The sequence below is a fragment of the Furipterus horrens genome, unplaced genomic scaffold (genome assembly GCF_987537825.1).
Source record: "Furipterus horrens unplaced genomic scaffold, mFurHor1.1.pri manual_scaffold_3, whole genome shotgun sequence".
NCBI classification, from domain to species: domain Eukaryota; kingdom Metazoa; phylum Chordata; class Mammalia; order Chiroptera; family Furipteridae; genus Furipterus; species Furipterus horrens.
Window position 1 is genome coordinate 180388030 of NW_028327173.1, and position 288358 is coordinate 180676387.

General features: G+C 42.1%; 1 protein-coding gene, 1 long non-coding RNA gene and 1 pseudogene across 2 annotated transcripts; 1 reads left to right on the plus strand and 2 right to left on the minus strand.

The window, feature by feature from the left end:
* Positions 1-32294: 32294 nt before the first annotated feature.
* LOC150016876 (uncharacterized) lies at positions 32295-34275 on the minus strand. Its single transcript, XR_016509841.1, has 2 exons — positions 33894-34275; positions 32295-32690 (listed from the first exon to the last, which is right to left on the minus strand). It is a non-coding gene; the product is annotated as an uncharacterized LOC150016876 (long non-coding RNA).
* PRKCH (protein kinase C eta) lies at positions 33144-237540 on the plus strand. Its single transcript, XM_090270959.1, has 14 exons — positions 33144-34124; positions 97177-97240; positions 145529-145679; positions 147423-147457; positions 150962-151050; positions 152605-152734; positions 154889-155016; positions 158107-158250; positions 158435-158608; positions 178608-178762; positions 217181-217319; positions 217963-218151; positions 234661-234804; positions 236258-237540. Exons 1-14 carry the CDS (start codon positions 33762-33764, stop codon positions 236402-236404), a joined length of 2052 nt encoding a protein of 683 aa, XP_090127085.1. The 5' UTR covers positions 33144-33761; the 3' UTR covers positions 236405-237540.
* Positions 86766-87337, minus strand: LOC150016878 (large ribosomal subunit protein uL11 pseudogene; annotated as a pseudogene).
* Positions 237541-288358: the final 50818 nt, after the last annotated feature.

Sequence of the window (288358 nt, forward strand, 5' to 3'; positions counted from 1 at the left end):
AAAAGAATCAAAATATTTAATAGATAGCATGTACTCAAATACCAGTTACACTTTACAAGAATGGTACTAAAATTGAAAAGTAATACTATTTTAATAATGAAAACTTAATTCTGTCTCATTGAATGGAATGAATGCAGTTTAGAAGCATTAGCTATTTGAGACTCTTGAGGGACACCCAGAGGACTTGACTTTTACTTCCCTCACTTCCAATCATACCCCAGGAGAGGAAAAGGCCAACATTGTCAACAAGTCTAGTGTGATCCAGTTTCCACTTTACTTTTTTTTCAATAAGATAAAAAGAATAAACAGTTTTCCTGATTGTTGTGGTTGAGTTTCACCCACCCTAAATCACTGAATCATTAGGTTCCTTGACAGTGCCCACAAAACTAGTCTTGAGGAAGGAATTCAATTCTCAAAACTTCATCTTCAGTAGATCTTCAGTCTAACAGCTGCCATGCTACCACTCTTCTCAAAGTGCAAGCTCCCCTCTTTTTTTATTTTCTATTATTTTAATTTGAGAGTATGTTTATTAAAGCTGGGGACAGTGAAACAAAGGAAAAGTTTAGGATAGAAGAGGCAACAGGAGAGAGCCCAGGCTGCTTTGGCTCCTTAGAAATATTATAGGAAAGAAGTGAGCCATGCTGGGCTGTGTGAATTCACTGAGAAGTAAAAGTCACAGTGACAGAAGTGAGCCAAGGTGGGGCTGCTTGGCTCACTGGAGGGTCAGAGGAAAAGTGAGCCTTGTAGAAGGTTCAGTAGGTAAGTGTGGGATGAGCTGCCACTGCTCACTGCTCTCCTGGTTGCAAGTCTCATGGGAACCCTTAGAGTTTAGGAGAAAAAAGTAAAGGTGCACACTTGAGAGGGAAGAAAGGCACAGGTGTGCTCCAGAGAGAACCCACCCCAAGCTCTTCTCTTGAGTTGAGGGCCTGTCCAGCTCTCCTCTCTCTGGGTGGCCTGAAATTTATTCATGAAAAGCCAAAAGAGAATATTTTAACACAGGGAATGGTCAACAGTATGAAACACAGCTGAGGGTTCAAGTGAGATAAGAAATGAAAAGCAACATTGGGCTTGACTTCTGTGGCAACAGTTTGGGGGGAGGAGTGGGAGGAGTCAGGCTATATCAGATGCGGGAGAAGGAAGTGGAGACAGCCAAGGTGGGACATCTCTTTTTGAAATGTGTGGGAGGGGGAGGAGAAAGGCAAATGGTACTTATTTAGAAGAGTATGTATCCTAAAGGAAGACCTTCCTTATAAGATGGCAGACAAGTGTTTATTCTGAGGGAAAAAGATAACAGTTCAGGCAATATTGAAGATATGGGGGGACACGTTCATCGATGGCACAAAGGCAAGAAGGTTTGGATCTAGGGCACAGGTGCAGGGTCACCTCACCTCTGAAATTGGAGGGCAAGGAGTAAGGATGGATGCAGAATCCACTGGGTTTGGCTCAAGGAAAGAAAATTTTTATTTAAGAATTTCTTCTGTTCAGTAAAGGGCATTGGGAGAGGGAAAGGCAAGGCAGAATGAGATGTAGGGAAGACTGCAAGGAAGGATGGGGGGTGGTTTAGTCCAGGGGATTTTTGCACCCCAGGCTGTGAGATGGCAAATGATTGGCTGTTCCAGCAGATGGGGGTTTTCAGGGGACATAAATTGGGACGATGAATGTTCAAAATGTTGTAGATCTTGTGGAGGGAGTGGCTGAAATGCTAGGCCTTAGCTGAATGACAAAGAAAATGAAACCAAACTGGGGACCAGTAGACTGGCAGTCCTAATGATGTTAAGGAGCAGGTGGCATGAGAGCTGGGAGGGAAAAAGTGTTGTATGAGATGGGATGTTAAAAGTTTTGGAGGTGGAGCAATGCCGAGATATGGCATGTATATGTCGTATTTCCTCTGCTGGCTCCTAAGTTCCAAGCAGTCAATGACTGATACACATCATTGTATCCCTCAGAGTTCATTGTATAACAAGGGTTCTGACCTTGTGCCTTCCATTTGATTATACATATTATCATGATGTATTAAAGGTCACCTGGATCATTTTTAACTGTTTTCAGTACCAATAAAGAAAGGAGTTAATTCTAAATAGTTCCTTATTGCATTTCTTTACTGTAAAGAGAACTCAAAGTGAAAGAAAAAGGCTTTCCCAACCCAAATATTCCTAAAATGATTTTGTTTCTTCATTTTATCTTCTGGATTTTATCTATGTAAATATTTAATTTTTAATTCATTGTAATTATAACACAATTATCATTCTTCTTGTTAAATTACCTCCTCTTAGAATGAGATGAAGAATAAACTTTTTCATGTTTCTTTGTGGTTTCTTAATTTTTTAATGGTTCTAAAATTCATGGATCTACCATGTTAAACTACTCTCCTATTGTTGGGCATGTAGATTATTCCAGTTTTTCAGTGTTCCAAAGAATGTTGTAGTGGACATCTTTTTGCATGTAACCTTTTCTTTTATATTACAGTTGACCCTGAAACAACACAGAGGTTAAGAGTGCTGACCCAGAAAAGGGAACCCTAGTGCACTGCTGGTGGGAACGCAGACTGGTGCAGCCACTATGGAAAACAGTATGGAATTTCCTCAAAAAACTAAAAATGGAGCTGCTTTTTGATCCAGCAATTCCATTGCTAAGATTATACTCAAAGAACCCTGAAACATCAATTCAAAAGAACCTTTGCACCCCTGTGTTCATAGCAGCACTATTCACAATAGCCAAGTGCTGGAAACAGCATAAGCACCCATCTGTGGATGAGTGGATTAAAAAACTGGTACAGTCACACCATGGAGTACTATGCAGCAGAAAGAAAGAAGGAACTCCTTCTGCGACAACATGGATGGAACTGGAGAGAATTATGCTTAGTAAAATAAGCCAGGCAACGAAAGACAAATACCATATGGTATCACCTAATACAGGAAACTAATGAACAATACAAACAAACGAGCAAAATAGAACCAGAGGCAAGTAAACAAGGAGCAGACTGACAGTAACCAGGTGGAGGGGAGAACGGGGGAAAAAAGGAGGAGGGTGTAGTCAAGGAACTAGTATAAATGATCCACGGACGTGGACAACAGGGTAACAGGGTGGGGATGGACTGTGGGAGAAGGGGTAGGGGGGTAGGGGGGAGCAATGGGGGAAAAAGTGGGACAACTGTAATAGAAAAAAACAATAAATAAATAAATAAAAACTGAGAATAACTAAGGAAAAAAAAAAAGAAAGAGTGCTGACCCTTCACACAGCCAAAAATTCATGTATAACTTCTGACTCTCCCAAAACTTAACTGCTAATAGTCTACTGTTGAGCAGAAACCTTACCTATAACATAGTTGATTAACACACATTTTGTATGTTATATGTATTACACACTATATTCTTACCATAAATTAAGCTAGATAAAAGGAAATGTGATTAAGAAAATCATAAGGAAGAGGAAAAGTACACTTGCAGTACTGTACTGTATTTGTTGTTATTGTAAGTGTACGTCATCTGTTTGTAAGATGCATTATCTGTCAGTACCTACATCACTATTGTCTTATATGATACAAAACACTGTAAATGTTATACATATTATTACCACTAGACATCAAAATTGAAAAAATAATGTGGAAAAAAATTCATATTTATTTATAGATATAATGATGCATGCATTGATAATGAGGAAGCAGCAATATGATTGCTTTGAGTAACTCAGTGTTAATTGATATGATTGTTTCACAGTAGTAAGGAAATCTCCAAAAATGTTTCTAGCATATTTGAAAAAGATCCACAGATAAGTGGATCTGCTCAGTTTAAACCCATCTTGTTCAAGAGGCAACTGTATTTCCTTGGGATAAATTTCTAAAGGTTAGGAAAGGGGCTTAAAAGTTAAACTCTTTAAAGATACATACTGCTGGAGTCTTTGACACTGCCTCTACAATGTATACTTTGCTATGTTCACCAAAACTTTACAAACAAAATTAGTTGTTAACCACAGAGTATATTTAGTCTATGCTAATAAACTACTAAATACTAGGAGAAGCAGTATAGGATAGGGGAAAGAATGCTGTCTGACATCAGGGAAGTCCAAGTTCAACTCTAGAGTTTGTCAGGAAATAACTGTGACCTTGGTCAGATTACTTAACTTTTCTGGTCTTCTGATTGCTTATCTGTATGAATATGTTTTCTCCCCCCCCCCTTTTTTTTCTTTTTTAAAGATTTTGTTTATTCATTTTTAGTGAGAGAGCAGGGGAGGAAGAAAGGGAGAGAAACATCAATGTGTGGTTACCTCTCAAGCGCCCCCAATTGGAGAACTGGCCTGCAATCCAGGCATGTGTCCTGACTGGGAATTGAACTGGCGACCCTTTGGTTTGCAGGGTGGCACTTGATCCACTGAGCCACACCAGCCAGGGCTGTATGAGTTTGTTTTCTAAGATGATAGTGAACATCTCTTTTATTGCAAATATTTCTGTTCTTGTCATCTCAAGGTCTTCCTTACACTGACTCATTGACTAAACAGCTTTCATTGAGAACCCACTGTGAGCCACTTTGTAGGCACTTTATTACATTCATTATCTCATCTAATTCACACCACAAACCTTAGTGGTAGATACTATTATCATACTCATTGAACTGATGCAGAACTAAGATGTAGGCTAAGGAAATGGAGGCTGGCCAAGTTCTCAGAGGTAAGCAGGAGATCAGAGGGTATGAAATCAGCTTAATTCCAGCATTCTATATTATCAATCACTACACTGTAATGCCTGGGCATACTTCCTCTTACATGAACCTAAAAGACCTGAACCAGTTTTTAGTGTTGCTGGTCTTCTCTTATACCCCAAAGATTAGAGAATTCTGTCCCATTTATGCAGAGTCCCAGAATGTCTGAGTTGCCTTATTTTTTTGTTTAACAAAAGCTTTTGCTTTGAATCCAACTTGGGCTTAGCATGCCTATTTCTCTTGCTAAAAAGTAAAAACCACTTCACTTGTCTGGCAATACTCAGTTTTTGCATTTATTTTAATTCATGACTATTTATCTTACGGTAATAGAGCCAGGGTTTTTAATTGGCATTCCCTTCTATAAGTTTATACTGCTCAGGATTGTTGCCTATTACTCTGCCCATGGGGCAGCTTTTATTTAAAAGGAATCACATTAAATTGCTTCATAAAATTACAGCATGTGTTGAGAAAAGTTTTTAAAGAATTCACTGTGCCTGGACTTTATTTTTCATTAAGAACTGTAATCAGCAGACTTGCCATTTCAAAAATTATGGGGTGGTACCCCCTAGTGGAAGGTATAAAGAAACTTTGGTGAATTTACTGGAGGTGCAAAAGACAGACAGGAATTCTCTCTGTTCCTTGCTGCTGTGTGTTGGTTCTTTTGTGACTTAGGAGAAACTGGAGGCCAATTGTGAGCTGAGTTAGGTGAGTTGAGCTGCAGGGGGCACTATACAATGAAGTGGCAATAGAATAGAGGTGGCAATAGAATAGAGGTGACAATAGAAGTGGCATTGACATTGGGTATAGGAGGGCCAGGCTGAGATAGTGAATAAAGCATCAAGGATGGGTTGGACTTGAACTGTGTGAATGGAGTTTGGTTGTAGGGGTTGTGCTTGGTGAGTTGACAGGAGAGAAACCCAATATATGACGAGGACAAGGAGAGAGACCCGAAATATGAGGAGGACAAGGTGAGTGACAGAGTTGAGACAGAGGAGAAGTAAGAGCTCTATAACTGGAAATAAGAAAGAAAGTTACAATGGACTTGGACTGTCCACTGTGAAGGGTGGGAGGGCTATATACGCAGAGTGAGGACTGGAGGAGGGGTGAGACACCAATGCATAGCAGTGTATATGGAACAGCACATCTATTGAAGTTCTTCCCCTGCCATCTCCCTGTCCCTGCAGGAGTAAAAATTGCTGGTTTGGGAATGGCCTGACTGAAGGCTGTAATATATTGTATATACTGTCTTTCCCTTTCACACAGTGACAATATTTATTTGAAATTTTAGTAATTCTTCACTTATTAGGAGTAAATAAACATTTAAACCCTTTTAAAAAGTTATTAGATCTTGAAATGGAATGAAATAGATGTCTGTTTCTATATGAGAGCAAAGGCCTATGTCCTAATATCTATAAATTGGGGAGGCAGGGCTGACATCTTAGAAAACTAAGGTGCCTAACAAAGCTGTACTTAGATGCTCTTCCCTGTCTGATGGCGTCAGTAAACATACTTTCAATTCCACTTTCTAGGTCACTGGTTCAAATGTTTAAATATTTGGCCCAGCACCCTGAGAACCTGTACTTGTCATGTGTGCTGATCAATACTGACTTGTTAATCTGGAGGGTTGCAGGAGGCCCCGGCTGTTCTTGAGTAGTAAATCTGAATTTGTGAAGATTATGTTTAAGATTTTAGTTTTGTGTAGGAAATGTACTAAAAGGATGGCTGTGTAGAGTCAACTTTGAAGCTTAAAGAGACCAAGATCCTAGATAACACCTTATCCAGTGGTTTCCAAACTAGCCAAGTAGCAGAATCATTGGGGGTGGGGACAATATTTAAAAATACATTCCCTTAAGTCCTGGCTGGTGTGGTTCAGTTGACTGAGCATCGTCACGCAAAGTGAAAGTTCTCAGGTTCAGTTCCTGGTCAGGGCATGTACCTAGGTTGCAGGTTTGGTCCCCAGTCGGGGCGTCTACAAAACACAACCAATTGATGTTTCTCTCTCACATTAATGTTTCTCTCTCTCTTCGCCTCCTTCTCTTCCCCTCTCTCTAAAATCAAAAAGCATGTCCTTGGGTGGGGATTAAAAAAAAAAAAGACATTCCCAGGAGCCCAAGTCTTGCCACTAAATGACCATCTTCGGGGAGCTGATGCCCAGGAAGCTTGCTCAGAGCAATATGATAATCACCAAGTTTGGGGAGCCTCATATTCCCTCTGGAGATTCTCTTTGATCTTAGTCCGGGACCTCTGCAATGCAAGGAACAGAAACTTATTCAAGTCAGCTCCTGTGAAGAGATGGCTGTCATTCAGAGATGCAGTGTGTTGCAGAAGGAAGGTCCTGAAGGAGGTACATCTGGTTCTCACAGGAGGAGAAAGTCATCAGGCAGCTCCCCTCCCGGCATTGTTTCTTGTTGCTGCCCTTTGCTGCACTTCAGCAGGCCACCATCTTCAGCAAGGTCTTAGCTTGCTTCTCCAGATCTCCATCTTACATATTTTGGGGTTGCCACAGCTCTGACTTGGGCACCAGTACTGGACTACCTTACAGTTCCTCCTGCTCTTTAGTTCAAAAGTGACTCCAGTTTGGGTCAGGGGCCCAGGCCTAGTCCAGTCTATTATGCGAGGTGGGTGGGGGCGAGTTCCCATGACACCTACATGGCTGCGTAAACCCACCTCTTCAGAAAAAAATTGAAGGGACTCTTCCAAAGGGCGGTGGTATGGGTGGCTAGACACTCAAAGGGGGTCCACCACACCTTTGTAATGTTCCAGCGGAGGAGTCATCAGGGTTCTGCTTAAACACGTCCCGTGACAAGAAACCAATTTGTGAAGTCCATTCCTCTAAGATTTGAAAGGTTTTTGGTAATAACCATTGTGTATTCTAGTTCATTGTCTGGAGTAATGCAGAATAAATTTGCCTTCTGCCCTTTAAGAACACCAAAGATGGCCACCATGTTCACCTCAAGGCGTTTGTTTCCAGACCCAGACCCTTAGCTCTCTGACCTGGTCCTCTTGGGATCTAGACCCTCAGCATTCCAGCCTGCTCACTTCATATGGCTTGAGTTGGTAGGTGTTATTAATAAGAATTAGCTTACTTCTATACAATCATGTATTTATTTATTTAGATTTTTTATGAGTTTATTTGAGCCAAACTGACAACATTTTTGGGAAGCAAGTTCTCAAATGTTCCAGACAATGACAGTTCTATAGTTTCTTTTATACTTTGGGAATTAAGGAGGGAATATAAGGACGATTATATGACAGTTGGAGAAAGCAAGGCCAGGGTTGGATTACAGAATAGTTAACAAGATGATGTGCTCTCTTGGGGGTTCTGTGGGTCTCTTGCTGGCTTTTTGTCACAGATCTCTCAGCTGCAGCAGTCCTCATGTCACCAGAAGGGGACCAGGTCTGGAGAGTGTCTGCCTCAGGCAGGCTGGTAGTGTGTGAGATCTTGACTTCCTGCTGGAAGGATTTCACAACATGAGTCTGGGTGATTTTGAGAATGTGCTTATTAAAGTCGGGGTCAGTGAAACAAAGGAAGGGCTTAGGGTAGAAGAAGCAACAGGAGAGAGCCTAGGTGATGGTCTGCTTTGACTCCTTAGCAATATTATAGGAAAGAAGTGAGTGATGCTGGGCTGTGTAAATTCACTGAGAAGTAAAAACCACAGTGACAGAAGTGAGCCAAGTTGGGGCTGCTTTTATCTCACTGAAAAGTGTAGGATAGAAGGAGCAACAGGAGGGAGTCTAGGCAGTGCTCTGCTTTGTTTGGCTTTCTAGAAATGTCACAGGAAATAAGTGAGCCACAATGGGGCTGCTGTTAGCTCACTGGAAAGTCAGAGAAAAGGGGCCTTGGAGACAGGTTCAGGGGGTTAGCCTGGGACAAGCTTCCACTGCCCATTGCTTCCCTGGTTGAAAGTCTTGTGGGGAACCTCAGCATTTAGGAGATTTTCACCTGAGAGGGAAGAAAGTCCTGGGCATGCTCCAGAGAAAGCCCACCTACAACCATGTTTTTAAAAGGATTGAGGTGGCTTTAAAATACATACTAGATCAACATACCAAAAATATTTCAAAGTGAAAGAATGAAAGCAAAGGAAATATCTTTTGTGAAATAAAGTGGAGCTGAGTGAGAAGTTGATTCACAAATCACCTGCCACAAAACCCTGTGGCTTACTCAGGGTGGTCTGCAGGCTTCCTTCGTTTCCAGGGCCAGCCCAAAGAGGGAAGGGTGGATCCCATGCGAGAAAACAAACCCCAGAAGAATCTAAATGATTTCTGGTGCAAAGAATAGGAAATACCTACTCCTTGGGGTTCTCCCAGAGAAGATGCTGTGAAACAAACAATATCTTTAACAATATCCTTGCAATAGGTATTGCAGTCATTTTCCTGGGACTGCTTCTTACAATGTCAGTCACAGTGAGTTATAACAGTGCTTGGTCAAAGCACAGTTCAGTGACACCATTCTAGGGAGGCATCGTGGTCCAGTCGGGTGTGCCGCTCTGTGGTTCTCTGTCCTGTGGTCTATGGATAGATGTTAGAGGATCTAGCAATGGTTTCCAAGATCTGCTCGGGGTGGGGTCACCAGTGGTGGGACTCCAGGCTCCCATCCTTTCTCTGCATCCCATTCTCTGACCTTGGGTTTCTAAGAAAATCATGATTTGCCCAAGGATTCTGTGGTTAAAAAAGAAGTTTGAAAACTGCTGACCTAAAAGAATGGCATCGTTGTACCTCAAATAATCTTTCGCAAATATTGTTCATTTTCCAAAGTTTTCAGTAATTAAGGAGGAGCAGTGAGTTCCAAATGTAAACATCCTGCTAAGGTCCTAGAGCACAGAGCTTCTAAGTTGTCAGTTAAACTCAGGGCCATCTGTTTTAATAACCAAGCAAGCTAGGGAGGAATGACAACTTCTTATTAAATCTGAGGTACCTAACAAGGACATTTAGTGGACAGAAGGCTACTGCCCCTTCACTTGGAGGGGAGCTAAGAAAGGACTGTCATTGCTCAGATTCTCCTTAACAGATAATTTGGTGTTTGATCTAACAAGATGATGTACAAAGTACAGCCGCAATGATTTTAGCTTGAAAACTTTCTAATTTCTTGTAACCAAATACTCATTTTATCCATAAACAAAGCTCAGTAAATCACTCACAGAACACCTCGCTTTTTTGAACTAGAAGGGTATACATAATTTTAAAAGCCTAATATATATAAACCTAGGAAGTTGATGGTTTTGTATGTAGAGCAACCAAGTTTTCTTTGTGATGCTAATAAATAGGTCAGTTGTCTACTAATGTCCTTCTGGTTCTTGATACTAAAACTATGGCATTGTTGTACCAGAGAAGGGCCATCTGTCTATTCCTTATAATTGAAATAAATACTGTATATGATCCACTGATGGACTATTATTCCTGACCTTGAAACACAGTAGTATTAAGTGCAGGTCCATTATAAGCTTTGGGGCTGAGGGTGGTGATGGACCTGGGGAATCAATATTCAACTTGTGCATTTAAGCCTATAACTGATTTCAGTCCTCAGAATCAAAGATTATGAAAAGATTGACAAAAGTGGCAAACACTAGTAGAGTTTTCTTATCAGATTGCTCCACAAAGTTGACAAAGTTTAATAATGGTCAGTGGTGGAATAGCTGTGTCCAAGAGTCCCAGAATTTACAATTGATCAAGTGAGAAAGTGACATGCTCTTTAGATAGGCCACCTAGTAAATTAGGAGGGGAGTAAATGATTATACCTAGGAAAAATGTGATAGACTCAACTCTGGTCCAATCAATGGGATATTCCTCATTAAAATACCACCAACAGGGGGTTTTCCCTATTCACAAACCCACATGATGGCTCAACTTTTTCTCAAAGAGCTGTGGGAAGAGTGTTTATGCATAAGGACCCTTACATATTCAGTTGCAGCTGATTGGAGAGTGAAAGTGGGAAGCTGCAAAATTAATGTAAAGTGAGGTAATCTTTATTAACCTCCCAAGTTGGCAGCAGGAATCCATTGGGGCAACACCCTAAAAAGCCTGATTGGCTACAGCTGCATGAACTGATAGCTCTTCACATCCACAGAGGGCCTGCCAGCTGGGCCTGAAAGCTGAAGTGCCTGGTCACGCAAAGACCCTTTTTACTGCACTGCAGCTCAGGCAGGGGCAGCACCCCAGAGCCCAAAAACCTAGTGGGCTGAGGAGTAAGGATGACAGCAACCAAGACTCAGCTTATAAAGGTCTGGTCCCAGCTATTCCATCCAGAAGCAAGGGCAAAGACCCCCCCTTGTGCCCTTCCAAATGTGCACACAGCCCGTCTCTGGTTGTGCTCACCTCCAGTGGACCTGACATCTCACTCCCAACATTAGGGGGCAGAGTTCTCCCAGCCCAGCTTATGCACTCATCAAGCAGACCTAATCACTTAGTTTTCAAAACACCTAAAGATGATGATGATTATTATTATTATTATTATTATTATTATTATTGGCATGTAAGTTAGCTAAGATTTGAGCTGTCCGTTAGAAGTGATCTATGGGAGAAAATTCCAAGAGTTTTATTTAGCTTGATTTCAAATACTGTATGTGCTAAATGATAGGAGTCTTACCAGGTCCCAGTCTCTGACCAGTCTGCAACTTAGGGCTGTCAGCCTCTGCCTGCAAGCTGTGGAGAGCGAGCCTTCCAGACAGCACCCAGGATCTGAACGTCAGGACTTCTCCCAGGAAAGTCATCTCTGGGAAACTACTGTAAAACCTGCCTGTCAACAGCGTCGATGACCAGGCTCGTCTCAGGTAATGACACATTTATATTGCATTTTACATTTTATATGTTCCTAGGTGGCCATTTACAATTCTCCTCCCTTATGTTGCACCACCAATCTCACTACGCTGTTTGTTGAGGCCTGATCAAGGTGGACAGGTCAGTCAATTTGCCTGCCCTACCTTTGCCCCTTCTCAGAGTCATTATGATCCCCACTTGCAGAAATGTGGGGTTTTTACAAAGAGTCACTAGACAGACACTGTTTGAAGTTATGTTTTTATAATGTTGACTTGTTGGCTAGGTGGTAGATTTATTTGATGAAATATAAGATAAGCCTTCAATATGTTGTTGCAGATCTGGTTGTCATGGGAAGATGTCCATAGTACATTGAAAACTGAAAAAAAAAAAAAAAAGAAAGCATTAAACATTATGTGTTTTTGGTTCTATTGTTGTTAAAATATTTAAAAACAGAAAAGGGGCTGGAAAGAGATGCACTAAAAAAGTCAGAGTTTATCTCTGAATGACCAGACAATTAATACTTTTTTATTTTCTTTCCAAAAAAATTTTTTAAAAGATTTTATTTATTCATTTTAAAGAGAGGGGAGAGGAGGGAGAAAGAGAGGGAGAGAAACATCAATGTAAGAGAGAAACATTGATCAGTTGGTTGCCTCTCATATGTTCCCCGACCAGGAACCAAACCCACATCCTGGGCATGTGCCCTTACTGGGAATTGAACCTACAACCTTTAACTTTGCAGGATGATGCCCAACCAACTGAGCCACACCAGGCTTGTATATGTCTTCTGAAAAACAATTTAATGAGCATGGATTGCTTTTTATAGAGGAAACAACAAAGAATTTTACATTTTAAAAACATTCAAAAGAAATAAGGAGAAAGATCAAAAAGAGTCCTGTGGAATACCTCTAAAGACCTTTCTCCAGATTCAATAAAGGGGTTCTCAGCTCACTATGCTGAACACAATTATTGGATGAGGTTTTAAAAATCATTTCCCCTGGGCCCTGACCCAGTAGCTCAGTTGGTTAGAGCACTGTTCTGATGTGCCAAGGCTGTGGGTTGGTCCTGGTCACAGGACAACCAATGAATCCATAAAAAGTGAAACAAGTGAAACAACAAATTTATGTCTCTCTTCTCTCTCTCTCTCTCTCTCTCTCTCTCTCTCTCTCTCTCTTTCATCAATTAAAAGAAATCTCTATTAGGAAAATCACCAGGTGACACTGCTATTGCCAGTATCTGGACCAGCCAGAGGATTGAGCCACTTACCATAATTAGCTGTGAATACGCCTAATTTGTCTGCCTCTTTATAGCTGTGGGCCCTTAGCCACAAACCTAAGCTTCAAAAAAATTATTTTTCTGGGATATTAACATCTATCTTGCCCTGACTGGGTATCTCAGTTGGTTAGAGCATCATCTTGATATGCGAAGGTTGCAGGTTTGATCTTCAGTCAGGGCACATACAAGAATCAACCAAGGAACGCATAAATGAGTGGAACAACAAATTGGTACTTCTCTCTCTCCTCCTCTACCTCTCTCTTTCTAAAATCAATAATTAAAAACAATCTATCTTGATGGATGGTGGTGAGGCTTAAGTGGAGTAGTGTGCACAAGATGCCTAATCCAGTGCTCCATACTTGATAAAGCTGAGTAAATGATAGGTTGGTCTCTGTAGCATCTAGCCCAGGGGTCTCTCAGGGGTCTCAACCTCATCCACAGCTCATTCATTCCTTATTACGCCTCTTTCATCTCCCCCCTTTCTAACACATTTTAGGCTCTTATCTGACTCCAATAAGAAAGTAAAGAAAGGAATGGCTTAGTGTTGATGTTGCTGTCAATTTATGAAAATCATCATTTTAATGATTTCCACATAAAGTAATAAACCATCAATAAGTAACTTAATGTTTTAATCATTTTGTTTAAACCTTCGCTTCTTTTTAGTGGATTTTACATTACTGAAATCCCGCCCCTCCCCGCCACCCCCCCCCCCCCCCCACTTTCTGGTAAACCTGGAAGGTAATTCAGAAAATGTTTGCATTGTACATAAAGCAACATGTGATCTTCATTCCCCAAAGAACTTAAAGGTAGGTGGAATAGACTACACAGTAAAATATCAATTTTGCAGATCATAACATGTAGTGGAGTTTTTTTCCAGTCTAATATCCTACTTGATGAGGGAAGAATAAAACAACATACTTTATAAAAATCCCTTTTCAATTAGAGCAGGATATTTTAAAAGCCATTTTTATGGGGAGGCATCAATTTCTATAGGAGATGGTTCAAACCACCTCAGAAAGCCTGAGATCAAAGAGATATAGCCTTGAAGAGGCCACTGTGCAGGAAGGCACCGTGACTCATTTGACTTGGGGGCACCACACTAAAGTGTAAGTCTTTGAGGCATTGTCCTTGAAGTTGCGAGCTTGGCTGCTCCTGGGGGAGATTGACTAAGATGGTACACGACCATGTTCCTCCATCCCTTCTCCCACTTATGCCCCCAGAGTGGGTGGAACGTGTGGACAATGGAAAATTCCTTTGATTCCAGAGATGGCTGTGGAAGAGTTGTGCCATGGGCTACAGCTTTCCAAAGCAGGACAATGAATGGCAGCTTCACTTTCCTTCTCTGAGTCCAAGATTCATACAGTAAGTAGTCCCATAATGTCCCCCGTCTTGAGGGGTTGCAAGGAGAATGCTTAGAAGAATTACTTTCCATGCAAAAGGCTGATCATGCATTAGCCTTGTAGAAATCAAGGTAAAGTCTTTCTATTGAGTCCCCCAATTTTACTTTATTTTTTTAAAAGAAAAATAGAATTATCCTAGTTGGATATATTATTTTATCCAAGATGTTTCTAATGATTTTTACAAAATGTATATAATTTATGGTTATAGTTCTGTCATAGTTTAAAAATGTCATCTATAGTTATCTATGCAATATAATCATTTGTAACAGATAGCAATGATTAGGGAAAAGATAAAATTGTTCTATGCGAGGCCAGTTGACTAAACAATTCTTTCAAATTAATTTTTTGAAATTTATTTAATTTTACTTTTATCATTATCATTATTAGCAGTATTAGTCATATTTCAGTTTTGATGTTTTTTCTTCCTCTTTCAGTTTATGTTTCATGTCCATTAGATGGCACCGTGCATTTCAAATACGAAAAGCATGTGAAATACTAACGATAGGCTGTTGAAAGCAAGCAGTATTATGCATTAGTTAAAACTGTCATGACCTTCAATGAGAATAAAAACATTTTATTTTTCACATAAAATTTTCTAGTAATTATCATTTATTAAACAGAAATCTGGAACATGATCCCACAATTCCATGTTAAACTCCTCTTGCATAAAAAAAATATCTCTTCCTATGTGACCTAAGAATAATGCACCTCAGACTTAGATTTGAGTGTGGAGCTCCTGAGTCAAATGAGATATTATCATATAACTCCTTTACTTCCCCTCAGAGCATTGTGCTACTGATTTTCTAATAATATTGAGGAATTTGTGTGTGTAGCTATACTCTTTCATTTTGAGGTTCTTATCACTGAAAGCATTTATGTTCTTACAAATAGGATGCAAATTTATGCACGATGATCAGGAATGCTAACCTTAACTCTGGAAAAGAATAAAATTAATTGGCTTTCTTCAGGATCAATCCCAGGACCTAGCTTATTTTGTTCACCAGCTACAGGAAGGTGTTCCTGCAGTTTCATCCCGAGACTTTATCAGTTGCAGACCACAGCCCCCGCTATACTACTAATCCCCTCATTCCCATATCTTCAGCCTTCTCCCCCATTATTCACCCCACTCACTCCAGGATCTGCCCAGGCCTCTTGTCCTCTCCATCCACAGCTCTCCCTGAGAAGTCTCTCCTGTGCCCAGGAGTCCAGTTAATTTTTGGTGATGTTTCCCAGTCTATATCTCCAGCTCATGTCCTTACATCTTCTACTTGCATGTCTTAAACTGAACACATGTGAAAAGGCACTCACATGCCTAGCTCCAAACCTGTGTTCTCTCTGGAGCAATGCCACCTTCATCTATACAGTTACCCCATGAAGAGGTCTGACAGTCAGGTTCTACCTTCTCTTGCCCTCATGCATCCCACATCCAACCTACTGCCCAGTCTGCCAATGCTTGATATTCCCTCTGCCGCTATCCTGGTCATGGGTTGAATCACCTCATTTGGATGATGGTTAGTTAACCTTCACCTAGTCTTTGTCTCTTCCAACACACTTTTTTACAATATAGCCAGACTGATCCTTGTAGAATGTGAATCTCATCATGTCTGGCTCCTGCTTCAAACCCTCAATAGCCTCTAATCTCTCTTAAACTAGATCCAAATTCTATAACTGAGCATAAGGCCCTGTACCCTGCTAATCTCTCTGGCCTTATTTCTTCTACCTCAGACTGTATACTCTGTCCTTTGACATGCCTTTCAGGCACCTTAGATCAATTGTGCTTTCTTTAGCCTCCAGCTGTTTGCAGTTCTTTTCTCTCCATCCCCATCACCTGGATAATTCCTACTAGAATCAGCTTAGATGTCACAGCTTCTGGGAAAGGCCCCCTCTGACTGCTTCTCCAAATACACTGGGCTCCCCTGCTTACCAGAGCCCTTATCATACTGTGTAGTAACAGTCTCTTAGTCTACCCTGCGGACTGTAATAAACAAATCTATCTTACTCTCCATTATAATTATATTTTCATCATCCAGAGAGTGCTTAACATGTGGTAGGCCCTCAATAAACATATTTTAAGTGAATGAATGCATGAATGAAGATGTTGTCTACACAGCTCACGTCTACTTATTCTTTATAACCCAGGTCAGTTGTCCTCCCAGCTCATCCAGGCAGGAGCTAGTCCTTCCCATCAACAACTGGCGTGGCCCTTTGCACATATCTCAATCAGCATGTATGTGATATTGAAATTGTTCCAGGGACAATGTCCTCATTAGATATTCCCTGATAACGTCTATAGAAGGAACAGATTTTCCTGCTTCCAAAGATCATGCAGCAAATGGTGGTAAAGACAGGCAGGATAAGGTTTTCACCTGATTTGGGGGTGTAGGCCTGGTTTTGCTTTTATGGCTATTACCTTCCATTTTAGTTTAAAAAACTATTTTACAAGTTTTGACGTTTTTTGTTTTTATTATAATTCAGGTTAAAGTATTTTCTAAATACCCTGTGATTTTTTTTTCTTAGATTCATAAATTATTTAGGATTATGTTGTGTGGGTATGTTTCTGGAAGAGATTAGCATTTGAATTGGTAAACTGAGTAATCCCTCAGTGTGGGTGGGCATCATCCAAACCTTGGAGGGCCTGCACAGAACAAAAAGGCAGAGGGAGGTTGAATTCACTGTCTGCCTCACTACTTGAGCTGAGATGTTGGTCTTCTTCTGTCCTTAGTGCTCCTGTTCTCAGGCCTTCACACTTGAACTTCAACCTACATCATCAGCTCTGTGGTTCTCAGGGCCTTGAAGGACACTACAGTATTCCCTCACTTATCGCGGGTATTACGTTCTAGACACTGCCCCCGCCCCCCCCGTGATAGGTGAAAATCCACGAAGTAGGAACCTTACATTTATTTTAGTATGTACATATATTTTAAAGCTTTATAAACCCTTGCCACGCACTTATAAACCATTCCCAGTCCCTTATTAACCTTTTCCACACTTTACAAACACTACTTATGTGCTTAAACATATTTACACTCTTAAACCTATGTAACTTTAACAACATACATATACAATACCACAAAATCCCGCAATACAGTGAAAGATCCACAATAAATAATTAAATATAATATTTTAAAAAATCCCATGATACAGTGAGGCCACGATAAGTGAACTGCGATATAGAGGGACTACTGTACTGGCTTTTTGGGTCTCCATCTTGTAGGCAGCAGATCATGAGACTCCTTAGCCCCCATAATCACATGAACCAATGCCTTATACTAAAATCTGTATCATCTGTCTATCTGTCTGTCTATCTATCTATCTGAGATATGTCCAAATCTGTAGATAATTCTTATAAGAGTTTATTTGAGCCAAACCAATGGCATATGTCAGGAAACAAGATGTCAGATGCTCCAGAGAATGACAGTTTTGCAGCTTCTTTCATGCATTTGAAATTAAGGAGGGGACATAGGAAGGTAACACGAGGTGGGAGAAACAAGGCAGGGACTGGATTACAGGATAGTTAACAAGATTGTGTGCTGGTTTAAGAACTTTCACTGAAGTCATAGGCCGGGGGCATGACCAACTACCATGACCTGCCTAGTTAGGAATTTATGATTACCCTGTGAGGTACCTTTCCAAAGAACTCCCTTTTAAGTCTATCTATCTATCTAACATCCATTCATCCATCCACCCATCACTCTATCCATCCATCTATCCTATTGATTGTTTCTCCAGAGAACTTTGACTAATAAATTAACTATTCCATATGTATTTGAAAACAATGTGTATTCTGTAGGTACTAGGTCAGATAATATATAAATGTCAGTTGATAATGTTGCTGAAGTCATTTATATCCTTATTCACTTTTTGGCTAATTCTATCAATTACAAAGAGTTGTGTTAAAATCTTCAACTATGACTATGAAATTGTATATTTGTCCTTTTAATATTGTTGCTTCTTGTACTTGAAGCTTTTTAGTCATGTAGACATTTAGAATTTTTTATTTTAATGAATAATGAAATGACCATTTATCATTAATAAATGTTACTCAATACCAGCTTTTTAAGATTTACCTGGTCTATATTTCTCCCTACTTTTACTTTCCACTTATGTGGGTCTTTAAAATGAATCTTGAATAAACACTGTATAGCTGAGGCTTGCTTTTATTCATCCTTGCAACTGCTTCCTTTTCACTGGATTGTTCAGTTTATTTATATTTAATGTAATTATTAATATGGTTGAATTTAAGTTTGTTTTCTACTTGTTCCATCTGTTATTTCTCATTTCCTTCTTCCCTGTCTTTGTTTTGGCTAATAAAACATTTTTGGGAATCTATGTTTATTTCACTATTGGTTTTAAGTTACATATATGTGGCTCAAATTCTCCAACTAAACTTTTTTTAGTGATAGAACTATTCCATGTTCTTTTCCAATATGGGAGCCATTAGCTTTATTGGCTATTCAGACTTTTAAAATGGGGTTAATATAATGGAGGAACTGAATTTTATATTACATTTAATCTTAATAAATATAAATTTAAATTTAGTCACTGTGGTTAGTGAATCTTACAGGGTGTGGCAAAAGTAGGTTTACAGTTGTGAGTAGGCAAAACACAGTTTATTCTTATATTCTTCTTTTCCATTTGAACTGTAAACCTTTTGCCACACCCTGTATATTGGACATAACATCCTTATCAATATACTTAGATTTATATTGAACCACTTAATGTAAAATATAAGAAGCTTATAATACCATAATTTTATTAACTCTTCATCCCGTTGAAACAGTGGGGAATTGTAACCCACCCCACCATTCTTTTGACATTGTTTCTGTAAATGCTGACTCTTGACTAATATGTCGTCGTCGTCGGCAGCCGTCCGTCTCGAGAGACGATGGCGTAGCTTCTTAAGAGTCTATCTGCACCGCCGAGAATGGCTGTGCAGTCCGACTCAGGAGTGACACGGTATCTGTCTCCTCCCGTGTTGAATCGACATCTTGCAATGACGCTGGAGTGTCCTCTCCAGTGAAGCTGAAGCTACAGAGCCTGGGCAGGGTGATATGGAGGGTCTGCTGTTGCCCATGCAGCAGACCCCTCCTCTCTTCGCAGCTGAAGGGTCCAAGGGAAAGACAGAGTCAATACAGCTTGGCTTCAGGTGCGCCGCAGGAGTTGCCAGTGTTGACTACAACGTCAAACCGCCTTAGGGACTCCGGCTCCGGATTTTCTGTCGGGGTTTACTCCCTTAGCCTTTCCCTTGAAGAGGTATGCCGCAAGGCAGCGGAGGTTTTTTGGAGTCAGAGTTTTCCTTCTCTGATGTGCCCTGACTGGAAGATCGAACCAGCGACACTTAGCTCGCAGGCCAACGCTCAATCCACTGATATATAAAGAAATATACATCCTAAAAGATAGCAGTAGTTTGTTCCTGGAAGATTAATATTATTTAAAAAGTCACTATTTTTGACATTCCTGTGACAGCATTTTTATATAAGAATCCTAGGAACTAACTTCAAAAGATACAGACTCTGACTTTCAGTCATCTCAGCTCTGGAAGATCTGCTGACCTTCAACCGTGAAACCAGGATGACGTGAAACCAGGATGACGCAGACCAGCCCATCGCTTGACCAATTTCAGGTCCTTTTTGGAATGCGCTGTGCTGGTCTGCACATAGAGAACTATTCCACCCTCCCCCCTGGATCTCTTTGTTCTGTTTTCCCTCCCCCTCCTTATGAAAACTTCTGTCTGCGCTGAGATGTTAAGATGAGCTCTGGGTCAATAGTCTCCCATTTTCTCAGATTGCTGGCTTCTGAAAACACCTCTTTCCTTCCCACCAGCATCTGTCACATGAGCTTGTTTTCTGTTGCGGCGGGCAGCCAGGTCTGCATTTGGTTACACTTTTTGTTATTGTTGTCATATATTTATTTCTACATGAGTTAAAAATCCAATATATTTGTCTTTAAACTGTCTTTTAAATAAATTATGAGAAGAGGAAAAAAGATAGTCCTTTACTCTTCCATATCCATTTGCCATTTCTGGTGCTATTTGTCCTCTAGTATCCCTGTGTTCTGGTGCTTCCTTCCTGTTGCTCAGGCTTCCCGTGCTCTCATATCCCATATTTCTAAAAGGCTCTTCTATTACTATTGCTTATAGTTTGCAATGAATTCTCCCAACATTCATTTTTCTGAAAATATCTTTTTTGTTTTATTTTTGAAAGCTAGTTTTTTACTCCAGTTAGAATTCTGAGTTAACCACTTTCAGCACTTTGGAGATGTGATGACATTCCATTTCTTTTGAATGCCATTGTTTTTTTTTTTTTTTTTTTTCAGATTTAATGTGTTTTATTGATTAAATTATTACATTTGTGCCAATTTCCCTTCCCTCTGCTCCCCTCCAACCGGTGGCCCCCCTCCCTCCAGTTGTCCCCCCCTTTTAGATTATGTCCATTAGTTGTGCATACAGTTCCTCCCAACCTCTCTCCGTCTATTCCATTCCCTCCTACCTTGATCCCCAATTCCTATATCATCTCCCTCCCTTTCCCCATTCCCCCTCCCTGTTGACCTCCCCCCAATATGCTTCCCGTACCCACAGTTCCTCTTCCACTCTCGTTGCCTATTTAGTTTGCCTTTGTTTCATCTCCCTAGCTTCTGTTTTTTTTTTAAACCAGTCCCTTTAACATCTCATATAACAGTGGTTTGGATCTAATGAACTCTTTCAGTTTTATTTTGTCCTGGAAACATTTTCTCTGTCCTTCTATTCTGAATGACAATTTCGCTGGATAGAGTATTCGTGGTTGTAGGTTTTGGATTTTCATTACTTTGAATATTTCTTGCCAGTCTCTTCTTGCCTGTAGGGTTTCCCTTGAGAAGTCAGCTGATAGTCTAATTGGGACCCCTTTGTACATAATTCTTTTCTTCTCTCTTGCTGCTTTTAAGATTCTCTCTTTATCTTTAATTTTTGACATTTTGATTATAATGTGTCTTGGAGTGGTTCTCCCTGGGTCCAGTCTCTTGGTAACTCTCCTTGCTTCCTGGACCTGCAGGTCTATTCCCTTTCCCAAGTCTGGGAAGTTCTCCTTTATTATATTTTCACTCAATTTTTCAAGTTCTAGTTCATCTTCCTCATTCTCTGGCAAACCAATGATTCTTATGTTGGGTCTTTTATAGCTGTCCCAGAGGTTTCTGATCCTCTCATTGTTGCTTCCCATTTCCTCTCGCTGCATTGGTTGACTGCTTGTTCCTTCTCCATATTCCAGTTTGTTGAAATGAACTCTGGATTTTATTTCCTTTCCTTCTGTCTCGTATGCTGTTTTGTTCCTTTCGTTATGAAAGTTTTTCGCTTCTTTCATATCTTTTTCCTGCTCTTTTGTGAATTCTGTAAGCCACCTGATAACAATGGCCCAGAACTGAGCCTCTGACAGGTTTCTTATCTGTTCATCTGTCAGGTTCTCTATCTGCTGCCTGGTGAGTTGTGTCACCGGGATTTCTAAAGTTGCCTGCCTCATTTTGACAGATGCGTTTTGTTTTCTTGGGCTGGCTGTCGGGGGCAGTGCCTGTGTACGCGTCACAAATTAGCAACCGGCGCCTGCCTGTCCGCGACCTATTTCGCAGCCCTGTGGCGCTTTCTTTGGGGGCGGGGGTCCAAGATGGATTCACACAATTATTCAGCTAGGAGACCGGGATCCCGCCGCTCTCCCCAGCGCCGGGGTCGCGCACCGCCAGGGGCTTGGCCGCCGGGATTCCTCGCCGGGGTCGCGCACCGCCAGGGGCTTGCGCAGCCCGGATTCCTCACCGCCTGCCGCTCCGGGTGCGACCGCAAACAGCGCTGCCCACTTTAACTCTTACCTGCCCAAATGGCACCGCTGGTTTATAACTTCATATGTTGGACTTCCGTGTAGTTTTATTTTCTGGAATTTCTAGTTATCCTTTGTTTTGAAGTAGTTGTATTCCTCTATAGTCGTAGAGGGAGACCTAGCGTGTCCGTCTAAGCCTCCATCTTGGCCGGAAGTTCTGGATGCCATTGTTTTTAGTGAGAAATCCACTCAGAGCTTTGTTCCCTTGCATATCATTGACTTTTTTCTCTAATTTCAACATTTACTCTTTACCTTTGGTTGTTAGCCTATGATGACTATGAGGTACCTAGGTGTAGTTTTTGTTTTGTTTTTTAAAATTTCTTCTTGACATTTTTGACTCTTCAATATGTAGGCTGGTGTTTTCTACCAAATTAGAGCAATTTTCAGCTTTTATTGTTTTACATTTTATGCTGCCCCATTTTGTCTTTCTTTCCTAGCAGGACTCCAAATGTACATAATTTTAAAGATTTACTTTTATTTCTAATATATCCACTTGGTTGATTTCTTTGCAGATACTCCTCATCTGTTTATTCAATATATTCATCTTTTCCTGTGCATCCTTAAATATATTTATTATAGTTGTTTTAAGGACCTTATGTGCTAATTCCAACATTTGGATCACCTTGGATTCTGCTTCTATTGACTGTTTATTTTCTTGATGACAAATCACATTTTCCTGCTCCTTCAGAAGTTCAATATTTAAAAAATTATTCCTGCTCTGGCAGGGTAGCTCAGTTGGTTGGAGTAGGTTTGATCACCAATCAGGGCACATGCCCAGGTTGTAGGTTCTATCCCCCACTGGGGGGCGTATGGGAGGCAACTGGTTGATGTCTCTCTCCCTTCCCCACTCTCTAAAATTCAATGAAAACATATCCTTTGGTAAGGATTCAAACCAAAAATAAAAAATTATTCTTCATTGTTGTTATAAGGAAGTTAGAGAGAGTCTAGCTTGTAAATATTATCTTCCTTCAAAGGGTGTTGAGGTTTCCTTTAGGAGGTTGTTAAATTATTAGAAAATCCTCTTCATCTTGGTAGGCTTTGTTTTATTAGGGTAGTTTTATTTCAGTTTTGTCCTTAGTTCTGAGTGATGACCCTTCCTCTGGGCCATGGTACTTATTCCTAAGGTGTGGCTTCTTCAGAGTTTCAGTTGAATGCATGATTTGCTTAGTACGGTCTCTCCACCTTGGTTGGGCAAAATTATTGTGTTTCCAGCACTGCACAGCTATGGTACCTTGGCTCAGCTCTCTTACTTATAGCAGCCATTCTCTACCAGACCTCACAAAATCTCATCTTGCACATGGGCTATTAGGGGACCACTCTCATGAAGTCTTCTTTGTCACTTTCCTCTGCACAGTTCCTTCCTTCCTGATACTCTGCCTTACAAATCCCAGGTCCATGGCCATTCTAAAGTCTATGTGTACCTCTTCAGCTCAGCAGGAATGCCACACTCCCTTGGATTCCACTTCCTCATAGTCCAGTTGGTGTCCCCAGGGAGAAAGCTGAAAAGACGTGGAGCTCTCTTGTGTTTCCCTTCTCTTGAGGGTCACAGTCCTACAATGTTTATTATCAAATGCCTGAAGTCAGTTACCGCAAATACGTGTAGCTATTTGCAGTGGAAAGACACATCCTATACTAGTCACTCTGTATGACTAGAAGTTGACATCCTCACATATGTTTTGGTATAGTGTGTACACCTCAAAAGAGTACTAAAACAAAAAATCATTTTTTAAAAATTTGAAGATCTTTGTTTTATCTCTTTCTCAGATTACTGTTCTTGATGACTATTGTGTATTCTTAATCTGTCCTCAATAATCATTAGTTTGAAATCCAATGAAATTATTATATTTTAATAATTAACATTTCTAAGTCATAATGATTAATAATTAACATTAATATCTGTAAGACTGATTACATTCTTTATTAAACATTGAAAATAAATTTTTCAAGAGTTTAAAACAAAATTTGGGTAGAACAAAGTGTGTTCTAATATCCTTCTATTTTAAAAATGGAATACAGTAAAAGACAATAACATGACCTGTGCAAACCTTGTTGTTCATGGCACAAAATTCAACTTGTAACTTTCTTAAAAAGAACAAAAATAACTTTTTCACTGGTTATAATTTAACTGAAACATCATAGGAAAATTCCAGAAACAAATTTGCCTGACACTCTATTTCTAAGACAGCTGATATAAATCATTGACTATACCATAATTTATGGGTTTTACTTTACTGTTTAACAAAACATATTAAAGCAATATAAATGATACTGCTGTTTATATAAATTGATTAGAGATAAGACATGTTGAGTCAGTAGTTTACTTGAGGCTAGAACCTGCTCTGGGGAGCTCTTGGCCCCACATTCTGAAGACCCAGGAAATGTGTAAAAAACTACCTGGGAAATGCTTAATTTATGGTTTTGACTTATCCTCTGTAAAATAAAGATTTTTGTCTAAACTTCTCTAGCTCATCTTCCAGATCAAAGGGTTCACCCTTTCTGTATTTTAATTTTTACTTTCTGACTAATCTTCTCATTACAATGCTGTATTTTTTATCTTTCATCTTCAAATGTTCATCCTATTCATTTATTTTCATCTCAAAATAATGATAGCCATATCTCTGGGTGGTTATAACAATCACTAAATAATTATAAATGGGAACAAAAAATAAACATGTGGCTAAGTGCCAGGTAATTATAACTTAAAAACTATAACAGTTACCCCCTAAGTATAATGCATTGCGTTTCTGATTGCTATGAGAAAAGTGGACCCAAATTAAGAGAAATAGCTCGTGTATTTCTATGGAAATATAGATGCTGGCACGATATCACTGCCTGCCATCAGTTATCTCAAACTGAGTCCAAGTTTTTAAAGTCATTTCCTAACTAATGTTAACAAGCACAGGTGTTTCCTGATTTCAGTTGTTTGGACTCTTAAAAAAATGAGCAACTCGGGGAAATGTGTAAAATTCCTTTGTTGGTTTCCTTTCTCCTGCATGAAGCCCAAGTTTCATCTTAGTACTGTATGTGGTGTATTTCCATGCCCATTTAGCCCATGACTTATTTTCTCCTTGTTTGTTATACTGACTAGGTCACACTTTTGTTTTCTTGTTATTGGTGTTATTTTTTCAAATTTTCCTCCATTTAGAATATCAATTTGAATGGCTGTATTTGATCTAAAAGAATGTGCCAGTTCTTCTGATTTGAAGGGTCTCTGCTATGGGTGCCAAGTTTGAGCCCCTGCATGGTGGTGGGTCTGTGCCTGGTCTTGGGCACCAATTCCTCACAAAAGAGAGGCAGGCACATGGCACAGAGTGTAAGGCAGCAAGGATGAGGTAGGGGGTAAAGGAAAGTGAGCCCCAGTGTGAGGCAGAACAGATAGCACTTATACAAGGTTGTAGGACTTTGCAATGTGCTTTAAAGTTCGTTTCTCTTTAATTATGTGCAATTGTGTGACTTATCTGAGGTCATCTAGCGATTTTGGAGAATGCAAACCCATGTCTTTGAATGCTGTTGTTAGCGGTGGAAAAACTGCACCAGGTGTTAGCCTGGGTTCAGCAACCTCAGTTCTTGAGTTCTGGCTAAGAGAAGAATTTAGAGCCAAGAGGGTCTCAGAGCGAGGATCCAACAGAATATTCATCAGCTTTCCAGGTCTGTCTCCTCAGGGCCATGGTTTCCACTGATTTGTCAGCACCAGGATAGGGGGTCATTAGTTATTGCAGCTGGTCCTGATGTCAGCCATTTGCTCCGCCTGGTTTTGCTGCTTCTCTGGGCCTGGAGCAGAGACACAGCTGAGGCCTAGATGTCATCTCCAGGGGTTAATACTTAAGGGAGTGGTCAGGCAAGGGCTGTAGTTTTGCCCCTTGCCAGGTACCCAGGGCTCTCCAGCCTGGTGACCTCTGCATCTGGCCCATCATTCCTGCTCTGCTCATGCCCATCTAATTCTTCCACCTGAGTGCGGAGCAATCACCTGGGCTTGTTAAACTTTGTCAAAAACACCAATTTCTGGGCCTTCCAACTTGCCACTCTATTCCAAAGGTCATGGTGGGAAGGCCTGAATTGACCTTTTATCACTTGTTGGCTTCTAGAGTTTAAGTTGACCACATAGTTCCACTTCCTTAAATTAGTATGGCAAATAAGCAGTACCTTGATTTACCTACTTTGTTCTTCTAGTATCTAGGACAAACATTTGCTAACTTTCTGTGTTCAAAACAAATATCTCAATTCAGAGTTCTAAAAAGGGAAAAGGGGAAGAAATTTGGGGGATTTTAAGGCAGGAATATGTCTTGATCAGTTTTGCAGAAAGTTAAATTTTTTTCCTTGCATGAGAAAGATGATTAGGGTTGATGTGAAAATTTTACATTTCATTACTTGGATTTCAAGGACAAAGGTCTTTTTTTATGCTTCCTTATTATGAACTATAAGCTCTTGGCAACAGGGACCAAACTGCTTTTTCATTTCCAAGAATCAGAAAACGTTCAAGTTTCACCAGAAAGAGGACAGGAAATGATTACAATTTAAAAGGGTTAAAGTCAAACTTATCTATAACTTGGTATGCAGTTAGCTAAGAAAATTTTACTAAATTGCTAAAAATTTCATTATAGAAAAAACACACAAATTACCAATAAATTAAAAGAAAAAGCCACTCATAATAATAAACATTTATAAAGTTGCTCACCATGTGTAAGGCACTGTCCCAAGTGCTTTACAAATAACTTCTATAAAACCCACTGTGACCCATTTTACAAGTGAGAAAACTGAGGCACAGTAAGAGAAAGGTAGAGCCTAACGTCACACAGCTTGGGAGATAGGATTTGGGTGGAGGCAGTCTGGCTCCAGAATCCCATTTTCAACCTCTACACTAGTCAGACTCTTCACTATAATCTATGACCTATGGTAACCACTGCCCACATTTAGGCATATACACTTGCAAATTTATACACACGCACAACCTATACATGCATGGTTTACACCAAAGAGGATCCTGCTGAATTACAGATTGATAGCCTGCTTTTTCACTAACAATATATTGGCAAAATCTATAATGGCTACTACAGTCAATAGTTACGGCTACATTCTAGTAAGATACTCTATTTAAACTGGAGCTCCCCTGCCCCACCCCAGCCTATATACAGCTGTGAAATAGCATAACCTAGAAGGCCCAAATGCTCTTAATAGGGAGATCATTTGAATTGATGAAAACCATTTTGTGTATTAAGTTTTATTCTTATAAAACTGTTCAATTCAAAGGCTGAAAGAATGTGTAGAGGGTTTTACAAATGACCTAAAGGCCATTCCAGAGGACTTTAGTCTGTGTGTGATGCTCAGTGACCAGAATGGAATGACTGAGTAGATTGGTCACTGAGTGAACCAGAAAATGCCATCATCAAGAAGTGGAGAAAAGCCAGTAAAGGGTGAGAGAAAGATGCTATTAGAGCAAAATAATCATTTTACTCTCACAGGTTTCTTACACAAGCCATAAAATCTAATAACTTGGTTTCTACTTGTAGTTAACAACCACTCAGCTTATTAATGAAGTAGAACCAAATGAGAGAAGTTAATGGAACAACCTAATCATTAGCTATATTAATGATAGCTTTAGAGAAAATTGTTACTACTTTAAGCCCTACTGACTTGCTTCTATCATTGTATCACTATTTTAAAATGCCAAGAAAAATATTAAAAATGAGGAGTTGTAGCAAATTCTGCATTCAGATAAGGAATTATAAACTATTTTAGTTTGAAAAGGTATTTTTGCCTCATTTGGTGATGTGCTATTTTAAGCTGTTATTACAGAATACAAAGACATGTTTGGGATGACTAAAGGCAATGAGTCCTGGCCTTTCTAAACTATTTATCTCATCTTTTACTGTATGTGAGGTATGTCTTTTTTTTTTTTTTTTTTTTTAAATCCATGAAACTGTTATTCAGGCTGAGGACATTTATGAATCTGTTTCTTAATAGAATATCTGTAAGGTTTTCCAGGTAGCCACATTACTGCTAAGAAAGGGATTTATGTAATGTAAAAGATTTAAATGAAAGTACTCTAACATGAGTCAAATCAAGTAGATGAGTTATGTCAAAAAATAAGTCATGGTAAAGATTGGCGTTGTTCTCTTTACACATATACAACATTTAATGCCACCCAATTTTCCTGTTAGAAAACAATGGTAGAAATGTTTTATGGATCGTTGCTCTTAATCACCAGGCTACGTCTGGGCAGTTGTCAGTACAAACTGTTACGTACCTGACTGCTTTTTATGGGGGTATTACTTTTACACTGGCTCCTCTGTTCTCATCTCAATCCCTGGACTCTGTCTTAAGTGGGCTTTTGAGATGAATGGTCATTGAAAGACCTTCTTTTGAGGAAGCCTGAGGAAGGGTGAGAAGCTCTGCCTGTCCACTCTGTCTACCCTGTTAGGACTTCTCCCCTTCAGACTTCCTTCCCCTCACTCCCTCTCATTATGAGGTGTTCATTGATTGACCCGCTGACTGGTGTGTCAGGAGCCTTCAGCTCCCTGAAGACCTTACTTCTCTGATCCCACCTGACATCCCTTCCACCCTCGAAATTGCCTCTGTTCCTTCCTCCAAGTCCTTGTTGAAGATCTTCCCTTTATCTGGGTGTTCAGACACATCACAATGATGGGTCGGGGCATAGGTTGTTTTTACTCATTCTGCCTAATTGTCCTTTTCACTATGAGACTAATGTCTTCCATTCTGAGAAGTGCTTATATATTTGTGAAATCTTACCTTCTTCTGTTCTTTTTGGAACATCTATAAATAGAACATGGTGGCTTCCCTTTGCCATATTACATGTACCTTTATACATATACCATTATACATACCTTTGCATATTAAGAAATAAAGAACACTTATACCTCCTGCCCTGCATTCCATTCTCTCCTGCTGGCTGAGAATCTCGATCTTCCTCCTTGAACTCAGTGTATAGCAGTAGTTTGCTATCCTGCTATGCATTAGAACCGCTCTGGGGTGGGCTTAGGCATGCATTTAAAAAATGGGTCAAATCTCAGTTAAGTGATCCAATTCACTTAACATTTCTGACCCTTGGTGGCCTCATTTGTAAAACAGAGATAATAACACTTACCTCAATGGTTCTCATGAGGATCAAGTGAAAGAATATTAGTCAAGTGCCTTGTTACAGTGCTGGTGGATGCTCAATAAATGATAATATGACAGTTGAAATGTAGTATGTGCTGGGCAATGTATCAAATGCTTTATGTGAATTATTTTCTCTTCAGAGCCCTTTTAGATAGTATGCTTATTATCTGTAAGTCCAGTACTCTTAAGACCTGTTTTCATTTACCTGTGTTGCATTCCAACCTTAGTCTCCTACAGTATACATATTTTATGTACTGCATAGCATATTTATATATCTTAGTCTAGATTTCTGAAATGTTATTGACTATTGTTTTCTTCTATGTTGTTTGCCAGTGCCATTTGAACAACTATTTAATATTTCACTGAGTTGCTATTCTATAACTTACTTAGTCATTCCACGATTGCTGGACCTTTTCAGGCAAAGAACTGATTTCTTACTTTGAAGCTTTTGATGTATGCTGTCAAATGTCCTCCAAAGGCTGTGCCATATCATAGTAACATGGGGTAATTTTTGACCTGGTTGTGTTAGTCTCTAAATTATCTAATTCTATGTTAAAGTGGAATGGAGGTTGTATAAAATGTTCTTTAAGAAATAAGAAAAATAGCCGATAGTTCAGTTGGTTAGAGCATTGTCCCAGTGTGCCAAGGTTGTGGGTGTGATCCCTGGTATGGAACATACAAGAATCAACCAATGAATGCATAAATAAATGGAACAAGAACCTGGTGCTTTTCTCTCTTCCTTTCCCCTTTCTCTTCCTCTCTCTCAAAAATCAATAAATAAAAAAATTAAAAAAGAAAGAAATGAGAAAAATAGCAGTGATTCAATCAATCAGAAAAGCATTTAAAATTTGTGCTAGAATTGTATATGGAGAAGATCAAAGTTATGGTGCCACTAAAACAAGAAACAGTAATAATGCTAAGGGAAAAAACCCTCTAGTCTACAAATTATACTACAGATTTTAAAACAGCCAATACAAGTATGCAAGTTGCTATACTGCATTATATACAGACGGGGATGTATATAGAGAGGAAACTTCTTGCTCTCTTGCCTTTCTTAAAAGTCAGGACCTGCTCTGAATAAAAGCTGTAACACAGGTGAGGTATGCATTGGCAAACTGTTCCTACAGAGATCTTGAACTGTGTGCTGTCTACTACCTGCCTAGTGTCCCCTAGGAGCCACCTAATGACTAATGACTTAGCCTGGAGACCATCAGAACCTTCCCCCAGATTGACAGAAGGATGCTGGTAGAGGAAATCTTTATTCCACTGGGGCTGTGAAGCTGGAGATCTGGAAACTTGGTGACTGGTGACCACTGCCCCTGGTTGTATAGAGGCAGCTTTGGACAGCAGGCTGAGAACCACAAACACAGATGTTCCTTTTTTAAAATTAAGGCCCATTTCTTCACCTGTGCCTTAGCTGGAATTCCCTCCTGCAGTCTCAAAACTGTATGCCCTCTCTCCTCTCTTGTATTACTCAGCCATACTAAAAAAAGCCCTACATCCAGTGATTCCATCTTCCTCTGCATTCTAGCCAAACCTCTTAGAGATTGTCTACTCTCTCCACTTTCTTATTTTTCACCCTAACCTACTCCAAACAGGCTTCAGCCCTCAAAGTGGACACCACATATCCTGGTTTTTCTCCCACCTCCCTGGCTGCTCATTCTCAACTCCCTTGCCTATCTCCCCTCCATCTATAAATGTTAGTTTCCGCAGAGCTCTTCTCTAGGCCCCTTCTTTTCTCATGCTTCACTCTCTTCCTCTCTTTTCCTCTAACAGGGGTCTCATCCACTGTTCCAGCTCCCATTGCTCTCTGTATACTGATGGCTCCTCAATTGATGTCTTTAGCTCAGAATGTACTTCTGAGCTTCACAACCACATAGCCAATTGCCCACTTTAGAGTTCCACTTAAATGTATTAAAGATATATCAAACTTGACATGTTTGGAAGTGAACTCTTCTTCTCCCTCCACAGATCTGCTCTTCCTGTTTCCTAATTTCTAATGGCTCCTCAATCCACACAGTTGCTCAAGCTGGATTCCTACAAGTCTTCTTTGATACTTCCCTCTTCCTCATTCCCTCCATGCAGTCCCTCACCAGGACCTGTCAATTCTACTTCCCAAACACTTCTTACATCCATATACTAATTTCATCTCCATCACCACCACCTAAGTTCCAGTCACCACCTTCTCTCCTCTGAACTTTGGCAACAGCCTCCTGACTGGTCTCCCCGCACCCATGCTTGTTCCTTCCAATCCATTTTCCACACCGTCCTAGAGAGACATTGTAGAACACAATCCTCATCCTGTCCTGGCGCCACCTAACAGCCTCCAGAGGCTTTAAGTTGCCCAAAGATAATGTCCAAAGACTTTCCCATGACTTACCAGTCTGCTCAGTCTTGGACCCTGACCCACATTTTCAGGCTTGTTTCAACCACTGTCCCATTACCTTTCTTGGCTCTGGCCACATGGAGTCCTTCCTGTTCCCCAAGCAGGTCAAACTGTCCCCTACCTCAGGAACCCTGAATAAGCTGAACCTTCTATGTGCTTTGTCAGGGGCCCTTACAGGATCCTTTGCCCCATCGCATGGGAAGCTTTTTCTTCATTGCCCACATGTGTGACCTATTTGTTGTTTCTCCTTCCTGTGGGAGTGTAAGCCCCAGGAGGTCAGGCATTATGGCTGTCCTGCTCACCGCTGGGTCTCCACTGCCCGCCCACCTGTCTGGTGCTGGTAGATCCCTGTCTCTCAAACCCCTGACCCAGGGCAGCTGTGCAGCAGCTCACCATTCCTGGGCTGTCTTCTTTCAGTGCCAAAGCCCAACAGCACCAAATCCTTCAGCGGTTCTTAAAGCTACAGTCTTGCTCTTTGGAGGTGAGGGTGACAGAGTTGACCTAAGTTCTCTCCTTGACCTCTTCCCTTGGAGCACAAGAGCCAAGCTCCCTGGATGCTTGGGAACTTGCTTTACAAGTCCTGCCCAAAGCTAAGGTGTCATTAAGGTGATGTGCTGCATCCCTGCCCTGTTATCTTAAGGAAGTTCTGGTGTTTTAAGACAGGCCCTCCCCCACCGGCCCATTGTTCTCACTTGTTTTCATTCTATAGTGTGTCTCCGTTCACTGGCTTGAAATTATGAGAACCTACTCAGTTTGAGAGCTCCAGAAGGGCACTGGGGGAAGGCAGCTAGAAAGACCAACCTGCTCCCAAGAGAATTTGAATAGCTAGACAGAATATAATTAAGCGTCTTCAGAATGGCCTAGGCTTTAGTGAGACAAATTGGTTGTGGCTGGCCCTCAGGGAGCAAGATTTGCAATAGAGCAGAGTAGACAAGAACTGTTGGGGCCACGAGTGGGAAGAAACACTGGTTCGCAAACACAGCAACAACACAGGTTGTTCTTTGAAGAGGCGATTTCTTCGGCGCACCTGTGTCGGGGATAGAGCCCGTGTGAATGTCTTCTGTCTTTGCGGTACTGTAGGGCTGGGTGGACAGAAACCTCCCCGTAAAGGAAGAGACTTATTCCGTCTAGGTCAGGTCTGTCTTCAGAACCAACCTTTCCTGCTCTTTGTGCAACAAGACACACCTCTCGGAGGAAGGAGGCAGACAGGATTTCCATCATTACTACTGCCCTATTAAAAAAAAAAAAAAAAAACCTTGTAATTACTCTCTGCAGGAAAGGCGCACAAACAGGATGGGCCCGAGTTGAACCCCAGGATGAGCCATCCCTGTAAAGATTAGGAAAAGGAAACTCCCCGCCGGACGCCCACCTCCAGCCAGGGCCTCTCCCAGATGGCCAGGCAGAGTCGCCAGCCCACCTTTCAGGGTGGGAGGCAGGGCTCGAGCGACCTCGCCTCTCGGGTTCCTTTATTTCTCTTCCTCCTCCCCGCCTTCCAGCCCGGCCAGCCCGACCCGTGCCCGTCTCCCCCGCCTCAGGTGTCTGCTCGCGCTAGGCCCCGAGCTCTTTCCTTTTCGGCCTTCACCTGGGGCAGCCTCTAGCCGGCGGGGCACCGACCCCGCGCGGCACGGAGCGCGCGCGGGGCAGGGCGAGCGAGCGGACGGGCGCGGGGCTCCCCGGCGGTGTGTGCCGGCCCACTGGCCTTCGGCAGTGCTGGCGGGGCCGCGCGCCACGCCCCCGGGGTTCGAAAGGCGCGGGAGCCCGCGCAGGGTTTCGAAGGACTTGGAGACTGGCGCCGCGAGGCTCCTGCCAGGGATGCGGCGGCAGCTGCTTCCTGGTTTAAAGCTCGCCGAGTGGGGGAGAGCGTGAGTTCGCGGAGGCGGGGGCAGGAGGAGAAGAAGGAGGAGGCGGCGGCAAGAGACGCTTGGGGCTGGAGCTAACCGGACGGGTCGCTCTGGCTCTCCGGGGTGAGGAGCCTCCCGGCTCTGGGGAAGGCGCGAGTCCTGTGCGAGACTCCGGGAAGCGCCGCGCGCTCGAGAGGGACGATCGGGCTCCCCCGGCCCGCTGCGAGCTCAGCGCCGGGCTCCCCTCCTTTCCACCTCGCGAGGGAGGGAGGCAGGGAAGGAGGGGAGGAGAAGGTCCCGCACAGGAGGCAGAATGGCCCGGCGAGGGGGACTTGGGCGCTGCTTTTCCCAGGAACTGCCCCCAATCCTGCGGTTGCCGTGAGGGCTGGCCTGAGCAGGGACCCCAGGCTCTCCCTCTGCAAGCCAGGGCGGCCCCTCTGGGCCGGGGCAGCGGCGCCGGCATGTCGTCCGACACCATGAAGTTCAATGGCTACTTGAGGGTCCGCATCGGCGAGGCGGTGGGGCTGCAACCCACCCGCTGGTCCCTGCGCCACTCGCTCTTCAAGAAGGGCTACCAGCTGCTGGATCCCTACCTGACAGTGAGTGTGGACCAAGTGCGCGTGGGTCAGACCAGCACCAAGCAGAAGACCAACAAACCCACGTACAACGAAGAGTTCTGCGCCAACGTCACGGATGGCGGCCACCTAGAGCTGGCGGTATTCCACGAGACGCCCCTGGGCTACGACCACTTCGTGGCCAACTGCACCTTGCAATTCCATGAGCTGCTGCGCACCGCCGGCGCCTCGGACACCTTTGAGGGCTGGGTGAGTAGCTTGTGATCCCCTAGCTGTGTTCACTTGACCCCCACCTACCTTCCCCATTTGTCAAAGGTCGCGGGGGTCCGGCCTTTCCTACCTCCGCGGCGGAGGGAATTCTCTCCAGACTTTGGTCCTTGCCCAGGTGGCCGTGGCACTGCTGACGCGGCCGCGGTGGGTGTGTGAGGGCGCAGGTGTGTCTCCAGGAAGCCAACCTGGATACGGTCCCCTTTCGGGATGGCAGCTTGGACTAACGGGAAGCCTGGGTGGGGAAAGTCACCCCCTCACCCCGTCTGTCCAGACTTTTGGTGAGGCGCCCCAACTCCCCGCACACGGTTAGCACGCAGGAAAGGGAAGGGAGATGCGATATGAAAATGACTTGATTTGGGTAAAGTACTTCAAATATTTCTTAGGGGAAAGCCATACATTCTCGCAAGTATTATTCATAGTGTTTATGGATACGTGTTGGCGCAGCGGGCTCAGACCTGCACACGTGTTTCAGCATGCAGATCCATTACATCCCAGAGATACATAATAACCTACGCTGGCAGGGATAGGAGTACCTGGGTCTGCATGTTGGCAAAGTTTTATTGTTGAACAGTTTTCCAAGGAGATGAGGTTTACAGGTGCTTGCAAGTAACGTCTCAGTCTGAGAGGCGAGTCCGACAGTTTGCGTTTGTGCTGCTGTTGGTGAGAGCTGCCAGAGCTTCTTGGTGGTTTGTAGATCTCCACCACACCAGCCGGTGTTTCTGTGCCTTGACCAGCAGCTACCTGCAACTCCCACTTGGCCTGTGGTTTTCACATAGTTCCCATGAGTCAACACTTGTGCTGTAAATAAATTAAAATTTCTAGAGCACTCTCCACCTTCCTAAGACGCTTTTGCCTCTTAATCCTCATGCTGTCTTTGTGATGTTGTCATCCTTCCCACTTTTGCATGATGGGATGATAATTATAATGAAGTGGTCTCGTTTGGCAAAATGGAGTAAGCTGTTTGAAGACTCAATAATTTAATGATTTAAGTTATGGAGGACGTTAGTATTGAACTCAGAATATGAATCAGTATTAAAAACCTGTTTAAAATTAACAAGGGTGGAATCAGGTGCATAATAATGAAGACTCACTTGGATATTTTTACACATTGAGGAATTGATAATTTTACTGTAGATTCTCTAAAATTACAAGTGTCTTGTGGAGCTATCCCTTTCTTTTAAATAGAAGTAAAAAAAAAATCCATAATGACCATTTAACCATACCATTAAATTATATTACATTAATTTTTCTGCAGTCAAACTTACTTTATGGAATTTAAAAGTGCACTGGAAAGAAATGGCTAAAATACAGTTAGACACTGGCATTTTATCCTGTGATTATTCTATGAACTTCTGGATAGGAAATAGAGGTAAGCCTAGGAATCTGAAGGGGATTACTGGGCGACTGATCAGGAATTAGGTTGGGTAAGTCTCTAGAGGAACTAGGTTGTGAACGATGGTGCAGAGAGAGGCTCGACTGGTCCTTTTTATGTCTAGTCGGCACATTTGAATCACCTGGGGAGCTGTTAAAACTCTCTACTTTTAAAGACTCGAGATAGGATTCTCTGCCTGTGGAACCCTAGCATCAGTACGTTTAGCTGTTCCAGGTGATTCAAATGTGCAGTTGAGGCTGAGGACCTGTGGCCTAAATGAAGACCAAGAGATGAGAACAGAGAAGCATGAGCGTAGGAAGATTTAGGTTACCTGACAAAGTGCAGATGTGCAGGGATGCTTATTGTACCACCAGATGAATGAAGATTTAAATTAAATTTCTATATCTATAAATAATTACAATTATAATTAGTTATACTTAGATATTTAATATAACCCACTGATGGTTTTTGGTAGGATAGGTCAGCATTTAAATAACCTTTAAATCAGTGATTTGTCATGCATTTATATTTAATTGGGGTGGGGGCTAGAGGTTTTTTTGTTTTGTTTTTTTAAAGTTCTGGGTATTTTGCACCAACCTTGATGATTGATGGGATAGAATGATTAGAGTGTTTCCTTTCTTATAACTTTTAAGAAAAATAATCTTAGGAAAATATTTGGCAACATAATGAATACTTTTTAAAAATAATGATTCTTTATAGTTCTAGAGGTTGTTTTGAAGTTTAGAATTACAAAAATATTTATCTTCACTATTAAATTGACATATGTAGTTTAGAGAGTTACAAACGGAATAACTGAATTTACTCCACAATAAAGTTATGTTGCAATTGGAATTATAAATTGCTGCTTTAAAAAACCTAGCAACTTAGTTTTTTGTTAGATCATGTGGATGGACAAAAACAGAAGGTATCTTTATCATTAGTGTAAAACAACAGTTGTTATGCCTTCTGACTTAATGTACTTTCTGAGTATCAAGAGATAATCATTTACACTGATTTTAGTACCAAGTTTTGTTGATACTGCCTTCTAAACTTGATGAGAGAAAAAACCTCCGCTGCCTTGCGGCATACCTCTTCAGGGGAAAGGCTAAGGGAGTAAACCCCGACAGAAAATCCGGAGCCAGAGTCCCTAAGGCGGTTTGACGTTGTAGTCAACACCGGCAACTCCTGCGGCGCACCTGAACCCAAGCTGTATTGACTCCGTCTTTCCCTTGGACCCTTCAGCTGTGAAGAGAGGGGGGGTCTGCTGCATGGGCAACAGCAGACCCTCCGTATTACCCTGCCCAGGCTCTGTAGCTTCAGCGTCATCGCAAGATGTCGATTCAACACGGGAGGAGACAGATACCATGTCACTCCCGAGTCGGACTGCACAGCCATTCTCGGCAGTGCAGATAGACTCTGAAGAAGCTACACCATCGTCTCTTGAGACGGACGGCTGCCGCCGCCGACGACGACGACGACGTAAGTGCATCATGACCTAATCGGGTTTATAACCAGGACTGCAAGGTTGATTTAACATTAAAAAATGAATTAGTGTAATTCTTAATTTTAACAGAATAAAAAGGGAGATTCATATAATCTCAATAAATTATGTTCAAAATGATCTATCAAATCAATGAAATTGACTTTATCAAAGTTAAGAATTATTGCTTTACAAAAGCCACTTAGAAAATGAAAACACAAGCCATGGACTGGGGGAAAATATTTACAACATGTAAATCAGGCAAAGGAGTTAACGCTGGTATGTAAAAGAACTCTGTGTGTGTGCGTGTGTGCATGCTGAAGAACGTTATTTCTTTTTATACAAATTCTGACATTTTACTGAACTGAGCAGGAAAAACAAACAGAAAAAGGTGCACATAAGTAGTAGTTTTCCTTATTAACTTATAGAGCAATGTCTACTTTTCAGTGTGAGCGGAAGGCAGTTTTAATGGTCCAGCACCTGACAACTCTTAGGTTATCATGGAATTTGTTCACATTGCTTTATGAAGGCCGTCTCACCGTGGGAACAGTCCAGCACTACTATATTCTCTAACCAGTCCTCTTGGACGTGTTCCTCTTTAAACTTCCATTGTGGCCAGCTCACTCAGAGCCTCCTGACAAAGACCCCTGTCCCATATCAATGAGGGCCTTGCGCACACCCTTGAAAGGAGTACTGGTGTTTCGAAGATCTTAGCAGGTAGGAGAGAAAATTCTTGCCCGTTAAGGGATGGGGATGCTGCCTTCAGCATGAAATGGGATCTCAGAGGCACAGATGATATCCTGAGCTTTCATCCTGTATAAATAGTTGTAGCAATTCTGATTTCCCACCTGTAGCAGTCTTGCATCATCCACAAGGAGCTGAGGTTCATACTTGATATCCTGAACCCTGGAGAGTCAAATATCAGCCTACTCTTTTAAGTCCTCGGGGGCATTGTGTCTCCCAGGGACTTGAGGCCCCCCAGGATTTCATTGCAAAGCACATGACTTGCCTCTTCACAAAAATAAAACACCGTGCAAACACCAGGCTCCCATAGGCCATCACCAGCATGACATTCACCCCTGACAGCCAGTTACTACCAGATGCCGTGGTCTCCCCACCCCACGCAGACTGCTCCGGTTTACCCCCCTGCCCTGCCTCGTCAGCCTGGGCTCTTCCAAGGCAAAGGCGCCTGCGTCCCCTGAAGCTCCCTGGCCATTTCCTTATGGGGAAAGACCAAGGCTGATCCTGCCAGAAAATAGGCAGATCAGGGGCAAAAGAACTCTTATAACCCAATAATAATGAAGAAAAATACTCAATTTAAAAATGGCCCGAAGATTTGACTAGGACCATTATTGACAGATAACATTTAAAAGATGCTCAAAATCATTAGTTGTCAAGGAAATGCAAATTAAAATCAAAACCCATTGTAAAGGCTAAAATGAAAAAGACTTACCCTACCAAATGTTGGTGAGGGAGTGGAGAAACTGGAACTCTCCTACACTCCTGTGAGGAATATAAAGTGGTACAGTCATGTTGAAAATGGTTTGGCCGTTCCTAAAAATGTTATACATACACCTCCCATGTGACCTAGCTACTCTTAAGTGTTTACCAAGAGAAATGAAAGCATTTATACAAAGAAATATGCATGAACGTTCATAGCAGCTTTATTTGCAATAGCCCCCAAACTGGAAACAACTCACATGTCAGTGTGCAGGTGAATGTTTAAACACATTGTGTACCATACAACAGGTTATTAATTAATAAAAAGTGATGAACTATTGACACATGCAACAATACTGATGAATCGCAAAATAATTATGCTGAGTGAAAGATGACAGACAAAAAGGAGTACACACTGTGTTTGTGCAAAATTCCAGAAAATGAAAACTAGTTTGTAGTGGCAGGGAGCACATTGTTGTCTGGGAATGGGAGGACGAGCTGGATTACAAAGGAGGCATAAGGAAACTTCCAAGGCATATGAAAATGTCCATTGTTTTGATTGTGGAGATCATTCCACAGTTATATGCATATGTTCAAGCTCACCAAATGGTTCAGTTTTAAGTGTGTACATGTAATTATATGACAGTTATACCTCAATACATTTGTGTGTGTGGGAGGGAACTGTAATTATTACCCTCTTTTACGCAAAAGATGTTAAATAAATGAATCAGATTTTAGCCAAGGTTGACTTAAAAACTACATTTTTTTCATCGTGCAGAAAATATCCAAGTAGAAGCAAAAAATAAATAAATAAAAGCAAAACTAATTAAAGATAGTTCCTAATTTTTTGGACACAGTCTTGTTTCCAAATTCTCCCTGTCAGTTTTTTCCCGTTTATTCTAGAACTTGTTTATTTTGCATAATTTCTTAGACTTCTGAAAACTGAAGGTGTATCTAAATTATTGATAAAACCTTATTTCCGTCTTGCGTATATTTGCTCTCAATTTGCCTGGCTTTCTAAATGGGGACAAGCATCTAATACTTTATGCAGAGTGTGGGGACATGGGGGAAAGCAGAAGAAGCTGGAGGCTGCGTCATGGAAAGACCTTGGCATCCCCTCAGGAAGGAAGGGACTGCTTGGCAGGATCCCAGGCTGTTTTCCTGGTTCAACCCTCTTGAAGACATTCTGTTCCCTGCAGCTCTGAGGGCTGCTTTCTCTTAGCTTCGCAGTGAGATACCTGTTTGGTAGTCTTGTCAGGTGGAGCAGCCAGGTAACCACCAGGCAGTCTTTGATTATCTTTCCAAACTTGATTCCTGAATCCAGGTGCATAAATTTATAGCATCAAAATTATTCTGGATTCATTATCTAGTGGTTCATTCTCTTTTGTGCTTTGTAGTGGTTATTTATCTCACAATTATCTTTTTCTGAGCTAACTGGTGAGGCATGTCTAACACTGACGGATGAAGTCAGTGTTTCGGGGATAAACATATTTTAGCAGCTCTGGGGAGGTTTATTCCAATGTACATGTATTAGACATATTATATCTTCTGTTTTATTGTAAGAATTTTGCTGCAGCGAGGCTGGCTACTTTTTACCATGCAGGGTGTGGCTCAGATGTTCCCCCTCAGAGAGCATTTTCTGACTGCGTTATTATCTTGTCACCCTTCACTGTGCTCATCACTCTCTGAGATCTGTCTGCTTATTGTACCTTTGTCCTTGAGAATAGAGTCCCCACTTCTTTTTCCACTGTTCTAACTCCAGCACTTTGAACTGTGTCCAGTATATAGTAGGCACTAAATATTTGTCAAAATGATTTTTTTAATGTGTTTTTTGGGCAAGTAAAGTGTAAGTACATACTGTGGAAACCTCTTTCTTTAAACATTTTATTTGTCTTCCTAAAAGAAATACATGAAAATAATTGGGGAGTGACCAATTATTACAATTATTGCAGTGTCCCTCTTTTAAATCAATTATTGATATTACCAATATGTGCTTGAAAGGCTGGACCAAATTTCTGTGCCCTTTGAATATAGCAATGGATTGAAAACTCTGTGTATGGAGAACTCTTTGCTTTTGTTTCGTTTTAAAAGTATATGATTTTTAAAGCTGTTAAATATCTTGTAACTTTGTTCACTAGTAATTTGTGCGCCTGACATGTTAAATTTGGAGCAGAAGAAAGAAAACATTAAAAGGTTGTATACTTCAACCTTGGATTGCTCATGAGGTTGGTGAGCACAGTGTGAATCATTTTATCTTCTGCAGCTCAGTACAGTTTGATATTTAGCAAGTGTTTAGAATGGTGACTAGTTCCGACAGTAAAAGTACGGTACGCTTTTATGAGATGACCAGCATTTACTTAGAGTAAGAGCAGTACCTTGGATTTTCTGTAATCTCTTTTCTATTTTATGAAACAATTGGCTAGATTAGGTTCTCCTTTTGTGTTGACTGCTTAGCTCCATTTCATTACAGTGTGATAACAGGGGGGCCTGAGTGGCGCTCAGTACCAGTCCACTCTTTTTCACTCTCGTCATTGCTGTATCCAAACTGATCTTTCTCAGCTGCCAAGCTGAGTCATTTCTTTACGTAATGACCACCTTCAGTGGTTCCCCGCTGCTTCCTATAAAGCACGGCTTTTAAAAACAGTATAGAATGTTCTCCATGATCTGGTCCTGAATTTTCAATTGAGCTTAATCCCACCCAACCCACACTCTGGGCTCCAGTCACCAAGAGCATCTTTCAGTTCGTCAAAGCTCACCTTGCTAATACCTGTGCTCCAGGTCTCACTGGAGATGTCTCTTATCTAGAAAACATCCCCTGACATGTCTTCTGGGTTTGGTTCTTCTCCTTAGTGTTCCCTCAGCATCCTGAGATCTCCATGGTTCACCCTCCCCTCCATCCTGGAAGAATGGACATGTCAGTGGATTGGGCTCTCATGTAAGTGTGTGATATTGGTCAGAGGGAGTTCAGGATGTAATAGGATGGGCAATGGACTGATTCATCCCCTCAACTCCTGGGGTAGCTGCCCTAACAAACTATTACATGTTCCTCTATTAAATGCCAAGCCCTAGGTGACCATTCACCCACACTGAGCATGTCCTGTGTTCTACCTTGAGAGGCAAGTGGACAAGACAGACATGATCCCTTCCTTCATAGAACTCATAGTTCCAAGGGGGAACTAGATTGGGGCAAAAAACAATAACCAGGAAATTATAGAACAGATTTAAGTACCAAGATGCTGCTGAGCACCTGGTTTTCCTGGACAGACAATAGCTGATTTTTAGGATCGCTGCATAGGTAGCTACAGGCCTGCTTTATTTAAATGACTATGAAAAATCATTGCTGAAAAGAAGAAAAGGAACTTCTGATAAGATAGTGCTTTTCCAGCGACATCACAGATGCCCCTTTTAAAGGTAAGGGTTCCTGGCCCATGGAAACATTCCCATCTTCGGAAAGTTTGGGAGTCATGCCTGCAAACAGATGGCCTGAAAGAATATTTGACTTCCAAAGGCAGAAGACAGTAACAGCCTGTTTGAACCACCACATATCCTAAACTTTGTACAGATCATAAAAGAATCACAGATATTGAAGCAGGAGGGTCATCTAGTTCAGAACAACAACAAAAAGCCTGACACTCCTAGGCCTGTGGACAGCTTGCAGGTATATTCACTAGGTAGAGATATTTTTAATGCTGAATGGGAAGGCATTTAGTTCTTAGGAGATTCTTCAGTTAGCCACAGACCCCACCACTCCCTATCACAAACCATTCCTCTGGACTCACTTCATGCTTGGGAGGTTTTTGGGTTTTTGCCACCAACTAAAGCTCCAGCCTTGGTTTTAGGAATGTGGAAACTAGAGCTTCAGTAGAAGCAGTACTGTTGCCTTACCTTATGTGGTTTGTGACACATGGACACACACACTTAACATCTACATACATGTGTAGATATACTTATTTATGTTTATGTATTTATTAATTTAGAAACCCATTAAGTTAGATATATATTTATTGAGATATTTATGTTTCTACAATTTTAGAGGAAGCTGGCTTATTACTGAGTATATAGGAAGCTGATTGCAAATTAGTGTTGTATTACAACTTCCAGCAAATGTAAGTGCTGTGCTATAATGGGAGTAAGGAGAGCTGGGTTCAAGGTATGGCTTTGCTACCTATCAGCTGTGACCTTAGGCGAGCCTCTCCTCTCAGGGCCTCAGTTCCCTGATTTATATAATGAGGGGGTTGCACTAGAATACCTTGAAGGACCTTCCATCTCTAAGAAGCCTTGACCTCCATGTATTAGGCAATTACATCATTCTCTTTTCAAATAATTGGTTTGGTTTTAAGTAGTCAAAATGAGTTGTATCTTACCAAAATTAGTAACTCCTAAGAATTAAATTGGTCTAAATCTAAATTGCTCAGGCTTAGAGAGGACTTAGTTCATGTCTAAATGACCTAGCATTGATAGTAATGTCGATGTTATTTCCTTGGCTTAGAATCAGACTAAAGGAATTACAGGGGGTCCTCATTTTAAACCATGCAATTATATTTCTTGATTTACACTAATGGGCTCCTTGTTCTATGGAATGGTTGTAAGTCATGTCCCTTTCAGCTAACGTGAGAGAGAGACTGAGAATCCCACTGTTTGAGCCTTTGCTAGAAGCATTCTCACTAGCATGGTAATTAATGATTTGTAGTCACCTAGTGTCTATAGCCACCAGTTTATATATCCACCCGAGGTGATGACAAATACTATAAATCACTTGTAGGACAGACATTTTAATTAGACAAAGGAATGAGCCTAAGGATAATGGCTATCTAGTATTTAAGTGATATGCTGAAGAATTTTATGAGATGGGAAATTTTTGTTCAGAATCATGGTACTATTCAGGGAGATTTATGAAGATCATTATCTTAGTGTATTTCTGTGGTACCAGTAAGTTATAGCAGTGATTGTCAAAGCACACAGGACTTTTTAGTAGAAAGACTATTTAATAGAAGATTCACCAGCAGTGCTTTTATGATGTGCTGCCTTCTAGAAAGTTCCTTTGATTTTATATAAGTTTTATCCTTGTACACGTTTGACCTTACAGGGGCAGAAAGATGTTTAGTTTGTGCTTATGGTAAAAACAAAAATTAAGAAAATTGCCACCATTAATAAATTAAGTCTTCTTGAAACAGAACCCACGGGCTGTTCAGTTATGAGGGGCTTGATTGCCCGCCACCAAAAAGCATAACTTCCAGTACCAGGGTTTGGTGAAAATGAAAGGAATTGTTTATTTAAAAGGTTATACAGATTTAGATTAATGGCAGATTTCTGCCATTAAATCTTACTTTCTTTAAAACACCCCCCAAAAAATATTTCTGCTCCCCCTGCCAAACCAGGCTAGTTTTAGAACAGAAAAGTCAGAGTTACCGTTTCCCTCTAGGAAAATAGAAGTCCATGGCTCCGTATTTCCCAGACACAGTCCAGCTTTACTGGCAACCTCCAATCATCCGCACTTGATTGGGGAGGTTTTCCGTATGTCGCAGTGTTTTTCAGCTTTTAATCCAGAACCACGTGGCACCTTCTTACCCACCCGACCTTAAGGCTGACTAGGTGGTGTGATGCTTCTGCTCATTTTCAACCCACGTCACTCTCTTTTTACCTTCTTGTAAACCACACGGCTCCCTTTTAATGTCTGCTGCCTTATTTTTAAATGCCTGACCTCAGCCTGTGATGCAGTCAGTGTGTGGTGACCAGTCACGGCCAGTTGTAGAATTTTAGGCAGGACCCGTAAGCTTTTTGTCACCATTGTATGGTCAAAGCCCCTCCCATCTCCTTGGTGCATGGAATGGCCATGGCTATTTACATATTAAAAAATTAAGTATCTCTCAGGAAAATAGTTATGCTCCATGAGTCCCATCCCCCACCCGAAACCACAGGCTGTGGAGAATTTGGGGGGACTCTGCTCTGTAACATTATGAGGATAGTGTGAGCATGTTCTAGACCTAGCCCCTATTCTCCAAGTGCTTAAACCCAAACCAGAAAGCTGCTCATTCACTTGTAAGTCATATTTGCCCCTTGTACTTGCATAGCACCATTTCTACATCTCGCTCGTAGCCCTTAAATATGATGTTGTGCTTCTGTCCTCACACTGGACTTTGGTGTTCTTGTCTGTGATGTCAGAGGGCCGGGGAGCCTGAGCTCTGGGGCCCTTCCGATACCTGAGTTATGTGGTTCTAGTTATGGTTCCTTTGGTTAATGGAAATTCCGCTCCCTCCCGAAATGTCTTCTGGAGACTGTCCCACTGATGCTCATATTTGTTTTTGGCTGGAAGTTATTTTTGGAAGAGTACACAAAGGTCATAAATATATTAGCATAATCCCCTAAACAGAATGTATTTATTAATTTATGAGCTGAGGACCTCGTAAGTGCTTTCTTATATACAGTATTCCCTCACTTACCACGGGTATTACGTTCTAGACCCCCCCCCCCCCGCGATAGGGGAAAATGCGTGAAGTAGGAACCTTACATTTATTTTAGTATTTATATATATTTTAAGGCTTTATAAACCCTTCCCACACACTTATAAACTGTTCCCAGTCCCTTATTAACCTTTGCCACTCTCTTATTAACCTTTTCCACACTTTTATAAACACTACTTATGTTCTTAAACATATTCTACACTCTTAAACCTACGTCACTTTAACAACATACATATATATATAGTACTGCAAAATCCCGCAACATAGCGAAAAATCCGTGATAAATAATTAAATATATATTTTTAAAATCCTGCGATACAGTGAGGCCATGATAAGTGAACCGCAATATAGAGAGGGACTCCTGTATTCTCGTTGTTCCATCGTAGTGCAGAAGAGATGAGAGCAGATTCAGCAGAAGCAGTGCTTTTGAAAATGTTTTTGAGCTCTCTTGGACCCTTCTAGTGATGACGAAAGCTATGGATCCTGTTTCTAGAAAAGTGCACATATGTGCATATTGACAATATGCTGGGGACATATTGGTCCCTGAAGCCTGGCGTGAACACAGGGCCTCAGGTTAAGAAACCCCAGTTGAAAGGTTTCAAAATTAAGGCTTTTATTAATTTCTAGTTCTCCGGGCCTGGTTCTAATATTTTCCCCTGTATTTGAGGACATTTTCACTTCAGCTAGTTACGGAAGACAACCAATACAAAAGAGGAGCTATAAATTTTATAGAAAAAGATGTGCTTTAAAAAGAAGTCTTCTCACTTCTGGCTCCTAGTGAATTATGCCAGATGATGACCCATTTTGGGACCTATTTGGTTTTATTTAGGTATTTTCAAAGCCTCTATTTTTGAAGGGGTTTCTTTGAGGTTTGCAGTAGATGAAAGTTAAAAAGAAAAAACCAAAAAACTAGGACAATTTGAGTGACCTTGGCTTGGTATCTTTTTGTTAATATAAACTTTTCCCCTGTAAAAATAGATAGGATTTATCTGTATGCTTAAAACATTTCAGCCGTACTGGGCATTGTGGTGAACAACTGTGTTAGTCCAAGATAAAATGATGAAGTCAGCAGTGCTGGTCTGCCCCTCTTGCCCTGTGACCCCTGGTCTCCTATGGCCTGGGTCCCTCTGACCAAACAAGATTTCTGATCTTCTCAAAAGTTCCAGTTCACCTTGCTGATACCTTGGAAAACAACCTGATGATAGTAGAAATTGAGCTAATGGAGGTCATCCACAGCGCAGCCATATAGTTATTTAGAGGTGAAGCTAGAATCTAGCTCTCTGGACATCAGTACAATATTGTTTCTTATTGAGTGCCTGCTGTGTGCCCGACTCCATTCTAGGTGGTACATATGGGGCAAGAGCACACAATACCCGGGATCGTGGCTCTCACAGAGCTTCTATGCTACCATGCAGAGGTAGCTAATAAGAAAGCAAACAGGTGATTATGAAAAAACAGATGGTGGTTAGAGGCTAAGTGGAGAATTAAAACAGTGTGATGTGATAGAGTGTGACAAGGTGACTGCTTTACCTAGAGTGAACAGAGAAGGACTCACAGAGACAGTGATATTTCCGCTGAAACCCGAGTAACAAGTAGCCACCAGCCATGGGAAGGTTAGAGAAAGAGCATTCCCAGCAGAGGGAACAGCTAAGGCAATGGCTCAATGGTGGGAACAAGCTTGACATGTGGAGAAACAAATGGAAGTGTTGGAAAGAGGGTAGACTTGGTGTTTGTTAGCCAGCTTGGTGCATCACCCCAGCTCGGCTAAAATGAGTGCGACCCTTGATCTCTGACTGTTTTCTCCTCTGGAAAATGGTGCTCATGTTAGTACCTCAGAAGGTTGCAGTGAATATTAGATTGGCTATGTTAACCATGACCAGCATAAAATAGGCCCTCAAGAAATGGTAGCTTGGGTTACTTTTAATCTCCAAAGGCAATTAATATTTCAACAGGGGCCTTCTGAAAATAATTATATTGGTCAAAGAAAGACATTCAGACTGTTGCATCTTAGATAGTAAGTATACTGGGGTTAAGGTAGGGTATTAGTCTTGCTGTTGTCCCTCAAATGACATAGAAGCGTCTATTTACACTCTACCCTCTTCAGCACCATATTTTCTAAAGAGAGGATAGAGGAAAGGAAACAAAGACTCTGAAGTTTATTTCAGATTTTTGAATTTTTGAATGATATATTTGTTTTCTATAGACTCAAGTATTAGTGGAAAGTTTTAATATTTAGAGGGATATGGTAATTATAATAATTGATAGGGCCACAAATTTTTTCTACAAAACTATAAATTTATGGATGAGAATTAATAAACATGGTGCCAACAATCATAAAGGAAATAAAACCTCAAAAATCATGAATAACTAGATACAGTTGATTCTTCCTTCCTACTGAAAGCTCATTTACTTTATGGACTATAATTTTGTGAATTAACTCTGGATAATTTGCCTGTTTTGAACAATTTTGGATAATGCCTATTTTGGCATCTCCCCAATGTCCAGAGTATTTCTGACCTCCCCTTCTATATCCATTTGCCTGTGTTTAATGTAAAAAGACACATGGGCATTTGCCTAAGCCATATAAACTAGAATGCAGAATCTACAATTACAGAGTAATAGGACACAAATACAGGCTTTGAGGAATACTTATGGGACAACTACCATAATTATCAGAGCATTATAGTGTGATGGTTGGGTGTCAGCCAGGTTGGGGTTCAACTATGGATCTTCCTCTTACTAGCAGAGGTCATTCAACTTCTACAAGTCCCAGCTTCCTCATTGTAACATAGTACCTACCTCACAGGGCTATGTGAGAGCGCAGCGAGGAACTATGTAAACTGTCTATGTTAGTGTGTGACACCTACCGCTGCAGGAAAATGATCATCATTGTCACCACCACCATCACTCTACCCCAGTGCTTAAATATGAAGTTATGAGCCCATCCTTTTCTAAAATGAACTCTGAAAACAGTAAGACCTTTATTTACATACAATTTTAAAGTTATTAATTTTAGAGAATTTAGATTTTAGTGTTTTTCAAATATTAGACAATGTTATAAGGGGTCTTTGAGTTCAACCTTCTTGTTTTTGCTTTTTACTTAAGATACTGGAGTGTAAATCAATAGGATGGTTATTGGTGGAAGAAGAGATAGTTTCCTTACCCTGGTATCATAGAATTTGGGGTAAATTCTACGCATAGGTCCACTCTGGTCTTGCAAGGAGTATGTGGAAATGATATTGGAATTACTATTGCTACAGTGTTGGCCAAAGTTAGTTTGTGGAAAACCTTGAAATTGGTTTATTGGTTTGCTTGTACGATGTTGGACAGGTTCTGAGTTAGTATGAATAACTGACCAGAAAGAGGTGAAGTTAAAATATGTAGTTGCAAAGGACTTCAAAGAGTTGATCTTTTAGTTGCAAAAGCCGAAGTAAGCACTTTTATTGAGTTTCATTCATTTTTAAATGCAGTTAAGGGAAATGATGATAATTAGCCTCATTCAGTTAGCATTGAAAGATGTTTCCTGATATAAGTTTGAACATCTAATCACTGAATGTGAATTATTGCATTCTTACAAAGAGAAAAACTGAAGTTTTACAAGTGCATCATTTGAACGCGTAGATTATGGGTAAAATCAGGGTCACCAACAATTTTGATTTGGTTTGCAGAAAATATGAAGTTTCTCCCTCTGTACTGACTTCTCTTGAAGTGGATTACTTCTAATTTTATCTGTTGACCGGGTACTTGTTTTGGGTTCTAGATCTTTCACAGTTGTCAAGTCAGAGGTTTTCTGAAGTGTACATATTTAATTTTTCAGAACAAAAGTTTCATGTGCTCTATAGTAAGGCCCAACAGTCTGCATCAGTGTTCACCACAGCTTTGGAGTGGGTTGCTCAGAAGCCTTGGCTCGCTCTTTGGCTATGCGGAGAATATATCTTTGAGTCTCCCTGGTGGGCCTCCTCACTTTCTTGTCATGCACATCCTGTACCTGCATTGTGGTTGCATTGATCTGCTGGGGCCCTGGTGTTGCAAAAGTCTGGGGAGGAGTGAGAATGTGTCTGTGGGTGTCTGCCCTCGTTTCAGCCTGACCCGCTGCTTTGAGCTCAGTGGTGCTGCTTTGCTGTGTGAGCACCAGGGACCCTCAGCCTCCCTCAGCCCCTGGCAAAGTGGTGGGGATCCAGGAAACATTTGTAGAAACAAGAAATGCCTCATTGTTCCCATGTAATGAGTCTGATTCAGGATTCAAACACTGTCATCCATGTCTGCTAAAAAAATCTTTATCTTTATAAAATTTGTATTTCAAATTTCAAACCCTGGCTGGTTTGGCTCGGTGGATTGAGCGTCGGCCTGCGAGCTAAGTGTCGCTGGTTCGATCTTCCAGTCAGGGCACATCAGAGAAGGAAAACTCTGACTCCAAAAAACCTCCGCTGCCTTGCGGCATACCTCTTCAGGGGAAAGGCTAAGGGAGTAAACCCCGACAGAAAATCCGGAGCCGGAGTCCCTAAGGCGGTTTGACGTTGTAGTCAACACCGGCAACTCCTGCGGCGCATCTGAAACCAAGCTGTATTGACTCCGTCTTTCCCTTGGACCCTTCAGCTGCGAAGAGAGTGGGGGTCTGCTGCATGGGCAACAGCAGACCCTCCATATCACCCTGCCCAGGCTCTGTAGCTTCAGCTTCACTGGAGAGGACACTCCAGCGTCATCGCAAGATGTCGATTCAACACGGGAGGAGACAGATACCGTGTCACTCCCGAGTCGGACTGCACGGCCATTCTCGGCGGTGCAGATAGACTCTTAAGAGGCTACACCATCGTCTCTCGAGACGGACGGCTGCCGACGACGACGATATATGTTTATATAAAGAGAGAGAGAGGGGGAGAGGGAGAAGGAGAGGGAGAAGGAGAGAGTGTGTGTGTGTGTGTGTGTAAGACCAGCCTTGGGAGTAGCTTAGAGAGAATGAATATGCTACAGTGACTTTTATTCCGTTGACTATTTAAATAAGTGTGAAAGGTGTGTGAAAGGACACACTGAATCCCAAGTTCCTCAGATAAAACATTACCTTTTGTTTAGGCGTTAAGAGGTGGCTTTTAAAATAGTAAGAACTGAGAGACTATCTTCTGGCACACCAGAGGTCAGGAATATATTAGTGACATTCTCCCCTTGGTAAGAACAGGATACCAGCATTGAGAGGCCTAAACTTGATCATAGTTTAACTGTGACCTTGAAGTGATAGTTGGCATTTAAGCGTATCTTTCTTAAACTACCCTGTTTTGGAAAAAAAAAAAAAGTGATTCCTGAAGTTGCCTCATTAGGACTCCAGTGTGCATTTCTCTCTCTGAATTGCATTTCTAGCAGCTCCATATGGGCTCCTTCTGCTGCACTTTGGTCCTATTAAACTTGTGTGTGTAGAATTTTGTTTTAAAGCAGGTAGAATTATGATTCTGAAAAATTGTTCTTGTCGAGATATTAAATGTTGCTCCATTAATATTATTTCCATTTGTAGCTTAAAGGCAAAATAACCTACTGACAGTTCCGCCTCAATGAAGCTTACATCAAAAAAGAAGAAACCGAGTGAACTGGAAGAACAAATAGTGGACTCACTGCCCTCCTCAACCCATTCCCCCTCTAACACCCCACTCGCCACTCCTCTTACTCTCAGCAGGACCCAAACTTCCTTACTTGTTTTCTACTTGGGCCATTGTTTAGAAGAGCTGAGAGGAGTCCGACTTGTAATCAGGGAGAACTTGTTTGTTTCCTAGCACTCAAATTATACTCTGTAGGCAAGTGCACCAGTCTTCCAGGAAAACAGAAGCTGACAGGTGTGAACTTCCTGCTCCCGCCTGTGGCAGGTCCTGCAAGGCAGTCTTCTGATGAGGGGAACTTCCAGTTCAGGCCCAGTCCTCCACCTTCACAGGTCCCCTCTGTGTCCCCCATGGCCCAGGGCTTCCCTTTCTCATACCTTCAGTCTCTCCCTTCTGACGACACCTTCCCTTTAGAAACAGATCTCTAAACACAGAGTCCCAGTTCCAGTGAACAAGCATCCAGCCTTTTCTTGGCCTTGCTTTCCTTTTGAGGTGAGGTTCAGTGTCTCCCCTTTTCTTCGCAGACACTTCCCCAAAGAGCTCTCTGCATCTGCCCTGTCCCTTCCCCTTCATTCCTCTTCGCAGTGCAGGCTGGCTGTGGCCTCTGTTGCTGCCTGAATACGGCTCCTGCAAAACCCAGGAATGATCACGTAACCACGTCACTTCTTTGTCTTGCTGGCTGCTGCGTTCACTTTAAGGAAGTTTGCTCCCCCACTTTTCTCTTGTTTCTTTAGCATCTTCTTGGATGTTTTTGGTACCTCATCCCTTAATTTCCTTAAATATTGGTGTTTCCTGGGCTTTTGTCTTTGTATTTTTGTCTCTCTCATTTCAACTGCCTCACCTCTTTTCCTGGTTTTAACCGTATAGCACATGTGCCAAGGGCTTCCAAAGATCCATCTCCTATCTTTGTCCCCGAGCATTGTTCTTGCTTCTAGGACTAGGGCAGGCTCAGGGCAAAGGGATTTATACTCCATTCCCTTCAACCCTCCCAACAGCCTGGGAGGGATAAGCAGCTACCACAGTACCTGCATTTCCCACCTGGGCACAGCGTGGCTTAGGGAGGTCCAAGAACATGCCCGAGGCCTCGCGTCTTACATGCTTGCTGGACAGACCTACTTGGATGTCCTTCAGCCATCTCCGAGTCAGCATTCCATAATTAAATACTCCATTTCTTCTGCCCATTTTCCCAGTTAGAACTGGTCTCACCATCATCCGGTCACCTAGGCATCACTGTGGAACTTTCTCTCTCCTTTCACCTCTCTCCCCATTTCAGTCCATTGCCAAGTCCTGCTGAATTGGTTTGCAAAGTACTTCCCAAGTCAATTTTCTTTTTTCTATCAGCACCACACTTGTTCAGACCCTTATCATATAAATGGCTGATTACAATAGCCTTGGCACTGGTCTTCCTCCCTAAACCACCCTCTACAGAGCTGCGTGGTTGAACTGTAACCCTTACCTTCCTCCTGCTAGAAACCTTTCAAAGGCTTTGCATCGCCTGTAGGGGTCAGGCTCCTTGGGAAGATTCTCAGTAGTCTGGCCCTTGCCTCCCTTCCCCATTCCATCTGTCACCTCTCCTTGTCTCTCAGTTCATGATCTCGGTACAAATGAGCAAAACAGTTCTTGCTTCTGCTCATGTCTACTCTCCTTTTTTTTTTTGTACAAAGGACTTGTTATTAACATTAGAAAATGCAAGGGCGAACGAAGTTATATAGCACACCTACATCACTCTCCACGTAACTACAAACAGGCCTGAGTATGCACATGAACATACCCACACACACTTCGACATGTCAGCTCACAGCTTTTGCTGAGCACCTGCTATGATCAGAGCCTGTGTTAGGTGCCAAGCTGAAGGAGCTCACCCTGTAGTGGGGGAGATGGCACAGACCAACTCTTTCATCATAGGGTAGTTGAGCTAGGAATAGAAATGTGTGCAGGATGGTAGGGGATTTGTGAGCCTGGGGAATTCAGGGAGGACATCCTACAGGAGGTGATATTCAAGTTCAGGCTTCAGGAAAAGTCAGTGTTAATCAGGTTTACAGTGGCACAAATTCCTTTCCCTGTTATCCCCTTGAGGATTTGTATTTTTTCCCATGGAATTTTACCCATATAGGTCATTTTACGGAGAGATGACAACAGTTAAATACCTTTTGCAAGCGAACTGTGCCTTATTCATACCATTGGCAGGAACTTGCTTTATGAGGACAAGGAAATTGTCTTGGTCTCCATTTATTCCTCATGCATGGGTAGGTGCTGAATGAATGGTTGAACTGGATGCCTTGAGGTGAGGGGTGAGAAAGGTTCTTCTCTTTTCCCTGGAGTTGGTAAAAGCCAGTGTAATAGTTGGTCTTGTGTGGGGGTGGCCCTGTGATGTTCTAAGCCTGGTGGCCTGCCTCTGTAGTGTAACTGGGCTATCTCATGGGAGGGGCAGAGCGTAGTCTAGATGCTCAACTCTGTTCTGAACACAAGTGCCAAAACTCATTTGTAGGTGAAGGGAGTGCCCTTTTAAAGGCTAAACTGGTAATTAAATTCAAGCAGAGGGATGGTGAAGGTGGAGCTAACTCATTTATTAACATATATTATGAGCAACCTAACTCACATAAATGTAGATTACTGTGGTCTGTCCTCTCCTAACTGCAGAAGAGCTTTGTAGAGATGCCCTTGATTATGAGTTTGTTAAAAGGCAGCTGCTTGAAGATCTCAAAATACCAGATTTTTATCTCCATAGATATAAAGTTAACAATGATCTTGGTTTGGGCTCCGAATGATCTGCCCGGACCCGTGTTCCATACGACTTTGTCACTGCCCACTATTGATGTGAACCCTTTGTTTTTCAGAAAAGGCCCATTTTCACCAGAAGAATCGCGCCCCGTAAGTGTTTCCACAGGAACTGCCCTTTGCCAGTGTCATTGTTGTGGCTGAATGGCAGAGCCCACAGGGTGGAGGTATTTCAGCTCTCATTGAACATGCAACAGGTCTTTCCATCTCTCACTGCAAACTTTCCAGTGTGTTCTGGTCCACTGTGAAGTCTTCAAACCAGTTTTACTGATTACCACATGAGAACTAGTAATTAGATGTCTTAAATGATCCGTTGGAGACTAGCATCCAGGAGGGTCATTTAGTGTTTATCCCTACCAGCTAACATTAGACAGTGCGGAGCAGAGATCGCTGGTAAGATACGAGCATGGATGGCATCTCTGTAAAGACAGCCAGGGAAGCTTACCTCCGACTAAAACAATTTTGTCCCCCTCAGCTTCTCCATGGATATTGAGAATAGATATTGTTCCAAATGAATTATATGTTTCACCGATTCTTCTCTTATGGGCTTCTTGCTTTTACTTTTTTCTGAGTGTTTGGAGGGGAGCCTAGAACAGTCAACTGTTAACTAGACTTCACGTTACTGCCTGGTTGTGGTTTACGGTGGAGCAGTTGCCAAAGAGATCTAGTTATTTGGATTGATGAGTCAGAGGAATGGCATGGAGGCTAGTGTCCTATCTGTGGAAAGGTTTACTGTAACTTCAATTAAGAAGTGAATGAATCTCAAATGGTCATACTCCAAGTGAGAGATCTTCCAAAAGAATGGCCCTTTAGAAATAGTGGCCTGCTTGTTGAAAAATAAGACACTAGATAGGATAAAGAAGACTTATGTGTTCAGACCCATTGCTTTCTCTTATAAAAGTATGAGAAGACTAGACTATAAGGAAAAGAAAGTCTTTAATTTTATTGGTGAGATATTTATTTCCTCTGTAGCTCTGATAGAACAAGGACTAGACATTGCTGGACAGAATGATAGTTTTCTGTAGACTTTTTTTTTTAATCCTCACCTGAGGACATGCTTATGATTTTAGAGGGGAAGGGAGGGAGAGAGAGAAGGAGAGAAACATTGACGTGAGAGAAACATTAATCGATTGCCTCTGTATGCACCCCAAAATGGGGCTGAACACACAACCTAGGCATGTGCCTGGACTGGGAATCGAATCTGTGACCTTTCAATTTATGGGCTAATGCTCCAACCATCTGAGTTACATCAGCCAGGGCTCTTTAGACTTTTATCTTAAATTTAGAACATATATCCAATGGGTCAAAGTAAGACCTGGCCTCTTTTTGTAATCAAGCAATATTTTGAGTTGTATTTATTGTGCAACCGCACATGGCACGCTATGAAAGTATAAAAATTGGTTTAAAAATATTTATGAGCATGAAGATGTTTAAAAAGACTTTTGCCCATAACTTTGTTAGACTGAGGTAAGTAGAATTATATTTTGCACCAGGAAACTGATCTGGATTATTTAGAACAGGTGATTTCTGGGTTCCCATCTTCTGTGTGAAAATATAGCCTAACTCCCTGGCCTGCTCCCAGGTCCAGGATCCTGACAGTCAGTTCTACGTGTGAGTCTTCTATTTCATTGTCCTGAAATAATGTCTTTATACCTTTGGTATTCCATGAGGCTGGTCATCTGAGGCACACAGCTTGCTTATAGGTTTGGGAAAAAAGAGGTGTATAGCCTTTGTTCAGGCTGTAGATGAACCAGGTGATCTCTGGAAGTTCCCCCAGCTCTGAGAATTCTGGTGTCATTCACATCTGCTGCCACGATTGCAGCTTTAGGACACTGGATGCGGAAGAAGAAAGGGAAATAAATATGAGAGGTCCAGCTCCCCTGAGCCTATGGGAAGTGGGACAGGAGTCAGGTGAGAGGGTATCTGCTATTTCTCAGCCACATCAACGCAGAAATGCTATGTGATGTAAACAGAGGCAGGTGAAGGGCCCGTTGTGTGTCAGGTACGCCTAGGAAAATAGCTGTTGTGTGACAGGCACAGCATGCTGCAAGCTGGGATTTTGTAACAAATTTAATCTTTTTTTTTTCTTTTTTGTGGATCTGTCAAATGAAGTGCTTAATGTTTGTAAGTAACTTACTTGAGAGGAAAGGAGCTGGTGGAGAGTGCTACATGGCTGCTGCCTGACCAGACCTGTTCCTTCTCAGGCCTGCACTGCCAGCTGTGGGGTAACCAAGCAGCTGCAGGTACAGCTGGGCAACACCTGGGCCTGTGATCAACAGGTTTGCTTATGAATGAGATGGGAGGAGTGGTCACTTGCAGGTCTGCTGTGATGAAAGTACTGACCCTGCTGATCTTTGCTGTGGGGACTCTGTGTGACTTCTAGAAGTTTCTCTCTTAGCCTACCTATGTCATCTTCTGTTTTCACCACATCTACATAGCTAACACCCTAAAGCTTAAGGAATCTTAGAGATGATCAAAGGCAAAAGATTTTTTTTAATCCTTACCTGAGGACTTTTTTTTTTTCTCATTGCTTTTAAAGAGAGGAACATTGCTGTCAGAGAGAAGCATCAATTGGTTGTCTTCTGTACGTGCCTGGACCAGGGATTGTGTGTGTGCCTGGACTGGGGATCGAATCCACAACATAGGAATGTGCCCTGGCTGGGAATTGAACTTAAAATCTTTCGGTTATGGGATGCTGCTCTAACCAACTAAGCCACACTAGCCCAGGCACAAGTTTTTTGTTTTTTTAAGTCCCAGTGACTACCTTGAACTCCCAATTGAGTGATGGAGGCCAGACTTGAATTGCTTCTGAAGTCTTCTACTTCACATGGTAGTATTTCAGTTTCAGCTTGGAGAGAATGACCTTCTCGGGCCTGATAAGGGCTCATTTCTGTTCATGTCACAACAGTAGGCTGCATACTCATTCTCCCTCAGTTCCCTTTTCTAGTATATTTCCTCACAAATATTTTCCTCTTTCCACTATTTTTAGGGTAGCAGGTCCCAAGATATTTACATACAGATGACCTCTCCTCTCAAACTCTTTTTCTAGTGAACACATTTATGGAGGACAGTCTTTCTCCAGGGTCTTCTGTCAGTTGTAGTCCCTTTGAGGCTAGCATAGTGGGATGTTTTTAAGTCCTTTGTATGAGTCTCCATTTAATACTTACTATCCCCAGACTAGGTAGGTTTTAGATCCTCAAGGGGCCTGTATTAGGTGTCTTACCTTCCATGGCCTCTAGTTAACAGTGACCACTACATAGGAGGAGTATGACATTTGTATTCTTTCCCCATCCATAGGCTAAAACTTTCAATATTAGTATATGGAGACCAGATTCACTGAGCCTCAGGCAGTAATTTGATGGTAGAAATCAAATGTGTACTCTGCATGTTTGAAGAGAACAAATGATCTTCCACCATGAATTTCAACTTGTTCCTTCTCTCTGAGAATTTTGCTGCAGTGTCCAAGTGCACCAGAGAAGTGATAAATGGAGTAGGGTCAGGGCGGGATAATGCATAAGAATAGTAGGTTACTTCAAAAGGGTTATTCAGATGTCAGGTTCAGTGCTTTACATGCATTAACTCCTTCAATCCTCAGAGTCCCTTTGAGATAGATAGATTCTCTTTTATCGCCTCTTCATGAGGCAACTGAGGCCCAGAAAGGGTAAGCTACTTGCCCCAGGTAAGTAGTGGAACAGAGAGCCATGAGACCACAATACACTTACTTTATTTTAAGTGATTACTAGGCAAAATGAAAAACTCAGAGATGAACTCCTACATGTTTGTCTTTAAAGGGCATAGGTCTCTTAATCCTGATAAAGTAGGAGAGAGATTATTAATTGTTGAAGAGTTTATAGAGAGCCCTGGTTGAGGAAGGATATCTTCCCTGTGCTTTGTATGCTTCTGCAGCAGGTGACAGGTCCTCGAATAGCACAGTGCTTCCCCAGATGGCATGCCTGTCCTGGCATCAAATGATTGCATAGCACCAATTTGATTGGCCTCCGGGGCTTATCTCCCCTCAAAAACTGTGCTACCCATTCTATACATTTCTGCTATGTTTAATATTATGCTCTCTTAATAGAACCATGAATTACTAGGTAAAGTCATAATTCAGTTTACCAGCACAAAGACAGTGTGTTAAGTATTCGGTACACTCTACAAAGAGTAACGTGAGGTAGTCAGGGAATTTCCAGTGCTTAAGCCTGTAGTCTACACCAATGGCCTTCCTTTCCCCTTTTGAGATATTTAAAAGTTAACTATCACTTTGCCAATCGTTTCACTGCTTTATTGGAGCAATTATTATGTGTCTGGGGTTATGTTAGACATGGGACACGCAGAAATAAAAAGATAGATTCCCTGCCCTGAGGGAGATTATCATGTAAGGGAAACAGACCCGTGAATACTTTTAGGGACAACAGATTTTATTTTGTGCGTCTGGAATGGCCTTAATGCAGGACTCTGTAAAGGAATAAAAGTTTCATGAGCAAAGCAAGCTCGAGCAAACATTTCTCTCACTTTCTTTTCTGCCTTCTCTTGTTTCTTCGAGCCCCTCTGAAGTCGGAGGGTAAGATGTGAGAGCTGATGGGGAGAGTAATCAGTGATAGGTCATATTTCTAAAACTTTGATGGTATTTTCGTGAAAACTCAGGAGCCACTGTCACATGGCTGCTTATCTAAGGCAGATTGATTTGTGCCAAGTTAAAGGAGGGAATACTAATATACGGTAATTACTTTTAAAAACACAATTGCTTTTTATTGTTTTCTTTGGAGTCATGGGGATGGGGTGCTGTGATTTAGAGTGTTTCCCCTGTGCTGATAATATTTTTCTGATTCTTTTCAAGGCTGCAGGGAAAGTGGCAGCACGAGTCTGTCCACGCACTCCTCCTCCTCCAGCTGCCTTCCTCTGCTCTCCCAGATGCCCACACCCTGGCGTTTGTCAGCGGAGTGCCTCTTCCCTGCTGGGCTTCCCTGTGGGTTTCTGGGCCTAATGCCGTTGGAGTGCCTGTAGTTTATTCTGAAATCCAACTTTGTGCTCTTAGCTTGAATTTAATCACCCCTAAGAGGTGGTCAGTGTTAAAAAGAAGCCACGGGAGGTAAGATGCCTAATGTAGGCCCCTCAGAGAGAAGTACTTTGTCCTTCTTCATCTGAATTTGTATAATAATACTGCCCTCTGTTTTACATACCAGAAGCTTAGTATAAGTAGTAATGAATCTCATTAGTCATTTTTACTGGCAGATTGAGGTGTTAGATATTAAAACTTTTTTACACCATGAGTGTTAACTTCATTCTGTCAGTGGAGCATCCTGGGGTGAGGGAGGATGCAACCGTTGTTTACCAAAGTAGAAAGGAAGAGAAGACTCTGATTTTTCAGGGAACCAGATTAAATACATGTTAGTGAGCTTGGCTGGGACAGTGGGGTGAGGAGAGGGAGTTAACACACCTGGGGAAGGCAGAACATCTCACTGGTTTCTCAAAGCTGATTCATCCAGGTGCCAAGAAAGCTGTAGAAACCCACAGGGGAGTTCCCGGCTCCTTTCCATTCCCCTTTCTGACTCGACCTTACACCAACTTATTTGCTGGACAGTCTTCCAGTTTTGTTAGCATTGATCTGTTTTTATGTCCTCCTGAATGTCAGGCTGTCCTGTTGGTCTTTGGGGGGAAGGTGTCACAGCCAGAGCAGGGCGCCGTAGGGAGGACTGGTTGTCCCGCTGTTCCGGGTGGGTCCTCAAGGCTCACCCTGCTTCCGTGTGCTCTGGAGGTGTGTGGCCAGAAGGTGCCTTTTGAATGAGTAGAAGGGAAGGGCTGGGTGGATAAAAACATGAGGGCCTCTGAACCATACCTGGCGTATGGAGAGGTGGGGGGTGTTGTAGGACAAGGTTTGTTGGCAAATGGAGGGAAACAAAAGCTTTGCCTCTACTTCGAATGTGTGGGCTTGGGTACTTTCCGTGGCTGACCTTTGTTTCCTGTCCTCTCTCCTGTCACAGTCACCAAAAGCTACTTTCATTAGACCCTGGTTAATACCTTTCCTGTGAGTCCTCCAGGCTCAGTTAAGATTACCCCCCCACGCCCATTTTATGCTTCTACTGCAAATGGCACCTTGCATATAACTATAGTTGACCCTTGAACAAGGTGGGGCTTAGAGGTACTGACCGCCTTACACAGTCGAAAATCTGTGTAACTTCTGACTCCCCCCTCCCCCCCAATTAACTACTAACAGCCTGCTGTTGACTGGAAGCCTTACTGATGAACAGTCAATACATATTTTGTATGTTATATGTATTTTATACTATATTCTTAAAACAAGCCAAAGAAAAGAAAATGTTATAAATAAAATCATAAGTTAACACATTTATAGTATATATTGAAAAAAATCTGCATATAAGTGGACATGTGTTCAAGCCCATGTTGTTCAAGGGTGAGCTGTATTTGTAATTGGTTAGTTGTCCCCCTGCCCCACCTACCACTAGACTATAAGCTTCATGAAGCAAGGCACAGTCCCTCAGCCTCCTCAGCCCCCAGCACGTGCTTGGCACACAGCAGGCAACCAGTTAGTGTTGGGCGTCTGACTGACAGGCTGGCACAGAGGCAGCCTTTAGAAGTGCTGTTACATGGAATCATACTGATAATTTGATAAAATGATGATGGGTATCCATTTACACTCTTAGAAGTCTGTACTTGAGACTCCTAGGTGGCTGTTTCCTTAGCCCTGTGTAGGTTTCAGTCTTTTCCTGTTTCATCCCCCCCACCCCACGTGTATTTTCTACTTTGACCCTCATGGTGATTTCAGCTGAGGATACATAGAAGGTCCCACAACCTGTAATTTAAGGGGCACAGCTGGAACTTGACGGCAGATCTTTTGACTCGGAATCCGACGCTCTTTCTGCCATCTCCTGCTGCCCTCCCTCCTCATGTCTGTAGAGCACCACTGTGTACTAGTTCTCAGTATTTGTTATCTTATTTAATCTCCCGTCAGCCCTGTTGAGGTAATATTATCATCTCCCTTTCATAGATGAGGAAATGGAGGCTCGGAGAGGTTAACTAACTTTTCTTGAAACACACAGCCTGGGAAGAGTCTGGGTTGAAACCCAGTTCCCCATGCTGGGGGGCGCAGTTGTTGCCTGCAGAGTGCCGACTGAAACCTTTCTGACTCTTTGGTAGGGAATGGAAAACGATATTTGTCACTTCAGAAATTCTGGTTGATGGCCAAGTATATGTTCATTGATATGTTTGTGGCGGTGTCACAACGACTGTAGTTAGCTAGTGTCCTTGATATGCCAGGACTTGCTTGGGTTACAGAGATGAATGAGATAGTCAGTCATACATAGAACTATGTCAAAATGTAAAAAATGTCACCAAAAGGTCTATGTAAAGTGCTGTAGGAATGTAGATCTGGGAAGATAAGTAGCATTTGCATAGTGCTTTATATTGGGTTGGCTAAAAAGTCTGTCTAGTTTTTCTATAAAATAAAAGACACATTTTTTCATTTTCACCAATAACTCTATTGATTTGGATATTCTGAGTATGTCGGCTATCTCTCACTATTGGCTTCTAATGGGCAGAGGCCACGGGTGCTGCTAAGCATCTTCCAATGCGTGAGACAGCCCACAGCAAAGAGTTATTTGGCTAAAATGTCAGTAGTACCAAGAAACTTTGCAAACCACTTTCTAACACGTTCGATCAGTCACAGCACCTTCTCCATATGCTGCACAAATCTTTTTTTTTGTTTGTTTGTTTCAGTTGTGTTCTTACCTTTGTTGAAACAATAAAGCATAATATGCCAAAAATATTGTTTATATTCTTCCATCTTCAGTATTAAAATGGCTGCACAAAAATTCATCAATTTTGATAATTTTTTTTAAAAAGCACAGTGATAGACAACTGTCACAATACAATCTAACAAAATTGTTTTGCACGAAGTTAAAGACAACTTAGCCCTATTAGAGCTATTGTACAGAGAAGACGTAACAGGCTTTTTGGCCAACCCAACATATGGTCTCTTGTTTTCACGTTCGCTCCTATTTGTATTGTGTCTCCCTCCCCATCCCTGCCCAGTCAGGACTGAGGTGGAGACAGTGGCGCATCCAAAGACTACCTGTCAGCCATTGGGCACCAGAAGACCACCAGCACAAGCATTTGCCTGGCCTGTTTTGAAGACAAATGGTATCAAAACAGATAAGAGAACTGACAGCTATCCAGACCTATGGCTTTTACAGAAAATAAAAATTACCCTTATTCAGTCAGTGTTTATGCCTTGTCTGCTGGCTCCATATTCCTCTAGAGACTAAGAACCTCTCAAGATCATTTCTAAAATGGACGCTAGAAACTTCAGTGGAGTCTCTCTCTCCTCCCCTCTACACTAGAGTCCCATACCTCTTGAAGACACTAAAAGAATGTCCCCTCTCCCACCTCCGTCTCTACCTGGGAGCCAACGTACTTTATACCTACACTTTCCCCAGCACCCTGGGGAGGGAGAGAAGAATATTGTCAGTACTCCTTCATCGGGCAGGGATGTCAACTTAGCCTGTCACATGATTCCCAAGTGACCTTGCTGTCAGACGAGTCATGTGGTTTCCAAGGTGGCAAACATTTCTGTCGAGGGACAGTAGGTTATTTTTCTATTCTCCCTGTAAAAGCCAGCCTGTCTCACATGGCCTCGGCCAAGGAAATGGGTGGGTTCACGTGCTTCCTGGTCACCCTCTGCCTTTAATGAAGCCCCACTGTGCTTTGTATGTTAGGATCCCAGGGTACATGGTCCCCTACACATGTTTTTAATCTCTCAACCAATTCACACAGTTTAGTCCATGTTCATTTAAGATTTGCAGAGCTTTCATGAAATGATACTCTATTCAAAGGCTTGAAGATTGCTACTGATTCCCCACAATAATTGATTGGGCTATAGCGCCAGGTGTGTTGAGAGAGGGCCGCATCGTGGTGACTTAACCTGCTGTCTTTGTGGGTTGGAGTAAGGAGGGCCATGGGGTTCTGAAAGAAGGTGATTATACGTTTTCATTCTCACAGATGGCACTTCTAACTAAAGTCGTGCGGAGATGCATTCTGCCACCTGCCTGGCATGAAAGACTGAAGAGTGGGGAGTGCAAGTTGGGGTGGCGGTGATGGGGGTTATGTCAGGGAGGAGAAGGAAAGGCAGACCAACATTTGGTAGCTTTAGTCTTTTTTCTTGCCGCCTTTGTTTTTCTGTATTCTGAATTTTAGGATTTGGGTGCACGTGGACATTTAAAATTTGCTCTGCATAAACAAAAGCATACTTGCTTGTTGGGAGGAACATATTTAAGTAAACCAAGTCATGTTTGGAGGTGTTGTGAGGGATGGGGAGATTTTGGGGGAGTCCCATTCAGTGTGGGTGGTTTTCCAGTTAGTAGAATAGTGTTAGTGGTCTTTTCTCTGACACAGGTGTAGTTCTTTGGGGCCCCAAAATAGAAATCAAAATTAGTAATGAAAAAAGCTTTATGGCATGCTGTGGCTTGTACCGGAGGAAAAAGTGACCCAAATTTGTATCTCCAACTTGAATTCTTAGTAATTGGAGATGGCTTCTCCTCTCTCTTTCTATTCAGCTATAAAACTATAAAAATACTTGCTGTTAAGTTTGAGTGGCCACTCCCAATGCCAGGTGAGCCAACTTGAACATGAACAGCTTGGACCAGCCCAGGAGCAGTCTGCTTCCTCACAGAGAATGTTGCTTTCACAGTCACTGAAGAGGCTCAGAGCTCTGCACTGAGGGGTAGAGAGAATGGGGAATTAGGACTCCGAGTTCCAGACTCAGGTCAGCTGCTAAACTAGCTGTGTGAACTCAAGTAAATTAATCATATGTGTTTCCACGGAGGTGATATGATTGACCGAGAAATCAGGCCATTACCTCTTAAGATTTTTTCTAGATCTGAAGTCTGTGATATACTGTATACTCTTCACTTGTAGACTTCCTCTGTAACCATTTTTATAGGTTTAATTTTGTAATTGTTGACCTTTTCCTTAAAATTAGGGTTCTCCTAATTTTTCTTATCCTTTTACCTCCTCACCCAAGTCCATGAACTCTTAAAGAACACAGCACATTGATGTGGAATGATGGCCCTGGTTGAGGAAATCTACCTGCAGAGGAGTAGGCATGGTATGATTTATTTCTGAAATACTAATGATCATGATAGTAATGTTAGTACAAGTCCACAGCTTTTATTTGAACTGTTAGGGCCAGATGTGTTTCTGAAATCAGGATTTTTCAATTTTAAATAGGGCCGTGTATCATCTATTAAATGATACCTCTGCTAGGGGCTGGGATGGCACCCTGTAAACAAAAATATTAATGCTTCTGCAGTGAACATGCATAGTTACACTAAGTGTGATAAAGGTTACAAATTGCCTTAAGTCAGTTAAGGTCAGATTTTGACAACAGATGTTATAAAAATCTGGGGAGATTTTGGAGCTTTTTGAAGATCAGTGTAATAGGTGAGGGATTGTGGACCTGTACATATAGCCAAAGGGAAAACAATCTGGACTATTATGCACCAAACTCTTAGCAATGATTTTCTTGGGTAGAGAAGAGGAGTGGGATTGTAGAAGACATTTATTTTCCAAATTATACATTTTTCTAGTAAGCATGTATAATTTACTATCAGAAAAGTGATTTAAAATAGTCATTAAATAGCTAGAAACACATTTAACAAATTATAGCAGTGTTTATGTTAGGACATTGAGATTTGAATGACTTCTTTTCTCTATCTTACACACTTTTGTAATGTAATTATATTTCACATATACTTAAATTTTTAACTTTATTATAGGATTAGAAAAAATTTAAAAGAATATGTGATAGTAATTAAAAATTCAGTGGTGAAAATAGTCCCATGTGGGAGATCAGAAGCCACTTAAATTTTTTTTTAATTGATTGATTTTGAGAGAGAGAAAGAGAGACATTGACTTGTTGTTTTACTTATTTATTCATTCATTGGTTGATTTTTGTATGTGCCCTGACCAGGGATCAAACCCACAACCTTGGTGAGTCAGTGATGCTTTGACCACCTGAGCTACCTGGCCAGGGCAGGAGCCACTTCTTTCTTACTGCTTTGTAAAGCACATTATATGACTATTATATAGTAATAATCACATGGAGGAAGCAAATGATGATAGCCAAAATATAATGTATGGGAAAGCACTTTATGAATACTTAAGGCTTTACAGAAATACGAGGTGTTATTGAAGTAACATTGAAATTCTCAGGGAGCCCAGAATGAGTGGAGTTGCTGGGAATATGTTTTGTCTGGAAATTTGCTGGAAGGTTTCCTTCAAAATGGAAGGAATTTGCATTGTTATATAAGGAATGAAATGGGATGATTAATAGTTGACTGTTTAATTTTATCATAGGGCCTATATTACTTTGAATTTTCACACTTTTCCGCATTTCTGATCAAAATACACTCGATTGCTATCTTTTCCCACTTAATTATCTAATTAGTTTTGTATGTTGCTGCATTATATTTCAGTCACTGCTTTACATACATTGCTGTCTTCTATTGCTATTTCTAATTTTGTTTCTTTACAGAGAACACTTCTGTGTGCTCATAGCTCTTCTGCCTTCCCTCACCCAACCCCCCCCCCCCCCATATCTAGGGTTTGTTTTCTTAGGAAAGATTTTTAGAATGCAGTAAGGTCTTAACTTTATTCCATAAACATTTTTGAGCATCTGTAAATACAAAGATGAATTTTTAGGATCTCTGTATAAGTTGTGCCCATTTCCTGGAGCTATCCCCTTACCACCTTGTTAATTTTTCATTTAAATTCTGCTTCACCAGGAGCTTTCCATGAGTCCCCCGAAATAGGTTAAGCTTTCTGTACTTTTCCAACTCCTTTATTCACAGCTGTAAATACACAGTTATTCTGGGATTGTTTCATTTCTGTTTCCTCATAAACTCTGAGGAGAGGTCCCATGTCTGATTTATTATTTATACCCAGTAGGCTACACCTGGCATATACCAGACACTCAAATATCTCTAATAAATGAGTGCTTGAGTAAGTTAATTCAATAAACAAATGTTTGCATGTGTTCCCTGCTTTGAGAAGCTTAGACTTTTAGACATGAGCAATGAGGAGATTGATCATTTCAGTGGTGTGTAAGCGCTTTTTAGAAAATAAACATATTTTCCCTTTTGCAATGAAGTTCTTGGAGAAGAACGCAATGCAAACATTTTATTCGTGGTCCTGTTGTAACAATGTGACATTTGCTCATATTCTGTAGTAGAAATGGGTTCATCTTAACTTCTTTTCTGCTAATACTATTGTTTTATTGTGCAAACCCTTTGTCAGTCATTGTATTGTACACCATTAACGTTTACTGCTTGGATTTATTTTGACATTTTAGATTTCTTGTCTTTAAACATATCTGCTTCTTCAGAACTTCTTTTACTGGTCTTATCTGATAGCTAAACCTATTTTGGTCTTTCTGCCCTTTTAAAAAAATGTTAATTCTTTGAGGGAAGGGATGGTTTGATCTCCGGTGGTGTCTTATACAGATTCAAGTGGAAGATGCTTGTTAATAAAACTTTGGTGGGAGATTTTAGAAAATCCATTTTCTTATGCATACTTTAGTATCCCTTAGGTCAAACAGGGGATTTTTTAAAATGGATGATCATCAAATAAGTATTTAAATATCGGATCAATATTTGTTTCTAACTTTTTACTAAAAACATACACTAATTTTAAAGGAAGATTTTGTAGTCTCACATTCAAGATTGAAATCTCTTGAAAACTATTGTTTTGACTTAATGTTTTCTTTATTGGTGGCTTCTGAATTTATTTCTTGGAATTTATTTCAGGGCCAATGTGGATAGCAATGCTATGTCATGATTTCATTTGTTGCCACTTCCACATTCTAGCTGACCTGAAATCTGGAAGATCTCCCCCAAAACACCTATATAATCCAGTCTGAATTTACAAGTATCACTTGCAAGAGAGGCAATATCAGGCCCATAAGACTCAAATGAAGTCTCTTTTAATCATAGATCTCCTTGTACATGATAGAAACTGGCAGGTGACTCACCAGGGGTGGAAGCCTGGAAAATAGCTTGCTGAGGAGGGTAGTCTTTCCGGTAACACATCGCCACCCTTTTCGAAGCATCCAGAGAACCTGAAGAGCAGGAACTGCCAGTTAGACCGACTGAACGCTTGGCATTCTTTCATGGAAAGATGACAACTCATCCAGGGTGAAAGAGGAAGTGAAGGCGGGCAAGGGACAGGAGGGTGACCTGACATTTCCATTGTTTTGTAGGCTGCCAGCTCTAGTGCAGTGTTTATTTGGGGGAGGGGAGGGGAGGCGTTGGAATCATGCCCTTCTATTGTTGCTGTCCTAAGTGGGTGGACTGTGCCATTTTGTCAAGGAGAGGAACTTGTATTTATCTTATCCTTGTGTTGCTTCAGAATCCAGCTGGCTTGTGTTCCCTGCTATTCCCCTCACACAGAGCCTTGGACTCTACTGATTATAATCCTAGCAGCATCTTGAGAACCGGGGTTCTCCTCCATCAGATTTCTGAGCAATCTGAGAGCTGAAAGACTTTTCACAGGCTATTTCTGGCTTTGCCATTGATCTGTTTTGAGTGTCACTTGTCACTTGATTTTTGTCACAATTTGTAAGGTTACATAGTAAGAGTGAAAAGATTTAACTGCAGCAGAAGTGTTATTCTGATAATTTATTAAGTGTTGTCTTGGGAGATCTTTGGGGGAAAAGCAGATTATCCTCTTTAGTTTGTTGTTACTATAGCTAGAATCCACCTGGGAGTAGAAGGAAGCCTGCAGTGGACCACCAGTGGTAAGCAGGCTTCCTAGGGAATGATGGGCCATCTGAAGACTGACCAATACTGTCAACTCTGTAGTATATCTGTCCTTCTACCATCCTTGGCCGGCAGCACTGCAGGTCCCAGCTAAAGTCTGGACGCCTTCTCCATACCTGCACCTGGGCCTGCAAGTCACGCAGAGGAGATCCGCAGTTCGGCAGGTTGTTCCTGCCCATGTCTCCCCGCTTCTACCAGTTACTCCAAGCAGTTGCCATTCTCCAGAAGGCCTCTCGACTCTTCTTACTCAAATGACCTTGCACCTGAGTTCATTAGGAAATTTGAGACTACCTGGAATGATCTCCACCAATTTCTGGTCCTGATGCCTGGAAACATATGTGTAGTCACAGTCATCCTTACCTGTTTTTCTCCGGGTTTCTCCCATCCCCTCCTGCCTCCTCCGAGGCCTTACTCTATTAGTCATGGTGCCTTCCTCTCGCTCTGATTTTCAACCTTTGAGTAGTTATTGTCTCTTTCCCCTGGGCTGTGAAATGCTCTCAGTGTTTCCCATTTCTGCATTTCTCATATTTACTAATGCTCTATTCATCAAATCCAGTGCACGTGCTGTCGTCTTATTGTTCTGAGCCCCCTTATTGCATCCCGTGCACTTTTTTCACTCTCTTCTCCAAGAGTCTTGGGCTTCTAGAAGGGATGCTTTTGGTTTTCTTGCTGCTTCTCTTTTTTTACTCACCCCTTGCTATTGGAGTTCAGTTCAGGGAGTATTGCTTCTCTCTTCTTACATGCTCTGGCTTCAGGCTTCGTCTGCTGGCTGGGTTTTCATCACCATTTAGGTGCCATGTTCCCTCCTGCCACCCGCCCCCAGCCCCCGCCCCCAGGTCTCCTGAAATACACAGGGGCTGAAAGCACCATTTTTCCTCCTAAGCCTCCCCTTTCTCCTCTCTTCAGAGACTATATATATTTGCATGGTGGTGAAGTTCTGAGCTTTGGAATCAGACAGACTTGGATTTGAATAGTGGCTCTGACACTTGCTGATGTTTGATCCTGAACAAGTCATTTAATTCCCAAGCCTCAGTATCCTCCTTTTTCAAGTGGGGATAAAAAAAAGTACCTATCTTAAAAGGTTCTTATGAGATAGATCCTAATGCATCCGTATGGTGCCTGGCTCAGAATAAGAATGCAATAAATGTTAGCAGCTACTGGTGATATGGCCTCTTTTAGTTACCCTAACCCATTGAGTCACCCTTAATGCCTGTTTTCTTTAGCTCCTATTTCCAGTCAGTCACCCAGTATGACTGATTGCTAAGTACTGTTTATTTGCTAGTTCTGGAAGTTTCTGAGTTTCCTCTTGTCTTGGCCACTACCTGTGTGCTGATTCTCATTGTTGCCTGCTTCTTTTGTTCCTATAAATCCAGTATGGTACCAGATGGCCTCTCTCTGTCTAATATGACCTCTCCCATGGCTGAAGTACTCTGGTAATTCCCATTATATACAAATCAAAGATCAAGCTCCTTAACCTGATCAACTGGGCTCTCCCTTGGTTCTTAGTGGCATTTTAGCCCTTTCCTCTTTACTTCCTGACTCCAACTTTATACTTGAACAGCATTGTCTTGCTATGTTTCCTGTGCATGCCATGCTGTTTAGGCTGTATGTCACCTTTATTATCCACACCACTTGAAATTCTTTCTTTTCTGGTTTTGCCTTATGAATTCCTCCTTGTTCTAAGAACTCAGCTCAGGTGTCACCTCCTCCGGGAAGCCTTCCATGACTCTAAAAATAGTTCAAGTAGTCTTTCATAGAATCATGTAATTCTCTGTGTCTGTTAAGTACTTATCATGTTGGATCTTGATCTGCTTGTGTGTCTTTCCTTCCAGCATAAGTCCAGAAGGGCAGAAACTGTGTGTCAGTCAACTTCATATTTTTGTGCTTAGCTTGTTGCTTGACATGTAGTAGGTATTCATAAAATGTTTGCTAAATGAATGAATGAATTAAAAAATGAGCAAACCTCCAGGTGACCTTGATTTCTTGTTCGTGTGGACCATAGAATGTTCTGGAGCAGGGCTGAGTATGAGCAGTTCAAGCCATAGCTGGGCAGTCACAACTGAAGTAGACATCCTAATGGCCCTTTTTCTGAGTCCCTAGTCTTCGATGACAGTCCTGGAGTGAGCCTGTCTGCTCAGGAGTATTAGGTCCTAAAAATCATTTGTGTGAAAAATGCTTAATTCTTATGGGTTTTCCCCCCCGAGAAGACACTTTAAAATTTTAAAACATATGGTAATGTTTGCATGAGAACTTCCTTGATGGGAGATACTGCAGGTGGAAAGTTTTCTGAGTAGTGTTACACCACGGTGGAACTACTGCCCAATGATATGGAGATAGAGAAAATGTGTACTCTGAGACAGAACTTCCTTAGAGATGTCAAGTAGACTGACCTACTTTAGAGACTGCCTGTACCTACTTTAGAGACTGCCTGTATCCCAACTTTCTATTTTACAAAGATGATGGCTAAACAGTGAAAAGCTTAAGACATTTTAGAACTATGTGGCAGCTAGCCTCATGTGGCTACTTAGGTTTCAATTGAATTAAAATTAAATGTAATTAAAAATTCAGATCCTCAGTCACATTAGCCTCATTTCAAGATCTCAATAGTTGCCACATACGGCTATGGCTACCGTACTGGGCACCTCAGATATGGAACAGTGCCATCATTGCAGAAAGTTCTTTTGGACAGTGCTGTTTCTGAATGTGAGTCTTTGAACATTTTTATTATTTTTTTATCTTTAAAATTTTTCTTAAATGTATTGGGGTAACTTTGGTTAATAACATTATAATTTCAGGTGTATAGCATTACAGTATATCTGTATACTCACCATCTGAAGTCTAGTTTTCATCCATTACCATACATTTGACTCCCTTTACCTTCTTGGTCCTGCCCCTGCCCCCTTCCCAAATTGATGTCACCATTCTGTTGTCTGTGCGTATGAGTTTGTTTTTTGTTTGTTTTGTTTGTTCATTTGCTGCTTTTTGTCTTATATCCCACAGGTGAGTGAAATATGACTCTTATCCTTTTCCATCTGGCTTATTTCACTTAGCATAATACTCTCAAGATCCATCCATGTTGTTGCAAATGGTAATATTTCATCTTTTTTTTTTTTTTATGACCAAGTAGTGTTCTATTGTACATATGTGACTCACAGCTTCATCCAATCATTATCAAAGAACACTTAGGTTGTTTCCATGTCTGGGCTATTGTAAATAATTCAAGAGTCTTGATAGGTAATATCAAAACCACTTTACCACAGAGGGAGTTTTACAGAGCTATGAAATAAGAATTCTTACTGGGAACACCACATAATTGCTGTATCATTTTATATGGTGTATATAGCATTATATCACCTTATCATTTGGGGAAAGCAGCATTCGCACACCAAATAATGTTATATTGTTTGTCTGGAAATGTGTTCTTATAGAACTCAAAGGGGAAAAGGAAGAATGTGGACTGAGTAAATGCATTCTTTTTTTCTTTGCCTCACATTATCGGAAAAACTCAGAGGCTAAAATGTATCCTGGAACTAAATATTTACATTTCTTAAAGAAAGTGTATGGGGTTCGTGTGTGTGTGTGTGTGTGTGTGTGTGTGAAAATGAAACAAGGAATTTGTATTGTTGAATAACATAAACACTTCTAAATTTAAAAGCAAAAGAAAGGGAAAATCTACTTTCTTTAATCTGTGTCTTCAGTTGCCGAATCCCCTTGGCCTCCAGTGGCCTGAGGAATGTAAGAAGTAAGTATATGGTTCAGTTCAACTGGAACCATGCTCGGAAGCTCTAGCTATCTTTTTAGTACCACAGAACTCCCTAGAATATTTCACTCAGGAGCGGCACGTGTTTACACTGAACACCTCGGTTACCAGAACTACAAAGGGAAGGAGGGGCTGGAATGAGCACAGCAGGGATGGACCTGCGCAGTCTGTCTCTCACACACACTTGGACTTACCCACCATATCTTGCCTAGGGAAGTATGGGTCATTCCACGATTCCAGACCCCAGGAGACCACAGGTGACTCCTCCCGGGTTGCTTCTGAAACGCAGTTCGGAGGCTGCAGCAGGTGGGATTATTATTATAACTATTATTTGATTTATGGAATGGTCTTTGGTTTCACTTCAGCAGTGTTGCCTCCAGCCTGTTCCAAATAGTGTCTGGAGAAGTTCTTAGGTTTAACTTCTTTGAGGTGGTGGGATGTAAGCTTGAAGGTGAAGGGGATTGAATTCCTACTTTTCTATGCCTTTTTCCTGTCAGGGTGCCTCATTATTAAGACACAGATAGAGGAGCTGTAAGTTGAGTGGAGTGTGGCAAAGTTTGGAAGAAAGAGAGTGAAGGGCAAAGGGTGTGCATCTTAGGTAATAATCGTAGCAGTTGTTACAGTGCTGATAAGATGGGTTCTTGACTAATATGATGAGTTTATTTTACCCATGAAACCTTTAGTTATCAGTGAAATATAAGAATTACAGAGAGGTAATTATTTGTGGAATTTGCTCATAGCTTTTCTAAAAATTCACTGTCTTCTTTAATCATAACGAGACTCATTTTATACCCTCTCTGTCCTTTTTTGAGAAGAGGAAGTACAACCTGGTGTTATGAACTTGGACTTTGGACCAGAGAGACTGGGGATAAAAACCCATGGTCACTGCTTGGATAAGTTATTTAAAATTCTGGATCTGAATTTTATAACCTATAAAATGAGAATGATAATGCTTATCTCATAGATGAGAGAAGTATATTTCCATGTGCAGATTAAAAAATTAGGTTGGTTGACTCATTTTCAGAAAGACCTTTAAAAATTAATAAACATGCCATATTTCTTGATCACTTTCATGATTATATTTGGTCATCTATTTAAGTTTTATCACATATATCCACTTAGTGTTTTAAAACTCTAAAGAAGCCTGGCCTGTGTGCTCAGTGGATTGAGTGCTGGGCTGTGAACAAAAGGGTTGCTGGTTCGATTCCCAGTTTGGGTCCACACCTGGGTTGTGGGCCAGGTCCCCAGGTGGGGGCGTGTTGAGAGGCAACCATGCATTGATGTTTTTCTCTCTCTCTCTAAAATAAAAAAATATTTTTACAAAAACTAAAGAGAAAGTCTCTTGGTGAAATCAGTGAGACAGTCTCATAGTCTGTGCCACTATTAGTGACTTAATCAAAAAATGAAGTTGAATGTAATCAGAAGAATCTGTTTTAACATCAAATTCCTTTTTAAGACAAATCACTGTACTTAAATAGGTAAAGGGAAATGAGGAAACTGAAATTCAAAGGATATTCATTTAAAAAACAACAACAACAACATGGGGGTGGGCGGGGCAGGGGAGAGCAATGGGGGAAAATGGAACAACTGCAATAGAACAACAATAAAAAAATAAAAATAGCAACAACAAAATCCTTGAGTATTTGAACTTTTTGCTGTTTTGAGTACTATCATTGTTCACTGATTTCAAACCAGCCTGAGAGAAATAACTAATACAATGTATCTTCCAGTGAGCTTCTGAGGACAGACTACTCAGTTCTGGCTGCTCACATTCATTATTTCAGTTTTATAAAAGTCGGGTTTCATGTGACTGACACAGGAGGTGGAATAATCGAGTGTTCCTCCCTGGAACAGTGTGCAGTGATCATCACAGAAGGAAATGAAGTTCCCTTTTCCGTGATGCCTGGGCTTCTTGGGCCAGCATTACTGAGGATGTGTGTTCTGTCGAAGCCTCATATGCTGATGACTCTTTTTGCATCTGATACTGGGATAATCTCCAAAAGTACAAGGATGGATGATATATAGTCCCAGCCTTGGAGATGCATATCATCTGGAAGGGAATATGGGTGTGAGCAGAGGCGATGTCAGTATCAGGATGAATGCCACCATAGGGAGCTGGGAGGTCATAGGAGAGAACTTCCCAGGGCAGGCAGGAGGCGGGAAAAGTCAGGACAGCACCTCTTGGAGAGGTCACCTGAACTGAATGATGAGTAGGACTTAGATGATGAACAGGCAAGAGAGGAGAAGGGCGTTGCAGGCTAAGGGGAGAGCATGTTAATGCATTGGACAGCCTGTGTATGCTTGTAAGTCCAAGCTTTTCACTGTTAATCCAATATAAAGCACGGTGTGTAGAGTCAAGAGTGATATAGTTGGGGACCAGGTCATGAAGAGCCGTGTGTACTATATGAGGACTTAAGAGTGTGCCCTGTAGCTAATGCGGAGCTGTTGAAGAGTAAGGGTAAATGATAAGATTTGCCTTTTGGATGGGTTGCCATGGCAGGTTGGTGGATTATAGACTCGAGGCTGGATGGCAGGAAGCTATCTTAGTAGGCCAGTTTAGAGTGGCTCGGACATGCAAGAAAGCAGTGAAAATCAGAACTGGAGAGGACAAAATAGGTTTGAGAAGTGCCCAAGATAAGTTTAATAACTGATCCATTGGTTATGGGAAATTAATGAGATGGAAGCGACTAGAATGACTTCTCTAGTTCTGGTGTCATGGATCTAGGGACTGTAGGAGGAAGAGTTGGCATGCGGGCCAAGGTGATATATTGATTTTACAATGTCCATCAGCCAATTGACTGTGAGTCAGAGGCTCTGAGAAGATGAGTGGTTGGAAATATGAATCTGGGAGTCATCCACAAAGGGGTGTTAGTGAGAACCTGAGTACTCTGATATCTAAGGTGAGCACAGAGTGAAGAAGGTAGTGGACAGAGGATGGAGTCCTGGGAAACATCAGGTAGAAGTGGAGGGATGGGTGGAAGAAGACATTCCTAGAGAAGATGGAGAAGAACAGGTCTGGAGGTGGAAGCTCTGGTGTCATAGAAGCCAGGAGGGGAGACTTCTAAGAAGTTTGAAGTTGAGAGAGCTAATCCTAAATCACCTTAAGCATTGGATGAAGTAGTAGGCTAGGGAAAATGGGGTTGAGAGCTTGAAGAGAATGAACATACAGTATTTGGAAGATACAGGAGATGAGCTGATCCAGAAAAAAACGTGAAAGAAATGTGAAGAAGTGCTGAGGCCCAGTGGGGATTAGAAACCGAATACACAGTGGCCCCAGCCTATGTGGCTTCCCAGCCTCTGCAGGAGCAGAGCTGGCAGATGATGAGTTTAGTCTGGGGAGCAGGGCTGGGTGGGGTGATGGCCAGTCAAATGTCTCAGAAAAGTGAGGTGTGAGGACATGGGGTGCTGGTAAGAGCTGGGGAGGAAACGTGGCCATCAGGGAGCTAAGATGTTAGAAGGAAACAGTTTGTGGCTTTGGAGGGCTCTGTATCGTCAGAGGAGAGGTGTAGTGAGAGAAGGGCAGGAGGCTGCAGGGTGGCGAAGATGTCAGGCCAGAGCAGTTGCAGGGTGTGACTGTGAACGTGGGTGGCAGAAGTGGCCTGGTGGCGAAGGCCAGCTGAGTGGAGGACGGCCCTCAGGAAGACTGTGTACAACAGGGACTTTGAATCCACACGGACAGACTTGTAGGATTCACACTGAATTACAAGACTGAATGTGTAGAATAAAAAACTGTACATGGATGTTTAAGAACATGGCAGAAAGATGTGTGTCCTTAATATTTTAAGCGGGTTTCCTAGATGCAGGGGCCTCTCACATCAGTATCTCTGAAGACCCTGTTGGCATTTATTTAAGGTGTGAAAAAAGTCTTAAGTTTGTGTGTCTTTTTAAAAATTCTTCAATTGAGGATATGTTTATTGATTTTAGAGAGAGAGAGAGAGTGGAAGGGAGGGAAGGAAGGAGGGAGGGGAAGAGAGAGAGAGAGACAGACAGACATTGATTGTGCTCTGATCCGGGATCAAGCCTGCAACCCAGGTATGTGCCTGACAGGGGATCAAACCCGCTACCCTTGGGGGTATGGGACAATGCTCAACCAACTGAGCCACAGTTAGGGCTGAGTTTATGTCTCTTTAAGAAGGAAAGTAGGAGAAAGCTTTGATAATGACTATAGTTGATGATACTACTTATATATATATATATATTTATACCTTTCAAATTTATTTCATTGTTTGATATTCAGTTTAGTTTGGTGGTTCTGAGTAAGCTATTAAAAGTCAACTTTAATTTATTACTTTGTGCAGAGAAGGTAGGAGGAAATACTTAACTGCGTGTGTCACTGGGTAAGAGAATGCATTATTAACAAAGAGAACTGAAAGCTCTAAAGTAAATTTAAGAATTTTTTCATGCTAAGGAAGGCAATAAATTGATGCCAAATTATATGCATTTCTATGCACTCCCACCTAAGGTTTGATTTTCAACTTTATATATTTATGTATTTGATTTTTTTAAAACTGCAGGTATCTGTGTCTTCTGAGATGAGGAAAAAAGTCAAAAACAAATCACATGAGCATATATTTTCTGGTTTCCCCAGTACTGGGTGGTGTGAGGACACAAAGATGCATAAGACTTTATTCTTGCCCCTAAAGAGCTTCAGATTTGGTTGAAGGAACAAGACATAAAGAAAGGAAAAGACAGATAATTATGCAGGATTTAACTAGTGGAGGCATTCCATGACTAATGGACAGATGCATTGTTCAGGCAGCAATTCCACAGGCGTTCAGAAGAGAGGTCATTTCAGGCTGTGGCAGGAAGGGAAGGACGTAGTAACTTTAAAAAATGAAGGGAAAGAAGGGAAGAGACTGAAACTTAGGAGTTACTGAAACCTTGTACTCAACTTCTGCCTTACTTTTTGCCTCGATTTCCCCATCTGTAAAAGGGAATGATATGTTGCCCCCCAGACTATCAGGCCAGGCAATGCAGATAGAACCCAGTGCTTCCGTGGGAGGTGTAAATTGCATCCTTTGGAAGGTACGCGAAGTTTTAGACTAGGGTGTCAATTTCTGTTGTTTAAATTTACCAAGTAAGATGACAAGAATTAGAATTTTGCCGAAAGTTTGTCTCCCACCCACCCCCACTGCCACCCTGGTAAGGAAAGACTCATAAAACCCTGAACATATTTTAAGCAAGCTACTAGACCAATTACTACTTTGGAAAGAAAGTTGTTTCATGCCCATGCATTCTTTTTGATTTCTTTATTTCCTTTAAAAAAGATAATGATTAATAAGGAAGCAAAACAGGAGGGGGCCAGATCCCGAGTTAGGAAGAAAATACTTTGTGATTCACCTTTTCACTTGGCATCCTTAAGGAAGTTCCATTCTGTGGAAGATGCCGGTTGATGGGTGGCCATTTCGACTGAACCCAGCTTGGCCCCTGGCATTTTGGAGACTATTGCCACAGAGTTCATGGGTCTCCTGAATATAAGGACATGATGTCAGTCCTTTCAACCTTATTGTTAATTACTTTGGGAATATGAACATCATTCATTAGGCAAGGAAGCTTGTAACCCAGACTGTAACCAATGTGGACTCTTCTAATACAACCAGCAGACCTTCAACATCTCCGTATTCCATGTTTGTGTGAATGTTTACACTTACCTCAGTTGCCAAAGACTTGGAGGCATTCGGGGCTCCTGGGACTCTTATTGTAATTACGATGAGAATTGGACCCTAGAACTTTAGCCTTAAATCCACTGAGAGTGCCTGTCTGTCTAGGAGGTGTCTCCTTCTGCTGTGGTCCTTCCTTCTCTAAGGTAACAGTAGCAAGATGCACTAAAGGTGGTATTTCTGAAACAGATGTTTTGAGTAAGGAATTCTATTTTCCTGACTACACCCACTTCCCTACACGTTCCCTCCCTCCATCCCTGCACTGCTTCTGGAAGTGGTGACTCAAGGGTCATAAGCAGAACCGTTTCCTTCTTTGGCAGAGTGGGGATCTAGCACTAAGTGGAGGAAGAAGGTGTGATGGAAAGATGTGACAAAGAACAACAGGAAAAGAGGAGGGAGACAGGAAGATGAAGAATGCATATGTTACAACCACATACACAGGGTAGAGTCAGCTAGTAATTCTCAAAGTGACGTCTGCCCCTACCTGTCAGTCTAAATGTCTACCTGTGTGTGATTCAGTATCCTCAGAGGACACGCACCCAGGTAACCATTACAAGATGGTGAAACTTGAGTAGTATTGCAGATGTGTGTGTGTCTCAGAGGTCAGCTCTGATGTCATTGCCACTGAGGTCATAGTGGGTGAGGTCATGTGCAAGAGGAACAGTAGGACTGAGCTGCCCCCTTAGTGCTGCTCTCCTCCCATGATTCCTCATTTTCAGCACCCAGCTAGGTGCTGGCTCACAGTAGGTGCTTAATGACTAACTGGGTGATTGGGTGCTGGCTGTGGCCCCTGTTGGAGGCACTCTGACCTGAACCATTCTAGAAGAAATGAGACAGCTAAGTAGATTTGTGTCCTGCTTGAGACTTTCTTGTGGTGGCAGGCTCTTAACCTGGGGCCCTTGGAGGAAGGAGCCTGCAGGTGTCTGAGAGCCTCGTGAAATGGGATGCAAAGTTAGGATTTTCTGGGGAGGGAGTCTGAGGAGTCTGTGACCCAAACAGGCTGAGCTGCAGTGTTTAAACCCAGCCTTATCCTCCCGTGGCATCACCCTCTAATTTCAGCATCTGCTGTAGATTCCTGACACCACCCTCCCTTCACTCCTTTTTGGCTGCTACCAAATTGCCCCTTGTTACGAAAAATGGAGCCGCACTTTCGTGATGATCTTGGCTTAGAACCTTGTGTGTCCTGAGGTGGAGAAGGTTGGCACTCTGCTCCCCTCCTGCTGTGATGCTCTGCCTAATGCCCAAGAGGAGGAGACTCCTCCAGACCAACTTTAAGGAAAGCCTTTGAAGGCAGAGCCAGCGACCTTATGGAATCACTGGTCAGCAGACACATGGATGTTTATGAAATAACAAAAAAATGATGACCAGGTAGGCCACAGAGGCCAGAGGTCAGAGAACTTAATGCTGGAGTGCCCTTTGGCAACTCGTGTAACTCACCTGTAGGTTTTTTCCATTTGTAAAACTAGGGTTAATGGTCTACTGACTATGGAGCAAACATGGGCTGATAGCTGGTGTGTGCTGTGGAGGTTTCAATATTTTTGCACATAAAAGATTTTTTAATAAAAAAAATGATGATTAATGGTCATATTCCCTCCCAAAATAAATGCATTAACAATTTTTTGCCGCTTTTGAAAATACTATATTTGATATAGGCAACTGAAGCACAGATGATAATAATTGGTACTCATGGGAAATTATTTGAAGGATATTTAACAGTGCAGGCATGGAGTTATTCAGAAAATGTATAGAAGTCTCTCTGTGCCAGGCCCTGGGAAACATACTTCAGCCCACGTTTCCTTTTGACACCTAAGCTGTGAACTTGGCCACATGGTTGAGGGCTTTGTAAATTGGCTACTAGAATTTGCTGTGTGAAATACAGCATTGACTTAGTGTTGGGGTATTTCCAAGCAGGTTTGTAACCACTTTGAATACACCTCATGTGAAGACACACTAAAGCAGTAGTTCTTAAACTTTAGGCTGGAGCAGAATCACCTGGAAGGGCTGTTAAAAACACAGGTGGTTGGGCCCCACCCCAGAGTTTCTGATTCACTAGGTTAACCGTGGGGCTTGATAATTTGCATTTCTAAGAAATTCTCAGGTGATACTGATGCTATTGGTCTGGGAACCACACTTTGAGAACCACTGCATTAGAGAATTTCGTTTTGTTTTTTTTTTTAGATTTAGGTGCCTTGGAAGCTCTCTGCTCCTCCTGAGAACTTGGTGTGGTTTCATTATGGTTCAAGTTAATCATATTTGTGATCCCAGTTCCCTTTTTGCTTTGCTTCAGAAATTCAGATTCAGATTTGTAGCCTAACTTAATAAGGTTTAAATTGTTTACATTTATACTTGGCCCCAGCCTTGATCTCCATTTTCCCCAACCTGAATTTTTACCTGTTTATATTTTGCAATTGTATTATATAAATTCCCTCAAACTGTCTGTTTTGTGATGTGGTATATACAGTAGCCCCTCTCTATATTGCAGTTCACTTACTGTGGCCTCGCTGTATCGCGGGATTTTTAAAAATATTACATTTAGTTATTTATCACGGATTTTTTGCTATATCGTGGGATTTTGTGGAACTGTATACGTATGTTGTTAAAGTTACGTAGGTTTAAGAGTGTAGAATATGTTTAAGAACCTAAGTAGTGTTTATAAAAGTGTGGAAAAGGTTAATAAGGGAGTGGGAAAGGTTAATAAGGGACTGGGAATGGTTTATAAGTGTGTGGAAAGGTTTATAAAGCCTTAAAATATATATATAAATACTAAAATAAATGTGAGGTTCCTACGTCGTGGATTTTCACCTATCGCGGGGTGGGGGGGTCTAGAACGTAGTACCCACAATAAGTGAGGGAGTACTGTATTGATAAATATGATTGCAGTGTTCTTTTTCTGGGCATTTGGCTTTCAAATCAACCCTAAAATATTATGTTTTGACTGTTTAATGCATTAGGTATGGGAGTTAGTTCCTCCAGAAGTGTTGGGTTGTTAATAGCACCAAACCAAAACTGATTGAAAAGAAAAAATTGGATAATTAGGTGAGAGTGCTAATAAAGTTTTAGTAAAAAACATAATGGCTTTTTTTTTTAAGTGATGAGTAGCTAATATGACCTGCAAGCAGATATTTATGGTTTATTTTTAGTTTTTATTGAGAACACTACTATAATCATGTGCCACATAGTGACAGTTTGGTCAACAAGGAACCACATATACATATGACGGTGGTCCCATAGGTTTATAATGCAGCTGAAAAATCCTCATTGTCTAGTGAGGTCACAGCCATCGTAAAGCTGTAGCATAATGCATGGCTCGTGCATTTGTGGGGATTCTGGTGTAAACAACCTCTTGCGCTGCCAATCATAAAAGCACAGCACATACAATTATGTACGGTACATAATACTTGATAACGAGCAACTATATTACTGGTGTATTTATTTACTATACTTTTATCATTATTTTAGCGTGTATTCCTACTTATTAAAGAAGGTTGCTGTAAAACAGAACATTGTGTTACATTGGCAGCGACCTTATATACCCTGTGTCTCTTGACTACATAATTTTCTCTTGCTCTTAACCTTGTGTTGTTTTGTATAGTAATGTGCTGTACAGGCTTGTAGCTTAGGAGCAATAAGCCATACAAGATAGCCTAGGTGTGTAGTAGGTTAGATCATCCGGGCTTGTTTTAGTGCGCTCTGTGATGTCACACCTCAACAAAATCACTTAACGGCATGTTTCTCAAAATGTATCCCTGGATGTCACACACCGATGAAATAACTTAATGGTGCATTTCTCAACCCTGATGTTAAATGGTGCCTGGCTGTATATAAAAGCAAACTTTACAGTTTCATAGGTTGTCGGACAGAGAGGGGATAGAGTAGTGAGACCAGAGAAGGAAGAACTAATTATAGTGGTGGCCAGCTTTAGGGACATCAGGGTCGGTCACCTAGGAGTTTGTTAAATGGGACGCTGGTTTACCAGGCCTGGGATTGAGGCCTGCTTTTGTACTGAATGTATCAGGAGATCCCAGCTCAGCGGGCTGGGAGAAGTTCTTGCAACTCTTACTCCCGTAGTGCTGGGGAGGAAAATGAAACTCCGGGCTATCTTGAAAACCTGCTCCGAGTGTTTTTTTTTTTTTTTTTGGATGAGGAGTTCCTGTTCAGATTTTCTGCAACTGTTTGTGAAATGAGATAGTGTAATGGGCATGATGTCACTTGTATTACACAGCCTTAGCTCCAAAAAAAAAAAAAACCCTCATTATGTTAGATGGTATTTGGAAGTGGTTTGCAGCTGATTTCTCTCCTGCTTTCTTCTCTCCCTCCTTTCTTTCTCTTCTCTGTGCTTCTTTCTCATCTTCCACTTTTAGCATAAGTAAAGACATTTAGCCAACAGCTTGTTTGAAAACAATTTGGAAAAAGGGAATAGGAATACTTTAAAAAATTCTTGGGTTTCTCACCATGGGCCTTACCCAGGAGTGTGGAGTAAACACTGAACGCTGCACTATGAAATTTGACTCAGACTGGGATGTGCTAACACCCCACCAGATGGGGAAAGTTGGGAACTGGATAACTTAACATTAATGTGCTAAGTTACATACAGTCTAAAAAGGTCAGGTATTCTTTTGCACCGCTGCCTCTGGCTTTCCCCTCCCCCCATCCATTTAGTGAAAGAATCAAATTTATCACCTGTCATATTGTTACTAATTCAGAGTTTAATTGCTCTAAGAGTTACCTGGATTTAGGGCTGTCAATCACCAGTTGCCCATAGCTGTGGCCTTCTGAATCATCCAAATAGTTTCAGAAGAGGCAGTTTTTATTTAAAAGGCATTTTTCTTAAATAGATGTTTAATTTTAGAATAGTTTCAGATTTACTGAAAGATTGTGAAGATGGTATAGAGAGTTCCCACACACCCCACACCCAGTTTCCTGTGTTATTAATATCATGCGCTAGTAAGGTACATTTGTCACAGCTAATGAATCAATAATAATACCTTATTACTAACTCAGTGCCATAGTTTATTCAGACTAATTTAGTTTTTACCTAATGTTCCTTTTCTGTCCCAGGACCCCATCCAGGATCCTACATGTTGTCATGTCTCCTTAGGCAGCTTGAGACTGTGACAGTTTCTCAGACTTCTGTTGTTTTTTGTTAACTTAAAAACTTGAGGATACTAGTCAGGTGTTGTGTAGAATATCCTTCTATTTGGGTTTGTCTGATGTTTCTCTTGTGGTTAGATATGGTTTATGGGGTTTTTGGGAGGAAGACTACAGAGATAAAGTGCCATATTTCATTACACCCCATCAATAACATCATTATATAGATACATATTATCAACATGGCTTATGACTGTTGGTGTGAACCTGGATCATGTGGCTGAGCTAGTGTTTATCAGGTTTCTCCCATAAAGTAACTTGTCTCCTCTTTTCCATATGGTGCACTTAAGGTGTGGAGGGTTATGCTCCCCACCTCCTGGAGGGAGGCAGTGTGCACATACATTATTTGGTATTCTTCTTGAGAGATTTGTCCCTCCCCGATTTACTTATTTATTCATTCAAATATTTATTTAGATTAGTACAGACTCATGGGTATTTATACTTCAGGTTATAATCCAACAACAAATTATTTTATTGCTTAAATGGTTCCTGCTTTGGCCTTTGGGTGCTCTTGCAGTGGCTCCTATGTCCCTTTTGGACATACTGTCATTGTTGTGGGTTTTATTTTTTTCACTTTCTTATTCTTTTTGGCACTATAAGATGCTCCAGGTTCATTTTATATATGAGGCCTATCCAGAAAGTATCCAGTCATGTGCTCGAAAAATAGAGACATTTATTGAAGAAGATACAAGATATAAGAAATATTGTACACAGGACAATGATGCCTCAGTCCCCTTCCAAGTAGGCACCTTGGGACCTCACATCGTTTTCCCAGCATCTTTTCCACTGTTCAAAACATTCTGCAAAATGCTTTGTTGGAATCTCTATCAGCTGCCCTGTCGTGTTTTCCTGAATTTCATCAACAGTTTGAAAGCTCTTCCCTTTCAAAGGTGATTTTAATTTTGAGAAAAGCCAGAAGTTGCAGGGCACCAAATCTGGACTGTATCGGAACTGGGTCACCTGGGTAATTTGATGTTTCACCAAAAAACTCTGCCTAAGATGTGAAAATGTGATGCATGACCAAATGCATTGTCGTGATGAAGCTGCCAGTCACCAGCTGCCCATAGCTGTGGCCTTCTGAATCATCCAAATAGCTTCTGTGGAGGAGTGTTCAAGCCCAATGCAAAATCCAATGCAGATTAGTTGCTCTACTTGCTCATCATTTTGAATGAGACAGCCGCACAGTACACATGTTCACTCAACGGTGTCTACCACCTCTACTGACTAGTACAGCGAAGTCACTGTTGTTCACACATTTACATTCCAGTCCACTCTCCTTGGCTACCAGGTTACATCGATGTCATACAAACCATTCTCATTATACTAACAATGGCTGTACTTTTTCTGAACAGAACTTGTATTCTTATCTGTATTAAACCAAACATGAGTTCATCCTGATATCTTCAGCTCCAGTGCAGTACTACACAGACCTTTCTCCCTTACTTGTCTTCAAACTCTCATTCCAACAATAAAACACTGTCTCCTATTGTCTACCATTAATTTACTTACATGTGCTGTGGTTTCAGAATGGTTACCTGGTGCTGCCTCTAGCCCTCAGCTTCTCCAGATGGAGTTGAGTGCTTATGTGGAGTTACTTTTGCTTTTAGTCTTAGTGTCTCTACTCACTTCCCGAGTTACTTAGGTCAGCACCTTTTCTCTCCCTCCTTAGAGCTGAGGTCCTTTCATACATTTTAACAGTAGATTCTCAGGTTGCAGTCTGCATTCCAACCTGGCATCTCTTAACTCCCTAAATGCTTTTTTTTTTTTTTTTTTTCATTTCATATATTCAGGTTCACTATGCTGTGAAGTTCTATGAAACAGGCAGAAATTAATTTCTGAAGAAGTGAGAGAATGAGACAGGCAAACTATAAAATACTCTTGTGTTGCAAATATTAATCAATTGAGTTTATCCAAAAGCCATAAATGTATTAGAATTCTATTCACCGGGTTGTGGGAATGGAAGTTGAGACCCAAAAATCCAAACTTAGTTCAACCTGCCAGCAACTTATTAAGTCTTTTACCTCTGGGTGCCCATTCAGTACAGTGGGGATAATGGTGCTATACTTTTTCTTACTTAGAAGGTGGCTGTGAAGATAAATGGGGGGCAGGGAGTGTGTGAAACAGCTCAGGTACCCATGGTGAACACAGTGCCGTTTCTTCATTCTCTTCTTTCTCTTTTGCTGGTACTACTTTCTCCCATGGCTTTGGTGCTTGACTCAGCTCTTCAAACTGTATCTTTCATCCTGGGGTCAACCGTCTTGTGGTTTAGTTGTCCTTGTTGTGTGGATGACTCCTATAACTCTGCTTTGCCCCTTGTCTTAAGATTTAGACCCCATCTATCTTTTGGCCAAACATTTCTACCTGAATGTCTCCCTACAAAATTGTTATGTTTAAAAATCAGTGTCATCTCAAACCAACAGATCTTGTAGATTCTCTTACTTTTTCCAGGATCAGTCTTCCAGGCTTTCAGGTACTGGGGCCCTTTGGCTTTTCATCATCCCTAGCCCTTAGCCCCCAAGTTGTCCAGAACTCCTTTTGTGATGTTTCCCTCCTGTTCCCTCCTCCCCTGACCTGTACCACTGGAGGAGATTCTTAATTTTACCAGCTACTCTTAGTCCAGTCTACCCACCCCACCCCCCAGCTTGTCTTCCAACCTGTCCTTTACTGTTTTTAGTCTAGTTTTTTGAATTTAAATATTTTAACTTAGCATTCAAAGCCCAGCTTTCATGTCTAGCTTTACCTTTCAACTCAATATTTATAAACTACATATAGTTTAACTGAACTACATGTTCCTTTTTGCTCCTGTGCTATCTCTCTCTCTCAGATAAATTTTAGAGGCAGAACTAAACTTGCATGGGAAGGTACAGGGAGATAGATCGGCTTTAGCTTAGCATGAAGAGGATCTTTGCAACAGGGCTGCTAAAGATGGGTGGGTATCATGGAAGAGGCCTACCTGCGAGGTCCCAGTTCCCAAGCCTAGGGACCCAATTAAAGCCCTCATCTTCCTCCACCTGCACTGTGTGGCTTCTCTTTTTGGGGGCCGTTTCCTCCCGCGTCTATGACAGTGCACTTGGGTGCATCCTCTCGCCTCTCAGACTGCATCTGTAGTTATTTCTCCCATCTCCTAAATGAAGGTCCTGTCTTTTTTCCCCTTTCCTGTGCTCTTGCTTGAAAAGTTTCAGGCTCTTAGCAATCACCTTTTGAGAAAGATTCCCAAATAAGAACCCCTGCCTTGTCTTCATAGTTTGTCTTTTTTTCTTTTTTTTTAAACCAACTTCTTGACAGATGTTTCTATTTGGGTACCTTTGTATCCAAATTTGAGCTCATTTCCTTCCTTCTGAAACATATTCCTTCCCCAGAGTTCCCTGGTTGATAATGGCAACAGAGGTTGGCAGACTTTTTCTGTAAAGGGTCAGACAGTAAATAGTTTTGGCTTCAAGAGCCACTAAGTCTCAGTCACAACTGCTCGTCTCTGCCTTTGTAGCACAAAAGCGGTCATAGGTAATATATGAAAAAGATAGGTATAGCTGTGTTTCAATAAAACTTTACTTACCAAAACAGATAGTGGGCTGAAATTGGCCTGTGAGCCAGTTTGCTGACCCATAATCTAAGTCACAGAGGCCCAAATTCAGTATTCCTTTGTGACTTTTCCAGTATTTTTGTTTGCTCCCTTTACGATTCCACCCTTATGAAAACTCATTTCTAGACCATAGCTCTCCCTCATTCATTGGTCTAGTAGACAAAATGCCCATTTTACATATCACTCTCCATCTATTTACATAATCAAAACCCTCTAGTGATTCCCCTTTGCCTGCGTAGTGTAGTTAAAATTTACTAGGTGCAGCTCTTTCCATAGTTTTGTCTCCAGCCTTTTCTTGCTCCTCTGTATGGTCCCTCCCGCATCTGCGCTGGTCTGGTTTGTGTTCTGATATTGGTTCCATCTTTGCTCACCATGTGCTCCTTACTCACAATAGCCTCCCCTTCCACTTGCCTTTGGGCCTCAATTTGGATCTTACTCTCACGTGAAGCTCTGCCTCAAGCCCAGTGATTACTCATTCTCTTGATTTGAATGGTGCTTTTGATGTCACTTACCTGTTTAGTTGAGGCTGCATTGGGTTATAATTTCTATCTTCATGGTGTTCCTCCTTCTCCATCTCAATTTTATGATACTGTTAAGGGCAGCCCAGTAGATGTTCAGTTGACATGGGTGATGCTCACACATTGATCTGTATATATTTCCTATCTCAGTTAATGGATTGTCAGCCTTGGAGACTCTGTGGCCACTTTTCTTTCACCCTCCAACCCACCTCTGATGACAAAGTCTAGCTGCTGTTCCCTCCATTGACTTCCCCTGCCTGCTTCCTCCTCTCCATCCCCTCTGCTACCGGCTTATCTCAGGTCACCTCCGTCCTTCACCATTGGAATAGCCTTCGAATATGTGTTCTTACCACCAGCTTCTCTCCCTTAGGACCCCAACATCCTATCTGTAGGGATCTGACATGATCTGTACCTTCTCTGATCAAAACCCTTCAATGGCTTCCCATTGCCCTGTGGTAGGGGCTAGCCTCCCAGCATGTCATGAGGCCATTATTGATCTGTACTCTGTTCTCTCCAGGCTCATTTCTGACCCATCTCATTTATATACGCTACATTCATTCAACCATATGAAGGCCCTAATAGGTCCTCTGTGCATTTGAATCTACTTCCTCTTTCTCTCCCTTTCTCTGGTCCACCTGGAAAACTGCTATCTGAATTTCTAAGCAGGGCACTAATGTTCTTTCTTCTATAGAGCTTTTCATTTTTTTCTTCCCCACAGCAGACCAAAAGGAGTCAAGTATTATTATAAGATGACCAATGAGAGAGATATGGGAGTTTGATATATTTTTCTTAATTTTATTTATTTTATTGGGGTGAATTGGTTAATAAAATTATATAGGTTGCAAGTATATAAGTCTATAAATACATCATCTGTGTATTGCACTGTGTATTCACCACCCAAACTCAAATCTTCCAGCATCATATATTTGACCCCCTTTACCCTTTTCTGCCTCCTCCCTAGATGTATTTTCTTTCTTTCTTTCTTTCTTTTTTTTTGGTTGTCAAATGATCTTTAATTGAAATATTTTCCTTTGTAGTTCTTACTCGCCGGGCACTCCACGGCACCACTGCTGATGTCATCTATGATGTTGTGAGGGTGGCGGCCATCAGCATTGCAGCCCACAGACTGGGCTGTCCCCAGGATCTCTTTAATGGTTCCAGCAAGTTCTCTAGCTAAAGATCGGTGCCGCATCTGTGGGCAATGTTGACAATCTCATCAAAAATGATATTTCCACTGTGCTTAATGTTCTTTTGCTTTTTTCTGTCTCGTGGGGGTTCTTTGAGGGCTTTGATGATCAGGGCAGAGGCAGAAGGCACTACCTCAGTCTGGGCCTGTCTGTTCTGAATGGTCAGATTCACTGTAAACCTCAGACCCTCCAATCACCGGTTGCCTTGGCGATGTCATCACCAACCTTTTTTCTGGAGACAGGTCCAGGGGGCCAATCTTGGGAGCCAGGGCAGACGTGGCACCCACTTCCCCGCTGGTGCACTGCAGGTACACGACTTTGACCTCGTTGGGGTCGAACTTCGGCGGCATGGTGGAGGCCGCTGGTGTCGGATGAACCGGAATTCGGGACTACTGAAGAAAGTTGCACCTTTGCCTCCTCCAAGCCGAAAACCGAAAGCCCTAGATGTATTTTCTAATGTTCCTCCAGGTTTTAAAGTTAACCTAGAGCCTGAGCAATGATTAAGTAGATAAATCTATAAAACATCATGAATGCCACAGTACACTAAATATGTAGGGTTTTTGTTTTTTGTTTTTAATCTTCACCCAAGGATATTTTTTCATTGCTTCTTTTTAGAAAGGAAGGGGGAGAGGAAGGGACAGAGGGAAACATGGATGTGAGAGAAAAGCACCAATTAGTTGTCTCCCATAGGCAACTGGATTGGGGGTCAAACCTGCAACCTAGGTATGTGCCCTGACCAGGAATCAAACCCGCAACCCTTCGGCTATAGGATGACACTCCAACCAACTGAGCCAGACCAGTCAAGGCCTAAATATGTGGTATTGACTTATTCCTTGCTTTGATTTTGCTAGAGCTTTTGCCTTCTCCTTCCATTACAGTGGATGATGAGAATCAACAATGTAGAATAATTCTGGGTTTATTTCTATCCCCACCCTTTTCTACTTTTATTAGCATTTATTTTATGCTGAATTTATTACCAGGCCATAAGTTTTGTTTTTTCTTTTAAAGTATATTTTATTGATTATGTTGTTACAGTAGTCCCAATTTTTTTCCCCTTTGCTCCCCTCTGCCCAGTACCCTCTTCCCTCCAGCAATCCCACCCCCCTTAGTTCATGTCCATGGGTCATGCATATAAATTCTTTGGCTCCACCCTTTCCTATATTATTCTTAACTTCCCTCTGTCTATTTTGTACCAACCGATTAGTCCCTGCACCATTTCTCCATCCCGCTTCCTCCTCCCTCAAGTTTTGTTTTTTCAATTTCTCCTGGGATATCTTTTTCTTCTGTGCAACCTCCTGTTCTGGTTTAGGAACAACCTGCTCTTTGTCAGTGAGGATCATCTCAATGTGGCAGGCAGAGCTCGTGTATGGGTTAATCCACCACGAGCCCTGTGAGTTCTGCGCTGCACCTTGGGAGCTTTGTTCACCTGAATGTGCTCAATGACCAGTGAACCTACATCTAAACCTTAAGCTCAGCATTACACGCTGTATTTTTAAGCCTGTGCAGCAAAAATTCAGCACTTTTGGGGCCACTGACCTTGAGTCCAGACCCACTGGCCTCACCTACCAACCCCACCGCTGTAATGATGGAATGAGACACGTTGCTTCTGTGAAGTGACATCCTTCAGATGCTTTGTGGCTTCACAGATGTGCTTACCGTTGGTGGCCTGGGCAGTTTCACGAGTGTCCCTAAAGTGAACACGAAAATTTGAACCTCTTAATTCACACAATGTTGTGAGGTTTTCTGGGTCAAGTGAATAGTGAACTATTTTCAGAGGTCATCTCAGGCCTTCCTGCACCTCCCCCCCCCCTTTTTTTTTTTTACCTGAAATCTTCAGTTGAAAAGGTTAGGATGAGAGCAGGCAGGAGGGAATAATTATTTCATTACAAACATTTGATGCATAAAAGTAACAGCATCTGTGGCAAAACTTACTAGACTCTCCATGTCCTGTTATTTCTCCTTTTTTTACGGGAACTTCTCCTCCTCCGAGGTGCACAGTGGGGCCAACAACTCTCGCCAAGCAGCCCCCGGGGCCCGGGAAGAAGAAAGGGGGCTGTGAGGCCCCTGAGCAGGAGGGCGGCCATGGTCAGACAGCCGCCTGCCCTTTTTGTTTAATACCTCATCCTAGCCAAGGACAGAGTATGTTTCTTTCTGGAAGGATCTGCTGAGCAGAAAATATAAGGCATGTGATTATGCAGAAAGTGCCCTTTTAAAGTGTTCTTTTTTTTTTTTTAATTGATTATGCTATTACAGTTGTCCCAATTTTCCCCCTTTGCCCCCTCCACCCAGTATCCCCCACTCCCTCTGGCAAACCCCCCTGCTTTGTTCATGCCCATGGGTCATGCATAGAAGTACTTTGGCAAGTCCATTTTCTATCCTTGATCTTAACATCCCCCTGCATACTCTGTAACTACCGATTTGTATCTCTTAATCGCCTCACCTCCTCACACCCATCCCCCGAGACCCCTCTCCCCACTGGCCATCATCCCCATGTTCTCCACATCTATGATTCTGTTTCTGTTCTGCTTTTTTGCTTAGTTTGTTTTTTAGCTTCAGTTGTTGATAGTTATGTATTTATTGCCATTTTAATGTTCATAATTTTGATTATGGGGTAGATACAGTATGGAGAGGGAACACAATTACTGTGGTTCCTCTCTTACTTGAGAGTCTGCTCCAGCATGAGGTCCTTGGGGACACCTTATTAGAGAGGCCACGTGCCTTCTTAGTTCTGGAAGTGAAGGAGGAGAAACTGGTGGATGGAGTGTTTTGAAGAGACTAAGGCATTCTTCATTTAATTTACATTTCCAATCCCCTGGATATTGGTGTCAAAGATTGAGAGAGACTCAGCAGAGAAAATATATTTTAGTCCTGGGAGATATCCATTCTTGACACTTTATTCCTGATTCTTCATTTGGGGCAGAGAAACATTGAAAAATTTATTTTAATGCAAAAGAGTTTTACTTTTTCCAGATGATTTACCTTTTTAATGCTAGAACATGGGGGTAGTGGGATCTGAGTTGAAATAATTCTACATTTAAATTTATAGTTGTTTTGTGGGTATGTCGAGCTGGGAGTGGGGAGGAATTATTGTGAACCTTTCAGAGACAGATTCTTTTAATAGTGTTCAAATGTCTTTGTGGAATTCACAAACTGTTTCTGACTTGGAATTATAAAATTTAGATATGAAAATGACTTAAAGGCTTTGTCCTTCATTTTCTAGGTATAGGAGTCAGGTGACCTGCCACCAGAGCTGTGGTGACAGCCTCTTTACCCACCTTTTCTCTGACCACATAGTGGGTGCAGATTTAGCAAGATGAGAATTTAATCACTAAAATAATGAGTATTTTTCTTCACTTTAAACTTCAGTCAGAGTTGATTAGCCTCACTTTTCTGTTTAGCTTTTGCCTAGTTGTCTTTTTCTGATGGTTTTTAATCTGTTGTGGGCTTTTAACACATAAAGCTTGTCTGATGTTATAGAGATGAAACTAAAAAAATCAGGAGAGGTGGAGGGTTTGCCTCACTTACCCCTTTTCCTTTAAATTCCTCTCACAGTGAGGGGATGTATTGTGTGTCTTCAGCACATGACACTGACTTGGGTCCTGCAGGCAGATGACTAATGGGACCTGAGCAGCCCGCTGTGTTTTGCCAGCCCCAGCCCACACTGCCATGCTTAGTAGCTCCTGTCCCGTGCCCCTGTTGACAGCCATCAGGTGACACTGTTGGCCTGGTGCCACTCCCACCGGCCTTGGCAGCGAGGAGGTGAGGCTAGAACTCTGAGGGCTGGCATTTGGTAGGGAGCACCCTCAGGTGCTGATGGCACAAGTCCTGTCTGAGTTCCCAGGGGAGACAGGTGACGTGATGACCGGATGACCTGATGACCTGACATGCCGCAAGCCCAGGCAGGCTGCCTTCGGGTGGAGCAGAGGGCAGCGGGCAAACCTGCAGCAACCCACAGGCTGGTGCAGACACCGCAGCCTGGAATGGACTTCCCTGAGTCTGGATCTTTGCTCATCCTTCACTGCTGGGTGACCTTAGTGAATTCTGTAACCTCACTAAGCTTCCGCTTCCTGTCCATGTAATGATGGTGGTGATACTTACCTTGCAGGGGCAAAGGTGAGAAATAGCGTCAGTCAGGCACCTAGCAGGGTTCCTGCATGTTGATGAGCCCAAGACATAGTAGCTATTATTTCTGTTATTAAAAAACACAGTCACATGCTTCCTTGTTGATTATTGGTACAATTCTGTAAGAATGTTTTTCCTCTAGAAATTTGAACTCTCATTTTTAAGCCTGGTGGTTTCAGCTGGAAGAGAACTGTGAAATGCTCTATTATGTTTTAGGTTCTTTTGTTACTTATCCCTAGAGCAAGACTTAGAAATCTATAGAGTTGAGCACCTTGCCCTCACAGATGGGTTGTGATCTAAATATCACAGATGTCTGTCTCATAGCCCATGAAGTCTAGGTGAACCTTCTAACTGTGCCCAAATAAAGGATTGGTTTTTTTCTCCTTTAATATGCTAGGCCCCCCTGCTTATCTCAAGCTGAAATGGATATTAAGTAGCCAGAAGTTTCCTGTCTGTGATCAATTCTAATGCCTTTTGTGAAGGGAAATTAAATTAATTAAATGAATGTTTCCGTTGAGTCCCAATGTGCAGGCTTTTATCCAAGCCTGTTTAGATTCATGTAGAATCAGGGCCAGAAACGTTTTTAGACAACCTTCTCATTTCATGGGCAAAGAGACTGAGTCAGGGATATAAGTAATCTGCCCAACTTCTGCAAAGTGATGTCAAGGAAAAGCAAACATTGGCTAAGGGGATGTATGTGGGGAGGGAGGGGGTGATGGAGAGCTGCTGGGCAGGTCAAGCAAACAGAGTATGATTCCTAGACAGTAAGACCATGTACTTTATACGCTCCTGATATGCCTGGGCGATCTTGGCATGCTTTAGTATTTTATAAAGTGCTGTCACATAGTATTTATTATGTGATAAAATACTATCATTTCTATTTTATAGGTGATGAAATTGAGGTGGTCAAATGATCTTCCAATTCAACTCGTTAGACCAAATCAACAGAAATTTGTTGAGTGTTTGCTTGGTTCAAGGAACTCTGCTAGGCCCTTTGGGAAATATAAAATTGTCATATCCTGATAGAATGGAGCTTATTGCAAGTGATGAGACATGTGAAGTTTTATGACTATATGAAATTTAATCTAGTTGTTCAAGGGCATAGATAAGTAGTAAGATAATAATTGGGACAGGAATTTTGAGACTGGAGGGATCAATGTGCATGTCAAGATCTCCCTGGCAAAAGTGCCTTCATTACGCACCTGTAGCTGCATCATCTTCGCCAGGTGCAATCATTACCCATCCCACCTGCAGCCCCAGGGAGCTGCTCTGGGAATCCTGAGCACTTGGCAGTAATCCCAACCCTTAGAGTAATTCAATAAAGGTTTGAATGAATGGACAGGTACAGTGAAGAGAGAAAGTCTTTCCAAGCAGAGACAACAGCATGAGCAAAGGTGTGGCTGTGCGATAGTAAGGAAACGGGCCTGACTAGATGAACAGGCGTAAAGAATGGCCATTTGAAAAAGAGGTTTGGATAAATTAGTGGGGAGGCAGTAAAAGGGATCTCCAGGTGGGCCAGAAAGCCAGGTGGTGTAGTGAGCTCATTAAGGCACCGGGAAGCCACCAAAGGCTTGATAGTAAAAGTTGATGAGAGTGGCTCTTTGCAAAGGGTGTTTGGGCAATGAGATGTGGACATTGTTTGTTTTATACTACAAAAGTTTTAAATTTTCATGTCCAATTTATCAATTTTTTTTTCATTTGTACTTTTGATGTCATACCTAAGAAACCATTACCTATCCCAAAATCAGGACAATTTACTCCTATATTTTCTCTGATCCATTTTTGAATTCATGTTTACATATGGTATGAGGTAGGGTCGCACCTTTAATTTTTTTCCAGGTAGCGATGCAGTTATCCTAGTGCCATTTGTTAAAAAGAGTATTCTTTCTCCATCTAATTATGTTCATACTCCTTTTTTAATCTTTCCCTACCACTTGTCTTATTTTTCTTAACCCCTCCACAGGCAATCACTAATGTGCTTTCTGCTGCTCTGTGTATTAGTTTGCCTTTTCTAGACAGAATGTATTCTTTTTTTGCTTGGTGTTTTCCATTCAGTATTCTTCCATGTTGTTGCATGTTTCAATAGTTCCTTCTTTTATTCCATTTTCTATCCCATTGTATGGCTCTACTACCTTTTAAAAAAGTTCCTGTGAGCATCTGTGTACATATCTTTGTATGGACATATGCTTTTTTTATTCTTGGGTAAATACCAGGAAGGGAAATGGCTGGCTCAAATGGGAGGTATATATATAATTTTTTAAGAAAATGTCAAACTGTTTCTAAAGTGATGATACCGTTTTATAGCCCCATCAGTAATGCATGCTTTTTAGACTGTGCCATAGCTAGCCTAGGCCCTGATATTGGATGCTATGAAGCTGAGAAGGAAAGTGAATGAACCAGCTGGATTTGGAATCCGGTGAACCTTGGGGCCTAGAACCGCAAGCTGAAGTTCTGTGGAAAAAGTACAAAGTTCTTCGGGCTTGGAGGCTGACCACTGCACAGGATGTGGGAAGCAGAGCCTTACAGCACAGAGAAAAGATGCAGAGGCTTTAGTTGATGGCAAACTCAACTAAAAAAAGCTGGGTCACTGGGGCTTCTCCAAGTGCTCATGCAGCCTGTATCTGTATCAGTAAAGGGCACTGTCACTGTCAAAATTGAGGTTGGTGATAATCTTGATCTCCCCTGTGAGGACGGTCAGGTTTTTACCCGCCTACTGATGTTCACTCTTTAATGGGGATATGGAGAAATTGGGCCATATCTGGAGGAAACAGAACATAATGGGGAAGGAGGAGAAAATCATGTCCTACATGAAGCTACTTGGGATATCCATGTTTGTTAATATATTTAGTCATCCATTCAACAAATTGTTTTAGTTTTCTTATGTACAAGATAGGGTCCTAAGGGACAGGGCATAATGACTACAACATGATGTGGGTTCTAGCCATAGTCTCCGTAATGGTGTAGAGTTGCCCAATTACCTGAAAGAGGTCTGGGAAGGTGTCCCTGTAAAGGTGAGTTTGAGTTGAGTCTTGATGGACAAATAGGAGTTTGACAAGTAAAAATGAGAGGAAAGGGTTGTCCAGCCGGAAAGATTAGATTCCCCAAATGACTAGGCAGTACCTTTCAGGCAGGTAATATGTATTTTTCACAATTTTGAGTATATTACCCAGTACACTGTCTGACCCATAACCCATTTTGTTGATCTCTCAGATTAAATAAAATAACATGCCTCCCTGGAGAGTCTACAAGTTATTAAAATAGACTGAGATACAGGCTGTATATGTTTGGATGGTGGGGACACAGTATGAAGGGCTATGTGCCAGGCTAAGGAGTTTGGGAGGGAGATCTTGTCTCTTCTCTGTACATCCAGGATTCCGAATTAGATTGACTTGGATTTTGTGCCCAAGTCTGAACCAGTTACCGAGGGCAGGGAGTTACTCAGATGGCCAGATATAGGGCATGTGGTAGCTGCAGGTCAGTCATCGTCTCTGGAGGAAATCAGGCTCTGACTGGCAAGACCTGGGTCCCATGTCCACTCTGGAGCTAATGGTAGCATCCCAGGTAACCCATTTGGACTACACGTGAGGGAGTGCTAGTTGTCAAATAAAGCTGAAGAGCTGTTCCCAGAAGCTGAAATGGGTGTTCTAGCTGGAGAAAACTCTCCGCTACAGCCGCAGGGGACAGAACTAGGGTCAATGAGTGGCTACTGTTGGTGGCTGCATTTCTGCTCTCGGAGAAAGATCTTCATATGACGTATGGGAATAAAGGAGGCCAGTTGTGGGGTGGTGAGTTGGTTGTCACTGCGGGTGTCCAAGCAGCCACTATGGATAGATGCCAGCAGCCCATCAACACTGTGTAGAAACAGATAACCTCTAAGGCCACTTTTTTCAGACTGTTTCTCTGTGACAGTAATGAATACATTTTTATATGAAAACCGAGTATACCCTTAGGCTCACATAAAAAAACTGCTAACGAAAGTTTGACATAGTACTTTATATATATTTTTTACAACTTGATGTGTTCATATTTTCTGTTTCATTTTATTCTCCTTAAAAATTCCTGTTGTGCAGAAGACACTCCATTTTTTCATGTCCCACTGATGGGTCTCCACCTGCAGTTTGTACAACCTTGTTCTAAGGTCAGAAATCTTAGATGGACTAGGCTTGAAGATGCCATTCAAGTCTGGCTTTTCCTCCACAATGGTGGCATGGATCAAGGATGTGGAAGCAAAAAAAAAAAAAAAAAGAAGTGGGAGCAAACCTGTTCTACTTGTGAAACGTCCTGATTCTAAGTGGCAGAACCCCCTGCTGTGTGTCAGCACAGCCCCTGACCCGTCAGGGTGGAGTGGCCTTCTTTGCCAGCCCTGACAGCAGTGCTGGGGGCAGTTTATGGTCTGGCCTTGGTCCAGGGGATCGCAGGGATGTCCCGCAGTCTGTCTGTCTCGGGGCTGGCAGCCGCTCCTTCTGTGCCAGCAGTTTACGTTGTGAGGTCAAATGTATGTGGCTCTGCCAGGCCTTTATACTGAAGGTGAGGGCGTGGCTTTTAAAAAGAAAATATTTTTGACTTGAAGCAAGTCAAGGCAGAGAGTGAGACAATTAGAGACTGACGTCCTGTTTAGTCATCTCTCCAGAGAGCTCTATTTTCAGAACTGGGTTCTATAAAGGTTCACACATGGCATTAAGACAGTTAAGTTAGCAGTAGTTGTAATACAAGTAGCTGATTTGAACATGGGTGATTTATAGGGTGGTAACCACATTGATAGCAGGCTTTATGCAGAGAAAGGGAGGGTTTATAAGAATAGGCTGCTATATAGATAGTTTTCTGAGTCAGTACAAAATAGGCATTTTTTTATTGTATGATTAGGGAGTTATGTCAAAAAGTGTGGGGTGGTGAGTTAGGGTAAGGTCAATGCATTTTTTTTCTTTCAGTCTTTGTCACCTGTAGATACAATAAATAGTACTGCTAATGCTCTTTAAGATCATCTGGTGGCAGCCACGTCAGAACTGCTGAATAATGACATCATGGACTTTCAGATGACAGCAGTGAAGCCTGGGGTGGTTAAGAACCTTGCCCAGAACCACCTTTGTCAGTCCAGCTGGAGTCTATGTCATGGGCTAGTTCAGGGCTCCTTCTGCCACACCATGTGATTAGCAGTTTATTTAAATTTAATATGCTGGATCCCTCCCTCTCTTAGATGAAAGGCCAACAGCAGAAATGGGCTGTCAGGTGAAATCTTTAAAATTTTACTTAAAAACAATTGTACATTTCTGTATTTGGGTCCAAAAGAATCTTTCTTACATTCCAAGACTTAGAAGGGTTCATGAGTAGTTCAAGGATAGCACCATCATGAAAAGGGCAGAGCCTGCCTCCCTGGGCTAGCATGATCAGGCAGGTGTGGCGGGCACTGCCCCCACCCTGGGACCTTGCTGTGTGAAGGTCTTTGGGAGGCTGGAGCACATTCAGAGGATAGGACCTACTGAGAAGTCTTCAAGCTGCCTCATTTGCAGAACATACGTCTTGATGTCTCAGCTTATAGATAAGAACTTACAAGAACATTGATAACTCCTGTGAACAGTAGTGACTGCAAAGCTTCTGAGCTGCCTTCCCTGGTGCTGCCTGGAGATTACCTGCACTCAGGTGGAAGTGGTATAAACAGCGATAGCTGTTATACGTTTTCGTTCCTAAAAACTAAAGGTTTGCAGGTGACCATGTCATGCATTTGTTCATTACCTTATATGTTGCCATTACTTCGCTATTCCATATACTTACCATGTGGTTTAATAAAATACTGCTCTTACAGGTGGTTGCAGAATATAGGGAACATCTCAAAAACAATGACCAAGTTTATGGGTGCTTAAAGAGCCAAAATGGAAGATAACAAAATTCAAGAGAAGAGAAACACTGAAAGAAGTGTTACTTTTAGAATTGTCTTCCAACCTTTACAGTTACTTGTGTTTTCACTTGATTCTTGCCTCTTTACTGTTTAATGAAAGACTTAGACCTGATTTGTGGCTGTGATTTGCACATTTAGCCCTCTCTGTAAGAATATTTGAGGCCCATATAAAAGTATTTTAAAATTAGAATCTAATATACAATTTTTTCTCTTCTTTCTAGGTGGATCTGGAGCCAGAAGGGAAAGTGTTCGTAGTAATAACCCTAACAGGGAGTTTCACTGAAGGTAAGAATGAGTTTTAGATGGTTTCTGGTATCTGTGTATCTTGGTTCATACTCAACAGAAAATTTTATCATGGAAATTATAAAAAGAATATTTTGTAAAAGATGCTTTTAAAAATATTCAGTGTTTTAAGTTAGGCTGGCAGGTATTTTGTTGCCTAATGGTCTGTTGGTTTGGGTTGCCAGATTAAATATATTTCCAAAATCTGGCAATCATGTGTTTTATACAGTATGCTGAGTTTTGTTTTTATTCGTTATCACCTTAGGTCAATTGGTTCTTGCCTGTTTTAGTTCATGAATATTAAATTTCTTTAGGTTTTTGTTTTGGGGCTAACTTTTCAGTTGGCCCCTGAATGTGTAAAAAATTTAAGGGTTGAGTTTTTTTTTCCTTGTAGTCTTATATCTCATTACATCCTTTAAGTGATTCTGTTTCTCTTCCCTTGGTACCACCCCTCACTCTCACTCCCTAATTTTTAAAAAACTGAGGCCAATTTTATTGAGAGTTCACCCTTCAACAACAGGGATGTTAGGGATGCCGACCCCCTCCCTCTCACAGTAAAAAAAAACCATGTATGACTTTTGACTCTACTGTACAGTGAAATGAACAGATCAGAAGTTAAGAGTCTGAGTTTTGACAAATGCTACAGCCATGTAACCAGCATCCCAATAAGCACATGAAAAAGTGTTTAACATCAGGGAGATGCAAATTAAAACCACCAGAATGCCTGAAATTAAAGAGATTGATCATACCAATTGTTGCTGAGGATATGGAGTAATTGGAACTCTCCTACATTGCTGGAGGAAGAATAAGAATACAACCACTTTGGAAAACCATTTGAGAGTTTCTTACACAGATATATATCTACTCTCTTACCCAACAATTTTACTATTAGGCATTTGCCCAAGAGAGATGAAAATGTATGTCCACAAAATTCATGTATGGGAATGTTTATAGAAACATTATTCATAATACCCCAAACCAGGGAAAACTCAATGTCCATCAATAGGAGAATGGGTCAACAAGTTGTTTTACATTTTTATAATGGAAGGAATACTGAACAATAAGAAGGAATAGGGTACTGATATACAAAATGATGTGAATGGATCTCACAGAAATGATGCTGAGGGAAGAATTGGGCACAAAAGGGGATGTACTATGTAGTTCCATTTCCACAAACTTCCAGAATAGACAAAACTAATCAATGGTAAAACAAAACAAAACATTATGTTTATTGCCTCTGACATCAGGGGACTGACTGGGAAAGGACACAAGGGAACTTTCAGAGTGATGGAAATTTCATTTTGAAATTGTTTGTTACTGGTACAATATATAAAAATGAATTTTTCTGTATATTGACTTTATTCTGTGACCTTAATAAATTAATCGTTTAGTTCTGGTCTTTTTTTTTTTTTTTTTTTTTTTTTGTAGATACCTAGATTTTCTCTGTAAACCATCTTGTTGTCTATAAGTAAAGTTTTGCTTTTTCTAATATTTATGGCTTTTCTTTCCTTTTCATTTCTTATTGTGATCAGAATTCTCCGGGTCAGGTCTTCTGTCTCATACTCAATCTTGGGAGGAAGGAATTCAGTCTCTCCCCGTTAAGTATGATATCAGCTGTGTGTGTTTTGTAGATGCCCTTCATCATAATTGAAGCTTCAAGTTCCTTCCCAGTGTTAGTTTTCTGATAGTTATTTTTAAAAGTAAGAGTGACACATTTTGGCAAATGCTTTTTCTTTATCTACTGAGATGATTATACGATTTTCCTCCTTTGTTCTTTCTTTTCTAGCAAGCAGCCATATTACTGGTTATTGCCTTAAAGTTGTTAAGGCTTTTTAGGGTGCAGTATTTAATTTTTAATTTTTTTCATAGTTTTTTGGCAAATTCCATAGTCATGGGACACTCCCTTACTCATAAGGCAGAGCTAATTGAGGGTTTCAGTGGAAGGTTGGGGTTTCAAGTGGAAAACAGCTGAAATCTCAACTCATTTTTCTCCAGGGTTCTACCTCTCGCTTTTGCCTGGACCTCCCCGAGTCTCCCTTGTACATGTACAGTTTAGGAGGACCACAGATTTGAGGAGTTTATGGATTTGGGAATTCTTTTCTCTGTGGCCCCATCCTTTCAAGATTTCTCTGCTCAATTTCCAGTCAGCTGGTGGTCCTGAATCTTGTTGTTTCACTCTTCAAGCCAATGAAGTACTGGGTAACTTTCTGTTTCAGGTCTATTTCAGCCTGCCCCGTGCAGCCTGGAATAACCTTGGGAAATGGTCTATAAGTAGGGATTTTTAAATTAAATGTATTGGGGTAACGTTGGTTAACAACATTATATAAGTTTCAGATGTACAGGTTTATAAGACAACATCTGTATACTCCATTGTGTCTTGCCACCTGAAGCCTAGTCTCCTTCCATCAGTATGTATTTGACCTCCTTTACCCTCTTTGTCCTCCCTGCACTCCCTTCTCGAGTAACCAGCATATGTTGTCAGTATCTATGTTTGTTTTCTTGTTTGTTTTGTTCGTTTGTTGATTTTTGTTTTATATGCCACAGGTGGGTGAAATCATATGGTTCCTGCCCTTTTCCATCTCACTTATTTCACTCATTATTCACATCTTGCCTAATGCACTTCCTTTCATGTGTCAGATTTCCTCTAATTTCTGCCATTTTGGTGGTTCTGCAGTGTTTTCAACTAATTGTTTTAAAATACATTTTCTAGAGATTTTAGTTTTAGTTATTTGTCTGTGTGTGGTTGTTGGAAGGTTAGTCCACTATAAGCTACTCCACCATTACTAAAATCCTTGTGAAAATTTTTAAACATGTGACTTCATGGTTTGTCTCTTTGGCATTGACATTTGCAATTGGTGACACCTTCTTTGAGAAATGGTTTTCTCTCCTCTCAGCCAAACGGTCTTATTCATGTAGGTGAATCATTTTAATGTCAACATTTTTCTCTCTGTTGTCTCAATTGCTGCATATGATCTTATTGCTCTAATAATGAAATTAGCAGAAGCCTGGATACTTGAACATGAAAAACTATCTAGATTAGAGTTGGGGGGGGGTTCTTCTGCCTGCTCATAGGTCTTTTTGTTTTGCTTCATATCTTGTACATAACAGAATTTGTGAGAAAAATGAGTCTGCTTATAGCTTCATTGAATAAAATGAAATGTGGTCTTACAGAACACTGTTCATAGAACATTCTCACAGTACATGGAACATGGGCACCATCATGGCACAGACAAACCCAGTAGTGAGAAATGAGACAAGCAGTGTGACATCCTGAATGTGCTGAAGTGTCTTTCTGCACTAAGTTAAAAGGCACCGATGGAGTGAGGCCATGCCTGGCAGACCAGGCCTGCTTGTGCCACACTCATTACATGGCTTCTTTTTTTTAGCGCTACGCCAGCTTTCTAGGACTACGTTTTATTTATTTTCTTTCTTCCTTAATTGTACACTAGAAACATCAAAACACTGGCACTGGAATACTCCTGGGTATTCTCATTGTATTAATTTATTAGGTTTAGTGATAAGAAGAAAGGAAGGTCAAATCTTATTAGGAGTGAGTTCTTACCAGGTCATTGAAACTGTGTTTCTTCCAGACATGACCCTGAATAAAATTATGAGGCAGGCCAAGTTTATCTTTGGTAATTCCCCTGCCTGTTGAAATCAGTTTTTCCAGGTCTCTGCCTTTAACTGTGTCTTTCTTCAGTAAGATGCTCAGTGATCTCTTCTCTCCAGGAACAGTTGCTAATAAGGAAGATGGTGAATTCATGGACCAATTCATACTAAAGTGATAGTGATTGATATCTTAGTACTCCTCGTAGGTATGTCTGCAAATTTTAAAAGATGTTAACTGAGCTGTTTTATCCATGAGAAATAGATTTTTAATGTTGAAATATTAGGAGCTACAGCATCTATGTGTTGGATATTTTTTTAGAACCTCAGATCGGTGGGAGCTTTTATCTTTGGGATATATTTTAGAAACTTAGATCTCTGTGGGAGCTTTATCTTGTCAGTTTGGCTAATAGGCTGAGTCTCAGCTTGAAGTTGCACATTGCTGCTGCTTTAGAGCACAGCTTTCTTGTCAAATACAAGGACGTGATGGCTGCCTCTCCAACACGCCTGCTGCAGCTGTGGCAGCAATCTGGGCCTGGCACTGTGAGAATGTCCTTGGCTTGTGGTTTCACTCTGTCAGCTGCTCTAGATTACCCCCAGCCATAAAGTGACAGGTTGGCTGATGGAACATTTGGAACTCTAGTTCCCATTTTGGATGCTGAAGGGCTGTACATAAAGAAGCCATACGAGGTCAGGCCTGTCTGGTGTGTCTCAGGCTATAGAAGGGACATTGGCCTGGCATCATGGAGGCATCGTAAAAGCTCAGGAAATGTTGGCTGAGCCTCAGGATGGATCTACTCTATCTCACAGGGTTGTTTTGAAGGTCAGATGATTTAATGTGTGTTGTACACATAATATGTAGGAAAATGCTTTGAAAGCTGTAGGGTACCCCATGATCCTACACTATTTGTATCCTTATCTCCGTGTTACTGTTGTATTGGTGGCAAGACCCCTTTCGTTCTCCCCACCCCTGCCTGGGACCCCATGTGTACTCAGCAAGTTTGTTTTATTTTGGTGCTGGCTTTATTTTATACTAGACACCTCAAGGATTTAGTGGACAGTTACTAGTATAATCTTGGCTTATCTCCATGCCTGTTTTCCTTTCCTGGCCTTCTCTAGGTGTTCTGCCATTAGCTCATCTTCTATAATCCCAAAGCTCTCCTTTAAAAAGAAATTGCTTAAATGGGGCTGTGGTCTGTTATCTCTAGGACTGGTGTTAGGAGCTACTAATGAATACTTACTTCATCCTGTCTCATATTCTTATCGTTATTAATTATGCTGAAACAGCAGCAAAAGCAAAAAGTTTTTATTAAATGTAAGACATGACTGAGAAATGACATAAGAAATGCCTGCTGGGTGCAGACCTTTTAGTCACAGATGCTGGGGAGATAGAGATGAACAAGATGGAGACACTTTCCTGAAGGAGCTCAGAGGAGTGAGCCATGTGCAGTGCAGAGCTCTCGCTCAGGTGCCAGGAATAAGTCCAAGACACTGTGTTGGCCCACGGGAATATATAATCAGATCAGCCGGAAGGTTTTAGAGAAAGCTTCAAAGGGGAGGTGAAGCTTAAAGCAAGTTTGACAATGAATAGGAATGTGCCAGAAGGGGAAGATAGTTCAAGGGGGGGAGGCATTTTGTACAAAGGCACAGAGCTGAGATAGCAGTAACAGGTTCTAGAAACTGAAAGTGACGACAAACGGAAGGAGACAAAGATGGGGGAGTGTGGGAGAGATGTGGCCGGAGACATGGTAGTGTCTTATGTGAAGGCTTGCCCAGGACAGACTGTCTGCTGTAGCAGTGTCACGATAAACAAGGCCACATTTCACTCTCAGAAGGGTCCCAGGTTAGATGATCAATTTCATGGTCTCACTACTTTGAGGCTAGTAGAGGTGAAGGGTTTTAAGCAGAACAGAAAGACCTGATTTGGTAGCAGTGGGTTCAAGGAGCTGGAGGGGGGGTGGGTGTTGGTTATTAGAGCATTAGAGGAGATAAGGATGTGGAGAGCCATTAAGAGATTATTAAAATCACCTAAGGTTGATATTAGTAGAGCCTGAGTTTAGTTGGAATCTGTGGGGATGGGTGGGGAGGAGGGGACAGCTGTGAGAGATGTACACGCAGTGAAGCCAACAGGAATTGTCAATTCATTGGGTGTTAGGGATAAAGAAGATGAGTCTCAGATAATGTTTCGGAGTCATTTATCAGGGTAGAAACATCGGGATAGAAGATGAATTCAGCTTCAGACAAGTGGAGGTGGAGGTGCTTGTGGAAACCCAAGTGAACATGTCTCAGAGGAATTGGAAATAAAAGCCTGGAGTTTGGCAAGAGATCTGAGCCTACGATAATGCTCTGGATGTCAGTGGGAGAGGCACGCATAGATGAAGGCATCCAGTGAAAAGATAATAGAAATCTAAGGCTGACCAATAGCAGAACTCTGTGGAACACCAGCATTTAAGGACCTGGGTCATAGATTGTAATTTGTTAAATTCAACCAAACAGTGTTGAAGGTTTATTTAATGAACACCCATTTTGTTAATATATTCATTACTCATTCAATACCATTTGAGCACTTACTGTATGCCAGGGACTTTCTTGCCAGATGGTATAACATCTTCCAAACTGGCATCAAATGTTTTGAAATGAATTCTGAAGAAAGAACAGAACATAACAGGCTTTGAAAAGTAATGTTTGAATTGGTGTTAACTGTAGTATCTTCAAAGTTTGATGATACAGTGTGCTGTGTGCAGGTTTAGCATTAGAAGAACCGACGTACTTGCTCAAAAATCTACAGGGAGGGCTCATCATTGAATTAAGATAGAACAAGAGAATCTCTTTATGGAAGTCCCTCACAGAGCCCAAGGCACAGCATTGTCAGCTGGATCAGAAACCCATGACCAGTGTACATTGTGACAGATGTGTTATCACTCTTGATTGGGATCAGAATTCCTGCTGCTAGAGAAGATACTGTTGAAAGGATTGATTCTTTTGAGAAAGCTAACTCATGCCACTGTTTCTTTTATTCTGGCTAAGATTTTCTGTAGCTAACAACTGGGTCTACCACTTAATTGAGCTGAGATTTATTATGGCAATGAAACAAACCTGGATTTTAATGCAACCTCTTGATGCTGGCAGAATATCAGAATCTGGCCCTGTTTATGGTTGTCACTATGTTGGACTGGTTTTTACCTGGAAGAGTGGAGTGAGGGGAAAGAAGCTGAAATAAACACAACCGATGAAAATGCGTCAAATTAAATCCATAACTGCTATACATTGGAAGAGAAAGAACAGAAATAAGTTAAAATCATATCTCATACGAGAACAAATAAAAAATGACGTTGGTGTGTTGTTATGTTGTTAAGAAATATGGTGAGATTTTAAGATTGGAGAGAATGTAGTTGCATAACTGAAGTTTGCCTGGACTCACGGTACCTCAAACTTAAATGGCTGGCCCACAGAGGAAAAAAAACAGACATTATGTGACTCCTAATGGAAGCACACCACACTGTGTGTGAGGTAATCCTGCCAAAAAATGAAGCCTGAATCTGGTCAGGCTTCTAGATCTTACCACCGGTTTAGAGGAAACACAGGGGACAGGGGAGCTTATTAAATGACACCATGGGATATGATCATTAAAATCCTGACTGCAGAAAACAAGAGACTTGGTTTCTTTGACCAAGAATTGGGAGAAAAGGGCAAGAGAAGGAGGGAAAAACAAAATAATAAAAGGCAGACATAGTAGCCAGTTTCAATATATGGATTATATTTTATCCCAATTCAAACACAATTTGTAAAGTAAGCAATAATTCCCAGAAGACAGCTGAGGAAATGGGAATAGTGACTGGATCCATGATGCTATTAAGGAATTATTAGTGTTATGTAGATGTGATTGTGGTATTACGGTTGTTTAAAATAAAAAGAGCACCTATTAGAGATACATTTTGAAATATTTACTGATGACATGTTAAGATATTTGAGATTTACTTTAGAAGAATTCAGAGGTTGGAGGAGGGATGGGGTACAAATAAAGCCAGATCAGCCCTGAGTTGATTATTGAAGTTGGGTGATGTGTGGGTTTATTGTACTGTTCAGTTTACCTTTGTATGTATTGGAAATTGTCTGTACCAAGAAGTTAAAATTGAAATAGACTACACATTTATAAAATATCTATTTCTGCCCTGCCTGGTGTGGCTCAGTGGATTGAGTGCCAGCCTGCGAACCAAAGGGTCACTGGTTCAATTCCCGGTCAGGGCGCTTGCCTGGGTTGTGGGCCAGGTCCCCAGTTGGGGGAGCACCAGAGGCAACCACAAATTGATGATCCTCTCCCTCTCTTTCTCTGTCCCTTCCCTTCTCTAAAAATAAATAAGATCTTTAAAAAAATCTATTTCCTAGACAAAAACCAGAATCTGGGTTGCCTCTATGACATCAAAATGATGCTTTAACTGTGAGCCCATGTTATTTATTCTAATTTATAATTTAAATCTGGGGGATTTTTTTTTTGTTTGTATATATTTTATCCTTAATTCCAAGTTTTTAAGTATTACAAAGAGGTGAGTTAAAAGTTTTAAATGACTAAAGAACTTCAGAAAGATTCTCAAGTTCCAAATAAATACTAAGCTGTGAGTCAAAAACTGCAGGTAGGAAGGGCTGAGTAAGATAATTCCCTTCATTCCAACATGAAGTTCACATTTACAATGACAAGTAATTATCTCCTACTGTCAATTGCATAACATTTTGCACTTGCAAAGTTTAATTTTAAGATAGTTTCCTAAAAGAATTCATGCTGAAAGTATCTTTATGAAGATAGTAAGACAAATGTTCTATGTGCACATGCTTTTTTCCCTAGTTCACAAAGCAAACTTGAAGCTATTCTGTACCAGTTTTTTTTGGGGGGGTGGGGTCGGAGTGGAAAGAACTTTAAAACAAACTATCAAACAAAAAGTTGACAAAGCACCTGCCATTTGTGGATTTGCAACTTGCCTAGAAAACTTTGCTAAGTTGAATTACCCACCTTTTTTCATACTCTTACGTTAGTTGGAGCCAATACACATTTCTCCCAGGGAGGATATGGAAAGTGCACTTGAACTTTGGTATCTGCTTATTCTGCCAACGCAGTTCATAATGGCATAGAGTAAGATTCTGATCTTTTGTTTGTTTTGGTACCATTGCCTCAGTTTTTAGCTCAAGTTTCCTGTGTCAAACCACTGGTGTACAAATAATTATGTTCTCTGCTAAATTGCTGGGGCCACCCGCACCAAGACAGATGAAGCATGTGTTACTGCTTGAAAGTTGCAACCCACAGCTTCTCACGGTATCTAACACTCACAATGCATGTCATTTTCTAAAGAAGAAAAAAAATTAGTCTCTGATGGCAGTTCATTTTCAGTGTTCCTTCCTCATGTGTCAAGCCTGGTGACAGCTTGCTGACTTAATTTATTTAATTTAGCTTTAAAAAAATTATTCCTTTGGTATATTCAGGCTGAGGAATGAGTGACCACTTCAGTTCTCCTGCTGGGCCAAGCAGTTCTGCAGCTACTAGTGGAAGTGAGTGCCAGGTTGAAGCCAGGACAGGAGAGAGATAAAGAGGCGTTGAGGGAATGGGGAAAGATTTGGCTTCTTGGACAAAAGAGAAATGATGTTTTTAAAGGATTGAGGCTAATTGTCTTGTGTCATACATAGTGTTCTCACTCCTCTTCTTCGTATCAGCCCGCTCATTTATTAAAAACCTTCTGAGGACCAGAGACTGTGCTAAGGCCTGTAATTTAGCAAAGGACAACGGCAGTCTTTGTTTTATTTTCTTTCTGGTAGCAGGATGGCCTCTTGTGCTGGTAATTGATTATCTCTTTGCATTCTTGGAATCCCGTGTGTTATTTGCTCCCCACAACAAACTCCTGAGGCTTATGGGATGCTCAGTATGCATATGGTGAAGGCAGCTCAGAGACACTGATTTGCTGCCATTCGTGCCAGACCCAGGCACATGCTCAGATTGGGAAGTTGAGGTCCAAAGTCTTTTTAGGCCAGCCATCTCTCAGGGAAGCATTTTTGTGTTTTCTCTTCATTCTACCTTGGAAGAAAACTGTCCTCTTGGTGGTATATTCCCACCCTCCTCAGATCTTTGTTACCTTTTGGGATGATTTTCTTTTTCTTTTTTTTTGCAAAGCTTCCCTCGGGTCCCTCCTTCTTAAACCTAAAGGTTGACATTCACCTGGGAAAGGTACCACCTTCTCAGATATCAGCATGGCTCAGAGAGCTCTGGGAAGAGTGAGCCGTCATCAGTAGGGTTTTTTAATGCACACCTTCAGCTAGACTGCAGAAGAAAGTAAAAAATTAAATGAGCTCAGCCTCTCTTTGCCTACTTATACCCCAGTTATCATCCTGACTAATTCTTTTACTTTCATTGCCCGTTAATGAAAAACTCTAAAGTGGTGATTTTGTTCAGAATTTAATTGGTTTTCAAAGTATGGTTCTACAGACCTCTGGGAGTTCTGGAGATGTTTTCAGGAGGCCTGTAATTCAAAACTTAAAAAAAATAATACTAGGATGTTATGTTCCTTTTTAAATGTGTTGCTATCTGTACCAATGGTGCAAAAGAAATGGTGGGACAGTTGGCATCTTAGAACCAATCAAGATACCAAACGTACAGTCATCAGCATAGCCAGTGTAGTTCATTACCATACAGTTGCAGGGAAAAACAAACCAATTTCACTTAAGAATGTCTTTGCTGAAGCAGTACACATTTTATATGTTAAGCTCAACCGTTGACTATATACTGTCATAATATTCTCTGTTCAAAATGGGAGCTATACATAAAGCGCTTCCACATACTGAAATACTATTGGGTCTTGAGGAAGAACACTTGTATGATGGAGTTGTTAGCAGAGCTAGCCATTTTTTCCCATGCCACACCATTTTTGCTGGAAAAAATGACAAACTGTGGTTCTAGAGACTCGGCAACTTGTCAGGTATTTTCTTAAAAATGAATGTAGCAAGCTGGTTATTTTGAGGAAAAACACTATGACTACTTGATGCCGATCATAGAATTGGGTTCTTCCATTTTGGAACATTTATATCCACCATTTTAGCTTGTCAGCTTCCATTACTTCAAAAAGACTTTTCTCAAATGAGTCTGTTATTGGTATTAACAAACAATCGTGATGTTTTAATGTTTCATAGTAAAATATGTCAATATTTGGGATAAGATCTGCATAACTCAGTGAACCTGTATGTTCAAAATGACGAATACAAGATGTTACAAAGCCATGTATGAGTCAAGGATCCACTGAAAGGATAAGATAGACTAATGGACTTAATGTAACAATGTGTGAAAAGTTCATTGATTATGGCTTTGGGTTCCACATTGCAACTAGCTTTTAAGAAACTATCACTTGCTGAGTTTTGATGTTGTATCAAAGAATATTCACAATTATCTGAAAAAGCTCTTAAAACACTCTTTTCAACTACTCTCTGTGTACAGCTAGATTTTATTCATTTACTTCAACTAAAACAAAGTTGCAACAGATTGAATACAGAAGCAGATCTTAAGAATCCAGCTGTCCTCCAAGTCAGACATTAAAGAGATTTGCAAAATTTTAAAAAAATCACTTTTCTTATTGACATTTTTGTTTTAGAAAATATAGTTATCAATCATTAAAATGTTATTTATGTTAACATACAATGGATTTGTTATTTTAAATAAAAATCTTTAAATATTTTAAGTTTAATTTCTAATAATGGCAAATATCGACAGAGAAAACTCACATTAACCACAATTTTGAGTTTTCAATTTTTAAGACTATAAAAGGGTCCTAAGACCAAATTACTTTTAAAATTTCTAGGTCAACTTTTCTTTTTATCTTTCTTCCAGAAGTCCAACACTTTTAATTCTAGTGACCAGAAGGAGAAGGAACTGACAAATATTAGTGTATGTTATATTGGAGACTGATCATTATATAGGTGAGAGGTAATATAGGCACAAAAACTGTAATCTTTTTTCTAATTATTTTTACTGTGCAATGTATGTTTTCAGCCAGTTTTTGTTATAAAAAAGAGGAAGGTCAGGAAATGACACCAAAACAACCCAGAAGTTATGGTGGTTGCGAACTTTAGAGGTGCCTGTTACTGGCTGTTTTATGCTAAACCTTTGCTCTATTTGAGCAGAACAATGTGGTGACAATACTTCTGAGCAAGTGGTCAGAGATGTAAGCACTCAAAACTGAACCTCAAAAATAGTTCAAAGGTCTATGGACAGAGCTTAGAAGATTCACTTCATGTGGCACTTGCTAATTAATCATCATGTCTCTTTGAAATCAAGGTTCTTGCGAAATGCAGAATTTGACTTTCCTTAATTTTCTCAGGCTTCATACACACACACACACACACACACACACACACACACACACATTTATATTTTAGTTGACATTACACTAATGTGGTATTCTCTCAGTGAAACTGAGATTTGGGTAAAACAGAAATGATTTAATTTTTTGGATAGAAAAATTAATTGCTCCAGAGTCTATTTTCATTATGCTTCGATTTCATTTCTAGCAACTCCTTATATCTCTGCTCTTTTTGCTTCAGATGAACAAGGCAGCCGAGGTTCTGTTTTCCAGGCCAATTATAGGGACATCTCTTTTATTAGGTTTCTTCCAATAACAGCCAGTGTCATTGGGCACATGGATAGGTAAGAAGACCTGTTTCTTCCTTTCCCCCATGAAACTTGTCTTTAGCATTATGATTTTATCCTGGTGTCTGATCTGGATCTCAAGTCAGTGCTGGATGACCCTCTGCAGGAGGTTGAGAGACAGAGAGAGAGAGACACACACACACAGAATCAGGGGGAGGTGTGCAGTGCCCTAGGGTTGCAGATACATTCTTTGTGTGTGTCAGAAATTGCCTTGAATTTTGTAAGTGGCAACATCTCACATTGTTTTGGATAAAAGCAGTTGCTTCCTCTATGAATTTATCTTTAGTTACAAAATATACTGGGTTGAGCAATACTTCTAAATATCACCATTAGGGCCCAGTGAATAAGAGAACCATCTACGTATACACACAAAGAGAACTTACATATAACATTATGTAATAACGTATGCATGCTTGTGTGTGTGTGTGTGTGCATGTACTTACTAATGACACTAGTTTATTCTCACAGAACACAAAATTTGGTGCATGGGTGGAGACACAAGCAATTAAACAAATTAACATAATATACTAAGTGATAAATGTACTGGAAAAAAATAAGGCAGGCTAAGGGGACAGAGATAAGGGCTGTGTGTGTTGTTCTGTTCAAATCAAGTGACATTTGAGCCAGAGATCTGAAGGGAGGCAGGGCTTGAACCACAGGGTTGTCTGGGGGAAGGGTAAAGAAGAAGTAAAAGACCCAAAGTGGGGGGTGTGGTTGGTGAGTGAGAGCTTGCAGCAGGGAGAGGACCAAGGCTGAACTCCTGAGGAGGTACCTAGTATTGTTGGCACAGGGTCAGCACCCTGTTAATGTCACTTTCCTTTTCAGGAACATACCATTGTTACTTAGGTGAAAATCACCTATATTTGATGCTGGCCTACCATTTGGCTGATTGGACATATTACAGTCATTTACAATGATTTAACAGAAGTTGCTAAAGCAAAAACTCTTTTAAGTTTATCATGAAGACTTTCCCAAGTTCCATCGTGGTTTCTTACTGTTCGAAGCTAAATGAGGATCTAATAAGCATTAAAAGTTCAAATTGTCTGTCTGGAGATACATAACAAGGCCATACACTGCTAAATATAATTAGCTGTAATTCAATTCTAGTCACAGGTTATTAAGAAATTATTCTTTGTGCACCTTACCTATCTTAAAACACAGTCAGAAAATTGAGGTTGAGCTGGAGTCTTCTTTTCTTAAACTTGGTGGAAAGTATCATTGTTGTGAAGTTTTAATAAATGTTAGTGACATGTCTGCTAAACACCTGGAAAAGTAAATAGGTTGGAGCTCAGTCTGGGCACATGGTAGAGAATTTGTACATACCTTTTGGAGGTTAATTTTTATTGAGTCTCTGTAATAACTTTATGTTTCTTGGAAATGAGGACACTTCCATTATCTGAGTCCTTAGATTGAGGAATTTACCAATTACTGAAAACAGGGCCTTCAAAAAGTATGAAATGGCAAAAGAGGATCTGTTCTAGAATAACAGAATCACTTGACAATTTTGAAAAACACATATCCTGAGGCCCTAGACTACATCAAAATCTCTGGGGAAGTGGCCATAGAAATGGATTCCTAATAAGCCTCTTGGCTGGTTCTAATGGTTGGCCACGTTGGGACACCCCCATTGCATCCTAAATCATATTTAATTTGATGAGTGGAAAGTTTTGACGATTGGGAGGTTTGCTAGTTGAAGAAAACACATAGGAAAAAAAAAAAACACTCTGCATAGCAGTGTATCACTTTGGTGTGATCTCTTAAGAGTTGACAAAACCCCAAATGACTTATTTTAAAAGTCATTAGAAATGCTGTTACAGTTTTTGCCCTTTTAGGAGGAGAAAATGAGATTCAGAGGCTAAGGACCTTGCTAATGTCTGCAAACCCGATGTACTAATGCTGAGACTCAAACCAGGCTTGCAAATAGTAAAATCAGGATAGGAATGTTCACTTTGCTGCTTATCAGCTATTGTACTGGACACAATTTATAGTTATTTCTCATCTCTTAGAGTAACTGGAACCGGGAAAAACAATTTAATGTGATTCTAGTTACAATGGGAACCAACATTTTTTAAACGATAAATGTTTTAAAAGGTTTTTTTTGGTACTCTGTCTTTAAAAATGACAACAAAAGTTATGGAAGTCAGTTTTTCATCTTACACTTATCAGTGTTTGAGTTACAATGGCACCTGTATGCTAATTCTTAGAACCAAGAACAGATCAAATATCATGGTGTGTACTTTTCTCACTGATTTGAAGGCATGATAACATCTTCCAGTTCATGCTGACTTTCTCGGCACTCTCATGAAGCGGGTTATTTTTGCAAAAATATTTGAAGACGTCATCAGTTTTTCCAGAGCTGTTGGTCTTTTTTTCACAGGTGAGGGACCTGGTACCCGGATTCACTGTGTCAGGGCTTTGCTGTGATTGGAGCAGCTTGTCAATTCATGACCTGCATTAGCGACAAGATTTCACTTTTACCCTGCACCCACTTTTTATTGTGCAAGCTGTGTAAGTTGTACCGTGAGCCATACCTGATGCTCAGAGAGCGAGAACAGCAGCCGTTCGTGTGGTGGGCGGGAACACGATACCTTTAAGCAGGGAGGAATGCCAGGGAAGGAAGGGCCTAATATAAACGTGGTTAGTCTCTACCTTGGGAGCTATTTTTATGTTTTCAGCATTTAGTTTACCTATATCAATCCCACTATTATGGGGATTTGGGCAATGAAAATTCAGATGAGTTTGGGTGTCTCAGTAAAATGAATCACTTATTTCTTAGAAAAGGTGCAATACAGTAACTCATATAAATAAGTCGGTGATGTTCAGATACCATTCTGTAGAAGGGACTGCCTATCTGGGTAAGGCTGTCTTATCTAACGGACTTAGAATCCACCCAGGCAGAGGAGGGCCTAACAATACCATGAGGGGTTGTTTCTAACACTGGACTTCAGGAAGGAAAGATTCATTGCAAAGACTGAAGCTTAACTCTGGGAGGGAACCACCATTTTCAGTGATGATTCAGTAGGCCTCTGATATCTCCTGCCAGCTCCTGCGAGGACCCTGAGGGAGCACTCTGACGGGACGCAGAAGGAACAGTTTCATAGTCCTGTTCAAGTATACCTGGGATCGTCATGTCTTGTTCCACACCTCTGCCTCAGGTGTTCCATGTCCTTCACTCTCGGTCTTTGCCTCTGTGACTGCCTGGAGGGCACTGGAAGTCCAGTTGTTATGGGCTGTCTCTAATATGCAGAGTATCGGCTGTGTGTAGGCTGTGGCTGTTCCCCTCCACCCATAACCAGGGAATGTGAACTGCTTGTGGGTTGAAGCTGGCCCACAGACCGGTTTTGTTTTCTATGTGGCATAATAAATCCTTTCAAAGTTCTTCACGTTGCCCCTTTTGGTCAGAGCAGGGTTTTCCTGGGTACCTCTTTCCCCAGCCCCTCCCTGTTGTCTAAATTCCCTGTGACTTTATACCTCCAAACCTCCATCTCTCAGTGTGTGATCCTGAACCTGACTATTTGTTCGGTGTATGCACTTGGCGGTGTGAAGTAGCCACAGGGGCATTTTTAGTTGTCTTTTAAGGGGAAGGATCTTCTTTGCTGGAGTCAACTGAAAACACTTTCCCTTCATTGAATACCATAAAGGTTCCTCTCCTGCACCATTCAGCATCCCGGCCTTACCCAGCAGCACTCCCACTTCTGGTTTGGGACATGCAGAGTCTCAACGTTCTGGGGAGCTTTGGTGGGGAAGGATAGAAGATAAATCTCTCTTTGTATTTTTATTTTAATCCAGAAAATAAGCCAGGGTTTCAGATAATAGGTTATTTTTAGTGATGCCTCCAGCTTCCTGAATGCTCCCCACCCCCAAATTAATTTCTGGTGTTATTGTTAAATTTTTCCTTAACAGAACCCAACAGATAGCTCCCCCTCCCTTACTGGGAATTGCCTTTGAGGACCTCTTATGGTGCTGGAGATGCGGGATGGGTACTGGAGGGCATCCGCTTTAGATCAGACAGACCTGTCTCTGCCTCCTGTACTTTCTAGCCGTGTGACCTTGAATAATGTTTGCCTTATGTGTGAAACATGGAGCTAGTGGTATCTACCCCCAGGATTGTTGTGAAGGTTACATGAGATTATAAGCACCTGCACTTACCCACAAAGTGTTATATTAAGGCCTGATGCAGAATACGCACCCACCCATTTTTTAAGGAAATCCGTACCCAATTTATTTCCACGTACTTTGTGGTGAATCATCTGAAAGACGCTGGGGAAAACATGATGACATAACCCCCCACCCCCTTCTCAGCCATTGTTTCAAATCCTGGACAACAATTGAAGTTCACATATGTGTCACATTCTGGGAGGCTTGGTTAAGGCATGCTCCAGTCTGTGGGTCTAAGTGCTTTTGGTAGTAGCTGCCATCAGTGATGCCATGGGTGGGAGAGAAGGTATGGGAAGGATTTACTACCTGTGAGGGGAGTGATGCTTTGCCAGTTTCCTGTTTGCTGGCCCCACAGAGAACACATGTTGCCCCTATTTTTAGATCTGCTCACCAGAGTCAATGCTATACCTTTTCCCAAGTTACTCCTTGAGGATCTGGCTAATGCTTGGGTTGATGCTGCTGGCACTACCTTTCCTTGTGGGTGCTGATTGTGCCATGGATCATATTGTGTGTGTGTGTGTGTGTGTGTGTGTGTGTGTGTAGACCAGCTGTATTCATGGGCAGCCCCACTGCTATAGGTGCTCTGCAGGAGTGTTGGTAGGGCAACAGAATAGGGAATTGGGGTCTACTTTCTTGTCTAGCATGGTCCAGGGAGCAGTAGGTCCAGGGCATTGCTCTTTGGGATCATATTAAACACCAGCCCTCACAGTTGGCTGGTTCTTTTAACACAGGTCTAAAATTACAACGAGTGCCTTCTTCCCATAGCCATGTTAATGTTAACTAGTTCTTGTTTACAAGACATTTCTAGGTCCCAGAAAGAACATGTGTTTTACAAGCAGATCATATAGGCAACTTACAGTTAATTTTTTATCTCTAGAGGGCCGTAATTTAAGTGCCAGGGCAGACGTTGTAAATTGTCAAGCAGCATTGGACCCTGTCCCCCACCTTCTCCTCTGTACTAGGATTTCATTAGGTCTAGTCACCAGCCTGATGACCTGACCGAGTGCTGTCCATCAGCTTGGAGCCACTCTGGTTTGCTTTGTTATTTGTTCACAAATTGCTATTGGTTCACTCCATGTGGATATTTTTATAGCCTTTGGCCTTGTCCCAAGTATTTCCTTAGTTTATTAAATTGGTTTCTCATGTATAAGTTAAAGTGTATATTGACTTTTGTGGTTTTAATTTTACAGGCTTGGTTGCCTTTGTATTACCAGATGGTGTCTCTTGTTTGAGTTCATAAGCAAGGTTTGCTTGCTTGCTGGCTTGTTTTATTTAGGGGTTAACCATTACCCAGTTCCTTCTCAAGTTAATGATAGTGTTATTTTCAAGTGAAAGTCCATTTTAAATCCAGTACTTAATTATTAGTTCAAATATCTGTTGTGTCTTTTGGAGACAAAATCACAAGTTTGTTGCATGTGAAAGAGAAATGTGTGCTGAAAAAGTTAACTTTTGTGTGGATTTGGGTTAGCCTCTTTGCTCCATGGTGCTTGCAGGTAGGGCTATATGAATCTCAAGGGCTGAGGCTAAGCTCAGCTGCTTCTGGGACATCTGACAGGTATCATCAAAGTATGTTAAAGGCTCTTCCCCTATAGGGGTCTTGGGGAGTAGGTACTGCTGCCTGTGAGGGTGAACAGAGTCTAGATATGGGTGTTTGCTTCCTGCTTCTAGCACCTTTTCTGGCCCATGGAGTGTGGCAGTGGGGACTGTTGTGGCTAAGGTGCTCCTTCTGCACACCCCACTGTATTCTTGGACGCTGTCCCTTCCCCTCTCAGATGGAGCCCAGTATACTTTCTTAGTTGAGGAATGGATCTTGGTGCCCAGGAAAACTAAAGCAGTGAGAAGTCACTGGGTAGAGTACCAGAGAGGAGACAGCTTCCCAGAGAGAGAACTCCAGAGATATGCAAAGTATCCCCCTTGAGTTTTCAACAGAGCCCTCATTGCCTGGGAAAGAGCCATCCAAAAGGATTAGAGAGAACTTTGCCTATAGCTCACACAGGGCCAGGAATGCTGCTAGTTCCTACCAGCCAGACTGGAAAACTTCAAGATTCATGAATCATTGAGTTGAGTAGAGAATGATGTTACCTCCCTACTGGTGATTAACTGGCCCTTGAGTGAGTGCTTTCCCGGCCCACATAACAAGTCTAAAAACCAAGATCTGATAGGGTCCAACTACTTCCAAGTACTTAACTATGTGTCCAAATGAATTTCAAAAATATTTACAGGAATACAAAACTATCCAGTACTCAACAAGTAAAATTCACAATGTGTGGCATCCAGTCAAAAATTACCAGACACGCAAAGGAACAAAAAAACATGACCTATAATAGGAGATCCATCAATAAATTGAAATTCTCGCATAACTAACACAGATGTTAGAATGAGCAGACAAGACGATAAGACAGTTATGATAACCATTCCATGTGTTTAAAAAGTTAAGTCCAGAGGTAAAAGATTAAAGGAAAATAAAAGACACCAATTGGATCTCTAACATGGTGTGCCTTTCAATCTATCCTAATGTTACTTCCTTATGTTGTCATTCAATCCTTATGTTACTTCCACCAAATTCACATGACCTGACCCTACCAATTTATCTGATCCCTCCTTGTTCCTTAGCCTTTGTCCCAGACAACAGCTGTTTCTACTTTTGCCGAAGATCTATCTGTGCCTCTTCACGACTTTGGTTCCCCACCTCTATGTCCTCCATTTCCCTGTTTCTTTCTCCATTCTGTAAACATGGCTAAGCCTCTTCATCCTAAAAATCTGTTCAGCACCTCCTTGATGACTTTCCAATTTGTTTTCTCTCTTTCACCCAGGTGTCTTGAAAACGCGGTCTTTGTACAGGCTCTCCCTTTCGTTGTCTTCTGTTTTCTCCTCCAGCTCTCTGGTTTCCATCACCACCGTGCTGCTCAAGTAGCTCTTGATTAGATCACCAAGAACATATTGCCAAGTCCACTCAGAAGTTTCCAGTCTCCACCTTACTGGACATCTCTGGTGCATTAGGAACTGCTCATCACTCCGTCCACCTCAGGCCCTAACCCTTTTTGACTTCCACAGCTCCGGAGTCTGCTGATCGCCCTTGTACCTCCCTCACTCTTCCTTCTTTGTATCCTTGGACTTCTCCCCCTCCCCTTCAGTTTGTAACTCTCCAGGGACCAGTGTTCAGCCCACCGCTGTTTTCACTCACATCGCTGGGGATCTCTGTTAGTCCTGGGATTTCACTGTCCCTGTGGTTTCCGCCCCGGCACCTGTGTCCGCAGTGCACATCACTCGCCTGGTGTCTGCTTCCTGTATCCAGTTATATGCTGAGCATTCAAGCCCCAGCATCCAGTCCTTCTTTCAATCAGCATGTGTCTTCTATCCCCAGGTTCTGTTGAATATGAGCTATTGCAGGTGATGAAAGAAAGCACCCCCTCTGCTGGGTGCTGTCATGTTCTGATCCTGCTCCCATCTTTGTCCTTTCTCGGTTTCTTTCATGGGCCTCCATTTCTCCTCCTGTATCTCGAAAGCGTGCACCCATCTTAATAGGGTCTTTCATCTTCAGGGAGAGTTTCAGTTACTACCTTTAGCCTCAGTTCTCCCCCTGAGCCCTAGTTCCATGATATCTTTCAAACACCTCACACTGAGACCCCAGTGTCATCTTCCTCCCATATCAACTCCTGTGCTTACTCCATTTCTGTCATTGCCCCCTCTCTTCTGCTGACACCTCAGCTCCAGCCCACTCCTTTCCCCTACCTAAATGTTCTGTCTCACAAATAAAAGCAAAAGCAATTGGAAATCAGTGTTCTGTGTGTACCTCTGTGCCCCGCCTCCACAACACGCTGGTGTGTAAGGGTATAAAGTGAAACACAGAGGAGATAGAAAGAGAAGTGGTTCCTACCATTTCCCGTTTTAATAAGCATCTGCAGAGCCTGCATCCCTTCCAACTTTGACATTAAGTAATTATGTCAGAGTGATATTTTTGGAAGAGGTTTCATCCAGACTTTCATTTCCAGCTAGAAGGAGAACTAGGGAAGAGAATTAGCCACTTGAAAGATTGAGGAGATAGAATCAGTTTAATGAGAATTCTCATTGGGAATATTTATAGGAATTTTTTTAAACAACACTTACTTTAGACTATGTGGAATCTTCTTTCCCTTTGGGTGGTGCATTTTAAAAAACCATATCAGGCTGATTTTATAACTTTCCTGTTACCCTAAGGTGGTTTTTTTTTTTTCTGGCTTTATTGAGGTACAGTTGGCAAATAAAATCACAAGATGTTTAAACTGTATCTTGCGGTGATCCTTACACATACATCATGAAAGGATTCCCACTATCTACTTAATTAACACATCCATTACTATCTTCTGTTTTATGAAGTTATTTTTAATTTTGGTAAAGTACATATATTATAAAAATTTATCATCTTAACCATTTTAAGTGTGCAGTTCGGTGGTATTTATGATGTTTGTATTCTTGTGCAACCATCACCACTATCTATCTCCAGAACTCTTTTAAAAACATTATAGAACTCTTGTAGAACAAAAACTCTAACCATTAAATAATAAACCCCAGTTCCTGCTGCCCCCCAGCCCCCGGCAACCACTGTTCTATTAAGTACTTTCTGTCTTTATGAATTTGACTTCTCTGATACCCTATATGGAGTGGAGTTCTGCAGTATTTGTCTTTTTGTGACTAGCTTATTTTATTTGGCATAATGTCCTCAAGACTTATTCATGCTATGGCATGTGTCAGACTCTCTTTCCTTTTTATGGCTGAGTAACGGTTTATTGTATGTAAATACTACATTTGTTTATCTGTTTATCTGTCCATGGACAGTTGTATTACTCACCTTCAGTTTTAAAACAATCTCATGTTAGTATTTTAGAATAAATTCTGTTCATTTTGAAAACTTCAATGCTGTACTCCTTGACCGAGCTGCTCAGAGTGACCTATATTGGTATCAGACTTAAAATATAATGATTCAATATCTGTATGTATCGTGAAATGTTCAACACAGTAAGTCCAGTTAACTTCATGAACTAGAACTAGTTCAAGATACAACTAGGACTTTTGATATTTACTTTCTGAGCAACTTTCTAATATGTGATATAGTATTGTCAATCAACTACAGTCACCATGCTGAACATTACATGCCCGTGACGTATTTATTTCATAGCCAGGAGTTTGTACCCTTTGACCACCTTCAAGGAGGGTGATGACTTGTCCTGAGGTCCAACATCCCATTTCTTCCTTCCTCGTTTCCCTCCTCTTTTCCAAGAATCATTATCTTGGAGCTTCCCTCCCTCAGCTTTAGGTTGGGAAGGAGGTAGTCTCGCACTCCTCTCATGCCGTCACCCCCTTCCTTTCTCAGGCTTGGTCTGTCTTTGGGCGAGCAGTGCAGAACTGTTGGTGGGGTTAGAGGTCCTGTCTCCAGAAAGCCCTGATGGGAGGGGTTCTCAAACTCAGATTATAGGTATTTAGTGCCTTTTGTCCTCAGCTAAAATTCTGGGACAACAGAACAAGTCCCACCCGACATTCTGCCGCACTTAAACAATTAAAGGGGACCTACTTGTATATGACATTTATAAGGGCTTCACATGGGGGCCCTGAAATTCTATCTTCCTCATGTCTTCCCCTTTTCAGTAGCGCTCATACCTGACCAGGAGGGGCTGGGGTCCAGTACAGGGTGGGGTTTAAAGCCCCTTCATTAAGCACTGACAGCTACTTTTATTTCTAAAGGCGAGGCTGGTCCTTAGGGCAGACTCCTTTGAAAGGGCTTTCTCCCAGTTGTGTGTACCCTAGATCTCTTTACCAAAGAAAACCCCAATTAATGTCCCCCATTCTCGACTATCTTTTCTGATCTCTCATTATCAGTTTAACTGAAAGGGCCTTATTCTAGGGTGTTAGTAGATCTCAGCAGAGGGAACCTTAAATGAGCTGGCTTAGTGCATTCTGACCCTTTTGATAATCAAAGGTCTTTACTAAATTTCCCAGCGTCTCATCTAAGTTCACCTACTTAGACTTCATGTTTTGTTGGACTAATAATATATTTAATGGCAAAATATAATAAATTCAAAAAAGTCTTTAATTGATTTTAATTTACAAAATTGTTTAAACACTAATTGTGTACTGTATCTGTTAGACATATTTTGTGGTCTGAGGTAGGGCTTGGTGCATTGTGGATTCACCTTTTCTTATAAGGAGTCCACCCCAGCAGTTATGCACCCATGGCTTGGGAAAGATCCCAATAGCCAGTTCTCATTAAAAAAAAGAAACCAGAAAAGAAAAGATGCCGACAGAGTGATTGAATCTTTATCTTACGAAACTTGATAAGGCTAACTGAAAACAATGAGATCAAAATTGTATTTGCAGTTTCTTTGTACGTAAGGGCTTTTTTTGTGGATGCTTCTAAGGACCGATGAGGAAGCCAGGCCAGGGTTGTTTCTCTGCTCAAAGTGTAGAGTCAAGGTCAGCTGACCCGCTGATTACACTTGAAAAGGGAGAGTGTGTCTTTTGCCACCTCAAAGAGCAGCTGTTTGTTGAATTTCTCCACCCTGCAATTGTTTCACCTGTGGAGTGGTTCCTGGGGAAAGATCTAGCATCTGCACAGGCCTATCCTGTTCCTCGGCTGTGTTTACTGAAGTGAGCTCTGTGCTTACGTTCACACACTACAGACTGCACGTACAGTGTTGGGGGGATTTGGCTGGTTGTGTAGTTTGGGTAGGTCATGCTTTGAAGCCTGTTGCATGGTTGACAGGTCAAGCTCATTCATTCATTCATTCACTAAATGCTAAGTCCCTCATGTGCCAGGTACTAGTTTGTGTCCTGGTGTTAAAATGTGAATGTGACAGTATCCCTGCTTTCGAAAAGCTCAGTCTGAATGTGAAGGTGGTCATCTAAGCACAGTTCAGCACGACATATAATGATTAATGCACAAGGGACCTGGGACACGTCCTGGGAGAAGGTCTGATAGCTTTAGGAGAGAAAATGGGGATGAAAAATGAAGCTGGGCTTAGAGCAAGAGAGTGATGTGTGATGTGGAATTTGGCTTTATAGCTGAAAGGCTTAGCCTAAGCATGGGATGTTGGTTTCTTTTGCTGAGAGGCCTCTCAGAGACCTCAGAGCAGCAGAAAGCCTTCGGGACAGGGTGGGCAGCTGTATTTCTTCCCTTGACCCCAGAATCAGAATTATTACTTTGCTTGCCATGAAGAAGTGCCACTTAGTCCCTGAGTTTTGCATTGGAAATAGTAAACAGAGAGCTCACCAACAATGATTGAAAATCTCTTAAAGGCTGTCCCAGAAAACAAGGATATTAATGCTGAAGCCCGGGCCATTTTCCATCCTGGGAATTATGCTCTGCCGCTTCCTAAATTCCTATTGTGGCTTCCAATGAAGAGGCCATTGTTCACTTTCCTTCCTAAAAGAAGCAATATATTTAACTTCTGGCTCTTGGCCTGAGTGACAGAGTTGATCTCTATAAGGGCCAACACCCATGGCTTCCAATCAAGACAAACCTTCAGCCTCCACATGATCTTTCCCCTCTGGTTGAAGTTATTTAGATTCTACACTAGCTCAGTAGGAGGCTTGTATTATGTCCTACTAGGTGGCTACAGGGCCTTGATTTGCACTCCATGTTTAAAAAAAAAAAGAAAGAGAAATAAGGTTTTAGCTCTTTATAGCAGCTAGAGATTTTCCAAAAGACCTATTATGGGACTTTGAAGCTCAATACAAAAGAGTTCATGTTGTTGAATAGTTTGGGTCCAGGCAGGTGTCCTAGAGCAGAAGTTTTCAAATTTATTTTTAAGCAACAAAATACTCTTTTATTTTTTCCCCAAATGAAATCTATAGGATCTGAATACCATAGTGTTTCTCAATTTCAGCCCTATTGATAGAATGGGTAATTCTTTGTTGTGGGGGCTATTTTGTGCATCATAGATAGGATGTTAGCAGCAACCCAGGCCCCTACCCTCTAGGCACCAATAGCATCCTCCTCACTCCAGTGACAACCAAAAATGTTTCCAGACATTGCCAGATTTCCCCCAGGGGGCCAAAACCACATCCAGTTAAAAACTAATGCGACTTCCGGCCAAGATGGAGGCATAGACAGACACGCTGCATCTCCCTCCACAACTAAGAAGGAATACAACTACCTCAAAACTAGAGACAACCAGAAGTTCCAGAAAATCGAGCTGCATGGAAGTCCAAAAAAAAAAGATATAAAGAAGAAATACTCATCCAGATAGGTAGAATGGGTGGAGCCAGGGCAGAGGGAACGTGGTGTGGTGGCAGCAGCAGATGCAATGGCAGCAGTGGCAGGCCAGTGGAAAATGCAGTCACACATTTTTAAAAGTTGGGAGGAACACCTGGGGAGTGTTCCCAGCTCAAGACCAGACCACACAGCTCACAGTCCCAGCACCAGGGAAAATGAAGCCTCATTGCTTCTGACTGTGCAAACCAGTGGGGGTTGGGGCAAAGGAAGAAACTGCTGGTCTCTCAGCAGAGTCTGCTTATTTAAAGGGCCTCCATGGTCCTAGAACGCCCACAGACCCACCCACTCTGGGGACGACTAGGGCAACAGCTAGAGAGGTGCCAGTCCCATACGGAGGTGGGAGAAGTGCCTGGAAAAGGGGTGAGTGCTGAGCAAGCGGCATTGTTCCTTCTCAGACCCCTCCCCCACACATAGTGCCACAACGTGGTGAAATGGGTTGCCCTATACTATGAATATCTAAGGCTCCGCCCCTTACAACATAACAGGTGCGACAGCTCTACCTAAGACCCGGAGGGAAACAAACACAGGAGCCTGTCAAGATGAGAAGTATCGCCAAAAAGAGGGAAAGAATCAAGGTTCCAGTGGGAGAACTAAGCGACGAGGAGATAGCCAACCTAACAGACACAGAGTTCAAAACACCGGTGATAAAGATGCTCACAGACTTGACAGATATGCTTAAGTATGGCAAACGCATAAGGGAAGAAGTGAAGGCTATGCTAAGTGAAACAAAGGATAATCCACACGAAACCAATGGTAAAGGGAAGGAAACTGGGGTTCAAATCAATGATTTAGAACATAAGGAAGAAAAAAACAGTCAACCAGTACAGAATGAGAAAACAAGAATTGAAACAAATGAGAGGCTTAGGAACCTCTGGGACAACTTTAAATGTGCCAACATCCTAATCATAGGGTTGCCAGAAGGCAAAGAGGAAGAGCAAGAAATTGAAAGTTTATGTGAAAAAATAATGAAGGAAAACTTCCCAAATTTGGCAAAGGAAATAGACATAGAAGTCCAGGAAGAACAGAGAGTCCCAAAGAAGCTAGACCAAAGAGGACCACACCAAGAAACATCATCATTAAAATGCCAAAGGTTCAAGATAAAGAGAGAATCTTAAAAGCAGCAAGAGAAAAGCAGAGAGTTACCTACAAAGGAGTGCCTGTAAGACTGTCAGCTGATTTCTCAAAAGAAACTTTGCAGGCAAGAAAGGGCTGGCAAGAAGTATTCAATGTGATGAAAAGCAAGGACCTACAACCAAGATTACTCTATCCAGCAAAGCTATCATTTAGAATGGAAGAGCACATAAAGTGCTTCCTAGACAAGGTAAAGCTAAAAGAGTTCATTATCACCAAGCCATTATTATATGAAATGTCAAAAGGACTTATTTAAGAAAAAAAAGATCAAAACTATGAACACTAAAATGACAACAAACTCACAACTATCAACAACTGAATATAAAAAATAAAAACAAAATCCCACTACGCAAACCAGAATAGGAACAGAATCATAGGTATGGGAATCATTTGGACGGTTACCAGCTGGGAGGGGGGAAGGAGGAGAAATAGGGAATGGTGCAGGGATTAAGCAGCGTAATTGTTTGGTACAAAATAGACAGGGGGAAGTTAAGAATAATATAGGAAAGGGCAAAGTCAAAGAACTTATATGCACGACCCATGGACATGAACTAAGGGGGGTAGGATTCATGGAGGGAAAGGGCGTACTGGGCAGAGGGGAGCAAAGGGAAAAAAATTGGGACTACTGTAACAACATAATCGATAAAATATACTTTAAAAAAAGAAACAATGCAGTAGAATGTATAAAACTGATTATTAAGAAAGGAGAGCTGATGCTTTGGAGGCGGGATTAAACTCCTTCAGAACTCTGCCTGGGGCCCCTGACCCCCTCACCGGTGGTGTTTGAGGAGCTGGTGTGGAGCTCAGAGCCACACAGATGCGCCATCCCAGAGCGTGAGTTGTTATTCTAAATATCTGAAAGGTGGGGAACTGATTACAAATAAAGCAAAACAGTTAAAATTACACAAATCCATAGGTATTTTGAATCCAAATGTGCACTGAACAGTTTTGTGTATGTTTGTAGGTATAACTCTATGTGTACTTGGATGTGTAAAGGCGTAGAGAGATTTGGGTGATATTTACCTGACTCCTTATGCATTAGGGTTTGGCTATCACAATTTGCCCTGCTTTGTCAGAGATGCCACCTGAAGCCTTGTGGCCCTCAGCCCAGAGCCCAACCTTTGCTGCATGAACCCCAGCTTCCATGAGACTCAGCAGAACTGGCTTCTCATGGGGGCTCCAAGGGTGGGCCAGTGCTGCAGTCTCTTGCAGTCAGGTGCCAGCTGGATCCCAGTTCAGAATCATCGGACGGATTATTATACTTCTGCCCTTTGTAGTTAGTTAAGGAGTAACGTGTGCACCCGCCGCTATCTCCTCTCCCCTGTCACTCTGAGCATCCATGGGGGCCGGGGGAGCGGCGCTCTGGGAGATTGGCCTGTCTCTCCCACCTTTCCTCCCTAACCCAGGCTGATGAAAGTATTGTGGAAGCCTGTCCCATAGGCACACACCATACCCCAGGTATGTGGGTGTCAGTCAGTATAAAAAAATAAAACCACTGAATGAGTCACTCTCACCTGTGGGAAGAGATATGGGCCTGGGGCGGGGAGGGAATTGGCTGCCCAGAGGGCTCAGCTTCAGTCTGTCTGTCCAGCAAATTCCTTCTAACCCCAGGCCATAACTGGAGTCCTTTGCTAGGGGACTTGCCCCTTGTCCTCACCATCTGTTTGGCTTCTTGTGAAAACCTTTGGTGCTTACATCAACATTTAGTGCACCCCAAAGATCACATGACCATTGCAGTCAGCTTTGGGAGCAGAGGCGTGAACAGACTCATTTGATCTATATGCTTGTCTGTGGCTCTCCAGCCCTGCTGAGAAACCCACTCCCAGAAATGCTTCAGGAGTCCTGCAGAGTTTTGTTTAGAATTCCTGGAAGAGGCTGATGAGAGCCACTTTCAATGCTCTTCTGTCACCCTCCTCCCTCCTGTTGCCCCAGCCTGGGCTGGAGGAGAGGAGCTCCAGGGGACAACTTGGGGAGGGGACTTGACACCCCACAGCCCCTTTTGGCCCATGACAGGGAAGCTACTAAAAGAATATTTGGAAAAAGACTTCTGCTCCAGGCTTAAGGTGTCAAATCAGTTTATTTGAATCTCTAGTGTGGATTATTGCTATCAGATAAGGATTCGAACCATTGAGCTGAAGACAGAGGGTCAACAAAGGCTACCACTGAAATACTAGTTTATGGTAGACATTGCTAGTGGATGGCTTTACAAGTGACCTAGGTATATAATTGGTTTGTTTTGAAAGGGGCGTGGAGTTCTCAGGGTGCTCTCTTTCCCATAGTGCCCTAATAAATGACTACAGTTCCTGAGTTCTTCACTTTTGTCACTGTGTATCATCAAAATATGCACCAGTTATAGGTGATGCTGATAGGAATATGAAAACTAAACATTATAATATTGAATGGATTTAATGAGTAGGAGGTGCAGAAAATATTCTTATATTTATACTTTATGATGTGTGCATTGTTTTTACATGTATTCTCTCGTTTGATCACCACAAACCAGCCCTTGTGACCTAGGTTCTTTCCTGGCCTTATCTTGAAGAATTTTGGGAATCTAATAACAGTGAAACCTCTCAGTGCCTTTCTATGATCTGTGAAGGCTCATGCTCATTCTTCCTCTCCAGCTCTGGCCTTGACCTTCCTTTTAGATCTCATCTCCTACTGGTTCTTAATTCTTACTGTAGTTCTGGCAATAGCAAACCCCTTGCAGGTGTCTGAATGTGGCACGTTCTTTTATGCTTCATTCATTCATTGCTAGTTATATGGAAAGCACTGGGGTACTTCTCCCCACCATGCATACCTCTCATTTTAACACAGGTAAACTGTGTCTGTGTGGTAAGAGCTTTGGTGTTGGTGCTGGGGACACTATGAGGAGGGCCATCAAACCCTGGCTTGGGTAGTTCGAATAAGGCAAGTCCTGAGCTAAGTCATTTTGGTGGGAGGGGAGCTGCACAGTCAGGAGAGGAGAAGGAGGCAGCCATTAGGGCCAGCATGGACCTCGGGGCAGGCAGGGATGGGTGAGTGATAAGGTTTGGTGTGGGCAGATAAACCAGCAGGTGTGCTCGTTTAGGACTTTCCCCTGTGGCCTGAAGGCGACCGTTAAATGTTTTTTAAATAGGGGCCTGGCAGGGTACATATTGTTCAAAAAGGCCATTCTTGGGTATTTCCTGTTCTTCCTGCTTCTACCCCTGAAACAGGCTTTATATGCATTTCAGGTGTCACCCCCTCTGCATGTGCTGCAGATTCCCCGACTGTTCGGCTCCCTCCTCTGGTCTCGGAACCCTGGGTGTGCAACAATTACTTTTGCATTTTAACTGTTTACTTGTGTTCTTCCTGCAGGACCACTGGTTCTCAGAGTTTAAAATGCAGATTCTTGCCCCCCCCCATTACTGATTTAATTTGGAATAGACTGTGAATCTCCAATTTTTAATACGCAGAAATATACAGTAGACTGTAAGCTTAATGAGGCTGCCCCAGGCATTGCATGTGTACATGCACGTGTACACACATCCATGCGTGCACAGACATCCACGCACTTTGTCATTTATTGTCAGAAACTGTATTTTTTAACAGTGTGCCTGCTCCAGATTGGCTTTCCTACAAATGTTTGATTTAATGAAAGAAGTTGCCCAAATTTATATAAGTAAGTAGTGTTGGAGCCTAAATTAAAGCTCCCACATAACTCTGAGCCCAAGCCCTTTTACAGGTAACTACATCACAGCAGCCACATTGTGATGGCCTTTGAGAAGCAGGCAGTCCCATTAAATCACAGCGTCCTAGAGACCCAGAAATGGGAACAAGGGGTCTTGAACTTGCATTCTGTAATGTTCAGTTGCTTGTTAGTGGCATCCTCAAGGATACCACTAATAGGTGTTAGAAACCGATTATGACAGATCCTGGGAAAATATAAAACTGTAAAATTTAGCTCTAGCCTCCAAGGACTTTTTTGTCTTCTTGAGGTAAAAGGCAAAACTGCACAGGCAATTGAATGGCTATGCAAGACCGTGAGGGCTAAATGGAGCCTTGTGCACAGAAAAGCAGCACTGTGCAGTAATAACGAGGGAGAGAGGGAGAGCGCGCTGTGAGCTGGAGGGTTCCGCAGACGCTTGGTGAGGAAGCGCTTTTATGAGGATTGACTTTGAGGAGGTGAGAAGCCATTGCTGGTGAGGGGGGTGACCTGGGCAGAGGCCGGTAGGAGGAAGGGTCCTGAGTGGCCAGGACACCAGTTTGGAGCACAGATTTGTAGGGCAGCGGCGGGTGGGGGGTGGGGTGGGGGGTGGTTGTTAACCAGGAAGGAGATATTGGTCCAGGCTCAGGAGGGCCATAAATGAAAGATTGGGATATGTCAGCTCTTTAAAAGCCTGTTGTCATTGTCCGTAACTTCATTCACCTTACCAATCAAATCATGAATTTCTGTGTGTAAGATAATCGCCCTATACTCCTCTTTTTGGAGAGCCCTGGCTACTCTTGAGTTCCAGGTCAGTGGAAGGCAGACCAAGGTGCATCCTGGGACAGTTTCATTTGGCGTTTTCACACGGAGGAATGTGTTCATGTTCCTGCCTGTTCCATGTGCCCGTGCCCTGCACACACTGCCAAGCTGTCACATGCCCTCTTGGGCAATGTTTGCCAGTGCCTTCCATGAAAACATTTTCTAAAAATTAGAACTGAGCTCTTTAGCTATTAATCCAAAACCCAGTGCTCAAACCATCAGACACACGCTCTAGAACAGAAGTTTCAGTTCACACTGACCCTATCATCGGTGAAACAAGATTCTTAGCTTTCACAAGTCTGGGCAGACAGCCTGTGAGGAATGTTTCCATCAGAGGTGTCACTTCTTAATAACCCTTTGATCCAGGATAATTTCTTTATAGTCTTAGCTGGTAATTTTGCCCCAAGGATGTCTGAGTGGTTTCCCATGAAGACTTTTGTTTTGTTCCGAGTTTGGGAATGAAAGAAGAAAGTCTCTGTTATTACTGTTATTTACAGTTTTAAGTGGAAGGCTATAGTTTACTGGAAAATCATTTCTCTTCAGGGTCTTTTACCCACAGTCATTGTCTGAAGCTAAAGCACCCTATCCTTGCGTACACAGAGGAATGTTCTCATACAACTACAAGAAAATGCGGAAAGTTTTGTTTGAAAAAATTCAGCTCTTTCATCTCTCATGAGTTATTGCTTCAGGAATGCAGTTTACCAAAGTGGTTTAGAGACAGGTTTGTCAGGGGGAAATGCATGCGTTTCCAAAAGCACCCATGTGGCTCTCCTCCCAACCCCCCGCCGAGTTACTGGGCTACCCCTGAGGCAGAGAATTATTGAGCCTGTTTATTCTCTGACTTGAAGCCGGCAACTGCTTGTTGTAAGCCCTTACCAAAACAGGTCGTTTGAGAATTGATCCACTTTATTTCCGTCAACAGAGCGTTAACCTGGTCCTTACGGTAAACAACAAAAATGCTTCACTTCTGTAAATGGGAGCTCTTATTCTGGGAAAGTGAAAATTTTCTGGGTCTGTCCATCACAGAAAATATTCCCCACTGGTTTGATTTTGAGATTCAATGATTGTCTGTTAAAGTTCAAAATAACTTTTTTCTCTAGTTAGCCTTTTTTGTAAGTGCCTCTTAAAAATGCCCCTCTCTTGGAGGGGAGATGGAGGTGGATCAAACTTTCGATAGTAATCATTTTTCCTTTTTTACAGAGATGGTTTAAAGAATTCTGAATGTTATAGTTCATGTCCCACCCCTGGGTTCCACATTCAAGGCTAAAGGTTCAAAATGAGTCCTTAAAGGAAGCAAAATTAAAGCAAGAGGGAATGATAATCTCTTAACTGTTCAACAGTTTCACAATGAGTGTCCAGTTATCTGGAGAACAGAGGGAAACACGAAAAGCTTCATTCCTTACAGATCAAGGGAAACTGGCTGCCGTGTCTTCTTCCCCTCAAACACGAAACTGAGAAAAAGGAGCCTTGGAGGCCAGAAAGAACGCAGACGGTTCGTAGGCCTCTTTCATCAGAATCACTATGTCACACTGAGGAACCAATTTATAAACTTTGCTCAACAGCTCAAATAGAAACCTGTAGAACTGAGTCAACACCTTGTTTCTCAAGGGCAAATGGTGCCGGTTTATAAATGGTTTACAGTTAGAGGGCATGCTCTCAACCACAGTTTTTTATCTTTGTGATCAAAGATGGATTTGAGAATTTTATTTTTTTAATGTCTGTGCAATAGCTGAGGATGCTACTTGCAAAAAAGGGAGCTGAAGAGTCACAGCTATCGCTGATGCTTTCAGAGCCTCAGGGATCCTGAAATACAGGGGTGGGCAAAACTTGGGCTACAGTTGTTCGTATGGAAAAATACAAATTAATAAACAAGAATACAGGAATAAACTGTGTTTCACATACTCACAACTGTAAACCTCCTTTTGCCCACCCCATTAACTATGCCGGAGCTGACTAGTTGAAGTGACAGTTGCTAAAATCAAATGTATTTCAGTTAAGAAAAACATGATAGTGATGTTAACAAGACTCATTCCAAAGCGGCCAGAAAGTATCACTGTGTGTGCACTAGGAATTATAAATAGAGAGGAAGTAGAATTGATATAATTTGGATTATTTTTATTAATTTTTAAAATATTAAAATTTAACTGGATTATCTCACTCAGAGGTGGTATTAAAAATCTTGACAAGAGTGTAATTTTTTTGCTGCTTCTTGGCTGGAATAATATTATATACATAAAATTTAAAAACACATAAGTCCAGCTTTTCTCCCCCCCTTCCCCAGGATGTTATAAAAAGTAAATGTGAGCCCTAATGTTTCTGGAGCCTTCTTTGTCTTCCTCAGTCTGGTCATAGTCTTGGGCAGAGAGTTCTCAGGTAAATTCCATGGAGTTGATACTAGAGGCATCTGTTTCTTTCCTCAACAGGAAAAACAGTCGCTAACTGCTCAAATAAACAGCTGAAAGACAACTCAATTTCTAAAAGTGGGCAAAAGGTTTGAACAGACATTCTCACAAAAATTATTAAGGGCCAATAAACATATGAAAACATGCTGCACACTTTTAGGCAGTAGGGAAATTCAAATTAAAACCACAGTAAAACACCACTAGAATGGCTAAAATTAAAAAGAACAACCACACTAAATATTTATGAGACTGTGGAGTGCTGGAACTTTTCATGTTATTGGTCAAAGTGAAAAATAGTACAGCCACTTTGAAAAAAGGCTGGGCAGTTTCTTTCAGGACTAAATATATATCTACTCAAGGATGCAACAACTTCTGTCTTAGATGTTTACCCAAGAAAAATGAAAGCATATCTAAATGAATGGAAAGTAGATGCCAAGTGTTGAACATCTGATGGAATAAAAAAAATAGAGAATGTATTTGAGCTTGATATTTGGAATAGTTTCTTTGGAGCGGTTCGGAGTGGATGCCTAGAGGAGAGAATGTAACTGTATCATTCTGCTTGGCTCCACAGTGAACAATATTTATATAGTCAGTAAATGCTGTGTATTAGTTTCTTTAACATCCATGCTGTTAGACATATGCATTGTTATTGTATACTCTCCTGGTGAAACAAACCTTTTATCATCATACAGTCACTTCTTTTTATTTCAAGTAATTCTATGTCTCTTACAGTGTATTTAATCTGACATTGATGTGGTTACACTGCATTTCTTTTGGTTAGTATTTGTCTTGTATCTTCTTTCATTCTCTGACTTTCCACTTTTTTCCATCTATGTTTTAGGTTTGTGTCTTATGAACAGCAAATGTGTGTGTGTGTGTGTGTGTGTGTGTGTGTGTGTGTGTGTAGTTGATTGAGATTCTCCCCATCACCATCGCCACCAACTCCATTTTCCTCTCTCTTCTGGTTTGGGAGAGAAAACCTTTTTTTCTTTAAGTGACTGTACTTGGAATTGTAACATGTCTGTGTAACAAACTCTAAAGTTAGTCATTACTTTGCCTTCCTACTGCGCAAACAAGAATCTTAAAAGGCTATAACTCCAGTCACCTTCCTTGTGACTCATGTGCAATTGGTTGGTATTTTAAATGTTTTATTTTATTTTATTTTTCTTTTGAAGCACCATTAACTAGACATTATTACTTACTTATTCCATCATTGTTTGTTTACTTTTACCTACATACTTGTGATGTTTTTACTCACCATTTTCTTCTGAAGTTCAGACCTTTCTTTGAGGATGATTTTCCTTCTTGAAATACAAGAAATCTCGTACACCTTTTAAAGGTTTATTTCATGAAGGTATTTGGTGGTGAACTGTCTCAGTTTTCTGAAATACCTTTCTTTTGCCTTCATTTTGAAAGCCAGTTTCACTGGCAACATAGGCTCTTAGGAGTCAGGCAGAAACTCACTGACCATTTAGCTAAGCTTTTTCTGTTTTCAGAGAAAGCTTGTCACTGCACAGAAGGAAAACATGACTTTTCCAAGGATCCCCACTGCCCGCAAGATGAAGTACGATTTCTTAGCTTGATACTGAAGATACCCTGTCTGCCCACATTGTCACTCCAGGATCCCCACCCTATATGTCCTGCTACTCTTTGAGAATCTGTTGTATTAGAGGAGTTGGTTTTCTCATTGTTCCCTGATGCTATGTACCTGGGCTTATGTCATGCTTCACAGAATGAATGTAAAGCTTTCTACTTGGTCTAAGGCCTACTCTGCCATCAAGGCCTAAACTAAATGCCATCTCTGCCATGGAGACTTTCTCAACCACCCCAGCACTAGGTATCCTTCCCTGCCCTTTACTCCTCCAGCACCTGCAGGTAGCACTTAGTTTCGCTGCTTGGTACTTTCCATCTCTCTAAAGCTTGTTTCTCCAACTAGAACATAAGCCCATCAAGATTAGGGGCCTCCAAACCTTTTTAATACTGCAGATATCAGTGAACAATGATTGATCAGACACCCCAAATATATGTATATTTCCTTGTAAGTGTTATACATATGTTGTACCATATATGTTATAAACACTATAAATTATCCACAGCAGAGAAATGAAGAATGAGAGAAACAAATGGGAGGCCCAGTCATTTCTCCCTATACCTCAGCATAATAATCTGAGAATCTTCTTGGGGTACTCTTACCCTATTGCTTGGTGCTCTTGGCCCTAGCAAATGGTAGGCGTTTGATAAGTATTTGACAATGAAATTGATCCTATGCATAGTAAAAGCCATTTGCGATATTTCTTCACCATTAGACTTTCGGTTGTCGAGGGCATGACTGTATCTTCTTCTCCATTGCACCCCTACTTCCCATCATGGTGTCTAGCACTTAATAAATGTTGAAAACCTGAATAAGCATAGGATGGAGAGGGAATGAAGAGGTTGAGTGTGCTTAGAGCAACGTGGGGACCAAGGTCACAACAAAAGAGAACCTGCTATTTAGTGTCCGACATGGGGCAGAATACCTCCTTGTCCCCAAAATGACTTGTGAATTCAATGACAGCTTAGGGTTGAAATGTCTCGTGCTCTTCATTTTTCAGCGGGCACCCCAGCAGTTTGTTGAACTGTTGTGTAGACTGTATGTTCACTAAATTATGATAAAGCTCTAAATTAAAATGAAAATATCCAGACTTTTGTTAATGTGCTGTGTGAGCTGGTACTAAAGACTTCAGAGGATGGAGGCAGTTGTCACACATCATGCAGATATATGGAGGATTCTTACATACATCTGCTTTTCCTAGAAAAGTATGAACTCATATTCAAGGATATAGACTGGGTTTCACATAGTAACAATGAGAGCCCTTTGAATGGGTTTTAAGGAAGAAGAATCCATTTGTCCTTGACTAGTGCAATTTCCTGGTAGCACAGGAATAATGACACTGAACTCATTACCAATCCAAAATGCTACTTTCGTCAGAATTTTCAATCCTGCTCAATACCAAACCTTTGTTTACACTGTTTAAAAAATAAACAAGTATAATTTCTTCATCTTTTTAAAATTTTATTTTGTTCCTGTTTCATTGAAGGCATAATGCAATTGTAAAAACAAACAAACAAACAAAACCCAGCTAGCAGCCAAGATATACGCTTCTAAATTGTCTGCCTCTGACAGGAAGTGACCACACGACATAAATGACATCTGATTAAAGAAGCTGTCTCCTTTTTTTTTTTTTTTAACTACCATAAAAAGCTGGCTGAGGTTCAAAGCCCTTGCATCAGCGTTGCAGGAAATTTGGTTATGTGATAAGGTGTTTTACCTTCAGTGTTAGGTTTTGCATCAGTCTGTTTACAATAAGCAATGGTGCCATAGTTTTAAAAATCATGTTGAATCAGCAACATGAGAGAGGCAGCACTGCTTCCATTCCATCCATGTAGTTGGAGAAGGAAATGATTAAGCATCATATTCCTCATGGCTAACATCCTGCAAGGCTTTTCTAAAATTATAAAATCAGAACTTGAAAGCTTAAAAGGGACCTTAGAAATCTACTAGTGGAAAAGAGAAAAAAATGGAAAGGGAAATGGAATTAGCCAAACTAACGGGCAGGATTCTTTTAGTTCTCAGCAGGAAACACATGTTTATCTGGAAAAGATTTTGGTTGAACCAGGTTGTTTGTACAAGAATCTTTTTTTGTGAGGAAGGAAGACCAACCTGAGCTTGGGGGCTGGGGTGCGTGCGGGCGGAGAGAGCCCTCTAACTTTCCAGTGAGTGAGAAGAAGTACAGAGATTTCAAATAGGAAAACCCTACTTTCACAGGGATGGTATGCTAATGGTACTAGTTTACTTTTACGTTATTTGTGACTATATTCATTTTATAAGACATGATAGTTAAGTGGTAACTTTAGCATTAGGTGCTATAAAAACAGAAATAGTGACTTTCTAAAAGATACGGAAAACTTATGTCCACACTAAAACCTGCACACAGATGTTTATAGCAGCTTCATTCATAATTGCCAAAAGTTGGAAACAACCAAGGCATTTGTCAGGAGGTGAAAAAATAAATAAACTGTAGTACATCTGGACAATGCAATATCATTCAGCCCTAAAAAGAAAGGAATAATCAAGCCGTGAAAAGACAAGAAAGAACTTTAAATGCATATTCATATGTGATAGAAGCCAATCTGAGAAGACTACCTGCTATATGATTCCAATTATATGACGTTCTAGAAAAGGCAAAGCTATGGAGACAATAAAAAGTTCAGTGGTTTCAGGATGTGGGGAAGGGAAGGAGATGAATAGGCAAAGCACAGAGGATTTTTATGGAGCGAAAGTACTCTGTGTGATATAATGATGGACATACGTCCAAGCCTGAGAGTGAACCCTAAGGTAAGTTATAGACTTCGGGTGATATGATGTGCCAGTGCAGGTTCATCCTTCATAACAAACGTGCCATTCTGGGGAGTGATGATGAAAATGGAGGAGGCTGTGCATGTGTAGGGCAGGAGGTATATGAGAGTGTCTGTTTCTCCCTCTCAATTTCACTGTAAATCTAAAACGGTTCTAAAAAATAAAATATTTTAAAATTACAGGAAGATGTTTTGGGTGAAAAGCAGTTGACAAAATAGCACAGAGACTATGACACCACTTAATGAAAAATTGCGTTTCTCTCCGGTGTTTATATTTGGCATGTTCACCAAAATGATTCAGTGATTCAAAGTATGGGAAGATTTAAGATGATTTTTAAAAAATTATTTATTTGTTTGTTTGTTTGTTTTATTTTTAGAGAGAGGGGAAAGGAGAAAGAGAGGGAGAGAAACATCACTGTGTGGTTGCCTCTCACGCGTGCCCCCAACTGGGGACCTGACATGCAACCTAGTCATGTGCCCTGACTGGGAATCAAACCAGTGACACTTGGCTCGCAGGCTGGCGCTCAATGAACTGAGCCACACCAGCCAGGGGCAAGATGATTTTTAAGAAGCCACTTTTTTCTTTATAGTTTTCTGTATCATTAGAGTTTTCTATAGTAATCATATATTATCTTTATTAAAAAAACAACAACCTAAGAGCAAAAAGAGACATTTTAATGTTGCCTCTGCTCTGCCAGTTGAAATCATATGATGGCTTCATTGTTTTATGTTCAAAAGGTTACCGGGGAAATGGGAGATACCATGAGTAGGAAATTTTCTCCCCAGTTAAATTTAGTAATGAAGGAGAACAGAAAAATGGCCCAATCATTGGAAAATGTTTCCATTTTTAAGCATATAAAACACAGATACTTTCTCTAACTTAAGCTTGGAGTCGAAGACAATGCCATTTTGAGCTGTTTTCCAGAAAGTCAGGTCGTCAGTGAGAGTAACGATCCAATCCAAATTTGATGAAACAGAAACCCATTTCCTCTGCATCCTGAACGCTGGTGGTTATGATCCACTGAGCAATGTTTAATTTTCATTTTTAATAAACTGAAGAATGAAGAAGTGGCAGCTGGAATTCCATGGATGAAATCAGCAGTGGGAAATGAAGTATTTGTAGATTCATAGCAACAGAGAAGAAGTTCTTACCAGTTTTGTAGAAGGGAATTGTAGGATTCTTGCATTTAACCTTAGGGAGCACGAGGGAGTTTCTGTCATTAAATGATATGTGCAGAAAGGAGTAGGCACAATACTAGTTGAAGATAATTAGTGTAAGAATTTGCTATTTATTCTTCACCTCCTCCCACAAAGAGTTTGAAGCAACTTGCTGGGAAGTGTACGCGGCAGCAACGTACAAAGAAGAAATCAAGACCAGGGTAAGTGTAAAGTCACTCTATGGCAGATGACATGGATGCCCTGCTCGTATTTCCTCTCCTGCCACAAAGGAAGGCTGCAGATCGGGGAGAGTTTGCTCCCTCAGCCCCTGAAGCAACCATCAACTGATGACAGATGGGAGCTAGAGGATGTATGTCCCATTTTCCTTGCCCCTTGAGGATCCCCAGAGGAGCCCAGTCACCTGGCAGGATGAAAGGGAGAAGGAGATAGGGTGGGATCCTCAGAGCCAAGGCTGTTGAGTCAGGGAGGTTGGCATTGGTGTCTACTGAACAGATTACTAGATGAGTGTAAGATTTTCTAGCTTTAAAAAATAACTTTTTATTTATTGATTTTAGAGAGAGAAGCGTAGGGGGTGGGGGAGTAGAGAGAGAGAGAGACCCATTTTTATTGTTCTGCTTATTTATGCATTCATTGGTTGATTCCTGTGTGTGTCCTGACCCACAACCTTGGCATATTGGGACAATCCTCTAGCCAAATAAGCTACCCAGTCAAGGCAAGATTTTCTAACTTCTTAGTAAAAGGACCCCTGGTTCTCTAAGGTTGGCATCAGGGAGACCTGCCACCTGGACGATGTGGCTAGACCTTGTAGCCCAGGTCACCTTCCTCTGGGGAGTCTCACTTTTCACTAGGACCCTCTTTGTCTACCATGGTACCTGGAGGGTGGCAGCTCCCCTTTAAAGCACTCTCTGAAACAGAGCTCAGGCCTGGCTGGACCATGTAAACCAGGCTTAAAGGCAGAAACTGAACTGTACACAGAATAACATGCACTGGATGGTCATCCTTAACAAGAATGGTTAACAAATTCTCTGTGTGCCACCTCTCCAGGGCTCACTCCTAGCCTACCTCAGTCTGCCTTTGCGGAGCCTTGTAGACACCCCATTCCTGGGGCCCCAGGTCCATAGTCCAGGGACTGAGGACCAGGGGGAAAGGCTAGTCTCTCACCTGACTAAGGCCCTCGCTGAAAGTCATTTTGCTCTCTGAGTACTCAACTCTCTCCCAGATGTTGGATAGTGGAAACACCACCCTTCGGGGCAAACCTACTTCTGTTACCTTGCTATGGTTCAGATAGGACTACAGTTAGCCTAACTTCCATACAGGAAGCTCACAGAGACTGTTGCATGGGAGCCATCCTATTAAGAGTGTGACATGATCCAGTTGAATTTCATAAGCGTAACTGGATGAATGAAGAATGGGTTGCAGAGGGGAGCAAACTGAAGCAGGGAGACTGGTTAGAAATTATTTCATAGTCCAGATGAGAGAAGGAAAAAGGCATGAACTGTGTCCAATGAGTGTGGGAGGGAGAGATCCAGTCAGATCATGGTAGGTTTAGTAGAACTTGACAATTGATTGGTTGTGGGTGGAGAAGAAGGATCTGGAGAGATCACTAAGTTTTATTTTATTTTATTTTGTGGATGACTCCAATGATAGTGGTACTATTATCTAGGAGAAAGAGTGGGTTGGAGAGTAGGAAGAGGGTTCAGCCTACCAATGTCAAGTCGTGAAGAGATACTGAGAATCTACTTAGAAATAAGTTTAGTAGTTAGAAGCCAGAGCTAGAGCCACAGATTTGAGGGTCCTCAGTGTACAGCCAGTTCTTAGAAGCCAAGAGAACATAAGAGGCCTTTTATGAAATGAAGGAGTGTCCATAAAGACCAGGAGAATGATGTACAAAGAACCTGGGGATACACAGATGTTTAAAGATTGGGTAGAAGAGAAGAGCTGGTGGAGAAATTGTAGTGAGAGGAACCAAATGTTGTTGGAGCCAAGGTCTCTTTATTCAAGGACTAGAAAGGGAAAGTTCGTAGTTTGAACAGGGCTCTCTTCTTGTAACAATGGACTGAGAGGCCTTTCCCATGGCTCTTAATGGAATTTTGGTCCCATCCAAGTTCTGTTCTGATCATCTTTCTGCTGACAGAGAAGGCTGAAGTGATGTGTGAGGACAGGATCAGCTTTCATGGTGCTACGAGCCATGAGTTCTACTCAAGAGAGTCAGTCTAGTAACACGTTATTTTTCCCTCCTGCTTGTGCCCGCAATGGTCATCCTCATGAGTTTGCATGACGGTTGGTATTTATGTGGGCTGAGCTTCCTCAGAGGGAGACAGATCCCTGGGAAACACCTGTGTATGGCTTCTGTAGAGTCAGGTCTCATAAAACACTGAGTCTAATCACTCTTATCTGAATTTGGAAATTACTATGAGTCATATGGTTAAGCTCTTCTCAAACACCAGAGAAGATTTCAGTACCACTCAGAGCCATTTGGGGGCTTTGCTTTGCCATTTTAAAATAACACCTTTTGTTGCGACCTTTGTGACTGGTGCTGGAACAAATTCCAAGATCCCTCCCCTCTCCTGGTTCACTAAGTTTCTCTTCCCTTTTTTCCAAACAACTGCTAATCTCAGCCCATTTATGAAATCTTTCTTAATTAGAGGACTGGGTATGCAAGTCCTGTGATCCTCTTATCACTCAACACCCACTAAATGCTCTCACCCATTGGTTATGTGTTCTTCTTGTAAAAACTCATTTAAGTTACATATTTGCTTATTGCATGTCCTAATCTTTTTCTGTTGATATCATTATTGTCTCAGACAGGAATCATCTAAGTTTAGATGTTACGCATTATTCTTTATGCACACAATTTTGTAATCAGATGGTTTGCTTATTCATGTGTTTGATGATAATAAGCAAAATTCTGTCCCTACCATATCTCATTACCTTTCAGGGGCATATTTTAGAGATGTTTTAGAGACATAAAGAACATAATACTTTCTGGTTCTTTCTTGGCTAGTAACTTTTGGTCAACTCTAAGGTTTTCCTATTTGTTTTTCTCACAGTTATTACCTCCCATGTGCACAAATGATAAAAACCGATATCTCAGGAAGAAGAAAAAAAGACATGTGATAGCATTACTCAGTTGTTCAACAACAGTAAATAGAGTCTGGCGTCCCCACTTCTATCATTGGCTGCTTGACCTCACTTAACCTTCCTGTTAGTTTCTGTTTCCTTGCCAAAAAATGTGTTCCTTTCCAGGAGACCCAATGTTAATAAAGGACAAAGTGCAGTGTCGTGTTACCCAGAGCCTTGGGATAGAACAGGAGCGGAGGGTGCTTGCCATCGGGCACTAGCTAGCTGGATGAACCCTGGGCACGATGTTTAACTTCCCTAGGTAATGGTTTCCTAGGCATTGATTTCTCTTGTAGGCAATTAGGTGGTTGAATTAAAAATCCTTTTCTATTACTTGACCCCTATGGTAGTTTGAAGTAAGGGTTTAACAACAGTTATAATAGGTAACACTCAGTTGCTACCTACTGGGCACTTTTCTAATTAAGTTACAATGCTCAGCAAGTCCTCAGGATGGCCCTTTGAGGAGGGTTCTCTTGCCCTTCGTGTCTGACAAATGAGGAAACTGAAGCATAGAAAATGAAACCACTTGCCCACTGTTACCCAGTATATAGGCAGGAGAAGCAGGGTTCATGCTGGGCTCTAGATCCTGTGCCCTCGACCACCACACTGTCAGTCCGCTGTATAGAAAGGCCGAACAGTCTCCTCTGCCCGGCCCCTAAAAGACGTGCCATGGACGGTAGGAAACCACAGTGCCTTTGAAATTAAGCAAATGCAACTTAAAGTCACATTTGACACTGAATCAAAGTCACTTCCTTTATGCCTTTGGTATCTGTAATTCTGTAAATTAAAAAGCACCCTGTCACAGATTTTCTTTCTCTGATTTAATTTGCCCATAATCATTTAAAAGTGAGGGGCTATGATCTCTGCTTTTGGCTCTCATCAGAATGTTTCAGAAGTGCTTTGACATACAGACTTCTGCTGCTGGAATATAAACCCTTAAATTCAGCTAGGTGGAACAAAGGACTTAAGCTAAGAGGCTTTTACTGCTTTTAAGATAAAGTTAAAACAGTTTTACGGAGGCTTTAGAGAACCTCCTCCCCAACAAACCCTCATGTTAGCAACACAGGTTCAAGTCCAGCAAAACTTTTTGCAATCAAACCTTAACCTGGGGTTTTTGGTGGCTCCTAATCACGTGCATTCTAAAATTCTCCAAAACAGTGTATGGAATGACAATCAGAGTTTACAAAGTAGAATTTATATCAAAATAGTTCATCTTCATTATATTTGACATAATTATTCTCTACTCTGTTGATGGGATGGCCTGTAAAAACCAACTCAGAGCAGGTCTCCAGACCTGAGTGCCTCTAGAGACTGGAATGTGTTTCCATGCTGTGGCGGTGGGCCAGCTTCCTATTTACTTAGAGGCGTTGAGCACCTTAGGAGCAAAACAGAAGTTGTGATGCAAGTTTTGGCTGCAGAGCATGTTAGGGTTGCCTGACGTGTTCAATTAACATGTGATATAAAGAGTTCTCAGAGCCTGGGTTAGTTTAAGGCAAAACAGGATTAGTAGTCCTTTTAACCCAGTCCTAAGTCAACAGGAGGGGTGCAAGCAATGAGGAAGCTCCCTCTGCACTCTGTAAAGTAGGGTCGAGTCTGTACTCAGGTGAACATCGTGCGATCCAAAAGCTCTTTCTTCCTGTTTGTGACATCAATCAAGAGTACTGTGTCAGAGAAAGCCATTTGAAACAATGGGGGCCCCATTCTCTTAAATGAACAAATGTCTTGCATATTCCCAGGTGGGAGTGAGCACGTGCATGAGTGTGTTTGCATTTTATTAAACAAAAAGAGGCACACGTGTGAAAGAATATGTACAGAAAAGGGAAGAGTGACGTTTAATGACGATGACCACGTATGAAGTGCTTGTGAGGCACCTGTGATAGAGGTAAAAGGGACACAGCCCCCTGTGTCGCAGGGTAAGGGAAAAGATTGAGGTGCACTCCCAGGTTGCTAATGGAATAAAGCGGGGGAGCAGTTCACCTTGATTCAGGATTTGGGAGAGGCCACTTAGGCTCTGAGGGAGATAAAATTAAGTTTAAGTTCACTAGTTAAAAGACAAATAGGGTAGGGCATTCCAGGGGGGTTGAAAGGCATTAGCAGGGCATTAAGGGATTGCTTACAATCACAAGCAGTTTCTTCCTAAATCCTGTGGCTGTAAGGAATCTCCTGGAAAATTCATAGGTAAGGATATTGCTATGGTAATAGTTGTTGGGGGCGGGGGAGGATTTGATTTATGAAATATTAAAAATGCAAGTGAGCTGGCCTTTTAACCAGTCTTTATAGTATTAGGGAATTAAATAAGTAAATTCTTGGCAATTAGACCTCCGGGGAGGATTTAATTTGCATCTAGATGTCAATGTTGAAGCATTCAATACAAGTTTTGCACTGGCCAGCACTGAGCAGGCAGGTTAGTGGTAACACAGGTTAAGGGAGATACCATTAGGCCAATTTTTATCATCTGCCCACAAGGGGACATTAAAATCTGTTCATTTTATGGTTACTAAATGGCTCCTGGAAGTATTGTGGAAGAAAGCAGTACAGTAGAATGAGCTTATTCTTATGTGACCTTTACCTAAAATTGTAAGAATCTCCCAGGAATATTGATTGTGACACTGTCCCCATGGGGCAAAGGGGCTGGGGACAAGGGTATAGTTTATCTTCTTTGGATACATGTGAAACCTGAGAATAGAAGTACTTAGGTTGCTTACTGAAGATTTTACACACACACACCCCCGCCCCAAACTGAAGCAGGTATAATTTTAACTGTGCTAGAGCCTCTGAAGGCACTGGTGTCTTAGCCAAATTAATCTTGGCTATTTCTGCATTGCGTTCTTTGAGATTTCTGGTGTAGACCCTGATTTGTACTGTTAAAAAGAAGGTAGCATTGGAACTATTGTAACAATATAATCAATAAAATATACTTAAAAAGAAAAAGGTAGCAGTCGATGAGTATATAGGATACATTCCTGCTTTCTGGTATTTTTTTTTTTTTTTTAATCTGCATGCAGTACGGAGTACGAGATGTCCTTCAACCAACTGACCCACCTGGCCAGGGCACTTTCTGGCATTCTTTATATAAAAAATATACATATAGAAGTTGAATTGCTAAATGAAAAGAAATGTGTATTTAAAACTTTCACAGGTATTGTGGAATTGAATGCAAAAAAAAAAAAAAAAAAAATTACGGTTGACCCTTGAACAACCCAAGTTTGATCTGCACGGATTCACTAATATATGGATTTTTTTCCAATAAGTACTATAAATGTATTTTTTCTTTCTTAAGATTTTCTTAATCTTTTCTCTAGCTTACTTTATTGTAAGACTGCAGTGTATAACATATAACAGAGAGCATACAAAATGTGTTAATTTACTGGTAATATTATTGGTAAGGCATATATATGGTCAACAGTAGGCTTAGTAGTTAAGGTTTTTGGAGGAGTTAAAAGTTATGCATGGGAGGAAGGGGATCTGTGCCCTAAACACCATGCTGTTCAAGGGTCACATGTCTAACGCTGTTCTAAACACTTTGAGTGCATTACCTCATTCAGTCCTTGGCAAAACTATACGGAGAGCACTTCCTGGTTTATCTTCTTGTCTTACTTTTAAAAAGTTCTCTTTATTTGTTTGTTTAGGATACAAGTTCCATTTTCAGCATCTATTGAAATGATCATACTTATTTTCTTTCACCTGCTACTAAAATAAGATATAATAATAGATCTTCTAATAATATACCCATTGTTATGCTCCTGGGAAAACTCCCACTTGGTCACCATGGTTTTTCTTTTAAGATAATGCTAGATAGTAAGGAAGTTCCTGGTTATCTGAGTATAACTGCTACTAGGCAAAGTCTACATAAAATGAGTCCTTCAAAATGAGGACTAAATTTTGTTAATAGTTAAAAAGTGCGAAATGGAGTTTGAAAAAGGAAACTAAAATTATGAAAATATTATATTGAACAAATTTTGTTATTTTTCTTTAGGCACTAATTTTTAGAACAAAATATTTTTTCAGGTAATTTTATTATATCAGAATACTATATATTTTTTTTAATTTTAGAGTACAGTTGTAAATAGGATATTTTTAACGTATTGAGGCATCATTATTTCTCAGGGGCCTTTCCTTATATGTTGGTATTCAAATCATTCTCTCAAAATTATCATCATGCGATTTTTGTATCAAATTTCTTTTGTTCAGTTGTTAACTGATCTAACTCTAACTCTGCCAGAGCCATATCTGCCATGGGCTTTGGGTATGAAGTTTCAAACATCACTTTCCCTAGACTGCATGAAAATTCTTCAATTGTTGCAAGATTTTTCATTTTACTTTACAGTTAGTTTACATGCATATTAAGACATTCATCACACACCTTACCACATTCAATAAACTGAGAAGCCAATGTGATGGGCAGGGAAAGATGCTGTTGTTAAGTGGAAAGGAATATTTGTGTTGGGGACCAACTGTAAAAGAACAGGAAAGCAAAGACCCCATAACATGAAAATAGTCACTAGTATTTTCTTATATTGCTTTCCTATTCACTTTGTAATTACACTGACTTCAATAATGAAGATCCCTGCATCAATATTTATGAGTGAGCTTGATATAAGAGCAGAAGGGGGTCTTTTTCCTGGGTTTGTAATTGGAATTTAGATAGTTCAAAAATAATGAGAAAAATTTTTTTCGCTATTATTTTCATTAACCTGTAATGTAAATGTAGCATTTTCTTCCATTTATAAACAAACTATAGTGGTATTAGCAGTACTTCTGTTTAACAGTAGAAATCACAGGTTATTTTCATGTTATGTTATAGCTTTCACAGATATTATGAAATGCAATTTACCCACATAACTACTTCAAAGTTATTATAATAACTAGATCTACCACTAAGTATTTAATTAATGTATAGAAGAAGCATATATTATTCTGTCTCACTTAAAATACATTTTGATACTTGATTTTCTTTGCAATCTTATGTATCTTACTTTCTTAGATTTTAAAGCTTTATTCTGATAAGGGATCCATAGGCTTTGTTAGACTCTCTAGAGGGGTTCATAACATAAAAATGATTATTAATCCTGATTTATTTTCTTCTGTTATATCTTAGAATATATCAGTTATATCTTTAGTTCCTAACTAGCATTGAATCCCAGTTTCCTTTAAAATAGGGCTCTATTCTGAAACAGGTTGAAACACTAACATTACCTTGTCCTTGAAGCTGTAAAACAATTCACATATTAAACCATCTGGGCCTGGATGGGTGTTGACATGCAGTCCTTAGAAAACATTCTCAATTTCTTCCAAAAAAAAAAAAGGTCTATTTGGTTTATTCAGCTCTTCTTCAATTAATTTTGGTCACTTGTATTTTCATGGAAATCTTATTTCTTCCAGGTTTTAAAATTTATTACCAAATCATTCTTACATGATTCCTTAAATTTCCTTTGCATCAGTAATTTAAAAGCAGTATTGAAGATGTCATTTTTTTCACATGTGTGACTTTTTTGTTGTTTTTAAGTTTATTTTATTGATTGTGCTTTTCATTACTCTGAATACTTCTTGCCAATCCCTTCTTGACTGCAAAGTTTCTTTTGAGAAATCTGCTGATAGTCTCGTAGGCACCCCTTTGTAGGTAACTCTCTGCTTTTCTCTCGCTGCTTTTAAGGTTCTCTCTTTATCTTTAACCTTTGGCATTTTAATTATGAAGTGTATTGGTGTGGTCCTCTTTGGGTCCGACTTGTTTGGGACTCTCTGTGCTTCCTAGACTTGTATGTCTATTTCCTTTGCCAAATTAGGAAAGTTTTCTTTTATTATTTTTTCAACTAAGTTTTCAATTTCTTGCTCTTCCTCTTCTCCTTCTGGCAACTCTATGATTTGGATGTTTATATGTTCGGAGATGTCCCAGAGTCTTCTTATTCTCTTCTTGTTTTTTTTTTGATTCTTGTTTCTTCATTCTGTTCTGGTTGAATGTTTATTTCTTCCTTATGTTTCAAATCATTGATTTGAACCCCAGCTTCCTTCTTTTCACTGTTGGCTCCCTGTGGATTTTTCTTTATTTCACTTAGTGTGGTCTTCATTTCTTCTCTTATGCTTTTGCTGCACTCAGTGAGTTTTCTGAGCATCCTGATCACACCAGTGTTTTGAACTCTGCATCTGATAGGTTTACTATTTCCATTTTGTTTAGTTTTTTTCCTGGGGTTTTGTTCTGTTCTTTCATTTAGGCCATATTTCTTTGTGAAGATGTCATTTTTTAAAATTAATCAAAAGTCTTCATATTTGGGAAAAGTTCTACTATAATTACTGTCTTTAGATGGGGTGTTGTTTTCAGAGTCTTCAGATTAGAAGCCACAATTTAAAAAATGTGATGTTAGAAAAGGAACTTTGCACCTCTTCCAGGTTAATTTCTACCTATTCCCAGTTAACAGAGGTGACGCCGGGCCTGGCACTTTTGGGCTGCCCTCTCAGTGTGTTGTGGGCAATTCCCTCATTCAGTTTGTGAGGACACCAGAATGAAAGCAGAGGAATGAGAAACTCTGTTTCACCAGCTAGTAGTTGCAGCCAGTCGACGGACCTGAGTCCCACTGCCTGGACAGGGGCTAGGAGACCTTGCTGCTGATGTACCAGAGCATCGGAACTTTGGGAAACCCCTGGTCTGTGCTGGGGAGACTAACCCAAGAAAGCCAGTTTTAACCAGGCAACAGGAGTCTCAGGGTTCACATAGGTCTAACCTTAAAAATTAAGAGTCTTAAGGTCACTAGAAAAACATGATGATTTTCTGGGGTGTTTTGCATCTTAAAGAAAAAATAATTTAGGGAGTATTTTGAACTATCAAACTTTCTCAAACATTAAGTGCAGGTAGCTACATTACACACTTTTCCCACTTTCTTTTAATGTGCAGCTACTCTCCAGAGAGACCGAATCTTCAAACATTTTACCAGGAAGCGCCAAAGGGCTATGCGAAGGCGAGTCCACCAGATCAATGGACACAAGTTCATGGCCACTTACCTGAGGCAGCCCACCTATTGCTCGCACTGCAGGGAGTTTATCTGGTAAGAGGTTCCCTGACTTCTTTCATCTTAAGAGTTCCCATCTCAGAAGGAGAAAACAGTTTAATATCTGCAGCATGAATGGAGATCTACATTTTTGCGGAAGCTTTTATCATTTTGTTTAAGGCAGAGGTATTGGTTCAGAGTAATTTTTGAATATCGATCAAATACTTTGTATTTTGTTTTCTGCGATGACTTTGGATTTTATACCTTTTAGCAGTCAGAATGCAGGGTTAGTGTTTCTATCATTTTTTAACCAAGAAGAGAGTTTTGTCTAAATTAAAGGCCCTAAACTGGATGTTGATGGGAAGCCTATCAATGTGCTATCACAGCTATATGTATAGTCCTAAGGGAAAAGTTCCTGCTGCATTTTCTATTGAAAAAAATCACAAGCTGTGGCATCTTTGAGCCCCTTTTCCTTCTTTGCAGCAGTCTGTGTGGTCTGGTTAGCTGCAGCCCCTCCTTTCCCTGTGGTTAGACCCAAAGGGTGGCTATTCAATGCTGTTTATATCATGTCACCCCATTCTGCTTCCCTTCTTCATGTGACCTGCCTACCCTGTAGGCAATTGTGGTGACAACCTATGACCTCAACTGACGTTCTAAATGGAAACTTATTAATTTCACTACATTTTTTCCACCAAGGAAACATTAACTCCCACCCAACCAGCCTTGCTGACCCTCCCCCCCCCTCTGTCTCTCTCTCTCACACACACACACATACATACACACACACACACACTCTCTCTCTCTGTCACACACACACACACAACACACACACACATACACACACGCAATATTGGTATATGTATTACATATACATGGTTAAAATTCCGAACTCTGAAATTCAATCTCATCACCAACGAGATGTGTGAACATAGACAAGTTATATAACCCATTAATGTCTCCTCATTTGTAAAATAGAGTAAGTTTATTTTGTTTATATAGCAAACTTTTATATAGCACTTAAAGTGCCAGGTCCTATTCTCAATATTTTGCATTATCAACTCTTCTTATTTTCATGATAACCCTATAAAGTAGGCACTGTGATCATTATCCATTTTTATAGAGGTAACTATGGCTCAAAGAAGCTAGCAACTTGCTCTTAGATCACACCCCAGCCATCTGGCTTTAGGGGCTGTGCTCATAGCCAGCACATGCTATGGGCTTAGTAAGACATAGTCTTTGTTAATGAGAATAAGAATTTTATCACCGTCACCCAGAGCCTCTATGGGAGAGGGACAGAGATGGAAGCTGTGGGCATGATGGGCATACTGTGGCCATACCGCTGCTCTTCCATGGACTCCGGATGAGTGGGCTCAGGGAGGCAGGGGGCCACCTGGGGCCAGGCGGCAGCGCTGGACCCCACTGTTTGTGTCTGTGTGTATCTGCATCTGTAAGGTGGTGGAGTGACGCTTCACCTGAGGCTCAGACACACATACAGATGAGGGCTAGTTTTTCAGTGAGGATTTGGAGAATTGCCACAGTGGCAGTGGAATGAGAATTGCCAGTACCCACCCGTTTGTTTGTTCCATGTGGAGCCTTCTAATCTGTCAGATGGTTTCCTCTGTGTCTTGTGGTAATAACCAAGGGCTCAAAAAGCACATCATCCTTGCTGCTTCTCTGAAAATGTGTTTTTCATAAAAGACCAGAGGATAAAATTTGTTTTCCTTAAGTACTGCAATTATAGGAGCATTATTGCTAAAATAGTCATCTGATGGTAATTTTTTTCTCTGTTGTCTTGAACAGGGGAGTGTTTGGGAAACAGGGTTATCAATGCCAAGGTAAGAAAACATTTTTAAAACTGTGTTTAATCTTGTTCCTATGTTAAAAAGTGATTATACCAAGAGGAAACAATGCATTCCATTAATATTGTGGTAACTCTGCATGTCACATGAAATCCCTCCCCCACAAGAGAATTACAACTCTCTACTTTTATTTACATTTCGGCTATGTTTTTTAGACCATGTAGAGGGGATGTTTTATTCCTAAAGTCAAAATACCTAATTAGTTTAGTTGTTGAAAGTTTTGTCTCTGCAATAACATGAAAACACTAAAATCTAATGCCATTTTATGAGCGGGGCCCTTGAATCCTGAAGATAATTTTTTTTCACAATCCCATTGCCAATAGGGGTGAGAAGTAGCACAGTGCTATTTTCTTTTTACCTAATTAAGAGTAGAGGTTACTATCCAATTTGCCTTTTTGACTTAAAAAAAAAAAAAAAGAGACGTGACTGGAGTTAAGCTATTAATGATCTTTCTTGTATGTTATTATGCATTCAGTTTGTTTTGATTTTCACAATTCTAAGATCAATCTAATTTACTGGTATTCAGGCAGAATTGGAGTGAAATAAAAGTGGGGGGAATGAAAGAAAACTCATTACTCAGAAGAGTTAGCTGGCAGATTGGTTTTGTCTTTTATGCAGGCCTTTCTTGTTGTTGGCTTGCCCATCATCACATGGTGTACATATATGGTGCCCTCTTGATCTGTACCCTACAGATGACTGGTAAAATAGCACTACATGCGCTACAGTGGTGGCCTACATATAAGTAAGGAAATCCTACCTTCTCTTGTGAAGGAGGTAAGGTAAAACATCATAGCCCTTGAAATGAAATAGGACATACTCTTGAGTCTAATTTTTACTTTGATATGTATCAACAATTCTATTCTGAAATTTAGAAAAAGTGACTATATAATCAATACGGCAACGATAATTAACCTTATGTGAGTAATCTCAGCTCCAGAAAAGAACAGTTCACAGGTCGGAATCAATGTCACTTTTTGGCCTGCATTTTATGCATAGTGATAGGATATTTAATGGGCTGATTTTAAATGGGCCACATGCTGTTAAAAGACTAAGAAAGAACATTGGTCAGGAGACATAAAGACACCAACTTGTTCGTATCTTGCTAAGGGATATAAAACAAAACACCTGGCTGGAGAAAGGTACTGTATACCATGCTAACAGGAATTAAAAGCAAATAGACAAAGCAAACTTAAGAACAAGGAAAATTATAAGGGATAAGGAAAGGCATTATATAACAATAAAGTGGTCCATTCTTCAAGAAGACGTAATTCTTAATGTGTATGCACCTAACAGGCACCAAAATATCTAAGGCAAAAGCTGGTAAAACTGCAAGGATGTGTAGACAGACAAATCCACAGTTGTAGTTGGAGACTTTAGTAACTGAGGCAGAAAGCCAGTGAGGATATCATGACTTGATCAAAGTGGCATGTGTAGAGTATTCAAACAACCGCATAATATGCCTTTTCCATATTATGTTTATCAACATAGACTACATTCTGGACTATAAAACAAATCTTAACAAATTTAAAAGAATAGAAATCATAAAATGTATCTTTTAGACCACAATGGGTATAAACTACAAATGAATAAAAGAAAGTAACTGGAAAGCCCTCAAATATTGTGAGACTAAACAACACATTCTAAATAACACATGGGTAAAAGAAGGCTCAAGAGAAAAAAAAAATTGAATCAAAAGAAAATGAAAGTACAGTTGACCCTCGAACAACATGGTTTTAAAACCATTGGGTCCATTTATATATGGGTCCCCTTATACGTGGATTGTTTTCAATAAATACCTGTACTGTTTTATCTGTGGTTGAGTGTATATAGACATGCCATGCTGAATGAATGCACTGCTTTACACCCTTTTATGTAGGGGACTGGGCATCCATGGATTTTGGTGTTTGCCAGGAAGGCGGTCCTGGAACTAATCCCTCACAGTACTAGGAACAAGTTAAGTTTTTAGGGACTTAAAAATTATACATGGATTTTCAGCTGCATGAGGAGTCAGTGCCTATGACCCCCACATTCTTCAAGGGTCAACTGTACATTTTATCAAAGTAAGTGGGATTCAGTGAAAGTACTTAGAGGAAAATTTACAGTAATAAATGTACATATTAGAAAAGAAGAAAAATCTAAAAACCAATAATGTATGTTTCATCGTGAGAAACTAGAAAAAGGAGAGAAGCTTAAGCTTAAAGTGAGCAGGAAGAAAGAAATAAAATGAGAGTAGAAATCAGTAAATTTGAAATTAGTAAAGCAATAGAGAAAAATCTATAAATTGAAAGCTGGTTCATTGAAAAGATCAATAAAACAGACCTCTAGCCAAGCTAACTGGGAAAAAAAAAAAAAAAGCTCAAATGGCTCAGAATATAAGGATTTCCAATGTAGATGATGATTTTAAGGTCCCCTCATATTAAAAAAATCAGTTCTCTGGGAACTTTCAGTCTGGTTCTTCTGAGAATTCAATCTGGTGAAAGCTATGTTTGTTTTAAAGTACAGTGCTATTTGCTGACATGTCACCTGTCTTTATGTACTTAATCCTAAAATTTTCCACATGTCTTGAAAGACCTTAAAAATGATGTGTATTTTCTCCCTGCTTCGTTGCACATGTTCATCCTTGAATGGCAGGCTGAACTTTGTGCCATGTCAGTGGTCTTGATGAAAATGAAAAAGTTGCTTAGAGTTCTAAATATTCAAACAATTGATTGAGCGAGTCTGGAAATATTTAATAAATATATACTCTGCTCAAGGAATCATGCTGGCTGGGAATTCTGAGGGCCTTAGAGGCTATCTGTGGAAAATCTGAAATGAGGGGGACAGGCTAAGAGTAGGAGATCAGAGGAGGAAAAGATGGTTTCAGTCTAGAAGGGTAGCCAGGGGTAGTATTTTCATGCAAGAGACATTTTCTAAAGTTGTGTCTTGTTATAAACTTAAGATTTCGTTAGATGACAGGATTGAGGAAGACATAGACAGTGTGCGGGGGAGGGTGAAGTCTTGCTCCCAGAAGAGCAACGAGTCTAGTTTTTATTGAAACGAAGAACTCCCACAGAAGGCAGGAGACACATAAGCTCGGCATAGGCTCTGGAGGGCTTGAAACCTGGCTGGGAGGTTTGAACTCTGTTGATTGACAGTGAGATGCTACTGAAGGTGGAGCTCATGGGGTGAGATGGTCAAAATCATTCTGTGAGGAGATTCCTCTGGAGACGGGTACAGGCAGGCTTACAGCCAGGAAGGATGAATTAAGCTCAGGATTTGAATATGAGTAGTTGAAGCATGAGTAAGGACCTGAGCTAGGATGATGGTGAAGAAAATAAGACAGGAGCACTGGCTGCTATCATGGCTGCTATCATGTGTCATGTGGCCCAGAAATCCTAATCCAGCACCTCGGCTTGGGACAGCCCTTGTTGACTCTAGTGTAACTGGCTAGATAGACTGTGAGCCTCTGATAAATAGGTAACTGTGGCTTTAATTTTCTAGTGTGCACCTGTGTCGTCCATAAGCGCTGCCATCATCTAATTGTTACAGCCTGCACTTGCCAAAACAACATTAACAAAGTGGATTCAAAGGTAAGAGGAAAGCAGCTTGCTAATTAGTTGCCTACTCGTGTGCTCTCTCTCCCCCTCTCCCTCTCCTCTCTCTCTTCTCTCTCCTCTCCTCTCTTTTCTCTCTCCTCTTCCCTCTCCCTATCCTTCTCCTCTCTCTCCCTCTTTCTTTTTCTTTTCTTCTCCCTCCCCTTTTCACACTCTTTGAAGCCAATAGTGGGATCAGAATTGGAATGTCTCTCCTTTTTATATTATGGCATTTGTATTTCTGTACTTGTGTAGAGTGACCCATTCTTGAGATGATCCCATTAGTGATCAGCTGAGTATAAGCTATAGAGATTCAGTTCTTCTAATTTGGAGAAGGCTTTGGAGAAGTGAAAAGGCCCCCGAATTTGCCATCGGATGACCAGGATTTGAATGCAGAATCATCCCCTACTAGCTAGCTTCTCTCTCAGCCTCGTTCTTAAAATGGGATCAATGCTTCCCTCTTGAAACTGGTGCTATGGTTCAACAGGGCAGAAATAATGTGATCCATATGCTGTCAACCGTACATTGCACTTCCTAACTAGGGTGACTGTTGGCTTCCTCCAGCCTCTCAAGACATTTCAGGGAGGATGTATATCAGTACATAAGTGCTTGGCCCTCACTCTTGCCACTTGCATCGCATTGAGCTGGGGTAGGCATTATTCTAAATTCTGGAGAAAGAAAGCAGAAGAATTATTGCTGCCAATTCGCTGTGGATTTACGGAAGAATTGAAATGTCTGACTCTGGAACTCAGTGCTGTCCAGAAACAGGTTGCTGAAGAGCACACATTAGAGGAGTGTGTGCTTTCTTTTATGAAAAAGAGGCCAGAAAATTTGCAAGAGGAGTAATAATTGCCTCGCTCTTCGTCAGGTGTGAATGTGTTGTTATTGCTTTAAGTTATTGCCTAGTCTAAATATTTGCAGGAAACAGTGAGACTACACTTGATCTTAGCCAAAAGGCCAGGAAGTGCTTGTATGTGAGATTAAACTTTTGCACTCAGTTGTCAGAATGCAAAGGCCAGGTAAAGGCTGGAAGAGCTGATAGCCACTTGAATGTCACTTTGGAATGAATTCCTTCTGTGGTTCCATGCCCTCTGAGTGCCACCTTCTCTCCCCCCTCCGCCCCCACACATACCTTGTGACTTAATTTCTGGAAGACCTTGTGGTGGTAGCAAGTGTATACAGTCTATAGAAGACCTGTTTAATCCTGGAGTTAGTTAAAAGGTTCTAGGAAAAAGATATGGGGTGAGGGCATTGGTAGGGAGACAAATACAAGCTGATTATAAAAGTTGAAATAAAAATGTTCATGTCTATTTATCTCCTCAAATGATGAACAGTCTAATCTACACCACACTTTTCTTTCCAGTCTTGCTCGTTAGAAAATGTGTTTACTCTGCTTAGTAAGGCCCAAGTATTAATAGTGGCTGAGCGGTACAATAATATACCCAGCTCAGGCGTCATAGTAACTAACACTCAGCATTCAGTGGGCTCCTGTTACAGTTTTTACAGAAGATGTTGATGTGGAACTTGTCCCTCTGTTTCATTTTTTTACAGCTCGCTGAACAGAGGTTCGGAATCAATATCCCGCACAAGTTCAGCATCCACAACTACAAAGTGCCAACGTTCTGTGATCACTGTGGCTCCCTGCTCTGGGGGATAATGCGACAAGGACTTCAGTGTAAAAGTGAGTTACGTGAGTTACTGGGGTGCGGGATACCCACTTCTTTATAAGTCCACCAGGATGCAAGCTTTTGGAATTCTATAGGTCAAAATCTGACCTAGGACTGATGGTTTTAGATACTTTGTAAATTAACATCTTAGTAGTTCTCTATTTATGTGTCCCTTTGTCAGGTGTGGAAAAAGACCTACGTCTAATTCATAGTTTTCCTAACCATGGAATATTACATCAGTTGTTAAACTCAATGTTCTAGCCAGCTGGCTACCACTCATTTAGTGCTGAGTATAGACTCATTCTTGTGTGTTTTAATAGGTATTTGAAAGGGGAAAAATGGGATCTTGGTCAGAAATGGAAGAGGGTAGGAAGTCAGGTGGTCAAGAGAGACACTTGGGTGGTGAAGTAAGAACTGGCTGGAGAGGAGGTCTGATGACCTCACAAGAGATCAGCAGGAGTTGAGTTTGTGAAAGCGTAACTGGTGCTGCCCTGGTCTGCTCAAGGAATATGTACTGTGGCAGAGACAGAGGGTGGGCAGAGACCCTGAAGCTTCACTCACTGTGCCCAAACCCACTTTTGAAGCTTTTACCTCAGCAGAAAATCTGAGCCTAGGAGCCGAGCCCTGTCCTATTAGGACTTGGGGCACTCTTGGCCTTCAGATATCTCCCATTGAGTTGCCATAACAACTGGCTGTCATGGGGTGCCCTGTTGAAATACATGTGAATTTCATCCAGAAGCCTTAGTCACCAGGAGGGGCAGGGTTGGTGTCTGGACAACTTTCATTGACTGCTTAGACTTTCCAAGCCTGCTTCTGTCAACAAAAAGGGACCAGTCACTTCTTTTAAAAAGGGTGAATTCTCTCTCTCTAGAACACCACTGAGTCCTTTATTCATATAATCAAAGCAGTCTGCTTATGGATAGCTTTGATCTGGCACTGCTTGATTGTGAGCTAGGCACCCACACCTGGGTGTGGGTTTCCAACACGAAAGTCACCGCCTGCTTTTGTCTAGTTGTTGCTGATGTGCAGAGCCACACATGGGGCTCATCTGCATTGTTCTTGTCCTTCGTGATCCCATTGGTAGCATACAGTGGTCTGGCTCCTCTAATTTTTGCTTTTATTGTCACATGCTACCTTAGAAATGCCACTGGAGGCTTGTGTGTCCCCATACCAGCTTTCCTGAGAAAGGTGGATTTCCCGTGAAGCTCATGGCGCCTCAGCCTCAGGGCCCCTCCTTTGCAAGAGTACCTTCCAGAGCATTCCACTTAACTGGAGGTCCTTTGTCTTAAAGAGGGCACCCTAAATTAAATAAACTCAGGCCCCACCAAACCTGAACGTGTGCATGCTTCTGAAGATGCGATGCCCCTCCCGAAATGGGAGTTTGTTCCTGCTGCTTCAGTCTTGCCTCCCCCCGGCAGGCCCTGTGAAGACACTGCGTCAGAGCTGTCTGCTGATTAGACCTTGGGTCCCAAGTCATCCCAAGTCAGTTTCCTGTGCGCAGGAGTTCAGCTCGTTCACTGGCTCTCCTCTTCCAACTGCCATTTACCGTGACCTTTAGAAACCTTGCTTCCCCGCCCCCCGTGAAGAAGTTAGAACCACAGGCTGCGAGCTCTGAGAACCACAGCCCCACAGCCTGCCGTGGTCTGTGCTGTGCAGGCTCCGACCACAACAATACTCAGAAAGAAAGCTTCACTTAGAGGTTTTTCTCTCTGAAAACCATTTCCATCCTGTCTGAACAGTGATCTGCATGTGGCCTGCAGGCTGCTACCTTTATTTGAGAGAGAGAAGGAAAAGCGTAAAGTCAGTTGGCTTGATTCCTCAGTATTCCGGACTGAACCTTCGCTCTGATGAACGGTTTCATCTCTCTGTTGAATAGTGCCGTTAAATCGGCAGTAGCTGTTACACGTGATTTACTTAGGTGAATGTCTTTCATCACCTCACAGTGAGGGGGAAATGTGTTTGAAATTAATTATTCTCCAGTATGCCAGGCTTTTTCTGCTTCTGCACGAAACAAAATAGATAAAAATGTCAGGGGTCGTTCTGAGTGTGAGTTTAATTTGATGAGACAGTAGCATCATCCAGCCTGTACGGTCCATCTGTTGTTCTCTTTTGCTGCGCATGTTGCCCTGGCCCCTTTCTGAATGTGGACTCCCTTCTCCTCCCTGTAGTGTGTAAAATGAACGTGCACATTCGGTGCCAGGCGAACGTGGCCCCGAACTGCGGGGTGAACGCGGTGGAGCTGGCCAAGACTCTGGCTGGGATGGGCCTCCAACCTGGAAATATTTCTCCAAACTCGGTGAGGCTTCGCTTTTTTTCACGCGCTGTCATTTTGAAGTTGTTCAGATGTGGTAAGCCCAGATGAGCGCATGTGGCATAATCAAAGTTCCTAATCTCAGCAAACACCATAAACGGGTTTATAGCATTTTTAAAGAGCATTTTGTTCCTTGAATCAGTGTCTAGATACAATTGTATGACAAAAAATAATGATCATGCAGATATATCAAGAAGCAGAGGAAGATTTTTTTTTTTTTAGTCAGCTTTCTGTCAGTGTGGTCTGGTAAAAAGCTTGGAATTCAGGGGTCTGGGTGATGCCCTTGGCTGGGCCCTTGGCAGTGCAGTTGACCCTGCAGTTAACAATGGGCCTTAGCTTCCTCTCTCTTCAGGGGTTGAGCTTGAAGCTATCTGAGGTTCTCTACAGCCCTGGGATTCAGCTGTTCCACAGTTTAGGTTTATGGATTGCACATTTATCTCTCTAGTCCAGTGACAGACACGAGTTCCTTCCTCTCAGCTCCCTGGAGTGGGTGGAGTTGTGTTAGTTGCCCTGGACATGTTTCATCTCGCCACCTCACGGAGCGACCTCCACCTGCTGTTGTCCATCAGCACCTCGGTCATTCTCCAGGCCCACGACCTGTTGCTGCCTTCCTGGCCAGGGTCTGCAGACAGCTGGGAAGGAGCCATGGCTACAGCTGTGATTTCTGAAAGGCGGACATGATAGCCAGTTCAGGAAAAATTGTAGACTTATCTGTTAGATGTCTCTCAGAACTTAGGAAAGGAAGTCCAGTCACTGTCAGATCCTTGGTTATCCAGAACATGTCAGCTAACCACCCCATTTCCTTTTTACTGAAGGATACCTGGTGAACATTGTATTTGTTGACATTTCAGGGAGGCATTGGCAAAGTCCATCGAAGTCTGTCTGTCTGTCTGGTGGGTAGACAGGCAGAATGCTGATGCCATGAGGGGGATTTCTAATGCACAGGACAGCTGTTCCTGGTTTTCAGCCCAAACCAGGGCTTCTAAAATAAGATAGACCATGTGGTACAACCTCTAGGAATAGGCAATGCCACTTGTCTTATGTCACCAAGTATCTTTCATATTATATTTAATAATGGGAAAACCAGCTACCTGTTACTTGACAGTGTACCCTTAAAAAGAGACAGGGAATCTTAAGTCTATTAAAAGAGAAGAATGGGTTAAAACAAAGATTGAGAAGCACTGGCTCAGAGCTTTCTGCCAGTGTCAACCCAATCAAGGGAAGTATTGAAGTGGAGGAAGTGAAATTCAAGCTGGTAAAACATTTCAGTCTTTGAAAAATTTGTGGTCAGAGATTGGGAGGAGAAACTATTAAAACAACTGAATATTTAAGATAATTCATTTTATATCTTGCTATCATTTTATTGGGTTGAATAGATAAAGTCATTGTATTTTCGGGCTATTGCACAGTTGTTTATTGCAAACATTGTTTAGAAGTTGCCCCAGATTTGCTTTTTAAAAAGTCTAAATAGGTCAAAAGGTCCAGGATGTTAGACTTATGATCTGTTGTTAGTGGTAGCTTGTATTATACATGTCCCCAGGTGGACGTCTGCAAGTCACCCTGCCTTTGGGAACACCTTCAGCATGACCTGCTTATACTGCTGGGATGGGGCTGAGGAATCCACTGCTGAGGCCAGAGCTCTGGTTCGGTGTGGTGAGACTGGAGCACTCATTGTGCTGGTGGTCAGCCTCTCTAGAGGGCACATTGACTGCATATCAAAAGGCTTTAAAATGTATGCTTTGGCTCAAAGAATTCCATTTCCAGAAAATTATCTTAAGAAAATAGATGATGATGATGATGATGATGATGACAGCCGTACTCATGTTTACTGACTGTGCCAGACACCAATCTAAGTGCTTTATATGCATTTATTCATTCACTCCTTTTAATAACTTATGTAGCAGGTGCTCTAACATCCCCTTTGTTAGAAGAGGAAACTAAGGCACAGAAAGGAAGGGTAGGTCACTGGGTTAGGTTGCAGCACTATGATTTGAACCCAGGTAGGCCATACCTGCTTGAAAGCCTAGACTCCTAATCACTCTGTTCTGAAGATTTGACTGCAAGTAAGTTCACTGTGGTGTTATTTATACTAGTGAAAAATGAAAGATAACCAATACAATATTCCCTCACTTATCACGGGTGTTACGTTCCAGACACCCCCGCGAAGTAGGAACCTTACATTTATTCTACACTCTTAAACCTACGTAACTTTAACAACATATGTATACAGTACCGCAAGATTCCGCAATAAATAATTAAATATAATATTTTTTAAAATCCCATGATACAGTGAAGCCGCGATAAGTGAACCACGATATAACGAGGGACTACTGTATTTCTAATAGCATCGGAAATAGTAAGTAAGTGGTGATACAGAGACAAAATGAAATATTGGACAGCCTTAAAACTCATGTTCTCGGAGGATATGTAAAGATAAAGTGTTAAGTAAAAATGTGTTATAAAATGATTTTATTATATGTTTTAAAATTAAGTGTGAAGATGTGTATATGTGTGTGTACTTGTTTTTTTATGTTTTTGAGTGGGCTGGTGAGATTATAGGTATTTTAAATTTTATCCTTCATACCTGTTCATTGTCCAAGTTTTAACATGGGTTTTATTTCTCTGATATAATTTAAAATATTGTATAAATAATGTTGCTTCATTCATTCAAGTCCTAGTATGGAGTCTGAGTAGATATTAAAAACCTCTCTTTGTAGGAAATGGACAGCAGGTGGCGCTCTTGGAGCCTGACCACCCTGTAGAAAATCCACAGGAAGAAGCCAGAGGGAACAGACTAAGGCCTTTGTGTTTCTATACATGCCCACTTGAGCATAAACTGAAACTCTGTGGCTTAGATATATATTTAAGTGATTCTCTCCCAAATACAGTAAGCACAGGTCTGGAGCTGATGTAGAGGTAGTTTTGAGTGGCAGAACCTGATCACATGTCAAGCTGAATTGATCTTACTTCATGCGTTGTATTGAATGTTGAGACTGCAAATATGGTCTTGTCCACCCATAAATGCTTCATGCCCACACTGTGAGTTCTGACTCAGTACATTTCTTTTCTTTACAGAAGCTCGTTTCCAGATCGACCCTAAGACGACAGGGAAAGGAGAGCAACAAAGAGGGAAATGGAGTCGGGGTTAATTCTTCCAACCGACTTGGTATCAACAACTTTGAATTCATCCGAGTCCTGGGGAAGGGGAGCTTTGGGAAGGTGAGTCTTGGCTTTCACTGTCTGGGTTAAAGTAAGCATGTTGCATGTATGTTGTTTGGATGTGTGTGCATTTATATACACTCACATTTCCCATGTGTCCTTCCCTTCCTGCCCTGTGTGTGCCCACACTCTAAGATCTGCAAGAGTTCTCACGTGCATGCTCCCTCCTCCTGCTTCGCCATAGGTGATGCTTGCAAGAACAAAAGAAACAGGAGACCTCTATGCCGTGAAAGTGCTGAAGAAGGACGTGATCCTCCAGGATGACGACGTGGAGTGCACAATGACGGAGAAAAGGATCCTCTCCTTGGCCCGCAATCACCCCTTCCTCACTCAGTTGTTCTGCTGCTTTCAGACCCCTGTGAGTATGACTCACATCCATTGCCTCCATGACCTCCTTTCTTAAGAGTTGAGACAATAAGATGTTGAAGATTTCGTAAAGCAGAATATCAGAAACCTTGGGGGGATCAGCTCCCATGGTAGGGCCATATTAAGGTACCCGCTGACTTCTAATGACCTGTGGGAGAACCCTGAAACCAATGAACTATAACCACTTTCTTTCATGCTGTCCTAAAGAAGGGTCACTCTGAGGGTTCTGTGTCCTAGGATTGTGAAGGTCTTAATAGGTAAGTCTTCTCTAGCAGAGTAAAGGTTACAGAAGTCTAAGAATAGAGTAAATGTCATATGCTGCTTATCTTGGTGACTTTGACCTTGGCTCTACTCCTAAATGCTTAACAAGAGTTTAGACCAGAGTAGGCCCATAGAGGGCACCTTGGTCTGTCATGTCCCAAGGTATTGCTCCTGGCCTTAATCAGGGACCCTTGACTGATCCTGGGATTGGAGTCTGTCTACCCTCTAATGGTGTGCAGTTAAGAATGCTTTTGGCTGCAGTTAACAGACGACCCAACCAATAGTGGTTTATACAGTAAACAGAAAGAATGAGTTCAGTTCTTTAGTGCATACTTTTTCTTGGAGGAGTCTGGTGGCAGCAATGTTATGTTTGGCTTAGTTGCTCACTGACGTTGGACATCTCTTCCCCTTGGGGTCTCAAGTTTATTTACCACAGTGCTAAACATCACACCTCATGTGGCAGCATCCGGAGGAGGAAGCATGGGGGCAGAGACGTAGGACCTCATGGGCCACTCTTCTTTCATCAGTGAGAGAAAATTCTTTCTAGACTTGTGTCACCCGCTCACCGTTTGCTGCTCAGGAGGCTGGGAGAGCAGATATCTAGCCAGGAGGAGCTGGTTCACCATGATAGACTCCCACCAACCTTGCGTATCCCCTGGGGAGGGACACTGTGCTGCCCAGTTGGCACTGAGCTTCAGTTATCAATGAAGAGGGGAAATGGCTTCCTGAGAGCCCCCAAGAGGTATTTCAGAACCTTCTTGTAGTCGAAGGCATTCTGGCATTGTTTCCTATTGCCATATTTGGGTTATACCCAGTCTTTTATTTCCATCAGTATTGCAGTGAGTCCCCTCGTGCTTTTATCTTTACCAATTGTGATGTGTCTTATTGTCTGTGCTACCATCAGGGCAGTAGAGGGTGTGGTGGGAGCGGGACAGGGACATCCCACATAACCCAGGAATGGTGCAGTGCAATTTCAGGGAACCAGGAGGGTGAGTTAGAACTAGTTAGATAAAAAGGGAATGCAGGCAGATATGCCACAGAGCAGCAATTCTCAACCTTTTTCATCTCGTGGTGCATATAAACTAATTACTAAAATTCTGTGGTGCACCAGACAAAAAATAGGTATAATTTTGATTGATTTACAATAATAATAATAATAATAATAATAATAATAATAATAATAATAATAATTACCTACCCTTTCTGCTCCAAAGTGACTTTTTTAAAAATCAGGTGCCCATACTTATGTATAAGGATTTCTGGTACCAAGAATTAACCAATCAGACACAACCTTATTACGCAACATGACCAATAAGATGCAGCTCTTATTATATGACGTGTATATTTATGGTTCAAGATAAGGCATTCTCACTGGGCGGCTGTTGTTGTGCTGGCTGTTGCCATTTTTTAAAATCTGACAATCTAAAGGAAAAGAGATCAGTTCCCCTGACTAAATAGTGAGGTATTGCATGTTTTAAAATTTCTTATGGCACACCGGTTGAAAGTCGCTGCCACAGAGGGCAACAGCGCATGCACAGGTGTGGCAGTGAGCGAGACCGTGGGCTGAGCACAGCTAGGGTGGGTACAGTGTGGCGGTTGAGGAGGGGCCTGGTGAGAAGTGAAGCTGCAGAGGTGGTCGGGGCCAGGCCACGAAGGGACTTGGGGGCTGTATTGAAAAGCATGGATTTTAGTCCTAAGAGCATATGGAAGAAATTTAAACAGAGATATATGACATATCAGATTGCATTTTTCAACTGTAAAACTAATTTTTTGCAATAGGTAATATAAGCATCCTCTGATATCCATGTCCTTTCTCTGAAAGACACAATTATTACTAATTCCATGGGTAGCCTTTAAAACTATTTTTTGCTCATGGAAGTGTACATGCATGCCACAGATATGCGTCCATGTTTATTTTTCAAAATACACAGATGGTGGTAAACATTGCCCACCATTCTATACCTTATTTTGTTGAAAATATAATAATGTATTCTAGAGATTGTTTCCTATTTGTATATTCATAGCTGCCTCATTTTTAATGGCTACATCGTATTTCATTTTGAGAACATGACACAATTTATTTAACTTGTTTCCTGTTGCTATATTTAGGTTGTACCCAGTCTTTTATTTCAATCAGTACTGCAGGGAGTCCCTTTGTGCTTTTATCTTTACTTATTGTGCTATTATCTCTACATGATACACTATGAGAAGTTGTATTGCTTGGTCAGAGTATATGTATTTAAAATTATGACCGAGTCCAACTGGCCTTCTCCCCCATAGTGGTTAAAGATAGCTAACATTTTCCCATGTGTATACTAGGCACTATTCTAAATGCTTTAGGTGTATTATCTCATTTAATGCTTATAGTGACCCTATGAAGTAAGTTCTCTTAGCATTACTCCCATTTTACATGTGAGGAAACTGAGAGACAAAGAAATTTAGCTTCCAAGTGGTTTGGATACCAGGCAGTCTGACTACAGGGCCCGGGCTCTTACCACTTGCTGAATTTCTAAATTTGCATTCCCAGACCACCTTCCCATCACAGCTTGCTGTCTCTAATTTTGATGATTGGAGAGATTTAAAAAATGGTTTCTCCAGAGTTCTAATTTGCATTTCTCTGTAAGGCTGAGCATTCACAGATGTTTAAGGGTCGTCTGTGTTCAAATTCTTGTTGTAAAGGACACATGTGCAGCCTGGAGAACGGGAGGGGCAGGGCGGACTGGAAGCTGGGAGGATATGTTCAGGGGGATGCACAGGGTTCACTCCCATGCTGCCCAAGCATATTGGGAGAAAATGGGGTGTCAGCTAATAACTTCTTAGGCATGTTCCCCCTGAACTCCTTCCTCCTCTTGGTCTGGGCTCCTTGAAACCACGCTGTCCTCAGCTCATGGTTTGTGGCTGCTCCAGATGCCCTGGATTCCAAGCTGCCCCTGTCACCTTACCCCTGGTACTCTGTTCCTTTGTCTGCGGCCCATAGCTCTTGCAGAATTCCAGTTCTGCCATCCTCCACTGCCACCTACAGTGTCCTGAAATCCTATTTCCTGTGCTCTGCACTTAGCTTGCATAAAGTCCTTTCCCATCCTCACCCCCTCATCCAGCTGTTTGCCCAGAGACGGGTGGGTAGCAGCTTAGATGTGAAATACCCTTGGGAAGAAGGACAGCACCCTTTGGTGAGTGAGACTGGTCGCCTGCCTGCACTTCAGACTCGAGCCTTCTGCAAGTACTGTGAATCAAATGACAGGGCAGCTATGACTCAGGTCATCTTCCCACGGCCTGAGCCAAAGAGCGGTTGGTTTCCTGTGACATTAGGTTAGATGATCTTAATCAGCTGATGACCTTTGAGTCAGACAGTGGACATTCATTTAGTGAACCTTGTCTGGTCATGCAGCAGCTGTTGTTTCAAACTACTCGAGTGAACAAATAAAGAAGTGACTCATACTCAACTCCAGGGAGTCCCTGTGATTCTGTAGGAGTAGTCAGGGGTGTCACCAATTAGATTTCATTATGGTAAAACAGAACACGAAATTGACTTGGAACAGATTAGGACCCCAATGAAAGTAATGTCTACAATGCAGAATTTTCTAGGAGACTATAAATTATACAATATACCAAAATATTAGTGGCCACGTGGGATTTCCAGTGTTCATCAGGTTAAGCCTTCATTAGCATTGGCGATTTTTTTCCTAGTGGCAGTGTCACATGTGGCCACAAGGTGGCAGTCATTACTGCAAGGTGATTTTTGTTTCTCCAGCGATAGAAACTGACGCGAGGTTTTAGAATTTGTGTTTAGTAGTAGATGTCTCCAAAGCAAAGGATAAAGGGAATTTTCCGCTGCCGTAAGTCCAGGTGATAAAGTGGTGGGAACCAGCTTAAGAGAATCAAGTGAGTTTTTATCATGCTGAGACAGAGATATACAATTTTCATTTTGCTCTAGTTTATGACTTCTCAGGTTTGCCCAGTATCACACTGGTATGTGACTGTCCATCTGTCCGAAATCCTCAGTGACTATCCCCATTTGCTGCTGAAAAACTGACTATAAAGAACAGAACATGTGAGGTACTATGAGAAATTACAACAGGTAGATTATTACCTTTAAGTTCCCCAGTTGGGCAGGCCACAGCCTCTAAAGTGAGGTGCTAACCAGTGTGTAATGCTGAGCTGTAACAGCCCCCGCCACCCCACCCCACCCCCACCCCGGAAGAACTTAGACGTGAGCTGTTGGAGTCACTCCGCAGCTGTGTGGAAAAGTGCAAAAGTATCATTTCATTGTGAAGACCCTGTAGAAAGGCTCTTGTTTCACGTCCCGCCCTGTGGAATGAGTGCCCCAGAAGCCCAGGGAAAGGGAGAAAATAACTTACTGAGGTTCCCTCAGGCGTAAGTGTGGAGACAAGGCTCAGCTCTGGGTCAGGCCAACTCTGAAGCTTGGGCTATATGCTCAGGTCCAGCAGTTCCATGTTGTCTTATACAACATTTAGGTCATTCGTTCAACATCTGGTTGAGTACCTCTTGACTGCCCCAGCTGCCCTCCAGTCTGCTGCATTGCCCTTGGAAATGGAAGACCTGAGTTCTTCCAACTTCGTTTTCCTCTGTTCAAATGGCTTGAGCCTGCCTTAAAATTCCTTTGAACCTTACAGTTCTCATGGTCAGAATGAAAGCAGGAGAGGGTGCAGAAATGCCGTGTATACATGCAACACTATTCAAAAGGAAGGAGGCTCATCGTGGGACCCCCTCCTTCCCACACTAAAGAAAAATATCCTGGGGCTTCCCCGGCAGCCAGCGCAGACCCCATATTGGAAGGTATAATGAACACCCCCAAAAGTAGGAATTTTGGAGCTCCTTTGTTCTTGGAAAAAAACAATAAATAAGCAAATTTTATATATTATTTATTGAGTTCGCTACATAGGATTGTAAGCCCACAAGTTATTGCCCCTGATTTTTGCATAATAATATGTGTTACTTACAAGTATATCATTAATTGGCATCCTGGTAAATTTCTGATAGCATTGTAAATCCTAAAGTTTGTGAGTACTTTGATAATCTGAATCAAGACTCATAAAAATGTTTATACTCTTGGATCCGTTGATTTTACTTTTGATAATCTAGCTTAAGAAAACAACATAAAGAATGTAAGATTAGTGTTATGCGTAAGGAGGTTTAATTTTCAGTGCATTATTTATAATAAGAAAATATTGGAAACAATGTCAGCATTCAGCAATAGAAGTTTACTTAAATAATATAGTATTTGATGAAGGTTTTCTTCAGCCAGTAAAGAGATCGTTGAATATTAAGCAGTTAAAAATTATGTGTCCGACACTGTCGTAAGCACCTCGCATGCATTGTTTATGGCATGCAGTTCTCACAGAGCCCTGTAAGACAGGTGCAGTTGTCACCTTCAGTTTGCTGAGTTATCAAGTGAAGCACTGAGTTGTTGAGTCACTTGCCCAAAAGTCCATACAGTAAATGATGGAACTAGGAGATTAGAGCCCAGGAAATAAGACAGAATTTATGATGATTACTGACCTGTATCTGCGTCAGTGAACTGACAAACCTGGCCCCTCCTCCAAAAAAAAAAAAAAAAAAGACTGGAAGGAAATTATTCCAATAAACTACCAGGGACTGTTATGAAGGTAGTGAGATTATGGGTGATTTTTTCTTTCTATTTCCCGATTTTGCTAATTTCTTTCGCAGTGGGGGTGACAGGAGGGGGGCATTATTAAGCCGGGGAGGGCACGTCAGGGGTGCAGGCCTGGCAAATACCAGCCTTACCCACTCTTTCAGGTTGCATTTTCTTCCCCCTCCTTTCATCTTAATCAGTGACTGCTGTGTCAGCAGCTGGACCCCCTGGCATTTAAGGACTGGAATCCAGGTCCCCCCACCCCCAGCCCCCAGGGGCTTTCACCCTGGCTGTCCTCCTGCTCAGCCCAGTGCCCAGAGGGAAGAACAAAGGCTCTGGCAGCAGCAGGAAGGGGAGCGGCAGAGTAAATACTGGTCAGATGCTTCCGTCTTTGTTCAGAGACCCAGTTTATTGAAGCAAAGGTTTCCATTTAGAAAATATACCACATGCTGTGCCCGCCCCAGAACTGCCTCTGGTCAGCAGGGCCAGGGCCAGATTGGAACAGTGAGCCAGAGAAGAACCTCGTTGTTTTGGGAATGTTTAGGTTTGCATTTGTGATTCGCCTGCGGGGTGGGGGTGAGGAGGTGGGGGGTGGGGGGTAGGGTGGGCACAGATGCAATGACCCTCCCTGTAGAGGGGCAGAAGCCCAGTGTTCTCACACCCCCCTGGTCCTCTACCCTTTAGTTCTTTCCTCAGGACACCTGGGCCACTGACTGACAGGTGTCCATGGGGTGTCAGCCTGCAAGGGTCGTCCACAAAGTGAGGTGCCCGGAGTTCCTGGCAGGGGCATCACTTTCCATAAGAAGCCACTCCTCAGGTGTCACTCAACACAGTAGAAATCCTACCTCTAAAGGTCAGGAGGTTCAGGAATCTCATGAACTAGATACTATCCATTTACAATGCTTGTGCAAAATGAAATCATACTTAGAATATGTTATGAAAACATTCTTTTCTCTGTATTATTTTCTCCATTGTTATATTACATCATAGCAAAGGAGTGTATGTGTGTGTGTGAGACAGAAAGACAGATAAACAAAATAGATGCAAAAGAGTCCTGTGGCCCTGGAGTGAACCTTCCAGAATTTTATCAGACAGGTGACTACACTAAGACCCTTATTATGAGGACTCTGGATTCTAATTCTGGCTTGTCTTTAGGAAAGTTACCTGCCTTTGGTTTTTTTGTTTGTTTGTTTGTTTTTTTACAGATAAGTACCTCCTCTTAAATCCTAAGTTCTTCCATCAGAGACCTGTTGGCAGAAATTCCTCCAGAGAGTGACCCTCGGGCTGGCTTTGTGCACATGGGGGAGGGGAGGCTGCCCTGCAGCCCTGCATGGCCCTGTGTGGCCCTGACTGCATTCCAGGGCTCCTTTTCTTTCCTGAGTGTTCAGTTAGCATGTGGCGGCAGCAGCCAGACCCGTTTGTCTGCTGAGCTGCTACCAGCGACTGGCCTGGGGGAGGAGCAGGCACCCTTGGCTCCTGGAGCAGCATTACCTCTTGTGATTGGAGCTGCAGGGACATCTCCAGTAAGGGGAAGAGGCCCTGTGATGGTGGATTAGGTGAGGACAGGTGAAGTGCAGCCAAAAAAGCTGGGAGACTTTTCCCTACATGGGGACGAGAGTTCTGAAGAGGCCTCGGTCAGTATGCAGGAGAGCCGGTCCATTCTTAGAGCCTTCCTGCCCCAGGCTTTGCAGAAGCGCTGGGTGAAAAACAAAATCACAGCAGCTGCTATTCTCTGAGACCCTGGCATATGTTTTAGATGCTTATATTCATTACTAATGTCTATAGAAGTGCGCATTTTGGTACTCCATAAATATCTGTTGAGTGAAATATTTAATACCCAAAACAATCCAGAGAGATATAGATACTATTATCCTCATTTTAAAGATCTGGAAACTAAGGTCCAAAGGAGTCAAATAACTTGCCCCAGGTCACACAACAAGCGAGAGTCAGACAGTGGGCCCTTAACCAGGTCGTTCAGCTCAGTAATCTATGCTGCAAATCTATCACAAATAAATATGTGCTCTCTGTGGAATGTGTGCAGCTAAGAATAGTCAGTAGTCACATTAGGCAGGAATCAAGGCAGTTTTCTCTCTATCTCATCAAATGTGTATATATGTGTGTATGTGTATGTATGTGGCCTTTTATGAAATACCTAAGGATATTTGGATATTTTCCTTTCTGTGTTTGGAACTAGGTTTCCTCCTTTCCCTGAGCAATGACTGACATAAATACGATTCGGTCTGCTTACGGGTCATCTACTGTAGTTTGCTTTTGGCTCAGACGGAAATAGAAAATGAGCCAGAACATGGTGTTTCCCAGTTGGGCATGTTCCCAACTATTAATAGGGTTCCATCTGGGGACAAAATGCACAGAGGCCATCTCCAGTCGCTGGGTTTCCAGGCGGTTATTGGGGACCTCGGCCTTGTCCTCTCGGCCTCCCAGGCTTTCCAGCTTTCTGTGGGTAAACAGGGCCGTGAAAATAGTCAGGAGTAAGAGGAGCTGAAGAGCGTGCTGTTCCTTTGGCTCCCTCTGTTTGGGTAGGACTGTCAGGATACTCAGTGTGCGAAAGTGTTGGCATGGTTTCCTCACTTTGTGGTTATGCTGTTGTAACTGGCCTTGACGTTGCTCGCCACAGTCATTACTGATGACCTAGAGATTGCATAGACCCACCATCCCTGTTTGGTAAAGCGGTTCTTGCGTTGTGTGTAATCTCTGCTGATGGGTTCGAGCCTTGTCAGGGTCAGGCCTGGCCCATGTTTCCCATGACTGATGAAGCTCTGCGGTGGGGAGTTTTGGCTGTGGTTTTCTGTGACTGTGAAAGGGGGCTGCCAAACCATAGATATTCTGGCCTCCACAGGGCCCTCGAAGTGCCGGGCTTGACGCACCAGGATGGGCTCTTGGAATAAAAATGCACTGGGCTTTCTGCCAAATAGTTGAGTGGAAGCCCATCATTCCAGCATCACAATGATTGAGTGCTAGCTGAAAGAAACAGTTCTCCTGATCCTCAGTCTAGTTGGGAAGAGAAGCTAGGCTGCCTGGCGCAGCAGTGGACGGTAGGTAGCACGCAGTAAATGCAGTGATCGTATACAAGAGGAAGTATAGTTAAAAAGGAAGACTGGACTCTGGGGGACAGCTTTACCCATGTGCCAGTCTTTCATCAGGTGTACAACCAGAGTAGCCATAAGACTAACAAACCACCTAACATCTGCACCTTAAGCAGCATCATGGGGTGGCCTGAGAGGTGTCCCTAGGATGTTGGGTTGATTCCTGCGTGACTGACTGGCACCTTTGGGCTGGGGCCTGAAACCACCCCTATAAGTGGCCACAGTAATCCCCACCCCACCACCCAGAAAGCAGAATCATGCAGTTTTGAAAAAGCTGACTAGTTTTGAAATAGTTGTGTTTTCCATAATTACTTCATTCCTAGTAGAAGCCCAGCTGCGTCCATCTCTTCTAGGCCCCAGACCTTTCCAGGGCCTCTCACGACAGAATCAGCCATGCCTGGCAGCATCAACTTAGCCCACTTGGAAGACGAGAGAGTCACCCACTGATAGGTGAGGACCAAAGGTGTCCTTTCCTGCAGCAAATGTGCTCTGAGTACCTTCAAGGTGTGGGGTTCCATCCAAGCCCTGAGGACGCAGCAGTGAATAAAACACAGTGGAGGCCGCGCCCTGATGGAGCTGGTGTTCCGGGGCACTCACAGGCCTGCACAGGCTGTGCATCGTGTCGCTGGGCACCATAGCCGTCCGGGGATTGCTATTTAGGGCAGGCTCAGAGCGGCCATCGACTTAGAAGGGACTTGTCTTGAAGTTACATTTGCATATGAAGCTCACTTTTTATTTCCATGGGGTACAGTGAATTTAGAACCTGATGGAGATTATTGGGAGGAGGCCCAAGCTATTGGCACTGCCTCTGCTTGGTGATGGGTTCCCTGGCACTACTGGGCTTGGCAGGCCCAAAGCAGAAGTAATGGGAACAACAGCAGCCCAGCCTGCTTCCCTTGCTCACCATTGCTATCTGTACAGTCTTCCTTGTCCCGCTGGGTCAACTGGCCTCTGCACCAGGCTGCAGGGGCACCGCCCCACCCCACTCATTAACCCTTGTGCCGTCAAGGTTGACTCTGTTCTTCCTGCTTCTGTTGTCAGCTAATAGCTTACAGACCTGCCCTGCTCCACTGGAGGGCTTTGGCCTGCCCTGTCTTCCCTTTTGGATCATGCAGGGAGTTCCTGTTTCCTTTCTGTGGGAGTTGTCCAACTTTTAGTGTATTATTTGCAGAGCAAAAGAGCATGCTGTATTGACTGCTCACTCCTACCCACTAATTGAGGATGGGCTGTAATGATTTACCACTTAGGTGTTTTGAAGTGAGACTAGGAACTCTTCCCAGAGTCTCTTAATTCCATTCTCATGGTGTGTGGCATATGACATTTTAAACATTAAAATGATATCACTTACAATTCCCAGCTAAAACAAACGAGGGAAGTTCTTCTAGCAAAACTCCTCCCCTCTCCCAATATCTGGTTTTCTCTCTGTGCTGTAGCCCATGTCTGTGTCCAGGTTTTTCTTCCGTCCCCTCACCCCTTCACCTCCTCACTCCTCGGGAGCGCTGGGCTGAGGACTCTTTGCGGTGTGGGAACGAGCCCAGACCTTCTAAGCCAGTGGTGAAAGGTGACTCAATTGAATTAGACACAACCAACAAAGCAGGGAACAGATAAGCGGGGGTTGACCCAGAGACTGGTTATAAGGTTCTTTTCTGGAAGTCTGTAGAATTGAGAGGCCCGTTCATTAACTTGTCTTGCCCCTCCTTACTTGGGCTTCAGGACAGATCTGAAGGAGGAAGATCCCTTCAACGTGGCTCAGAATTTCATCCCCACCATCTTGATCTGCATCAACAGGTCTATAAATGGCTAGTGAATTTTCAACCTTTCCAGCAAAAAAAATTCATTTGCATAATGTGATGTCATTTGCTCACTAGTAACATTTGAGGTGGGATAATCCTTTGTTATGGGGGGCTGTCCTCTGCATGATAGGATTAGAAGCATCTTTGGACAAAAGAATCTCCTTGGCTGAAAATCACTGCCTCCGATGAACATCAGGTGGTCTGTCCTAGATATGAGAAATCAGGTGGGCTCAAAGATCACTTTACCTTTTAGGAGCCAAAGCAAGGTGTGTCAAGTCTGCCTTATAAAATGAAAGAATTGTCTTTTTGTTTGTTTCCTGAGTTTGTCAACAGACAAAGCTCCTGCTTTGGGGCCCCTGACAGCTCCGGGTGGGTGCCCTGTGGCCCCTGCAGGGACTGGGGCCCTGGGCTGGGCAGAGATCAGGGAAGTGCACAGGGTCCCTGCCCTGAGCGAGCTCAGCAGGCTGCCAGGCATTCTGGACGGGAAGCCTGCTCTGATAAGGCAGAATTAGCAGAGCCTGGGGGCGTGTAGGAAGCAAAAGATTAGCTCAGGGAGCATATACTTAAAATCAGGTATGTTAAAAGAAAGCAGTTGAAATACTGCAGTTTCTCTTGCTTCGGCATTTAATATTGATACTTCCAGTTTATCATCAAGGCATTCAAGCAATGGTATTTTGTGAAAATCATCATCTCCACCCTAAATTTGCAGGAGTGCCTGTCTGTGATAAAACTTGAAAAAACAGATTTTCAACCAGTGTAGAAAAATGTGTTGGTAGCAATACATGTGAACTATAAATATGGAATTACTTTTACAAACAGAGAAAAATCAAAGCTTCAAAAATACAGGGAACTGAAGTAGCATGAAGCAGACCCACCTCTCTTGAACTTTTCCACAGACTACTTTAACCACGGGCATAGTACTTTACTTATTTGCACTTTAGTTACAGAAAGCGTGTGGCTAGAACTAATCTTGGTGGTTTGTTCCAGCTTTCCTAACCTACTGGTTTAAATTGTATCAGGAAGCAAAAATCGCCTCCTGCCATGTTAGTATCCAAAGGGTTTATTAACCCTCACCAGGGTCTATGTACTATGTCGGGTGGCATCTGGGCTCTGCCTTCCCAGGTGTCAGGTCTTTCACAAAAAGCAAGACCAAGTCCACAAAGCTGGCATGGCCCAGCACAACGGTACTGGGCAAGGTTTGTGTGTGGCCCAGGACCTCAAAGGGGCTCTGCCAGGAAGGGAGGACTTGTGCTCCGACTATGCTGTATCCCGGATCATATACTAACTGCTTATTTATGCATTGAGAACGTCCTTCCCCAGATGCTTCACAGCCTATTGAACTGCAGGTTAGATTGCCGCATTGCTTCTCCAGTCTGGTATATATGCCGGGAAGCCTTGTCAAGTTTCATTAAAAGAGATGGCTGTGGTGCATCTCGTTTACAAGGGAAACACTTGGTCTTTGAAAGGAGAGCTGCGTGTTCCTCCAGGTTTGAAATGCACGTTCCCAAAGGGCTTATTATATTTGAAACATATTTCTCCTTCCCAGAGACTAGTCTCCGTGCTAAGACAGGATGTATCATACCCATGGGCTTGACAGGGGTAGGTTGCTGCGTGATTGAGTTAACTTCTGCTATCTTCTGGGCTGCCCAAAATAAGTAAAAAAAATAAAATGAAGCCATTAGATTCTCTCTCCTTATTTCTTCCTTGAAGTCTTTGTAATCATTCTTAATGCGGTTCAATTCAAGCTGTTTCTAGTTCAGGCATGGTGCAATCAAATTTCCTCATGAGGGTGCTTTTCCACTGTGACCTCTTTGACGTCAGTAACTGTTTCCTGTTGATTTGAACTCCCTATTCACCCTGCAGCTGACTTCTTCGGGGTGAAATCATAATGCAAGGGGCACTTATAAGAAAGTCAGCATAGGGCTATGTCCAGAGGTTTCCTTTTCCTTCTCTGCAGCAGTGAGTAGCTCTGCAGCTTTTGATATAGGGCTGATTTGTTTAGAAATAAATCCAAGGCAATTCTTAAAACTTGGGTAAATAAGTCTAGATGTGGCTCCCAGCTTGACATTGATTTCAAGCAATACTTAAATCAGTCATTAACTTTTAATGTTGTTTCTAGTCTTTGAATTGTATCCAAAAGATCATCTGCATCTTCTCCGAAATACTTCTTGAAATAAGATTTATATTTGTAGATTGAAGGGACTATGGATTTTTGCTGTAAACAGAAAAGTCATTCTCATTCTATTGATAAGAATGAAATCAGCTTCACAGAAGAGAAGAATAGCTACTACAAAAGTCTCACTTACTATAATGTGCTTGTGTGGTAGCTCATTTACTTTACAATGATCATTATGAGTATGATTATAAACACCTAAAACAGAGAATATGAATTATCATCTGATGTCAGAAAATTAGAAAACTTACTGCAAGTGAAACTTTGGTTAACGTGTTTTGGTTATCAGATCTAGTTTTTGTAACCCCTTGTTTGGTTATCACTGCTCAGAAAGAAAAGTCCTCCTTACCAGGTCGAGGTCATGATCATGTGGTGTCAGGAAATGCCCCCCAACCCCAGCCGCCTGCCTAGGTGTCCCCCTGGCTTTTCGAACCCGTATCTTCCTGTCTCATGCGGAGTAGGCGGGGCTTCTGCAGCTGCTCTTTCTGCTGTCATGTCATTCCTCCTTCCTGGCCAATCTGAGAGCTCTGTTGAGCGAGGCCCCATCTCTGCCTCCACATCTGGCAGCTCACCGCTGAGTATGCTGCAGCTCCTCCCACGGGCCCGGAGCCCCACAAGCAGGTGCAGTGGCTGCGCAGGTGGAAATGATGAGGAGGGTGGTATTAATAATTGCTAACATTTGTTGAGCACTCCCTGTGTTCCGGGCACTGTTTGAAACTCTTAGATTCACTCATTTCATCCTCACACATCTGTCAGTTCAGCTGTCTTGTTATCCGCATTTTGCAGACCAGAGTTTTGAGAGAGAAAAGAAACAGCACAGCGGGAGTGGCTCCACATCCCAGGCATCCGGCTTTGGAGCCCAGGCCCTCGTCTCCGGGCTGTGCTGCCTCTTGGCAACACCTAGACTTGGCGCTGGGCACAGGATCTCCTAGAGTTAGTTTTAGTCCCCTTGTGTGATGTAGTGATAACAATTGCTCCTACTTGTTGAGATTCTTTTCTGGGCCTCATGCTGTGCGAGGCACTTTGTTTCTGGTTTAATCATTACACCATCCCTGTTATTACCCTGGGTTTATAAATAAGGAAACCTCCTGCCCCTTACAAGCTGGAGTGTGTTTCAGTTGAAGTTCTCCTGGTAGCAAGTAACAGAAAGCAATTTAACCAGGGTCACACAATAAAGGGAGAAGTGCAAACAGAGACTCAAAGCTGGAGGGGACGTCTCATGGACCACAAGGGCAGAAATTGGCCAGGCCTCTCCAGGGCTCTGTCAGGGAAAGACGTGAGGAGCCCAGGTTCTCCTTCTCGGCTCAGTTATGCTCCCTGATCTCTTGTCTCTGCCTCACTCTGTGTTTCTCCTTCGTCCCTCTCCCTTGTCCATCTGGTCACTTGATCATCAGGATTTTACCACTCTGATTGACGCAGACATTGCATGTGTTCACACCACAAAGGCAGCTTCAGCTCCTTAACTCATGTTCATTCATTTACTGCCTAAATTAAAACATCTCCTTTCGATTTTCTGGGAAAGAGACTGTGGAAAGCCCAGCCTGATCCAACCAGCCTTTTGCAGGATGCCCCACATGTACCTATGTGACCATGCTAGGGCAGTTCTCTGAGAAAAGGATCAGTGAGTGAACCAAACAGTACTCTCCAAAGGTGTCTACCTCAGTGACCCAAAGGGGACTCATCTCTGGCTTCTGCTCACTCCATGGTCACCCTCCTGAGACAGTGTCATCTTATCTATCTTGTCACAGGGACTGTCTTAGCATGTCACTTTCATCAACCCAACTGTTCTGTCTTGAAACTTTCCCTCATGCAGTTGCCCTTCAATCCTTATGAGAGGCTTTAGGGAGTGCACACTGCTTATACAGACAGTGGCATTCAGGGATCTTTTTTATCCCCTTTGGCCTGGGGAAGTAACAGTCCTGAACTGAAAACCTGGGCAGACTTGGCCCAGGCTACAAAGGGTTAATGGAGCCAGGCAGGTGATGACAGGAATTCTATTATTAACCAGGCATGGGCTCTTGTAACTCACACCAGCAGGGTGTGGGACAAAGGGATTTCTGAGTTGCTTTTATTCCCCCAGGTGTTCTTCACCTGTCTTAATGACCCGCATTTGTGGTTGGTTGAACCAGGGACAAAAGAGATGGAGAACAGACAAAGGACTGGGCCACTTGGCTGCAGAACTAAGGTTAAGCTAGTCTCAGGCACCTTGGGTTCTACCACGCAGGTTAGGGCAGAATTCATCTCAGAGCAGCCAGAGGCCTCGGGAAAGCCGGGCAGATGTCCAGGCTCAGGTTCTAGGAAACTGGACTTTGGAAATACCGGAGTGGCCATCCACACACAGGCTGTCTGCACAGACTTCCATCCAGAAGCATCCATCTTTGCTGTCGCTGCCCAGGGTGGGATCCGGAAGCTCTTCCTTGCCCCAGAAGTGACTCATGACCACCTTAATCCCTCCTGCCCTGCCTCCCTACACATATAGATCCCCAAAATGCTTGCGCTCGTTGTCTCACAGTTCAGTTTGTGAAGCATGACCGAGTGTTAGTGTAAGTAATCAGTGCGACCTGTTCTTGAACAGCACAGATAATAGAGTGCGGTTGAAGGTGGAGGTTATCTTCTGTGTCCTTTCAAAACTTCAAATACAGGCCCCAGCTTTGTAAAGGGCGGTCGCAGAGCATGAAACGTTTCCTTCAGGTTGATGGAATTCATGCTGGGTGACTTGTTTTTGTAGCTGATGTTGTTTTACTACATGTGGTAAGTAGGTACGTTCCAACACTTACTGGAGCCTTTTCCAAGCCAAGCCTCATAGCTGCCACCTGTTTTAGCTCAGACAGTGGGCTTGTAATTATGGTTAAGTCCAGTCGTGTGTGTTAATAGGACCGAGTCCTGCGGTTCTCAGTTGTGGGTGACCTGGGGATGGGGTGAAAGGAAGCACCCCAACTAGGCTTCTGCTTTTTCTACCAACACTTGGTTATGAAAGTAGCAGTCTGTGTCAGAGAGTGCTCAGCAGCCTCAGCCCTTGGGGACATCTCCCTCTGCAGTCACTACATCCTGCCTCACACCTAACACTTGACCTATTCATTCACCTTGATCCTTACCCCTTCTATCCCCATTGCAGCCTGATTGTGCTTCCTCATCCTTCAGGCTGGAAAATTGGCTACTCTTAGCCTCCCCCAAATCCTGCCGCCCGGCTGCTCACCTTGCTGTGGGTTCCCGTCACACCCCCTTGTGTCCCTCCACTGCCCTTAGCCCTGGGGTGGTATGCTCAGTCCACATGTCTGTGAGCTTCTGAGAGAAAGTGTGGGCTCTCATTCATTTTACAACACTTGGCCCCCACCCCGGGCCTGGCACAGTGTGTGCTTAGCAAACATCCCTTCTTGCTGAGAACCTCAGAGGAAGCATAAAAGATCTCCAAAGCCTCAGTAGGCCTGCAGGCCAGAACTCAGACCCTGTGTTCCCAGTGGAGCCCTGGGAGCAAACCAGAGCGAGTTCAGGCGCATTTTAGATGCCGTTCCAGCAAGCCTGAGGGCCTGTAACTTCAGGCATCAGAAAGACCAGACAGGAGAAGGTGGCTAACAGTGGCCCTTACTAGTGGGCAGCAAGGGATGGAGGCCTGAAGGCCCCTCTTTCTGTAGCTGCTTCCCTCCGCCCCCTGATAATAACTGCTCAAATTGTACTTTTTCAATTTCCTGTTTTTCATCTTCCAGATGAAAAATTTTTTAAATGTGGAGGAAATCCATGTGACTTTGGTTTGTTTCTAATTATAAAAGTAATTCACACTTAGCTTCGAAACCTTCAGAGATACTGGAAAGAATAAAGAAGAAATAAATGTCATCCCAGATCCCATAACCGAGAGCTAACTTTGGTCACTGCCTAGGTATTTTTTTGTTTTTTCTGTGCATGTCTGCATCTTTGGCCTTAACTGAAATCGTTCACATGTATGATTTTTTTTTTTTAGACTGAAAACATCTTCCTCGTCACAGTCACCAGCAGCCACTGCTGTTTATTGCACACTTTCTAGAAGCCTCCCCTGGGGACGTGTTTAATGAAATTTCATTTCTGATAATGGCCCCTCACTCACCTCACTTATCATCACTGCCACCAACTCATGATGTGTGCATCTTCATTGCAAAAAGCTGGAGATTTTTGTTGTTTATCTCTGGAATAATTGCTGGCAAATTTTAACCGCCTCTGCAGCAGATATTTTAAGTCAGACAAGTGCATGAAAACAGAGCGTTTCCACACAGCAAAAACATTTGGCTCGGTAGTAAACATGTTTTCATTTTTCTACCTTGTGACATTATTTTAGGCCTTTGGTAGGATGGACCATTGCTTCTGGTTAAATATTACATCTCAGCTGACTTGTTTCTATTTCCTGCTTGAGTTCCATGTAGCCTGAGGGCCGAGGGCTGTGAGTCATACCCACGGTTCTAGGTGGCTCCAGACAGAAGGTTAGAAATGAGACTGAGTGAAAGGAAACCCACATGGCCCCAGTTCTAAAGCATATGACCTCCATCTGTGCTGTGTATCACAGGTATACATGCCTCCTCACCACCAACTCCCCACCATTATCTGAGAATCAGCCTCCAGGGCGGGGGGTGGAGCCTGAGGAAGAGGAGAAGGAACAGGATTAGAAGGCAGTTATTTCCTCTCCCCAGATCTGGAGTTTAGCCCAGGGTCTGGCTTTCCAAGCTTGACACAGAAGAATGTTTTGGAGGGAACTAGAAATGGGTAAGATTTCCCTTGGGATTCCCTCATCTTTTTGATTCCTACTGCCTTAGCAACTCTAGGCACGTACACTGACTTCCAGAATAGACAATTACCTAGTGACCCCATTCCAGAAATCAGGTGTCTCAGGCTATTGGAATTCACGTGACTGCTAGTCACAGCCAAAAGAAAGTGAACAGGCTGGTTAACAAAAATGTGTAAGGCTGACTTCCTTGCCTGTGGGGTGGTGCAGGGTGGCTTTACTACCTGGGTCATCTTTGCAGCCCCTCCCCCCAGTGCCCCCTTCCAAATGAACACAACATCAGCATAACAACTGCCTGTGTGGATGCAGCTCTTAGACCATCTCAATCAAATTCTTACCCCCCACCCCACAGCTCACCTGCTCAATCCACCTGTCCTTCCCATAGCAAATGTGGAACACCATTGCTCACCCAAGCTTGTCCTACCCAACTCTCCTTGTCCCCCCTTGTCAGTCACACTCAAATGAAGGTCGTTAGCTTAGTCAGACAGCTTGCTATCCTTAGTTCTCTGTTGGCTCGGCCAACCTTAAGAGTTGTTTGCTTTTGGTTTTTGTGGCTGTGAATCTTGTTATTCCCTTTCTTAAGTTCTTGCTTCTCCTTAGCGGAGAAAGACATTTCGCAGATACAGGGGATTTTTTTCCTTTCTAATTAATGTCTTAAAATCAGGACTAGGAGGTGATAAGTTGTAATGTCTTATGATGAGGATGGGCCTGATTAAACTCATGAGGAGTTGGTGAGCGAGGACACACACAATCTTTGTTTACAGCTCAGCTGTAACACTCGGAGCAAAGCTAGTGGCACATAAAACCACAGATAAAGATGGATTCTTTGTATACACATCCTCTGTGAATTGGTAAAACAGCAATTTCCTTACAAAATGACATTTCACCCTCCCTCCTACCGATCACCGGCCCTGACTGCACTCATCCGTCCGGCCTTAGCTTAGAGGCCACTTGCTCAGAAACCTCCCTTGACTCCCAAGCAGATGACTGGATCTCATTGCTTCCTCCACGTCTCTTTCCCAGAGTTTACCAGAATTTGTATAATAGCTTGTTTTATATGAGTTTTGTTTGTTTGTTTTTTATTTTTAAGTGATGTGTGTCTCCCACCCCATACTCTTTATGGGTAGAGGCAGTGTCTGTTTTATGCTTGTTTACTCTGTTGGGTTCCCAGCACCTAATTTAACACCTGGCTAACCTGGGACTCATAAATGTTAGTGGGAGGCAAGGCGGAATTCCATTGATCTTAGAGGTTGCTGAAACAAAGCGTTGGACACTGTGAATCTTGGAGACATCACTTTTTAATTGAGACTCAAACGTTTCTTTCATCGAGCGGACTTAATTTCCATAGCACTTTATTCATGCCACTGGCACAGTACTTAGTACACAGCATCAGTCACTTTTCAAAGTAGTAGATATTCTTTCATATCTATTTATTTTATTTTAGAGAGGGCTGAAGGGAGGGAGAAGAGAGAGAGGAACATCGGTCAGTTGCCTTCTGCCTTCTGCCTGTGGCAGAGCACAGAGCCCGAAACCCAGGCATGGGCCCTGACCAGGAATCGGGAATCCAACCAGTGACCTTTCAGTTTGCAGTGTGATGCCCCACCTAATGAGCCATGCTGGCCAGGGCAGTATAAATCATTTTTTAAAGAGCCCATTTCATGTGCTGGGTTGAAAGTTCCTTCCAGTCAAGACGGCACCTCCGTGTCTTTACATTCCCACTCCTGACTCAGGAGTCTTCTGATGGTTTGAATGGGATTTCAAATGTTGGAGCTACTCTGAGGTTGTCATTAGACAGCCGTTTGACTGATTTGTCCAATGCATCTTCCTTTTGCTGTGATCGTTCTCTGTCCAGGTGTGATGGCTGAGGCACTGTTTGATGTCTCTTACTTCCCATGATTAACCTGAATGGTCCAGACAAAAGACATGTACCTTTCAACTTATGTTGCTCTCTTCCAGCTTCTAAAACCCTATGATTTGGGTAGAAATAGCATCTGTGTCCTCACTTCACTAATGTTGAAGGTCCAGAAAAATTTAGTTCAGAGTTACATGGCACTTGAGGTGCAGAGCTAGAACTGGAACCAAAGACTTGTGATACCTTCTCTACTTTTTATTTAATGTAAAAATTAAAGGCGATGCAGTAGTACTCCCTATCTCCTCCCAGGGATCTAATCCCACCAGACCCGTCTTGCTTTGCCCAGACCCTCTGTCAGGTTGTAGCTCAATCTGACAACCTCTTTTCCCCATGTACTGCCCAAGGTAATCCAATGTTGATTGGATCCTTTCCTGTGCTTGTATCCAGGATCGTCTGTTTTTTGTGATGGAGTTTGTGAATGGGGGTGATTTGATGTTCCACATTCAGAAGTCTCGTCGTTTTGAGGAAGCACGAGCTCGTTTCTATGCTGCAGAAATCATTTCGGCACTCATGTTCCTACATGACAAAGGCATCATCTACAGGTGAGTTCTGGTTGCTTGTAATTCCACCCATAGTTCATAACCTGTTTGTTTGCTCTCCTGGCTTAATCCAGCCTTCCATTGCTCATGATATTGAAATCTTTTGGGAATTAAATTCACAAAGGTTGGAGTGTCATTAGAATAAGTGAATAATGCAGTGATCAGCGTTGCCTGCAAAGTAAAACTTGTCCCCATGTGGTGCTCGTAAAATAGGCTTGAGAGGCTGGGAAGAGACTATTCCATGAGTTTGCTCAGCTGGGGTTTGCTTGAGGGCCTGTTATAGCCAAGTCCTGCAAGGTGCTGAATACATTGTTGATCCCTCTTTTTTTCTGTTTTAATGTTGGAATGATTTATTCCATTTTTAAAATCCATGCCTAAACAGACAGGTGTCAGTAACTGTTGCCCCAAATTGCGGTAATAAGAATCACAGCCAGGTAAAATGGTGACTCACCGATTGAGACTCTTAAGACATGAACCATCGAAGGGCAACATTCTGCTTGATGATATTTCTCATCTGGAGCCTCCTCCCAAATGTTATCTTCTTCCATTTCATAACACACAATTCTTTGATCATAATACACCATTCATTGAAAGGGCTTGAGCTCAGGGAACACCTGATAAAACTTTGGTCAGATAGAAGAAGGTTAGGTAAGATGGGAAATGTAATCATGGGTGTCAGACAACTGTTATTCTTAAATTTTTCTGTTTCCCCGTTGCCACAATTCTCCTATTCTTTAAATCATATTATAACTTAGTTGACATGTATACTTTTTATTTCCTCTTGAGATGCAATTGTTGCTGTCTTTTGAGAAAAATTCTCTCTTAGAGTAGAAGCATGAATGTCAACATAAAGGATTTCCTGATTGAAATTTGTCATTTATTAGCCATGCTAAGTGCTATTCCTTTTGTGAGCTCATGACAGAACTGACATCATTACCAAAGTGTCAGAGAGCTTTAACAACAGTGAATCTTCTTAAATACCCGAGTCAACATAGAAAGAGAGGAGTGAGACTAGTAAAGATTGTAGCAGGACTGGCTGACGATGCCAGAAAGATGTGGGCCAGCAGAAGAGGAGAACAGACCCTCTCCAGAAATGTCTACTAGTTCATTCTACTAGTTCAGCCTCATGGAGCCAGGCCCCCACTATGCACTAGGGAAGGGGGGCACAGAGGTGGGGCCAGGCTGTGTGACAAGCAGAGGGACTCACCCTCTTGAGGGTAGTCAGGAATCTCCGCTCATTCTGAAGTCCGGGGAACTGCCCTGGGTTTCTCAGCCAGCCTGTGCTGTGAGCTTTCATACCCAGGTCCGATGCTCTCCTGGGGGCTCTCCTGTGGAATTTCCCGACTCAGTGTTCTGCCCAACGCCCAACTGGCAGCGGTTGCCAATATAGTCTCTGATGGTGGAAGGAGGTCAGAGTCCTTCCTGGTGCTGGTGTCAGACTCTGGGCCTTGAACTCAGTTTTCTTCTCCTCTGCAGGGCTTATCCATCCATCTCTGCTCAGTTTACCCCAGAGAGAGCTTTCTCCATATTTAATTTTTAAGAACAACGACTTCCCTACTAGACAGGGATTTCTGTTGTAAATCAAATAATAATAATAATGGCAGCAGCAGACTCCCTGAGCACTTGTTATAGGCTCAGCACTTTTACCTGCTTTTCTCCCTGAATCCTCCTAATAGTGTTATTATATAACAATATTTTTTACGTTGTTTAGGTGAGTAACTATGTCTTAGAAAGGCTTAATAGCCATCCCACAAATGGGTAATGAAGCCAAAATTCAAACTACATTTTTAAACACTGGGCTACACTGTCTCCTCAGGAGAGACTTACATAGAGTACCACTAAAGCATGGCTTCTTATATCCCTTTAGGTGATCAGGCAACTTTAATTCATGCAAATGAGGCAGAGTGGGTATCTGAGCCCATCCAGGCTGCTATAAGAAAATGCCATGGACTAGCTGGCTTATAAACAACAGAAATTTATTTCTCACAGTTCTGGAGACTAGAAGTCTAAGATCAAGGTGCCAGCCTTGACTTGGTATCTGGTGACAGCGATTCTTTTTTGCTGTGTCCTCACATGGCAGAAGGGGCTAGGGATTTCTCTGGAGCCTCTTTTATAAGGGTACTAATGTAGTTTATGAGGCCCCACCCTCATGATCCAAGCACCTCTCAAAGGCCCACCTCCTAATACCATCATCTTTGGGGACTGAATTTTAACATATGAATTTGGGGGAGAGGTTGGAGGGATACAAAGATTTAGATCACAGCAGCCAGGAAAAGCAGAAAGGTCTAACTTCACTTTCTTAAGTACTCAGAGGCTTCACTTGAGCACGAGGTCACATTGCCGTGAGGCCGCAAGCCTGCTTTCCTGTGTAGGATACGACCGCCTCTGTGTCTGCTTGTTTCATGTGTCTTGAAATATGAAAGACGGGCGCTAACTTGATGAGGTTTCTGGTGAAGCAGCATCTGTCCACATCTTGAGAAGTTTTATTTCAATTCTTGGTATTTATGGTTCAATTCTGAGAATTTATTTTAATTTACTCTTTGACTTGAATCCCATGTACAGGTTCTAACTGCTCTGGTTGACTTTGAAGGGAGCACATTTAATTAGGATAGATTCAAATGCTATTTTTATCCTGTGGGTTTATTTTACAGGATAGTTTAATTCCATTCAGGGTACTGGCCTGAGAGCAGAGTCTTAAGGATAAGCCTTTGAAAGCCAAGTCCTTGGAATTCCCACACAGTAAAGGGCACATTTGGGTTGTAGAGGGTGTGAATTTGATCCAGAAAGCACAGTGAGAAGCTTGGGAGTGTCAGACAGCCTCATTTATCATTCATGTCCCAGGATGGCCTTTATCAGAGCTTAAATGATCTTTCTGGGTGATCTCTGACCTATCTAAATAGAGTTGTTGTTTGTTTGTTTGGGAGGTGGTTTTTGCTTTGTTTTGTGGAGGTGTTTTTTTTTTTTTTCCCAGCACATTACAAAGATGCTACCATCTGCAAGCTGTTTTCCAACAGGATTTTAGAAGGTAGTACCTGGGGCTCCTTCTGATGTGACTTCTCTCTCTTAGCCCACTGAGAGAAGATAGGCCAATTACATTCCTGTGCTTTTCCACTTGTTTTCTGACCTTGATTCTCAACGCATTCACTTGCATTTCATGAAGGAACGGAAGTCCAGTTCCTGGGAGATAAGGCAAGAGCAGGGTCTGCGCCACCGCCTCTGGTTGGAAGGTCTGGAGCCTGCCATGGGCCAGAGACCAAGAAGAGAAGGCTGGGAAGTAAGCAGTCAGTGAGTCACTTTGCTAAGGGAAAAAAGACTATTCATTCCTTTGTCCTGGGCTTGTTGGCTGATTGGGAGCCCAGACAGTGCTCATGAATAATTTTACATGGGCATTGACTTTTTTTCCATAGTCAAACCCTACAGAAAAGGTAGGGAAACAAAGGAGCATGCCTTTCATTTACCAGCCCTCCAGCGTGACAGGCGCCATCTCTACCGTGCCTCATAAGCCGCGTTCAGGGGGGATTCAGCTGTCATTGACATTTCAACCCCGAACTCCTGAAGCCGGCCAGCACAGTTTGGATTTGCGATTGTTGACAAAACGTGGACTGCATCTCAAATAAGGTTGAGTGGAGAAGAATTTATAGAATAGCACAGTTTGTTTTGATTCTTTCTCATCATGTTACACCTGAACACAGCACAGTTCAGCACACAATTTTCAACTTGTGAGTCTGACCACTTTGTGCCGTATGCAGCTCTTTGCATGCTGTGTTCTTGGGTATGCGGTAATCAATATTTAGTCCTAAAGCGTGTACACATAAGAAACATCCAAACCTGTAGAGAATTTTTATGTGTTTTTTTGAGCCAAACTGACAATTGTTGGGAAGCAAAATCTCAATGGGTTGGGAGAATGCTCTAGAGAATGGCAGTTTTACAGTGCATTGTATACATTAGAATAAAAGGAGGAGACATGAGGGATACATGAAACCCATTGGTGGTAGATTAGGGAGGCGGGAGAAAGCAAACGAGGGAAATATCTGGGATTGGCTAAAGAGTGAAATAGACAGACACATACTTCTTTTACATTGGTGGGTACAGGAGAGTTAACAATTAACATTTATTTATAGCACACAGAGGTGTTATTCGGGAAACCAGATAACAATAAGGGGTTCTGGGTCTGGCGCTCCTGGTGCATGGTTATTGCCTGAGGGGCCTGTTAACGGAGACTGACACTCCAAAGGTATATTATCTTAGATACAAAAAGACTGTAGACTTCCCTTAGGTGAAGATTGACCTTTGTCAAGGAAGCTACAGGCCTGGGATGTGAATACCAACCATAATCTTGATCTGCTTTTAGTTAGGAACGCTCATGTTCAATCCATCCCGTGTTTACTTTCAGGCTCCGAGTTTGCAAGGTCTGCCTTGTGGCCTCCTCAGAGCTTGTCACGTTTAGCATGTGACCCTTGTTTCATCCACAAGCTCCGAGTGCTTGCTTGCTGTGGCATTTGGCTCTCATATTCCAGATGTGGAACTGGCCCACGGAGACTGACTGCTAGACCTGACATACTGTCTTGTACTCGTATGCTTCTGTAACACAGTGCTTGTAAAGAAAACCACCTTTGATTTCTCCTCAAATCGAGAACAATCTTTACCTAATGAGACTTTTTTTTTTTTTTTTTAAATTCAGAATATAGAAAGATTAGCACTATCCCTTTAAGATATGATCTGCTTACCTTGGCTCATGTGGCTCAGTGGATTGAGCCCCGGCCTGTGAACCAAAAGGTCACCAGTTTAGTTCCCAGTCAGGGCACATGCCTGGGTTGCAGGCTGCATTGCTGTTTCTTAACCTCTCTTTCTTGCTCCCACCCTTTCTAAAAATAAATAAATAAAATCTTAGAAAAGATATAATCTGTTAAGCTAGGCTCTGAGCACAACTGTTGGATCTGTGTGAATATACTGATCTCTAATATGATTGGACTCAAAGTTCTCAGGGGTATCTAAGGGGACCATCAGGTGCCTTGCTGACTCCAAATACCTGAGTGTCCTTGAAGTTAGCTGAGTACAGCTTTGCTCAGGGAGCCCGCTGTGAGTCCACCTCTGTGAGCATTGCTTTCGCATCTAAGAATTCACAGGTCATCTGTTTCCCAAACAGTTTTCCTGTTGGGTCAGCGATGAATGTCACATGCTTGTGTCCTTGCCCCCTGATATCTTCCTCTCTCCTCCTGAAAACTGTGGCACCATCTCCCTGGTTCCCGTCTCCTGGCACCTTTCTTACTCCTGTTTCTTATCTGCAGACTTTCCAAGTCCCCAAATGTCTTTCATTTGAACCTGGAATTTCGGACTCTTATCATTTCCTCCCCTATATTGGAAGTCAGTTCCATTTATTCTACTCATTCTAGTGAGGAAAGTCTTCTTAGATGAAGCTGAAAGTCAAGGTTAGAAGCTCGGTGTTCTCTTTGCCATCTGAGAATAAAGTTCTGCTCTAAGAAGTGGGTCTGCTCTTTCTTGATCTGCTCGCTACAAAGACAGCTATGAGTTGTCATTTGTTAGTTTTGTGTGACAAGAGAGGATGTGCTAGCCATGGGGTTCTCAATACTGTACTCACTTTCACATTGGTTATTGACTGTAAGCCCTTACCCAGATTGTTCCTGGAACTCTGAACATTTTAGTCATGTTCTCTCTCCCTTCTTCTTAGCTTGTCATGCTTGCTCTGCCAGATGGTGGCCTCATTCAGTGCCTGTTCTTCCACTGTCACCAGAAGGTGACTTCAATCCTTGACTTCTAAGCTCCTTTTTCAAGGATGTGATGAACAGCTCAGAAACTTTTCAGCTTGTTAGAACAGCTGCCCTGTCCCCCAAATGAAACTTATTGGCCACTTTTCTCCTCCCTCACACTACCTTTGGAGATATTGTACAAACGTTTATTCAGCTTCAACTCTCAGCCAAGGATATGGATATGAGGATGAGGAAAAACAAAAATGCTTCCTTGTGGAGAGCATAGTCTAGTGAGAGAGAGACATCAAACCAATAATCATAGTAATAGAAAATTCCAGCTGTAAAGAAGAGGAATGCATTGTAGTGAGAACCTCTAATAAGGTGGTTCGACCTGGTTGTGACTCGAGCTAAAGTAACTTGTGAAGAGGGAAGGAAAGAGCATTCAAGAAAAAAAATAGCAAATGCAGGGGCCGAGTGTCAGGAGGAAGCATGACAAGTTCAAGGACTTCTTGTTTGTTTGTTTGTTTTTTAATTATTTTTTTAATATGCTTTATTGATTATGCTGTTACAGTTGTCCCAATTTCTTTTCCCTTTGTTCCCGTCCACCCAGTGATCCCTCCTTCCAGTTGTCCCCGCCCCCGCCTTAGTCCATGCCCATTGGTTGTGCATATAGTTCTTCTCAACATCTTCCATCTACTGCACTCCCTCCTACTATGCTTCTCAATTCCTGTACCATCTCCCTCATTTCCCCCTTCCCCCTCCCTGCTGACCTCCCCCCAAAATGTTCCCCATACCTATAATTCTTTTCCCATTCTCGTTGCCTACTTAGTTTGCCTTTCTTTCAATTCCCTAGTTTCTGTTGTTGGTTGTTGTGATATAGTTTTCATTTTAATGTTCATAGTTTTGATCCTCTTTCTCCTAAACAAGTTCCTTTAACATTTCATATAACAGTGGTTTGGGTCTGATGAACTCCTTCAGTTTTACTTTGTCCTGGAAGCACTTTCTCTGCCCTTCTATTCTGAATGACAGCTTCGCTGGTCAAATAATCATGGTTGTAGGTTTTTGCTTTTCATTACTTTGACTATTTCTTGCCAGTCCCTTCTTGCCTGCAGAGTTTCTTTTAAGAAATCAGCTAATAGTCTTATTGGGACCCCTTTGTACATAATTCTCTTCTCTCTTGCTGCTTTTAAGGTTCTCTCTTTATCCTTAATTATTGACATTTTGATTATAATGTGTCTTGGTGTGATTCTCCCTGGGTCCAGTTTATTTGGAATTCTCTGTGCTTCCTGGACCTGTAAGTCTGTTTCCTTCCCCAAGTCGGGAAGTTCTGCTTCATTATTTTTCCACATAATTTTTCAATTTCTAGTTCTTCTTCTTCACCTTCTGGCAACTCTATGATTTGGATGTTGGCCCGCTTATAGATGTCCCATAGATTTCTGAGCCTCTCCTCATTTTCCTCACTTTTCATTTCCTCTTTCTGCACTGGTTGACTGTTCCTTCCTTATGTTTCGATTTGTTGATTTGATCCCTGGTTTTCTTTCCCTCACCACTAGTTTTATATGTGTTTTCATTCATTTCAACAGGACTAGCCTTCATTCCTTCCCCGTCTTGTCTAAGATCTGCTGTTAGGTCTGTAAGCATTCATATAAACAAAGCTCTGAACTGAGCCTCAGAAATATTTCCTATCTGCTGGGCTGTTAGAGTAGATATTTGCTGGCTGGTCAGCTGCGTCCCTGGGATCTTTATCATGATCTGTGCCATCCTGACAGTTTTGTGTATACCTTTGCTTCCTGGGTGGGGCTGTCACACCTCCTACACTACAGGGGGTGGAGCCCCGTGCATTCGTCACTACCGGGTGACCCTTCTCACCACACTGTGGCATTTTGTGTGGGGGCAGGGACCCAAGATGGATTCCTGCTGTTTACTCTCTGCCGAGAGACCGGGAGCCTCCTTGTTCGTCCCCACGTCCTCTGGCCCTCAGAGTCGGAGGCAATGGGGGTCTGCCTTCCCCAGCGTCGGAACCGTGAGCTGACAGGTTTGGTCTGCAGCCAGGAATGCTCCCCAGGTGCTTCTCACCTCCCCTTAAATATGGGTGTCTGTGCTTACTGCCATCCCACTGCTGCTGCCGCTGCCAGCACAGCCCAACCTCTCTGCCCTGGCTTCGTCCTTCCTACCCGTCCGGACAAGCACCACTTGTTTATAACTTCATAAGTTGGACTTCCATGCAGCTTTATTTTCTGGAACTTCTGGTTATTTCTGGTTTTGCAGTAGTTGTATTCCTTCTTAGTTGTGGAGGGAGATGGAGCGTATCAGTCTAGGCCTCCATCTCGGCCAGAAGTCAAGTTCAAGGACTTTTGAAGAAGGCTAGTATAATTGGAGACAAGAAGGCCTATCTTCCCACAGCTGGCATTTCGTTATCCTAGAGTTTTAAATGTCATTTGATGATTTTAAGATTTTATTAGGCTCCATGTAAATAATTTATTTAAAAGTTAGGAAAGGCTGGTTATGTTGCCAGTCCATGGAGGAGCCTTCCATTCACAATGAATTTCTTGTGTCCGGTTCTACGTGTTTATCTTCAACAATGAAATGATAAAATATTAGAGTTAGGATGAGACCTGTTGTCAAGTTTGTCTTTACAGATGAAAGGATTTCATTCAGAATCATTCAGACAGTAAATTACTTCTTAGAATGATGTTTTCTCAGTCTCACTAAAATTTTGTTTTCCATCACCAGAAAACAAAAATCAGCATTAGAAAATTTTGTTTCAGTCTTCAAATTGCTGCCAACATGAAGAGCTCATCAGGACATCTGGAGGCATTTTGATACTGTTCACTCCATTTCAGTGAATAAAAATGCAGTTGAACTCAGAACATACTTGTGTTATGAGATATAGGAACAAAATCAGTAGATGTAGTGTCTGCCCTGAGGCTCTTTCTGTGGGGTGGGAGAGATTGCCCATAAGTAAGTAATGGCAGGTGGGTCCTAAATTTGAAGTATTCCCAGGGTATTGTGGGATCACGGAGAATGGCCACGTTAGCAAGTGGAACAGACAGGACTTAGTGACTGGGTAGATTCAGGGGGTGGTAAAGAAACCTGGGATCCTTCCCAGGAGCGAAACTAGACAGTTCAGTGGATAATGGTATCATTAGCTAAAAGAAATTAGGAGCCCAGGAAGAGATCTAGGCAGAAGAGAAAGATAATGAGATTTAGAGCCATAATGTTAGGTACCTGAGACACATTGCACTGGAGATGCTCAGTGGACAGGTGCATATGGGTCTGAAGCCCAGTGAAAAAGACCAGCTGGAACTAGTATTTGGGAGTCATCAGGACCTAGCTGTTAGTTCATATCACGGAGCTGGGTGAGATGATCCAACAAGTGTGTATTAAATGGAAAGTGAGCCAAGGACAGAACCCTGAAGAACCAGGCCCCATTAGAAATCTGCCTACACTTGGCTCCAGGGTAAAAAAAACAAGGACAAACCAAAAACTTGATATACCAAATCATTTAGAGTTGTGTCCCCCAAAGTCCAAGTCTGTTTAAAATATAGTGCCATAAAAAAATAGGAAAAGATGCCTCATTTTAAAGTAAGTTTGAGAGTCAGCACACAGGGTTGGGCACAAGTAGGTTTGTAGTTGTGAGTATGTGGAACAGAGTGTATTCTTGTATCATTATTTATTAATTACTCTGTTATTTATTTTATTACAACTGTAAACCTGCTTTTGCCCACTCCTGTATCTTCTTTAAACTAAAAGAATGCTGTACGTGGCTTTCAGGTGACCGAGGTGCCAGGCCCAGCTGGGCTTCATGCTGGTCCTGGGGGTGTAGGCAGGCTGCTGAATGCTCTGAGTCCGTTTGTCCATCTGTCCGTTGGGGGCATTGTTGACGTGGCTTCCCTGTAGGGTACTGGTGAAAGTGAAAATGTGAAAGCCCTTTGAACCATGCCAGTCAATATAAGATCCTACTCTTTGCATAATGCTGTCAGCTGACTTGGGTTTTCTTTATAGCATAGACGTGAGCACAAGTTATTCTCAAGACACTTCCTCGGGAATAGGGAATTTTCACAGACATTGGAGTCCTAGCTGGTAAAACCAACCCTCTGACGACCAATCTGTTTGTAGTAAACTAAATCTGATGGTGCTCTTCTTTCAAATCAAACCACTTTCTTGGCAATATCTTGAAATTGTATGTAAATAATCTTTTTACCATGTACTTATAAAGACCTGCAGCGTATGGGACCAATTGCAAGACTTGAAGACCACACTCTTGCATTTTGTTTACATTTCAGCGGTGCCTCTAGTGTTTGGGGGAAGTGGTTGAACTCATTGTGGGTTCACCTTTACCAGTATTGAACCAAGCTTTAATTTTCATTTGAGGGAGATTCAGAAACATTTTCAGACCATTAGTGGGATAAATATCCTGGTGGCTTAGTCCCAGTAATGCAGTTTCTCAAAGGACCCAGATTAATGACACGAAGAAATTTCAGCCCTGGACACCTTGGGTTGTTTTTCTGCACTTCATTGGTTCAGTCAGAGCAGTTAATGTGGGCATACCTCATCAGTGTTGACCTTTTGCATCAACAAAGGCTGTGGTTATTTTGGATTAATTGATAAACGTGGTAATGAATTTCACCGGCTAATGAAATCAGACCACTTGTTTTGCTCTTCTCCCCACCAAATTGACCAAGCAGCCTATCGCTTCATTATAATTAAACACAGTCATGGATTTGTTTGCTAAAGCAATAAAAATACAGTCAGTTGATATTTAGGTACCAGATAAACACTGCCATTTGTAAAAAGTAATTTAATTGTACACTTGAACAAATGCTTATGAAATGTGTACTCAGTGCAAAACAAAGCTTTATGTCAGGCTGTCAGAGAATAAGAAAATAAAGAGAGGCCCTGCCTTTAAGCTTGGGGTGTTTGTTCATTACTCTAACAAGTTATGTGCTGAGCACCTACTACGTGCCAGGCACTGTTCTAAGCTCTGGGAGTACACAGGAAGTGAAGCAAACAAAACCCCTACCCTTAGGAGTTTACTTTCTACTGCAGATCGTCAGACAAACATAAAGTAAATATATTGAACGTTGGGGTGATAAATTCTATGGCAAAAAAAAAGCTGTGTGAGGGGAAGATGAAGTTCGGGAGAATGGTTTTAATATTTCACACACAGGATTTAGAAAGACATCTCTGATAAGGGATATGTGAGCAGATGAGCAGAGAGACCTGAGGATATAAGGAAGAGGCTCTACGTGACAATCTGGGAAAGAGAGTTCCGGGATGCAGAAGGAATGGCAGGGAAGAAGCCTCTGGGAGGAGAGTGTGCTCTGCAAGGTCGGGGACTGGCAAACAGAACAGTGGGCTGGAGCAGGTGCACTGGGCAGAGTGAGGGAGCCGATCCAAGCTCGCTTGACTTCATTCTGTGATATGGAGTAATAGCCACATGTATTGAGCATGTAAGTTGTAAGCAAATATAGTAACTTCTTCAGGCACATTTTATAAACTTGATGTTTCTTTGTAAGTTCCTTAAACCTACTGTGTATGTTTTGCATACATGACTGTGGTTTCACTTTTCTACAGTTATGTGTAAGTTATTGAATAACATTAACATCCTAAGTTATTAAGGGACTGTATTTTCAAACTAGGCTATACAAAAATATTCTTCTCATAAAAATGTGTATGTATTGTCTTAATTGGGTATATTTGCATTAGTGAGAGCAGTTTTCCCATTTATTTTTTTGTTGATTTTAGAGACAGAGAGGAAGAGACAGAGACATCGATTTGTGGTTCCAATTATTGATCCATTCATTGGTTGCTTCTTGTATGTGCCCTGTCTGGGGATTGAACCTGCAACCTCAGTGTATTGGGACAGTGCTCTTTAATTAACTGAGCTACTCAGCCAGCGCCTACCCTGTTTATTTTTTAAATAAAATTATTAATTTCTAATTATAAAAGTAACACTATAGTAAGTGTTGCAATTTAAAATATAAAAAGTAAAAATGACATATATTATATTCCTGCCACTGAAAGATTATTTTCTTCAGATATGTTTCCTTAAAGTTTTTAAATGTATTTTTTAAAGAAACAGAATTCAGGTCATACTATATACTTTTTTAACCTTTTTTTAAAAAAACTTACAATTTCTCCTACCATGAAAGTCATTTACATTCTCTTTCAACCTAATATTAATTGATACAGAATGGTCTATCATATGGGCCTACTTAATTTATAATACATTTAAGTTAACTTACTATTATTAATGATGATGTGTTCATATCCTTGTATTCTTTCCCTAGATTACTGGATGTATTACTGCTGAGTCAAAAGGCATGCATGTACTACAACTTCTCTCCCCAGGGTGGGAAGGAATTGAGTCCAGCTTTGGCTTGCCACTTCCCAGCTGTGGAATTTTGAGTCAGTTACTTAACCCCTCCAAGCCTGAGGGTCCTAGAAATGCACACCTGAGGGTAGTTATTAAAATTAAAAGGGGTGCAAGTACATGCTCAGTAATGTTTACTTTTTGAACATTCTTTGGAAAGCTACATCAGAGCATATGTTCTAATGATGGGTATTGGTCTTATCTTTCCAGATCGCTTTCCCCCATAGGTCTTAAGTGTACAATTTGATGCATTTTGACAAGTCTAGACAATATGTAATCAATACTTCAAATAATATATTGAACATTTCTATCACCCACAAGAATTTCTGGTGCTCCTTTCAGTTCATCCCTAACCACCCCATAGGCAATCAGTGCTGATTCTGTATGGATATTATAGGATGTCAATATTCACGCTAGGATCCTAAAAGGAAAATCACTTCTCAGTAACATCCTTGTGAGTGTAAGAGGATGGGTTCTTTCAGGTGACTGCACACATATGTTGGTGGCCATGGTCAGGAGAAACCACCCAAAAGGAGAGCCCTGTTGTCTTAGTTGGGTTCACCCTCTTGTAGGGAAAACAGCTCCAGGAGGGTAAATACCAGCATGTCAATGTCTGAGTGTCTGAGGTAATGTGGATGATTTTTATTTTCTTTTTAATGTTTTAAGACTTTTTTTAATGTTCTCTTTTGAACAAATATTGCCTTTCTAAGGATTAAAAGTGTTGTTTTCAAAAGAGATCTCATATGTGATACTGAGTATGCCACAATACCCCATGTTGAGTTTTTCAGCATGATAATGTCAAAAATAGGTAACCTGCTGCTGTATCAGTTAAATTCTATTAAGTCTTGACCTTTAGGCTGCAATCACTCCTTGTCTGTGAATACCAGTTCTGTAGAAGTCCAGAAGTCATTGTTTTCATTGTTCAGACTGCTTAACAAGTACCATAGACTGGTTGACTTAAACAACAGATGTTTTGGGGATTTTTTTGTTTGTTTGTTTTTTGTTTTGTTTTGTTTTGTTTCCTCATAGTTCTGGAGGCTGGGAATCCAAGACCAAGGTACCAGCCAGTTGGTTTCTAATGAGAGTTCTCTTCCTGGCTTGCAGACAGCTGCCTTCTATGTCCTCACATAGCTGACTGGAAAGAGACAATCCAGCTCTATAGTGTTTTCTTATAAAGAACACTAATCCCATCCCTGGAGCCCCACCCATGTAACCTCCCAAAGGCCCCATCTCCCAATACCATCACATCGAAGGGAGGGGACAGGGCTTCAACGTACAAATTTGGGGGATGCAGACATTCATTCTATTATTCTCTTTCATTTGTGCATGTATTCAGTTTTTTAATGTTTTCTCTTACAATAAGCAATGTACTTTGCAATTATAATACTTAGCTAGATGGTGCAAAATCTATCTGGAAATGATTTTATCTCTAGAGACTAGCATCTGATTGGAGAGAATAGCTGAGGATTAGCTGAAGACTGTCATTCCTTTTGCTCACTGAGCCATGTGTATTAATCTTGGAGCTATGTTTTTCAGGGGTGCTGAGACCAAATCCTTCTCCTGGGTCCCACTACTTAAGCATGGGGGAAGAAATCGCTAAGTGGAGCATGGTGTTATGGTTTGCCTTTTGATATATAGTCTGCAGCATGTCGCTGAAGGTAGACTTTTTCCCACTGTTTTGCAAGTGTCAAATTTCACTTATCAGTGAACTTCCTATGAAGAACTAAAACTTGGTGCAAGTACCCTGTTACCATTTGGCAGAAATGATCAGACTTGGATGAATTTCTGGGTTCAGTTGCCAAGAGGAGTGAGTGAAACCTGACAGGCAAACCGCTGTGCACCTGGACAATGACATCACTGAGGGATTTGGTTCTAGAGGTTGGGGCACGGTGCGCACATGGGAAGGTGGTGGTTTGACTTCGTTTCTCCCTCCTTTCTTGGCACTGCTCTTCCACCCTCTGAAATACCAATCCAAGCCTGCGCTTAGCCACACAAAATCACTGTTCTGTACCATTTTTAATAATTGCATCAAGACACCTGTCCTATGTCCCAGGAGAGTCTCAGGGTTGGAAGGGAGTTCAACGTTATATACCCTTTTCATTCAAAGCATGAATGAAAGCTGCTGAATGGTCACTTTCCCCCTCTACTTAAACCCCTCCAAGCAAAAAGGAACTTGTTACCTCCACTGTGAAGCATCTCTGACTATTGGAAATTTCACCTTTGTATTGACTCAGTGTCTCTCAGTATCTTCTGTTTACTGGTCCCCGACCACCCTTAAGGACTAGGCTGAAATACACACATCTTCTACAAAGAAAGCCTTCCTGGTATTTGAAAGCAATCTGCAATCTAGTTCACCTGTCAAAGAAGAAAATACTATTAGCGTGATATTGTTCATTCTGGCTGTCTTTTTGCACTCACTGATTTCAGAGTCATCATAAACCATCCATGTAGTTTTTCATTCTAGATTCTTGGATTGCCATCTAGTTGACTTGTTACATTCTTCTTCCCTTTAAAATTAGAAGTGTCTTAACTAGTAACTAAACTAATACAAATCATGGTGTTAGTAGCTCATGTTCCTTCTCCCCGCTAAGACTTAGGCTTGAACTGAATTTTGTTGATGCTGAATAAAGGGGTAGCAAGCATGGTGAGAAGTTCATTGTTGGTGTGATCTCAAAACTGGGTGTTCAATGTTACCTTTTGTGTAGATCTCAAAGAAATTTAACCCCTACCTACATTTGTGAATGTAGCTTCAACCTCTATGTGCACATGACAACAGAGAAGTTTGTGGTGAACCCCAGAACTAGGGATCTCTGTCCACAGTCCACTCTGAAAAGTTGAATGCTTTTCATTCAGGTCAGTCAGTGCCTTGCTCCAGGGTGACGTGCCAAAGATGAGGCACTGGGTGAACACAGGTGTGGAGGTGAAGGAGATAAAGACTTGAACACCTCCAGTTAGAGGTACCTGTGGAACTCCTAGTCAAATGATCCATCTTGAAGTTGTAAGTATCGGGCTAACCTTGGACCATAGACTTGGGGTTGATTGCACGACAACAGTGAAAAGGAGGCAGTATTGGCTTACACTTAAGAGAGGCTCTGGAATCAAACTTGGGTTAAAAACTTACCTCCACAATGTACTAGCTCTGTGATACTGGATAAACGCTCTAATTTCTCTAAGTCTCAGTTTCCTAATGCACAACATGAGCACAGCAGCCCTACCTACCATGTGGGGTTATTGTGAGAGTTGAATTCATGTGGCTTGTTTATTCCAGTGTCTGGTGTCAGTTAATGCTCCACACACATTATCAGTTATAAAGAAGAAAAGTGATCCAAGGAAGAAACTTGAACAGTGAATTCATCTCAAAGGTGGACAGACTCAATAAGGAACTGGGGACATAAATTATGGCATACCCCTATGGAATATTAAGCAACTTTGGAAAGGAAGAATGAATTAGATCTACATTTATTGACCTGGGTTTTTTGTCCTTGATAGATAAATAACTGAAAAAAAGGAAGTTAGAGAGTGGTTGGTATGCAGGATCACTTCAGTTTTTTTGTTATCGTTGCTGTTAAAAAAAAAGTAGTAAAAGCCATCTATACATAGATATGTACAAGGAGAAATTTGCGAGCAATTATTGAACGGCCGCTAAGTTTTCACTTTGCTTCTTTTCATTGTATCACTGATTGTGATAACAATGAATTACTTTTGTGATGTTTGAGAACAAAATTTTTTAAAATAAGTGAAAGGAGTGGGGGATGGGCAGAGGAAAAGGACAAATCAGGAAGGTGTTGAGCTGGAATTGTGACAGACGAAATGTTATGCAGGCGGTGATACAGAATGAAAAGCCAAGAGACACACTTTTTCTCTCATGTGTCAGGACTCTATGAGGGCGTCTTCTCCTGGGCTCTGCTTCTCTTACTCATTTTCATTTTATATTTCTCAATTTCTGGCAAAAGGCAGAGCAATATTTCTTATTTCTTCTCTCCATTTCTGTGTTATTTCTAGCAGCTTAGCCAGAGCTCATCTGGAGGAATACACTGGGAGAGATAAGTGAAATGAAGATGGGTGTGAACATGGTATTGTTTATTGACTAAAGAGCCATGTCAATATAATTTGACTAGATGAGTTAATCCATACCTATGATAAAAAAGGGAAATGTTTAGCTATTCTAAATCCAGCTTCCCAATTGATCTTTCTCAAGGCAACCAGTTACCCATTTCTTTTCTGTCTTTCAAGAAATGGTTTCTGTGTATAGAAGCTCTGTGTTTGAATGTGTTTCCCACTGAAAAGCAAGGGTTTCAGATACCCTTGTAGAACAGAGGTTTTCCTAAGCCTTTAGAAGCACCAGCTCTCAGCGCCTACAAAAACGTAGCAGTTGAGCCTGCTTTTCTTTCCTGAAAGCATTTGTGGGTGAGGGTGCAAGTCAGTGAAGAGTCCGGCCCTTGTTGGAGAAACTGCAGATTTGTTCAGAGCTCGTCACAAGCTTGTAAAAGTTTGTTGCAGTTACATAGCTACAAAGAGAAATTTATTCCCAGCCCTCCACACAGAGCAGTCAGTCGTTATTTATAGCTGGATTACGGAGCGTCACACACACGTCCACACTGGCTGGATGGGGCCTGTGTGCATGCGAAGTGCCTTGCTTGTTCCCTTGGAGCTTCTCAAACCCCCTTCTCTGCAAGGTGCTGGAGCAAACCCTGTCAAGGGAGAAAATCACAGGTGAGCTCCTGCTCTCTGAGAACATGAAGAGCATGTGTGGGCATCCAAATCTTGCAAATTATGCAAGAGGGGATATTAAATCTTAGTTTAATCCAAGCAATGAGAAGCCTGCCTCTCCCAAATTCGTCTAGTGAACTTTTAACACTCCTTTGACCAAGAAATGCAACTATGAGCAATAGAGAAAGGCAGGTGACAGTGAGTCATGAAATGCATCCTTTAAAAGAATCAGTCCTGTCATCATAAGCCCTTCCTGAGGTACTTGTGGCCCTTGTGTTCATTCTTGAAGGAAGAGAGGGAGGAAGGAAGGAAGGAAGGAAGACCTGGGATTTTTTGTTATTTGTTTATTTTAATGCCTACAGAATTGAGAAAAATACACCATGGCAGTGAAATTAATTTCTAATTTAATTTACAGCTGGGGAGGGAAATGTTGGCAGAGCAAACCTGTCATCAGAATGCTGTCAGTCTGGCCGCCTTACTGGCACACAGAGGCAGGGGACACAGTTTTGGCCTGAAGAACACTGCAGTTTTGTTTTCTCGCCTGAGAACAGACAGGTTCAAACCTGTCAGAGGCGGTAACTGTGTTTCCTTATGACTGACTTATATGTGTGGTGGTGACTTTTTTTTTTTTTTTTCCCGTAAGAATCTGGTTGAGTAACTCAGAAAGTTAAAAAAGAAAAAGGAAATGAAAGAGAAAAGTTAGCTGGGGCCTGCCGCAGATGCCAGGAAGGTACACACAGCCTGGGAGGCTCTGTGAGGTCTTTGTCTGTCTCTCCCCATGCAAACACTCAGCCATGCTCAGCACAGCGTGAGGGCGGTATCTGTTCAGCTGCCATGGAAGAAATAGGACTCTGTTCTCCGGAGCTTATTCCTTGGGGTTTCAGAATGTAAAATATGAAGTGTGTGTAATCACAGTTCCCAGCAGTTGTTGGCATTTCAGCTTTGGCAGCAAGAATGGGAAAACTGAAGCTTTTATGGCCAGGCAGGCTGAGTTTAATCTTTGTGCTGTGGACACACTACCCCAGGAAGTAAATATGTTAAAAAGCACTTTTCCTCTGAAGTCCATCTGAGGGGCTGCTGTGCTTTGTTCAATTTGCAGAGCTAGTGTGTGTTTTTATTTTCTGTTTTCACCAAAAGAGTCGAGGGCTCACCTTGCAGAACCTTCCTACAGTGTCTCACGTGATATATAGTCCAGGAAGCGCGGCCTGGGACACTTTGTGCTTAAAGAGTTAATTCTAGAACTGACTAGAACTTAGCAGAGAAGCTCAAGACACTGTACTTCCTAAGAATTAATGCTCGAGACAAAAACTCACCAAAGCATTCAAGATGAGAGGGATTCAATAAAGCACATGCACTTTCAATTAAAAAAAAAAAGAAATTCAAGAAATTGCTTTAAGTGTGAGTAGACTTAGAGGTACAGTGTCTTAGCATTCCTGGAGAAGCTCTGGTTTGCTCCCGTGATTCCCCTTATTAGTGTCCCCTTTCGCTCCCAGTGCCCCTTTTTGGACACTACATTGTACAGTCACCCTGGGAAGAGGTGTCTGCATCCTACACCTTTTTTTTTTTTTTTTCTGTGAGAATTTTGTTTTCCTTTGGCAGAGCCAAAAGAAAGAGGATATTGTCACAAATGGAGCGGGGTCCCCTGCTGTAGGAGCAGAAGTCTCAAAGCATTTTCCTTTCATGGACTGTTCTCCCCCAGTCCATGCATTGGACATGTAGTTGTTAACCATTTTTTAAATATTTTTCTTCAGCATTAGTATCTATCTTAGTTTTAAAGATACGTTGGGGAAAATTGCCTTTCCCTTGAGTCGCATGTTCTATTTCTTTTGCATGATATTTTAATACATTTACATGAACTAGGACTTTATGGGTTCACATTCATCTACTTAACCCTGCATTCACTTAGTCATTCATTTTTTTCAGGCAACAAAGATTCACTGAGACCCACTTTGTGCTTGAGGGTATCATAGTGCCCACAAAAGGCCAGGACGCTGCCTACGGAAAGCATGTATCCTAGTGTAGACATATAAAGAAGTAGGAGTTATCCCCAGTTGTGAAAATTACATGGAAGGAAATAAGTGAGGGATTTTTATGTGTGAGAGGTTTTTATTTTTAGTTTTATTCTATAGACCAAAAGAAAGGGAAGACAAGGGAAGGAAGGAGGTGGGGGGGGGGGAGATACCCACTGCTTCACTATTGACTGTCTAAAGTGCTTTACCTGGGGTTTCAAACTTAAACACCTTCCAAATAGGGACCAGTGGAGACACCCTTATTGCACAGTTCTAACCAGATAGAACTCATATGTCTCTGCAGCTAAAGTTCAGTTTAAAAAAGAAAAACAAGGAGCCCAAGGCTAGACCAGCAGGAAGCGTCCACACTCCATTCGGCCCTGACCACCAATTCGCTTCCTCCAAGGCCTCCAGGTCAATGCCCACCGCGCCTGATCAGTCTTCCGTCTCAGTAGGTCTCCCTGTGGGTCTCTCAGAGGAAAGGAGGACAATGTTAGACCTGTATAACCACGATGAGCCTTTCCACCTCACTTTGGAAATATTGAGCCATCCTCCTGCAATTGGAGCAACAGGAAGATCATGCTCAAGGAAACCCACTAGAAAATCTGAGTGCTTGGAGAAATGTCAGGAATATCATCTTTCATCATGGAATTCCTCCACACTGTTGTAGTTCTCCTGTGAATCAGCGGAAGGAATTTCACCACACTGTGGCCTCAGGCCTCCAGTCAGCAGGCCTGTGACAATGTCCAACCCCGGCTCGTTTGGGTATGGGGTAAGTGGTCTTATCGACCCTGCCAGCCCTGGGATGCAAGCCCCTTCCAGTATGCAACACTGACCTTCCAAGCCAAGTTCAAACTTCCTGGGTTCTTGGATGAGCTCTTTCAGGGAACTTCCTCTTTCTTTTCTTTTTAAATTCATTTTAGAGTCAGAGACAGAAACATGAAATGTGAGAGATAAACATTGATTGGTTGCCTCCTGTACATGCCCCAACTGGGAATTGAACCTACCACCTTTTGGTGTACAGAATGAAGCTCCAACCAACTGAGCCACCCAGACAAGGCCCTCTTCCTTTGTTCTTTAGCCAAGGTCTGTTCCTGCCACTCTCCCAGAAACTTCCTCTTCAGTGCCAAGAGTGCGTCTCCTAGAAAAACAGATGCTATTCTTACCCAAGACTCCCATGAAGGATGGGCAAGGCTATCAGTCATCTGCCCTGCCTTGGTCTCAGGCTGAGAAAGAAAGGGAAAAAAACCTAGAAAGGGGAACCTGGCTGCCTCTTCTTCCCATTGGCCACACAGTGACTCTTCCTGAAAAGACATTTAATGAAATAGTTTGGTCCCAATAGAATAGAGTTCCTGCAGGCAGTGAGTGGCCTTCCACAAAATGGCTTAGAAGACATTGGTATTTTCAGATGGAATTATGTAGACTGTTTTTTCTTTGAAGGGGAGTCAATATGAATAAGTCCTTAATTTCTCTGTTCCCTTTAGTCTCCAAACTTTAGCACAGCAATTGACAAAGGGAATGCATACTAATAACTGCTGTATTTCTTGGACTCCAAGACACCACATATCTCAAAGTGTTGATGAACTCTGATTGAATAAAAATGAGAGTACTGGGAGCTAGCAAGGTGTGTGTGTGTGTGTGTGTGTGTGTGTGTGTGTGTGTGTGTGTGTGTGTGTGGTCACAGTTATAAGGAACTTGCCTTAGAAAAGAAGCATTAGAGGGAGGGAGCAGGCACAAATCTGAGAATCAAGGCAGTACAGAGACCGGAGTTCTATTCTTCTCTAGGTAGCAACAGAGGACTATTTTTCCTCTATAGGCATGATGATAGAAGGTAGCTGGGTTAATGATATTACGGCCACCCAAGTGACAGTGGAAGAGAAACAGAAGCCTTAGATGGTCGGGAAAAATTCTGATCTGCTGGATTTTAGAGCTCTTCCATTTTTCATGTGCCGGTCAGGCTTCTGCAGGAGGAGGATATATAAAGAGCTGTGGTATATGCAGACAACCGCATTTTCCACTGTGTGGAAAAGCAAAGTCATTCTACCCCTCCCAGTTTCCATCTTGGAAGATTCGTGCTTCTGGTCATTTCTTTCCCAGAAACTGGGGAATCCAGCCTCAGATAAGTGTGGGTTTGGATATGCCAGTATTATATGGAGCCAAAGATGAAAAAGGCCGGTCAGAGGGTTGAGATGTGTTGCAAATGAGGCCCAGCATTGCCGATGGTCTTTCTCTGCTGGATTTCTCATCTCTGTAAATGTATCTTGAAGAATAGAGTTGAAGACACTGTTCTACTCAGTCAGGACTTAGTCAAATTTATCATTTTCTCAAGACAGTGCTACTAAGTAGATATGTAAGAATCTCATTTGTCATGACTTCCATCCCACCCAGTTCTCGCGTTCCCAAGGTGAATATTCTTCTGAGTAATGTTCTGATTCCTGCAATGCATTATTAGCATGGGCAGTGGAGCTGGGCTAGTGCATAGTCTGGAGAGCGGAATGGGGGGTAGAAGGGGACTCCAGAAAGAGGCCTCAAATCTTGCCAACCTTCCTCCATGCTGCCAGCCCCCCTGCCAGAGTTTGCGGTTGCCAGGAATTGCATTTGATGTGGGCTGTGAGTTATGGCATAAATGTGCCTTTGTTTTAAATGGACTTTTTGGTTTGGAAAGTGTCCTTCACCCCCATCTGACATACTGCAGTGCACTCATTTGCCCTGTGTGGCCAGTGCTGTGAACCATACCGGCTCAGAGTAGACCATCGTTAAGTCATCCATGGGCTTGCTTTGACCATGAAGGGACTTTTCTGCCATTCAGCTACTCATTCAATATGTCCCCAGCACTTGGCTGGCTTTGGCTCAGAAGACTAATAGATAGATAAAACAGATCCTTGCCCTCAAGGATTTAATCTGTTGGGGGCTCCAATTACATCCATCAGTTGACAATTTAAGACATGCTACCATAAGTGCTCAAAGTCAAACATAAACACACTGCACTGAGAGTACAGAAAAGGAAGCTCTTAATTCTGATGCAGAGGGTTAGGTAGGCTTTGAAGAAGAAATGGCACCTGAGCCACAGGTTTTCAGTTAATAGGAAAACACACGCCAGGTAGATGGAACAAGAGGGACAAAGACATGGAGGCCAGATAGTGTCCCATGCTTAGAAATCCTGAGGACTCAGTGTGACTTGGCGTGGTTAGGGCGGTGGCAGTTAAAGCAGATGGAGTGAGAACATGGATGGTTTTAAATGTAGGACTAGGAAATTTCGCTTTATATGCCTGTCAATAGAAGCCATCAAAGGTTTTTGAGAAAGAGACTAACAGGAAATAAATGTAATGTGTTAAATAGAGTGCAGAGGAGCAAGCCAGGAAGCCTGGAGTTCAGGTCGGAGGCCTTAAAATATTAATAAATCAAGCAAGAAAGGGTCACAGCTTGAAACAAACCAGTGACGGGAGTTGGGGGCAGACAAAGGAGGAGGGGAAAGGGCGTGCATGATACGATGGAGGAAAAGCTGACATGAATTGGATATGGGGACCAAGGAGCAGGCATTAAAGATGATTCCAACATTTCCAATGGAGAATGCTAAAGGTTGTTACTGAGGGAAGACAGAAGTTGGATCAAGTCCAGTCTGAAGGGTTGACACTCCCAAATGCCCCCAAAGCAGTTCACTCCTAACTTCTCATACAGATCTGGATCTCTGGAGAGGGATGTCAGGGTAGAGAGTTAGATTGGGGAGCCATCTGTATAGGTGATATTTGAACCCATGGAATTTAACTGCACAGGTAGAGCATTAAGCAGAGTAGTTCACAACTGGGCAGCTGGTGCACTGAACAACTTGAGAGGGTGCCACTCCATCGTAGCCGCTTAAGATTTGTAAAAAGACAAGGAATTCTTCTAGGAGTTGTCTTGGGAAATGGGTTCCTTTATCTAATTTGCACAACGGCACCATATGGTCTAACAGTAGTGCTGGAAGTGAACGTAGGCAAGGGCCAAGAGCACAACCGTAAGGAGCCGCCTACCCTCTGAGTGACGGTGCTGGAGGAGTAGCCACAAAGGAGGCACTTGGCAGTGGTTAGAGACTTAAGTAGAATTGCACTTAGTTGTCTTGGAACTTAGCTGCAAACATTGTCCCTACTCGGTGAACTCTCATCTTAACTTTGGTTTAATGACTCAGAGCCACTACTAATAATATCCATCAGGTCTCCCTTTTCACATTTCCAGTGGTTTTTTCTTGATCCCAGCAGTTGGGGTAGTTAGATGTCTCCATTTAGTCAGGATGTAAAATTATCAAGCCTGTGCCTCTGTTCCTGAGAGCCAACGCCAGGCAGGTGAGTGTCATCCTGAGCAGATAGCTGCCTCCTCCAGAATGCCCACTCCAGAACCTGCCCTGTGGGTTCCTAGGATGGTAGGCCATGCACACTGCCCTTAGGAAAGGGAACTCCCTCAGGCCACTCACTCCTGTCACATTTGGTTCCAGCCAGCCAAGCGTTGCTAGGGCAGTTCCCAACCCAGAATAGGCAGAACCTCTCGGATGGCTCTGAGTCATGATCTCTGAAGATGTGGCAGGGCAAAGGAGGCTTCTTGCCTCCTGAGGTACACCAGAAAGAAAGGGCATCCCCAAAACAGGCTTGGAGGCTGTCTCGGCTCCTTTGTAGCACAAACTACAAAGCTCACAGCCTCTTCGATGTGTGCCAACAGGATGGTATAAACGTTTCTTGCAGAAGAAGCATGTACCCTGCCTGGGTCCATAATTCTCTGCCCACACAGACCTGTCACTGATGCCTCCTGGCACTTGTGACCTTGTTGGCATCAGTGGACATTTACAGGAGCAGAGAGCACCACCTTCCTGCCCAGGAACATGTCACATAACCCAGATGAAAAATTTCAAGTTCACGCCTTTGCCAGTGGGATCCAGGCTCTCTATAGGCAGATAAAATACTGTTTGAAACAGCCATAAAACTCAGTGTGAAGGTGAGGTCTGTTTCAGTGGGTGGAACTCAATTGCTTATACACTGTCCAGATCAGTCAATCAAAATAATTCACTTTTTTTAGATCTTAAATTTTGATTATTTTTTTCATCAGCTGATTCTCTCCTTGTTAATTTGAATGAGGAATAGAGTCCCTTTTCCAATGAAGGGAAAAATAACTTGTCCTGTCTCTGGGGCTTGCTTGTTTTTTCCTAAGAGTAAGTAAGTCAGCCAAGACTTTCTGGCTTCATGCACCAGAGCCCTCAGAAAGCTCTGGGATGATGTCATGCTCCGTGTCCTGTACATGGGCAGATGATCACGTCACCCCTTTTTAAAGAAAGGGCTCTAAAGCAGAGAGTAGGAGAGAGGATTTTTCCATGGCTTCAGAGGGAAAAATCTAAGACTGGAACCCAAGAGGACGAGATTCAGGAAACCTGGTCCCAAAACTGACTTCTCTGGAAGACACAGAGAACCGACCGTTTCCCAGGGAAAAGTCTGACTCATGAACCTTTCATATGATGGGAACCAAGTTCTTTAATTTGGGCTTAAAGAATTTTCTGAGATTTTAAGTTGTTTCTTGTGTAATATTTCAACTCTTCTGGCTTTGGCGTTTTCCATGAAATGCTTTTTTTTTTTTTTTTTAATCAAAGGAGCTTTTCAACTTGATCAAAAACTTTAGGAATCTCATTTCTTTGCTTCCTAGACTGACCTTTCAATTTTACGCAAAACGTACAGGGGTGATTTGTCTTGTCTGGTTCCAACACCGCACTGTTGTAAAGATGCTTAATCACCAGGCACACACATTAGTCACCAGTTGTTGAACCTACAAGTCCAGCTTTCTTATATATTAATTCTAGGACCAGATTGAAGGCCAGAGAAGAAACAGTGCAACTGTTGGATGACATAAGAATTCACCACCAGATCAGAAAGCAGTTTTTATCCTTTCTTCCTCATTTCCTCAGTACCCATTATGTACAGAACACCAAGGAGATGCACAGGCCGGAAGGATTTTACACTCAAGGGGTGATTCGATAAAGGAAATGCAACCAGAGTTTAGGGTAAGAAACTGAGGGGGGCTTTTTCAGTTCAATTAGTGCTTAATTGCCCACTGAGACCTGTGCCAGGCACCTTGTTTGAGGTTAAGAGGGCTGAAGTAAGCATCAGGAAGACCAACAGAAAAACCAACAATCACGGTTAGTGCAATACACGCTATACTTAGAAGTGTGCACCAAACACCATCAGAACACGGAGGAGAGACACCAGGCTTGTCCTAGGAAGGGATACAGAAGGCTTCTGAGACAGAGAGAGACTTCCGTGAGACTGAAATTGGCGACCCAGAATGGAGGAAGGAAAAAAGGTGCTGGCCAGAGCTCCTCAGACTATATGTGGCTTTTTTCCCTTTTTCAGTCCACCTAGGACCTATACGTTTGTAAGATGTAATAAAAGTTACTAGAAAAATGAAATTTTAAACAGACATAAAATAAAAGCCCAAATTTTTGTTAGATTCAACAGACATGAAATTACTGCGAAGTAGTTATAACAGTTTCTAAACGCTTGCTACTTGCTCCGTTTTCATTCACTCATTTGCTTCTCACTTTATTTCTACTCATGTATTGCAGGCCAGTAGTAGCTTGTAGGTAAGCGCCTGTCCGAGGACCACACTTGGAGCAGCACTGTGTTAGGCACAGGAGGCTGTGCACAGTGCTCATTTGGGGACCTGAAGCAGGTGGAAAGCAGTGGGGAAGGAAAAGGCTGGGGGTAGGGGGCAGGCAGAGACCCACAGCGGGATATTACAGTACAGGTACAAAAGCCAGAAGGAAGCCTCTTAAATGTTCAAACATTCAAGGACTGAAAACTTCAGAAAAACAACTGGTCCAGCGTGGAAAATGGAAAAGTGGAAAGATGAGTCAGGAAATGCAGTGATCCAGGTGGGGTTTGAGGTGGGTGAACAGAGGCTGTGGCAGTGTGGTGGAGAGAAGTCTCATTCTAAATACAGTCAGGAGGAGTCATTGTCAGGTTTTAGTGTTTGATTGGATGTGAAAAGTGGGGAAGGGATATCATCTGGTCTCATCATTTTACAGATGAGAAAACTGAGGCCCAGCAAGGTAGCAGAGCTGAGGCTAGAAGCTCTGCTTTCTGGCTCAGGACAAGTATCCTTGCCCCTTGACTAACTGACCAGACAGTGCACCAGATACAAACCAACATTCCAGCTTGTCCACCTGAACCCTGTGCCGCCTCTGAAGAGAGGGAATGATGGGTGTCCATCAGAAGGTTCCAGATGCAGTGAGGTTCCAACCTGCACACGGACAGTCCGCCACCCGCCACCCCCACTGCCCAGCTGCACTCAGCCAGCCTGCCTGCCCCCCGTGCCATCTGCTCACAGTCACTGTCTTAATGACAGAAGCCGCCACTCGAAGGTTCACTGTGTCCTGTAATAGCCAGTTAAGTTCATGTAAATCCTGTTTAGGCAGTTGACAGAATTTTTCAAATTCTTTTATGGGGACAAAGGTTGCTCTCCCTCCCTCGCCAAACATGAACAGGCAGTCAGCAAGCAGGACAAATTTCCCTTTCCGGTGTCTCTTAGAGTCAGTTTGGTTCTAGATTGGTCTTGAATGATTAATGGCTGGAGTGGGGTGGACTTGAGAGTTTGTTCAGAGCCACAGTTTCCTCAGGTACTGTCCTGGTGCGAGGTCATCCCCAAGACAGCAGGCAATGCCAGCTTCATGTTGGCTCCAGAGGTCCCAGATGTGTGCCAGGGTCCCAGCACAAATCAGAATCCCCCCAGCTTTCTAAGAGTCCCCCAGGCCTTCCCTAATCCAGCCTTTCTGGGGTATCAGAACCAAACCTATGCCCGATGGTGGAGAGGGAGCTTGCTGTCTGAATTAACAGCCATTTATTAGGTGCCTAATGTGCAAAGCACTGTGTTGGGCACCAAAGGGGAATAAAAAAATATAGAGATATGAAAATGAAAACAGTGAAGCACCTCTCCTCATGGAGAGCACATTTTAGTTGAAAACAGAAGAATCATAAAGTAACAGCAGCCTGAGCCAAGATTTTGGAAATTACATGTTCTATCTGCCCTCCCTTTGAATACTCATGACCTTTGTTGGCTGCCTGTGATAAAGAAAGTTAAACGCCAGTGTAGAGCATTGATAGAAATTTTCAAATGTAAGCATGGACTTGGAGTTGACTGTTTGTTTGTGAAAATACATGATTTAAAAAATATCAATAGGTTTGGACATGTTGAAAAAACATCTTCACTTATCATAGCATTGTTTATAATGGTGAAAATTTGGGCACAACAAATTAAGTAGCCTTAAGTAGCCTTGCAGGATCTGGATTTTATCACCTCACTGAATGTTTAAGACTGATATCCACTCCTGGGTTTATAACATTTATAATAAATAATTAGGCAGGGGAGGGGGAAGAAAATGAGGACTAGCTGATCCAGTTGAATGTTATTTGAGTGCATTGTGAGGTACAGATACCATGCCCCATTTCCTAGGAATTCTGTGCTTCATTTCTCGAGAATTTTAGTTCTCCAGAACAGAAATAAATTTCTTCAGCCACAGTGTTGTGTTAAATAGCAGCTGGATCTAGTGACTTCTCCCATCCTCATTCAGTTTATTCTGCTGACAAGAATAAGTCACTGTTGAACTTCCTGGCATTGGACAGACCAGGGTAGAAATGACTGAGTTGCAGCTCAAACCTACCTTTTCTCATTGGACTGAACAGGGCTGTTGATAGAGATTTTAGTTCTCTATCTTAATGCTTCAGAATTTTTTCTTAGCAAAAATATGTGAAGGAGACAACGGTGTTGCAGCTGATGGAGCTTACTCAGTTCTGGGAACATTGTACTCAATGCTGGTGTCAGGTTGTGGCCCTGTATGACCAACCCTCTTTGGCTTCTTGCCCTGTTTCCCACAGAGCAGTTTACAAGCAAAACGAACGTTTGGACAACCCAGTTAAAGACCTACCTACCCCAAACTCGGAAGCTTATAATCATTTAGAATTTAAAAAGCTTGTGTATATTCTTTATTGGTATTGATTCATCTAAAAATCTTAAGCACTTGGCCATGCGGTGTTATCAGTTTTTTGTTGATGAGGAAATAGTATGGCTTTTACAGCATTTCATGCAAGAAGAATGTTAGTCTCCTCTCAAAAGGTGTGTTCATCTGCTACTTTTGCTTACAAGTTTGGTGATGGCTTCTAAACTAAAAATAAGACGCTTAAGCTAAAAAATAATGTTCCTCCTGATTTGTGAATTCTGTTGACTTTTAAAGATCTTAGGAAATTATGATGACTGTTAGGCATTTACTAGATTACCCTTATTAATAAGAGTACTACTACATAAAATTGGAAAGTCTTTAGACAATGGCTCCACATACAAATACTCAAATAATCTAAAAATGAACAACTAAATGGCTGTCAGGGAATCTGGGCTCTTTAGTTGCAAAACCAAGTGCTAGGGACAGAATGGATGGGTGCTCAGGAAGTAGCAGTGAGTTCTCCCAAAGAGAATTTCTTAGGGAAAATTCGATGTCATTTGCACTTTTTGCTATGATATACTCAGCCATAGTAGAAAATTAAGTTCCTTGGAAAGAGACTCAGATGTCTGTTGCTGTGTTCTGTCCAGCCTGTGACTGGTACTCTGGAAATGACCTGCTAAATATGCCAGGCCTGTCCTTGGAGTTTGTAATCTGTTTAGGGAAAGCAAGCCTTTTTAAACAAAACATAATTAGAAAACAAAGCAATACCCACTATAATCCAGAATGAAAATGTGAGGTATATAATTCCAAGGGCCTGGGGGTGGTTCTGAACTACAGATGTCCTCCTGGGTTTTTCACGTTTTTGTTTACATGGTTCCGGTTTCATCTTTGATGGGGATAGCAGGTAACCAGGTGAGACGTGCTGATGTGGCCAAAACTTCTGGTTCAAGTCAGAAGGCTTCCCACTCTTCTCCCCTCCCCTCTCCTCCAATATTGCATAAGGCATTACTAATGCTGGCAAACATTTGTGTTTAGCCATTTGCTGAAAGCAGCCTGCATATCTCTTCCTGAAGTTGATGCTGTGACCTCTGCTCCTTCCTGTCATAAATCATCTCTCATCACCTCTTCCCAGCAGTACCCACATCCCCTTTCACACGTTATGCAAGGCTTCATGCTTGGACAGCTAATGGCTGCAACCACTTTGGCTGCTTGGTTTCTCCAAGCCAAAGAAAAGTTCTGACCCTGGCAAAACAAGGACATTACTCTTTCCTCCCAGTGGAATGTCTTCCGGGAACCAGCCTGAGCACGGACAGTGTCTAGTGCTCCTCGTCAGTAGATCGCTGGGTCTCCTTGGAGGGAACCAGCCATAGCTAGACAGGGCATGATGTCTCATTGTCCCTTCTCTAGTTGGTCTGTGTATTTGTATTGATAGCTCAACTACCTGACTTATCTGAGAACAAGAGCCACAGCATTCATTTACTTACAACAGTGACAACTTGGCTAGCAGTTATCCCTAGAGGGCTGTGTGCCCTTTAATGCTTAATACCGTTTCACCCGATGAACCTTTCGTTGGCGTTGGTGTTGGTGCAGTGTGTCCAACATAAACCGAGTGTAGGGTCCATCTGCCCCTGCCCGTCCCCACTCCACAGCTGCCCCAATTGTCATTAAACTCTTATAACTTAAGAAGGAACCACGTTCTGATTCTTCCTCCTCGGATGTCTTTCCTTCCTTCGTCTTGATGCAAATATCCTGCAAGCAGCCAGCCAGTAAAGGTCTCCTCTACCTCCATCCTGTCCCTAGCTTGCAGGTGCTTAGAATCCCCAATGACTCTCTGATCCTATTTGTGGTCTTGCTGTAGGAGAACCCCCATTTCCTTGTTGGATTCCTGCAACCAAAAAGCAAAGCTGGCCCAGCAGGTGGTTTTCCTCTCTGCACTGGGGCAACCTGAGGAGTTAAGGAGGTTTTAGCTTGTTGACCACCTTATCCCCCTGGACTGTCAAGTTGAAGTGTGCTCTTGGCCCCAGCAACCTTTCTGTGTTGTTGGAGTTGGGCCCAATGGTCAGGAGGCCCCTAGCCACCACGGTCTGTCGTCTCCTTGCCCTTTTCTGAAGCCCTCCACCCTGCCTCCCGCTTTCTCTCAGTGCATCTGCATGCCAAACGCTGCCAGGTATCATGCAGGAAGTATTTTGGCAAGGAGAGTGAGCAAGAGAGGTTTTCTTGGCAACCACAAAATAAAAGTACTGTAAGGAGCTGTTAAATAAATCTGTGCCACTTCAGCTAGGGAATTTCAACCCTCCTGTGGGAGTAGTGGAGAGTGGGATGAAAAAATATGTATGAAAGGATCAACTGTCAGCTTGATGGCTCATTCATTTGATGGTCCTAAGGAGATGTATGATCTGCACCCCAAGGACATTAATCATATTCATTGCATCCTGCATTTGTCCAGAGACTCAATGAATGTTTTCTTTGGGTATTTTTTTCCTACTGTAAGACAAGGCAAGGGGAAATCTCTCAGTCCCTCTGCTCAAGTTAAGTTGGTCCTGTGTATGCACAGTGGTGAAGGAGGAAGCATGCTACCTGTATATCTTGTGCACCAAACACCAAAGCTGGGTAGAGACCAACACCTGGCCTGTGGGGACTGGTTGTGAGTCCCTGGCCCTGTTTTAAAGAAGGTGGGATAGCCAGACCTACACAGAGTCATTTTTATGATCATTTTTCCATCTCAAGTAGCTATTAGGAAGAAACATGAAAGGGTAGGGGGGAAAAAAGCCCCAGAGGAGCCTGGGTACTACTTTCTGGGTTGGAAATTATCTTAATTTCTTCATTCATTAGAAAATGAGTTATTTTGCATTCAACCTCATATTTTAAAGCTTAATCTCATTAATAATCAAGAAATGAAGTTAAAACAATGAGATCACTTTTTCCTAGCAGGTTGGCAAGGACATAAGGATGATTATTTCTAACCTGAATAAGGAAGCCAAATAGACACTCTTATACACTATTGGTGGGAATGTAAGTTGGTGCAAACTTTTTAGAGGGCAGTAGCTCAACATCTATTTAAATTTTAAACATTTATACCCTTTGACACAGCATTTCCACTTCTAAACATGTATCCTAAATAAACACTACTGTCAGTGCATAAATAATATTCACTACTCCATTGTTTGAAGTTGCAAAAATTGGAAATAACCAAAATTATGGTACAACTTCATAATGGAATTTTATGTAATCATTACAGAGAATGAGGCAACTCTATAAGATGTAGAAATATATTCAAAATATTTGTTAAGTGACAAAAGTAAGTTACTTCATAATATCTTGTTTAACATTGAAAAGTTTGGAGGACTATGAACTTGTCATACTTGTTATTGTTTCCTCCATATTTTTTTCAGGAATGACTGAACTTTACACAATGAAAATATAACTTTTATAATCAGAAGAGAAATAATTTTCAAACAATCACAATCCCATCATAAACATTTTTCTATACTTTAGTCCGTAAAATTTTAGCACATTTCATAAAATTCTGTCATTGATTTATCATAATTTAATTAGCTATTCCTCTATTAATAAATAATTTAGCTTGTTTTCAAGTTTTGCTGTTATGTGTGATGCAGCAACAAACATCTTTGTAAAATAAAATACTTAAGTTGACACTTTCAATAGCATCATGTCATATAGCAGAGGTTCAGAGTTTCACCTAGAAATAATCCATTAGACAATTTTGAATGCAAAAGGTGAACATTTTACGGTCCTATTAAACCTTGACAAGACTATAGATGGCCCACCTAGAGGTGAAAGAGTTGGGTTCCTGCATCTCCAGGCACTCGGTTATGCTCTCCATTCAGGGAACAATTTATCACCAGTGTTTGTGGTCCCGATGTGAAAAAGACTAGGGATCTTATCCTCGGGATACTCTCTAAGGCTCAGTCCCAAGCCTTTTTACTCCTTCCATTCCCTCTCCCCAGGTGAACTCATCCACACCTATCTAATGACTCTTAAATGTGTACATCTTTGACCCAGTCTTTCCTCTGAGTTCCAGCCATTTTATATACAGCTGCCTCTAAACATCTCCGATTGGATGTCTAAAAAAGTAGCTTGATGGGTCCAAAGTCAATTCTGTGAGCCAGAACATATTCATCATTCCTTCTTCCCTTTACCCTCTATATCCTTCCATTGCTAAAGCCCATTACTTTTGTCCCATAATAGTTCTTGATCCACCCAGTTCTCTTCACCTTACCCACCCTAGTTACGGCCACCATCATTTCTTTTCTGAGTTCTCCAGTAGCTTCTCAACAGCAATCCTATCTCAGCCCCTCTGATCTGTTATTTGCGTTGTGTTGGAGGCTTGTAAACTCACAAATTAGCACCATCCCTTTCCTGTGTACAATTTTTCCTCTTGGGCTCAAGACTGAAATCCTTACTGCCCATGTATAGCAGCCTCCTGCTGTCTCCTGTCTCCTTCAGTATTCTGAGCCCATTGCATGTTGCCTGGCTCACAGATGGCACTCAGATTTGTTTGTGGGGGAGGGGGCAGTGAATGGATGAATATCTTGTGTTAGGTAATACATGAATGGTACTGCTATCTAACTTGCGATGAAACCAAATTTTAAGCTTTTGCTATTTCAGTGACATTTTAAAATTCTTTTACCAATTTAATAGTCTTTGCTTTGAAAAAATTTCAAGTTCATATAAATTCAGACATTCAAAACACAAGTCAGCCCTCAATGGTTTTGTTTTAAAATGAAGATTATAATTCAAATTCACTCTTAGCAAATACCACTTATTAACATTTGCCTACTACTACATGCAAGCCTGTACTCCTTAGATGAGGGCAGAGAATTATCTTCTGAATATATAACCACTAGAGAAAGATTTGCTATGCACTCCCCTATTCTTGTACCTTTGAGGAGTATATAAAATTCATTGAATTTCTTCTCCATGCACAAGCTAAATCTAAAACAAGAAAAAACTTTTTGCCAAATTTTAATGATGCATTTCATAGTGATAGGAACCAAAATGTTCCCTTTATCACAGTTCAATCTTGGGATTATTTGTTGCTTCTCAGGTGATTCTTGTTTTAATTAGTGAAGTCCTCTCAGGAAACAGTCACTAGGAGGACTAGCCAGTGACACAACACCACTGCATAGAACAGAGTACACCTCCTATAGAGGACAACTCTCTACAGAACTGAGTTGAAATCCTGGGTTTCCTCTGACTAAAGGTGGTGGCATACATCCTCCTTCATAGGTTTGTTTTGAGGATAAAATCATTTGGATAAAACTATCAGCATTTGGTAATATTCACTGTATGTTAGTTACTAATGACACCGTTATTATCCACAAAGCTCTTTTCAGGTCCTCTGGATACACACACACACATGCACACAAGCAAAGAGACAGAAACAATAAACTTATAATAGTGTATTGACTGTATGTAACAGATGTCAAAATTATACTTTATTAAAGCATTGTTGTCTTTCAGATTCAGATATCGGCATATTTACCGATGGGGTGGTTTTATATCTTGAATTTGCTTCAAAATCTAAAAAAGATGGCTCCAAAAGGGAGTAAATGTATAGCTGAAACAAGGTTAGGCATGCCTTAATAGCTACTGAGGCTGGGTGATCAATATGGGAGTTATATGCGTCTGTATATGTTTGAAAGCCCTGGCTGGTTTAGCTCAGTGGATTGAGCGTCGGCCTGCGAGCTAAGTGTCGCTGGTTCGATCTTCCAGTCAGGGTACATCAGAGAAGGAAAACTCTGACTCCAAAAAACCTCCGCTGCCTTGCGGCATACCTCTTCAGGGGAAAGGCTAAGGGAGTAAACCCCGACAGAAAATCTGGAGCCGGAGTCCCTAAGGCAGTTTGACGTTGTAGTCAACACCGGCAACTCCTGCGGCGCACCTGAAGCCAAGCTGTATTGACTCCGTCTTTCCCTTGGGCCCTTCAGCTGCGAAGAGAGGGGGGGTGTGCTGCATGGGCAACAGCAGACCCTCCATATCACCCTGCCCAGGCTCTGTAGCTTCAGCTTCACTGGAGAGGACACTCCAGCATCATCGCAAGATGTCGATTCAACACGGGAGGAGACAGATACCGTGTCACTCCCGAGTCGGACTGCACAACCATTCTCGGCGGTGCAGATAGACTCTTAAGAAGCTACACCATCGTCTCTCGAGACGGACGGCTGCCGACGACGATATGTTTGAAATTTTCCATTATAAAAAGTTTGTTAAATACATTAAAAATAGTTACTGAATAGCCTCGTAGATTCATTTTTGTTCAAGGAACCAGCTCTCCACTTAGTTTCCTTTATGAGGCCAGTGAGCTGAGTAGTAAGACTCATGTCCTTCTGTGTCGTGACTCCTGGAGTAGCTCAAGGTAGAAATAAATAAATACAGTTACTGAATTTCCTTTGTCTTCAGCCACTTGGGAATCCTCTCTGAAACCATTATGGGCATTTTTAAGTAACCCTGATTACCCAGCAGCAACAATGAGCCTTTCAGGCAACCAGCGAGGATAAAATAACTCTTTCTGCCCTTCTGTGCTTACATGACAAAAGGCATAGCAGCTATTAAATACCAGTGCCCAATGAGCTAATGAATAATGAGCCTGAAACCGTGTATTTGGCATTTTGGGTCTGAGCCTCTGCCCTGTGTGAATTTGTAATCTTCATTGTGTGGCTTTGTTAAGTTTGGCTGCCGAGTTACATACTGGCATAGGAGGCGGAGGGACTCGAAAGCCAAAAACTGACTTCTGAATATTTCAAAGGCGGAAGTGATTTTTGCTTTTTTTTTTTTTAATGAAGATAACTTTATCCTTTGTGCGGAAGCTGGCCGTAGCCATACATGGCTCTGTAAACTTGCGGCCTGTTTGACTAATCCTCTTAAGTGTTCTTCTTGCCCGTCTGGATGCTAGTCAGGGGAAAGTATTCTCTCTCAATGCCTCTTCCAGAGCAGTTTCCCTTCTCTACCTTCACAACAGCAAAGAATCTGAACTTATATTTCAGAATTCGTTTCCCTCTGGAGTCCATCTGTAAGCGGCAAAGCACATGGCTTTCTAGTTTAACTACAATAATTTGGAGCAAAGGTCTCAGTGATGTTTATAGAATTTCTTGCATTTCCCTAAACATAAGACAGGCAGAGTTGGCCAGGGCAGCTCACTGAAATGCTCTATTTCTCTCTCTGGTCATCACCTTCTGCCAGGACTGAGCTGGAGCGAGGAAGGAATAAGGTTTAGCCACAGCTAAGTGGGGAGACAGGTGCTCAGACAGAGCCTTCTAGAATATAATGCAGGGTGTGCTGTCGTACATATATGAACTGGGCACTCTAGGGGCAGAGCGGAGTATCTGGGGACATCGGGACAGACCTCGCAGTGGAGGCGTGAGATATCTGGGCTGAGGGTATAGCCTGGGATTGTATCAAGTTCTTAATCAAACCCTCTTAGGATCCCAGTTTGAGGGTTCTGTCCTATTAGATCGTACCTGCTGTGAATCCAGCCCTGGTGTTTCCTTTCGGGGCTCAGTTAGTTCCGAGAATGCCTAAAATGAGGCTGAGAAGTCAGGACCGAGGTCCTCTGTGACCTCGGTCTGCTGTGCCCAGGATGCGTTGAATCCCTGCACAGCTCAGTGCTGTCTCCTGAGCAGCAAGACCATGCAGACCTCTGTGCAGAGGGCTTTGTGATGGGCAACGGACAAAACTGATTGCGAAGCACTTTTCTCTCCCTGAACAATCCCTGCTGCCGGTGACAGCAGCTGAGTAACAAGCAGTCGCACCTCTTACCTGGGCTGTTAGTCACCAGCTCTCTTGAGCAATCACAGATCAGCTTTTTTAGACCATCATGGGTTTCTGTTAGTACTTGTTTCTGTTACCTGAGCATAGGCTTTAGGAGTTCTTAGCAAGTCCAACGGCTTCAGGCGAATTTAGAAACTCAGTAACCTTGTTCAGTAATGTGAGAGTCAAGCGGCCCTGGGCACAGGTCCATGCCTGATAAAGTCAGCCCAAGGCTCAGATCCCCCACAGCCTAGTTCTCTCGGGTGTGGACTGTTATAATCTCTAACCTTCTTAAATGTGTGCCCTCAGTCCTAGAGGAGCCAGACAACCGGGCACTACCAGAGCCTTGAGTCTGAGACCACTTGTGAAAAACTGAGAGGCAGTGCTCCTGGCCGTGGCCTCCCTCACCCATGACCCTGGGTTCTTGTGATCCCACCTTCACGTGACTTAAATAAGTCTTGCTCCTGTTGTGGGGGGTGGGGGGAGGGCAGTGGAGAAAGAACGAGTCCCCCCATAGGTCACAGCCCGCTGAAAACAGTCACCTGTGCAAGAGGGCACAGGAGGCTGCTTTGGAGGTAGAAGCTGGGTCTGGTTTAGAGGTGAAGAAGGCTTGCTTTTCTGAAGCAGGTGCACGGGTAGTTGGCATACCTTCACCTCACACCCCTCACACCCCTCACACCCTTCACACCCAGGGAGACCGCAGCCAGGAGGAGTCTGGTCTGTGTCTGTGCCAAGAAAACGCTGCTGCTTTCACCTCCCTTATCGGGGATTTCTGGGAAACAGGGCTTTGTTTTCAGTCCCAGGTGTCTTACAGTGACCTCTCACTGTAAGACCTGCGTGGTCACACACCCAGGTCACAGAGTGCAAACCAGTCCCACCAGTTCTGTCATCACCCATCTCTTGCAGCTGAAATATGATCGTAGGCAGGACAGACACCAGCCTTGTCCCTTGGGCCAAGCACGCCAACAGAGCTGGGACAGAACAGAACTATGAGTGCCCACTGTGGGTGTGGAGCTGAAGAGCGGTCAGCTGTGGCTACTAAAGACGCCCTAGTGAGGGAACGCCCTCATGCCAACACACAGCCCCCCAGAGGTCAGGCCATGGCAGCCCCCCACGCTGGCCATTGACTACAAATCACCAGGTCAGGGATGTCCCCTAGTATCCTTCCTGGCTGCGCAGCCATGTCCTTGGTGATAAGCCCATGAGGTTTGCCTCCGAATGCTTTAGTCCTTAGAAAAGCAAAGCCATAAAGGTGTCGCCCAGTAGGCCACAGGCTGCTTCTCTTGTCCTGTCCCAGTGAGCCTGGAGGCTGGCAATTGTGTCAGTGGGTAGGACTTTTCCAGCTTGCCTTGGAGATGCCCCCTGCTCACAGCGCCTGAAAGTGCATGGTGCTAGGAGCCATGTTGGGGTGGGGTGGTTTAGGACAGTACCGCCTTTTCTGTGCAGAGTTTTATCAGTATCCAGCAATGTTCCTGTCTACATGGAGGCCCTTCACCAAACAGTTCTGCTGCTGGAAATTCACTTCCTCAAGTGGATTCGGCTCCTATGGGTTGGGGGAAGGGCAGAAAGTGCCTTTGTCCTGGGTTCCCCATAATTCACCAGGCCTCTTGGGGCTCCTGTGTTCCTGGGGTGCAACCAAGCAGACCCTAATCTTATTCCTGTTTTTCCTTTCTCTGGTTAGTAACACCCCTATTAACCCCCCAACTCTGAGAGAGAAGCAAGGAGTCCTCATATCTGCATCCCCTCCCCATCCATCTCCAAGGGGGTGTCAGGCCTCATTACTGATTGTGTTTTCCCCAAAGCGCTGCTGACCGACCCCTCCCTTTCCAATCCATTGTCACTATCCTAGCTCAGGTCTTAACATCTCTTCCCTGAACTGATTCAGCTGGGAACCTGTTACTCCCTTAATCAGAGAGCTCCAGTGGATCCATTTTGCCTAACAGCTAAATATAAAAATTCCTTAGCGTGGCATTCAGGGCCCTCCATAAGATAGATCTAACTTTCCGCTCTAGCTCTGAATTGATGTTCTCTTGCTGTCTCTCCAGCTTCCCTGTACCTCATGAAGCTCCTGAGCCTCCCTGCACATCACACCCTCGTGCCTGCCTTCCTGCCTCAGCCCCATCTATCTGCCCACGCTGACCTTCCTACACCCCTTCCCTGTCTGGAAGACTACCTCTGCTGTGGAATCGTCCCTCTTGTATTTCTCTCATAGCACTTGGCTCACACTTCCATCAAGCCACTTGTATTATACAATAGTTGGTTCTTTCTCTCCTTCTTCCCCCACTTATATATATATAATATATGAAATACATACATACCTATATGTATGTATGTTGAAAAAGTTTTTGTTGAGTGCACTATGTTAGGCATAGTGGTGAGCCAAATCAACCTGATGCGTCCTTCATGGACTTATACTTTAGTAAATGTTGGTCTTGCCATCTCACTGTGAGTTCCTTAGGGATAAAGATCATCTCTGCTCTTAATGCCTCTCTGTCACAGTCCCTGGCCCACAGTGGCCAGGTGCTCCATGAATGGTCATGAAGTGAACTCCACTGGGCAGAGATAGATACCAGAGTGGAGGGACAGGATAGGTGGATGTCTTATGGGTACAAGGTAAGTGGGAAGCCTGGGAAAATCACACCCTGCCCTCGGTTTCTAAAGGGCAGCGTACTTTCTGTATGTGGCTGGCCCTTTCATATGGAACCATCACCTAGGGACCACGAGGCCAATTTTGTGAGTTGATCTAAGTTTTTTATCTAGATGACCCAAAGAAGTGTGTTCTTTTCGAAGTGTGTGCGCATGACCACTCTGGTCTGATCACCCATCCTGTGAGCTAGCTCGTCCAGGTGGACAGTTTGGGGCCCGGCTGCCCTAACAACTGCTGCTCCTTGTTTCTTTCAGAGATCTGAAGCTGGACAATGTGTTGTTGGACCACGAGGGTCACTGTAAACTGGCAGACTTCGGCATGTGCAAGGAGGGGATCTGTAACGGAGTCACCACGGCAACCTTCTGTGGCACGCCAGACTATATTGCCCCAGAGGTGAGTGCTTCAGAAACCGAACTCTATAGTAACCCCGATGAGAAAGGCCACAGGCTGCTTTTGTGTGCTGTGGCTTTGTGGGCAGAGTTGAAAGCTGATGCCTCCAGGCTCCTTTAGAGTTCATTGGCTGAATGATGGCTGAAAATATCCTCAGTTCCGCTAAAGAAGAATTGGAGTCAAAAATTGTTTTTAAAAACTCTGTGGTTGCTTTTAGGCTTTAGCCCTGAATGAGGACAAAGTGTGCTGTGCTCACAGCTATTTACTTTCCTCCTTGTCTACTCCGTACTTTGATCCCAGACCCATTTAACAGAAGTAAAGAAAAGCTGTCAAATCTTTTCCATATGAGTGAGTGGGCCAACTCCTCTTCCTTTCATAGGGATGTAGTTCCAAAATCCTCTCTCTTTTGGGTCTGCGCATGTCATTACCTTGGCCTAAGCAGGCCATAAATGTTTGATCACCTGCATGAGAAGGACCATAAGGAAAACTAGCCACTCTCTAGAGATAGAATGAAACATCCATGTCAGCACAGGAAGCTCAATGTTTTTACTTCGATATTGCCTAATCTGTTGTTTTCTCTAGTTATTACGGATATGTTTGTTAATGAGATAGGCAAACCACTTCTCACGTTCCCCTCTCTGCACAGATCCTCCAGGAAATGCTGTATGGGCCCGCAGTAGATTGGTGGGCAATGGGTGTGTTGCTCTACGAGATGCTCTGTGGTCATGCACCCTTCGAGGCAGAGAATGAAGATGACCTCTTTGAGGCCATACTGAATGATGAAGTGGTCTACCCTACTTGGCTCCATGAAGATGCCACAGGGATCCTGAAATCTGTAAGTTTGGCTTACTCAGCCAGCTTTCGACCTACAGCAAACCAGCTTTAACTAAAATATGTGTTTTCATCTGTAGCGTCAAAGAACCAGAGTTCTCTCAGGCAGTTTTCCTCTCTTATGCAATAGTTATTTCTGAGCCAACTATGATTGCAGTTGACCATCTTCCTTGACAACTATCCAGTATTTCTAGCACTTGTGGCTTTACTGTAGGTGAAGTGATGCTCCCTTCAGTCAGGATGCTCCACGGTGTCAGGTCACATGACCACTGTTCCCAGTGCATTGAGCTATTGATTGTGTTTCTGCCAGCATTGTCCAAGGAGCAGAACTCAGCGCCCTTTCCCTTAGTGCTGGGAAGCAAGACAGAAGGCTTTCCAAACCTCTGCAGATCTCTTTTGCTTCCATGTTATCCTTATGCAAGGCAGGCTTCAGGCCCAAGATTGAGGTGTAATGAGGTAATACATCATGCTGAAAAAGCCTTTTTTCCATGCATTTAAGACATTATACTGGAAGCCTTATTTTAAGGTAGGGAGGTACATGGATTGATGCCTTTATGTTGAAAATAAGAAAGCACATTGTGGTTTGGGTCTGTTCTATAACCGCATTAATTGAGTTAGAAAATCATGTATTACCACCTACTGTCTGCTTAGGGGTGTAACGAAGAATACCAAGTCAGTTCTTCAAGGAGCTGGTTCATTTCTAAAAGGTATTGATGGTGCTGAGAGTTTCAGTAAGAGGCCTGTGGAGCAGCTGCATTTCCTCATATAGGAGCTCCAGTCCTAGAATAAAATTTACCATCTTAACAATTTTAAATGCACTGTTCAGCAGCATTAAGTCCATTCATGTTGTTGTGCAACTGTTCCAAAACTGAAACCCCATACCCTGTAAATACTAACTCCCCCAGTCCCTGGAAACCACCATTTTGCTTTTGATCTCTATGAATTTTACTATTCCATGTATAGTACCTCATATAAGTAGAATCATACATTTGTCCCTTAGCAATTAAAAATAATAATAACCTGGGATCAGAATCCAGATTTTCCTGATGCCAGACCACAGTTCTGAGCTAGACTACATCTGGCCATTTCCTATTTCTATTCTATTTCCCATTAATAAGTGTCTTTTAACCTCAGAGCCCCATGTTTTTATCACCTAAATCACTCCCTGATGTGATTCTTTCCAGTTGTATCAAAAACATAAGCCACTGGGAGAAGTTACTGGGATGCTGTGCACTTACTACCCACATAGCATGAATCTGTCACCTATTTAACTTTAAATAAAGTAGGATCTAATGTTTATAATAATAATGTTACAGCATTATTTAAAGATTATGCATTTGAATAATACCATAATAGCAGAAATAATTATTATTCTATTGACCTGAGATGAGTCTGCAACCCTGGAAGAAGAAACTGATATATTAGTAAACTAGAATCCCTATTATATTCAATTCAGCAAATACTTGCCATATGCCTTCCCTTGGCTTGGCCTGTGCTTAGTGCTAGGAATGCAAAGATGAAAGGACATGGCTTCTTATGTTGCTCACAGTCTACTAGGAATGTGAGAGTGTAAATAAGTACTTAGCTCACTGCCAAGGAGAAATGATCAGAGCTGTCTCTGGAGGCAAAAGTGACCCAAGGACAAGACAGAGTAAGTAACATTTAAGCTGGATATTGAGGCACAAATAAGGGTTCAGTAGGGTTGATAACGGGCTCAAAGCCCCAGAGGCAGGAAGTAATGTACATGTTCACAGACCTGAGTGACAAGTTCAATACCACTGGAGTGTTAGGTGCTCGGTGGGGGCAGTGAAAGATGAGCATAGTGCATTTGAATTTCGAGGGATCTGGGAGACATACAGGAACTAGTATATACCTTGCAGTTGATCACCTGGGTCTGAAACTCAGGAGTGAGGCTGGAGCTGATCACTCTAGCATAGTAGTGAGAATATGGGAGTAGATATTGACTAGGAGAGGGCATAGGTTAAGAGGGGACAGAGGATGGGGTCTGGGACACCAGCATTTAGGGGGTGGCAGTGGAAGAGGGTTCAGTGAGAAGGTGAGGAAGGAATGACTTCAGGTTGTATAAACATCTACAACTGCAGTGGTCTATGGTTTTACAATACGATTTACCCATAAACTGATGCCTGCAATAATTTTGGAATAGTGCTAGTTAGGAACAAGAGGTCTTGGACCAGGTAACTAAGGGCTTGTGGGATATATCTGTGCAGGAATTAGGTGAGTTAAGGGCTCTGAACAAGAATTCAGGTGTACGTGAACGGAGACGGCACACACTAATCTGAGAGTCAGGAGACCTCATTCTACTTCTGCCACTGCTTTCCAGTCTCTCCCTCTTAAGGCAGTGATGATAACACCTGCAGTGCCCACTTCAAACGAGGTAGTACACATGAAAGCATTTTCGAAGGGGCCTGCATCATCCAGGAGTAAGTTACTGGTGTTGCCGAGTTATGAGTAGTAATTTCACACCATGCTGAGAGGGGTCATTATCTCCATCCTTCCTTGCAGAATTCGCCAACACCATCAAGACCATTAAGCACTAAATTGTACATGAGGCTGTGCTAGATTTTTACTCTGGAGAGAACTCAATTTGTGTTTTTTTCCAGAAGCTCTCTATCTAAACCAGATACACTTATGTGGTATGCAGTCAAATAGATATTGATCCTCCTGTTCACTTAGCAGGCATGTAGCGATGCACAGCAGCCCTAGGACTTGCTGTGCAGGGGACTGGGGTGGAGGGGCAGAGATGAGCAAGACAGACATCATCCCTGTCTTCATGGAATTTACAGGCCAGTTGGGGCATGTTTAAAAAAGAAATTATACAAATCACTACATATATACTTACAATATGATAAGAAAAAAAGTCTGAGGTGCTTCGGGAATATATAACAGGCAGGTCATGCTGAGGAGATGACATTTAAGCAGACAACAGAGGCTGTAGGAAAGGTAGTCAGTGTCAAAGTATGCAAGGATGTGTAACCAGCAATGTGTGGGGTGGCAGGATGTAGAAGATGAGGACACGAAGGACACTGGGGACCATGTGAAGGAGTTTAACCTTTATCTGAAGTGCCAACATACGTCATTGAAAGATTTCAAGCAAGCACGAGTGACAAAATTATTCTTTCATATTTCAAAGATCACTCTGGATCTAATAGACTGAAGTAGTCACAGTTGAAATACCTGGGAATTTTTCCAGAATAGTCCAGGGTGGCAGGGAAGAATAGATTAAACAAGATTGGGCATGCATCAGTAACTGTCATGGCTGGGTGATGGGTATGTACTAACGTATGTTTGAAAATGTTCATAAATGGTAAACTTTTAAAAATACATATGAATCAAAGTGTTGTATGCATGCACATATGTAGATTGTGTAGGAAAAGTGAACTTTGCCTTCATGAATAAAGTGAGAGTGTTTAACAATACAAATATATACAAAGAGAAAAAACAATGTGAGCCATGGATCTAGCTACATCATTTTTTAAGTTTAGTTTTGAATTTATTGTGAAATACTTCAGTAACAGTGGGTCTAGCTACCTCCTGATTCCCTGCAAGTCTCTAGATCTCTATCTTCCTGGTCATTTTTATGCTAAAGACAAAATTAATCAGTGGTTTAGCATAATTATTTTTTACCATCCATGAACAGTCTCCGTGCCTTCTCAAGAAGTGTCCCTTCATCCCCCAAGTTGAGTACTTAAGTGCACCACAAAGAAGGATTTTTAACAAATAAATGGAACCGAGAAGGAGTGCTCTCACTGGTGCTCTCAGCCCCATGCTGCTGCCCTTGCAACCCTGTGTGATTTTTCCCCATGGGGCTGAGTCCGCCCTTCTCACCAGAGGCTGGAAAGGGCCAAGATCTCCCAGCCAGCCTTTCACATCTGCTCTCACCACCCCCTCAATGTGACGGTCACCCCTAATTGGCTTCCTGAGATTTCCTGGTCTTTTCTTTGGAACATAAGGTCAGAACTGTTACTGGAATGGTGACTGCTGGGTATTTTGCTTGGCCTTTCTTTTTTTTCCTTCAAAAGAAAATGCCTTCTGAATTCCTTCCTACCTTTTTAAATGGAAAGTATTATTCCATATCTGTAGAAACTATTTGGATAACCATTTATAATAAATAACATACCATAGAGTTATAAAGACTTTAGGGCTTTGTATAGTGTGACAGGGTCAAGGAGTGACATGAATTCGGGGTGAAGGGTGCCCCTGTCCAGCATTCCACAGCAAGTGGTTGAACAGGAGGGGCACCAGGGTTTTGGCCAACGTGACTCCTTACCCAATATTACTTTCTTACCCTGACCCTTCCCATAATCACCTTTACTGCCACCCCCAAGATGGTAGACTTCTGAGTTTGTTGTGTGTGGATGTCCAAACATTTCATATAGGCATGAATAGAGGGCAGGCACCCTCAGTGCTTTTGAGAACAGTCTCCATGGAACACAGAGTCAGGAGAAGATGCTCACACAGTTTGCAGCCCGAATTTCTCAAATCATTAACCAGTGAGCCTTACAACTCAAAATACCATAGTATGTGCTCAAAAAAGTACAATAGACTATTTTCCTTGCTTGCCCTGTTGTCTCTCACTTCTCATCTCTCCTTTAAACATGCAATACATGTCAAACGCTCACATGTACATGTTCTGAAAGCAAACAGTTCCCACCCCCACTCTTACAGAATAGATTATAAAAGCTCAAAACACCCACAGAAGTTTAATAAAGAAAAGGTATACACCTTTTTGTAAAGGACAGGTATAGGCTTTCCAGATTTCTGACCTTAAAGATGATATTTTTATGGTTTTTGCTTGGTTTTTTAATAAATGTTTTCTATTGACTGCTATGTTAGTGAGTTTCCTAAATTGGCACCAAATCATCCCAAAGTGCAAATAGTCATGACAAGAGAAAATATAGTTTTCTTAGAGCTTCTGTGGTTGCACTGACTTTTGCCTACAGCAAGCTTAGTAAGGCGAGGGCCACTGAGGTGAGGGTTCCTCTGTGCTAAATCATCTCCTGGAAGAGATCATGAGACTCAGTGCTGACTCAGGTGAGGTCAACACCCTCTATTCTGAGCTCACACAGGTGGCCAAGTTGGTGAAAGGAGTTTGGTGCATTCTCCTGAGTCACCTTTGTCAATTCGGGAGGCTTTGTAAACTTAGCATCAGGAGATTATAGAGTGCTTTTGTTCCTAAGCTTTATAGAAATTAAAGTGTGTGTGTACGTGTGTGGGCTTATCTGTCATCACACCTATCAGATTTCATCATCTGTGCATTGTCTACAGGAGTTCTGTTTGCCTCTGTGAACAAAGAGGGAATCCCAATTCTGAGATCCTCTTTTTGCCACATCTGTCCTGCATCAGTCACCAGGCAGTTGATCAGAGCAGTACTGAGTTTGAACCTCTCTATTTCTTACTACTCTCCTGGTAGAGGTTGGAAATGCTCAAGGTAGCAACCAAGGTAGATAGCCAGGAGGAGGCTGAGGAAGTGGAAGAAAAACAGGGACTGGAGTAATGCATAGAATCCAACTCTTAACTGATTAGAGCTGATTTTTCAAACACTGTTTTGGGGAGAATATGAAAGAAAGTTACTGTAAGATTCTTTAACTAAAGAGGGGTGGTGTAATATTGGATTTCTGGTCAAGAGGGCAGAGTAGGTAAATGCTGTGCTCCTCCCAAAACGACATCAAAATTACAACTAAGTTATAGAACATGCATTACTGAGAGCCACCTGAAGACTAGCTGAACAGCAGTCCTATAGCTAAGAATATAAAGAAGAAGTAACAATGAGAGGAGCAGAGATCAGGACAAGCAGGTCTCATACTCACAGTGTGGCAGTTAAGAAGTGGGAGGTTTATCTAGACTATGGAGGTTCCCCCCTGAGGAGTGAGGGGTCCCAGTGCCACACCAGTCTCCCCAGCTTAGGGCAATAGTGGTGGGAAGAGGAATCCACATAACATCTGGCTGTAAAAACCAGTGGGGATTGTGTCTGAGTGAGAGGGAGGGCCTCTGGAGTCCCAGGCATTCACTCACAAACTTATGGGGTTGGCCAAAAAGTTTGTTTTATTTTTTTTTGTATGATGACTCTAGTAGTACTTAGTTGTCATTAACTTTACTCAAAACAAATTTGGTTAGATTGTATTGTGATAGCTGTCATATCATTGTGCATTTAAAAAATTTTTTTTAGTTTATCAACATTTGTGAATTTTTCTGCAGCCATTTTAATATGGAAGATGGAAGAAAGTATGCAACATTTTCTGAGAATTATACTTTATTATTTCAAGAAAGGTAAAAATGCAACTGAAACGCAAAATAAGTTTTGTGTAGTATTTGGAGAAGGTGCTGTGACTGAGCAAACAGGTCAAAAGTGGTTTGCAAAGTTTCTTGGTACTAGTGACATTTGGGCCCAATAATCCTTTGTTGCAGGGCTGTCTATATGCAGATATGCTGTCTTTATGGAAGATATTTAGCAGCACTTCTGGCCTCTGCCCACCAGAAGCCAATAGCAAGAGATAGATGACATACTCAGAATACCCAAATTAATAAAATTATTGGTGAAAATGAAAATTTTGTCTTTTCTTTTATGGAAATGACTAAATGGACTTTTTGGCCAACTCTGTATTTTTTCTGAGCTACAGCTCTTGGGGAGCAGATCAAAAAGTGCCAAGGACCTGTAGGGAGAAACTGAATTGACTAGTAAGAGGGCAGCTCTCTCCCAGAACAAAGCCCTGGAAGGCACAATTATTCCTTTGTTGAGCCCTCCTCCCACCCACACAGCAGGAGCAGTTGGGTGCCAAATCTCTGATCTCTATTAACCTGGCTAACAAGTTCACCAAATTGATTCTCCGAGACCCCGCCCCACCCACCTCATGCATCTGCCCAAGCCATTTCCAGTGGACTTCCTTCACAAGCATCATACTGCAGACTTTCCCCAAATATCTCAAACACCAGACAAGCAGTAGCTGGCTTCAGTGTGCTTTGTATCTCTTGCTAAGCAGCCCCAAGCCTGGCGCAATGCAAGTTGAGACCAGTAACCATTTGTAACTCGTGTTAGGTGGCCCCAAACCTGACATAAGCTGTGGCCAGTCGTGGCTTGGAAAGTTAACTTCAACTAAGTGGCCACAAGCCTGGCACGGATGGTGGCTAGACTCAGCTTACATTGTTGTATACCTACCAAAGGGTCCCAAGCCTGGCACTAGTGGTAGCCAGCCTCAATTCACAACATAACCTCTCCCAAGCACCTTGAAACCCAGAACCAGCAGCAATAACCACATATCACTTTGTACCTCCTATCAGGTGGCCCCATGCCAGGCACAAACAGTGGCTGACTTTGGCCTACACTGGAGCCTTTTCTAAGAGGCTCCAGAACCAACATACCTGGTGGCCAGCTTCAAACCACACCAGAGCACCATCCAACCAGCTACACAAATGACACACCTGAAGGGCAGACTTGGCTGGCGCCAGAGCCCTGTGAAAGTGACTCCTGCACTGAGGGGTTAGCCCCTGCACAACAACTTACAGTTATAGTCATGGCCAGCCCTCGCAGTCAGTCAGCCTGAGGGTCAGTCCTTCCCACTAACATCAAATAGCAATCAAGGCTCAACTATAGTAGCTGGGAACCCACCACCCACATAAAGGACACCTGGCTCAGGTCACCTGGAAGACTATGCCACTGAACCTCATAGGATACCTACTATGTAAGGCCACTCTGTCAAGATGAGGAGATGTAGCATTCTAATACATAGAAACAAACACAGGGAGTCAGCCAAAATGAGATAACCATGTTCCAAATGAAAGAACAGGACAAAATTCCAGAAAAAGAACTAAACAAAATGGAGACAAGCCATCTATCAGATACAGAGTTCAAAACACAGGTTATATTGATGCTCAATGAACTTAAGGGAATAATAGATGAACTCAGTGAGAACCTCAGCAAAAGATAGAAACCATAAAAAAGAACCAGTTAAAAATGAAGAATACAGTAACTGCAATGAAGAATACATTAGAGAAAATCAACATTAGAGGAAATCAACATCAAATTAAATAAAGCAGAGGATCAAATCAGCAATATGAAAGACATGGTGGAAAACACCCAATCAGAACAGCAAACAGGAAAAAGAATTTTAAAAAAGAAAGGTAGTTAAAGGGACCTCTGGGACAACATCAAGCATACCAACACTTACATTATGGGGATACCAGGAGGATAAGAGAGAGCAACAGATTAAAAACCTATTTAAGAAATAACTGAAAACTTCCTTAACCTGATTAAGGAAATAAACATGTAAGTCCAGAAAGTGTGGAGTCCCAAACAAGATGAACCCAAAGAAGCCCACACCAAGACACAACATAATTAAAATGCCAAAAGTTAAAGACAGTGCAAAACTTCAAAGCAGCAAAACTTCAAAGTAGCAAGAGAAAAAGCAGTTACCTACAAGGAAGCTCCCATAGGACTGTCAGCTGATCTTTTAACAGAAACTTTAAAGGCCAGAAAGGACTAGCATGAAATATTCAAAGTGATGAAAAGCAAAGGCCTGCAACCAAGATTAATCTACCCAGCAAGGCTCTCATTTAGAATATAAGGGGAGACAAAGAGCTTCCTGGACAAGAAAAAGCTAAACCAATATTACAAGAAATGTTAAAGGGACTTCTTTATGTAGAAAATGATTAAAAATATGAATAAGAAAATATGGGGGGGAAATGCTCAGTGACTAAAGCCAACACTTAAAAAAAGCAGTGGACCAGCCAACTATAAAGCTAATACAAAGGTTAAAAGGCAAAGGTAGGAAGATAATGTGTGACCACAACAGTAAATGAAGGGATACACACAAACACATACAAAAATAAAAAGCAACATAAATGGGGAGGAGGGGTAAGTAAAACTGGTAGTAGTTTTAGTATATGTTCGAAATTAAGCAATCCTCAACCTAAAATAGACTGCTATAAACATAGTTTGGTATATATGGAGCACATGGTGACCACAAACCAAGAGTCTTAAGATTTTATACATGAAATAAAGAGAAAGGAATGTGAATGACATGACAGAAAGTTATCAAGAGACAAGAGCAAGAGAATAACAAATGTACAGAGAACTGCAAAAACAATCAAAACAATTAATAAAATGGCAATAACTACATACCTATAAATAATTACTTTAAGTCTAAATAGGTTAAATGCTACAATCAAAAGACAAATGGATAAAGAAGATGTGGGACGTATATGCAATGGAATATTACTCAGCTATGAAAAAAGAATGAACTCTTGCCATTTGTGACAACATGGATGGACCTAGAGGGTATTATTCTAAGTGAAATATGTCAGAAAAAGACAAATACCGTGTGATTTCACTTGTATGTGGAACTTAATAAATAAAACAGTAATAAACTCAGAGAAGGAATTGATGGTTGCCAAATGGGACGTGTGTTGGGGGCTGGATGAAAAAGGTGTAGGGATTAAGTACAAACTGTCAGTTACAAAGTAGTCATGGAGATGTAAGGTACAGCATCAGGAATTTGGTGAATAATATAGATAGACAAAATTAGGTTTGCAGTTGTTTGTATGGAAAATAATATAATAATAAATAATAGTACAAGAATAAACTGTACACTCATAACTGTAAACCTACTTTTCCCCACCCTGTATTGTAATAACTATGCATAGTGTCAGACGGATACTAGACTTATCAGGATGATCACTTCATAAAGTTATATAAATGTCCAATTGTAATGTTGTACACCCGAAACTCATAATATTGTATGCCAACTGTAATTGAAAAAAAAACAAAAACTATGCCATTCTTTTTCCTACTCCAACAGCTGCTCCCTGCCCAACCCAGTCTGGATCTGGATCCCTGCACGCAGTGAGAACAGCAGGGAGATCTGCCGTGGGTGGACAGCCTAGTGTATGCTACTCAGATCCAATGAGAACAGGCTAAAGCAACACTCCTTCCCTTGCTCCTCCAATATTCCATAGCAACAGCATTCTGTACAAAAACCTGTCCTTGGGAAGATTATGGTTTGTTTCCTCAGAGCCATTTAAAACTCCAGTGTGTATCCTCCCCCACCCCAGTCTCCATCCTGCCCCCAGTGGTGTGCTGTCAGCCTCATCTTAGGTTGACCTGTTTGTTTCTGCCTTTCCCTATGGAAAGTCAAAGCCCTGGTGTCTCTCTCCTCCCATGCTGCCCCGTCAGCTAACATGTCTACTCTTGTCCGTATTACCACTGCTGCGGGCTGACAGTGCTGCTGCCACAGGGCATTCTTGTGTCTGTGCATGAAGCAGGGTGAAAGGAGAAGATTGGCTACTGGTCTTCCTAACTAGGTCAGACTGTCTGTGACAGTGGCAAGAGAGACCTGTGTGGCTGCTAACAGGCACGCACAAGTGTGCATTTGGTCAGCCTCGTGTTGCACGCCCGTGTTGAGGTCGGCCATCACAGCCATGAACCATCCTCTATTCTGTGTCCTGCGCTCTTTGCCCTCCTTCCCCAGGTCTCTCTGTAGAGCCATACAATGCCTTCTTTCCACTTCCGAGCGTCCCCTGGAATATCGATGAGGATGTCCTGTGGCATAGTTCCCTTCCCTTTGGGCTTGCCAGCACTAGCTGCTAGCTCTCTCTGCCCTTTTGTCTCAAATTGAATGAAAGGAGAAGGTCATTTTGTTTGTCCAACATCCAAATCCAACTATTAGGTAGAATATACATTATGTTCTCCATCCTGGAAGAAAATCTTATTAGACTGATTGCTCTATTTATATAACTAGTCCTCTTCCCCTGAAATCAGACAGATTTTGAAAGGAAAAAAAAAAACAACTTTTAGCTATTGCCTACATTTGAAAGAGTTTCAAAGTACACTTGGATCCTGTTATATCAAAAGACATTATTACATAGGGTTCATTTAATCTCTACCCTATGGAACATCCAACAGCTCACAACCAAAGCCTCTGTACGTGTAGCAGAGGCCACAGGACAGGGCAGTGCTGTGCTGACACCAGATTTACAAAGACATTACTCTGTTGCACCCTTCCTCCTGCATTCACTATCTCCTTTCTGTTGTTAAAGCAGATACAACTGCATGGTGAAACCTGACTAGTATTTGTCTTCTTGTTTTAAGATTGTCTTTAGAAATCTGTACGTGCAGAAAAATTGTTTTCCAGAGACCATGACTACCACCCCACTGTTAGAGCCTGGGGCTGTGGAAGCAGAAACAGCCCTTGTCCTATCTTTACTGGCGGCTACAAAGTGGAGGAGCAGGGAGAGCCAGATGAGCCTCGGGGTCAAAACCAACCTCAGATTTTAGTCTCTAGGTCCATGCTCCTGCCTTTAGGCAGAACAGGATGGACTTACAACTGGTTTAACAAGATGCTTACGGATAGGAACATTTATTAAGGGCTTCTTGTGTAACAGGTTTTTTATGTTGGTTATCTCATTTACTTGTCATAGGAACCTTCTGAAGTACAGAAAAATCTCCATTTTACAGTTGGGGAATCTGAGGCCCAGAGAAGTTAAGAAATTTGTACAAGGTCACACAGCTCATTGGCGACAGAACTGGTATACAGACATAGATTATGGGACTGCAGAGCCTAACCAGTCAACTTCTGTGCCCTCCCAGTCAGAGGGTCTCTTATTTTTTATCTGTCTTTCCCTAGTTTACAATAGGCTTCCCTGGACATGCTTGTATAGACCTGCCCTAAATTCTACATTTCACTGTAGAACTTCCTTCAGGAAGACACATGGCTGACTGTTTTCTCCTGTGGTCAGACTACCGCAGCCTTGAAAGAGCTGTCAAAATCCTCATTCTTAGGTCGGGTGTGCCTCTGATTCCTGCCGCAGCCTCTGGTTAAATTCCACCTTAAGAAGGCCACTGCAGAAGGAAGGGGAATGTGAAGGGAGTCCTTGCATTCTTGATCCCTCTCCCCCCTCCCGCTGGCCAGTCAGCTTGAGACTTACATTTGGAGTGGAATCAGATTTTCCACCCTGGCCTCCTTACTCTTTGCAGCCTATAAAGTGCTTTTATTGACCCCAGAAAACATTCTGCCTCCTTCACTGAATATGTCTTGCATCTTTCATGAGGTCACTTTGTTTTCCTCCTTGGCAGACTTTCTCATTGGGACCACAGAAAGGAAGGTCAGTTGAGGTGAGGCAAATTTTAAGTGTGACCTTAGACACAGACAAGTGACTGCTCAAACATCGTTCACTTGTTTGGCATTTGAGTCCCATTAGGAACACGAGCAAGTAAAGTTTTCTGTGAATGGATTATGCCATTACCCTTCACAGCCTCAGGAACATGGTATTTAGGTTGAGTCCTGTGCCTGGCCTGGGGCAGCAAGCTCCTTGGTCCCCAACCCTACACACCTCTACCACTGTGGCCTGTGAGAGACTTCAGGCAGGGGACAAATGGTACCTGTTCCCTTAACTCTCCATCTGTGCATCTTTGGAGAGGGGTGACCATAGCAGGGCTATAACCTCCTCTTTGAAATGACCCTTGTCCTGGTGTTTGTTCTGTGGTATTTGGTCTCCTCTGGCTTCTCCGTGAGCCCCTCCCACTGCCACCCTGGCTTTCTTCTCAGTCGGTGCCAGGTCTCAGCGGCCATGCAAAGTCAGCGAGTAAAGCCCGCCAGCCATGTGGAACCTGCGGCCGACCAGGGCTTGTCTGCCCCGTCTAAAGAGGCAGCCTCTCTTCAATGCCAGGCCCTTTTTATGAAGAAGAAATACAGGTCTTAGTGTTCCAGAATATCCCGTTTTCCAAGAGAAATTGGAAAACTTTACTTTTATGTGATGAGACACTTCCTAGTTTTTAAATGTTTGGCAAGTAATTAAAAGTATTTTAAAACACACTCTATGGGCCAAACACAATGTCTGAGGCCAGGGCCTGGTCTCGGTTTTAGACTCTCTCCTCCTCTCTAGAATCCTGCCTGCCCTCCCACATTAGCTCTTCTTGCTCTCTCATCAAATGCTGACATCCCAGAGTTAGACCTCTAACCCTGGGCTGCACCCCAGGTTTACACAGCCAGTCATCTCCCTGTGGAGGTGTGTGCACCTCAAATGCAAAGCTGAGCTCATCAGCATCCCAAATCCGCACACTGTCGCTCTTGAGAAATGTTAGGTGTGGTGTTGTTCCTCTGACAAAGTACTATTACTACCGCTACTGCTTCTGTCAATGTTAATACTACCCGCAGTAGTTAATCTGTTGCTTCTCTCGTTACCCATTTCTGTTACCCAACATCACTGCTGTGTCAGCTGGCCAGGGCGGACAGGCCCTGTGGCCTTGAACTCCCTCGTTCCCCCTTCACCCAGCTCCCTGCTATGCAGCTTGTGTGTTCTTCTTCCACAGGCCCTGCAGGACTTGCTCCCAGCTCCCAACATTTCCTTCCCACTAACCAGACTCTCCCAGTTTCTGAACCTGTTATGTCCCCTCAGCTTTCGTCTCAACCTCCTCAACTGTTCCCCTGCCGCCAGTGCCCGCCCTCTCCATTTGGGCTTCATTTATCACCCTGGGCCAGAGTCACCTCCCAGATCACAGGGCAGCTCCCGTCACTAACCTCTTCATACACTTTTAATGGAACCTACGGGCTGCCCCCTGGTTCCTCAGCCACCTCTGCCTGCCCACCGCCCTGCACCACATGCTTCTCCTCCAAAGTAACGGGCGCCTGCACGTGTCTGTGCATTTGTGCTGTGTTGCCATGAAGGAGAGAGACAATTGTGCCCGTGTTTATTCTGTCCATCTGCCTAATCTCGGTCCAATGCCACCTCTTCCCTAAGGCCACTACTTGCCTTCTCACCACCAGCCCCCAGTGCTGCTCGCCCAGTTCCCCCAGCACTTAGTGCTCTCGCCATTCCATCCAGCTGTGTATTACGGACAGTTAGCTTGCCTCCACCCCCTTCTCTTGATCAACTCCTTCATCCTTATGTTACTCCTGCTGTCCTTATCATCTGTATGTCTGCATGAGGCCTCACGCGCTGCCTTGCATACAGTACACACCTGTAAACTTTTGTAAATTGAACTGAATTAAATTTTAAGTGGAGAATGGCTGTATTTAAGGGCTTAAGACAAGATATTAAAAGTCAAAACAATAGTGCTTTCTTACTCAAAGGATTTATCAGAGCCCTAAGAGAAAGTATCAAGCTAGTGAAAGGGTTAGTCTATCTGTCTTCATTTACAGGGATGCAGTTTTTAGAGGAGCAGCAGCCAAGATTAGGGCTACTTTTCCTTAGGCGATACCATTCCCCAGTGCCCTGTGGAAGCTTGGCTTCAGTGCTGGGGCAGGGAAGAATGGGCAAAGTCTCTAGGACACTGGCATTTCTGCCACCCTGGCATCGAGAGCCATGCACCGTTCCCCTTGCCCAGAAGAACAGGTTGTACCCACACGTTCACAAGCTGTCCTCTGCTAGCATCATTGACGGGCCTTGGAATTTCCCACAACCCACCTGGATCTGTTCTCCCATCCTTGTATATTGAGTTTTTTGGTAATTAGTTCTTAGAATAGAAATTGCTCTTCTATCAGGGATTGTATCCCATTGATTTTCCTAAGGAGAGAATCTTCCTATTTCTTTTATGTATGTATTTTCCCTTTCTTTTCTGAGTTGCTAATACAGTAGACCCTCTCTATATCGCAGTTCACTTATCGCGACCTCACTGTATTGCGGAATTATTTTAAATATTATATTTAATTATTTATAGCGGATTTTTCGCTATGTTGCGGGATTTTGCAGTACTGTATACATATGTTGTTAAAGTCACGTAGGTTTAAGAGTGTAGAATATGTTTAAGAACATAAGTAGTGTTTATAAAAGTGTGGAAAAGGTTAATAAAGGAGTGGGAAAGGTTAATAAGGGATTGGGAACGGTTTATAAGTGTGTGGGAAGGGTTTGTAAAGCCTTAAAATATATATAAATACTAAGATAAATGTAAGGTTTCTACTTCGTGGATATTCACCTATCGCGAGAGGGTCTAAACATAATACCCGCGATAAGTGAGGGATCACTGTATTACTATTCCCAACATCCAGCAGCATGACCTCCTAGCTCTTATAGAACTGAATTATTAGATGCATATTTCCTAAACCCACACCGACCACTATACATGCCTGGCGGGCTCACTGCTCAGATTGGACCACCTGTGGCCTTCCATCCTTGTCACTAGCAGAGATAAGAAGCATTAAACCCCATCTGTGTCTTCATTTTTTTTTTTTTTTAATTGGCTCCCATTGAAGCTTTTTCTGCATTTTATGAGGCCCATCTGTCAGATTTGCTTCGGGACTTTGGCTCCCACCTCTTTTCTCCATATGATCATTTTCAGCTGAAGTAACACTGGAGGCTTTGCAGCTGTGGACACCTGGCATGGCAGGATAGCCACCTCTAACATCACCTTTTCACATCTGCACCTTCCACATGATTGCCCTTTTATTGAGTCTAGAAATTCCACTTCAAAGCAATGTCTATGAACACAGAATCACTTCTGTATTCATGAGTCAAACTTGGAAAGGGGTGCTCAGGGGCTGCCATGAGTTGTCATAAACTTGTTCAAAGATAACTTGATTTAACTTTAAAACCAAAAACAAAATGTATTATCCAAGGCAATTTTCTTTTAAAAATGGGAAATTAAATTAGCTTCAGTGTTTTTGAAATCCAAAATCACATTCCAGCCAGGAAAAGTGAATTAGCCCATATAGTCCTTGGTCAGGACCTGATCAAAACACCTTTATTGGCCATTTTGTGAAAGTAAATTTAGCCCAAAACATCTTGATAGGAATACCACCCGAAGGACGTTTCCCAATTGATATAAATACAGAAGATTTATATACACACATCACTTGACTGTGTGGCAATGCTTGTTTTAGTTGTTAACCCACGTAGCAAGATGTTCAATCATTAAGCATTTCAAAATGGAAGGACAGAGGAGAAGGGAGCATCTTGGAAAAAATACTTTTCCCTTAAAACTATGATATCTTTGTTGCATAAAGAAAAGTGGCCAATTTTGTTTATCCTAGAGCCAGAACACAGAACTTTTTTCACCCTTGCGGCTTCTTCACAGAGATCTTCCAAACAATGACTCTCACTCTTCTCCCTGTGGTCTTGTCAGAGAATGGGACTGCCAGCCAGCTAGTCGGATCTCTCAGAAAAATGACACAGCTGTTCCTAAAAGTAGCCCCATTCATAAGATGTGGGCTGTCTACAACTGCAGAGCTGAAGAAAGGCTCACTCTTTTATAAAGAGTTTTTCTTCAAGGAGGGAAAAAAGAAACACATGGTATTTACAGAAAAGAAAACTAGACACTTCAGCTTTGTTTTAGTGGCCACATCTGAAATGGAAGTGAGGAAGGCCATAAAAACACAAGCAATTGCACTTTAAGGAATGATTCGCACTGGCTGTGCTGCACAGGATGGAAAATTCAACTAGTTCAACAAGATCAGCCAGAAAGCCTCACGCAGGCCCCTCTGCCAGAGCCGAGGCCTACCAACCGCCTTGTGACATACTTGTTGTATATGATTGAATGACTGACACTCTCTCTCCCCCTCTCTCCCAGTTCATGACCAAGAACCCAACCATGCGCTTGGGCAGCCTGACCCAGGGTGGTGAGCATGCCATCTTAAGACATCCTTTCTTTAAGGAAATAGACTGGGCCCAGCTGAACCATCGCCAACTAGAACCACCTTTCAGACCCAGAATCGTAAGTGTCCGAGACCATCATGGTAGACTTTCTTCTTTCTTAAATGTCATAGTGTTCCACTGACGTCTTTCGAGCAAGTGGTTGGTTCCCTGCGGAGTTCCCGAACCAGAAGGTCAACCTGACACTTGGCAGGGCAGCCTCACCTCGGGGCAGGCTGGGCTCCTTGCCCCTGCGGCCACACCTCTCCATGTGCCCAGGTCACTTCTCGTGAAGCTTCCACCTTGCTTGCCCTGGTGTCATTCTCTCTTAACCTAAGTTATGGTTTCCTGGTATCTGAGGAGACTGAAACTTTCCAGGTTTCTCTGAAAGAGTTTGCCTAAGTGAGAAACTCATCCTTCCTAAGCCAGTTTCTTTATACTCCTTAATCAGGGCACCTTTCCCAAGCCCCCAAGGAAGTACAGATGGCACGGAATGTTACTCAGTTCTCTAAGCCTCACTCCTTGGCGTGGAGAGACTGAGTCTGTCACAGCTACTACACACAGAGCTCAGGCCAGGACAGACCAAGTCCCTTTTGACTGGAGAAATACTGGGAGCCCCAGAGGTACCTCCCCATGCTGGGCAGGGTGGCCTTCCTGAGGATGGTCCAGCTCTTGGTATGAGAAGTAAGCTCTTTCTTAGCTGTGGGTCAAGAGATCCACAATGGGAAGGCAGAGATGCTGGGCTAGCAGTAGGTCAAGACTTAGGGGGACAACGGGTGCTCCAAAGGAGAGAAGAAACATATCATGGGCTCAGGTAAGAGGTGAGAGGTCTAACAGAAGTAGAAATGATTTTTCAACATAGTTTATAAAGATGTCAGACACTAACATTGCCAAACACACAACTAGCTTAATCTATAATAGCCTGGTAGGTCGGATACTAGACACCCAAAGGTAAAGCCACTGCTTTTAATGGGCATCCACCTGCCAGCTTTTCTGGGACAAGCAAAGCTTAGCCAGATGGGCATAATGAATATCACAGGTGAGTAAAGTAAGATGCAATCTGTTCCCTAAATTCAGCGTTTTCAAGAAGTCTTTCAAGAAAAATCTCTTCAAGCACACAGACCTGTGTACAAACAATAAATGGAGCAAGTGTGAACTCAGCCTCTTTTTGACAAATACGAGCTTGTGTGCCTCTCAGTACAGCCTGCTGAGAAGAGGCACCTCAGTGAAACAGAGTATAAAGGGTGAGTAAGTCGGCTGATTCAGGGGACAAAATTAATTCCTTAGCCTCCCAGCCTAAGGCTGGCCTAACTCAGCAAGATTTTCATGGAGTTAGTGAATTGGTGGTTACCAAATGCCATAATAATACACAATGCAGTAGATTCACTATAAAATGCTGTTTAATCATAATTGTTATAACTGTAAATAATGCTCCAGAGTGAGTGGCAGGCAGTTCTCTGACCTCACCGGGCTAAGTCTCATGGAAGATGAGTAAGTCTCGAGCACATAATCTGACCCTTGTTTCCTTTTAACAGAAATCCCGAGAAGACGTCAGTAATTTTGACCCTGACTTCATAAAAGAAGAGCCAGTTTTAACGCCAGTTGATGAGGGACATCTTCCTATGATTAACCAGGATGAGTTTAGAAACTTTTCCTTTGTGTCTCCAGAATTGCAACCTTAGCCTGATGGGGAATGAGAGGGATGGCATGAGAATCACAAGGGCACCCAGATTTTCCAGGAATTGCCCTTGTGGGGAACTCCCCAGCATCAGCCTTAGAATAAGAACGTGAACGTCAGGGAGCAGGGGGTGAACTCCAAAGGACTGAACTTCAAGACATCAACTATTTCAGGACCTGAGGGAGCCGTGGCACTGGAAATAGTTAATACTGTAATGAGATTTCATGAAGAAATATACTGTTCAACCTATGTGCTTCCCTGGCTGTTTCGGGCTTGGGATAGTAAGAGGAACCAAAAGGAGAGAAGGTGTGAAGAATAAACTAGATTCTAGAAAATATTCTGAGCCAAACAGGCTTTTTGCTAAGGGACAAACCACGGCTTTGTGTGGACCCGTCTGTGCTCTTCTATAAGCCAACGAGCTCCTAATACTGACAGTCTGCAAGAAGTCACTAAATGCTAATGAAGAATCTAAGGATAAGGACATGGATGGCTTTCCACACAGCAAGTGGTATGCAAAAAAATGCATACCCTAAAGCCCAGTCCTGAAAGTAGGTATTGGGCACCAAGACAACATTCCCGTTCATTCTCTTATCCTTACCTCGATATTTATTGAGCACCGAGCGAGATGGTGCCGCAATACTGAGCGCCCAGTGGGACAGTGTAAGCAGATTTGCGTTCATCAAGCCTTCCTGTACTGTCCATTAATTTACCTGAATGGTGTTTGCATTCCGTGAGATGCCTTTCCACGTTGCATATGTTATACTTCTGTGTCTGCACTTAACTCTTTTTTTTTCACTCAAAGCTCACTGCCACAGCAGCAGCTGTCCACAGAATCAGCAGATGAACTAGCGGTGCCTACTGCCTGCTGACTTGTGGACTTCATCGTGGGGCAATGTGTCATTATTGCTCTGGATTCCTCAGTGAAGAATCTCACGCCACACGTCCATGACCAGACTTACGGCTTATACATTAGCAGTTTATTTAAATTATATTTTAAGAGACAGAGATGTTTGTTTGGTATGCATTTTAATAATCAGAAATGGCACTTGTAAACAGGACATTAAAGAAGGACCTTACAATATATGCCCATATATTGAGTTGGAGAATATTATCTGGATGGAAATAAATGCATTTTGTAGCAAAAGGAAAAAATTTTGTCTTGTCTAAAAGGATTTGTCTACTAGAAGAGCAGATATCCAATGGAAATAATAGTTTTGAGCAGAATGGATAGAATTCTTGACTTAAAGCAAATTCTGAGAGGAAAGGTTGACATAACCTCTGTGTATCCCTTAAAAGAACGTCACCTGTCCCTTGCTGACCGCACTGTTGTTCTGAATCATGGTAATGACTGTTAAGCATTGCTGCAACAGACTAACTCTAGAACTCTCAGTAATTAGATATAATATTTATTTCTCATTCACATAAAGTATAGTGCAAGTTCAGTGGCCCTCTTCTATCTTATAATTATGCCATCTGGAATGTAGCTTCCAAGGTTGCCATGGCAAGGAAAAGAACGATGAAGGAGGTGCTTGTTACCTAACGACCTCTCTGAGACATGTAGCACCTTGCTTACATTTGATTGGCCAGAATGCAGCCTCCCTCTAACCACGAAAGGGATGGGGAATTACAGAGAGCAGCAAGGGGCGTCTGGCTAGTAGTAACAGTCTCATCCCAGGGTGAAAAGGGACTTTTGAATGAGTAGAATAGCTAGGAAGCCTCCCTTTTACTTTCTTTGTTTAGCACTTAGCCATTCCTAGGCACTCTCATCTACATAATTTCACTAGATCTTCATAATATCCCTGGGAGGTAAGGCAGGTCATTCTACCACTATTTCCAGTGTGAGTACCATGGCACATTTTACAAATGAAAGGAAAAGAGAGGCTCAAAGAAGCTGAGTTATTGGTTGCCCAGAGGTTTCAGACTTGGTAAGGAGTGAATCCAGTCTAGAGTCTAAATCTCTGAACTACTAACCCAACAGACTTCTGGAAAGGAGGGGATTGTTCTGACCTTGGGACTTTTTGGCCCTTAGTTACTTTGCAGTTCAGGGTCTTCTACTGCTCTGTGGGGCTGATTAACTTGATACGGTTCATCCCACACTGGTAAAGAACCATGATGAATAAAACATGCCTCCTGTGTGTTTACAAAGTCCATTTCTTGGCTCTGCAAAGGACCTGCATTTCTCTTTGATGAGTCTGTAATCACTCATTAGCGTCCCTCTTCACAATCTATTCTCAAGCCTGCTTGGATGGTCATTCTTTTCAGATAATTCCAGACCTATCAGACAGATAGATTATTGGCAGCCAATCATTTTACTATGATAGGATTTCTGTTGCTTCTTCCTCATTTCTTTTTTTTTTATATGTGAGGAGAGAGGGAAGGTACAGGATATTTACTGAAAATTCAGGGCCTCTAACTCTAGAGTCAGAGCTCAGCTTCACATCTTTCATCAGTTCTCCTAAACCTTGCCTCCCTTCGGAGGATCACAAGGCTGGAGGCTGGCCAGTACTTCCTGGGCAGACTGGCCATAGGCCATTCAATCAGCAGGTGCCGAGTCTGCTGCCAGAACTGCTGGCTTCCCCAGCTCCGTTGGCAGCATGAGGTCAAGAGTTCACACTGACCTTCCCCTTCCTCTTGGATAAGGAATATTCAGAGATCCTCAGGTCCTATCACCCTGCTGTCCTCCCTAGCTACTTTTCATCCCCACACCCATTCACCCCTGCCCTCGCACATTATTCCACACTGCACTAGACATGCAGGCCAAGTATTTGAAAGGAAAATACCTACAAAGCATTTGATTTGAGATGTTGATCAGCTTTTGACTGCAAAAGATGTTTTCACTTAATAATAATGGCTAACATTTAGTGCACATCTGTTATCTGTTCCAAACCCTTTAAATGCATTTACTCATTCAACACTTCAAGAGTTGTCTCTCATCTTCATTGTACAGATGGGGAAACTGAGGTACAGCAAGATTAAGCAACTTGTCCAAAGTCACACAACTGAAGCAGTAGGATTTGGAACTCCAGAGTTCCTACTTTTATAGCTCAATTTGGTGAGGTTCTTCTATTAAGGCCAATTTTACTTCCCCCCACTTCTGCGGGGTTTTAAGAATAAAAAGTGTGTAACACTGGGATTGGCAGGGAGCACTAAATAACTGCCAACTGGGCAGAAGAGTACTAGTCATCTTGTCTGTAGGACCATTTATCAGCAATGAGATTATGGGATTCGCATATCAAAAGCCTGGCACTAGTAACCTCCTTTCAGAGAAAGAAAACTGATTCCAAAAAACCTCCGCTGCCTTGCGGCATACCTCTTCAGGGGAAAGGCTAGGGGAGTAAACCCCGACAGAAAATCCGGAGCCGGAGTCCCTAAGGCGGTTTGACGTTGTAGTCAACACCGGCAACTCCTGCGGCGCACCTGAAGCCAAGCTGTATTGACTTCGTCTTTCCCTTGGACCCTTCAGCTGCGAAGAGAGGGGGGGGTCTGCTGCATGGGCAACAGCAGACCCTCCATATCACCCTGCCCAGGCTCTGTAGCTTCAGCTTCACTGGAGAGGACACTCCAGCGTCATCACAAGATGTCGATTCAATACGGGAGGAGACAGATACCGTGTCACTCCCGAGTCGGACTGCACAACCATTCTCGGCGGTGCAGATAGACTTTTAAGAAGCTACACCATCGTCTCTCGAGACGGACGGCTGCCGACGAGTAACCTCCTTTAAAAGAACTGGGGCAGGCCAGAGTGATGCAATTCGGACTTGGGCCTCCCCAAAAAGAGGAAATAGTCTGAGTCATACTATATCTGTAAACCCTTCTGAACCCTTGAGTAACCTCAGCCTTGGTGGGGTTCTAGTCCTTTCCTCTCCCCTTCTGGAGAAGTGAGCCTCTTCATGTTTTATTAACTCCTCACCACCCACCCTGCTGGCTCCTGGGACATCACAGGATGAAGACACATGGCCCGGGGCCTAACTGGGCAGCCCCTGAGTTTACAGCTACAGAGCTGCTGTAACCTGGTAACGAAGAACAAAAATAAAACACCCCATTTACCATACATTGATCTTAACTGGGTACGGGTTTCCTTGAGCATATTCCAGCCACAAATTTGGTTTTGACCATATCACAAGCCAAAGCCTTAAGTGTTATGTCTTCTTTATTTCCAGGTTTAGTCATCTTGACTGTGTTGACTATACAATGACTAGACAGCCCACTGTGATTGTCCCTGGCTTCGAGTCACACTGGGTCCTATCACTTCTCATCTTACATCATCTGATGATAAGACTCAGATACAGCCTGAGACATTTGCAGGGGAAAGAAGCCCTGTGGTCATAGGTTTTCCCGAACTGAGCTGCAGTTTGAACAAGCGAGCCAGGGTACAGCTATAAACAGAGCCTGGTGGTCTCCCCTCGTTCCTGTGTTGAAACGGAACCATATTGGGAGTGCCACCCTCAGCTCCATCCTGTCCCGCTGCCCCCATCCCCTCCACTCCTGTGTCAGGTCTTTCTCCCCCTTCCTTGCTCCCTATTTCCCAGTACAAGTCAGTTCTGTACTCTTCCTTCCTCTACCATTTGATATTCAGAGCTCAACCTGTCATATGAGCCAGTTTTCTAAGCACCAAGATGACACAAAATCCTGATTTGCATATTTATTTTATAGGCTCTTTTAGAGTCCAGACCTGGCAGCCGCCATGAATTTCTCTGCTGTATTCCTGCACCTTCTGCCTCACCCTGTGACAGCTCTTGCCCTGGCATTCACTGCCTGTCAGAGCAACCCTGCCGACCCCGGCCACCAGGGCTCTGGGATGCAAGAGGTCACAGGGGTGAAGAGCACAGACTCAAGTAGAAGGCAGACCTGTGTGCTGAAGCTGCCACGTCCTGTGTGTACTTGGGGAAAGGAGCCTTTTCCCCAGATCTCAGTGTTCTCATCTGTGGAATGGGAGTGAGGACAGCACTTTCCCACCTCGTGTTATTATGGCGGGCGTTAGCTGTGACAGTCTATGACCAGCATGTACCCCAAGGCGGGATGTAGAAAATGCTCAGTCACCGTCAGTGATCACTACTGTCAGCGATCCAGAGAACCAAGGGCAAGTGGCACATGAAAGCAGCAGAAAATGGGCCAAGTGGGACGGTCCTCATGATGCTGGTCTCACCTGATGGGCACGCTGTGCCAGCTCCACTTGGAAGGGCTCTTCCTTTTCTAGCTAGTTGTCTGCAGAGATTGCTCAGGAGACTTTCTGAAAACTTCTAGGAAGTTTTGAGTCCATCCTGGCCCATCCTGGCCTGACTGAAGTGCAAAGATCTATACTGAGTATTGATCAGTATTCAAACTGTGCTGCTCACCCTAAAAAAAAAAAAGAAGAAAAAAAATATATATATATATATCTATATATAATTGTTTTTCCCTAAAATGGCTCTTCTCTCAAGCCTCTCAGGAGTACTTCTGTTCTGCCAGACTTAAAAAGGTCCATTTCACTCCTGACCAAATAACACAGAGACACAACCTAAGACCTATACCTGCTAGGCACCCTGTAGGCACTCAATATGCCTGTGGACCAGTTTAGAAAAGAGAGGTTCTCTGAGTCCTGGCATGCCTGAGGATTTGAAGCCAATAATAGAACCAAGGGTCTTTTCTTCCTAGATGAAGACATACGGGTGAAGCTGGTTTCTGGTCAAGTGAGAAACCCTGTGGGCCTGTGTGTTCTTAACTAGAGACTGGGCCACAGCACCCCTGTGCTCATGCACTAGCCCTCCAGACCACCCAGAGCTGTCTCTCATGCCACCAAGGCAGTTCGTACCTCACAAACATTTCATTCTTCTAAGGGCTTGAACGAAGCTAGAAAAATGTTGGCTAGGTCAAAACGTTTTGACTAGACAAAGTAAAGATTGTGTAGTCAATATCCATGTGGGTTGCAGAGGTTGAGACAGGAATCTTCTCTGGAGACATTTCAAGTTAGAAACCAGGGATCATTTGATCTGGCAGTGTCAGGAATAACCTGGATGATCCCTCAAGTTCTCCCAGGCTGTTCTCTCCTGACCAAGTTGAGCCAAGGGATATAGTTGATCGGCCTCCACCAACAGATATCAACCCCTTATTACTCTCACCACATGCAAACCCTCCATCACCTGGGCCTCCCTGTCTGTCTCTGTACAACCTGCACACCCTAGCACACCCCCTCACCCTCTCTGCATGCTTGCTCAATCCCAGATGCCCCATAGGCTCACACTCCTTTGTCCTTAAAACCGCACAGCAATATTTCATACCTGGCTGCCTTTCGGACTTTTCAGGTTTGTTCATACACAGAAAGGAAAAATGCTTTCTAAAGTTAAGATCAGCACAAGATCACAAACATGGGATAAGCCCCTTTGGCAACTGATAAGAGAGTGAATACTTGTGAATGAAAGAGAAAGCAAAGCCAGGATTATAAAATAAATACTTTAATAAAGATGTGAGAACATAAAAAAAAAAAAGCGAGAGAAAGCAGTATTCTTCAACTCTGCTCCCTCTGGGTTTCGTTTTTCCTCAAAGAAAGTGAAGCCAAAAGGTTTCAATGAATTGTATAGCCCATGGTAGATAATGAGATTATATAAAGCATTCAGGTAAATACAGGCAAAATTTCAGAACAGAATTAATTTGGCAGTAACTTATGTGCACCAGAAGGGGTACTGATCGTTAGGACTGTGCAGGGGTTTATAAAAATAAGTCTGGAAAGTCGGATACATTTTCTTCTTGGATGGTTACTAGACTGGTTGATCAGGGAGATGTGATAGGTTTCATACAGCTGAGTTTCAGCAACATACATGACAAAGTCTCATTTCCTTGTAGCCTAGCTGAATCCATGAACAATGGTACCCAGAGTATGGTAAGCAATAGATTAGTATCAATCTGATGTAGTGTTCTGCAACGTTGGGTAATTCCTGCTCCTCTGAAATTAACAAATTTCATATCTTCCTTTAATTTTATTTTAGATGTTAAACAACATGATTAAATGTAAAAATTAGACAATGGGACAAAGTGCTACTATGTTTTCAAACTAAACATGCCATCCCAGGAGACTGTGGGAGAAACAGGTAAAATGTAGCTTAGAGATCCATTCACTCATTACACTAATATTTATTGGGTGCTGACTATATACCAGGCATGTTCTTGTTGCTAGGGAAACTAGAGTGAAAAAAACACCCCAAGATCCCTGCATTCATGGAATGTACATTCCAATCTAGACAGGTTATATTTTTTGCCCAAATTAACCAGCTCAAGAGTAAGGTTACCTCATGGTTTTGTCTTCCTCATAGTTGTATCATAGCACCTGGCACATTGTGGGTACTTAAGAAACAGGTGCTACTGAGTGATATAATCAAAGCTGGGTGTCAAATATACAATTTTTGACTCCAAAAGTAGTATTCTTTCACAGCTCTATGCTGGAACAAATTAAAGAAATAAATGCAACCTGTGCTTAGGTCTGAAAAAGCTCATTATGTCAGAACAAGATGCAGGTGACAAAACTTAACAGCGTGAGTAACAAATCAGGCAGAAGCAACAAATAAATTCAACATATGGATCTATCCAACAAACATTGGAAGTTATCAGAACATTTTCCAGATGACAGGGACACTACAATGAGCAACACAATCATCCTGAAGCTTAGGGTCCAATAGCAGGGTGCTGTGGATGCCAAAATAAAATAAAATAAAATTACAATCTTAGGCTCCAGAGTTCCAACCATGGTGCCTCAGATGAGGGGAATGATGACTTCCCACTGAGCTGTCATTAGGCTGTGCCCGGAAAACTGAACTCAGCTCTGGACACTGCCATGGAGAGAAACAAAGCTCGATCATGCTCAGAGGAGACTGAACTGATTAGCAAGTGAGCAGGTGAACTGGGGGTTGGCCTGAGAAGAAAAGGCAGGATAACATTCTAACTACCTTCAACTAAATGAAAAACTGTTGTGGTCCTTAAGGCAGCACTCCAAATACCTTCAGCTCTCTGATTCCTAGACAAGTAGTATGAGCCCCGTTGTGGTCCTGTTAAGTACAGGTAAGGCCACTTGAATAGTTCTAGCCAATGAGTTAGGAGCAGAATGATGTACAATACTTGCAAGCCAGAACATTTCAGTGCTGCTGAGGGACTCTTTTTCCTCCAGTGAATGGACATGTTGAGAGATGACAACTGAGCTCTGACAGCTTGGGTTCCTGAGTTATTATATGAGCCATGTGCTCAGCCAAACCTTGATAGACATTTTCCATAAATGAGGAATAATTATCATCAGCATCACTGTTATTTAACGCTGCTGAGATCATAGCAATTGCTCCTTAGTGAAGCGTAACCTATGCCTGCCATAGGGAGAGGGACTAGTCTGGTCATTTACAGCTCCCAGGGCTAGAACAAGGATGATGTCAGGCAGCAACAGGGTTACAGAATGTGTTTTAGCATAAAAATGAACTTTTTCCACAAAGGTGCTCATGTGGAATCAACTTCCTTGGAAAGGAAGGAGTTCACCATCACAGGACATCTTCAAACAGTCTACAGTCCTTGGTGGGATGACAGACAGAAGTCAGACTGGATAATCAGAGAGTGGTCCCCTCCAACACTGAGAGGGTATCAGGCCACAGTCTGGAATGGGCTTAGCAAGCACACTGTAATTGTGCTGCTTCCCCGGCCCACTGGGGCAGGCCTGGAGTTGACTCACCATAATGTTTCCATTGGCCACATGCCCAGGCCCTGCTGCTCTCACTGTAACACACAGTCATGAATCGGTGCCCAGCTCTGCCAGGGGTCTCAGCAAGTGTACTCAGAATGTGCAGCAGCTCAGATGGCAAAGAGATACAGCAAATACGAAAGGCTCTCTTGACCCACCATCATGCAGAATGATAAATAGTCCTCTGGGATGCCTGTCTGCATCATTAGCATCCTGGAGGTAGTGGCAAACCTGTGAAGTTCACCCCTATTGGTTTGTTCTTCATCATGCGTATCTGCTTTCTAGGAACAAGAGATAAATATCCTCCCTAACAAGACAGGACTCCAGTGTAAAGGTATGCTCTGGGGAGATAGCTGTGTTAAGAGAAAGCTCTGTTTGGAAGGTTGGAGAGAAATGTGGTTCTTGGCATCAAAGGCTAAGTTGGAGCCCTTGACCCGTTTTTAGTGGTTTGCTGGAACTGCCTCACGCTGTTTCATAAAAACCAAATGTACACATCTCTTCCCAAGTTAGTGTTCAGGGAGCTCACAGTGATAGCTTATAATTGGTCATGGTAAGAATATTTACACCATGGAAATTGAATAATGCTACAAATCAAGGTGTTTTATTTCTAAAATTTATTTATTTACTTACTTGTTTGACAGCTTCTCAGCACGCTGCTGGGAAGAGTGAGAAAATCATGGTGTTAGGTGCTGGGCTGAGCTGTGGTCTTCCTGACTTTACTCCTACTAGCTGTTGTCATTGGAGAGAGTATTGAAACTTCTGTGTACTTTAGTTTCCTTGTCTGTGAAGTGGAGATAATGAGAAACAAACTACCTCAGAAGGTATATGAGGACATGTCTGCAGATCAATTACTAAACTAAACAAAGCTCCTTCGGAACCTTGAATCACATGCAGACAACAATGTCAAGAGACAGAAAAAGAACACCCCTAAATAATGACTTAAAAAAAAAGTGCATAACCTTCTCAGAAGCTTCCCAGCCTCATATCCTCATACCCCATTGGCCAGCTTAGCATAACATGACTATACCTAAAACCAATAGCATGACGGTACCTGAGAAGTTGAGGGTTTGATTCCCATATCTGGTGCCCCAACTTTTAAGATTTCCACCTGAGAAACAGACCCCCAAAACATCTAGCTCTGCAATCCACAAGACTCAAAAGACTATGGAAGACTAAGAAACAGTTCTTAACAGGCTACTGCAGACTCACCATGGCTACACCTACCAGAGTTCAGAGCAGATGCAGCAGAAATAAAAGACCAATCTTTTAATGAAAGAAGCCTATCTGCAGATTGTTAAAGCTTTGGCTTTAGGAACAGGCTTCTAATTTAACATACCTCTAGGAATTGACGGTAAGCCTCTCCAGAGACCACCAAGGCTGGTGGGCACCATCTTTGCATTTTCCCTCTGCCTAACCCCAGATCGCTGATATATTCTGGAGTGGAGCTTGTTTACAAATGTGGGACCTTGGCTTTTATAGCTCCTGCCTAAGGGACACAACCCCTGATCCCCTGACTCTGGTAATCAGCAGGGCTTACATTCACGGGTCCTATAGAAATGTAACAAACCAAAAAACAGTTCTTAACTGGCTATACTCCCAACGCACAACACAGAGGCAGCAGACTGAAACACCCAGTCTTTCAGTGAAATAGGCCTATTTGCAAATCCTAAAAACTGCAGCCTTCTAATTTAACATATATTTAGGGGCTAATAGCAATCCTCCCCAGAGACTGGGGAGGCCAGTGAGTGCCATCTTTGTGTTCTCCCTCTGCCCTACACCAGGTCATCAAAGAAAGGAGTTTATATATACATCTGGTGCCCTGCTTTTGTGGCTGCCACTAAGAGGACACATCCCTGAGAGCCTGGTAGCCAGCAGAGCTTGTGTTAACAGGTTCAGCAAGGTGATAGCAAACAAAGAAAGAATTCTTAACTGGCTCTCCCCACAGGGCTCAGTGCAGAAGGAACAGACAGAAATGGTTCCCTTCCAATCTTCCCCTGAGTGTGCAGCTTCCAATCCACCTATAGCTAGGTGTTGACTGAGATTCTCCCTTTGGGAGCCTGACAGGTCTTGGCACAATGACAGGCTGCTTGGACAATAAAAAATTTGAGAGGCAATCAAGGACAGGGCAAAGTTGGACAATAACGTTTACCTTCTACGTGGGGCTACTCTTCAAGACTGGGAGAGGTGGCCATTTCATCTAATGCATGAAAACTAACACAGAGAGTCAAAGAACATGAAAAATAAAAGAAATATGTTCCAAATAAAAGAACAACCTAAAACGCCATAAAAAAAGACCTTAATAAAACAGAGGTAAGTGATTTACCTGATAAAGAGCTCAAAATAATGGTCATAAAGTTGCCCATCAACATCAGGAGAATACATGAACAAAATGAGAATATCAACAAAAAATATATATATAAAGTACAGAAGAAAAGTCACACACTAAAGAATATAATAACTGAACAGAAAAATTCAATAAAGGGATACAACAGCAGACTACACAAAGGGCATAAAGGATCAGTGAACTCAAAGACAGGGCAGTGTAATACATACAATCAGTGGAGCAAAAAAGAAAAAATAATTTAAAAGAGTGAAGGTAACTTAAGGGATTTATGAGACAACGTCACATTATAGAGATCCCGGGGGTCAGGTGGGGGGGTCAGAAAGCTTATTTGAATAAACAATGGCTAAAAAACTTCCCAAATCTGAGGAAGTAAACAGACATCTGTAACCAGTAAACCCAATGACGCCCACACCAAGATACGTTGTAATTAAATTGTCAAGAGTTAAAGACAAGAGAATGTTAAAAGCAGAAAAGGAAAACTAACTTGTTATATGTACAAGGGAACCTGCATAAAACTATCAGCAAGTTTTTCAGCAGAAACTTTGCTGGCCAAAATGGAGAAGCACAATATATTCACAGTGCTGAAAGAAAAATAAAACTGCCAACCAAGAAGACTGTACATAGCAAGGATGTTCCTTCAGAATTAAAGGAGAGAGAAAAAGTTTTCCAGAAGAGCAAAAGCAGAAGGATTTCCACACCACTACACTGCCTTACAAGAAATGTTAGAGACTTTTTTAAGCAGAAAAGTTGCTAAGCAGTAACAGAAAAACATATCAAAGTATAAATGTCACTGGTAAAGATAAATATATACTTAAATTTGAAATATTTTAATATTGTAATGGTGGTGGATTAAACACTTATAAATCTAGTATGAAATGTAAAAGAAGTAGTAAAAATAACTATAATAATTTGTTAAAAGATACACAAGATAAAAACATGTAAATTGTGACCTCAAAAACATAAAATGTTCGGGGGGGAGTGAAAATATAGAGCTTTAGAATGTGTTCAAACTTAAGTTGTTATCCATTTAAAATAGACACAACTATAAGACATTTTCTGCTAGTTGCATGGTGACAACAAAGCAAAAAGCAATGGTAAATACACAAAAGAAAAGGCATCTAAGCATACCACTACAGAAAATAATCAAATCACAAAGGAAGAGAGCAAGAGAAGACAAAGAAATTACAAAACAACCAAAAACAATTAACAAAATGGTAATAAGTTCATGCCTATCAATAACTACTTTAAATGTAAATGGATTCCTTTCTCTGAGTAGTAGATGAATGGATTAAAAACAAACAAAGAAGACCCAACTGTGTTGCCTACAAGAGATTCACTTCAGTTTTGGACACACACAGACTGAAAGTGAAGGGATTAGAAAAAGATATTCATGCAAATAGAAACCAAAAGAAAGCTGGGGTAGATATACTTATATCAGACAAAATAAACTTTTAAGACAAAGGCTATAATAAGCAACAAAGAAGATCAGTATATAATGATAAAGAAGCCAATCCAACGAGAGGATATAACATTTATAAATATTTATGCACCCAATGTAGGTGCACCTAAATATATAAAGCTGATATTAACAAGACCTAAAGAAATAAATAGACAGCCCTACAGTAATAGTAGGAGACTTCTCTACCCCACTTTTATCAATGGGTAGCTCATCCAGACAGAAAACCAGTAAGAAAACATTGACCTTAAGTGACACATTAGACCAGATGAAGTTAACAGACATATAAAAAATTCTATCAAAAGGCGACAGAATAAACATTTTCTCAAGCACACATACAACATTCTCCAACATAGGTCATATGTTAAGCCACAAAACAAATCATAATAAATTTAAGATTGGAAAAAATGGTTAATATTTCAACCACAGTGATATGAAACAAGCTCCAGAAGAGTTTTCCACAAGTCACCTCATTAATGTAATAAAAGACACCTTCATTGTTCTCATCACAGGAAATTCCACAGGTTTGAGGAGCTATGTGCCAGGAATGGGTCAAAACCCAATATATGTATTTATCACAACCACCATGCTCTTATTGCACACAAACATTGCGACAGAGTCACAGGCCCACACGCTCCTCTATTTGGTCTGTATCTCTCAGAATGTTAGGACCCTGACAAAATCAATTCATGTATCAGGACGCAAAACGGAGGCTGGCCCAGTGCCATTACTGGCATCACAGATCACAAATCTAAACCTAAGTCAGCCTGCACTTAACAGGAAACACCTGTCAAGGAAACCTAACACCAATCACAGTCCTCCAATTTAGCTTCAGCTGACTTTACCAGAGCAAAAAGACCTGGGGCCAATCCTGCCTTGTTTCTGTGTTGCCTCTTCCAATGCTCTGTAACACTCACTCTGGTCTAAAATTCTTTGGGAAGTGTGCTCCACTGTTGTGAGGAACGGTACTCCTTCGAGCCATGGATTATTATTTTTTAGATAAAGGACTCCAAAGTTATTAAATTGCTTTAGTTTTATCATTCGACAGGCCTCAACTCTGAGTCTAGGGACTTACTTTCTGAGGCTGAAAGCTGTCCCCTGGATTCCAGGAGGTGGGGTGGGGAGGGGTGGGTGGAGGAGACTATCACCAGTATCTGCTGAGATACAGCATGGGCTCTGAAGAATATGGCCTTTGAGTCTGAGTCTGGAAACATGGATTTGAAACTTGACTGTGCATGCACCCTAGGCCAGTTGTGAAACCCTCCCAAACCTTGCTTTCTTCATTGATTAAATAGCAATGAGAACAATGATGGCAAATAATAATAATTAACACCAACTTCATAAGATTAACAAGGATTTAAAAGAGAATAACTTGTAAACTCTTACCTCCCAATAGAAATTGTGTTAAATTTAGCATAACTGAGAAATTAGGTTTAAAAGCGGACACTGTTAGCTCGGGCAGCTTTCCCCACCCAAAGGTTCCATAAGCCATCAGCCAAGGCAGGAGAGCTCGGTCCCCGCACTAACAGGAGCGCTCAGTTCTCAGCTCCATCTGTTTTACTCCCCTGGCACCTGCTCTCTCATTACTTCTCCGTTTGCTGGGGAATGGATAAATGGAGCCAAAGCATTTGTATTTTGTAGGTCTCCTACTACAGTCTGTCTCAGAGGCAGAGCATGAGAAGCCCAGAATTTCTTCTGGCCCCTCTCTGAATATCCCCAGCTGTACCCATCACGGCTTCCTCCCCAAATGAAGGCCACTACACTTCAAAAGCAGCAGAGAGACTTGCGTTCCCCTTCATGCCCCCTTTATGTGAGAGAGAAGCACACGGAAGGGTCAAACAGGGGCACTTGCAAGCCAGTGTCTTCTTTCTGGAAAAAAAACACAAATAACTCTATACTGAACGTGGTAGCTTTCTGTTCAGACCAGCAACAGAGCTTGGGCAGAACTGAGAAAGGGTCTTTGTAAAATGCAGGGCAAAGCAAGCTCAAGGCTCCCCTTCCTTCTCAGCTGACAGTCCTATTAGGGGAATCAGGCCAGGCCTGCCCTTCCCGGATGTCTTGGAGCCACATATTGGCTTCCACATGACTCCAAGGCCAGCCAGAAAACTGCACAGCCCTGGCTAAGGAAGTCCAGGGGTCATGGGGGTGGCTGGACCCCAGGTCTCCAGAGGGATATTGAAATACATTGGAACATTGTGTAGAATCTCATGTGCGTGACCACTTGGGAAGGCATAGTTTGGGTAACTTTCTGGTTTGATTTATAGGAAGGTCTGATGGGGGTAAAGCAGGAATGTTGTAACAGCTCTGGATCACCTTGGAAAAATACCATTCATTGGCCAGCCCAAAACTGCAATTCCAGGAAGCAACTTTGGTGACTCAGCAGCCTCCTCTTTCCCTGTGACGTCAGGAAGCATGTCCCGGGCCTCACCCACCTCCTCTCCAGGGGTAGAAACTCCTACCACCACACACTGGCTCTTCTGAAAGGGACTAGAACCAGGACTCCATGGCAGCTGCCACCCCAGAAACTGGAAATATTGGGTTGGCCAAAAAGCCCTGTTACGTGTTTTCCATAGAATGGCTCTAGTAGAGCTTAGTTGTCTTTCACTTCATTTGAAACAATTGTGTTAGATTGTATTGTGACATCTGTCATATCAGCATGCATTAAAAAAAGAACATCAAAATTAGTGAATTTTTCTGCAGCCATTTTAATATTGAAGATGGAAGATATGAAACATTTATGGCATATTATGCTCTATTATTTCAAGAAAGGTTAAAACACAGCTGAAATGCAAAACAAAAAGATTTGTGCAGTGTATGGAGAAGGTGCTGTGACTGATCAAATATGTCGAAAGTGGTTTGCGAACTTTCTTGGGACTATTGACATTTTTGCCAAATAATTCTTTGCTATGAGGCCTTTATGCATTGGAAGATGTTTATTAGCACTCCTGGCCTCTACCCACTAGAAGCCAATAGCTAGAGATAGCCGACATACTCAGAATATCCAAATCAATGAAGTTATTAGTGAAAATGAAAAACGTTTATCTTTTATTTTTTGGAAAAACCGTATGGACTTTTTGGCCAACCCAGTATTTTCAGGCTTTTGATACAGAAAATCCATTCACGGTTTCTAATTCTCTTTTCTAGAGTGCACACACTGGAACTAGATAGAAGTCTACATTCTGGGCAGCATGTTTTACATTTGTCTAGATGTAATGTCAAGTCTCTTTCCTGCAGAACCAGCCAGAGTCTGAGGTTACTGCTGTCACTGAAACAGCTTTGGAATAACATGTGGGCCTCAGTTTTCCGTAGCCAAATAGAGCTACTCAAACAGTCAAACAGTGAACAGATTTGCAGAGGAGGGTCACTGCTGGGTTTTCACTTCAGAGCTAAAGCTTTTGCATGTGTACCTGGCTCCCCTTTATAATGTTACACTCAAACACCAGTTTAGAACTCAGTGACCCACATTCAGACCCAATGAATATGAAAGCAAGTGCATGTTCACTGACGACAACCTAAAAGATGAGCTGAGTCCGTGTGAGTTACGCAGCTTTTAATGCCACCACCCACCCTATGGTAGTGTGCCCACCAACTCACCTTTCTCTGAGTATCAGCAGTCTTGGTCTTCCCGAGCCTGTGTGAGTGCACAGGGAAGCCAGAGAGAGGTGGGTGAGTTGGCCACACTGCCCCCCAAGACTCTGCCCTCGGGGCCTGTGGGCCACAAGCCCTAGCCTAATGGGAAACAGAAAGCTGTGCCGCCTGCAGGCATCTGGACAGGGAAACAAGATGACAGGTGTTGCAAGTGGAACCAGCTCTAAGGAATCTAATTTAAGTGCACATTTTGGCCTCACCTGTGGTCAGAGCCCTCCAGGTGGATGTAAAGGATGCAGTGAAAACTTCTGGGTAAGCCTCAGCTCAAGGTGGATGAGGAAGAGGAAACCCTCCCAAGCGCCAGCCACTGGAGTTCATTTCTTGCCCTAATGAACAATGTCACCTCTACTCCATCCCTTCTTCAAACCTTCCTTTACTCAGTTTCTATTCTTTCCCTGTTGCTTTCTGATGGCTTATAGTCTAAGTTCCATGACTCTCATCAGCCCCACCTGGAAACTTGTTAGAAATGCAAATTCTCAGCCTCCATCCCAGACATAAGGAATCGGAAACTATGGGAGTCACGCCGGCAATAGGTGTTTTAACTAGCCCTCCAGGTGCTTCTATGAACACATGTTTGAGAGACCTGCTCTCATCTCCTCTTCCCCTGTTAGGCTGCAGGCTCCCTGAAATACTGATGCTAGAGGCCTTAATGCAGTCCTGGGCACCCGGGGGCACAGCCCTGCACAAGGCCTGCAGCAGGAAGTAGAAAGAAGACCAAGGAGGCAGCCTGGAAGTATTTTGGAGTTGGGCTCTAGTTGAGCGATCCTGGCCAACCTCCCGGTCTCCTTGGTTCCTTCTCTGCAGTGAAGACAGGAAGTGGGTCTCTGAGGCTGGGGTAGTTCTCAGGGTCTAGAAGTCTGGATGTTATCTGCCTCGTTATTCCTCTTTCCTGCTGACTCCCTGCCCAGCCCCCATGGCAACCCTGGGTTTCTTCTTGTTCTCAGTTACTGTTTGTGCATGTGTGAGAGAGACAGAGAAACTGAATCTAGAAATGGAATAGAAATGTGTGTGAGAGAAGACAGAGCCTCTGACAGAAGAGGGACCATGCTTTCCATGAGTGCTCCCAGCAGGCAGATTGCCAAAGGAGTCCCTTCTGTCGGGAGCTCCCTGGGAGAGAGAACATGGGCTATGCTGTCAGGTGTTGGGGTAGCCAGTTAAAGTAACAAGACTGTAATCACTCATAGTGATGGTATAAGCCAGAGTTCAAAAGAGGGAAAGGTGCCCAACCCCCTCTTCCATTTTCCCTTGTAGAACTGCACACTAGCCCAGGGCTGGGTGGATCAGCATAGATGTGGGGAGTCGTCTCACCGCTGAAGGAGCTCCCAAGGGGTCAAAAGAAACGGTTTTATGGATCCTGAGGTGAGGAGGAGGGGGAAGTTCTAGGAGTGGAAAAGTACTGAGTACTGAGTCAGAATAGGGAATGTGTCTTCAAAGATAACTCTTCCCCTCCCCCGCCAAAGAAGCCCAGCAGAGACCTTAACAGGACCATAGGAATGAAGGCCCTTCTGGACTAGGAATGTAAAAATGCAAAGAGCGTGACCAGCCTAGTGGCCTGAGTCAGCACCTGTGTCCAGAGATGGGTCCCAGGCTGGGCACCAAGGCTGCTGTAGCAAAGGCAGCTTCTGCCCTGAGCCCGCCAGGCAAAGCCTTTGTAATGGCCCATGGTCAGGCCTGGAAAATCACACAATCACACGTAAGACTGCTCACCTCCTCCCAGGGAGAGACTAAATGCCTCTTCTCCCACCTGTCTCTTCTGAGCCAACTCCCCAGCTTTCAGCAAGGATCAGGGCACCTGTCTCCGCACAGAAATGCAGTGACTTTCCCCAGGTAGGAATCACTTGGCACCAAGTTTTCAAGGCTCAAAGCTCCTGGTTCCTGTCATTTTAAATCAAAGAAAATAATTGAGGGAACCAAGTGCAAACTCCCATGAAGGGTTCACATTACTGGCAATATAAAACTCCATTGCTGTTAAGTGGCATTCTCCCTACCCCTTTTCTGGAGATGATCAGGTATGAATTGGTTTTTCTTTTCTTTTTAAGATTATTTACTTTTAGAGAGGGCAAATGAGGGAGAAGGAGAAAGAGAGAAGCATTGATTGGTTGGTTGCCTCTCACACACCACCAGCTGAGAAACCTGGCCCGCGACCCAGGCATGTGCCCTGACCAGGAATTGAACCAGCAACCTTTGGGGTCGCAGGCTGGCACATTCAATCCGCTGAACCACACCAGCCAGAGCTGGAGGAGAGTTTTAATAATATGGCTCCCTGGAACTCACCCCCAAAATACTTCCGGTTTAGTCCCTTCAATCAGCTAAATCTTTAAAAACTTGACAGGTGATTCTGATGCATGGGCAAGTTGGAGAACCACTGTGTAAATTCCAAGCTCTCTGAGATCAGGAAACATGAGCCTCCCCTTCAATAGCCCCGAATTATTAGCACAACACCTGACACATAGTTACCACTTAATAAATACTTATTGAGTCAATGAGTAAGTGAATGATTGAAAACGGTGGTGGATTGCAATGTACCTAAAGGCTGGGCAAGGGCTGTGGGATGTGCAAGGCCAAACCAGTCACAGTGGGGCTAGGGATAAGAGTCAAGCAGCAGGGTGAGGGTGGGGGACGGGGTGAGCCAAAAAAACTGGGTAATCTGAGCTCCAAGCATGACCCCTGCCCTCCAAAATGCTGCGGCCCTGTGTTGGGGCTTAAGGAGTTCCGCTTCTAGCCCTACCTGAGAAAGCAAATCTGATTGGTTACTTCCCTGTTCGGGGGCGGAGGGAACAAGCCCTGCATTATCAGGATAAAATCTACACTCCACTCTCAGGTTCACAAGCCCCTTCTTGGCTCCTCCTTAGCTTATCGCTTCCTACTCACTCTCATCTCTTTACACACACAGCCACCCTGCCTTCCTGCAGATCTTACAGCATTGAGTGTTCTCTCAGGCCAGCTCTTGTCTGTTATCTCTGCCTGCAATGCTCATTCCCTGGCCCCATCTCCCCTAGCAAACGCCTATGAGACCATCCAATCACAGCTTAAAAACATCACCTTCTCTTCCCCCAGGAGGCCATCAGCTCGCTGAGGGTGGGTACAGTCAGTCTGCCGTGTCCAAAGCCTTGCCAGCAGGTGCTCCAGTGTTTGTGCAATGATCAGAGGTTGGAATGGGGAACCAACAGCAGACACTCAGGACCAGCGTTTGCTTGTTTCTGTAAAGCTGGATTCTGCAGACATAAACACTCATGGATTTGAATCTAGAAGGGAACCAGGATGCGTGGGGTGTTGATAAGGAGTTGTGTTGATAAGGAGAAAAGCAAATGAAGGCGTGAAGGTGGGAGATTTCCCAAAAAAAGACCAGAGAGATGGCAGAGGTTTCTGTTTTCTGCACAATCCGTAGCTGGGGTCTATGGCCGTGGGGAGACCAACTCTTGTCACACTCGGCCAAAGAAAGCTGCCAAACTGGCCCCACACTGAGAAAACCATGGCAGCCGCACAAGCGTGATGACAGGGCGATAGGTGGGAGCAGCCGCCTGGGACCGGGCTCGGGGGCGGGGCTTGCAGACTGGGAGGGGCCCGGGTCAGGTGCACCGCACGGGGCAGGCGCAGCGAGGCCAGCTCTGGGGATAGCTGAATCCCCTGCTTGATGGGCTGCTGCCTTGATTTGGCGTGACAAGTAGAGGCTGCTGTGAGAAGCGGCCTGGATTTTTGATATTCAGCAAGCTAGAAATAACCAGCTGGGCTCCTGGCGCTCTGGCCATAAATGTTCTCCCCTTCCAAAACGACGGCCCAATTGAAGGGGCTTTGTGTGTTAGGCCTGGTTCTAGTCCGCACTCAGCGTGTAACTCCGTGATTTAGGGGAGCCACTTGAATTGACTGCAGCTCAGCTTTTCCTCTGTAAAGTAGGGTTATCAGACTCCGTGTTGCCTCTGCTAGAAAAATTCTAAGTAGCTGCCCTGTCTCTCCTAATCTCTTGGCTTGAACTTGATGTCTGCCTAGCGCTCCAAATACCCACTTTGGGAGGGCCTAGAAGATGACCTGATTGAAAACGTGCTGATTAACCTCTTGAGAATCATGGACCCTATGAGAATCTGTTGATATCTATGGGCTCTCGCCCTTGAAAAATTTACACACCGAACAAATATTTCTTACAACTTCAGGGCATTACTGACTTAAACCACAAACTCCTGGTTTGACATTTCCAATCTAGTCCAACTCCTCTGGCCCGTGAGGAGATGGGCCTGAAACATGCCCTCAGGGTACCGCCACCTTCCAATCCTTACACACCACAAACACCATCTTTTCCCTCCTTTCTCCTTTCCGCCATCCTCACCATCCCCCACACTTGGGCACCCTCAAGCGGAGAATTGTCCTATAAGTATTTATAAAAGGCAGGAGATGTTCTGTAGCAGAGAATGAGAAAAACAATACTCCCAGTCTGCAGACCGAGCCTGATGCTTCTCTCCCAGCTTCCACCTCGCCCTGCCCGCATGCCTGGGCGGTGGGGGACCGATGCCACGGTGGGAGCGGAAGCTGCTGTGCAAAGTATTCCCCACCCCCTTCACAATCCGCACCACGAACACTTATCACATAAAACTTTCTACTCCAGCCTTAACCACCAGCCGCCACCTGGCAGGGGGCAGAAAGAGCTAAAGCTGTTTTGCATAATGGCTTGCCCAACAATATCTTGTTACAAATGGGTTTCTTGTGCAATGGGGAACTGCTGGGAGGGATCTTTTTGATGTAACTGCAAGAAACAGTTCTAAGAACAGATGATTCAGGAGGCCAGTAATTGGTCCACACTCCTATCGCATTGTTTGGATAAAATGACATAGTACAGCTAGGGGCAGGAAGGCAGCAATTAAAAGCCTAACCTTTTGCTACTCAAAATGTGCAAGGAACCAGTGGCGAAAACACCACCAGAAGCTGGGTGAGAATGCAAGCTCTCTCCCAGACTGACTGAAAGGAGATCCGCATTTTAAAGAGATGTTTAAAGTTTGACAGACCTAACCCAAAGTTGACTAATGATGATCATGATAGTGGCCATCAGTAGAGTCCCATTAATCCCTCTCTCCCACCTGGGGAAACCACAACAGGTGGGCAAAATCCCTCTAAGCTCTGCTTGTAGGAAAGGATGAGCGTGCTCACAAGGAGGACCCAGTACTCACAGACACCCCTTCCTCAACTGGAGACCCTGCCCACCTTTTTGCAGAATCACCTGCCTAGAGCTATTCTATTCTATTATTTTATCTTCTGGGAAAATGTAAAGGACAAGAGACCACCTCCTAAACAAACTTCAGTTTGGCTTTAACTTTGGCAGGATCTCTGACCTCATTGCTGCTGGCATCTGTTACCACGTGTAAATACCAAGTACTTTAGGGGAAATAGGAGGGTGATTTTCTGGAGTTGCCCATTTACACAGCCCAGTACTATTTTCACTTGCCTTTGGAAATGAAGGTTCAGAAACTGTGGGAAATGAGGCGAGCACAGCCCCAGAGCAGGACAGACAGGGGAAAGGAGGAAGAAAAGTGAAGAAACGCCCCCCCCCCCCCCAGAGGAAGACAGGCTTTAGTGGTGCCTGCAGAGACAGAGGACTGACTTCTCGTGACATCCCTCCCTGCTTATTCTCTACAAATACTGGGGTTTTCAAGAATTAAGAAAAGAGAGGCTTGGCCAGTTTATAGAAAATGTAATGTGGGCTCTTTGCTGCTGTCCTGGCTTTCAAAGGGGTCAAAAGCAGACCAACTTCAAGGTGTCATCTGCTCTGTCTGCAGCCTTGGAAAGACATCATTGATCTTTTATTGTTATCCCTTTGCTCAGAACTGCAAACTCTCCCGAGGAAATGGCTTGCCTTAAAAGAGATGCTATTATAGCTGAAATGTTTTAGCTTCACTTCCAACCTCTGGCTCCTTGTGGTAAGTAATTGCTGCTGTGGTATGCCTTTTATTCTTGCCTCTTTACCTAGACGAACAGTAGCTAAGTGAACACAGCTGCTTAGAATTCAGTAGGACCTTAGTGTTTCCAGAAAGAATGATTCAGACCAGGAAAAATAACTATCAGCAAAAGGGCACAGTCCACGTTATAAGGTTTCTCGCTTGGGCCCTGATTCAGCTGGTGGAATTAAGTAAGCACTACCTGGAATCTTGGATTAATGATACAATCAAGAGGCAGTGGGACAGCATAACACCCCAACATCGAATTGAAAAGAAAAACAAAACTTCACCCCCATCATGTGAATGTTGGGCAATTTATTATAGATGCTACAAAGGGATTTATTATCCCCCAAATGGTTGAGTAGAGGAATCCCGAATCACCACTCAAACACAGACTCTCAGCTCTGGGCAGCCTAGTTACTGTGGGCCCAGCTCTTCATTGCTCGGTGGCAATCCTGGCCTATCCAAAATTTTTCTCTTTAAAGCTCAAATGTACCTCCTCCAGGAATATTTCCTGCATGATCGCAGCTCCTAGAGATGTCATCCTTAATGCAAGGAAAAGTCACTGCTCAGGAGCAGAATCTACTGTACCATCATAGTCCTGTTTTGGTGTAGCTTTGGAATTACCCTCTAAGTGTTTTGTTCTTGTCTATGCAGATGCATTTCCTGTTATCTCCCAGACTCCTATGGTGCACAGTCTCTGCTTGACCAATGTCAGTTGGTTCACCAAGAGGAGACAGTAATCTCTAAGTGGCAGGTCTTTGGCTCATCCATCTGAGAGACCCAGGGCTTCTTAGGCAGACTGAGAAAGGGTTAGGGCTACTGACTCAGGGACATTCTTGGCTCTGTATGAGGGCTTTATTTTTAAAACAAAGGATTTTTACCTCCAGTGAAGAGATATAATCCCACTATCAGCATATTTTTAAGTACCTGCTTGTCTTGGATCTCACTGGCAAGCCAGAGTCCCCACACACGGGTCCCCTCACTTTGCCCTGCACACTCGCCAGAGACTGGGAAGGTGGTGGGATGTGTTCAGGCTGACTCTGTACTTAAGGAAAGCGAACTAGGGCAGAATCTTTTCAAATTCCTCCAGTGTTCCAACCAGCTAAGACGAATGGAAAAAAACATGAATTTGTTTTATGCACAGTTGTTAACGCTCCTCTAAAAGTAGTCATTTGGTTAGCTGGACTATCAGTGGCCATTTACCAATAAAGCCTGCAGGTGTGGGTCAGAGCAGTGCTCTGAATTTCTACAGTAAGGTTGCTCTCATCCACTTCATGTCAACTCCATCTGAATGAGATTGCCACATTGTGTGTCCGCTATATACAGGGCCCTATGGTAGGCATTAGAGATACAATGGTAAGTGGACATTGCCTCTAATCTAGTGGGAGAGACTGAAATTAACCCAATAAGTAGACAAGTAAGTATATAATTATCAACCGTGATAAAGGTCCTAAAGGAAAAGAACAGGATGCTCTGCAAGAACATTAAAAGAAGTTTTATGTGATCTAATGGGCGTGGGGAAGGGAAGATCCAGGAGGGCTTTTGAGAGAGAGTAACATTTGAGCTGAGCACTAAAAGAGAAATAGAAATCAAAAAGTAAAGAGGGGTAAGGGAGTGCTTGAGATAGAGCTTGATCATTGGAGTAATTGAAATAAAGTCCTATGTCTGGATTAAAGGGAATGAAGAAAACAATGATATGGAGAGATAGGTAGGGACCAGATCATGTGAGGAGTTTGGCTTTCATTTAGGAACAATGGAAAGCCGTTTTAAGCAGGGGATGAAAATGTTAAATTAATGTTTCCAGAAGATTGCTCCGGTGAGACAGTGATGAATGGAAACATCATTACTCACGTCTTCCAACACTCCCATGTAGAGGGTAATGAACCACCGAAGCCTTGTTTCTATACCCCTGAGCCAATGTGAGTTATGCTTCCTCAGGCTCCCTGAAAAGCCCAGAGGGTTTGTTGAAAAATGTGGGAGCCCTGGTAAAACTAAGGCATTCAAATCTGGGTTGTTATAATTTTATCATCATTTTGCTTCCACTCCCAAGAAATACATTCTTAAAATTATAACCCTTCGGTGCCCATGCCCAGGCAGGCTCACTTCTGTTAGATCATAGTAATCATGGCTTTGACTGGGAATTACCAATCCCAAATTAAATGATTAGCCCAAGGTCAATGGACTAGTCAGCTGCCACACCAAGAGCAGCTTTTCAGTTCCCTGCACACAAGGCAGATGTGTTCCTGGGGAATGTTGTCACAGGCTTCTAATATGGGTTACTTAGAGAAAGAAAGAATTTACCTTCCCCAAACACTTGAATTTGTCCTATGATATCCATGTTTATTCTAAGAGTCAGAAGTTCCTGGAATCACCTCTGGGGTGGCCAGAAACTCTCTCTGAGTGGGAAATGACTCATTATTTGAAAAGCATCTTTAACCAAGTCTGGTTCTGCCAGAGCCATGAACATCCTTTGTGAATGATGGTAGCTTACTTATGGGCTGTCCCATCTTGCCATTTCCTGAAGCTACTGGAATCGTTGAAACAGGCATATGAACAACCCCTGGGTTACTGGAAGGACATCTTAATCCTCAACGGGTTTTGATCTGAAAAGTAATCACTAGTTCATTGGATGGGCTTTACACACTTTGCACTGCTGGCAGTTAGTTGTGTTTGGGCCTTTCCGCAGCCCTCTGTGCAGAAATGAACTCAGGGTTACTCATCCCTCTGCATTCTAAATGAATTCCAGAAGCGCTCAGTCAACAATTGTAAAACCTGTGTTATTTCAAGACTTATGACTACGTTTCAGGCCCCAGTTATGCCACTAAAATTAGAAATGACTTTTGTTCCAGAGGTAGCGTTCTGCCTCCCTCAGATAAGGAGGCGAGGCATGTGGGATCTTGTGGGTGGCTGCTCCAGGGAGAGAAGCAGCAGCTTGAAAAATTGGAGCTACATGCGAGCTTCGTCCTTGCAGACCAAGCTCCCTCCCTCCCTTTACCCTACTTCTCACTCGCTGAGCTGATCTGTCCTGACAGCTGCCAAATCAGCCCTCTCACTCCTGGGGCTTGCCTTGGCACTGCCACAGGTCTTCTCCTTCAGTGTCCACGCCTCATTTAAAAACTGGTCTAAAACTCTTCATAGGAAAAGGTAGTTGCAGCTGAATTCCAGAAGATATGTACATCTACAGTGCCAGAACTTATCTACCAAATGCAAATTTATATTTGGATATAAAGATCTGTAAACAATTCTGAAGAATATACAGGTCAGAAGGAATGCTGTGATACCTATTAACATCTTTCTGTGTTGGTTTTTTTTTTTTTTTTTACTGATCCATGTGTCATTGGAATGACTTCTCTGTTCTGTTCTTGCAACTTAGAACAGCCCCTCTGTTTGGGCCTATGACATGTTCACAGAAAAGCAGAGGTTTAATCCAGTCTAGAGTCTGATGGAAAATAAAACAGGGTGCTCCTCCTTTAGTCACAGAATAATCATCCCATCTGTCACTGGCTGATGGAGTCTCCTTGAGCAAATCACATGACCTCTCTCTCCTTCCTTTCCTTGTTTGTAGAATAAGGAAAATACTGCTCCTATGCTCTCATAGAGTTATTGTGAAACTTATTTAATTTGCAGTATGTGGGTGAACTGTGCAAAGTTTTTAAATAGTACGTAAAGATAAGCATGATATTATGTGAAGTAGTGTCTGCCTACCCTCTCTTCCTATTCTTCCTGAGAAGAAAAAAAAACAAAGAAACAAAATCCTTGCCAAATTACGTGATGCCATGCCTAATTTAAGTCCTGGTCAGAATGGATGCATCCACGCGGCTTGTGGGATCCATCCCTGGATTCCTAAGAATACACATGCACCACCTTGTTTTCTTTTTAGTCTCAAAAACCCATACCTCATGTTGGGGTGGAGAAGAAGTCATACAAATTCCTGGAGGCGCAGTCTATGGTATATTAATATAAATGCCACAAAGAGCTTAGCCTGGCTGCCCATATTCGGAGGGCTTGAAAAAACATTTCTTTTTTTCTGTGCTAACTCTTGACAGTGTCTTCTTTCTTACACCGAAAATTAGTAGGGGCAGCGACCAGCGCCTCCCATCTGCTTTCCATGGTGCAGTGGCTCCCAGGCAATGAGTAAATGCGTCTGTGGGTGAAAGGGTTGTGGTCCCTGCACCTCACCAATGAACCCCCATGCAGAAAAGATGGCTCTCATTTCTGAGCCTCATTTTAAGTTGCAGGTTTTCAAATGGTGTTCAGTGAAACCCTTTGGTGGGGGGAGGAAGAATTATCATTGTTATTATTTTCACTATCATTATTATTTACCATTTTGGGACCAATATGAAAAGTTTTAACACTGTTGACTTCTAGCACAAACTTTCTATGGCTCCCCAAATTCTACCAGATTGCTCGTATGAGATATGTATTTTCTTTTCATTCAGCAAGATTTTTTTTCTTTTTTCCTTCAAAGCAAATAACTTTGGGGGAGTTATGGTTAGAAAGAGGTCATCACACTCATGCCTGGTAGATTAGGAATTCTCAGTTTGACCCACTCATAATCTGGAAAGGTTTCCCTCTAGGAAACGGCTGTGATAGGGCTTTGGTCAGGTGAAACAGAGGTCTGGGCTGGAAATCCCATCACATAGCCATGTCCCAAGAGATGATGATACTTAGGCACAGCTTAGAAATTTGCCAGTATTTCCTGAGCCTCTGCACATGCCAGTAATGGAATGAGAAATTGTGGGATTGGTCTCATGTTCTGTCTTCTGAAGTAATTTTAATTAAAATAGACAAACTTCGACATAAAGTACAGAGATAGAGAATTCATTAAAAACCTAAACCATGCTGTCTTTTAGAAGTGGCATAATTTGCTCGTCTCCCTCTGGCTGTCAGTGTGCTGTGAGGGCCGCTGACCCAGAGGTTGTTATGACTTTGTCAAGTAATGCAGGACAAAGACTGTGAATCTGATGGGCCAGGGAGAGTATTGTCCCAAAGGAGACCCCGAAAATGAGTCTGCTGCAAAATGAGTAAGACCCCCAAACAGTTCACATGGTTGTCCCCATCAGGATCACCATAATCAACTGAACGAGAAAGCAATGATATAAGACATCTAGAATCTGTATTCTCCTCTTCCGTCTCCAGCAATAACTCTCCATCTTGCAACCTTTCTGAGGACCTTAGTCTAGAACTTTCTCCTTGTTTACCAGCAAGGTTTAGCTGGTAACAGAGAGGTCTTGTGAACATGTAGGAGCTGCTAGATTTCCCAAACCTCTCCTCAAAGCTCTTCTCAAAACCACACATTGATTCTGTCCCCCTTTTCACTCTCCCTTCCTCCACCCTCACACTTGCCCCTTGGCAATTCCACAGAGTGTCACTGAATTCCTGCTCTTGTCCTCCATCACAAGACCTTTCTGCTTAATACTGAGCCTCTGAAAACAATCTCTCAGAAATGTGTTGACACTTCGGAGCTCCTCTGGAGAAGCAGATCTCTCAGGAAACATTTAAAAGGAGATTGGGTTTCATTGTTTTGAGTTATGGCACATGGAGAGAGAAGCCCAAACAAAGTATTTTAAAAGGCGTAGAGAAATCCTAGGGTTGAAACTTCTTAAATAAAGTTTTATGACCTAACTGGAATGTGGCACATGTTGCCTTTTTGGTTCATTTGTATAAAACAATTGTGTGATATCATTGTTTAGTCACAAGTCTATGTTTATCCCCAAGGCAATTCCTAACTAATGGTGCTGGCAACCATCAACCAGCAACCAGAAGATGCTGTTTCATATACAACAAGCGTCACCGTCTGCTTGGCTCATTTGCAGAACATGCAGTTTTCTCACACATAAGAGGTTCTTGTTTTATCCAATCAGTGAAACAAAGAGCCTTCAGAAAGGAAGTTAAGTCTGGGAAATCACTATCCCCTTAAAAGACAACTATTTAGATTTTAAAATAAAGTCTCCTTTAGCTTTAACTGCATCTTGTTGGTTTTTTTCTTTTTAAACTTTTTATTTTGGAATAATTTCAAACTTACAAAACTAGTTTTAAAAAATCCCTGTATACCCTTCACCCAGATCACCATTTCTGGGATAGTGTCTTGTTATTTATCTCTGGATATCATTATCATCATCATCATCATCATCATCATCACCATCTGATTCATCTGATTCATTTGAGAATACATTTCACATGCTTTTATCCCTAAATATTATAATGTATATTTCTTTTTTTTTTTTTTTTAAATCTTACAGAGGTCTTTTATTTACTTATTTGTTTGCACTTATCACACCATGAATGCACAGGGAATGGTTTCCAGCAGCTCAGGCTCCTTTCCACAAAGTGCTTCTCAGGGCGGAGCAGGCTGATGCTTCAGTTGAACCCGAGCACCTTTCTCTTTGGCTTCTTTTTTCTGATCATTTTCTTTTACACGTTTCAGGAAGCTGTCTCAACTCTCAGAGTGCTTAATATGCTCAATATGTACATTAATTTTCTTGTCAAGAATCTTGCCCTTAATTTGTTTGTTTACAGCAATGCCCACTGCATGTGGGTGACATCGTAGACTCTTCTAGTTTAGCCTTGGTAACATTTGTCAGCATTCTTTTTTGAACAGTGCCCATTCCCTGGATGTCTACAATATCAGCTTTCTTGTAGATTCTCATGCACATGGCCAAAGGAATAACTCCATGTTTTCTAAAAGGCCTAAAGAACATAAAATGGGTGCCTTTCCTCTTTCCCTTTGTGTCAGTCATTTTGGTGGATTACTGGAAGATGGCGGTTCTGGCTGAATCTAGTATATGTTTCTTAACCCAGTATAATTATCAAAATCAGGAAACTTAATATAATACTATTATCTAATTGATAGATCTTATTCAAATTTTGCCAGTTATGCCATAAATATCTTAACAGCATTTTTTTTTACCAGCTCCCACAGGTTGTGATATAAGGTACTTTCATTGGTATTTACTTCTAAATGCTTTATCATTTCCACTGTGAATTCCTCTTTAATCCTCGAGTTATTTAGAAGAGTGCTAGTTCCCAAACACAAATTGTAGTTATTATTATTTTTAACTTCTTTTTATTGTTAATTTCAAATTTAATTGCTCTGTAGTCAGAGAACATGGTCCCTATGATGTCCTTTTGTAGAGAAAAGATAGAAGGGTATAAGGACTTTCGCCTTAATATCTAGTAGATTTGTACAAACCCTTTAAATTCTTGCTAAGTTTTCATTTACCCGATCTCAGTAATCTACACTATGATTGTAGACTTGTTGATTGCTCCTTATAATTTTCTCAGCTTTGGCTTCGTACTTTTCAGTTATTCTGTTAGGTGCATACAGGTTCGTGAAAGCTACATCTTGGTAGATTATTTCTTCTATTATTTTGAGGTGATTTTTGCCTTAAATTCTATTTAGTCTGATATAAATATTGCTGTGCCAGGTTTCTTTTTATTATTATTACACAGTACATCTTTTTTATTTCTTTATATTTAAACTTCCTATTTTGGTTTTGTTTTGATTGCATATTCTATATGATGAATATAGCTGGATTTTTAAAAATCCACTGCAATAACTATTTTTAGTAGATAAATGTAATCCCTTTATTGTGATACATTTGAACTTCTGCTTTATTTTGGGTTTTCTCTTTACCAATTTTTCTTTTTGCTTTGTAAATTGCTCCTTTTCTGTCTTCTACTCTATTAATAAAGTTCCCATATACTTAGACTATTTTAATAAATACAAAGTTATTTGTTGATTTCAGTGGTTCCCTTGAACTTTTTAGGCATACACATTTAACCATAATTTTTCTAACAAAGGCTAAAGTTATTGAGAATGTCTCTCCTTTTTACTGTTGCATAGGCCTCATAGAGATTGAACATAGTATTCATTCCTCCCTCTCTTCTTATTCCTGTGTAGAGCTTAAATTTTACCCTCTTTTAAATAAAAAATGTTAATATACATGCCCTAAAGGTCAATAGTTAATTACACTTAGAAATACATGTTATCAATTTCTATCATTGTTTTTAATATTTCATGCCTTGTGCTCACTCTTTTTTAAATTATGTTTTATTGATTATGCTATTGATTTCACCCTGGCTGGTTTGGCTCAGTGGATTGAGCGTCGGCCTGCGAGCTAAGTGTCGCTGGTTCGATCTTCCAGTCAGGGCACATCAGAGAAGGAAAACTCTGACTCCAAAAAACCTCCGCTGCCTTGCGGCATACCTCTTCAGGGGAAAGGCTAAGGGAGTAAACCCCGACAGAAAATCCGGAGCCGGAATCCCTAAGGCGGTTTGACGTTGCAGTCAACACCAGCAACTCCTGCGGCGCACCTGAAGCCAAGCTGTATTGACTCCGTCTTTCCCTTGGACCCTTCAGCTGCGAAGAGAGGGGGGGTCTGCTGCATGGGCAACAGCAGACCCTCCATATCACCCTGCCCAGGCTCTGTAGCTTCAGCTTCACTGGAGAGGACACTCCAGCGTCATCGCAAGATGTCGATTCTACACGGGAGGAGACAGATACCGTGTCACTCCCGAGTCGGACTGCACAGCCATTCTCGGCGGTGCAGATAGACTCTTAAGCTACACCATCGTCTCTCGAGACGGACGGCTGCCGACGACGAATGCTATTGATTATTTGATTTGATTATGCAGTTGTCCCAATTTTTCCCCTTTGCCCCCCTTCACCCAGCAGCCCCCCCTCCCTCAGGCAATCCTCATACTAATGTTCATGCCCATGGGTCACATATGTAAGTTCTTTGGCTACTCCATTTCCTATGCTGTACTTTACATCCCCCTGGCTATTCTATAACTACCTATTTGTACTTTCTAATCCCCTCACCTCTTCACCCATTCTCCCACACTCTCCTCCCATCTGGCAAGCATCAAAATGCTCTCTGTATCCATGATTCTGTTTCTGTTCTTCTTGTTTGCTTAATTTGACTTTAGATTCAATCGTTGATAAATATATATTTATTGCCATTTTATTGTTCATAGATTTGATCTTTTTCTTAAATAAGTTCCTTTAACATTTCATATAATGGTTTGGTGATGATGAACTCCTTTAGTTTTCTCTTGTCTGGGAAGCTTTTTATCTGTTGGGCTCACTTTTCTTCTCAGTGAATAACATCCTTTAATATTTCTTTTAGTGGGCTTTTTGAGTCTGTTATAATTGGTAAGAAATCTACTGTCAATGTAGTTGTCACTTTTTTGTAGAAAATATAACATTTTCTACAAAATATATATTTTCTTCCTTGAAATTTCTGAACTCTTCTTTTTAATGTTAGTACTCTACAGTTTTACTTCAACGTGCCTGGTAGGCTTGGGTTTCCTTTATTTATTCATCTTGACTCTCAGAATGCTCCTTTGATGTAAGGCCTCTTCTTTCAATCATGGAAAAGTCTCTGCTATTATCTCTCCAATTATTGCTTTCCTTATTTCCTTCTTCAGAATTCCTATTTTCCAAACTATGTTCCTTGTCTTCTTAAAAATATTTTTTATCTTTATCTTTCTGTATCTTTGGCTATGTAAGGTTAAATTCTTCAGTGCTATTTTACGGTTTATTAACTTCCTATGTAATTGTGTTCAGTCTAGGGTTTATACTATCAATTGAATTTTTATTTCAAATTATTATAAATTTTAGTCAAAGATTTCAAATTGTTTATTTTTATATTCACATAATCTTATTTCTGCTTATTTGTGTTTTATATCTTGCTCTTTTAAAAACAAAATCAGGAGGCTGGTCATTTATGTCCTTGAATTCTCTAAAAACATAATTAATTTTAAAATTGCTTTTCAGGCTATTCTGTGAAATAATTTTATTTGGAGTAATTTGTTGACTTATTTTATTAATAATATATTTTGGGGGTAGAATGTGTAATTTTGGTTTGCAGGTCCAGAACCAGGTGGGACTCCTGTCTTTTGTTGAGATTGGGGCTACCATGGATCTAGGCATTGAGCCAACAGGTAGCTTTACTTATTTTCTATTCTTGAGACTGTATTCTTATCTTTTCACTTCCCCAGGCTCACAGTTTGCCAAAAGCCATGATCCCAAATGAAAAATGATCAGATTCTGGATAAATGTGGAAGATAGATTTAACATTATTTCCTGATACCTTTGTTGAGATATATGAGAGAATGGTGATGTCAAGGTTTAGGGACTCAGAAAATGAAGGATGGAGTTGTGATCATGTGAAATAGGGAAGACCAAGGGTGGAGTAGAAATTGGGGAAAGTCAGGAGTTGATTTGAGTTTTAGATTTCTGTTATATATATAAATGGAGATATTAAGTAGGCTTTTAGATATACGGGCCTAGAGTTTGGAGAGAAACCTGAGCTGGAGATTTAAGTTAGAACTGATCAGAATGTAGATATTTAAAGCCATGACCACAGGGGAGAGCACCAAAAGAATGAATATCAATGGAGAACAGGACCAAGGGCAGAATCTAGGCATTCTCCAACATTAAGAGTTTGGAAAGAAGAGTGGAAAACATTAAAAAAGAAACTGAGAGGGGAGGTCAACAGGGAGGGGGAATGGGGAGAGGGAGGGAGATGATATAGGAATTAAGGATCATGGTAGGAGGGAATGGAATAGACAGAGAGAGGTTGAGAAGAACTGTATGCACAACTAATAGACATGATCTAAAAGGGGGGGACAACTGGAGGGAGGGGGGCCACCGGGTGGAGGGGAGCAGAGGGAAGGGAAATTGGCACAAATGTAATATTATAATCAATAAAACACATTAAAAAAAAAAAAAGAAACTGAGAAAAGTGGTCAGTGAGGTAGGAGGAAAACCAGGGTAGTGTTGTATCCTCACACAGAAAGGAAGGAAGTCTAAGAGAATCAATTCTGGGACGTTGGCTTAGCAAAATGAGGACTGAGAACTGACCATTGGTTTCAGCAAAGTCAGTAAAGCGGGTGTACAGGAGAATGCCTGGTTGGAGTAGTAGTACCTGGCAATTATTTTAAGCCTTCTTTCATGAGCTGGCAAAAGTGGGGGTATTATCTACCCCCACCAACCCTGAAATAAACCAGAAATAAACAGGTTTTTATACCCTGCCTCAGGTGGAATTCCTTTGCTTTACAGAGACCAAACTCCCTGTAGATTTCCAGTCGGTGGAGATATTTATCCATGAGACAGCTCTACAGTTTTTATTTTCTATTTTATTTCTTATCACTGTGCATTTAGAGCACCAAAATTGTATCAAAGTATACATTGGTGGAGCCATATTGTCTCACTGGGTTCCTTATACTCTTCAAACACCTGAACATTTTGGATGGGTTGTTAGTTGACTATTGCTGTGGAATGAACAATCCCAAAACTTAGTGGCTTAAAATAGCAACCATTTATTTAACTCATGAATCTGAAAATCAGCAATTTAGGATGGATCAGCCGTACATTTTCTGGTCTTTGCTTGGTTCTTTTATGCATCCATGTTCAGCTAAGGAGTTCTGCTTCTGGGAATTAACTGGCTGTCAGCTAAAGCCAACAGGGGTGACAGGGTTTACTTGGCCATGTGGTCATTTACCATCTAGCAAGCTGGCTCAAGCTCATTCTCATGGTAGCTGGGTAGAGTTCTAAAAGAAAACAGAACTCAAAGGCCACTCAGTGGGCTAGGCTGGGTAGTGATACAACATCATTTCTGCTGTGAATTATTGGTCAAAGCAGGTCACATGGTAAGCCCACATTTAAAGGGTGGCAAGATAGATTCTATCTCGTGATGGGAGGAGATTGGAAGCCATATTACAAAGAGGTATGGATGCAAGAAAGAGAATAATTTTGGCCATTTTTGCAAACAATGTACCACAAATAGAGTATAAAATGGACTTAAATTGTTGTGGGATGAATTTAAATTAGATATAAGGAGAAAGATATTAACACTAGAGCATCCTAGTAATTGTTGGGCATTGCATGTAAAGGAGGTAGTGGTATATGCTGTGCCTCAGATTCAGGGCAACCAGTTTAGTATTTGCCATAATCTAGGTATGTGCTGGGATCCATGGACAATCACAGAGGAACTCCTTCCTGCCTTTCAAATAGCTATTACTTGAATAAGGAGTGCAGGACAAGCCTCTAGCTCTACAACAAGGCAGAATATTAATGATATAAGATGGCTAGTCAAGGGAATATCTTTGGAATAAGGTAGACTTCAAGTGTAGGCTGAAAGGAAAAAGCCATGGAAAAAATAAAGACTCAAAAAAAAAAAAAAAAAAAAAAAAAAACAAAGATTACAGGCAGTAGTTATATTTTGGCCAGCATCCTTAAATAATTGGTAGAGAGGCCAAAAGCTGAGGAATACATCAATCATCAGAAAACAAAGGGGAAGACTATAGGTTCTTCAGACTGATTTTTCTTAAGTTAAACCAGAAGGAATTTATTGGGTTTAACTTAAAGTAACACTTGTATCAACAAGAATTCTGAACACCTCAGCAAAGATGGGTCCTAACTTGTGGTAGCTCTGGCAGATTTTCAGACAGCCCTTTCATAGTATAGCTATCCAGTTCTTGGTGCCCAGGCCAGATGAGGCCAGGAAGAAAGTCCACAGAGACTGGTGCATTGACCTGTGGGTCTTTAGTCCATGACTCCAGCAATCAATCCCAAGAGTTTCTTTTTCATGGAGTTAGCTTGTTCAATAAATTCTACAGAACTGAAGGCTGACACTTAAAATGTTTTTTGGCTACTTTTTCATTTGTCTAAATTACTCAGTGATTTTTTTTCATACTATTAAAATTTGACTAGGATTTTTATTCCCAAAAGTTATTGGCTATTCTGGCTAACTCTTAGGTTGAAGGCAGGGACTAGGGCTGGTCTTCAATGTGGCTTAAAGGGTCTGAGGACCATAGCCCCCAAGGGAGCCACATCCATCACCAAGGCTTCCTTCTTGGAAACAACCAGAACTCCACCCACTGGAGCAGAATGAATCTGACACAAGCAAATCAGGCATTCCCATAATTTTCAGGATTTTTTTCCCAAGGGTGAGGAGAAATGATACAGAGATTGCTCAATCATCCCAATGCAAAAACTAGTGGACATTTCTGGATATTTTTAGGAGATATTTAATAACTGTTGTTTATGCTCTGTCTCTGAAATGAATTCAGTTCAACACCACAATATGAGTATGAAGTTGTGTTATATGAAGGATTCTATTCTAGACTCAGGGAACAGTAAAGAGATGGAAACAAATATATTTGAGTGTGACTCTGTCCTAGAAACTATGCTTTACTTTTGTTCATCCACCAACTGCCTCTAATCAATTCCTCTGTCCTTTCAGTTTTGACTCTTTAATATTTCTAGGATCCAATCCCTTCTCTACATTCCCACTGCCACCACCTTAATGTATAACCTCATCATCTTTCAGTAGAATTATTGTAATATTCTCTGTAATGAATGGAATTGTGCCCCCCCAAAAAAAATTCATATGCTGAAGTCATACCCCCAGTGCCTCAGAATATAATCATATTTGGAGAAAGGGCCTTCAAAGAGGTAATTAAGGTAAAATGAGGTCATATGAGTGTTCACTAATCCAATGTGACTGATGCCCATTTAAGAAGAGCAGATTAGGACACAGACATGAATAGAGGGAAGACCACATGAAGACAATGGGAAAAGATGACATCTACAAGCCAAGGTGAGAGCTTCAGAAGACATCAAACCTGCCAACACCTCGATCCTAAGATCAAGATCCCTACCCTTCAGAATTGTGAGAAAATATATTTCTGTTGTTTCAGCCTCGCAGTCAGTTGTACTTTGTTATGGCAGTCCAGGCAATCTAATACTGTACAGCCTCTTGTCTGGGCTCCTTGCTTCCAATCTTGTCCCTTTCACATCAATACTTCTAAAGGTGCTATTATTCATCGCAATCACTAGTCTGACTTTGTCACTTGCCTGCTTAAAATCCTTCAATAGCACCCCACCTCTCACTGTAGTGTTTTCCCCACTAAGTTTTCTATAACATTAGTTCTATAAAATGTACCCAGCTATATAAATTTGGAACTCTGCATGTCTCCTACTTGGTGGGGGCAGGGGGTCACAATGTACACTTGCACATTAAAGACTCAAAGATGTTTTATCGTTAAAGAAAAAAAACTGGTTAACTGGATCTATCCCAATGTTTGTCAGTTTTATTTGACTATGGAGCTTTTTTCCTTAGTATAATACACATTATGTCCACAGCAGCTTGTGTTCTGTTACGCAAACCAGGAAACACCATCAAGTCCACATACTCTGGAGTGCCATGCAGGTTGAGAGTCACCAGATATAGCAAACGAAACACAGGATGCCTAGTTGAATTTGGATTTCAAGTAAGTCTAAAAAATGATTTGTTGTTTATATGAAATTTAGATTAATTGGGTGTCCTGTATTTTATCTGGCAGCCCTATCAGCCTGCTTTGTGATCCATAATGTGGAGAACAGACTGAAGCATAATGAATGTGATAAGAAGTTTTTACACCAGTTGAGATAGTAGGAAAAAATAAATTCAAGGTTGATCCTTAGCTTTTAGTAGGAAAAGATAAATTCAAAGTTGATTCTTGGCTTTTGGTTGGAATACTTCAGTTTGCCACCGACCCTTGTTTACTTAAAGCAGGGTCTCTCCATCCTCACTACAACTAAGATCACCTAAGGAACTTATAAAAACCACACGTCTCATATGAAAGCAAGAGTTTAGAACTGGAGGATCGCTGAACGGGAAGGTTGAAAGTGAGGAAAGGGAGGCAAACAAGATTTAAGGAGGTCTTCGCTCTCAGGATTGACCCTGTGCTTGCACAGCCCTGGGGGAGAGATGTGGGGGGGGGAGGGGCAGAGAGAGAGAGAGCACCTCCTTAAATCTCGTGTCTTGTGCACTTGCTGGCCTCCCCTCCGGAGGCCCTGTCAAAAGTAGTAGGTGCAGGATTGTGGAGAAGAGCTTACAGGGGATTTCCGAGCAGGACTAGGTCCCATCTCTGCATTTTGTTGCTTTACAAGGAAACGCTGACCTTTTCTGCAATGCACATGAACTCCAGCCCATAAGCATGAGTCAGGAGAGGCTTTACCAGGCCAGGTTCTACTGAAATGCCAGCTTGCAGCTGGCTCCAGTTTCCTCTAGAAGGCCACTCATACACATGGCAAAATACTTTGGTTCCTCATTCTTTTTCAGTTACAGCTGGTGGTAGCTTCTATTTCATATGCAAGGATGGTTTTAACTTTCTGAAAAGATAATGAAAGTGTGTGCTTCACTTTTCTCTCCAAGGTTTTATAGATTCTCACCTTTACTCCCCCTCCACCTTCTCCTCTCTGCGTTCTGCCCTTTCTTGTCAATGATTTCATTCCCTGTCACTGGCAGTCTGATCAGAAAGGCACATCATTAATCCTCACCAGTGGCAGTGACTAGAATAGCTTGCCCGGGAACATCCAAGGCCAGCCTTGGGAGCCAGCTCCTTGGACGGTGTCTTCCTTCACTGGCCTCTAAGTTCCATGATGTCATTAGCATTCTGCCCCTGCTTCACTGTTACTGGCTGGTGGCCTGATCCATAACTGCTGATTCCCAGAGGCTCTTCAAGTTTTAAAACACTAGAGAAAGAAACTTTGTAATTTTTCCAGTGCTGAAAAAGGGTGGTAGTCGTTAATGGGAGCTCCCAACACTGCCAAAATTCACTTCTTTCTATTGTGATAATTGAATGATTTTCAACGAAGTTCTTCCTGTAATTGGATTCAGAAAGTATCTCCTCAGAGGACAATTTGGAAGAGAAAAACAGGGAAAGGGTTAGATAGGGCAGCATTTGCAGCAATTTCCTGGCAATATCAAGATCATAAAATTGTACAGGTGTATCTCATTTGGCTTAACAGTCATGCGTCGGTAAAATTTCACATAAATGGGATTTTAAAAAAAATTAAATCACTATAAGTGCACAGGGAAAGATTGCTAAATAAAGGAAGCCTGGAAAGCCATGCTTTATAAAGTAAATTATCTTTATATAATGTACATTATCCCTCTCATGCACACTTTTTTATAAGTCTGAATTTTTATAGGCTGGATTTTCATGAGGTAGGGGTGCTTCTCACTTACAGTGATGACTGGTCTGAGGTTACAGCTGTCTCAGGCTCTTAAACTGAACTTTTCATGATGAGCTCTTAGGAGAATGAGTAAGCTGAGCTGCCAGGTTCTGTGGGGACTTCTGAGCTGAGAAAACCATCCCTGTGGGTACGATGACCCAGAATCCTCCTTGACTACCTCCAGAGTGATGTGGGCTCTGGGGTTCCCAGATTTCAATGACTGGACATGGGAAGAGTTGATGGGGAGCATGCTGGGGCTAAATGTTGACAGATGTGACAAGAAAGGCAGTATGGCATAGTGAACAGAAGAATGAGTTCTGTGACCAGGCTGCCCTGACTCTGTGTCCTCGAGATGGGTGACTCCCAGAACCGCTGTATCCTCATCTGTAGAGTGGAGTGAGTATAATAATACCTACCTGAAGGTAGCAGCTGGCGTACAGTAACCCCAAAAGTGTTAGCTATTTTTAACTTCCTTGGCTAGCTCTACTAGGGTAGGAGGAAAGTATTTTTTAAAAAGATCAAAGATGTTAATGCCTTCTGAGGGCTGGCCAGGTACATGCTGAATACTTTCAGTTAATCCTTACATCACACACATAGTGTCACCAATTTTATCTCTACTTCCCAATAGAAACTAAAGCGCAGAGAGGTTAAGCAATTATTCTAATGTCACACAGAAGCTAACTGACAAAGCAGATATTTGAGGCTAGTGCTGTTGCTCTTCCCACTCTGTCCTTGGGCCTGAGAAGACCAAGTCTAAAAGTGACTTTTCAAAGATGAAGGCACAGGGCCTGGAAAGCTTTTGGACTTTGAAGTAAAATTGGGTCCAGAAATTACTTCAAGGAAGGAAAGAAGGGAAATTCTTTGATTTATTCTGCAAAGACTTGTTGAGAATCTACAGTGTGCTTAAGGCACATCAGGCCCAAAGGTAAATAAGGCCTTGCCCCTGGCCTCAAAGTCCAGTGGGAGAGACAGTCATGTAAAATTACAACAAACCACAGTCAGCGTTATAATTTAGGTGTGAAGAACAGGCTATTGGATACCTAAGCAAAAAATGACTAACTTTATCAGAGGAAGGCTTCAAGGGGAGGTGATGTTTGAGGGCTTCTCAGGTATTTCATTTATTTATTTATTTGTTTGTTTATTTATTTATTTATTTACTGATTTCTAGAGAGAGAAGAAGGGAGAGAAAGAAACATCGACCCGTTGCTCCACCCATCCGTGCATTCACTGACTGACTCTTGGATGTGCCCCAACTGGAGATGGAACTCACAGCCTTAGGGTATGGGGACAATGCTTCAACCAACTGAACTGCCCAGCCAGGGCTTTTCTAGTATTATCATATTTAATCTTCTCATAGGCGGGGAGATGGGCAATATTATTACCCTGGGGCAGGGACAGATAGCCAGCCCCCTTCTTCCTTATTAGAACATAATGTGCCTTGGGGAGGCAATCTGGCCAGCCCAAAGTCTACGTTTCCCAGACTCCCTTGCTGGTACCCATGGCCCATAAAATGGAAGCAGGGGTCATTGCGATCGACTTCCATAAAGGCTTTTTAGAAATGGTAGAACCTGCTTCATGGGCGTTTTCTTCCTCTTTTCTCCTTTGCCCTGCTTCCTGCCTGGAGTGCAGATTGATGGCTAGGGCTCCAGCACCAACCTGTGACCTTGAGAAAGGAAGCTGCCAGATTAAAGGTGGTAGGGCAAAAGGGCGGAAGGAGCCTGGGTCCCTGATGGCCATGACTTGCTATACTAGCCTCAGACTGCCTCCCTCCAGACTTGTTTGTTTAAGTGAAGGCAAACAAACTTCTATCTTAATTAAGCCTATGTTGTTTATGGTTATTGTTATTAGCATCTGACCCAGTCCCTAACTGGCATACAGCCTCAAGGTTATCAGGTGGTATTGCTGGGATCTAAACTCAAGCAGCCTGACTTTCCAATCCACATTCCTAACCACACTGCCCTCAGCTGTTGGGGCAAGCCTGTGGCCCTAGTGTCACCCAAGGGCCTGGCATGTTTCACTGAAATTTTCATTCATTTTTGTCAACTGTCTGGTCCTGGAATCATGTATTGAGCCTGGTACTCAGCAGCACTTGATAATGTGTGTTGAATGAACATAACAGAGAGCTGCCCTCAACTATTTCCAAAAGGTACTATTTTTCTGAGGGGCTGGAGGATGATCTCTGCTTCTCAAATTTCCCCAGGCCAGGGTCAGCATGAAGCTTGTGAGAAATCTGAAGTGCTCTGAGATAGTAAAGAAAAGAAAAGAACAAATTAGAGACGTCAGATAAAAATTTAAACAAAGATATACTTGATACCTCATTTAATTAATAATTCTTTTAATAGTAAAGCAAAATTGTGTGTTTTTGTAAGAAACACTAAAAAATAATCATATGAGATGAAAGAGTTGCCATCCCATCTCCCTTTTTTTTAACTTTATTTTTTACTGATTGCAAAAATAAATGATGATAAAAAATTGAAAGTGTCCTGGCCAGATGGCTCAGTTGGTTGGAGAGTCGTCTATACATCAAAAGATTGTGTGTTTGATTCCTGGTCCGGGCACATACCTAGGTTGCAAGTCCAATTCCTGGTCGGGGTGCATGTGAGAGGCAACTGATCGAAGTGCCTCTCTCACATCAATATCTCTGTCTCTTTCTCTCCCTCTTTCTCTCTTCCTGCCTCTTTAAAATCAATAAAAACATATCCTTGGGTGAGGATTAAAAAAATGGGAAGTGAAAGACAAAAATGGAAGTGAAAGACCTTTCATAACTGCTATACAACAGATTGGTAAAAATTCCTTCACCTCTTTTTCTATACATAAAAACTAAAAATATATTAAATATATAGGACTATAAAAATGAGCTCATGATGTATATACTATTCTGTAAACTTTGCTTTTTCTTTCTTTTTATTTTTTACTTAACATCATATCTTGGACATTTCCTTGTATCTTATATTTATTTTAATTAACCTGGTTCTATTTAAGCCAGATGAGTATTCCTTTTCCTAACTCTCCCCTTTTTTGAAAAAGTGTTTGAAAGTGTCTTTGACCTTGTGGTGTAAAGTGTCATCAGGTGTTCATAAGAGGTGGTTGATGCTCACCCTTAACTGGAGTGAGCTGGGCCCTGGAATAGTCAGAGAGGCTGGAAAACATTGAGTTAGAAAGAAAAATATTCTAAGACAAATGCTTTGTGCATGGAAATCCATGAAGGTTACTGTTAGGAACTAACAACTTAGGTCAATCAAGATAGCCAGTAACTTCTAGGATTCCTGAAAATGGCTTCTTCTGACACCTTCCTGGCCGCTGCCATCACTGATGCTGGCCTGGGGGTGGGATAGGGTGATGGTCAGAGAAGCAGTTCTCATTCTAGGACCCCACAGAAAATCAGGCCCTTGTTGGTCTTTTCCTAGAGCAATTGAGAGGGGTGCCAGGCACCCATCCTTTTGGACTTGAGTAGTGGGGAGAAAGTGGTCAAAAAAGAAAGCCAGCAGGTGTAGCCTCTGTGCAGGGGGTTGGGGGGGAGCTTAGGCTCCAGGTGGGCAGATCAATGGTATGAATTTTACTCCTACCACCTTACCAAAATCAAAGATACTCACTCTCCACATGATTATCCCAAGCTCATAAATCAACCTCGTCAGCTACTATAACCTGAGCTTGCTTGGTAAATGTTGAGAGCAGTTGCTATAGGCTGGGTAGCCATCTGGACTCAACTGAGAAGACTTTAGGGAAGAGGTGAGTTAATCATCAAACAGGGCTTTAAAAGAGGAAAGGAGATACATATGCCTGTGACTGTGGCTTTAGGGGTGGCGTGGTAGTGAGGGGATCAATAAGGGGATTTGTTCAGGCACAAAGGAGAGTTTAAGGTGGACTGCAAGAAACATGAGGAGTGGGACAGGTGAAAGACTGGAGAGGCTTTTGAACCCGTGTGGAGGAGATTGACTTGCATAGACTGACAACGGAGAGCGGTTGTGCCTTAGATGGGGCATCCCTGAAGCCAGGTAGGCCAGAGCTGCACCTGCTGGGACCCTTCATGCGATGCACCTGTAAGAAAGCAGCTTCACCAGGAACCTTACCAGCCTGTCTCTTGTGCAAGTTGGGTAATACAGAGCCAGTATTATTTTATTGGCAAAGTGGTTTAGGATTTTCTAGCTGACCAGCTGACCCAACTAGCATATCTCCCTCCCAGATGGTAGGACAGCTGGGCCTGCCTTCCAGTCCAGAGTGTCAATGCCCTCTAGCCAGAGACCAACAGGATCACTAGAGTTGAACAATGTTGGGTCTACCGACTAGTTTCAATGAGAGAAAGCACACACCATGGGGAAACATAGAACTCTAGAATTTTCAAAGTTGAATGGAACCTTGAATTGTCAGCCAACTTGTTCAATTCTCTCATTTGGAAATTGCAGAAAGTCTTAAAATTTTGAGGATCAATAATATTTTTTTAGGAGACTAACAGTGCTATTTTCCACTAAAAGAAGAGAGAAGTCATCGTTGTTGTCCTTTCTAGTAACTCGCTGTTGGCTTTTTAGCACATACAATGTAATGGAAAGACTGTTCCCATCATTAATTAGCAGTGACCTTAGAAGACAGACCATGTTCCTCAAATACCCTCCATTTTCTCACTATAAAATAAGAATGTAAGGTGACCACAGCTAATGACAACAAATTCTTCTTACATCATATCTTAGCACGTGCGCATGTATACTCACACACAATTGAAACAAAAGTTCCAAGAATCTGTACTTATCTCTACTAGTGCAATGTATACTTTTCTATTCTACTTTTTTTTAAAGCTTTTTGCAGTCCACTTACACTGATTTTACTACCCACTGAAATTTGAAATCCTCAGGTTGACGAACACTGAGCTGGATGCCCTCTGAAGTCTTCCAGCCCTGGTTCTCTGGCCTCCCTTGGGGCTCCCAGAGCCTCTTTGAGGTTTCTTTTTAGTAAGGCAGCTGTCTAGCCCTCCCCTCATCTGGCAGCTGCAGGGTGACTTGGAGGTTGGCACTCTCTATCAGACCTTCAGCCTCACACACTAGTATTGGTGTCTTGTGTCACTTTGTCCCTTCGTGGGTAAACAAAGCACTGAACACGGCCTTCTGATCAGTCAGCCGAGATTAGGTGAAGAAAGATCCGTATTCAGGGTCAAACTGCAGAGTTAGGGAATTTGGCTAGTCTCTGCTTGCTCCACACCCCAGACATCACACATACTACATACACACATCACACACCTTTCCCATGAACATATACCACACGTAGTTGTCCACTCTACCACATATATGCACACAGACACCACGAATACTTTATACACACATACATATCACATGTACCCACACACACATGTACACACACTCACCATACACTACATATATACCACACAATGCACACACACATGCCACATGTACCTATAAACACATACAATAAGTGTGTACGCACACACACATCAAAAACTCCTGAGAGTCCCCAGGACTCTCAATTATAAAGCAAGAAATCTTATAATTTGAAGGTCAATGAGTCAGGAGGAAATAGTTAATCTATAATAGTTTTTCACTATTTACCCGCTAGCATAGAGTTAAAAAGAGTATTTTCAACAGTTAAAAAGATCAGCATAAAAATACACTAGCAATTCAACAATAACATCACCAAAGCACCTTGATTTTAAAAATCAAATAACATTACTATGATATTTCAATTATATTTTTTCAAATTTAATTTTTACTTTATGAGTGCTTACTTACAATGTCATATTGTTAATTTATCCACTAATTTGTAATAGCTTAATACTGATTATTTAATGTTTATATCTTTAATAACACACATTTGCTTAATGTTTTTAAACAGGCTTATAAATGTGTGCTTTTGAAAAGTACTGCACATATTGTTTCACTGATGTTTTAAATTTAATATTTAAAAATATAATAACAATATTCAATCCCAGTACAGTCATAACTCAGTACTTGCTGGCTTCAGAATTTGTCAAACCCTGTACTCATCACATTTTGTTGAGAAAAAAATATTTCAACACTTGGCACTTACTCGCCACTCTCTCGCAAAGTCCCTCTCTTGCAAAGAAACAAAGGTCAATGCATCATTCTCATAGTAACTTGAAAACAGTTCAGGTTCTCCTTGTTTTCGGTACTCATCACGAGTTCTGGAACCAATTAACAACGAATACTGAGGTATCACTGTAGTTCACCATTAAGTGAAGTAAATCACAACATCCTAGCATTACCATTTTGCCTGGGACTTGCCATCACCTACACGGAGTGGGAGGCAGAGGCAGTACTTGTTCTCAGGCCCCCTTGATGATTCTGAAGTTGCCTTCAGTGTCTAGCTCAGTGTTTGGCCCCTGGAAAACTCTCAGGAAATGTCTGATAAGAAAATGACAGGAGAAAAGAAAAAGGGAAAGAAGAGGAAGGAAGAGAGAGGGAAAGGTCAAAGAAGAAATGGAGGGAATGAGGCTGGAGGTGGGTGGTGAAGATTGTGAGTGGGAAAGACCGAAGGAACAACTGTAATGTTGCTTCTGCCTTAGACATCTTTTCTCTGTGGAAAATGGAAATCAAAGACCATTTCCATGGCACATCTTGTTCACAGTATTGTTACTGGAACCCACCTGGTGCAGTGACAGTTTTGTGGGAAGTTCACTGGAAAAATCAGCTTCTCATCTGCAACAGAGGAAGCAAATCTTGCTGAAACATCTGACAGATTGACACACAGTTGTTTAGTCTTGGACATTACTCCTGGTTAACACAAGCCATGTCACAGAAGTAACTGCATTGCTCATCTACAATTGTTTTTGTGTTATCTCTAAGGGTCACACATGAGTTTGGCAGAAGGGTTATGGTTTTACTCTTTCTCCAAATAATAAAAATAATAAATGCTCATTGTTTCTGGGTAATCAGAAAATAGAGATAAGCATAAATAAGAAAGTAAAGATTACGTATAATTCAAAACATCCAGAGGTGATAGTGATTTAGTGTTCTAGATTTTATTTTTTAAATACAAACATATAGAAAATAGAGAGAGGTGATCATGCTATCCATTCCATTACACAATCTTTTGCTTAACCCAATATGTTGAGGACATCTCTGTCCTCTTTTTACATTATTGCATAGCTTTCTGTTCCACTACCTTTTGTTTTTGTATAAATGACACACTAAAGAACATTCTTGTGCAGGCATTTCTGTGCATTTATCCTGTTAATTTTTTAGATAAGTTATTAGATGTGAAGATTTAAATATCAGTATACACATTTTAAAATGCTATAGCAATTTGCCAAATTGCCCTCCAGAAAGTTTGAACCAATCTATATTCCTTTTAAAATATATGAAAGTACCTATTATCTCACACCCTCATCGACACTAGTTATTATCATTCTTTTCAAATTTTTCCAGTTTCACAGGTTAAAAGTATTTTAATTTTAATTTTAATTGGCATTTCATTTACTACTAGTGAGGTAAAATATTTTTCATGTTTATTAGTCATTTACATTTCTCCTTTTTGGTGTAACTTGCTTAACCATGCTTCAACTATATTTTCTACCGGTTTTCTTTTCATCTTTCCGTTGATTTTTAAGAATCATTTATAATTCAAAAATATTAACTTTTGCCATTAGGTATGTAGTAAATTCTTTTTTCAGTTTTCATAACTTTGAGTATGTAGTTTAAACATATGAAATTTTCTTTTGTCGTAAGTAGCCAATATATCAATAACATTCTTGTTTTTTTACAAGGGCCTTTGCTGTTAACTGACTTGAGTCCTTATAAAACTCAGCATAAGCAGTGGGCGGGCAGGGGTCGTAAAGGGTAAAGGGGGTCAAATATATGGTGCAGAAGAGATTTGACTTTGGGTGATGGGCACATAAGGCAACATACAGATGATGTATCATAGAATTGTGCACTTGAAACTTATATAATTTTATTAACCAATGTCACCCCAATACATTTAATTTTTTTTAAAGGAAACATCACAGACACACTAATAGTGAGCCCATGAACACTCATGCTCATTCAGTCAGTAGGAGCAGCTTACCCAGCATTGAGCTTTCAAAGAAGTTCAGACATTTCTCAGTAATGCCACTCTCACCTTGGTTGACTGTAAAGGTCATTTAGGTCAGACACCAGCAAGTGCAGGCAGCTGAGAGGCAGGAAATAAGTGCGGCTCTGCGAGCTCAGCAGTAGACAACAGCTTTTTATAGCCAAGGCCTGGGAGGAAACACTGATAATCTGAGGAGGACTTGCATATATTTGTGTTTTTTCCCTTATTGAGAAAACTTTCAAACTGTATCCTTTAAAAGCCATCCGGGCGCTCTCCCCCTCCACCTGTGCAAATCCATTCTCTGGTGAACAGCCTTCTGACTTCACTAAAGTTTTGAAATATGTGGTTTAAAATTCAAAAGATACCAAAGACTATCTAGAGAAAATTTTCCTCTCACCCAGTTCCCTGTCCTAGGGGAAAGCAAGTCCTAGTTTCTTATTTACCCTTCCAGGGTTATTTTAGACATATTCAAATATAAAAGTATACATACACATACATTCTTTTATGGAAATTTTCACATGAAAGGTAGCATACTACACACACTGTTTTCTGCAGCTCAACATTTTTACTTGACAATACATCTTGGGGACATTCTGCATCTGTACAAAGAGAGCTCTGTGCTACTTTGTTACAGCTGCATCTCATTATACTTTATTGTATGAATAAAGCATATTTTATTTAGACAGTTTCTCTATAGATGGACATTTATGGCCCAAAGTTTGCCATCACACACCAAGCTGTAATTAATACAGTATTTACACATCAGCAAGTTTATATCAAGAATAAAGTCCAAGAAGAGGAAATGCTGGATACAAGGATTTCAGCATTTTGTAATTTTCACAGAAATTGCTGGATTTCCCTTCTTAGAGATTATACCAATTTATAGCCCTCTCAGTAATGTAGAAAGTGCCTATTTATTCACACCTTTGCTAATATAATGTGTTGCCAACTATTTTTTAACCTTTGTTAATTATTTTTCTCTTTTTATGAGTGAGATTTAGAAGCTCTTCATATATTTAAGGACAGTTTGTAAACTGTTCCTATAAACTGTTCATACCCTTAGTTTTTTGTTTTTTTGTTTTTTTGGTCTAGCATGTTATTGACCTCTTTTCTTATTGATTTGTAACAGCTTTTTTTACATGGTGATATGTCTGTGGTTTTAGTTGCACATATTTTCCCAGTTTGTTGTTTGTCATATAACTTTACTATTGGCATTTCAGAAATCCTTCCATTTTTATTGCTTCTCTGTTTTCTCTCAGACTTTCTCAGTCTAAGATTGTAAATGTATATATATATCTCCTATGTCCTCTTTTCTTTTACATATTTATGGTTTATTTTTAACTTTTAAATCTTTGATCTATCTGACATTTATTCTGATTTAAAGTTATAGGTTTGGATACAATTTTAATTTTTTCCAGATGACTAAACAATTATTCCAACACTATTTATTAAATAATCTTTCTTTTCTCTTTTGATATGAAATACTACCTTTATAATACCTATATTTTCAAGGCATTTACATATTACAATTTATAATAAAAATTTTCCCCTTATAACAACTATCCTCAAAGTCTTTATAAATCTTAAAATAATTTCATATGTCTCTTACGATCACTGGAAAAATCACATTTTTTATAGTTTTCTTCCTTTTACTCTCTCTCTCTTCTTTGCTTTAAAATGTTATACTCTGTCATGATAAAAAAAAAAAAAAAGGAATAGAAGGGAACTTTCTCAACTTGAAAAAGGATATCTATAAAAACCCTACAACATCATATTTAATGGATGAAAAACTAAAAACTTGCCAACTAAGATCAGGAGAAAAGCAAAGATTTTAGCTTTTACTCCTTTTCAACACTCTATTAGAAGCCCTGGCTAATTTAGTTAGTAAGACAAAAAAAGGAAATAAAAGATATACATATTGGGAAGGAAGAAATAAAATGGTCTTTATTCACAATTAGCATGATCATCTGATATAGAAAATCTGAAAAAAATCAACAAAAAATTGCTGCAACTAATAAGTGATTATAGCATACCAGCAATGAATAGTGACTTAAAATTAAAGACATACTACTACTTATATGACCCCTCAAAATTAAATATTTAGTTATGAATCTAACAAAATATGGAGAAGACCTATATTAAAATTTGATTTCATTGTGAATGAAATCAAACGACTAAATAAATGGAGAAAGATTACATGTTCTTGCACAGGAAGACTCAATATTGTCAAGATATTAGGTCTTCCCATTTGACCTATAGATTCAATACAATCCCAATAAAAATCCCAGCAAGTTATTTCATGGATACCAACAACATGATTCTGAAATTTACATGGAGAGCCAAAAGACCCAGAATAGCCAACACAATATTGAAGGAGAAGGACAAAAACCTGGCTTAAAAACTTACTATAAAGCTAGAGTAGTCAAAACAATGTGGTATTGATGAAAAGATAGACAAATAGATCAATAGAATGGAACAGAAAGCCCAGAAATAGAACCACATAAATCTAGGCAGCTGCTCTTTGACAAAGGAGAAAAGGCAATGAGATGGAGAAAAAATAGTGTTTTTTCCCTCAATAAGTGGTGCTAGAGAAACTGGACATTCACATGCAAAAAAAAATGAATTTAGACACAGATTTTATATCTTTCATGAAAGGTAACTAAAAAATGCATTGTAGACCTAATTATAAAATGCAAAACAAAAAATGCTAGAAGGAAACATAGAAGAAAACCTAGGTGACCTTGAGTATGACAATAATTTTTTAAGTACAACACCAAAGACACAATCTGTGAATAAAATACTTAATAAGCTAGACTTCACTAAAATTAAAAACTTCTGTTTTGAGAAGACAATGTCAAGGGAATGAGAAGACATGTCACAGGCAGGAGAAAATATTTTCCAGACACATCTGATAAAAGAGTGGTGTCTAAAATATACAAAGAACTCTTAAGACTCTACAATAAGAAGACAATATAATTTTAAAACTGAGCCAAAGACATTAAGAGATACGTCACCAAGGAAGATGTACAGGTAGCAAATACTTACATGAAAAGATGCTCCACATCTTATGTCATCACTGAACTGCAGAAACCTGTACACAGATGTTCACCGCAGCTTAGTCATAATCATCATCAGGGAATTGTCAAACTTGGAAGCCACCAAGATGGCCTTCAGTGGGTGAACGGGTAAATAAACTGTGATACATCAAGACAATGGAATGTTATTCAGAGCGAAAAAGAAATGGGCTATCAGCCATGAAAAGACATGGAGGAATCTTAAATGCATATTACTAAGTGAAAGAAGCCAATCTGAAAAGACTGCATATTGTAAGGTTGCAACTGTAAGACATCTGGAAAGGCAAAACTGTGGAGGCAGTAAAAAAGTCACTGGTTGCCAGAGGTGTGAGGAGTGCAGGGGTTGGGGAGGGATAAATAGGGGGAGCACAGAGGATGGTTAGGACAGTGGATGATACTATAAGGAGAATACATGATATAATACATTTGTCCATATCCATAGAATGCACACCAAGAGTGAACTCTAATATAAACTATGGACTTTGAGTGACTATACTATGTCAGTGTAGGTTTTTCAATTATAGCAAATATACCACTTTGGTGGGAGATGTTGATAATGGAACAGGCTATGCATTTGCGGGGAGCAGGGGGTGTATGGAAATCTCTGACCCTTCCTCTCAATTTTGCTGTGAATTTAAAACTACTGTATAAAAAAAAAAAAGTCTTTATTTAAGACACAAAAGTTATAGCCTGCAGGTCAGTTCCTTGTCTAAACCTCTCTTACTTTCTTAGCATCAGTATTTCTGCTTTCCCAGACAGGTAGTACCCCTAGTTTTGGGATTATTTGTGTCTCTTCTTCCTTTTTAAGGGGAGATTGCAAATTGCTCCCCTCCCCTCCCCCTCCCACCATCAATCCTCACTCTCATTAGGGGAGCAGAGATGAGTGGCTATAAGGTGAGATTGGAGTTCCAGAGACAGGGCAGTGCTCTTAGCATAGACTCAGGGGTTATTCACACAGAGGTGACTGCTGAAGCCCAGAGAGTGTTGATTTACAGAGAAGAATGTGCAGAGGAAGAAGAGTGATGGGTGCTGAACCTTGTATTTCACCAATAAAGAAAAATGTGAAGGAGGAGCTAGAGGAGAAACTACGGGAGTGATGGAAGGAATAAAAGATGAAGTCTCAGGGGGAAGTGGGGAGGCAAATAATACAGAAAAATCAATGAGCTTGAGGATAAGGGACTGACCAAATAATGGGTTTGGTTACACAGAGATCAGAGCTGCTCTTTAGAGTTGGTCATTTCCCATGTTCAAGTCCATCCACCCTTCCCAGCTCGATTACTTCCTCTCCTGGGTGAATGAAGTTGATCTCAGTATAGCAGCACTCCCCGGGAGAATAACCAGAAAAGCCAAATAAAACAGAGAAGCTAGCTCTTTAAAGGATGCTGAGAGCGGCTGAGGCTGGGAACACTGGAAGATCAGAGGCCCTGGAGAGGGAAAACTTGAGAAGAAAGAGCTCTCCCAAAGATACTTTTTTACACTCTGAACTTTCAGGAGGCTGAAAATCGCAAGACGCAGTGCAAGTCTGGCCAAGGGCTGGAACAGAGGGAGAGAAACAGCCGCGTTTTGGCGAAAGATTTGGGAGGGCCTCCAGCATTCAGCCTGCTTCCCTTTGAGAATCTGGCCAAATACTGGGGCTGTTCAGAGCAAGGGTTTTAAAATGCAAGTGGAAACCCTGCCTCTGAAAAGCAGAGTGAAGTTTTTCAGCCCTCTTGTAAGACTAAGGTTAGAGGTTAGTATCCACTGGGGGAGGGCCTTGCAAAATACAACGGGGATTTTTTGTTGTTGTTGAAAATGCAGGTCAGAGATAAACCAAGGGAAGAATGAGATTTACCAGAGATATATTTCAACCTTGACTCAGCAGATGAAATGGAATAATACGAGCAACCACCACTCTGTCTAGACAACAAGGGGGGTGGTAAATCCTCTCTGAAATAAGATTTCATCTGAAATTTCTACAACTTAGTATACACAGTGGCTGGCATTCAATTAAAATTTACTAGCTACACCAAAAGACAAGCTCACATGACTGAAAATCCACGGGAAAAAAAGACAGTAGAAACAGGTGATCCAGATGTTGAAATTTGCTGACAAGGACTGTCAATTAACAACCATTGTATGTTAAAAACAAAAAGATGGACACATTATGGAAAAATGGAATCAATCTGTATGAAGCTTTCTTTGGTCCTCCATGTCTAGAAGTCATCTTTTCCCCTCCACATGATCCTAAAAGTTTATCTGTGCTTATGGCACTTACAACCTTATAAAGTAGCATCATGTAAGTAGTTAATAGCACTGAGGTTTTGAAGTCACATTGGGTTCAAATTTAAGATCAGCCACTTATTAACAGCATGACCTTGGATAAGTTACTCACCTTATTTCAGCCTCAACTTCCTTGTCTAAAATATAGAGTCAATAATAGTACGTTTCTCATAATCTTGTTTTGATTTACTCAGTCGCAATAAAAAATGTGTTTAATTTTTAGCTACCTGTTCTAGTTTTCCTCACCAACTCCTTTTCTGAAGAATGTAGAAAGGACCTTAATTTTTGTCCATTCCGATCATTTTATACTAATCTAATAATTCCAATTTTATACTGATCTAATAGCTTGAATATTTCTTTAGGAATCTCAGTTCTTTAAGAATAAATGTCAGGTCTTTGCTTCTTTCCTCCAAGCGGGTATCTGGGTACAGGAGAAGAGGTCTATGGGTCAGTGGCCTTGTGACAGCAGAGGAGAGGTAAGGTCCTTAAACCCATCCAGAGAGGGCACTCTGGGTCCC

Excerpts from the sequence above, each read along its gene's own strand:
- PRKCH (XM_090270959.1), top strand. The coding sequence starts at position 33,762 with ATGTCGTCCGACACCATGAAGTTCAATGGCTACTTGAGGGTCCGCATC. Across the intron at positions 147,458-150,961 it reads ACAGGGTTATCAATGCCAAG|TGTGCACCTGTGTCGTCCAT; the intron begins GTAAGAAAACAT and ends TTAATTTTCTAG. Across the intron at positions 158,609-178,607 it reads TCTGCTGCTTTCAGACCCCT|GATCGTCTGTTTTTTGTGAT; the intron begins GTGAGTATGACT and ends GCTTGTATCCAG.